The 288,358-nt window shown below is 44.3% G+C and overlaps 1 protein-coding gene across 1 annotated transcript; it reads left to right on the top strand.

The window, feature by feature from the left end:
• Positions 1-69,705: 69,705 nt before the first annotated feature.
• GRIN2B (glutamate ionotropic receptor NMDA type subunit 2B) lies at positions 69,706-239,845 on the top strand (the record flags this gene model as incomplete). Its single annotated transcript, XM_080625178.1, has 12 exons — positions 69,706-70,116; positions 118,491-119,089; positions 159,620-159,734; positions 208,713-208,921; positions 209,241-209,412; positions 210,156-210,309; positions 211,835-211,960; positions 214,924-215,153; positions 230,153-230,313; positions 232,561-232,748; positions 235,825-236,063; positions 237,935-239,845. 12 exons carry the CDS (start codon positions 69,706-69,708, stop codon positions 239,843-239,845), a joined length of 4,515 nt encoding a protein of 1,504 aa, XP_080481304.1.
• Between the last annotated feature and the right edge of the window lie 48,513 nt (positions 239,846-288,358).

Below are 288,358 nucleotides of genomic sequence, written 5' to 3'. Positions count from 1 at the left end.
TAGGCAGCTTGATCCAGGTTTGGTGGTGGCTCATTTCTTGGTGAAAAGTATAACAACAGCCAAGTGTCTTCTCTTGTATTTTATTATGTTTCTTAATTTCATGGTGTGTTTTCTTTGTTTGTTGTAGTAGCCTGAAGTCATGCATCAAAACTCTTATTGTATTCATGAAAACATACCAAAGGCGAGCTTCACTGGCTAATTAAATCTTCTGTGTTGCACACTGGCATGACAAATATAGATTTAAAATAAACATAATTTGCTATTATAGAGCTGCTCCTATTCTGTTTACCTGATGTTATCAGAAGGGTCTGGTCCAGGAGGCAGGATGTGCTGAATGCAATGCAGGAGGTTGAAGGAGCAAAAATCTGGGGCAGCTGGGTACAAAAATAAAGGGGTCTTTGCACACAGACGAATTCCTGTATGATTGCAGAAAAAAGAGAAAGGTTACAAAGCAAATACTTCCATCAGAAAGATCAGAAGCTGCATGTCTTCTGTTCTCTTTAGGAGTCATTCAGAGCTGCAGCTTTTGGCTGCAGAAAGCAAATGAGAGTTGGGATGAGAAGAACTGAACCCTACAGCAACAGCTTGTGGTGAAGGGGAACAGAGAGCTGTCGAGCACACTGAACATCAACAACAGATGGGGTTTTTTGCAAAACATGGTACCACAGTAAGACTGGGAAGGAAAAATGATGGCTTTCCATCTCAGCCTCAGAACATTCAGGAGGAATAGATGTGTTCTTGATTGAACTGAAAGGTAGGGATTGGTTCATGTCTCCTTCCTCTTTTCCCTCCTTCCTAAAGAAATCTTACCATTTTTTCTCTACTTCCTCCAGGACCTTCATCTGTGCAGAAAATCCTATTTCCAGCCTCCAGGCAACTGAGAGTTTTGCAGCCTCCAGCCCCTAACTCTACTCACTACTGCCAGTTTAGCTGATCTGATTTTGATGCCCTTTTCCTCAAGTCTACAAGCTGATGTCCGCAAACTCCTGTCTAGAAGCGTTGGTGAAGAATGTATGCTGGTAGATGGGGTATTCTGGGTTATCGGAAGAGAATTGACTGGGGAAAAATTGGCCAAGTTGCATTACTTGCAGGAATCAGGGCTGAGATGGCTTTGCCACCCAGCTGCTAGAAACAGAACTTGTGTTTTTCCATTGACTGAGCCTAAATGCTGCTGGAAAACTCCCTAAAAAAAAAAAAAAAAGAATATATTTACATATAAAATTATAATGTTCTTATTAATATTGCCCTTTTCACCAATAATATTTAGGTTACATTGAATTTGTTTTCATGGTATCTCTGTTTTTAACATAGAATTAGTTTTTGCACTGGTTACAGTTCACTGTTGAAACAGCTAATGGGGAAGGCAATGAGAGAAGTGATGGTAACTTGAGGTTTGGTAAATCAGCCACTCTCCATACTGGGGCTAAGGAACCTCAGATTCATTTAGCTATTTTCTCCATTAAGATGAACCTAATAAAGCTAATAATTTTGTTTTCATTAGGATTAGGCGCCAATAAGGAAAAGGGAAGGTTTTATGCCTTTCTCATAAGTGCTGAAGAGCCACAGAACTGGCTCAGGCATAAAACTTCTCTGGAAGAGAATGGATAAGGATGTTTCCGTGCTAGCCATGTATTCAGGAGGACAGTGTGGCATCATATTACATCTGTTTTGTGTTCTAAGATTTCTTTACAACCTTAGAGTAGAATGTTATTCCCTGAAGAATGTAGTCCTACTGTTTAAGAAATGCTTTGGTATAAAATGTATTCCGTAGGAAATTCCGTTGCTGTGGAAAATGTGGGGCTTTGCCAGAAACCCTCCTATGAGGACAGAAACAGATTCCCAGACAAATGGATGGACTCCATGATATTAGATGCTTGGGGAATGGGTTCAACTCTATTGCCCTTTTTGGTGAGATTGCAGCTGACAGTTCAGGCAGGAGGATATGTGCAGTGAGTAACGTGAAGTGGGATAATGCATGCAGAACACTGTGTGCTGGAAGACTTACATACGGCTCTTGCTCAAAATAGTGTCTTCAGACATAGACTGTGGAGTATGTGCATAATGGCTCTTTGCTGAAGTTTCTGTAATGTATAATCTTTGATGGGAAGTAGAGGCTTTGCTTCTGCACAAAACTGCATCTGCCATTGCAGGCTGCTGGGCATGTTCTGTGATAATGTTGGTGTTATTGCACATGTAACTAGACATACTCCTGAAATGATGAAGATTTTTCCTTCGTTATGATCTGGTGTAACGACAATTCCTCACCCAAGTGTCAATCTCAACTACTTGCACTTCAATGGAAAAAATCTGATTATTTGTTTAAAGGCAGCAAATATACTTTCTTCCTCTCTTCCCCACTTGTTCTCAGATAATTCAGGCATAACATCTTTGCAATTTTTTTCCTGAGACTTGCTGGAATACTTTATCACTAGGACAAGGCACAGGTATCTGCAGTTGTGCTTCAGAACCAAAGGAACTGTTTGAGACTTTGTTCACTTTGCAAACAAAACAAAGCCTGTCTGCTTTCTGTTGTTCTCTTTTCTACGCTGTTAACTCTGGGTATTGTTCATTGTCAGTGCTAACAGAAAATAAATTTAAAATACGGCTCCTTTGAGCAACTGATCAGAGAAGTTTAAAATGAGAACCCTTTCTCAAATTTACTTACTGCAAACCATTCAGAGCTTGCTAGACCACGCTCTGTTCTTTACGGTTCTTTGGATCATGACAGAAAGACACTGTAAACCTAAAATATTATTCTTAGCTCCGTCCTGTGTTCAAGCTGGTTGATAACAGCAACTGTCCTTTCCTTTCATTGATGTACTTGTGAGATACATCAATCAGGGCTGTGTCAGCTGCACAAGAGGGGGAGGGTGTTTATTTTTACTGTCAATTGTGTTTGCTAATGAGAGAGGAGTCCATTACTAGAGAGGGAGCCCATGTGAGTTAGTGACTGAGTCAATTCTTTAGCAAGCACTGGCTACAGTGCCAAGTATTGCTTGGGAGAACTGAAAATCCTAATTCCTCCATCCCCAGTTCCCCTCTGTGTAGCCTTTCACAGTCACTCCCGATATTAACGGGAGATCACAGCTGCTGGGAAACTGGAAGATACGATTTTACAAATGGATGTTGTCTGATGTCAATGTTTCCTCCTCTCCTCCCCGAGCATCTGACATTTCTCAACCAAACGGACAGATGATAGAGAAAAACTGGGATTATTTCTTTATGTTCATAATAATAATGACTTATTTTCAAAGAGCTTCTGCTCAGTAAGGAGGGGGGGATAGAATAGTGTTTATCCAGCTTGCATTTCCCATCTCATCTGTCAGTTCCACCCCACAGCATCCTCCTTTTTCCACTTGATCGCCTCCTCTTTCTTCTTCTTTTTTACCACTTCTGATCCCCTGCACATCATGTTGCTTTGGTGATGGACCCCTCACCTGAGATCAGACATGGTCTTAGTCTGTTTTGGCTTTACAAACCACCCCTTCCTGCTTTCTAGTCTCTTTTCCTGAACTGCATGTTTTCCTGACCCAGCCTGTTCTCCACAGGGCAAATTTCTTACTACCTGGCAATACATGCTTCATCCCCATTAGAAACAACAGTGTGTGGTAGCTGCCTTTGGTGTGAGCAGTGTATTGGTACCTGCAAATGCTGGAGAGAAACGGAGTCCCCCATGCCGAGAGCTCTCCAAGCTTTCTGCCTCACTACTACTTAAAGCAGATGAAGCCTCATTTTACATGAGGCAGGACATCATAGCCCTAAAAAAGGAGGAAATCACGACAAACTCCAAAGCTCTGGGAAGAATTTGGGGCCATCTGGCAGACAGCATCTTCAGCTACAGTCTTTCAGGGAGGTGCTCATTCAGAACTGTCTCTGGTGGCAGAGCGCTATCTGCAGAGCCACCAACACAGCTCCTGCTTTGTCTTCTTGTGCTGCTCATCGCACTGCTGGCCAAGTCTAGGCTGGGCTGTTTCTGTGGGGATGAATCCTGAGGTGGTGTCATTGCATGTAGGTAATGTGTGGGACCTGCATATACCAATTGTCTCAATTCTACCTCTAGAAAAGCGCTGATTTTTACTTCAGATCCTTTTTGTCTGTTGCTACACCTTTCTTTATGTTTGATCTTCCCTTCTTTCCAATGGGGCAATTTCCAAGTGATTCAAAAGCTGATTTTTGCATTGTTTCCCTATTTCACACCCTTTCCTGGCCTTGCCTAGCCTTTTCACATGGATGGTCTGTTTGGAAAAGGTCCCCTCATCACCTTGTGCTATTTTTCTGTGGTCTGGGCCTGTGCTGCCTTACATCTCTGGCCAGGTCGTGTCTTTCAGCCATGACCCCTGTTTCACTTAACAAGTGGCTACTGTTTTTTTGTAGATTCTGAAAAAGACTGGAAAAGTTTTTTTTAACCTTGGAGAATGGACAGTGAACCTCATGTCAGTGGACAGTGGAGGAAGGAGATGTTCTGTGCAGTGGTCCTCCCTTGTCACCTTTGGGGAAAATGGGTTAACTTTGTTTTGCCCACTCACTTTTAGCATTGTAGTACCAGGCTTGGAAAACACAAAAAGTGAGATTAAAACCTCTTTTTTTCCCGGGGCAAGAAAGAAGCAGAAAAATTTGAAGGCAGCTGTGGTTGTGTTGTTTTACCCCATCCTATTCCACCTTGTTCCACCACAACCCATGCAATAGGTTTTGGTAGGGGTAGGAAAGCAAAGAAGAATCTTGGCAGCGGTGTGACAAGAACTAAGGGGGAGAAGTGGGAAGTAACTCCTATGAGCCGAGTTAATGGCAGGAAAGTTGGGGCTGAGAAGTGAATAATTCATTGTTGGTCTTGCAGATGAGGAAGTCTGTGGGGTGTGGGGAATCACCAATGCTTGTGGGGAGGAGCTGGATTTTCTCCATCACTGAGTGGCCAGAGTCACTGCAGATGTCATCCAAAATCACCATCTGATTTTGGGAATGCTGGTGACTTTGTGAATGTTACATGCTGGGGAGATGGGAATAGGGTTCTCCAAAGGCAATTCAAATGCAGTGGCATTTCCAGAGGGAAAAAGTATGGAAACCTTGTAATGACTTTCTGGAGTCCAGGTCCTGGTTTTTTTTTTTTTCACTCGAGGCTAGCTGTACTGGACTTACATTCTTAAACCTCTTTGCACTATGAATCCTCAGAATAGCCCATTTGTAAGTTCCACTTCCCCACTACAAATGGAAAAACTGCTCAACACAGGAGATCAAGGGACTTGCCTCTAGACCCAGGATGAGGCAACTTTCTGATTCAGGTTCCTTTCTCTTATCTGTTGTATCTCCTAGGTCATAACCGGCTTCTTACACATTCTTTCATGTGTATCATCCTGGTTTCTTCTACTTACCTACCACAGTTACTGTGAAACCCTCCTCTAGTGTTGATTTAGCCATGTAGGAACAGTTTTCCTGCTTTTCTGCCTCAACTAATCGCTTTTTAAAACATTCAGCTGAAAGTGCATCTTCATAGCCTACGCTCTTGAATTTTTCTCTTCCTCTGCAATTATTTACCCCTCAAAAGTGGTTTTATTTAGCTACAGTATGTATGTTAAATATGAAAATGTGGTTGACTTTTTTTGGAATAGTTATTATTGGATAATTTCAGATTGCATGATGAACATGAAGTAAATAAGTCTTGCTAAGTAGGTAGGCAATGGAAGAGTCAAAGGTCACTTCAATGTCTCTAACAAGCATTTGGCTGTAGGTGCCACAACCTTTGAGGGTATAGGCTGCAGAATAAATTTGAGTTGTAATTTGCTGGTGGACATTTTCAGGTCTTTCTCTTTCTTTTGTAGTTTTTTTAGCTCCTGTATGTCATACACTTTGCTCCCAGCAAAATTTATGGCACAGCACACAAGGTAGGTTGAGGCAGTAAGAAGACTTGTGTTCTGCAGAGGGGATTAAAAAGCAGTAATTTGTACCTATCTGTGTGCATGAGTACAGAAACAAACCAAACTCCAGACTTAGAGCATATGCCTCCTAAATTCAAGATAGTTTAAAAACATGCTCAGTTAAGCTTGATCTAAAATTTGGCAGAGCTGTAGTTTAGTTCAGATTTCAGATAGTCAGAGCCACTTTTGCTGCATGGATTTCAGCCTCACTTGGAACAGGCTTTGCAATGGGCTTGATTGAAATACACAACAGACATCTGATCTCTGCGGCAGCACAGCTGATTCTGGGACCAGTTTAGCTGAGCTGAAACTAGTTAGAATTATGAACAAATGTTTGCTTTTACTGCTCTGATATAACAACATTCTTCAATAGTGGGCTGGCATGGTTTGTCTTAAGCATACTGTTCTCCACAAGGCTGGTTGGTTGTTGTCCTGTCCAGTTTTCATCAAGAGCCGATAATGAATTGCATATGCTATTCTCATTAATATGTTTGTATAATGTATATCTACTTCATACTACATCTACGTAGTTTTCTACATTTCTGTGCACTTTTCAAAGCTTCAGTTGGCTTGAATCAGAAGGCTTGAATCTTGCTAGATTCAAGCACTTCCTTTTATTTGGTAGGGTGTTAAGACTTCTCAGCTTGGAAAAGAGATGACAGAGGTCTAGGAGGATCACAGAGATGGGTAGGATATGGCTGGTTTTTTTTAATATCAAAAGTAGGAATTCCTAGTGTATCTATCAGTCAAAAGCAAAAAGAGACACTTTTTCTCATCTGGTGCATGCTTAAACTGTGGAGTTCACTAGATGGTGTGGAGGGCAAAATTATAAATAGTTCTAAAAGCATCTTCACACATTTATGGTGGGAAAAAAAAAAAAGCCATTAAGATCTACCAAACAGATTGACGCAGATGTGGTCTTTGGCTCAGGAAACTCTCAGCTGCAGGTATCTGGCTGCTGGGAGAATACAGTAGGAGAAGGATCACTGTATATTTGCACTGTCTTTGCCTAAGCCTTTGCTATTTCCTGTTGCAGTCAGAGAGCTGAGCTGGATGGTCCTTTGGGTCCAGTACCAGGCATATACTTTGAGAGTCTTAGCAGTATTTCTTTAAGAGCATGCAAACAGCTTGTTTGGTATCAAGTTAAACACTGGTGTTCAACTTCACCAGCAGAGGATGAACTCTTGTCAGGAGTTGTTCCTAGATATCAAGGGACAGCAGCAGCATCACTGAAGCTAAGACAGTCAATAATCATTTGGAAGAAATGTTAACAAACCTTGATTAAATATTAATGTTATGAGTCATAGGGAGTTCTTGGGGATTGGGGAGAATGGGAAGAAGGCTTAACTATTGGTGGAACCCTGTGAGGGAACTATGTGTTTAACATATCCAGTATGTGTCTGAGTAATACCCATGACAAGGGTCTTAGCTGAAATTTGGATCCCTGATATAAGGACTGTGTTCTAGCATCTTTTTAGCTGGATGAAGCAGAGAGTGAACTTCTGGTAACTTAACTATAGCAAAAGTCTGTTTTTTTTTAATTGATGTACGCTTGTCTCTAAGCTTAGAAATTCTATTTTCAATATAGGAAATGTAGCAAATACCCTGTATCTTTAATTTTATCTTAACGTCCTTGATTGCTGTTTAAAGTGCCTTAGGGAAGATTGAAGTCCAGAAGCTCTGTTCCCAAGGGAATGTTGAACCATAAACCACTCTCACAGTGTCTTGGGACAAATTCAAGCTCCCTCATTAATTTTTCTGGGCTTGTGTGAGACCTGGCAACACAAGATGTCAACCTGGGAAAGCTGTTTTCCATCAACAAAATACCCAGTGTACCTTTAGCATGAAGTGAAATGATGAGGTGAGTTCCTGAACCTTAAGGCTTCTCCGTGAGTTTATAAAATCAGGCCAAGCAAATTTTGAAATAGTTGGGAGCTGCAGTGGAGGCAAGTCTTGGAAAAATAAATGCAGTAGGAAGGGCATAATGTGCTACTTTGTTGCTTTTGATTACTGGAGTGGTTTTTGCTTTGACCAGCAAAACTTCCTTCCTCACAGTTAGCAAAGGCATTTGTTTTGAAGCAGGGGTGCCAGTGTTGGTGTGTATGGGGACCAGGAGAGTAGAAGCCCAATATAAAAGGAGGCAGATTTTGAATCTGCTTGTGATATTCCTAATGTCTGTTTAACTTGAGAGCTGGAGTATGTCACAAAAGTGATGAACACTTCACGACTTCTGACAACCTGAGCTTTGATTCATGCTCACGGAGGTGCCGTGGAAATACCAAGACCTACACATACCACACACCACAGCTCATTGCCTTCCAGTCTGAATTCCTTTCAGCTTTGATCTCTTTTGCAGTTCTTCATGTTTCCCACTAAAAGGGCTAATCTACCCGACAAGTGGCTATGTCTGACATGCTACCCAGCTGCCCTCTCCCTTCCCTTCCCTTCTTTATGCAATATATACTAAACAGATTCTCATTATTGTTCTCTGGTAACTAGGCAACCACGAAATGTCAGCTTGGCCTAAATAAATAAAAAAGGCATACATATCTTCATGATATATTTATATCTACATACGTGTAGTTATCGATATATGTGGTCATCTGAGCATATCTATATGTGTGTGAAATCCAACTAAATGTGACAATACTTTGTGCTTCCATCTGTGATCTTGAAGGTTTTTGTTTAAGCATACCCATGCTCTCCTAATGGAAATATTATCACTGCCTCCAAGTGACAGGTAAGTAAGCTATGGTATAAAGGAAAAAAGTGACATTTCAAGGTCACAGAAATACCCAGCTGAAAATGCAGGAACAGCTTCTTGAAAACTGTGTGCACGAATATTCTGTACCAAATCCAAATCATTCACTCCATCACTATTTCCAGTATTGCAAATAACAAACTGGCATCTCCCTGTCTTTTCTCCATGCATCTGCTCCTCTTTTCCTCTCTCATTTTGCTCACTCAGTGCATATCTGCAGTTGTTCCCCAGTTTTTTCCTATTTTTCTCCCATGACTGTTCCCCTTCATCAGATGCCCTTTTACTTCATATAGACACACTTTCCTTAGACTCTCTCTGGTTTATTCTCCCTTCACTGCCACATCTCTTTTCTTCTCTCCAGTTCTACTTCAGTCCACTCTTTTTCCACCCTTCACCCACATATACAGAACTTGGCAAGACGCAAAACTTGGCCATTCTAAGAGAAACTAGTGGCGTATCCTTGGAGCTGGGAGTGGCTATAGACCACACAGAAAAGCACTTCCCAATTTGGAGGTGCAGAATTCCTTTCAATAAGAGGCACAAGGATTACCTGGTGAGGAGGAAAGTATAACCACCAAATTTTGTTGCTGTCTGTAGCTCCTTTCCTTTCCAGACAAGGAGGATTTCAGGAAGTTTCTCTCACATGAAATGCATCTATGCAAATACTTACTATGAGCCAGACATGAGTCTTTGCTCTGGCAATGCAGGACTAGTACTTTGGAACTTCAGTCCCCACTCAGGAATTTCATGGTGTAAAAAAACCCTTTGGAGAGTTGTGGACTGTTCTCGGCACCCTGCTTACTTGATGAGTCCAAAGCATCTTTGTGTGTTGAGAATCCCTTGTCACCAACCAGGACATTTCGCATTATCAGGTCCAAAATAAAGCTTGCCTCCCCTGTGAGTGCCTGGGAATTCCCCAGGATCTGTCTGTGTCCTTCTAGTGTGTGTTTCTTAGAGGCTTAACCAAAATATTATTTGGATGCTGTTTAAGACCTGGGGCAAAAACTGCGTCAGGCAAACATCAGGTCTCAGTGGATGTCTTGAGTTCTTCCTTGGTTTCCTAGAGAAGAATTCAGGTTTCTCAGGCTAAGGATCACTGCACTGAGTTGTTCAGCACTGAAAGAAGCCGGATCCCTGGTCAAAACTAGGGATCAAGGGCTGGGGAGTTCCATTTTTTTTTGTCAATGTAATGTGCACCTGACAAAAATAGCAAGGGCCTGTACAGAAAACTGTATGCTTGGGGTCCATTTTAGTTAGGGATGCGTTTATACAGTCAAGAGGTTTGCTCTAACATAAGCACGACAGCTTATCCTGTGTAAGTTGAGTGGGCTTAAAAGAGGAGTGGGAGGAAAAGAACTACAGCAGAGCTGGAGGCAAAAAGGGCAGGAGCAGCTACCTTAGAGCATAACTATTTCAAATTTCCTGACCCATGTGGGCACCATTCCCCTCCCTTAGCTGAAAACACACATTCAAGGCTGTGCAACTGAACAGATCTTCCATCACCCACATTCAGCCATGACAATCTTTGCAGGTCCATTGCGAGCCAGGACAGAAACCAGGGCAGATTTTCAGCTAGCTGCAGAAACCAAAGCTGCCATCCTTTCAGGGATGCAGTCAAAGCCCATTGCTGATGACATGCCAGCAGCAGGCTGACAGGACTTAGTGGTTGAACCTATAAGAGATGCAGTCTTTCCAGTGAGGCAGAACGTCACTGCCTTCAACTCCCTGCTTCCCTCACAGTGTTGTGGTTTCTTATTCATCCACAGTGGGTGATGAGAGAGCAGCCTGCCCTCCCACCTCCCCTGGAGTAGGAGAACAATAGCAAATGCTGATCATGAGAGTCTCTGTGAATAGACTGGGCAGGGCTGGGCACTCTCTGTCCCATGATCATCATGAACATCATACGGTAGAGCAACCCCCTGCACAGATTTAGCCTGTGCCAACTCACAGACAAAGCCTGGCTCCAGCTCAGGGATGGCTCTGTCCAGCGACTGATCCCAGGAGGTGTGAAGGGGCAAAAGAGAACCCTGAGCCCCACTGTGCCACTTGCCTTGTGAGTGAGCCCTGGACCATTTTAGCTCCTAGGATTGACTAAGCCAGCTGATTGCTAGTGGCAGAAGGCCAGGATAGGTGTAGAAATATTTTCTTTCTAGATTGCAAGGGGAGCAGATGAGCCTCATCCCTGACTCGGCCAGACAGGCTAGGTCACCCAATGATGCTAAATTGCTTAAAAAAGAGAATTAATGGCTTTTAAGTGATGTTTCGTACAGTAATTCCTCTTTTGCCTTCTACAAGGAGAGATTTGGGGCAGCTGGTGTTGTAGCTCCATCTACCAGGAAGCAACAAGTCAGGCTGCACTGTCAGTCACAGATGGTGTAATTAATTCTTCTAGGTAGTGTAATTAGTCCGTCCTATCAGCTACATATTTTCTCAGTCAAAATTATGCTAAAGCTAATAATACATAAAACACAGAAAACAAAAAAGAAACCCAAAAAAGGGGAAGAAATAATGGGAGGAGAAGGGATTAGAACAAAATTTACCAGTGTATAATTTTTTCTTGTTGTACATTTCCTCTTCCCTTCAGCTTCAAACACAATTCAGAACAACTGGTGAATGTAGCAAGCAGAATGAATACAAATTGGCTTACTTTAAATAGCAGCATGTAGGACTTAGCCAAAGTCTGCTTTCAGATGCTGAGGCGAGATAAGGCATGGATCCTGCAACGAACTCTGTGCGGGCATTGTGTCAGGGCTGATGCTTCAGCGCTGTGCCCAGAAGTGTGGGATGCAGGAATGCAGCGTGTCCACTGCTGATGTGTGCTTTTCTTTGACTGAAGCCCCAGCAGGGCAGAGCTGCTGGCAGGACTGCATGGAAATCTGCATATAAGTCTCCTGCAACACATTGTGGGGTGCGTTGGATGTCTCTGCCTCCAAGCAAAGAAGAGGTACCCGGAGGCGGTCATCACAGATTTGGGAATTGGTTCCTAAAGCAGGGAAGGGCTGGGTTACCTGGAATGGCACCCATAAAAAAGGTCTTGTAGCCATCCATAGACGGGGGACTGTAGCCCAGAAGACCCTTGAGGGCTTTTTTCTTTTCCAACTCAGGTGCTAATGCAGAGCAGCTCTTTTAAATGGAGTTTGGCTGTGGGAATAAAGAACCACCCCAAAATGTAGCTGCTGTGGGAATTTCCTTGGGGCTCAAGTTTGAAGGTTGAACCTCAAGATAGGAAACCCAGAAACTGCTGGGTGAAACCTTCCTCCACCATGACATGAATCGCTTCCCCAGAGGTTGGGCAGGTGGGGAGGGAAGGTGGTAACTGGCCTGAGCAAGCTGGAAGAGGGGCCTGTGGGGTCCTGAAATGAGTTCAGTGTGTCGTCATGTCACCTCCTCTCTCCCTGAGCTGTTTTGGCCCCCCAGCTTACCCAAAGCATCCCATGGACTGGCAGTGCTCAGCTTGGGAGAGGATGGAGGGGGGTTTTGTGGGAGGACGGGAATGCTGCAGCGCAGCTGGGGGGGACTTCTCTGAGCAGGACATGTCTGGCTTTCTGCGGTGGGAGGGAGGGCAGTGAGTGATTTTGCAGAGAAAACTGGTGTTGAGAACATGAAGCTATTTTGGGCATAAAAGAAGAAGTTTCAAAGCAGACTGCACGAGTCAGTCTCAGTAATGAGATACTTCTGAGCACAGTCGATCTCCGTAATCACTCCTCTGTGAGCTCTCCAGGGCTGGGCAGGCTCACAAAGGTCCTGTGGTGGCCCTGGCTCCAGCATGGAGACCAGCACATGTTCCCTCAGTGCTCCTGGCCTGTGGTGGCCTCACCAGCCAGACGCCCCACAGCACCTGTGTGTCTCAGACTCACTGCTGAGTGACCCTATGGCAAAAGGAGGGGGAGAGATGGCTGAGTCCCTGTGAGCACAGAGAGCCTGTTTCCCTGGAGATAGAGTTATCTCTTTCTAAGAGTGGATTTAGCCCAGATGGGGAAAAAGAAAAAAATAAAAAATGCTGAGCAGGAACAAAGTCCTTTTTTTAGAGCTTGAGGAGGCACAGCCTTCCCTAGTGCTGACCCCCGAGTCTCTAAGAGCATCCTGTCCTCTGGGAAGAGGCGGTGGGGCAGCCTGGCCATTCCCACTGATGCTAATACTGATACTGGTTTCCTGCTGATACTAGCGATGGCTGCAGTGTGGTATGTACTGGGAGAAGGCACAGGGCTCTGACCACTGGTGGGGTTATCCACTGCGCAGCATTTGATGTCACCGGTCCTCCCTGTGGCTTCAGGTTCAGGAAAACCAGCTATGGCGGTGCTCACTTGCTGCACCTCAGTGGGCATGGCAAGGGCTGCCTCGTGACTGCCTTTTGACAGGGCACTTTTTGCCACCTGGTGAGAGGCAGGTTTGAGGTAAGTTCATGCACTGCGAATGGCAAAGACTTTTGGTTACAGCCGAGCTGGTTGCAGAGCTTGTGATACGCAGGTCAAAGCACAGGAGCCCACTGACCTGGAGCATGGCTCAAGAGAGAGCTGGATGTGTCCTTCACCTCATGACAGGTGGTCATGGTTTCTCAGGAAGGCCAGAGTGCAGAAGGGACTCTGCTACCGTCAAACTTTTTCATATGGAAACTCAAGCTTCAGGCACTGCACCCACCCCTTAGTCTCCGTGGCAATTTAGTTTCTGTCTTTCTCATCTCATTTTGCTTCAGCATCTCTCCTAACACCCCCCCATCCATCCGTCTGTCTTGTTGCTAGGTGAAAAACTCAGAGCAGCAGCCATTGAAGCTGACTCATGGCCCATATGTGGGAAACAGAGACACCAAGTATTGCCTAATGCCCGGAGTGAGTTGCTTTCCAGACCTGACTGCCCTGATGGGTTGTAATTGACCTGAGCAGCCTCATCTGGGACTCTCACCCACACACACTCTGCTCTTTAGCCTGGGAGTGCTACATAGCTTTAGCCTTGATCTCTGCCTGAGCTATGTAGTGAGCAGGTTTGCTCTTATCTTTCATGAATTTGCTTGGGCTTTCCAGACTGATTGTGGACTTCATTTGTGGTTGCTGGATGATTGCTGTACTGGCCCTGCTCAGGTGTTGTGGGGCTGGGCCTGTGTAAGTGACAGTATGGTCCTGGAGTCCCTATTTTCTCTTGCCTTTTCCATGTGGAGCAGCCTGCCCTTTCTGATCCCTGAGAACCTGATGGCAAATAGAGATCCTGGGAGGTGCTTGGGTCTCGTCTTGTCTCAGGAACCTCTCCAAAATGCTGCACTTTGTTTTTCTTCATCACAGGTACTTCTCAAGGCATTATTGGAAGTAGTGTTGGTACTTCTTTGGCTTTCATTAATCCAGTGCAAAAATGTTCATGTAACAAAATGCGGCTATAAGGAAATGGCTGTTTAGCTACTTTCTGGAGACAAAAACTTCATTATAGCTATAAGACTCCTGCTGGTAATCCTGATGTTTTTGTTAATTTTGGATTGCTGTCCTTTTATGCTAGTGACCTGAAAACTTTCTGTAGCAACATGGTTGATGCGCCACCTTGAACCATGTTTCTCTCACAACAGGGTGGTGTGAGGTGTCTCACTTACTCTGTGACAGTGAGTACCAGGCAGTATGAAGAGATGGGACTTGGGATGCTGTGATACTAAGTATTTCTGGAAGAAATATGTAAGGCAGAGTGTGGGGAACTTAGCCAGATTTTTTTCAGATTTTTCTTGATTTACTGTAGAGTTGAAAGTATGCAGTGACTTGTAGTATCCATGGTGATCTTCATTCACATTGTTAAGTAAGACCTGATCACCAATTAGGCTAGCATGGCAATTTTTCTCTTTGGTACATAATGGTAGGCATTTAGGGTGCTGCATCTGTCCAGGTTTTACATATCTCTAGAAGGCTGACGTAACAACTAACTACCAGCTCTGAAGCTGTCAGCCTGGCTTAGAGAGGTATTGGAGAAAATGCAGGAGCATATAGCTCTCCATTATATCTTTCCACTTCTGCTTTTGATCTCATCCAAGTACTAAGGGTACTTCAAATTCGTACTCTTAAATCTTCCTAGAGTGCAGAACCAAAGGCTTGATTTGGAGGCAGGTTAATCTGGCAGAATAATTGCTCTTCTCAGGATGATGAGAGGAGAAACCAATTTATATATGTAATTTTGGGGCTTTGTCATGACTACTCACTGCACAGGACAGGAGCTCATTACATGCAGTTGAAGCAGCCTGGGCAGAACTTGGATTTGAACCAGGATCAAACAATAGACTGTTTTAGGGACTTGTCGCACTCTGGGAAGAGCATTGCTAAAGTGGCTAGAGTATATTGGCTCATATTGCATAGTGGCTGGGATGGAGTGCTTTGAGATAAAAAGCAGATTAATTGAAGGAATGAAAGACAGTTCACTATCAGCATAGCATAGAGATCTTTGCTTAGGTGTATTGTACTGTATGCTTTCTTCTTTACCATGTGTACTTCTCCTATTTGGGTCCATGGGGGAGTCCCATACATTGGTCCATTTTAGAAGCTGTATTCAGACCTTGAGTGTTGGTCAGCTATGTAGGTGAAGACAGGCTCTGTTCCTTGCAATGAAAAGGGACTTTAATTTGGCTCTTTCATGAGGTCCAGTATTTGTAATGTATTCACATTTTGCATCAATAAAATGCAGTCTTAGTTCCTTCTTTTACTTATGTGTAGTGTGCTGTTAGAAATAGTACATATTTTTAATGTTTTGATAGCTTTTTATTAAAATAAAATGGAAATGGAAACCACATTCCTTAAATGAATTTTATCTCTGTGGCAGTTCCAGCAATACAGATCTGTGTCAGTGCCAGTTTATTGCAGTCTATTTTCTCCTCAGTGAGCATCTGCTTAACAGTTCAGTGCAGATACAGACAGATAGGAACATTCTAGCATGCACCTAACTCCACCCTGGGGCATGGCGGAAGTTACTTAGGATACTAATTCATCTCTGTTAAAGCAAGAAGATTTTGGTCAAACAAGATGTTTTGTCCACTGAACAGGTTAAAATGATCTTGGAATAACAAAAATGAAGATTATACTCTCCCTGTTATTTCCCTTAACATGTTTTTTCCTAGCAGCAATATGTTAAACAATTGTTGCATAAATTGTATATTAACCTTTGTATGCTTTACCCTGGTCTACTATCTTAGGTCTTGTGTTGTAATGTAACATAATGGCTATGACCTATTATAACAAGTTGCAGAGCAATAGACCATGAAGCTCCACAAACTCATGCTTTTTCCCTTCCTCTTTCTGCCCATTGATTATAGGATTAATTTATTTTTTTAAGGTTTGTTCACTCTCAAATCAAGAAATAGATCTTAGTATCATGTGGAAAATAAGTACAACATTGAAATCAAAGTGCTCTTGTCTATGTTTATGGAATTGTTTAAGATATACCACTTTGGTTAAGCTGAGCATGGAAACAGATATAATTATCCAATTAATGGAAAGAGTACTGTGAAGGAGGAGGAGGATGACTCTCTGCTCCAGTAAAGGTAGGGTACTTTCCTGCAGTGGAACTGCTGTCCTTGTCACTGAGCAGTGTCCAGTCAGCCATAGATTTGCGGTGCAAAATGAGGCCAAGGTTCTTTAAACAACAAAGAACTACCTACTATTTTGAACAAAATAACACTCCTGTGTTCATACCTTTATGCTCCTTAAAGAAGCTGCTTTTTGAAATGTTCCTCTGTCAAGAAGCTTTGTCTAAGCAGTGCTCCTGGAAGGAAAGGATCTGGTTGTAAGGGTCTTGCTGCAGGGTTGGGACCCCACTGAAGAGACCTCCTAGGTCAGTGAGCTTAGTCCTCAACTCTGACAAGCCCTAACTTAGATAAGCACACAGGTAGGTACTTGCTGATGGCCATGCTGTCTCTGGCATGCATATGCATAACCATACTTCCTTATAGGGTTGCTTGCAGAGCTGGAGCTTGGATACTTGGTGGGGAAACAGGCATATGTCCAGAGCAAATGGACCCATTTGCTGTCAAACAAGCAAGAATTGTTTTGCCAAATAAGGTGCTCAGACTTCCAACTGGAAAAACATGTGAGTTATACTCTATCTATCTCCAACATGCACTTCATATAGAAGATTTCAAAGTGATTTTCAGGATTTCTACTGCTGTGTCATGATCTCGGCAAAATGGAGGGACCTGGCTGCTCTCTCCCATGAGAGACCATTGCAGGGACACAGCGTTGTATTTCCCAGAAGAAGGTCTGGCAAGTGTGATGAGGCAAGGAAATATCACCCAGGTGACTTTTGGTCTATTCTTTTTTTGACTTTTTTGGTCTATTCTTGGCAAAACTAAGGGCAGCCAGGCCAAGGTTTTCTGCTGTACCTTGTTTTCTGTCCCACCTCCCCCTTGCCCCAGGCCTTATCTTACTTCACAGTTTCTGCTCCTGATCCCTGTCACAGCAGTGGGAAGCAGAAAGGAATTCATTCAGTTTTCAGAATTCCCCATCCTTCCCCCTTAGTCAGCTATGTCTCTTCCTGTCAGACAAGTGAGATACCTGTGGCAACACCCTGGTGCTGGTGCATTCCCAACCTTGAGGGGTCCTTTGAGGTCGCCCTCCTCTGGCTTGTGGTGGAGCATTGCCTGAGCATTGCCCACACTGCTGGCTGCTGTTTTAGGCACACAAGAGTCTTGGAAAGGATGCCACCTGCTTCTTTGCCAAAGGTGTGGTAAAATTGTCTGCAAGAGTGATGAGTCTAGAAATGCCCCTGGAGGGGGGAAGCTGTGATGGTGAGAATGGAGTACGGTCCCCACAGCAGAGAAGTCCTCCAAGCATGTGTTTTGAGTACAGGGATCCCTTTGGCAGTAAATGTCTGGTTCTCATAAGTTTGCTACATGAAACTTTGAGAAGAGAAAGTAATTTCACCTGCAAAGCCATTAGATAGCACTCACCCCACACAGACTTGAAGTGGCAGACTGGTATAGTGAGAAGCTCCTACAGGAAGTGTGTGGAAACCCAGCCTCTGGTCATCTCTGGCTGAGATTCCTACTCCTTTAGAGCAAGAAAAGTCTTTTAGCTTCTCATGTACCTGTGACCTTGGTTTGGCACGAAGAGAATACAAAGCAAGGAGCAGCTTAGTGCTCAGAAGTGTAGCTAGCTAACTACAGCTGTCTTAGGTCACCCTTCTGCAAGATCTACAGATTGCAAGGCAGAAATGGGGGTGGGGGGAGAGGATTTAGTCAGCTGATGAGCCTGACTTCTCTGTCTCTTTCAAGAAAGCGGATTTATTGGTATTAAACATGTCTCTCTTAATTTGGGTGATTTAAAATGGAAATTGACTTTGAAAGGGGATTTCCTATTAACTAGCTGGGAAAGAAAAATAGGATAATACCATCATCCCTATACAGGACCTATAGATGAGATGCTGGAATGGAATGATCTGGTTAACTGCTGCTGCTTCAGAAATTATAGCTTCTCTGTAAGAGTAAGCCGTGCTCAACTTCCTCTGTGAGGAATGGTTGTATGGATGCTTCCATGAAGTTATTTTTATGGAAAAAAGAGCATTCTTACTGGGTCCTTTGGGGTTCAAGTAAGAACCTACTAAATATGAATTCTGAGGGCAGGATCAGGAGCGTGCGCAGATCTTCTATGCGTTATGTTTGAGGCCAGATGGAGACACAGACATTAGAAGACTGGACTGAAGATTCACATTTGTTACCATGCAATTAATGCCAATCAAAACTTGGATTAGTTAATGATTTTAATAAGAAAAATAAAGCCTTGTCTATACCCAAATTTGCACTAGTTTAATCCAGGTTGGCCCAGTTATCAATTTAATTAAGTCTATGCAGCCCCTTTATGTGGAAGAATTGATTTATTTAATCTGCACCCTTTTAGTCTGCTTCAGTTAAAATGAATCTGTACAAAGGGATGTCTGTACAGCTAATGGAAGTAGATGTATGTAAGTTATGTATGGATAAACCAAATCCAGAGTTCGTAGCAACAGGCTACTGCACCTGGGCTGATTAATGGCAGGGGAATGCCACATTAGCATCATTATATGTCACAAGTAGGGTTTTTTAATGTCAGTGTACTGTATCATGGAGCATTGTAGATGTGCCCTGTCAAGCCTAGCACTCAGTCTGGGGACCAAGGCCTTTTCCCAGGTCTGTCAGTTAAGACACAAGGCAACACGTATTGGAAAGAAACAACCCCTTGATTGGGTTGAAACACCTTTGCTTTCATTGCTCGTGTCTGGGTAAAGAATATGTCCTTTTGCAACATAATTTCCTCATTGCACACTCCCCAGTTGTGCAGATGCTGCTCAATGCTTGTGGTAGGGAAATCTTTTTTTTCCTAATGTGGCCTGGGACTTGGGCTATGGGTGATGTGATATGAAGTAAAACACAAATAACTTCAAGAGAAGACAGTTCTGCCATGCCTCTCCTGAAAAGCTCGTTCTAAAACTATGCCTGGTGCTGAGAGTTTGGCCTTGAACAAGACATTCCTCTTAAGCCTTCTGTCCTTAGACAACTTTGAGCAAATCACGGGTGTGATCCCAGACCCTAATGGTGATAAGTAAAAACAGTGTGTCTCAAGAGTTATCTGGACTGCACTTGTATGCCACCCATACCAGACAGATGGTGCCAGCATGTGAGCCTCTGAGCTCAGTCATCTTCTGGGGTGGTTTCTGAGGTTGCCCAAGGCAGCCTAGGGAATCTCTTCCTCAGGCTGTCATGGTTTAAGCCTGAGTACAGATAGCAGCTGACTCACCCCAAAATCTCCACCTCCTCTGAATTCAGCTGGCTGCAGGCAGTGGGGCCAAACCTTCAATTTCCCGAGTGTCATGAATGCCTTACACGAGTTTGCTGCCTCCTACTTGCTCATGGTATTTGCCTAAAAACTCCAGGACAGTGAAGCACAGATAGGACCTTCTGTATCCAGCTCTCTTCTATAAGAAGCTAAGCGATGGTGAGACAAGGGATTTGGTGTTTTGGAGTCACTAGTACTGGTCCCAGGATGTGCTGACTACCTTCTTAAGAAAAGCAGAAAAACAGATAAAAGAAAGAGCAGGGAAGGGCTGCAGCAAACAGTCACTTTTGGATCTTGCTGCTGTTTGTTTACCGCCTGCCATTGCGGTTTACATTCCCTTGGGAGCTTGTTCCAAAAGCGCCCAAGAGAAATTGGGGTCTGCCTACCCTGTGGCTGTGGTGTCTGGTTGAACCACTGCCCTCTACAGGATGGGCATGCCATTGCATCTGCTGAGGGTCTGCAAGGACCAGGTGTGTTTCCAGAGGCACATAAAAGCATTTTGCTTCTTTCTGACAGATTTGGGTGAAGCTGCAGGAAACGGTCAGTGCATTGCAACAGCCCTGTTGAGCCAAAGGAAAACGTGAGGCAGGTGGTGGGTGCTTGGATCATTTGTGTTGGTCTGATGTAGGGGAGCTGACACTTGGTATGCTGGAAGTTTTGAGACAAACACAAAAAGGATCTCCTAACCAGCTCAAAAGATAAAAGGAACTGACAGCTTGTAATCGCTTGGGCAAACTGCATGAAGGCAGAGCAGGGATCGTGCTGCAGGAAGGTGGGGGATGCTTTCCTGTGTTGTTTGCCCTGAGGCCGTGAAGATCAACTGCCCGGGCAACAAACTGCCCAGGGAGAGCGGCTGCGGCACCCCTCAGGGCACAACGTGAACTGGGGCTGGGGATCACCAGGTCGCCTGCAGTGAGACCCCACCTGTGGGAAGGGTCCAAGAGAACCTGACCCTGTAAAAAGGCAGCCGTCCTGCAGCCGTGTGGTGCTTCCCTCCACCCTGGATTCCAGCAAGCTTACTGATCACAAGGACTTCAAGGACTGTAACTGAAAGGACTACAACTGAAAGAATTTCCATTTGCTGACCAAGAAGGTATTGCTGGATCCATGGGGTGGTGATCCTATTTTCTGTTTTCTTTCTGTCTTCCTTTCTTTTTTCCTTTTCTTCTAGTGTTTTTCGTGAGAATATGACTTTTGTGTCTTCTGACACAGTTTAGGGAAGTTTGCAATAAAATTAATTGTTTCAGTTTTTAATCTCTGGAAAGCCTGTGGTTTGTCCTGTGAAGTGTGCAGGGTACTGTAAAAGACCACCTTCCCCACGCATGCCAAGCAGAATAGGACAGTATGTAGGATGATTATGGGAAGAACAGAGAGATGGGGAGAGACTTTAAAGCAGTGCTAAGCCTTTTCTTCGGGTCTCAGCTCTGTCTTTGGAGACACAAGAGGACAGCCTGTTGCAGCTGTCAGGATGTAGAGAGGCCAGGGAGTGAATGGGGGACAGGTTGGAGGTGTGGAGGGGTATGGAAATGTAAGGCCTATGTTGAAGATACGACTGCTGTCCCAAGTTGCCCTCGTTGGTATGTGCAGACCAGACTGGTCAGCATGCCACCTGGAGATGGTACAGTTCTGTGTGGATGATGTGGAGCAGTGTCCTGACCACCTTCAGTGTGTGACCACCAAGGTTAGGGGGAAGAGACAAGGAATAAGACAGAAGACTGGTGATCCGTGCAAGACAGGGAAGTGTTTGGTGTATGAGGGCCATTCCTGGTTGGACTTCCTTGGCCTCTGTGCTTGTGTGTGTTATATGTATTGATTAACTGTGGGCGTATTGGCTGCTTGGCAATGGCATGAGCGCCTTGGCAAGTGCTCTTGAGTGATAAGGGAAGAGAAGAGGATGAGTGAGGATGAGTAGGAGTAGATCCTAGCTATGGCTGGGTGGAAGAGCTGCTGAGACACAAAATGGTGGAGGCCCACTGTCTTTTGAATTGATTTGCGATAGGTTGCTGTGATCTGCTGTGGTTGGTTGCTTGGAGGATTCGTGTTGCTTGGCAACCCTGTTGTCAGGTTTATCTGGCATTACTGGAGGAGGGGGCACTTTGGAGGACACTGCTACTGGGAGGGGAAGGGGGAGCTAAGGGAGGAGGGTAAGTATGATAACTACAGTGGTACACACTGGTTGTGCTTTTCTCAGGGCTGTATGGTGGAGCAAGAACTGGGTCTGGTTATGCCTCTATGTGTCGCTCATGGGTTTGGTGGAGATAGGGAACTGGTGAGTATCTTGATGCTGCAAAGGAATGTGGTCAGCACAGTTGACAAGGGAGCTGGGCACCCTGTATTGATACCTGTATTCAAACCTGGGGTTTTGAAGAGGCATATGGGGTGTGAGGGTGTGGAGACCCTGCAGCATGCCTCCCCATAACCTTGTGAAGGCAGGCTGGTAAACATGGAGGCTGTAGTCTGCCCGTCCAACATGGTCTTTCTCAGAAGTCTGGGTTCACAGGCCCTGCAGAGTGTACTTCTGTACTTTTGCATAAATTGACTGAGGACAGGAAAGCAATGGGACAGGTTGCCCATAGAAGCTGTGCAGTCTCCATCCTTGGGTATGTTCGAGGCCCAACTGGTTAAAGTCCTGAGCAACCTGATCTGATCTCACAGCTGATCCTGTTTTGAGCAGGATGTTGGACTAAAGCCTCTTGAGGTCCCTCCCAAACTGAATTATCCTATGATCCCATGACTCCCTGATGGTGAGCAGTGGCTGCTGTTCCTTTGTCAACTGTGCTGTAAGAGTCAAGCACTTCAGGTCAGTACATCACCTTTGAAGTTTTCAACTCTTGCAGCCACCAAGAGAAGTTTGAAAACAAAAATATCACAAATACAATGACAGCCAGATATGCAGTTGATAGTGAAGCCAGTTGTTCCTATTGACCACCTTAAGGAGATTACACTTCTTTCGTTGCAGCACACTGAGACATCAAGCAGTTCTGACCTCTGTCAGACTTCAAAAGAAACAACAGATTTTAAAGGAGCCAGTCCTTTCTGATGAAAACTCTGAAACTGGTCTTGAGCTGTAACTCCAGAGGACATTTATCATCTGTACATATGCTAGATGCTTGCAATCATAGAGCTTGAGGTCGTCCATTATTACCCGAGATTGTGTCATCAGTTATTTAAATTCTATTCAGCTGAGCTATAGCTGCTGTTAGTTGCACAGAAGAGTAACTGTTGACAGTGTGTGGGGGATGCGATTGTCTCTAGTCTGGTATTGCTGATCTGTGACCCAGGAAGTTAGCCAGTATCAGTGGTCTTGCCATGCTGTTTCCATGAAGCGAAGGAACTATATACAACTCAGTGTATCTTTTGTGTGAGCCTATTTGGTTACAGCTGGCATACCTAAGGACTTGTTTCCTGGACTACTGTAGAAGCAGATGATAATAGCCAGTTTCCTTGCTCACAATTTCCATGGCTGCCTTACCAGTCAGCCCTCAAGGCAGGAGATAATCTAACACTGCTCCATGTTCGTGTTGTGTTCAAGTGCATCAGTGCCTCTCAGAAAAGCTGTCCTTTCAGAGCACTGGGTTGCAAAGTGGTGCTAGCATGTGCAGCAGAGACCTATTCAATACCAGCTCTTGGTGACCAGAATGGTCCACTTGCGAACTTTTGTAGCACACTACCACCAACCTGTATTCCAAATTATGCAGCTTATCTTGCTTCTTACATGTCTTTCCAAAAGTATGTGGCCATTACGGGCATTGCACTAGGCCTTCAGGTCCTGCTAAATTGTCATAATATGCATGTTCAGTCATTTACCTGTAACAGCATCCTAAGGTTTGCTGACATTTCTGTAGCCTGTTCTGGGTAACACAAGACAGCAAGGTCAACAAGGAGCCATCCCATCAACACTGGATTTTCTGGAGTCAAATCCGCTGTTGCTTAGCCCAAGAGAGCCACCAGCATTGGGTTGACTCCTGATAGGTAAAGGCCCCTCTTGATGATTTATATATGTATGGGAGAAAGGAATGTAATAACATAATTCAGAGTTAGAATTGCCATTTAATGGGTTTGTTAAATACTGTACCTTTCCAACATTCTCATTATTCTCTTCCAGCATCTCTCTTCCTCCTTATGCATCTGCTGAGATGCCACAAAGAACAATATAACAGAGACCCAGACCTCCTCTGATGGTTCTGAAGTCAAAAATATGTGGGAAAAGTGGCATTAGTGATACCTATTTTTCTTGCATTAGGTAATGGACTGTCCCTTGTGCCATGTGTGCCACTGAGACAGTGTCCTCTGCAGAGGCTGTTCTACAGCAACCATGGTCTTGGCTGGCAAAGGCAAGAATATGGGGGTCTATGGAAGTTGTTATGTGAGAGATGCAGATCAGTTATTGAAAAAAAAAGAAGTACAATTCCTTCAGGTAGCATGAGAAGACATGGCCGTCCTTGACCTGGAATAAGGACATGACCAGCAAGGACAAAACAGCCTGCAGGCTTACTCTTTGTCAGCATGAGAAAGCCTGGTAGCATGGCAAGCTCAAAGTACCAACTTCTGAATGACACAGGGGCTGGAGCAGAGATGCCCAGCTGCTCTTTTGCCACGGGAACAAGCTACAGCTCCCCAGGACCATTATGTACTTGCATCTAAAGGGCGTAGCAAAGGACAAATGGCCCTATAAAACCAAACAGAGCATAAATACAGGGGATTGCTATGAAAAGAGCACAGAATATAGTCACAGATTTCCCCCTTCTCAGATAAACCTGTGTCCTGTGTTCAGCAGTTATTTTTCTCCTTCTTAGTAGCTGGTGCAGTGCTGTGGTTTTGAGTTTTGGCCTGGGAGCAGGGCTGATAACACTGATGTTTTTAGTTACTGCTGAGTAATGTTTAGTCTGACCAAGGACTTTGTGAGTCTCATGCTCTGCCAGGGAGGAGGGGAAGCCAGGAGGAAGCAGAGACAGGACACCTGACCCAAACTAGCCAAAGAGGTATTCCATACCACAGCATGTCATGCCCAGTATATGAACTGGGGGCAGTTACCTGGAAGGGCTAGATCATTGCTCAGGTTGGGCTGAGTGTCGGTCAGCGGGTGGTGAGTGGTTGTGTTCTCTTCCCTTGTTATTTCTCTTATCATTATTATTATTGGTGGCAGCAGTAGTGGTTTGTGTTATACTTTAGTTACTGGACTGTTCTTATCTCAACCCGTGGGAGTTACATTCTTTTGATTCTCCTCCCCATTCCTCCAGGAGCAGAGGGGAGGAAGGGGGGGAGTGAGAGAGAGACTGCGTGGCTAGTTTGAACCACGACAACCTGTTTATGAGGGCAAGAGGAAGCCAAGGCTTTCACTGTGAGATGCTTTGAGCTGTCCTTCCAAATAAATGTTGCCTTGCTCTAATGCCCAGCCTCTGTCCTTGGACTGGGAAAGTTGCCAGAATGTGGCCAAAGCCCTAGGTGGGCATTTTCTAAAGATGATGACGGGAGAGGGACAGAACAGTGTGTGCTTTTCTGAACTCAGTGATTGGTAAGGGTTGAGGAAAAGGCAAGAGAGTTCCTTCCCATTCCTGGGAAAGGTTCCTACTTTCCATTTTCCCACTGCCAGGCCATAGAAACACAGTCACCACTTCGGTCCTAGTAGTAACATGTTGGGGAGAGGGCAAACTTACAGGTTTACTGGAGGAGCTCAGCTGAAGCTAGACCTCACTCTGTTCAGTTCATAATCACTGTGGAAGTGAAAGAGAGCTCATGTTTGAGTAAGACCTGGTCTTGGGATCAGGTTTACAGCTGATGTGTGTTAAGAGTAGCCAGGGCATGAGACAGTCTGTGGGCTGCACATACAATCAAGATGCTGAGGCTTGAGTTTGGGTTAGGCCTAAAATGAAAGGGAAAATGCACTGCTGGGCTTCAGTTGAGGTAAATGTCCTCCATTTCACTTTAATGGTAGATTAAAAGAGGCGGCTGAAGTGTACCGGGGTATTTTGCTTATTGCCACTTCCTAGATGTCTAAGCAAGGGGATGTCTAAGTAAAGGAGAGAAGGTGGCAGTTTTCTTTAGAATATAGAGCAATCTGACAGAAATCTTAATGCTGCTTCTAGCCAGAGGGCTGAACTATTGAGTCAGCTGGCTCACCTGGTAACAGCTCAGGCAAAGGAAATCTGTCTCCATCTGCATAAAGTAGGTAGGGATCCTTTTTTTTTCAGGAAGGGGTGGTGGTGATGGGGCAGCAGGATAACTGCAGTTGTTGGGGGTAGATACTCTCTTCTGGCTCTGTGAATTCAGATTTAGCACACCCTTTTTCACCTTTTAATTTAATGAGACTACTAAATAAACAGGCACAGGAGCAGGTGACCCTGATCCTGCTGGCTTTCAGCTGACCATGGACACAGTGGTTTTCAGAGCTACTTGTAAGTTCATTAACATCTCTGTTCTGTTTGCCCCTGGGCAAGGAGTTATCTCAGGGACCACAGCTGCATGTTAACTGAGAAAATTTTTCACTTTTAAATGACCCTGCAGAAAACATTTGTCTTAAATTAGGTGGCCAATACAAATGTGCAATAAATATTGCTGTGAGCACCTAAACCAAACCCTGTGGGAACATTACCAACTCACAGGCTCTTGATTCACTGATGAAATTATTGTTACTTCTGTTTTGAAGAATGCTTTCAGACCCACATCTCTGTGTTAGGAAAGTGTTCCGCTTTCCTAATGCTCCTTCTTCAGAATCCTTGTCAGTACAAATAATATTTTCTTTCTCTATCATTTTTCCCTCTGCTTGGCAAGTTATTTGCAATACCATCTGATTCACCTGAAGGAGAAATGAGAGGAACAGAGAGAGCCTCAGTGCTGTTATCGGCCCCAAACTTGTCTGGAAAAAGCTGTGTCTGTTAGGAGGTCCTGAGCGATGGGGATTTTCAGAACAGTTGTACTGGCAGGAAGCTCAGCTGGTGACACCAACCAGTGCCTCTGCTTTGCCACATTGCTATTAAAGTGAATCCACTCACTGGATATGTCTCATTCAATTTGTACGTGTGTATTAAATGGTATCAAAAGTTTTGACAGACCTTGCCAGTGAAGGAGGGTATGACAGGTGGGTGGGATTTAATCTTTGCTTTGTGTACATCATTTCACTGTGTTAAGGACTGAAAGGAATCCATGAAGAAAAAGATTTGAACCGTGTGTTTGGGAAGAAAAAAGTAGTGATGCTTTGGTGACAGTATTTTTAGGTCATAAGGTGCTTAAAAAACCCCCACATTCTTTAGGAGGAAACCAAATATTTGTGCATACTGCTGCTGCCGGCTTTTGCCTCAGTGATGACATGTATATTTTTAAGAGCGATTTATTTTTTACGTGCAGTAACTTAATGTTCTGAGTGAGTTTATAATAGCATTGGTTAGCTGGTAGCATTTAGTTTAAGTGAAATACCAGCCCTGATGTCTGTATTCCACTTTTATCAGTCTCAGAGCTATTTAACTTTACTTATTCCTTTCACGGGAGGTGGTTCATGTTGTAGCAATGTCCCATTGAACAAGCATTAAGGATTTGAGGCTGTGTAAGTGAAGGTGAAGTATTCTGTGTAGCCTGAAGAAATCAGTGGGATAGCAAGTGAAAAGCTGTGTATGTCCCACTACTGTGTCTAGGCACCATTTGAATGGAGTAGGACTTCTGTGTAAGAAAAATAAATGTGCTTATTTATGGTGGCACTGATACTATAGCGCTTTGACCCAGCTATAACATACAGAGCAAAGAAACGTTATGTTATTAACTATGCTATTATCTACAACAAAGAAAAAAAAAAAGAAGTGGAAAGTAGGGAGTTTAAGTGACCGAATCTTACTGCCCTGTGTTGATGTAGCAGACGGTTTCCCTGGTAATACTGAGAGCTGGGAAGCTAAATTTCTTGGAATGCGGCTAGCTGAGTTTTTGCCTTTATGTGGATATTGTGTTAAAGACAAGACTGGCTAGGTAGAGCCATGGTATCCGATCCCTGAGGGTGTGTGCAGCAGCTCTCAGTAGCATGAGCAGTAAACGAGATAATTGGTGTGTTGGTTCTCATCCAATAATAATTTATTTCCTGGGAGCAACTTCAAAGCTTAATCCTAGAATTAAATCCCCTATTCCTCCTTGGGATTTTAATTTAGTTTTGAATGCTCTGATGGATCCTCTACTAGAACATTGAAGACAGCTTTCAGATATAAGGGCGATTTTCCTGGCTGCTGTATGTCCTGTATGGCGAATAGGTGACTGCAGACACTTTCTTGAAAACACTCTTTTTAGCTTTTCATCACAATAAGCTGGCAAAAGCTCCATCTTACCTCTTACTGAAAGTGGTTTTCCAGTTTCCTTTAAACCAGGAAGGCAATCTGCCTAATCCATTTTGCAGCTCTCCAGTAAGGAGAAGAGTGTCATTACTTGAATCTGGAGAGAACCAATAAAGTTTTTATCAAGCAGAAAGTTGATTTTAGAAGAAAACCCAGATAATCTGTTTGTCTTGTTAGGGTTGGAACAGGATGGAGGTGACTCCTGGAGGGCTGTGGTTTCCCATTCATTCAAGTGTGTCAGGAAATCATGCCTGATGATGAGCAAGGTGGGACAAAATCTGCAGCTACTGGAATTATCTTTGCACCCCAGAGGCTGAGGAGAAAGGCTTCTTTCTCAGTGCAAAGTGGTGTAAGGCAGTGCTTCAACCTTTTCTTCTTGTTTCTGAGTGGCATGTGAAAAGGGATGGCATGTATGGCTAATGTTTGTTCCATGCTTTGATGATACACCATACAGCATCTGATTATAATTACTATTTATTATTAGATCTGGAGGCTTTCGACGGATAGGTTCTTCAGTCTGGGTGAGCTGTAGATAGAGGAGCTATGTATGTATCATCTTAAAAAAGTGACCGTGTTAGTTTGAAATCTAGTCTGTGCTTTTGCACTTTAAAAATAACACATTTCCATTTGAAAGGAAGAACTCCACAGTTTCTTAGTCTAATGTGTATGTATTTCATATATAAATGACCATCCAGGAAAACCAATTTCAGTGAGCCTGACGTTCCGTACTCAAAAGAATAAACCAAGTCTATAAAGACACAGAGAAAGCTATTTCTCCTTTAATCTACTTCACACTTCTTTTGATTCTGCATGACAAAAAACCAGTCTGTTAGTTGTTTAGGATTTCTGGGGACAGACTGACCATGGCAGAGACAGTAGGGGATGCTGCAATTATTGTGATGTAAAATGACGAGAGCTCAGCCAAGTGTCCTGGTATGACAGCTGAGAGAACATACATGGTTTCAAAGCAAATGCAACAGTGCTTACAGTTCTCTTCTGCAGGGCTGCTGGCAGGATGAGTGTCCTCTGAGACAGCAAACAAAGCAAGTGTTCTCTTTCTGCCCAGGTGTCTTTACAAAAGACTGACTAGAAGCACCCCCACCCCTCCGAGTGGCTTCTGGCACATTCCTGCACTCGCATCTCTTGCTCCTGAGCCATGTGCAAAAGAAAGGATAAAAGATTTCATGCCAAAATTTAGCCCAGTCCTTCAGCTGGGTTGTGACACTGTCAGGTTTGTGTGCTTGTTTCTCTGTTTGCTTTCCTTTTAACTATCTGATAAAATTTCTTCCTGCTGCTCTTTATGCAGCATAACATGGCATCCTTGCTTATGGACCTGTGTGGTCAACATTATGGTGGTGTTCTAAAAACATCATAGGCTTAGTACCTCACCACCAGAACTTCCCACAGTATCTCAGGCAGTGGGAAGATCCGGGATGTGAGCATAGAGTTTTTTGTCCACTTTATAGTCAGATTGGCAGAATGTACTGGGGTACAGAGCACTGTATAAAACAGCTGGAGACTTGGTTACCATGCTCTGCAGCCCATTGCAAACACCCAAAGGAATTATGAAAAATCTTTTTAAGGTGTGAATTGTCCAGAGCAATCGATTCATTTCATTAATTATAAGAAATAGCTCCTCATAGACATGGCTTTTCTTACACTTGATGCAACTGCATCTGTGTTTGTGCAGATGACCTATAAATTGCCAGTCTTTTCCCTTAGCTGCAGACCCCATTTATCTAGGGACATAATGCACTGGAAGTGGACTCTGATTTTATGAAGTTAGTGGGGCATTTACTAAGAGTTAAAGATAGTGTAGGGCCTTTGGTGTCTGTCAGCGCTGACAGATGCTGTTCTGTGGTGGCAGAATAGCTTTGCTGCTCAGCATCCTCCCCAACACTGTGTCTGCCATATCCAGCCCTGGTTGCTTTTAATATAAGAACTTTCATCCACATTCTTTTATCTTAGGCAGGACAAGAATAATATGGCCCTAAATTTATAGTAAGCATGGACACATCTAAAATAAATCCCTCAATTTGTCTTACAAATAACATTTAAGTGTTTTTGAATTGAAGAGATGTTTGAAAAACCACTTCCCGTCAGAGATGCTATTTGTTTCATTTTATGCAGTTCATTCATCTTAGTTGATTAGAGAAAAAATAAAGCCAACCCCAGCTAGTGAGAGTAAACCTTGTCATAATACTATGCTGCTGGAGATTTTGTAACAATTTTTATTTAGAGCCTAATTCCACAACCATTATTTACAATAAAGATTACATCTTAATCTAAAAGTAATTTGGGGGTTGGATGCTGTACAGAATCTCAAGAAGATAATTCTGAAGCAACCAGCATTTTTGCGTGCCCGATTTCAAACTTGTAATTGAGCCCAATTTCTTTGGTCAGGGGGAATGGACCACCTTTCTCTGAAAAAGATATCGTATCAGACACTTGGGCCCCTTATCACTGTAGGGAACTTGGCCCTTGTGATTTGAGAGAATGATAAATATACATAGATATAACATTTATATAAGATGTACATATACATCTATTAAGTAGAAAGGCAACTAGCCTTGTCCCTAAAATTGAGCAATAACACAGGCTGCCACATACCATGTAACTGTGGACTTTTGTAGTTTTAGATGGAAAACTTGTGGTGGATTAATTCCTTCTAAGGTCACAGAGAATGATAATCTTAAATATTGCTGACTTGCTTAAAATAATTGCAGCTGTTCTCTTCTGATTGATAGGCCTCTTTTCAGAATGGTTCCTAAGATACTTCTTAACCCTCCATTTTGTGTTTCTAAGTAATATGCTGGATGACAACCATTCCATCTCTTTTTTGTAAATCTCCTTCTCTACTTGTTTCATCCGTAAAAGTGCAGGAGGACCTGCGCAGTCCTAGTTTATCCCTTCTTGCCATATAGAAAGGAGAAACATCCCTCGGCCAAATCCTGTCTGCTATTCTTGTATCACTATCATCAGCGAAAGGAATGAGAAAGTCAAATGACTAATCTCTTCAGCTATTAGCAACTTCTGTATGTAAGTATCACTCTACATTCCTTTCCTCCAACTGTTCTGAGATAATTTCAGATTACTTCAGGCTTTGGCTAATATGTCTTCCATTTTTACTGAAATTAGAATGGAAAAGATCAGAGTCACTTTTTTTAAGCATGTCTAAAAATGTTAGGAAAATCTTTCCAACAGAACAGACCTTACTAGCACCCTCAAGAAGATCCTGGCTGTCAAAATTAAACTCTTGGTGTCTGCTTTTGGCAAGGAGCTCAAGCACAGATTGGTATTGCTTGTGGTCACTGCAGCTATGAAAAATACCATTGCACACTCACTGTACGTGGACACAGAAATCCATTCAAGCTCCAGGTGGCATATTGATACATGCACAGGATGCTACAGCCACACTGTCATCCATAGCCTTCCTGACAGACCAGCAAAACCCTCCTTGAACCATGTGGATGAATTCTGAGGTATCAGCTGTCAGGAGCTGAGGGTTGAGAGAGAGTCCGGAGCTGCTGTGGTGTTTCTAGGAGGTTTCCTCCCTCAAGAACCTCGGCCGTATCCATTGCCCTGCAGGTACATACTTGCAGCAAAGGGCCAGCACTGAGTTCTTGGCTGCTCACTGGAACACAGCTCTTCAGAATGTGGGATCCAGCCCTCCTTATCTGTCTTTTAAGGAGTACCTTCTTCACCACTCCTGGAAACAGAGCATGCCTAAGTAGGTACAGGCTACTGTGTTTTTCTTGGAGGATGCTTTTAGTGACAGGGATGCAAAAGCTGGACAGTGCAGCCCACATCAGAACCGAAGCAGAGACGTGGTGTTGAGCGTGGGGTCTAATTTCCTGCAGGGTAAGTGCAACTAGCAGGGCAGCAGGGGGAAGGCTTTTCTCATTGCTCTTGTCTCCAGGGGTCCCTAAAGGCCTGGCTGAGCCCTTCCAAAGTTCCTACCAAGACCCAGCCAGTGGCAGGGTGGGAATTTGTGACTCTAGCGTGATTACATATCCTGAAAGATGCATTTGGCATGCCCCTTGGAGGGGCTCTTGTTATCCTCTCCATCTTGCCCTGTTTTAGGGTAGACTTTGCAGTGCTGTGAAGGGCAGATGGGAACGCTCTGCTCAGGCCACCCAGAGCTAAAACCAGGCATGGGAGGGAGAGGATTGGATTCCTGACCACAGAGGGGATCACACCATAGGGGTGAAGCTGAGAGTGTCCCAGGTAGCAAGGGCACCGACACCCGTGGGCAGGGCAGCACGGGGTGTGCAAATGCATATTGCTTTCTTTTCAGACTGATTTTGTGTTGCTTGGCTTCCAGGGAGCTCTGAGAATAGCAATTAAAGTGCCAGGTTTAATTGTGGAGTATCCAATTTGGATATTAGCATTATCTCCACTCTCACTCTTTTATTTCAGATCGAATTCTGCTGGCTGAGGGCCTGTTCCTTTCTTCTTATTACTACCATTTTATGGTTATTGTTAATATATATATATATATATATATTTAATCATTCCTTATCTCAGTCGCTTCATTCCACGTGGGTCACAGTCCCAGGGGGCCGCACCCACGGCTGGGTCTGGGTTTCGGCCCCGGCCTGGCTGCAGGCACCAGTGCCGCTGGGGGCCGGGTCCCCGGCTGCCTCTTCGCCCCTGCCGGGCATCGGGGCTGGACCTGCCCCCTCCGGCAGCGGGTAGAGGTGGATCTCCTGTTCCCTGCACGGTCTCTCCTCCTCCCCCCCAGTTCTAACCACGGCTCACTCGCACAGGCTCCCGTCCTGCCCCCCTTCCCCGAGCCTCGATTTTTTTTTCCCCCTCCCCACCATTTTCCGCGTGTATATTTTCTTATTACTAATCATTAAGCTGCTTTATTAGCTCCCCTTCCCGTGCTTTCTCTAGCTCCGGGAAGCATTCTTGGAGCTTTTCTATTGCAGAGGATATTTTTTTTTTTTTGCTTAAATGTATTTTTAGGGTGATGCTCTGAACACTTCCCCCTCCCCGCCCCATATCTCCTACCCGGGCAGTGTCATAGAAGCGACTGAAGTTGAGCATGTCTGAGGCGGATCAGCCTTGCAGGGAGAGAGGAGGGCAGTAGCTGCTCAGAGCAGCCCCGAGTTCTTGGAGCAGGATTTGCTGGTATGTATGTGGGTCTGTGTTTTATGACAGCTCTAAGTGTGAATTGTTTTCCGTGAGAGATGGGAGGGGAGAAGGAAATAAATAAAATAATACCTGCGACTTCATTAAATAAATGCCTGCAGAGCTATAATCCCTGTCCGCGTGGGCTGGAGGAGCTGGGTGGGGGGGATAGAGGGACGAACCCCAGCCATCAACCCACCCCTAGGAAAAAAGCATCTAAGAGCTCAATCCAAGCCCCAGAGAGCTAAGGGCTATTTTCCGGAGGGGGGGGGAAGCGTAGTGCAAAGCGGCCACACCGCAGTTGACCCCCCCCAACCCCACCCGTGGCAGTGCGTGTGTGTGTGTGCTCCCCGCGCAGCCCATTGAGCAGAGAGGAGCGGTGCGGGCAGCACTGCAGAGGGTGGGCACGGCCCTCGCCAGCCCGCCGGGGGCTGGGCCCGGGTGGGCGCGATGCTGTGCGTGCGTGGGGAGGGGGGGGCCTCGCCTTCTCGCCGCGATTCACATCGCGCCCGCTTCTTCCCTATCTCGTATGCATGCCTATCCCGGGAATGGTGTAGTCAGCCCGTATCTGAATTATTTATACATCCGTGCCAGCTGTTTTTTTTTTTTTTTTTTTTTTGGTTTTTTTTTTTTTTTTTTAATATATTTTTTGTAATTCCGCTTGTGTGCACTGTTGGGAAATGCGTTTTGCCTCCCTTTCTTCTCAATATATTAATGTCTTTGTTGGGGAATGGTTTTTATCCTCTTCAGACCCCTCTAAAACAAAATTGATGCTTATTTTTCCCTTCAGGAAGGGGACGCTTTGAGGATAATCATGCTTCACAGAAGAACGGCACCGACCTCCAGTTGCTTTAAACACAACCTCCTCCACTAGGGCTCCAGGAAAAAAAAACAAAACAGAAAAATAATAAGAATAATCATAAAAAAGGCTAAAGGAATGCTTACTCTGGAACCTGCATTTGACGATCCTCACCACCTGTGCTGAATATCTGCTGAAGTGATTCTCTCCAGCTTTTGAATTTGCACCGCCTCACGACGCAAGATTGCCACAAAGAATCCTCCGGTTTTTTTTACAGCCAAATAGGATTTTCTTTTTAACTCATTCCCCAACATTTGCCCCCCCGACCCTTATTCTTCTTATGTGGATATGCAAGCAAGAAGAGACTGGACATTCCCAACATGCTCTCTCCCTTGATCTGTCCGTCTAGAGGTTCTGCTTCTACAAACCAAGGTAGGGAAATTCCTCTTTCTCTGTTTTACTGGCAGCTCATTCTGGTACATGGGTTTGCCCAGGGAAGACCACTCACGGTAGAACAAAAGGTTTAGTGATGCTGCTCTTAGAAGCAGATACAGGGGGAAAAAAAAAGGAAGAAATATTCACCAGACATGTTGATTCCCTCTTGGCTCATCAAATAGGACATGAAGGGAAGGCAAAAGGGATGCTTTGAGTTATGAACCGCATTGTGAATCGGGGGAAAGTCCCTTGAGATTTTATTTTGAGGTTGGGCAGGTGGGATCAGGGAGAGAGACGGAAGGAGGAACATGGCTTTAGGAAAGGGTGAAAACGAAGATAATTCCTATCCATCCATCTATCCATCCATTCTTCCATCCATCCATCTATCCATCCATCCATCCATCCATCCATCCGCAAACTGCCTCTTTCTTTTCACTGGTCCAGCGGCTCCTTGCCATGCTTTGATGTGAAAATAGAGCTCATTAGGAATAACAGTACGTTGAAAGCTGCTTGTTGCCGAGGAGAGTGGTGCATTGCTTAAAACCCACGCTGGCCTCTCGATCGTGAGCGGCCTAACACGGGGGCCGGGGACCGGGGACCCGGGGGGCTGGGGCCGCCCCTGGCTCCGCGGTAGGAGCCCGCCCAGCGCCGGGGCGAGTGCGCCTGCTTGCGTGGAGGTGAACGGCTATTTTAAGTCCAAGCACGTCAAGAGACTTAACCTGAACCTACGAGGTGCTGTATTCAGGCAACTCCACGGGTTTTAATTTATCTCTGTCCGTCCCGCCCTCTCCCCCCCCACCAGTGCTGTCAGCGGGCATCGTGGTCTCTCTCTGACGCCCTCCCGCGCCTCATACCCCGCGTCCCCAGAGCAGGCAGCCCCTTCCCCAGCCCACTCGGGAGGGATGCAAAATGGCTATTGTGCCGCTCGGCTCAAGATACGTGAGAGATACCGGTGCATCCCGACCGTAATCGTGACATGTGAGTCTTTCCGTAAGATGGTGGCAAGACAAAGGGAGCGGAGTGCCGCGGGATGTGGGAGCTCCAGGCACAAGGTGTTGAGCGTCTCGGGGTTATTTTAAGCCTAAACCCGTGCCCGCCGCGCAGCTTTGCCCGGCATGCGTGGGGCTGCTCAGCTCCACGCCGGGAGAGGGGCAGGGGAGCTGGGTGAACTGCTGCACCCCCACCCCGGGGCGGACCCCCACCACCCTTACCCTCACTGTCAGCCCCTCACCCGCGCTCCCCTCGACCCGCCTCCCACTTCCTCTCTTCCCTACAGCAGACCGGAGGCCTGATAGGGAGCGCGGGGAGGTAATACAGGGCGCGGGGCTCATCCCACAGCCCCACAGGAGAAGGATGATGGAGGGAGGCTGTCCCCCCAGCAGTGTCGCAGGAAGAGCAGGGGCGGTGGCGGGTCCCCGGCCCTTGAGGCACCCGGAGCATCCTGTGGCGGGGCGCCTCTTCCACCCCTCCCTCCCTTGCCTTGATCCTTCCAGTGGCTCTTTCCCACGTTTCCCAGGGAATTTTGTCATGCTATTGTTAAAAACCGGGAACAGTTCCCTGTCGAAGGGTTGAGAACCACCTTTTCTGCCATATTCTGGCTGTGCTTCTATAAATATCTAAGGCTTCCCAGGGTTTATCTGCGCCTGGATCCTCCCTGGCAGAGCGCTCCCTCCCTCCTTCCCGCTGCCTCCGCAAGTGGGAGTAGAAAGTTTACCTGTGCGGGAAGGAGGGTGTGTGGGAGCCTTTCTCCTGTTTCTGGGAGGAATTTCTCAGGCCCCGGATCCACCTTCGACCCCAGTAGCGACCGGGTTGGGAGATTGTTGCCCCCTCCATCAGGTCTCATTTAGCCGTGAGAGTCCCTAAAAGCCCCATCCCCAAGGGGATTCCAGCAGGGTCTGGGTTGGATGCCTGGCAAGGGAAGATGCTGGGTGGGCCTGGCTCAGCCCTTTCCCCTTTGCCCCCCTCCCGGGGCAGATTGGATGCGGAGGGGAAGTTGCTTTGTGTTCCTGGCAAGGGTAGCAGCCCCAGGCAGCCAGGCTGGGCTGTGTGCTCCCCCAGGGCAGCCCGGTGCCTGCCACAGCCTCCAGCCCTGCCTGCAGGCACTGGGTCCAGGCAGTGCTGAATCCCTGCCACGGTCCTTCCCAGCTGTAACCTGGGAAAGGGTTGGGCGGAGGGTAAAGCAGGGCGGATGGGAACTGGAGAGGGGTCTTGCAGCTCTAATGCTCAGCCATGGTGGCAGGAAGCATGGGCCCACATCCTCATCCTGCCTTTACCTCCCTGTCTCTCTTGCTGCTACCTTTACCTGAGACTTTTCCTCACCTTCCCTGCCAGCTCCAGAAGAGGTAAAAGGAGATGTCTTCTAATATTGCCCCCTAACCATCAAGCACAGTTACCTCAGGCCTTATAAGCAGTGTAGGGGTGCAGCTGGTTCCCCCCTAAGCTGCTCCTTGTGCAGGGAGGGAGGGCTGGATATGCAATGCCTCAGTGCTGCCCCACTGCCCAAGGCCTTGGGGGGCAGAGAAGTGGCATGGCACCCTGGCGTGTGGGGTGACCTGGTGTGCCCCAGCTGCAGCTCTGAAGAGAGACAGTGTGTGTGTGTGGGTGCAGGGTGCTCTGTCAGAGGAGAGGTGTGGGTATGGGAGATTTTGAAGCGCTCACCCACGCAGTCCCAAAGCAGCAGCTCTTGTCGCCTCCGCCTATCCTGGTTTTCTGTGGTCCTCACCACAGCAGCTTATCTCCCAGTCCTGGGTGGGGTTCTCAGAGGGTTGGGACAGGTTGGAGCACGTCAAGGGTGGAGTGGGGAAAGAGCCTGGGGGTGGTGAGACCCGCTTTACCTTTCTCTTGGCTCTGCCTTTGGTACGCAGGCGCAGATCTGAGCAGGGAAAAGGGAAGAAGCGTGGTCAAAGCCACTACTCCCCTTTCCTGGGGACCCTGGGCTCTGATCCAGTGACACACACCTGCTGCACCAACTCAGCACAGCCTGCACAAGTCCTGTGCCTCTAGTGATCCCTTTGACAGTGAGACAAAGCTGGGAAAAGAAAGGGGGCAAAGGAGCAGCCCCCAGCCATCCTGGTCTTGGCAGGATATCTATGTTGATGGCCGAGTTTTATGTTGTACGTGTGAACACAAAAGCACATAGAGACTGTGGAGAGATGGAAAATATAGTTCATGGGTAAAATTTCCAACCATCCATCCTCATCTAATGATTTGGGATTTGACTTGTTTTATCCTCATTCTGGATTATCGTCTATGCCTGTATAAACCCCTATCAACCTATGAACCAGCACCCCATCCCCAAGTGCATGGCTACAGGGGGGAGAGGTGGCAGCATTAATTCCTGTGTTTCATTTGCTGTTGGAGCTCAGCTGGGGCCGTTTCTTGTACTTGATTCTGAAAAAGGGCAGGTGGGCCTCGTCTCCTGTGCCAGAGCCATTCTGCGCTAGCGCACGGAGCTGCGCTTGGATTCCCACGCTGGACTCATGTTGCCTGGGCTGGCACTGGGAATCAGTTTCTCTGCAGTACCATGTGGGAGGTCTGGATTTGATTCCCAGTGCTGTTTTCTCATTCCCCCAAGCTGGCAGAGGATGGGAGTGCCATACAGACAGCGCTGCTTGTCTGCAATGGACTCCATTCCCTGCTCCTGCCTTTTGCTTCTTAGGATGCGCAAAAGCTGCCTGTGAGATAGTCCAGGGTGAGGGATGGTCTCTAGAGATTTAATCTTCCCAGCCTTCAGGGAGCCCACAGCTGTACTCTGCCTGTACCCTACTTACCAGCATGGCTTGGTGGGCAGTGAGGAAAGAGTTATCTTGCAGCTGAAGAATACATAGAGGGTTTTTAAAACATCTTTTTGCTTTGTGTAAGCTGCAATTTATCACAAAGAAGTGGATTAGTTAATCGGAGAGATGGACTAGATGATCTTTTAAAGAGAGATGACTCTGTGTATTGTGATTACCTAATCTACAGTGGAATACTGGTAGTATCCACTCTGCCTGACATCGGGGCTCTAGAACTGCCTGACTTTTGGGATTCTGTGATTAGCCTTCTTCAAGATATATGTATACCTAACAGAAAAGCAGGGAGTGGCTGGGAGAAGCATGGCTGGTTAAGTCACCTGCTATTACCTGATCTGTCCTCTACCACCCGTCCACAAGAATTCTTTAAAGCACAGTGAATCAACTAACTCATTTCGTTGCTTCACCGCAGTCAGATGGACTAGCTACTGCCCTGGGTGCCTCCCTGCATAAGATGAAATGGCTGTTTGAAGACTGCAGCACTTACATATGTGGAAGGGTAACCAGAGGAAAATAAGATACTTAAAGCAAGCATGGCCCTCCTGCTACCACTGCCTTGTCCTTTCTTCTGAGCCTTGTGTTTCTGCTTCAGCCAAGTGCGCTGTAATGGAAACTAAAAAGACTATTTCTCCAGCCACAAAAGGGGCTCCACCATCCCTCTGACTTATCCATCTTGCTTGCCTGTTCATCTGAAGACAGGGAAGGAGGCAGGCATGGACTGACGCTTGCCTTGGCAAAATCAGTGCCATGGTCCTAACCACCTGGGAACCAGGAGGCTGACCCAGATGGATTAAATGTCAAAGCTACTTTTCATGTTGGGGGAAAAAAAAAATCATCCAAACAACCCCACCCTTTGTAGTTCAAGAGCTCTTGGCTTCCTTAAGCTGCAAACCACCAACTCCCAGATACAATTTTGCATCAGTATGGAACTGGTGTGTGTAGAAGTCGACCAAGTGCATGGTGATCTGTGCAGCCCAGGCAGCATACCTCCATGCGCCTGATGTCAGCTGCACAGAGAAAAGCCTCTCTACGTGCTCAGAAACAAATGCACTATGCCTAAGTAGTGTGCAACCTGTGCTGTGATCAAGCCAACTCAAACCATGGCTAACTTGTACCTCTTGAGGAAAGGCTGCTTTTTATTTAGTGTTTTCTTAGAAGCGGGAGAGAACGCTGGCTGTGGGCAGGAGGAGGGACTGGCTTCTCTTTCTTCAATTTTTACACATATACTGAATATGCTTAATGTAAGTGGAATAAAGATACTGCTTTTTCTGTACTCAGGACCACTAAAGGGGGAGAGGGAAAGGTTATGTGTTCTGAGACTCACTGTCAGCTGATACTTCCTAATACAGAGGCTATTTGCAGACTGTGAAGTATGCTGGGTGGCTCCCTTTCCTTTCTAACGCAAGCAATCAAAGATCATGTTTCAGAGCCTTCAATATAGATGGATTGATTAAGCATCTGGGGAAAAAAGAGAAATTATGAATGAGAGTGTGGTTACTGGCTCAAAGCAAAAGGGATACTAAGCTGAGCCCTTTGCAACATTCACTCCCTATGCCTCTAAACCGCACCCACACGGAAGGTTCAAAACTGAAAAGAATCATTGGAAGTGGCTCAGGTAAGATGTTAGGTTGCCAGCTCTGAGTACCAAAGATGTTTTTGTACATATAGCATCATTGATACTGGTGTGTGTATGTGGCTGTGGTGAAACACTCATAGGGAAGAAACACTTCCCTATGGGGAAAAATGGGAATTTAGTCTTCATAATCTGTTTGGTTTCTTGTCTCCGCTGATTGCTATCCAGCAAAGCAGGTGAGGGGCCATCAGTTTATCTGACCTGGATAATCCATGGGACATTATTCTGTCGCTTCCTCCCACACCTGGCATGTGAAGGGACTAAAAGCTCACCACCAGTTAACTCTCCATGTGACAAACTTCTAAGTTATTTCTCCAGGCAGCAGTCAGCCTACACTACTTTGTGTGTAGCTATATAGCTGTGAAATGGAAACAGTTCTTGCTTATTACACTCCACTCCTAGTCTGGATTTGAACCACTGATCAAGAAACGAGTCATTCTACCTATCAGCATCCTCTACTGGACCTGCTGTCCAGCCCATGGATGAGCTCTGTATGCAAACCTTGCTTGTTCAAAATAGTGAAATGGTATGTCTAGCACTTATTTACAGATGTGGTTAAGCTTAGATAACTGCATTCTGTTTGGGGACTGCACTTCTTAGAGAGGGAAGGAGCAGGGAGAGTGTGGGGGAGTGAACAAAGACAATGATCACAGATGAGAGAAAACAAGACCTGTGAAGAAAGGTTGGGAGAGCCAGGCAAGTTCAGTCTAGCGAAAAGACAACTGTGGGTGGATACCTGACTGTCTGCAAATACATTAAAGATTGTTACAGAAAGAGGACAGGGGCCAATTATTCTCATTAGTCACTGAGGACAAATCAGGAAATAAACGAGTTTAGGATGAAGCAGAAAGAATGCAGATTAAACATAAAATTAAATGTTTACTGCAATAATGGCTTAGTGACAGAAGATGCTGATAAACTTGGCAGAATGGTTGTGACTGAAGATATTTAAAGCTAGATGTAGGTGCTGAACTATCAGGATTTTGTATCTAATAAAGTCTGTCTCTGGTGAACTATAGATCATGATAGTTGCATGCCTAACTGAACAACTTTGGAAGAAAGATAATGAGGTTGATCTGTTCTCTGTACAGGAGGGAGAGACTGACTGTCCCATTGGAGGAAACCGTCTCCACCTGAGCGAGTTTGGCCTGTGCTCCAAATCTCTCATGGTAGCTGTAGGAGTCAACATGATGGTGTTGACTGGTGGCACAGCTTGAGCATATTTGGAACTCTCCAAAGATGTCTGTTTTCTGAAACCTCTGGTGTGTTGTGATGGTGTGTCCTGTCCTGGGGCAATGGCTACAGCTTCAGTATAGAAATATGTGCAGAAAAGACATAAACCTTTCCCATATGAACAATACTTTAGTGTTTGCAGGCACAGTTCTTGAATTCTGGGATAATTTGGGCTGTTTCAGATTGCAACCATGTCCCTTTCATTAAGAAGCTTCATTGGTCTGTTGCCATCGCTTTCAAGGTTTTACACTATCACAGCACCTGAATACCTAGTGTTCCAAAACCTGATACTGCAAGGGGAGGTGATGTATATCATCACATACTAAACAATGTGAAAATACACACCTTGCTATTTCATGATGTCATTCTTTTTTCTTGCAAGATGAGTTACAGTTTAAAGGTGCTTTCTGTTTACTTACCTTTGCTGCTTCTTGAAGATAAAATGGGATCTGGGGAGCCATGAGCATTGAGGTTTCTGAGAATCATTGCTTTGCTAGCCAGCCTTCACAGTCTCACACCTCAGTGCTCTGAGTTGGAGAAGCTTCCTATGTATGGTTGGGGTTTGGATGTGTGGCTCTTTTAATGGGTTGGAGGAGTGGTCTCCCTAACTTGAGTCAGTAGAGATTCCCCTGCCTTTAGGTGAGAGGGCTCAAAGTGCCATTTTGAGACTGCAAGTTTGGCCAGCTTTGGGAATGCGCTGTGCCAGTTTATATCCCCCTGTGCAGCAGCGAAAGCAGGGACTGTAGTGCAACCTTGCTAGTGGATTACAGTTATTTTTTAGCAGCGCAACAAGCAAGTAATCCTGACCTCTGGTGCTTTCTGTAAAAATCAGGAGTTCTCCATACAGGTGTCCAGGACAAACACAAATGCAAATGGAGGAAATGACATGATAAGCTCTCCTTTTTATTATACTTGTATTTAACATTTTTATGTCACCTCTTCTTGTAATCTCTTAGTTAGGTTGTGGTGCACTGTTGAAGAGCTAATATGCACAATTCTTTCACATGGATGTAGTTTCTTATTTGTACGACCTCTGAAGAATTTGGAGGATTTTGCAAAAGGAAACAAATGTGAAATTTATAAAGTTCACTATTTCAAAACAGACTAGAAGGTGAGATGGTTACTAAGAACCCACTGAGACAGATAAGGTTTGGTGTCATGAACTGCTGATAATTTACTAACACAAATGCCATGTCCTACATCACAGCTGATTGCCTAATGAACAGAAAATTGTTTTCAAGTGATAGGTGTAATAGCCTAATGATAGCTGAAGACAGCAATGACCCTGCATTGCCTCTGGCTGTGGGACACAGGTGGATATTGGGTAGGTGAAAGGTAGTCTGCCATAACAAGGAATTGTGGTTTTTCTTTGCACATGGGACTTCTGCTACTCCAGCATCCCCAGCTGGAAATATGGCCCTGGAGAGACCCAGTGGATGTTTGGAACGTGAAAGGTGAAGTCCCTAAAGGAATGCCACCTGCAAGTGATTTGCAGAAGATCTGCTAGGAGCTTAAAGCTGGCTCTGATTCCAAGGGTAATCCTAAATCTTCACATCACCGGGGGGCAGGTGGTTTTGAAACCTGTACAGTGAGAAGAATGGCTGTACCACTCTATAGAAAAGTGTTGGGATGCTGCCAGCCACCCCAGGAGGAGGATGAAGAAAAGGTTGCTGCTGTGAATCTCTTTGTGCAGGTAAAGCGGAATGTTAATGAATTGCACACAACTGGATTTCTGTGGAATTTCTGTCACAGGACTCTGCTGAGAAATATGTTTGAAGTGCATTGTGGAAGAGGAAATGCACAAAAATGCACGAGCTTGCGGCTACTCGCACGTAGGCACATGCTTGCGTGGAAAGCACGTGGGAGAGATCTACATAGCCCTGCAACCCTTTCTCTCCTCCTCTATAATTCTCTGTTATTGCTGGCTGCTGTAGTTAGTGGCCTAAGCATCTCAGGGGAGATTCCCTCGTGTTAGATGTGTTTCAGCAGAGGCAAGCTGAAACATCAGAGGCTGACAATGCCCAAGAGAGAGTCTAATGAAAGTGACAGAATGACATAATCTGTTCTCACAGTCTCTCCTCTTCAGCTCTCCATGTTTCTGGTGCAACTTAAAATTACCCTTTAATTTATTACTGATAAGGTGAATATTATATATAATTAAAATTGCAAATATAGTGTCCTGAAACACGGAAAGTCAAAAGATAAACGCAGCTTGGATATGTTCTGAGGTACCGTGTATTTGAGTATTCTGGGAGGAAGGTTCCAACATTCCATCTGGAGGTAGCAAAGTGTTAAATGTCACAAAAGCATAAACGGAATCTCAGAAAAAACATTGGAATCATTTTATTAACATGATGGGGAGCCTGTATTCTAAACAGAAGGGGATAAAAACTAAGTAGCTTAGAAGAATAGGGTAGCTGTGAGATGGCTGCCTTGAAAGATACAGCAACTCTTACAGAAAGCTTTCTTTGAATTCCTGGTTTGAAAGTTTGCAAACTTTCAGACCAAGAATTCAGAAACAGCTATGAGGATCATGCTTTATCCACTTTTAATTTGTACAATTTCAGTAGGGAGTGAAGGGGCTAAAAGGCTCTTTGAACTGCAGGCAGGGTTCAGAGAACTTTGCAGGAGCTGAGCACCTGTGCTGTGGTGCTCTCTGAAGCCCACAGTGGGCATCTTACGTGACTGACCCTTTTCTGCGCAAGGTTTTGTGGTTTTTTTTGTTGTTGGTTTTTTTTTTTTTTTTTCCTTTATATATATATATATATATATTTTTTTTTTTTTTACTGGAGTGAATAATACCTTTCAGAAACCAGGAGATGCAAGATAGAAGATGAGTGTTGGTTAATGACATACCTCACCTTAATACTCTTATACTTTTTCTCATTAAGACTTTGAGGTGAAATCACATTCCTTATTCACAGCTTGTCTGTGAGATCCCTGACTTATGATGTTAGAGATGGTGATAAAGTTTTTTGACAGAAGAGGTTTGTTATGGAGTGAATGTGGCAAGAATTGGGTTTACTGCATCTCACAAAAAAGGAAAAAAAAAATTAATTTCATAGATTTTGCTAGTTCTGCACTCAAATTAGAGCATTTGATGTGTTTTCATGAAAAAGAGAAAAGCCCAGAATAGCTAGCATCCTGGTGAGCAGAAAAGTAACCGTGTTTTGACATATTCCTATTCTGCATACTTTGAAGTGGGGGCTTGTCCCCGAGGCTGTCCTAGCCAGCATGAGAGCCCAGATTACCAGGTCCTCTGCAGTAATGCTTTTTCGGTTGGAGCTTTTCCAGTTGGAGCTGTTCTACTTTATATAAATGCCTATTCATCGTGCTGGAGAGTGAGTGCTCTAACAACTGGGCTGTGGAGGTAGTTTGTTTCTTTAGCCCAATATAAAGTAATTACTTATATAAAGGGAAATGTCTTCAGCATAAAAGAAACAGAGAAGCAGGCTCTACAGCCCAGAGGCTGTAGACTCCTCCGAGGTACGTGAGACATGGGAGCTAATTCTACCTCCCAATCAGGCAGTGCAGGTTTGATCTTGTTCTGCTTTAGATGCATTTGTATTTCTAGTGACAACAAAATGTTTCAATTAGCATCCAGATCCAGTGCTGACTCCAGGTGGGAGAAAAAGTGACAGGAGGAGGTGAACTCCCAGGGAACAAAGACCCGTTCCTCAAGCAAATGCTCTTTTAGAAAGAATGAAGGATGAGAACTATGGAGGCACTGTGACAGGAAACCAGAGTTATTGCTTCAATTAAAATTTTTATAATTTCTCTAATGTGCAGGTAGTGTAAAGTTGTCTCAAGATCTTTAAAATCACTGGGGTTTTTCATTCCTGCAGATTGTATCCCTTGGTATATCTCCTCTTGTTCATTACATGTTTGCATTAATAAGCTTGGTGAGATGTTTGACTTCTATATGGAAAGGGAAGTTTTTCCAGAAGCTAGCACTAGCTTTGGGAGACTTGTTTCCAGAGGATCTCTGAGGAGTCAGTGGAGAAAGGGAGGGTCCTTCGAAGGGCAGTGTACAGCTGAAGTCCAATGGATGTACTCCTGGAGCTCTCTGGAGAAGCAAATCCCGATTGAGTACAAAGGCAGCCTATATATGTGAGCTTCCTAAAGGTTTCTATGTCTCTCTTTTCTGTGTGTATGCATGTTAATGATACACAGGGCTTGGGGCTGGAAGATAGGAAGCTGTATTAAATTATTCTGCTTTTACCACCCAGTTTGGAAAACGGTCACAATCCAGGAGGAATCCAAAATCTCCTAATCCCTAGTCCTCTGTTTTGTATTTTTCCACTGTAACAAAACTGGCTGCCAGATAGTCACATCTTTTTGAATGTGAAGGCCTGGAGACCCTTCAGTCTGATATAAATGGTTCCCAAATGTGATTTGAATTTTCAAGAAATGGCATTGTCCATATAGCTCAGCCCAGCTATGATCTCTGGACTTCTCAGACCTCAATTTCAAGCCAGAGAGTGCCAAGTTGGCACATGAGGTCCTTTGACATGACCAGGTATCATAGGGCTGGTCCTTGCTGCCCCACAGAGAACTCTCAGGATGCTGCAAGAAGACTAAGCAGAGATGGCTGGGGCTTGCTTCTTCTATAACCACTATGTCCCAGGAGGGAGCTGGTGTAAGAATGACATTTAATTATACATCTTCACACATTTTTGCCTGCATGCATTTAGAAGCATTGCCCATCTCCACCAGGGCAGATCTTTCACAAGAAAATACTGCTTGCATGATGAAGCATAAAAATCAAATAAAACAGAAAATTAGAGAGAAGGTTTGCCCTGGCAGTCTGTGTCCTTTTACAGGCTAATACAGAAATCCGTGTACCTTCTCTGATGCGACATCTTCTGTGATACTGCGGTTCGTCAGCTGTGGCTGGACTAATTGCCATGTGTAGCTACGCAAGGGTTCAGGTGCAGCCCAGAGGCTGGATCTGCTCTCCCTTTGAAGTTGGTCAGAATCTTGGCATTTGTGTGGTGAGGCTTGGAATTTGGGTGGCTGCTCTGTGGTTCAAGGCACAAGGGCTTGCAATATTTTTTTTTTTTAATCAGTTTCATTTTGAAATATTGCTGTTTGTAAACTTGTTCACTTTTGTCATCTGAGGAACATCTTAAAGAGCTATTGAGGCACTATCTAGGTTGCTATTTTAATGCCTGCGATGAATGCTGCATAAATCTGTGCTGCATACAATGGATGGGTTTGTGGTTTTTTTTCTTCATATTTGGTCATTTCCTTGTTTTTCAGACATTAAATGATGTGATTTTAAGGATGCCAACACATTCATCAGCATTTGCTATGTATAAGTTTTCAGGTGTTTTCTTGATCACATAATGTATTGCTTTTCCTGCAGTATAAAACAGCAATAAGTATAGAATCTGACATTCAGTTTCGGGATCAGATTAAGTTGTGCCGAGTTTCCTCCCCCAGATCCTCGTGGACTGTGCCTGGAGGAGAAAAATCAATGACTCTCTGTTAAAAATTGCTTAAAATGACTGTATTTGGCATAGCTGAAATTTCCATTTGAACAGAATTTGAAACTTTTAAAGCAACTTAATGGTGTTTTCTCATAATCTGAATGTCTGAATGACTTTGAAAGAGTAATATAAAATGATGATTTAAAAGTTGCAGGGCAAAACTTCACGGAAAATCCTGGAACCTGATTTTAACTTCAGAGATTTAGAGGGAGAGAAAAAAGAAAGAGTTAAAGACCTAAATTCCTTTTCAACCACCTAATTGCTTTTATTATAGGATGTCTAAATATTTAGTGAACTTAAAGGAGATGGCAGTGTGTGGTCCAATGCTTCTGGATATGAATGAATCTACATGCTCTTTAGGTGCAGCCTGGAGGTTTAGACAAGTTTGTATGCAAAAGACTCAACTTGAACCTTGACTTTACTGAAATGCCACGTTTATTACACCAGCTAAAAAAATACAGAACTTAGATAAATGCATCTGGAGACAGTCTGTTCAATGAAAGATCAGCATAGCAATGTACAGAGAAGGCGAATTTCACTTGAAAGCAGCAGGTTAAGCTGTACCTCTTAATACAACTGGAAGTGAAATATTATACATTCATACTGCTAAACAGAAGAACATACTGGGGAACAGCTGGACAACCTTGAGCAGCACTTGCAGTTCAACGAATGGACAGAGTTCTCTGGTGCAAAACTGTAGGGTTTGGAGAAGATGTAATTGAGAATTGTCTCATTGTTTGCTAAAGCAAGATTGTAAGAGCCCCACTAAGGTTTTTCTTGGCCGTAGTCAGGTCCCAGTTGGCTGAAGTGAAGCTGACCTTCTCCATCCCAGCTGAGCTGGTCTAGTATATGCTGATCAGCATTTGGCAGAAAGTGGCCATCCTTGGTCTGTGCCAGGAGATATAGTCAGGTGGTTTGGCTGGAGCTCCTCTCCTCTAGATGTATGCATAGGTCTGGTCTTTCTTTCAGGCTAAAAGCATCCCAAGATCTTGTAGACTAGTCTGCAAGGAGGACTTACGGACTTCAAGTAAATCCGGAGTATAGAGGTGGAAGTGTACGCATGCATCTATCCCATCTCACATTTCCTGAACACCCAAAAGATACATACTCTGCAGATTTGTACTTATATTCAGTTCACTTTGTTTTCTGTCTGCTCAAACTGATCCTGTTGCTTGTAGTGAGGAACTTAGTGGTGGCAGTAACAACTGTTATAATTCAGCCAATTCACACACATTGTGGCTCTACAAGTGACTTGAGTTGTGCTAAGATTCTTTCCTCACTTCTTTCTGTTGGTACACACACTGTAAAGTTAAGCAGGAGACCTCTTGCTGCTGGTAAAAAGTGGGCTGACTCTGGTCATGAGAAAAGGTGCTGGCCTGAGGGCAGATTTATGTACCTCATTGGACTTGCAGTGGCAGTAAATTGCATTCAGTCCTGGGAAAGCCTGGACCATGAGAGACTGAGAGAGCTGACTCATAAATTTATCTGCAGTAGCAGTACATATGCATGGGAGAGGGTGGGAAGGAATAGCTAGTGCTTTATTTTCTACTGTTTTCTAGGGAGAGGCAAACTGATGCTCCATCCTGCTCGGTGCAGGTAGATGTGTTCCGTTTCATCTGGGGCCCAGAGCAGAGGGGGAGCAGGCACAACCAGAGGCAAAGTGGCAAGGACCCCTTACCCACTTCATTTAGACGCTGCTGAGCCACAGCTGCTTTGTGGCTACTGGGAGCAGGCCTGGGCTGGACAGTATCTAACCCCCTCCCTCAGCTGAACAACCATGGAGGTGATGCGTCAGTGCTGCCCAGGGCTAGCTCTCCATCCACCCTTCATTCTGAGGCACCTCACCTTCCCCTTGCTCCTCCGTTCTCTTTCTCCTTCCTCCAGGCTGGACAAGCCTGACTGGATTTCATGCTGTTACCCCCAGCTTGCAGCTAGGGCAGCCCTGCAGGTGATAGATGGGGCTGGGGGAGCAAAGCCATGCTGCCTCAGAGCCTTTGAACTAGTCTGGGAGCTGTTGGAGGCTCTGGTGTCTGGGGAATGGTGGTGGTGAGTCAGAAGAAGAGTTCTGGAGGAGACTTCAGAGGGGCAAGATTTGGAGGAGGCAGAAAGGATTTTCCTTCTGCCTCCCAAAAAAATCTTTGCTCCAAGATCCTTCTTCTGTGACTGCCCAGTGCTTGGGCAGTGTTTGGGGTGCTTTGCACCAATGTGATGTCTCTCAAAAAGGCTTTGAAGAAATCTTCTGCCCCCTGTGCCCTGCTTTGTGATGAAGGAGGAGGGAAGCCTTTGACAACACAGTTCAGAGTGAGCTGATGTTCAGGCTATTAGGAAGATGCTTATGTCCACTATGAGGGTGCATATGGAGAAAGCCAGTGTACAGAAATGTACCTCAGCAGTGGTACCTTTGAATAATGCTTAATTGGCACCTGGCCGCTGCTCCCAGTTATTCTTGCAGGGCCTTGCACAGGTCTCCAGGGACCACTGTTTTTTGTGCGAGCATCAGGGATTGATGCAGCAGCACGGCATTGATACGCCAACAAAGCTGAACTGCAGTGTTTGAAAAACCCTTTGGCAGTTTTCAGTGAGGGACTGATGATTGGAACAGGTGTGTGAAAAATCCATATTGTCTTGTGATGCGCCTTGACTTTACTCTGATGACAAACCCCTGTGCCTTTTGCTTTGTGAGAGTATTTCCATTGAAAATCAAAGAGATTTGAGATATATAGCTGGCTAAGCAGTCATACCTCAGAATAGGATTTGGGGATTAGCAGAGGGGATAGTAAATTGAATAGCAGGAGTTAAAATCAGACTACACTTGGAAAGAAAGCAGAAATGAGAGGTGCACCCCTAGAAAGCAGTAATGCTAGAAATGACACTGGGGTTGCACCAGTTAGCAAATGAGATCTGGGCTCACAATGCAGTGCGGCAGCTAAGAGGCTGATGTGATTTCTGGATTGCATAAGCAGAACTATTGCATCTTGGAGCAAGGAAATGTTTTCTATGTGTTTTTAGTTATGTTTTCTTCATGTGCCTTGTCTGAGTGTACCTGGGCTATTGAGTTCTTTTCTGAAGAACTCGGTGCCCCAAAGATGGCAGCAAATTAGAACAAATTCAGTGGAGCAACAAAAAAGATTAAGATGCTGGAGGGATTGATCTAAGAGGGAAGATTAAAGTAACTAATTACATTTAGCTTGGCCAAATGACAATTAAATGAGAGATGTGATGACTGCCTTAAAATGTGTGCTTAAGAATGTAAACACTGAGGAGAGAGAAAGAGAACAAGTAACTGTTTAGTGCTGTTGGAATGGCTGTTGGTTAGATGCCTAGTCGGCACTGCTAGGGGAGTTGTGTAGGAGCCTAACCAGAACTGAAGGAAAAGTAGCTGTAACCAAACAATAGTAGCAAACAGAACAAAAGGAAATGCTGAATAGACAGCACAATTGCCACAGAAATGTGGCAGAGGCTGAAGTACCATTCCCAGAGAAGTGATGGTATTCTCTGAATGAGAGTAGCCCTGGGAGCTTTGCTACAAGGTGTGTCCAAAATCCTTCAGAGAGGATGGAGAGGATGCAGTGTTCCCACAGGAGACTTACCCCTCTAATTTGCAGGACATGTATATAATTTCCTCCCATCCTTTTGGTTGTGATTGTGTAGCATTGCATCCATGTCAGGGTGTAGTGTTTTTAAAACATAGTTCGCAGGCTAGAGGGAGAGCAAGCAAGAGGCTAGGGATAAATGACAGTAGACAATAAGTCCTGTAAGAATTGCTAAGAGAACCAGGCATGATCAGTCTAGCGGAAAGATAACTAAGGGGAGATCTGGAAGGAACTGGACCCTTAGCTGAAGCTGAGAAAGGCAGAATCCGTATGAAGGAGAAGTCTAAGTCAGGTGACAGGGAGGCTAGGAGGGGCTGGGGAAATTGCCAAGAGTATGGATACCCAGGGATGACATTAGACAATCACTTACAAGAGTGGAACACAGGCATCAGGAAACCAACCTTGTTTCAGTGAGATTTCATATGATTTCATAGTCTTTAAAAGGCCGCTGAGCTTCTACACAAGCAAGTGCTGTGATGATTTTTCTTTGCAGGTTATTTGTTCAGGACATGTTTGTTAATGTTTCTGTTTAATTATATTTTCTTCTTTGATTATGGATCTATCTGAATGCTGCCTTATGCAATAGAAGGACTACAGATGAAATGCACTCTTACAAAAAATGCAGTGAGGAACTAATTTCAAGAGAGTGTGGATTAGATGGGGTGGTTTTTTGCCCCTTTGGTGTGAATCTTTTTTAAGGTATGGAATAGCTTAATTGGCTTTAAAAGAAGAGTCTCAATGCAGTACTGTATCTCCTCATTTTGACAGGCACAGGAAAATATCATGAAGAAAGAGCTCTTATCACAGTATTTCTCATCCAGTTGTTTCTTAAGTTGTACTTAAGAAATTCTTTTTCATATAAGTCCATTTTCAATGTGAGGAGGATATTCCATACCTGGAAATATTAATTTCCCGATCTGCTTTTAAGACTGAGTGTATTTCCAAGTGAAATGAAGAGGTGAGGATAAGAAACGAAGCCATGAGCTGGTGCAGTATCTCAGCTGGTGGCTTCAGTCTCTCTGGTGAACATTCACACTGATGTGAACAGCACCCTAAATTTATTATTTTGTAATACCTTTTTGGATGGCCATTTGTAAAATAAATGTTTTAGTTTAGTTACTTGTATGACAGTGACTGTGTTTCAGTGACACAGCTATTTCCTGGGCAATTTTAAAAGGGAGTTCAGAGTGACAGAAGCCGTGGATCAAAGAAATGGATTCTTGCTTGTAAACTTGGATGAGCACCTTTTAAGCAAAACGCTGAAGCGCTGCATGCAAGTGGAGCTGTGCTGACCTGGGCTGCAGGGAAGACATCTGTGGTAGAGCTAGGAGCTTGGTCAGCAGGGTCCCTTATCTAACTTTTCCATGCATTGACTCTTCCTCAGTTAACCAACAGTTGTGGTCATTAAAGTAATTTCCCTTCCCTGCCCCAGCAGTGCCCTGCAGGATTCCAGCAGCCTCCACTGTTGGTTGAGGATAGCATGTCAGGCTTTCGACTGCAGTGGGTGAAATGCAGGCACGTGTCTCCTTGCCAGCTATAGGCAGTACCTTCTCACAACCATGGCAAGCTGGGGTTGGACAAGTCTTAAACAGAAGCAGGGTTTGTCAGAGCCCAGGAGCAAGTCACTCAGTGTACCTGTTTGTCTGTGAGCTGGGATGACAGGACATGCACACCATACAGCTGTATTCAAAAGTCACGCTTTCTTTTGTGTTTGTGAAGAGCCCTGAGTCTTTTTAGCTGATGATGCCACAGAAGAATACTCTTTACTTGGTCTTGACTTTCAGAGTTCTACCCTTGGCATTCTTCAGTGGTTTGGCACTTACTGAAAGAAATAAAGCAAAAGCATTGTACAGAGCACTTCACAAGGCGTATTCTGATGAAGTCAGCTCCTTGAACAGCTGCGACAGGGAGGCAGCCAGAAATATAAAAACGGGAAGGAATATGATGGGAGATTTATGCTGGTGAATAAGAGTCTGTGATAAGTCCTGCAAGTTCTATGCCTAGAGAAGATCTCAGTTCTGTGTTAGCTCCTCATCCCAGAATTCCAAGGCTCTGTAAGCAGTGTTAGATTTGCAGGTGTCCTGCATGATACAGGGTTTTAGATATAGTAAAATACCATGTCCTTTCTGAAACCAGTATGGGGCATGTTGCTTTTCCCTACGTTTCTGTCAAGACTTTCCACTTAGATATCTGTCTGTCTGTCTATCTATCTATTTATTTTTAGAAGGCAGCTACTGGGCTCATGCACTTTATGACTTGTCATGGCCAGTGCAGTGAACCAACTGCATGTCCTGGACCCATACAGTCCTTAGAAAGAGCTGTACTCCTGTTGCTGGTGCACTGGATGATGGTGAGGAACTTTGTTTGGAGCTCTCTGCAGCACAGCAGAATATTTCTACCTTTAAGTTAGCTTTGGAAAGTTTAAGATGTTACATTTTGTTACATTCTATGATTATACATAAATATATAAATAACCCCCCCAACAACCTTCATTCTAGGAATTACTTGGTTTAGACAATACAAAATGATTAAGAAGAAAGTCTCTCTCTCTGGAGACTTTCAAAACCTGCCTGGTCTATTCCTGTGTATCCTGCCCTAGGTGGCCCTGTCTCGGAGTTGGAGTTGGACTGGATGATTTCCAGAGGTCCTTTCCAACCCTAATGATTGTCATTCTTCACAAAGGTCCAGGAAGCGTCTGTTCGGGAGCATAGACTCAGGTCAGATGCCTCTGCTAAGGAACACCAGAGCTGACATGGACAGCAACTGCTCTGAAAGTTGTGTAGGTAGAGTCAGTAAAGTGAGAGCCTGTGCTGGATGTGCAAACGTATGTGTGTGTATGCCTCTGTTAGCAGCTAGCTGGCTGATCTTCCCCCTCGCTACACTGCAGTACTGGCTAATGAGGTTGCCTACCCCAAAGATATACCTGCATGCATACCTGCATGCATCCCGCTAGTCCTGCCATGCTCTCATGTGCTGGCATTAGGGGACACATATATAGGATGTTCTGACTTGCTTCATGCTTGACAGACGGTAGAAGCTGATTGCTGGCGGCAGCCTTTGGTCTGCTCACAGATTGGCTTCAGGGATTATGAGCAGGGAAGTGTGGGGCCGTTAGAACTGCAGCCTCGGTGTACCACAGTTCTGGGTGCTTGAGAGGCATGAACCTCGTGTGAGATCTTTGCAGCAGTGTGCTGTGATTTTTGAAGGAGACACGCAGCATATCCACCTTCTCCTTGACTCTAGTTTGCAGTGGAAGCCAAGATACATAAGCTGTGTCTTTCCTGTTCCCTGTTTCCACTGTTTTTAATGTTCATTGATAACTCTTTTCCTGAACAACGCTACAGGTTGGAAATGCTGGTGACACCCAAGGTGAATCACTACATGTTGATGTATTTACTTTATCTGTTGCTCTGTAGAAGCCTGAGACCCAGACACTGAGGTTTTAATGGCTCCCTGCCAATCAGATTAAATATTTAGCAGCAAAAGGTTTTGGGCATCACATTCCTGACAGTGTATTTCATGCATCATTTGCTGTAAACGTTGGGAGATTTTTAGCTTGCAAAGTAACTCCCTCTCCACTCTCTCTCCCATTATTATCTCCTCTTTTCACTGCCCTGCTCACTTTTCATTTTCATTCTCATCCTCTTTTCCTCTGCCCTGCTGCTTCCTTCCCCCTAGCTTTTCCCGTTTTTCTCTGATTGTTGTTCACGTGTGTGTAGTTGTGTATGTTGCACCTGGAATGGATGTCAGCCTTACACATGACAGGAGGAGGGTGCAGGCTGGTGATCTTCTTGGGGAGTGGGTACCCCTTGACTCAGGGAAGCACCCTGAGGACAAGGAAAACAAAAGCATCTCTGTAATCCCTCTGTGCATGATGCAGCTCATCTATCTGTAAGCACTATCTGCTTTGGTCTTGGCACATGTGCTGGCAGCCTCTCTTTTCAGTCCCTTTCTGGCTGAAACTTCTGTAGGAAAAGGGTGCATGGTCCCATCCATCCCCATGGGATTTTCTTGTCTCACTAATTGTAGGTTTGCAGCAGACTTCTGTGTCAGCTGTGCCTACACAACTGGCTGACACCCTCAGTGCTGGGATTGGACCCCTCAAAACCAATAATCCAATGAAGGCTTGAAAGAAGAAGAAGGAAAAGAAGGGTGTCTCTGTGTGAGGTTTCAGTATGGGATGGTGTTTTCTATATTGGCAGAGGATTGTATCTTGGGACACAGCACGCAGTGCAGAAGGAGCAACAACCTTCCTCCGGTTCCTTCAGTGTGTTGGTTTCACTTTTACAGTTGTCTGGTGGTCATCTGAGTTTTCAGCCATGATGTCTAAGGAGGTGGCCTTCAGAGGGTCTGTATGAGACAAGGATGAGCACTGGCAGTAGTGGTGGGTCTGGGCTGATACTGGGTTGGGGAAGGTGAAGTCTCCTGGGCCAGTGAGCTCCATAGGCAGGCTGGTGCACTGCATGTTTTAAGCTGCAGAGCCTTCTCTAGAACTTGCTCTTCTTTCACCCATTGCTTGCAGTGTTTTGATGCTGTTCATTATAAGCTGTGGTCAGATGTTTTAGCTCTTCATTACCTTATTCCTTTGACTGTCTGGTATGTGGATTTTTTTCCTCTGCTTTTGCTCCAAACATGCTGTTTGTCTGAACATGTCATTGCAGCCTCAGAGGAAGCCTGTGGTTCTCACTGCCTCTGTGTTTGCCCTGTGTGATTGCTGCTCCACATCCCTGCCATCTTACGTCTGGTACTCAGCCCCAACTCCATTGGTCCTGTGCTACCAGTCCAGGAGATGACGATAATTAGTGCCAGGGCCAGGTTTTTCAAGCAGTTACTCTCCCTACTGTGACAAGTCTGAAGCCATCTGGTGAAACATCAACCTCTTCATTTCACATTGCTGTTGGCATGGACATATCCTCTATTCATGCTGCTGGAGCTGTGGCACCAATGTCAACTTGAGATTGTGAGAGAGATGGGACTGTTTCCTCATGGCCACTGCCAAAGTGATGGTTGGGAAGGTGCATTGTTTTGAAAGCTGGGATGTGAATGCTTGTGTAGGTGATTATTTTTGCTCATGAGAATATTGGGGTGTGTTTAAAGGAAAGAGGAGAGTGGGCCCATCAGGTCACAGTGGATAGAGAAGATAGCTCTTTTTCAGTGCCTACTGCAGCAGAGCAAGAAGTCTTTTTGGCTGTGAGTCTGCTGGGTTGGGGTTTGGTGGGCCAGACGGTTTGAAGCAGGTACTAGGATATTTGGGAAGATGCTTCAGAGGTAAGGAGTGAAAGACAAATGTAAATTCTGTAAAGCGTAATAACATATGTATCATAACATATATATCATGAAGCATAATGGCTTTGCCCATAATAGTGCTGGGCAAACCAGCCTTCTTAATTTCTTATTTCTCTCTCTCCACCCAGCTCCATGGCTCTGGGCCCCTCCAGTCCATTCCCCTGCATTTGGTGGCTTATTTCCCTACAGGTGTCATCTTGGCAGTAACTCAAGCCTAAGCACTTCTGGGGAATTTGTGCACTGCCTGAGTGCTTTTTCTTTCTCTAATACGTCAGGACACCTGATTTTTTTTTTTTTTTTAAATGTGTACTTTTCGGCAATTGCTTTCTATAAATAAATAAAAATTCTAGCAGTGGCAGAAGCTGTAAAGCAAATGGATCTGGAGAGGACAGTCTCTTAGCTGCATGCCAGGCCAGCATGCGTAAATGAATCAGCTGGAGGGGCTGCACTACTTGCCCACTGATTCACCTCAGCTGCAGGGCCAGAAGCTCAGCTGTGGTCTGATATGTCCTCCGACATCTTTAATTAGGAAAGAGTGATAAATGGGTATTGCTTTTAGTCTTGCTGAAGTATCCCTGGCCTCTGGATGGGGTGGTGACAGGGCTGTGCTAGGAATATGGTCAGGGAGGTGGTTTAGGGTCCCTGAAGCTTTGCAGGCTCAGAAGATAAAGTACAAACAAGAGGAGGGGGATCCCAGAGCAGGCAATGTAGTCAGGTGATCACGCATACATGGTTTTGTTCTAGCTTTTCCCTCTCTCCTGAGATATGTGTCAGGGAGCAGGGCAAGAGGCCAGTCGCTGGATGTGTGCTCTGTTAATAGACCATGAGCCCTCTCCCGTGGCATCCCATGCCTCACAAAGGTGCTAACACCTGTGCAAAATGAGTTTAAAACTCTGCCACATCAGATCAGATGGGCTTTACATGCCTCTGGCAAAGAGGTAGTGAAAACACATAGTGCAAAGGCCTCCGGGAATTTTACTATACTTGAGCATCTTCATTTTTGCTGCATGCAAAAATGCCTCCTGGCTTGGAAATTAGGTCCTGCCACAGTGTCATCTTTACAGGACACCAGAGCAAGGGGCAATGTCAGAGAGGCTTCGCAGGAAGCCAGAATAACATTGGAGGGCTGATTTTTTTTCTTTAACTGTAAACAGGGACCAGTGGGCTGTAGTTCAACCCTGTGGACTAGACCTGGCCTGGAGAAGTGTGAAAGCTGCTATGAGAAGGAGGAAACCTAAAAGTGAGCATAGTCCCAGGAGGTTCCAGGGATGGGAGTATTGTGCTTGAGGTGAAATTTGGAGGGGCAGTTCATAGAGGCAACCAGATTTACTTTCTTTACTTCATTTTAGGGGTCAGGAGATACTAGCGGTGTGTAATCTTTGGCTGTTCAGGATGTGAATATTGGTTCTGTTATATACAAGCAAGGGAGATACCTAGCTAAAGACTTCAGCCTGTTGCTCACTGAATGCTTTAATGTGATGGTTATCTGGTGCTATAACCTCAGGATTGTGCAAAAGCCCCTCACAAGGCAGGACTGGTGGCTCAGATGCTACTTTAGCATTTCAAGATGGCCAGTGTGAAAACAGCCCCTATTCTATATCCACCAACCCTCCACCTCCTGGCTGAGTGATGCCTCTGCTCCCTCCATAAGCACCTCGTGGGAGAGAGAGCAGCTGCTCTGTGCCGAGGGCTGACCCATGGCATGGCAACAAGGTTTGGGTTTCTATCTTAGAAACTGATTTAATACAAAGGCCCGTCTAGGTGTAAAAGAGTTGCAACTTGAATATTGTCTCCACTTCCTGTTTTCAGGAATACAGGGATTTAGTGCATTTAGGAACTGGTGCTATTTCATGTCTGGCAGGAAAGAGGTAACTGGTCATCCTGCAAAGAGTTGCTTCTCCCACCTGCTTTCCTCCTTCAAAGAAATGCAGCCTCATCTGCTGGCCCAAGATGAGATGAAGTGCACAGATACTAATTTTTATATATACACACACATACACTAATATTTTATATATATAATAACAAATGTTTATGTATAAATATAGTGTGTGCATATATTAAAAAAACCCCACATACACACCCTCATTTTACCTTATACATAATTCTGCAGAAAGAGCACTCTATAGTCTTCCAACATTTGCTCTGTGGCAGCATAACCCAGAAAATGATGGAAACTGGAGGAAGAATTTGAGTTGGGGTGGACTGCAACACCTTTTCTCTTGTCTCCAAGACTACTCCAGTTTTTATTGACTGTCTCTGGTCTACGAAAAACTCCCCCAGAGCAGACCAGTTGCTCTCCGTACAATGACAACAGATACCCTCTGGCTGCCAGCACTCCTCAAAAACTGTTGTGTTTCTCCACAGGTCTCCCTCAGGTGTTCAGCAGGTACAGCAGAGCGTAGTTTGTGACAACCACAGGCCAGCAGGCTGCATACAACTTGCCAGGCAGGGGCTCAGTCAGAGGTAGAAACTTACTTTTAGTCTGAACTTAATGGCAAAATTCCCTCCTTCTCCCTGCAAATATTGGGAAACTACAAGTTCAGAGGAACCAGTAAAAGAGACTGATGACTGCAGAGAAGCTGTCAAAGCTGTTAAGCCTCTTCCCCTGGGTCCCAGGGCTTGTAGGGTTTGTAGCTGTAGGGCACTTTTACTCATGGCCTGGCCTGAGGGCATGGGCCCTCTGAATTATATCTGAAAACTTATTCTCTATGAATCCCAGGTTTTTGGCACCTCAGGCACTTTAGCCCTAGCCAGGACTTGGGGTCTCTGAGCTCTGTGGTGTAAGACCAGGACTTTTGTTTAGGAGGGAACCAGAGCTCCCAGGACTTCCAGGTCATGCTACAAAAGCCTGGTGAACTCTCTGGCCACCCTCCCCAGATCTGTTTAAAGCCAGGGTCTGAGGGTCTCCACTTCTGAGACTCACATTAGGAGATACTGTATTTTGAATTCTGCAAGTGAATTGAGATGGAGCTGGGCTTTACATTCCACTGTTAAAGAGCTGCTGGAACCAGACTCCCTGGATCTGTGGCAGACCCCAGGGCAGATCTCTTGATGAAACAGGAGATTTCTAGGTCTGGATTGAAATTTCTGGATGGATGGGTGCTGGTGTTTGGAAAAACTGCCCCTGCAGCCCAGACCCTGGAGGCTGGCTGCCCACTGCAGCTCTGCCTTGCTCTCCAAAGCTCTGCATTGCTCTTGCTTTTCCTTGCCAGCAAGGAAACTGCTCTGGAGTAAGTGAAAATTTGTCATTATGAGTTGAGATATTTTCATGAGAATAGGCTTAACAAACCAACATTTGCTGACAACATGTTGTTTCATCAGAAACTACTGATCAGCAGTATGTTGCAATTTGAGTCAATGTGGCAAATTCGATATTGAGTATCAGGGATTTTGCTTGGAAACCAGCAACTATTTATGGTATTACAGCAATTCCTTTCTCTCTGCTCCTAGCTAAACTAGGATTTATTGTCCTGAAGATCTTGGACATACAGGTTTTAATACACTCTGCTGGGATCCTGTGAGTAATGTTGGGTATGATCTCACAAGAAGACATTGCTGCCTTCAGGGAAATGTAATAGAAGGCAATAATAATAATCTCAGCTCCTGTGAGCTTATTATCCTGTGAGATTATTATCTCAGCTCCTGTGGCTTCCATCGCTTGAGAGCCAAAAGTACTTTAAATACCATAAATAATTAAACATTATAACCCTATGTAGCAGAGAAGATGCATTTCTATCTCTCTGATGAGGAGAATAAGGCAAAGGGTGAAGAAGAAAACAATGGTGTTTACACTTTCAAAAAATGCTTATTGGTTTTAGATACTGGTATGAAGGATTAGAACAGGACTTCACTTGCTGTGGTTCATCCTCTACATGCTTTCAAGATTTAAAACCAGATATCTAACAGTGTGAATACAAGTGAGCTAAGAGGTACCAAGGATGGACCAAAAATATGACAGTGACAATCAGAATGACTGTGGGAGCCATGAATGACAAAAAATAGTTTAGAGGTAAGTGATGGATAGAGACATCTGAGAAGTGTGGTAGTTCATGGCATATATTGTACCTTGAAGGAAGTTCATGTGAAATATTGTAATTCTGGATTTTCTTTTATACTAAAACTCTTACACTGTTTTGAAAGTGTAAACTGACATGAAAGCATAAGTAACTTACTGCTGCACTTTGCCCATATTATTGATTTTTATTTACTGGTAGGATATTCTTTATTCTGACAATTGTCTGGGCTTGGTGTTTTTTCTCTCTTACTCTTACTACTGATGCTTTTTTCCCCTGATGCAAATGTAGGCTATAGTGACTTCTTTTGTGTAAATGAGATGTGCTCCAAGGGAGCTGAGGGAGCCAGTGGTGGAGATGGGCTAGGAGGAGGCATGGGCTGGTACCTCCACACATCCATTGGCTGGCACATGGAAGAATGAACAGCTAGGTGAGCTACTGAAAAGGTAGCTGAAGCAGCCAGCATGGAAGGATTCAGGAGGTTAGAGAAAACAGTAAAACAGAGGATAAAATGCATGGAAATGGCATTCAGCTGAACCAGATGCAATCTGTGCTTGCACTGGACTGGGACTTCCCATCCCTGTCCCTGAAGCATCAACTGCAAGTGACTAGCTGTGGTCCAGATGTGGCTTTGCCTGTGTATGTTTCTGTCATTGCAACTCCATAAATATGATCGAGTGCTGAGCAGAGGGCGAGGTCAGTGGCTGCTGGGCTGGGTCCCTCCAGCTGGGAAAGGTTTCTGGACACTATTGATTGAAGGTCTTGGTGAGACGAATTGGCCCTGACCTGTCATACAATTGAAGGCACAGCATGGTCTGATGCACAGCACTAATGTACTGTGAAAGCATATTGTATCCAGAGGCTTCATGGCTGGTGCCTTACTGGTCATTGAACTCAGGGAGAGAAAGATAGGGAAGGGGGAGAATGATGGGTGGGGAGAGAAAAGAGAGAAAAGAGAAGAAAAATGAGACCACAAAAAGATTTCCTGATTTGCAGTTGTCAGTTCTCACTTCATTTTGGCTTTAGAATTTATTGTAAGGACCAAGACTTTCTAAATGGATGAATCCTTTTTTGGATGCTTCTGGGTTGGAAGTGTACAACTCCAAACATGTTGAATGGCACTATCTTTGATGACACGCACTGGGTTTCCCTTGTTACTTCTAGGCAGATTTTGTTATGTTTTTCTATAAGTGGTGATAACAGGAGCATAGAACTCCTTTACCAAGAACTGAAGTGAGGAAAATGAAAGGGACAAGGGACGGGCAATTACAAGGTAGGAGACTCACAACAATGTTTTCTGGGTACTCGGCCATCTTTTCTAGTGGCCTGACCAGAGCTATATTTTGACCCTCTTGGCTCTGGCATGCCTTTTTGCCCATGCTAAACACATGTCTCATGACCTCTCACTTGACCTCTCACATGACCCTCTCACTTCCAGGTTAATTACCTGTCTCGTTTCATGAGCAATGCTGGCATTTTCATGATGACCCTTGGTCACTAAACCTCATTTTCCAAAATGCTGCATCCTAGTGGAAATCAGAGGTCACAAGGCTCCTGAGAGGTGCTGGCAGTTTGTAAAATATGACCCATCAGTGTCCATAGCACTGCTGCTTTTTCCTGAACCAGCTCAAAGGATGTGTCTCTTTCTGCCTCCTGCTGCCTTCACTTATTGGCTCCTTTACCCCCCTCACATCTTGGTGTTTTGGGCATCAAGCCACCTTCTCTGCCATTTCTGCTGTCTGTAACACCTTTATGAGAGCCTGATCAGGTCTGGTGAGCTCTGGTACTCTGCTTTAGGGCTGTTTAAGATTTGCTGAAACAGTGTCACAGTGAGCAGAGGCTGTGAGAATAGTTCTTCTAGCTTGCCCTTCCTGCATAGGCTGCAAGACTGAAACGTGCACTCATGGAGATCTTTCCTAAGGGCCAGGCAGGTTTAAGTTTTAAAGCTTATCCCACGTCATACGTGATATCTGAGGAGATTGGCAGCAAACTGGATTATGGTATCCAAAGTGCAGGTGTAGTTTGAGGCTGTTTCTTTGTGGTTCAGATGTCCTTTTTGGGATTTTCAGCATTGTAGGAGAAACTATCACTCAATTTCTGCCTAAAAAAAAAAAAGAAAAAACCCCCATATTTTCTTTACCACTTGTGGTATGTTTTAAGAAACCTTTGCGATTTGGCTTTTATAGTATTTACATCTGGCATCCAAGGAACTTAAGACTCTCTTGATGTGAGACTTTGAGTAACCCATGGGATTCCAGCAGTGGCGTAGTGTTTGGCAGCTGCCTTCAGGAGACAGTGCAGTCTCTGCCTCTCTGCTCTCTGTTCTTCCTTTAACAAAATGATGCAGGGAACAAACAGGTACTGAGTGAGGTGCAATAGAGAGTTTTAGGAATGGAAAAGTCCTTCCAGCCTTGGAAGCAAAAATTCTCTTTTTTAAATTTTGAATTTCAATATAATAATCTGCCAATACACTAAATGCAGAATTGATTAAGATGGAATAGAAAACCTCAGATTAATACAGCAAATAATGAGAAATGAGGAGGATGTGTTCTCCAAACCATCCAAGTGAAGTTGAATGTGCATTTCTCATGGATGTTAATGGATTGGAGGTATTTAAATCCTGAGCTTTTGGAAAATGCTTGTTCTCATGTTGTTACTGTGCTATTGATTCCTGCTTGGAAATGAAAACTGGAAGTGGAGAATTAAGAAAGGAAGGAAGGGATTGACATATGGATTACTGAATTGTTCCAGTTTGATTTTAATTGGCAAAACCAGTGTTGTTTCAGTGCAGTGTTCTGCTGCCTGTTTATACCCAGTCTTGCACTTCAGGAAGCAAAGCTGCTTTCAACCATACTGAAATCCCTTTGGAGGGGCCCTATGCAAGCAGCAGTGCACCCTTTGTTTTGTATGATCTTGCTGTGAGCCTGATCCAGTTCTGAGATGAGACAGATGACAGTCGGAAGTGGGAAATGGTGCATGTCTCGTAAACTTTGAAACTCTTGTTTTAAATGGAGCATGCATAGAGTGACAGCTGTGGCAACTGAACCCTCCAGGTGGTGAAGATATTTCAGTCTCTGGCAGGGAGGGCCTGTCTCATCCCCCTAAACTTGTCCAAGCAGGATTCTGATGGGGGGGGTTGAGATCCTGGCAGGGGAATAGTGTCTCCAGTCCGGCTCTGCAAGCCAGGCTCGCAGAGAATGGTGACTGTGCCAAGCCTCTATGCTCTGGCATTTAGAAGTTGGCACTGAACAATGCCAGACTGACCTGCTGTCTTGCTTAATGGCTTTTGTGTGTGTGACACTGAGTCCTGCAGCTCTGCATGTGTGTACCAGCCTGGGTAAGCAGGTCAGACTTGCTCCTGCTCTTCGTTGCCCAGCCATTACCTTCATCCTCCCTTGCTCATCCTGATGAGGACCTGAGGGGACTCAGCTTACAAGGAGGGGTGAACATAGCTGAACTTCTATTCCAGCAGAGGAAAATCCCAAGGGGTGATCAGACAACCATCTACAGGCATTTTCACGGTGGAAGCAGTGAGTTGAGAGGGAGAAATTGTTTAGTCTGGGTGAAGGAGATATTATTAAAGTAATACGGTAGCTGAGCAAAGGGAAAATTTGGGTTGAGTTTAGGGAAACGTTTCTAAACCTGAGCCTTGGAGCCATCTCCTAGCAATGTTGAAATCTTATTAAGTCATTTCAGAGCAGGTAGTGTGCTAAAGCAGATGCCATAGACAGCAATCCTGAAGCGACTGGGGGAAGGGCAAGACTATTAAACAGAGTATTTTAATTTGTAATTTCTATGAATCACTTGGTATTGGTCTCAACAGAAGCTCTCAGGCTGTGGCTGTATCAGCTATCACCCGTGATATGCAAAATATGTGGGTGGGAAGGACACTGGGAACTTTCCCTTGGGCAAGCTTACAATAAGAAGACATAGTTCTTCATCTGTTAGAAATGATATGGGTCTAATTGATGATCAAAGTGTTCTATGTACCGCCTAAGTGTAGGGAGAGAATTGCTCTTCTCTTTTGCATGGGGCAGAAAAGAGAAGCACTTTTTTACCATATCCTTCTATACACCTATTGGATAGACAGAGCAAGCTAGCCATTGAAGATGGGGAGGAATAAATATATCACATATTCATTAGGATGAATCTAACACTGCCCAAGTCACGGAGGAGTTGTTACCTGGTTTAATTAAAAAAAAAAACAACACCAAAACAATAAAAAAAAAAATCAGCTTGAAAGAAAATAAATAAAGAATAGAAGTTAAACGTATGTGCTACTTTCTACCCCGCATCCATGGAAGGAAAGCTAACAGTGAGGTATTGCGAGAGAGCTCCAAGTGCTTTGAAAGTTTTGTTTGGGGGTGTGTGATGCATTCCCCCAATTAAAAAGACTGACTTCAGAGAAATAAGGGAAAAGAAGAAGCATTTTGCAAGTAAGTTAGATAGAAATTAATCTGTGGGACATTACAGGCATAGATAAAGGTACATGTTGGAGAGGGAGTGGTTGTGAAGAGTAGAAAGAAGACCTGCCCAAAAGTCCTTGGAGAAATGTTTCTACTACTGTCATAGGAATGTTCATATATCAGAATGAGAATATAAAGTGATGTTCAAAGCTAGTTAAAATGAACTCAGCTGCACAAGATGTCATCTAAAACTACTGAAATGCCCTTGGTGGAGTGTTTACTCAGAGTCACCATAGTGAACCATTTTGGTCTAGGTGCTGGATTGTTCTTGCGTTCGTCACTGTGCGTGACACTTTCCATTGTCTCCAGTCTTTGCCATCTTCCTACTGTGAATGTCATGCAGCATCATTCATTTTGTTTATCAGCACCTGAAGTGCGCAGGCACTTCTAAGACATATCCATCGTGCCCCAGATCTATCCCCCTCTTCTTCATCTTTGTTTACAAAATTCCTGGAACAACAGGGCTGTGAGCCAGAAGAAGATTTATGGGCACTTATGTCACCTACCTGGTAAGCAGTAATAGGGGGAACAGCAGTGCAAGAGTTGTCAGCGTACAAATAGCCTGAGCTGAAGGTGCAGTAGGACAGTGATTGAAGCAGTGTTAGAACATGAAAAATGCTTCGTCAGAGGTATACAATAAGCAGTGCGTTTGGACGGGGGATGGCACAAACCAGGAGAATGGGAGGCTGTCCTAAGCTGGAATCAGGTTGCCAAAAATCAGGCAGTTGGAGAAACTTGGGTGTAAATTATAGCATGATATATAGCTTTAAGCCCCAGCTTTTAGGAGTAACAATTTGAGGCTGCAGTCAGTCCTGGTCCTTTCTTTGCATGGATGGTCATAGCTCCTGAAGTTTGCCTGTAAGGCAGGTAGTAGACAGAAAGATTAAATACATAGTAATTTTTTGCAGTAGGTAAACACAGAAATAATGTTCTACTTTGGCCTGAGCATACAGTTATTTCCTTGCCAGACATCCCAGTAGAATGCCTAGTGCAGTGTTAATTTCCCTACAGCTTCTTCTGGTGTACTTGCTATGCCCTGGTGCAGTGTTGGATATCAGGCACAAAGCATCTTCCAGCTTTGTAAAGTATCTCACAGGTGAGATGGATTTCTTCCTACCTCCAACTAGGGCCTCAAACACAAGGACTGCTTTTTGATTCATTGTCTGTTGCTGCTCAAACTGTTGGAGAAATGAGGCCAGTGTGAGTTATGATGCTGCCAAAAATTATAAAATACTGAAGGGTATGGTAACACTGATGGCTAACACTGGGGCTGGCAGGACATCTCTCTCTAGGTAGTAGTGGGATTGAGGGTGGTGGTGAGTCCTGGAACTGGGCTATGGTCAGGGATGAGTGTAGGACTGGGAGTTAGCATTGTAGTTGATGCAGATGCAAAATTAGCTGTTCAATTTGAATTCTGTGGCTTGAAGTCCTTTAACCAGTACTGGGACCTCACTGGGGGCTCCCAGTGAGCAGAGCCCAGAAAGCACTGGCATATGAACTTTCCCATGGCCCTCCAGGGAAGTACAGAATAGGGAGGCTGGAGCTAAGGTGATGCTGCTGTTCTTCCAATATGGAGCCAAAGTACCTGTGAAGTTCTCTTTGCTGCTGGCTAGCGCACACTGTTCAGCCCCCTGTCCCAAGCATCGTCGTCTTCCTAATTAGGAAAACTGCTTTCAAGACAGATTTTTGTCGAGGACTGCACTATCACAGGACTTCCTTTCCTCCTGCTGTCTTGAGCTTGGAGATCAAGTTTTGGGGACCCTGCAAATACCCTCCCTAGGGGCTATTGTGCAAGGCTGCCTAGCTGGCACGAATGCAGAAAAAGGAGGTATCAGCATAGCACATGACAAAACTGCCCCCAAACTCTTGGGACCAGCCCATGTTCTGCCTCAGTTTCTTTACCTGACCTGAAGATTGCCTAGCGTTGTTGTAGACTGCCTGAATAGTACTCTGTTTACAGTTAGCCTGGTTGAGTGCACAGTGACCTATTTGTGTACTTTCTGTATTTTGAAATATTGTCCAGAAATATCTCTAAATGCTGAGCTGTATTTTGCCTGTGCAGCCTAATAATTTTCTATTAATACCTATCTTAGGTCTGATCCACATAAAAATGCAGTGTCAAATAGTGTTCTCGTGATATTTTTAAGCAATGTAACCTTTGGTCCTGGCCAAATTCCAATCTGAATAATTACTGTCTGACTACCTACATTCCTCTTGTATTTTCAATTGGAGAAGTTAGCTTTCCCTTCCTGTTTTAACGGTGATTGTGTAACATTGCTCTGCAGCAGTAAGTGGATGCTGCATTCCTCTACAATGGTGGATGTGTTTTATTGGTAAGTAAAATGAGATTATAGAGGTATAATGGTTTTACAGGTATGTTTATACCTAAATATAGATATGTCCCCGAAACCACTTTGTCTAATGGCCCTGTCACATATTATTTTCCAGGGAGTAAGAGACAATACAATAGTGTGGAGTAATGTGTAAAGGATTTTATTTACCAGACTGGAGTTTGGGATTTGCTGCATTCTTTTGGAGTGGCAAAATCACAGAAAAGACTCCAACCACAGTGTTGCCCCACACCACCACTAAGGGAAAAACCTGCTCATGTAAAATACTTTGTAATAAAATATACTGGCATGTTTTTAAAATTATTTTTGATTGGTGAAATTAGACTCTAGCAATATTAAAGTTACTTGAAACAACTAAAGGCAAATACCCTGTTTTACAACTGCAACCTTGTAAGGTGCTTTTGAAATTCTTCGTGTGTGAACTTCTCCTTTTCTTTTCCTTGTTGGAAACAAGAACGCTGCTCAGGAGGAGGTTTGCATGCTGCCTCCGGTGCTCCCTTGACTGTGTGCCTCAAACTTTTGCACTTGAACAGTGTAGAAATTAATGGATAAAACTCACTGTTGTGTGTGCATAAACCCATTTACACAATTGTTCTGCGGTCACCTTACTCTGATAATAAATCTGTGCTGGCTCACCCGCACCTCTCCTCTACTAGTGCACATTCAAAAGGGGCTTGTAGTGAGCCAGACCAGAAGAAGAAAGGGAGATGGGGTTGGTGCTGGCATGTTCGTCGCTTTCCTCAACACCTGGCATGTGCCATGTGAGCAGAAGTGGCCCCAAGGAGTGTAGGGAAGGGATTGCAACACTGTGAGCACCCCTGTTGTAGTCTTGGAGCAGCTCAACTCTGTGAACCTCTTGCTGCCTTATGGGAGCTGAATAGTGGAGGCCACCACTCAGCCTTGGCTTGATTTATTTCTGTTCCGCAGCCTTATCGCATCCCTGGGTCCCATCCTATGAGGGAGCCCTGCCTGGACCTGGTACCTGCTATTCCCTCAGAAGGATACTGGTCTCTGACTTGCAGATTGCTGGACCACCTGAAACACATCATGGTCATGACAGAAGTGTTATGTGTGAGTGAGAGAAAAAGAGAGAGCTGCCTTGGGTGGTACAACACAGGCTACCTACATATTTCTCTGCCTGATCCAGAGAGAGCTTATAGCTGAGGATCCAAAACGGAGATGCTAGGTTGGCTGTGGAGGCACTGATGACCTCCTCTTTGCATTAGCTTCTTCCTACCCCTTGCTGCTCCCTGCATATCTGGCCAACTCCTGAGGATCTGGCACTGTATAGGAATTCCATTTTCCATTCATCTTGTATTGAATGGAAAAGTCTGCCTGGGGGGCACATCTCATGAGCTAGACACCCGACAGATTGGCATGTGTGCTCTTCAGGACGTGGGCACTTTGCTGCTGCTTGGAGGTAGAGATGCGAGAGATTTCTTGGCTTTGATGCAGGTGAAGAGAATGGAACAGGGTTCTTGGATGGTATTTTTCCCCGTGGGAGAATTCTGTATTTGGGCACGAAGGCAGACAGCTGCCATGATTGCCTGCATATCTCCTGCATTACTGCTATATGAGCCCTGGGTTGGAAGGCCCTGTAAAGTATTCCTGGTGGGGGGGCGCTGGGAAAAAACTACACTTTGGTCCCTGGGCATCACAACTAGCCATTGCCTAACCAAGTGTAATATACTGTGTAAGTCTATGCAGAGGGATCACAGGAAACATATTTTAAAGAGAACAAATATAGCATTAAAGTCAGTGAGCAAGAGTGAGAGACAGAGAGCGTGTAGCATGCATTAAAGTTAATAAAGCATTGCAGGAGTGAGGACTGCATTTCACTGTGAAGGAATCTAATTTAGTGACTCGTAATTGGAGGATAACAGTCCTGCTGGAATGAAGTTAGCTCTTCATTTTGCCAAACTCTCGAAGTCTCTTGGTTCCCCTTGTGAGCATCGCTTGGAAAGTGGATCCGTCAGAGAGTTTAGAATCGATTGGTGCTTCACATCCGTGGTCTCTTTCAGCCTCTTAAGTGGATTTGGTGCCTCTGGTGCATATTTATTATCTATTTTATTATCTGCTTATTTTTCCGGTACTATCAAAGCAGGATGCATACTCTCTGCTTAGCATGACAATGAGGGAGCAGGTGCTGAACCTGTGTGTTCTCCTGGGAGGACAAGATGAGGCCCCTTGTGCCCTTTCTCTTTCTATGGGTGATGTCAGCTACAGCTGTTTTGTGGACAACTAGCCTCGCCAGAGAATTGCCATCCTTCTCCATGCTGCTGTTGCTTTCTGTTCATGTGATAGAGGCATGTATAGCAGCAAACAGTATGGAAGGGTCCAGTTCCTGGACCAGAAGTGTAGTGCAAAGAAGCACAGGGCTGGTGTATTTATTCCAAGTGAGCCTGGCTGCTGAAGAACAGTCATGGGTGTGAATAGCTGACCAGGACATTTTATGTTGGGGGAAAGTGTTCTTCAGTTTGAAATGCCTGAAATCTCCTTGTGACAGCAGCATGGCCCTGGATGGGCACACCGAGCAGGGCTGACTCCCACAGGGTTGGTGGGCAAATGGGGGAACATTGCTCAGCTTTTGCTCCCAGACCAGGGGGCTCTGATATTTACACTGCATAGATCCTGCAAGGATTAATTCATTGGTGTTTGTGAAGTGCCTTGAGGATGAAAAATGCTGTGAAAATGTGAACTATTATTAAAACAAGACTGAATAAAGAATAGCTAGGAACAATCCCGCAGGGAACAGTCCTGCTCAGGCAGGGGCTGGAGGGATGACCTCATCGGGTTTTTCCATTTCTACTGTTATGATTACAAAATAAAGTGGACATGCTCAGGGAGAAGATCTGTGTAACATCCCTGGCTGTAGTAGCTGAAGGTGAACCCTTGTAAGCTCTGTGGGTCTTTCTGCTTCTGGGCAAAAATAGCTGTCACAGGGGCTTGGAGGGAATATCTTCCCCACACTGTGTTGATCCACTTTTGGATGCAACTGTTAGGGATTTTTGGGTTCCTGGGTTTTTGTGTTCCTGGATTTTTAAAAAGAAATGAACCTTGTATGGGTGAAAGGCATATGGCTAACTGTACTATAGACTGGAGCTGTGTGTGTCTTGGTGGCAAGAAGGTTGTGTGTAATGGATACACCATACACACAGATTCAATGGTCTTGCTAATTTGTCCTCACTTTATTCTGGTGAGGCTGTGTTAAGAAAGTAAAAGGAAGTCCTTATCTGCCTGGTCCCTTTAGCCTTTCTGCTTACACCTCCAGCAGAAGGCCAAACTGATCACAAGCACTGATAATTCCTTTGTGTTGAGGGTAAGCACTTAGACATGGGCTTGACATAAGCAATTAATTTCACCAAGACAGCTGATCAGCCATCAAAGGACAATTCTCTATGAGTTTTGACTTGGGTCTTAGAGTGATGTGGGATCTGAGAGCTGACATGATCCCATCTTCTGCTGACAGCTGTTCTTTGAAGTGACTCTAAACTCTGAACTAGAGGTTGGACTGGTCTGACTCCTCCAAGTTCAACAGAGTACTGAATGCAGCCAAAGGGCTGGGTGTCAGGCAAGAAGGATGGGTGGGAGGAGGGCTAGTGGCTGAGGAAGATCAATGGATCAGCCTTGAAGGCTGAATGCATGATCGACTTGTCAATTAATCGGTTTCCCTTTCTCTTACTTTCCCCCTTTCCTGTTTTTTTGTTCCTCACTCAGGGAGTGTAAGAGCCGAAGATGAGGCCCAGGGTGGAGTGCTACTCTCCAGGGTTTTGGCTGGTGCTGGCAGTCCTCGCAACAACAGGGAGCGGGGCCCGTGCACAGAAAAGCCACCCAAGCATTGGCATTGCGGTCATCCTGGTGGGGACCTCAGACGAAGTGGCCATCAAAGATGCCCACGAGAAAGATGACTTCCACCACCTCTCAGTGGTGCCTCGGGTGGAACTGGTGGCCATGAATGAGACAGATCCCAAGAGCATCATAACTCGCATCTGTGACCTCATGTCAGACCGGAAGATTCAAGGGGTGGTATTCGCTGATGATACAGACCAGGAAGCCATTGCCCAGATCCTGGACTTCATCTCTGCCCAGACCCTCACTCCCATCCTGGGCATCCATGGAGGTTCCTCTATGATCATGGCAGATAAGGTAAATTTGAGCTTTCTTCTTTTGCACACCTGCAGATCGAAACTTAAAATAGAAAGAAATAGCTTATTCTGTGATCCTAAGGTATAGTCTCATGGGGCCAAAGGGTTGCGGGACTAGAGATTCTCAGATTCAAAGGGAGATTAACAGAGCTAACTGTGTGTAGCACTGCTGAGAAGAGCCTATTAATCATGTGGAATTATCTGCAACAGAGAAAAACCGAGGAGGGAGAAGAGCAGGTAGAAGAGAGCTACAGAAGAATCAGCCCTTATTTTCCTTCCGTAGAAAGATAAAGAGCCCCTGACAATTGTGATTTTTTTTTTTTTTTTAAGGTTTTATTTTTCCCTGTATTTTACCTTGGAAGGGCCAGAGATGCTGGCTTGGATTTTTCCTGCATGCATATGGAGGACATTGTGGTATTTTCAGGGACATTTAATACAGCTCTTACATCTTAATTGGAAAATAATTGAATCTTTAATAAAGCCATCCTCTCTCAGAAGTGTTCATTAGCTCCTGAAGTTAAATAGGTGTTAGCTAGAGTGACTAACCAGTCTGAACCAGTCAGGCTAAGTCTTTCTTTTTTCCACTGCTCTACTTTATTCCTTCATATCTCTGACATTTCACTGTTTTCCCAGGCCTCAGCCAGTCTTCTGGGGAATTACTTCACAAACAAGCCTTCCTGCTACTGGTTTTGAACAGGGCAAGATGCAGAAGGAGCTGCATCTTTGGCCAGCTGATAACTCTTAGTTTAGGGGAGCCTCCATGGGATGCAGCTGGACCTGATACAAGTCTTCCCCGGGAGGAGCAGGGAACCCAGCAATTCATACTTGAGTATGCATTTGACCAGATGTTGTGGCTAAGAGTGTCCTTTGGGATGCTGTGGGCCAGTGGGACTACCTGAGGGAAGTGTGCTGTCCCTTTCCCTGCAGGCTCAGTGCTTGACTGAGTGAGGGCCAAGCCCTTTATTGGGAAGACACTTTTGACCACACTTTGTGCATGGCAAAAAAGTAAACAGGGACACAAGCGAACATCCTTTTTCTTTTACAGGTCACTTTTAAGCAAATTTGAGACATTTAACTAGGCAGAATCAAATCTAATTGAATGAAGGAGGAGAATTAAACTGGCCACTGTGGCAGCTTTTCCTCAGAAAGACATCTCACTAGATGGCTGAGAAATACAGGCACTTTCTGCTTTATTTACCTTGCAAATAAATAATACAGTGAAGGTTATTGTAGGTGAGTAAATGAGAATAAATTAATCACTAATTATTTTCTCGCTCTTTGACCAACTGTTCAGTTGTCAAATAACATACAGTTAAAATGCAGTGTTATTTTCTCGTCAGCCTTTGCACTAAAGTAGTCACTGAATAAAATAGTCACAGGTCTTTTTTTTCTCTCTCTCTCCTGGAGTAGTTGTACATGTGATAAACTCATTCTGCCCCATTCCACCCACATGTTCTGGAGGACAGTCAGGCAACAATGCAGCTTCTCCATGCTCTCCTGCCTGCTGCATTGCATGGTTATTGATGTCTGTGCAAAAGGGGTCTGAAGCATTACTTGAGTGCTGCACTTCACACTTGTGGTGATATTTTATATCCTCTTTGAACAAGTGTAAGAGTTACTGATGCCAGACCTCCTAAGCACTGGGGAAAGGTGCTTGTGACTTTGAACGTGGCAGGCCAAATTCTGATTCAGATTCCTGCAGTGTAAATCCAGCATAGTCCCATTGCCTTTGGCAGGATTAGAACAGATTTACGCTGCTGTAATTCAAAGAGAAATTTGGCCTATTGCACTTTGCAAAGATCTTTCTTTCTACCCATCTCTAGTCTCTCCTTGGGAAGGCAGGATCTCCCACGTCTGCCCTGTGTACCCCACTGGTTCACTTCTAAAGAGCATTCAGGCTGCCCACAAGGAGCACAAAGGTGGAAGCCTTATGAATGGAGACCTCTGTTTTATCCAACTCCCTCTTTTTGTAGTTTTGCAGAGAGGAGAAGCAGGTTACATGCAAAGATCTGCAGTTTTAGGAAAGGCCAAAATGTATTTATTTATTTATTTTTAATATAAATTGAAAAGGCTGACCTTTACAGCTTCTGAGTCACAGGTGTGTAATCTTTAATGGATAGTATTTATTTGATGAATTGAATTAAAATATGGTAAAGAGTAAATATGTTGATATTCTACTAAAAATACTGAAGTCAGCCTGGTAAATCCTTAAGAAAAAAATAATCTATTTTCCACAGAGGGCCTTGACAGAGGCTTTGCTTTTAGTGACTCTTAGTCATATTCTTTGCAGATGAGTTATGTGACTGGGGTTTGATCCTGCAAGCATGGATTGCTTCTTCCAGCGTCCCTTCAACACCCACAGCAGTCAGCTGTGTTTGAACTTGCTCAGCATTTCACAGGTTCATCCCTGCACTTATAGCTTTGTTATGCTCCCTGTGCGTTTGTGATCAGTAGTGCCAATGCAAACCTAAAGAACACTACATGCCACTAACGCCTTAGTGTGACAAATAAGCCCCTCTCCTCTGGAGGTTAATGCAGAAAAGCTCCTCAGTCAAACCGGTTTTCTTGGAGTAGCATGTGAAATTCTTTCACTTTCAATGAGAGTTTTGTAAGTGTTTCTGGGAGGAAATTTGAGTCCACGTGTAAAAAAGGCTTTGTAATATACTGTGAAGCTGGTAAATTAAGACACGAAAGGGTAGGAAAAAAAAAAAGAAAAAGAAAAAAAGAGACCATTTCAAGCTTGAATTTTCTTTTCTCCTGTATATGTAGACAGAAATATTGTATAATGTGCACCATAGGCTGGCTTCCTCTCAGTTAATGTCATCCAGCAGTTTGCTATCTGCCAGCTGGAGATCTGGGCATTGTTACAACCAGTGGGGAGTGGGGAACCACCTGAGGACAGTTTACCCCACCGACCTCAGGGTGCCCTGAAATGCTCATAGGACAGTCCTGTCTCCCTCTGCCAAGTGCTGAAGAAGGCTGTATCCTGACTTGCTCGTGATGCCTCAAGTTAAATGCTATGAATCCTACTGCAGGTGTAACATAGCAGGTGGAGGTATGTTGCCAGAAGTGTAACATCTGGATTTCCTGATGGTTTTGTTCAAACTCATGCTCTTTAGTATATTGCATTTGATTAGATTTTATGGATAATGTTTATATCTTCCCTTTTCCCTGTGTTCTGCCTTTTCCCTCTGAAAAATAAGTACACAGGAATTTGCATGTGTCTTTGCTGTTTCTCTCCTCTGTGCTGGTGTCCCTAATCCCACCTGTTTAGCTGTTACAAAGTGTTATGTTTAATCTGTGCCTAATTTGGCATCAGAAGAAAATGACCAGATCTGTGTGCACACTGTGATCTGGGTTTAGTTCCAGGAAAATGGTGAAGCGCAGACACACGATGTGCCTCACTTGAGCTCTGGAGAGACCACTTGGCTGAGGGAGAGTCTTGACATCACTGGTTCAGTCCCTTTAGTCTCTGAATGTGCCAGCAGTGACACAAAACAGCATGAACTGCAGTCATTCTGTCCGGGCTGGGTGGCCTGGGAGTGATGGCTGAGGGAGTCCAATAGCCACTGTGATAGCTACTCTCAGAGGAACAAGGTCTGCAGCTGTGGGGCAGGGTAGAAATGTGATCACACTTTTTCAACACTGCAAGGAAGCCCCTGCCCTTTTTTGGTAGTAATATCTTGAAAATGGTCTAGGATGATGGTATTATGTCACCTGGACCTTTGATGAGAAAGGGATCACTGACGATTTGTGTTTAATCTGGAATAGATGAGATGGAAAGAAATGTGCACCACGACCAATGCTAGGTTCTTGTGATCCAAGAGCTTTGCTAGTGGAAGCTTCCTAGTCTCTTCAGTTTACCTGAAGTTGCCATAACGACCCTTCTTTTTACAGCTTTGTGATGCCTGATCTTAGGCATTAGTTTGCATTGTCCAGAGGACTGCAATGCACTTGTGACTGGTGAGCATATCTGCTCCCATTCTAGTATTTAAAATAAGTTCTCCTTTCTCAGTTGTTTTTTTGAATGCAGAAATTCAGTACGATCACAGTAGGGAAACAGAAGATGGATAAGAATGCTGTGTGTTAAGAGACTGATGGTGAAAGGAAATCTTCAAGGCTGCAAACCAAGCTTCAGTTCAGATAAGCAGACAAACCAATACCTTGTGTTTGCAGACCTGACGCTGGAAATATGGGCTAGGCTTTTCTTCATTATATTTTCAGTATTAGTTAAAATGACTTCTTCCTAGAACTTGAAGTAGAGAAGCAGTTACAGAAAAGGAAATAGCAATAACAATATACCTTCATAGGTATCTTAAGAGTGAATTGTTCAGATTTTAGTGAATTGTGTTGGAAAAGATTTAGCTTTTTGCCTAAAAACCGACCACACCATTTGGCTGGTTGATCTGTTTTGTTATGAGAGACTATTTGTTTTAAAAAAATAACAGGAAATCTCAACTTGGTGATAATGAAAGCAGAAAAGGCAAGGGCAGAAAATGCCTTGGGTTCTCTTTATAGCACAGCTGGTGATCATAGTTTTTGGTGGAACTGTCCCTCACTATTTCTCCACAGTCATGTTATCTTGCCAAAGCTTCTTGTCCTGTGCAGCTTTACAATAACACAGTGGTGCCCAGGCAGCACCTAGGAAAAATATTGGAAGAAGAGGATGATTATGTTTACCCAGCTGAAAATAATTCTTCTCTATCTTTGCATCCCTTGCTATTTTTTCCAGGGCTTTCCCACACAGGTTAGCCATACTGATGGAAATAGAATGTTAGGAAAGAATAATCTGTTAAATTCGGTTGTGTCCATCATAAAATCTGTATGAAAGCTGCATGAAACTGACCTGAAATCTAAAATCCCTGGTCCTTTCTAGGCCAGATTTTCCTTCCTTTTTTCACACAGCACAGAGGTGACTTTTCTGCTACTCCCTCCACTACCTTGCTTTTTCTTCCCCATTCACACCAAAGCTGCACCTCCACCTTTACATCCCCACTTCATAAATCTCTGTCCCCTTTCTTTTGGTTTTCTGTCAAGGTTTCCAAGACATATTGTGTCTCTCTCAATGCTGAATGTAGCTGTGATCTCCATGATGCTGCAGCAATGGTATTCTTTGTATTTTGATAGGGAGGAAGTCCAAACTTGGACAATAGGTGGAAAACACCAGGAAAGAAAATTAACTGCTGGTCAGAGTGCAGCAAAGTGATGCTGCAGGTACAGGGAAGTTAAAAAGAGTTGGATAAGCTGAGCACCTAGATTCACACTGAAACCAGGACAAAGTCAAAGACACTGGGACAGTGCTGCTAAAAGCAGAAGATCTGTAATTAAAAGGAAAGCACTTTCACTCTCGGGTTTCCAGAGGTTAAATAATAGAGATGCATGGGGAATGCAAACCTCATTTTTTGGATGTAAATTTGTTTCATTTCCATTAGGGATGACATCTGAAATTTTTGGAGTCCTTGTGTGAAGGAAAAAAGCAAAAGAAAATGTTCTGTTTGACTGGATTATATGAACTGAAGTGAAATAAATTCCAAACAAAATGCTGCTTAGAAGCAGGAAGGGGAAAAGGCACATTTTGATCTACAGATGTTGAAAGAGTATGTTTCAATGTTGTCAGAAGATTTCTATCCTTTTTTTCCCTCCAAAGCAAAACTATATGCAATTCACGTAATTTCACAAAGCATTTTCATTCCTCTGAAACAACATTTGATGATAGTAGTAGTTTAAATGTTTTTAGACTAATCTAGTGGTTAACAAAGGTGAATTTGATTTGAAAAAAATAAAAAAAAATCAGCAGTTTCCCTTCAAGCTTTTAATAATTTTATTGAGGACATGATTAATACACTTCTGCTTTTTGTACTCAATTTCCTCTTGCTGCCAAATGGAAGCGCTGTGTTGCCTACCAATAATGTGTTCTGAAACTACAAGTCTGCTGCAAAAGTTGGGGAGGGAGAAGAAAGGTGGGTCACAGAGATACTGGCTTTCATTGTTTATATTGTATGTCAATGTTGTTTTTTCCCCATGAGTATAACAACAGGCCAGGTGGATCTGTAATTTAGGTTTACGTTTCTATCTAATCCACCCAAACAAAATGACATTTTTTCATATAATGAAAAGGAATATAGGTAGCGTTTTTGTGTGGATTTTAATTATCATCTGAGAATTTCCCTAGAACAATTTTTATTACTTTACAAATGAATTACAGCACTTAAAATCCCTCTGATATTAGGAAACCTTGAAATGAACTTCTAAGAGCTTTAACCTCTCCCCAGGGCCATTAAATCCATCAATGTTAGCTCTCATTTTCTAAACAAGAGCTCAGGTGCTTTCTTCAATATTATTTCAATTAAAAAAAAAAAGACTTCAAAGAAATATTTTATTTCTTTTATTAAATATCCTATCAAAATTGTCTGTCTTTAAACCTGTGAAGTTTTCCTCTACTTTATCTCCCATTTTTTTTTGGAGGAAATCCATTTCAAAGCCTTAACTTTTTTGGGGGTATTGCTTTCAAGAGTCACCAGAGAAAATATGGAGTTTGATTTCCCCCCCACACACACTCCACTTAAAAAAAAAAGAAAAGAAAATCTAATAACTTTCCCTGAAATATCCCCATCCAGTAGTTTCTGCTTGATGCACTTTATATCTGCCCTGAGCCTTGGAAATAAAAAGCCTTGGAAACCTGAAGCCTGAAGGCACCCTCTGAGCTTGAGTGTCTCAGGGTTGGGGAAGAGAGAACCTGGAGGGACCCTGGTAAGGCTCACACCCTGCCAATGTATCCTGGGTGCTTTTGGGCAGCAGCAGTGCTGGGGCAAGAATTAGATGCTGAAGGAGAAGATGACTGCACAGAGGCATGGTTGTCTTCCCTTGATAAAGTTTTCCCAGACCCAACACCAAGCAAAACTGAAGCCTGATTCCTTTACATCAGCCTTCTGTAGCTATTTATAAGCTACTTTATTTTGGGCTATAGAATTCTTTTTCCAGAAGTACTGAGCGTTAGTTTTCTTCTCTTGTTATAGTGATGTTTTCTTTCGAGTGACAGAAGACCTTTCCTTGCCTAGCTCTGAATGTAACTGCTACAACATACCTGAGGGAAAGAGAAGCTGAATTAACTTCTTTCCAACTAATATTTAAATGTGGTGTTGCCATTGTCTGCCTGGGAATAGAAGTATTGCAATATCTGTGAGGAAAAGACTGATTTCCACCCAGCTTGGATCTGGCAAGTAATGAGGCTGTTGTGAAGTTCTTTCTTGCTAGATTTCTAACTTTGATATTCACACTAATGATGTGTGGTTAGGTCTCCAAATCTGTGAGCACTTATCTAAATAAAACCTGGGAGCTTGATGAGATCTGACCCATAGTTATTTATAATCATCATTATAACCCTTTTCTTCAAAACAAACAAAAAAACCAACACAAAAGTATTAAATCAATTTGTGCCATCCCCAGCCGGACAAGGAGATTAGTTTCTTCATTCTAGAGCAGGCAGTCCTTTATTACAACCCCAAGCGGTTACTTGTCTCACAAAATCTAAATTAATTACACTCAAATTTGTCCCTACCCTAAACTGGCCTCAAAATGAAATTGAAAACACGGGGTGTGAAATTGCCCAATGCTGCTGCTTTAGATCCGCATGTCATTCCCCAGTAACCTCAGGACAGTGAGAAACAATTCTTTCCAGGGAATCTCTTATTCTCCTTGCCTTTTATTTGCCTCATTAACCAAGTTTGGAGGGGATGGATTATGAAGGAAGTTAAGGGAATTACATATACACAAGCTGGAAAAAAGCAGGGTATAGATAAAGATATAATTGTAGTCTGTGACTGTTAAGGGTCTGGAGGAACTGATATATGAAGACAGAGTGAAACAGCTGTATATGTGTATTGTAGATTGGCTGAACAATGAGTCAGGGTGTGATTTATACACACAGTGAATAGAAGTAGACTGAGATTAGAGAAAATAATGCTTGGCATAGCTGCCAGAAGTCGAAGTAGGAGAGACAGGATAAAGTTGAGAAAATATATTAAACGATATGTTGTGATATGTTAAATGACAATATTAAATGATACTTTGGTGTATCAAGAAAAAATTCAGGCACTGACTTTTATTAGGATGTGCTCTAGTCTCCTTAGGGAAGAGCATGGAAACCGTGTTGCTGTTTTCAAGCAGGACTGAATCAAGTGCTGGAGAATGTTATGTTGCTAGAGCGGAGGAGAAAAAGAATGAACAAGATGAGACAGAGGAAAGAGAACAGAATCTAGGATAGTGGGAGGGTAAACAATAGAGTAAGTTCTGAGGGTGACTGAAAAAACCCCCAAGCAAAACCTATAGGCTCTGTTGAGGCATTTTCTCTCTGTGCTTTGGCAACAGCTTCTAGCTGTGCATCTGTGAGGCTCCTGAAAATAATAATACATGTATGTTTCAGACAAAGAGGGGAAGAAGGAATGATGTGGAGAGTCTAAAGGCAGGCAGGAAAAAGGCAAGAAAGGCAAGCATACATAGTGAGGAGGACTGATCTACAGGGTGTCTGCAGAGTCAAGCAGGTCTAGTAGAACAGAGTCCACACTGCAGCTCAGCTATAAAACATGACTTTAAGACAGTTGCTCAACTTCTGTCTACAGCAATTTGACCTTTGCAAGAAGACGATAACAATGTTTTTATAAAGTGCTTTGTGCTCTGCAAAAGGCAAAGGCTACCTAATTGCTAGGGAGCAATTAACAGATTTTTCTAGCTGAAGCAAATACAATGCTTGATATGAAAATGTGGACTCTAGAAGGATAAGCTGTAACCTCTATTAGAGGTGGTTGAATAGCTGCAGCATACAGCAGAACTACGTGTATTCAGAGCTGATAGTACCATCTATTGTAAGCTTGCCCAGCATTTCCCATTATAAGATCCTTTTGGGGGTTTCCTGTAACTTTGCCAGCCCATGACTATTTGTGCAAAGTTTCCTATGCCAGGTGTATGCCTCAAGCTGATGGATTTGTTTCACTATTTATTTGGAAAATAAAACAGCTCTCTCTGAAAATATGGCACAGGAAGATATGCGATTTACCTGTGTAAATGTGCTGGCACATTTTCCTCCAAAGGTTCTGCCTGACCACCACAGGTCCTCAGAGCAAAGGCACAGGTTTGGTGCAGGTGTCTTACAGGGGAGGACTTTTAACCAAAATGTGCTGGTTGCCCCAAGTTTGGCCTTGTTATAAGCATGATAAACTGTGTATGTGCACCAGTCTTCTTAGATGTCTGTCACATATCTTTAAAAGATCATGTCCTTGCAAACTGTGCTTCAAAACTGCACCTGGACCTTGGGGGCTGCACAGATCATGCTGGGGCTGGAGCTCTCCTGTGGGGTTCTGGTGGGATCGAAACAGGAGAAATGTGCAGCAGGGAATCTGGACTGGGATAGGGTGAGGTTGGGGGGCTCGCAGGGTGTCATGAGAGCCAGTGCAGAGCAGGAGCATCTGAAAGAGATCCTGATACAAAGAGATGGGCAGGCAGGTTGAAAAAGGTGGAAAACGGGATGGGGAATAGGAAAAGGCAGAGAAGAAAGAGGAGACGTGCTTGCCCAGGTGATGCTACCCTAGTTGCCATTGAAGCGCAAAACTTGTCGGGTGAAAACTGGTTGAGGAGAGCAGGTCTTGACTGAGGCAGGGCACAGGGCAATGGCATCCATCAGCAGCCATGCTTTCCCTGTGAGTGCTGCCTGACTCTTCAGTTAGACAGGAATGTTCCCTCCTTGCTCTGCACTGAGCCACAAAGGGAATCTGAAATGGCTTCTTGAGGGGAGCAGGGACACTGTCATCAGTGCTTCCCTTGAGGGAAGGCCACCAGATCTCCCAAAGTGTGCATGGGGCTGACTTGGCTGCGCCCCTCCTCAGCCAATACAACCTGTGCTAGGGCCCCAGGCCTGGTGGGGAGAGGGAAAAGCTCCTGAAAGGGAGGGGGCAAGACCCCACAGCCTCCACCCCACAGCATGGCTTGGGGCCAGTGTGGTCACTGCTGAGGCTCTGTACTGGAGGGCACATATGGGAGCTGTTGGGAGGATGCCCTGTGATAGAGCTGCTGACTCCTCAAGGTGTGCGCTCGCGCAGTGCAGTGCTTTGTCCTGGCTCTTGCTCCAGAGCTTGCTTTGCTGCTCCCTTTCTACAGAGGCAGAGCTGTGTCCTTACCCTCCCTCCCCAGCTTGCTGGAGCAGTATGGAAGTGTGGGACGAAAGGCCACGTGGCGTGGCTCTGCCATGGGGCTGGGCAGCGTGTTCACTGGGCTACCAGCCTTGTTGGATCTCAAATACTGCTCCGTGCCTGCTCCCCTTCCCCTCCTCTCGCTTCTCGCAGTTCCCTTCCTCTCACCCTCTCCCGTCTGTCACTCTTTCCATTTCTTAATTATTGTTTGCACTGTGTTTTGAAAACGTGGTGTGCTGTATAAATGCTAAGTGTTTTTATTATTATTATTATTATTATTTCTGCTTTTTCATTTGCATCCCTCACCCTGTCTTCTCTCTCTATTGTGGCTTCCAGAGAGAACGTGTGGGCTTACATTATTTATAGCTGTGTGAGAGTAATTACAGAAGTGATTTAATTACTCAGTTAATACCGTTCGCCACATCACCAGCTTGTCAAGCCGGTGATCCTCTCACCACAGCTAAACATGAAGTTTAGTGTTGTCTATTCCACATCATGGTTGAGCAGCTATAGGAGGTGAAGCTTGAGAGAAAGGTTTGTAACAGACTTGTAAGTTGCTTGTTACTCCCCCTGGGCTAAGGGACGAGCCTGAGGGGACCTGGCCGGGGGTAAAATGGTGTCACCTCAGCTGGGGCAGAGCTGCCTGTGAGGATGTTGTGTTGTGAGGGTTCATAGCTCCTGGCTGATGGGGACTTCCTCCAACAGAAACCTACTTGAGCTGAAGTTTAATATTTAGTGTGCTGCATTAACCAGCTCTTCACGTTTATCAAAGGTCAGAGATCTGGGAGGATTTTATTGTCTTAACTTCTATTTAAGCCTAACAAATCATAGGGTTCACACACCTGCATGGCCTGAGTGCGAAGTAATACTACTATCTCCAGAAATGTTTGTCCTTGCAAGTGGCTGCATGTAGCTCTCACCCTCTTGAAATAAATGAGTTTTCCTTCTGAAGTGAATGTCCTCCTCTTGCTGAGACTCCCCTCATTGGAAATACAGTGTTTCCATCACATTCAGTTCATGAAGACTTTTGGGGAGCAGGAAATCTCCCGTTGCTGGTGCAGTATGTAAGATGGTTAAGAGAGGAAAGGACTTTCCTTGAGACGACACTTTGAGCTGATAGTTACCAATACCGTTTAGTTATCTACTAGAGACAGTTAAAAACAAACCTCAAACCACCTAGTGATCTCAGGAGAAATGTAAGGGAGACAACGCTCTTCTGAAGGTACTATAAATAAAAAGGAGGGGTCAATGGATCCTTAATAAAGGAAACAGTCGTTTGGGAAGTGGAGAGGCTCTTGTTGGATAGTGGTGCATGTTAGATAATGGTGTATGGAGACAGCATCTCTCAGAAAGTGCCTGCCTTCTGTGTCTCCAAGTTGTGGCTCCATTTGGGCCCCTCCAGGGCCCCGGCTGTGGGCCAGGCTCAGCCTGTTCCTCTGTGCAGGTGGCAGGAGGGTTGGGAGCAGGTGGCATCAATGCTGGTAGAGTGGAGTGGCTTTTCCATGCAGCACTGCATGCCAAGCTGCCAGGCGCAGGACACCTGGTAGCTGAATGTGCTCTGCCCACCTCCCAGAGAGTGGTGGCAATTGAAGAAGCAAGCTTAAGTGTTTTGGAGTATGAACAATGATTATAGTTGCCATTTTTTTCCCCTGACATCCAGCACGAGGCAGGCTCAGGCAGCCCAAAATTGGAAAAAGGCTGGGTATCTCCACATTCTGAAAGTTGGGCCTTTCATGTTGTATCTCTGAATGGACACCCAGAGTCTTCTACCACTTTTGCAAATCTACACCAGAGGCTTTTCTGCCCCCAGTCTGGCACTGAAAGTGAATTTTATGACCTGACATTGGAACAGCTTGTTGAGAAGACAGAGCGAGTGGAAGGGTGATGGAACAAGTAGTTTTGTCAGCTCCCAAATGAATGAATCCTGTTTTCATCAGATTCACATCTCATGGTTAATTGACTCTTTAACTGAATTATATACTAAGACTGTAATGTGAGCTCAAATTAGTAGACACCAGAGAGTCCACGGAGGAGAGAACCTGAGCTGGGTGAAGAGATTACAGAAGAGCTGAACTCATCCTTCCCCCAGTGGTGAGGACCAGGGGCACTAAAAGGATCTAATTTCTCCACCCACTGCATTGCTTCAACTAGGAGATGCCCAGTCCAAATAAGTGGGTGTGCAGCTTCAAGTTTTCAGGAGCTGACTACACCACCCCCTACAACAATCTCATTCCTCCCCAGGTCTCCTATTGCTTTTCTTCCAGTTTCCATTGTGTTTTTTTATACCCACTGGCTGGGCAAAAGAGAGATGTATGGTTATGCCCCGGGGGTTCATAGGGTTTATAGGGGCTGCCCACTATAGGCATGTTGCCAAGGCAGGATGAAGTTTATTTGATTGCCTAGTGAGGCTTTAACTGTGAATGAGTGAGTCATATGCACTGCTGTGGGGCCAGAGAAAGGACTGCATGCAGTTGTAGGCTGTATTTTATACAGCACTGTAAAAATCTAGTTCTCCTCGAGTCCTCTGCCCCTTTATCAAATCAGGTGGAAATTGGCCAGCGGGTTCAAGAGTTACTGGGAAGCCTGACTCACGTACGCACGAACACACATGGATCAGGTTTGCAAGAGCTTGTTTCCCAAAGAAAATGAGCTAAAATTGCATACAGAAGGTGGGCAAAGCCTCTGGAACGTCTTGGGAGCTGTGATTTCTGCACAAGTGACCCATGCACAGTGTGTCCCAAACACGCTTGCAGCATGCTCTCCCTCCCTGCCACATGCTCCCATGGTGACTCACTCTGATTCACCCCAGTGCCGTCCTGCTTTGTGATTCGCATACAGGCATCTAATGTGAGCGAGTGGCACTGTCTGTCAGAGTTGGATGCTTGGTTCACGCTTGTGCTTGGTGCACATGTGCGCACTCTGTGACTCATGTTACCGCACCGCGATGGCTTGGATTGCAGCAGCGAATGAGACATAGTCAGGAACAGGAGTTTTCTCAGTGTCGCATGCTCATGTTGGTTAGCTTTTGAAGCAGAACATGGTGCAAGGCTTGGAGATTTTAATATTTCTATCCAAAACCAGACCTCTTGAGAAAAGAAACTGGCCTGATGACAGCAACAGAAATTGGATTATTCCACTGGATTATTTCATTGGTATCTTTTGTGCGTTTTACTATATTTTCAATGCAGAGACTTAAAAATTGCACTTAAAATGTGAATTGTACCTTGGTTTTCTTCATAACTGACAAGCAGACATCTGTTTTCTGCCTCAATTTTTTTCTGCTTTTGGGCTGGCTGAGCTTTCTGTCTAGTCTTATTCTTAGCCTTGTGGCAAGTCTGCAGCAAACTGTAGTGATTTGAGTTCCTCAGGTGGCACTGAAGGAGATCAGGGCATACTCTAACCAGTGGCTACCTTCAGTTGGGCAGAGGATGAACCAGGCAGCCTTCTCTCTCTGCTTGTTTTGGTCATCTGACAGACTCCCTAAACTTATGGTACCTCCCTCTCTTTTGTTTTAAGTCTCTGATTATCTTTGGTAAGCTTTTGCATATTTGGAATCTGTCAGGTGAGTTTTGCGGCACTTTGGGCACATCAAAATGTTTGCTACAGCCATTAACTGGCCAGAGAAGTAATTTTTTTTTTTTTGCTAGTTATTTAGCTCCTTAATTTAGATTTAATAAGTCACTTTGTGCTCCATTAATTAGGCCTTCATGCAAAATGTTTAATGCCAAAGTGTGCTTGCCTGCAGATGGTGGAACAGCTTCATTTAGAGAATGGTTAGAGACCTCACTCGGCTGCGCTGTTCCTCATGCCCATGATCTGTTCTCCCACAATGAGCCATGCTGCCGTTAACCTTCACTATCTCTATGTCCTGGTGTGAGGCCATGGGGCTCATATTCACCAAGGCTTTTCCCAGCTGTTCTTTCTGTCTGTTCCCTCTGCCCTTGTCTGAGCTCCCTTAGAAAATCTAATGCATACGTGTGGATTTTAAGTTTCATCTGTTCAGTCGTTATAAACTGAAGTTGTGGATGGCAGATTTCTCACCAGAGGCAAAACAGGCTGACAAAAACATGCTGTGATACTGACCACTGGGAGGAGAAATGGAGGTTGTGAGTGGTATTTGTCTCCTGCTGCGCTTCGGTCACATTTCTGTTGACAGTGTCGCTCACTGGTCACTGTACTGATCCAGCAGTGTTACTCTATATAGAGACATGCTTATAATAATACTCAGTAATATACAGTACAAGCTGTGAGGAAGCATTTTGTGCTTCCAGAATGCCAGTAGACAGCCAGCAGCTCCTGCCGTGCTGCTGCTATAAAATAAACAAATTTCTCAAATCAAACATCAATGGCTTTTTTGTTTGGTAGTAGGAGAGTGAGTTTAGTTTTTCTGTTTCCTCCGGTCCTGGTTTAGTCTAGATTGCAAGGATTTTATTGCTTGGTATATTTGGGTTTCTGTAGCCAGGGAGAAGTGGTTTTGTGTGGGAATCGATAACATGGAAGAGGTGTGGCATATCTCTGTGTAACCATGCTCATGCAGAAGTATGTCCTGTCGCTCTCCACACTGCATGCATCCCAGCTATCAAGGAATCCTTTTGGCTGGCATTTTGCTGTCATTTGATGAATAAATTGGATAAGAAAATGAGGTAACATGAAAAGATTAGACTGAAGTTGACACGGATCTTGTTGTGACAATTTTTCTCTTTGCACTTAGGAGTCTGTAGGGGATGGTCCTCTGGGAACTCATCTCCTGGGATTTGTTCCTTCAGTTACGAGGAGGGAACCTCTAGAGGATAAAATCATATTCTGATATTCCTTCCTTGCTGCTCATCTGGCCTTGTTATTCTTTGCACTGGTAGACCTCCATGTGCTAAGAACACTTTGGGGGTAGCCCCTGCAGATGGGTGGGACTTCTTGTGGAGGCTGAGAAAAGGTGGTAGAATTGTGCTGGGGTAAGAAAAGAATGAGGAGACCTGCTGAATGGAGGTGTTCAACAAGACACAGCAGTGTGGAGGAGGGGCTTAGGGTACCCCAAGAGTGAGGGTGGAAGGAGGTGGGGGTGTGGAAAGAGGAGGTTTGAGAAGATGTTCAGAGTAATTCATAGACTAAAGTGGCAGAAAGGTCTCGGGGTGAGATCAGATAATTAATGACTGCAGGGATGCATCTTCCTCTCTTAGCCAGCAATACGTGCATTGTGTGACTTCTAGTTAGTATACCTCTCCCACCACTTCTTTTGCTTACCCCATGGCCACATGTGCTCAGCAGCCCTCAGCTTTCCTGAAAAGATCCTTTATGTGCCTGTTAAACACCACAGACCATATGCTGGGATGGCTGGTGGCTACTGTCACCCTGTATTGTGTTGTCACCTCCTTGGTGACATGTGCTGCCACATTGCACTGTCGCCATGTCATTTGCCATGCATTCCCAATTTCTGCCTTGTCCTGGGAGGTCTTTGTAGAGGGCTTTGAAGAAAGGAACGAGGGCTCTAGTTGCCTTTAGTTCCCATGTTGCATGGGAGGCAGGATCTGGCCCCGCTGCTGGTGAGCACTAGGCTGGGGAGGGAAGGCAGTGCAGTGAGGAGTGACTCATTCTCCAGAAACGAAGCAAATGCACAAAAATGTGTCTGCACCTAAAGATGGGGGGGGGAAAAATGCAACTTAAGACTCAAAGGATTCATTTTAGTTGCCCAAGTCCCCCCAGAGGAAAACTCTTTGCTGCCAGATACTTTCCCTTACAGCCCCATAATTTTTTTTCTCCTTAGTATTTTCTCTTAATGGTTGAACCATTTAACACCACATACAAAGTCAGATCTGGCCGCTCTGGGGCGATTCTGGGTTGCCATGGCAATGAAACCTGTCTTTCCAAATTAGGACATTTTTCCTGCTGCCTTTTTTATGCGAGGCGTTCTCTCATCTCTTCTTCTCTTACTCTCCCTTGATGTCTGAAGTGAGGAGTGCTGCCTCCTCTCTCGAACGGTCTCTGAAAAGGATCAGACTCTGCACATCTGAATTAATTCCTCTGAAGCCAGTGCCAGGTTGTCATGTGCCGGCTCAGCGAGGACCAACTTTGTGCTCCTCAATGAACCCGCCACAGGATCAGGGCGAAGAGGGGTAGGAGAGGTGTAAAGGTGATGAGGTTAGTGAGGATGGTAGTGTGGGATCGTGGCATGTTTATTCCCTGCTTGGGGAATTGCCTCATCTTTGCCTGTGTGCCGTCTGGAGGTGGGTGTTGGGGCGAGAGCTGCTTAGCTTGAAATATTTCGTAGGACTAGAAAAGCTAGTCAAAGAAACGTGAACATGAATGTGTTGGCATGCAGAAATCTGTCAGACAGTTCTGGCTCCCCAAGGTCCAGTCGTCTCTGGGGCAGGCACCTGCAGTGAGACCATAGGAGTCTCTTTGGGGTGTTGTACTGCTAGGCCTTGTCCCCTGGGTATGCTGAGATGTGCCTGGTATGTGTCAGTATGCTCAAGCAGACAAGTGTCTTTATACCACTTCCGCACCAGTATATTCCCCTTGTTGGCTTGGGATTTGGTGTAAGTCAGACTCACCTCAGTTTTATTCTGGCTGCTGGCAGACTCCATGGCCCCAGTGACAGCTGGGATTAGTCTGACACAGAGATGCCGCTGACCAAACTGTCTTCTCTGCGTTATGCCTCTGACCCAGGGGTGTAGGAAAAGAAAGGAGCTGGCACAGGCAGCACTAGAAACTTGCAGACATGGAGGCATGCCTGTTGTGGGCAGGTCCGGGTGGCTGAGTGATGCCAGGGGCTAGGAGCAGATCTGCAATCCCAGAGGAGCTTCATCATGCCTGTGTGAGGTGATGAGTGGCAAAGCAGCATGGTCCAGCATTTTTTACCTATTAGGGCAGAAATGAAATGGTGATGTGGTGAGGTTTCCTTGCTCATTCTTCCCCTGGCCAAATGGGCTACTACCCCAAGACCAGTTTTTAACCCTGTGATATATTCTGGGACTTTCATGTATAGCAGAGGGCAGAAAATCAGGGGAGAGTAAAAGTTGTGGATTGTAAATGTTTGGAGTGGAGATGAAGGTGTAAATTTTGGTTGAGAAGATGATTTGCCTCGAAGCCTGTTCTATTCTGGCCATGGTATGGCGTTGCTGTTTTTCATAAAAGATGCTTTGGAGCTGGAGGCAATGGGCTGTGAAGAGTGTAGCAGAGTGATGTGCCATCACTGAAGTCGTTGGGCTCAATCCCAGGTGCTCTGCACCTTTGACTGCTGTGTGATGGCAGTAATGCCCTGCTGGGCTGATGGGGTGGTCAGGCACACTCCCCTTTTCTCCAGAAAGCCAAGAGTCTTGATTCTGTTGAATGATACAGCATTTAAATAAAAACAGGTTGTGGACTTGTAAATTGGTTTGACTTTGCTATACTGTGCCAGTAGACCTGAAGTTGTCCAGTAAATGTTAATTTAGAAAGATTTTTGTAATGTTGTGTGAACTAGTTTAGATCAAAAGCTGATTTAGCCCAGTATTCTGCAGCCAACAGGAACTGATAGAGGATCAATTAGTGATACTTCCTCAGAATATTTTCCAAGCATTCTGTGAATTATGGCTCAGGACTTCCTAACCTAGTCAGCGTATCTTTGTATTTAGTAATGCTGGATGTTTTTTTATCTTCCATATACTTACCCACATGCAAATTTTGGCATTTGTGAACCCATGAATGTTTTTAGCATCCAAGAGACAAGGAGTTTCACCACATAACTGCTCATTGGGTGAAGAAGTTCTCCTTTGTTGGAAACTTACCACTTGGCATTCTCTTTTGATAATCTGTCATTCTTTTACTGGAAAAAAAGTAGGTAACAGTTATTCCATCTTCAACATCTATATCTGGCCCCAAATCTTAGAGGTCCTTACCATATTCCCACCAGCTGTCAATTTTCTGCAGGAGACTTGTAATTTATTTAGTTGATTCTCAGGAAGACCTTTCCACTTGTGTAATCCATCCTCCTACCCTTTTTTGCCTGTTCTACATACCTCTGGGGGAGGAATACAACAGAGATTCTCCAGTGGAAACAGGAAAGATCTGAAGTCAGTGGGTATTACTTGCAGTGTCTAACTGAACTGGCCATGACACAGATATAGCGTGCCTTGCGGTGTCCTGAGGAAGTGCTTTTGGGTCTGCCCTCTGAGATGTGGGTAAGAGGTGTAGGTGTCCATCATCTTTTGAATGGCAGTTAGAAAGATGATGGAACCAAAATGTAGTGCCAGACAGAGTAATGAGAGGCCGTGGTATCGCCTTGGGCATCAGGAAGAATTTTTCCAGTAAGATGGTAGTGCAGTGCTGAAACAAGGGCCCTGAGGTAAGCCACAGTTGATTGAGTCCAGTGTTGGCAATGGTGTTGTTGCAAGGGGATCTTTCAAAGCCCTGTCCTGCCAGTGTTTTTGTGATGTCATGAAGTGTCATTAAGGTCCCTCAGAAATGGTATGTGAGCCTGAGGTACAGAAACTTTGTAGAATTGTCCATATTGTACAAAACCTCTTTGTGACTCTTTTTTCTCTTACAATTTCAGTCTATACTGACATTGATCTATTTTCTTTTTTTTCCTTTGCTGTGTCCCTCTAGCAAGCACACTGCAAGCTTTTGGGCTGTGATGCTGAGCAGGAGGGTGTTTAGCACTTTGTGGTCCAGGAGCGGATCCTGTATGCCTGGAAATCTGCACTGTGCGGAATAGCTGCTGTCTGTAGCATGTGAGCACTGCCTGCCCAGCTTCATGGGGATGCTTGAGCAGGCTCCCGCTAGCAGACAGCAAGGTGTGGGGCATGTCTTGTAGAAACAACTGATGCCTGAATCATTGCATACCTGGGAGAGGGGAAAGCAAGTTGAAACAACAACTAGAAAGAACAGAGCAAAACTCCTAAGACTTCCTGCAATTGCAGCAGATGTCTCTGAAACTTCCCCAGGTGATGAGCAGGTTTTGGTGGTGCAAACTTAAAAGATGACTGAAAACTTAGATGTTCTGGGATGTGGAGGTGCAGTGCTTCCCAAACACCCATCTGCCTCCTAAACTTTCAGTAATTTCTCCTGATAGTTACTCCTGAAATACTCTGAAGCTTGTCTTTCTTATAATGCTATTTCTGGTGCTTATCCTGTCTGGAATGCAGAGATAGCTTCAGCAGTTGGAATGTGCAGGACTTGAAGGCTGAATTTCTAGTCACCTTATTTTGTGTCTGCGCTGACCCTAACTGTTTCTGGCCTCAGCATCTTCATTGTTGTGCTGCTCTTGTATCTTCATGACTTAGAGAATATAAAGACTGAAAATGAATGGGGAACAGGAAAAACGTATCTGGACTCAACAAAATAGTGGTGGTGTGTGTATGTGTCTGGGAGAGGTTACTGTGAAAGTAATTTGTCCAGAAATTATATGAGGCTTGCAGAATGAATAGGATTTCAAAGGCTTTGCTTAACATTAATAATGCTACATTATACATGTAAATGCCATTATTAAAGGCTTCTGGGTATTTCAGGAATATAATTAGAAGGAAAACTTTGGGGCAACTAGTGTAAATCAAACTAGGAGAATGAGCTGATGGCAAGAATGAATAATTATTCCCTTGCCTCCTACTGCATTTCTGCCTTAATTTCTGCTGCATCCTTTTCCCTCGTCTAGAACAAATAGCCCCAGAACAAAACAAGAACAAAACAAGAGCACTCTGTGCTCTGAGCATCATCTGCAAAGAGGGAACTTAAGTTCTCTTTCAGTGGCTGGGAGAATTGAGGGAGCAGTAAGACAGAAGCAACATGAAGAAACTCTTAGGCCTCCCTAGAAGTACACAGAATTTAAATCAGTGCTTGTAAAATGCAATGACGAATAAGACAGGTAGGTAAAATTCTTGTATGTAATACCCAAGTACTTGAAATTTTCGCCAGAAGGGAACATTTTCACCCCCTTGCTTTCCTTGAGAAACAACTCCCTTTAAATTGGCTTGAAAAATGCAAGATGACTCTTTATGTGCAGATTACTGCTACAGGATAACTGCCAAAACAGTCAACTACAGTGAACAAAATAGGAAATATAATTATTGCTGCAATTTCAGATCACAGAGAAAGAATTGTAGCCGCCTCTAGGAAAAACAGAGACATAACATTTGAAGGAGACAAAATTTTAATTTTCCCAGCCATGGAGTCCCATGGGAGAGAGCTCCTGGGGATGAGGAGAGCTTTCTAAAAAAGACGAAGTTGAGACTGCAGTCCATTATGCGTATGTAATACCCACACGCTTACGTGCGACAGAAAACTGACAGGGACAGCACACTTGGATTCTGCGTGCTGATATAATGCTTGTGTCTCCAGCTCCTCAGCAGATCTTTATGGACTCCATTGGGTCTCTTCACAGGCATGGCAGAAACCGCTATGCAGTCAGCAGTGGAATCAAAGCCCAAAGCAGCTAAATGCTGCTAACAAAAAGTGAGGAGGGAACCAGAACCTTTGGATAGAGATGAAGGGAAAGAATGAAAATTAGGGTCCACTTATGAGTTCCTCTTGCAAAACCTCATGCTGATCATTTGTCATTTTAACTGTGATTGGCATTTTAAGGGGCATATTCTACTTCTTTCTTTGGAGACAGGCACTTAAAATATCTGGAGATTATAAAATGTGAATAACGTATGAATATGAGCTCAGCGTACTGGTGTATACGAAACATTTCTAAATGTATTGTAGAGCTGCCTGAAAGGTTTTCCAGTGGAATAATTTTCTGCTGGAAAATGTTGATTCTACAGTAGTGAAAAGTCCCCATGGAACATGTCAGGCCTGTCACAACTGTGGATGGAAGTGAGCAGGTTTGTTGGTCTGCAGAGAGGCCATGCAGCTTTTCCAGATCCCTCGTCTGCCATCTGAGTAGATGACAGGCTAAAAAAACCCCAAAAAGTCTTTTTTGTGATATCCTGAAATGAGTTTTTCAAGTATTTCTCTTTTGTAGATCGTGTCTAATATTTGACTTTTCATACATGATAATGGGAGAACTTTTCGCCCTCAACTATGAACAAAACAGCAATTCTGTTTTCTTGCCAGCTCAATATGCAGTGTGATTACCTGCATATGCCCCTTCAGACAAAATCCACTGCTGGAGTGCTCTCCAAGCTGCTCTGGTGCCTTTCTCATCAGCAAAAGCCCCAAACATGCAGGGCCCATTGCTATCAAAACTCTCTCTTCCTCCTGGTAGTCTGCACCCTCACCCTCCCATCATCACCCACTGCACAGGTGCTTCCCCATCGTGCACCATCACATATTTAGGTGCAGGTTACAGGGTGGGGTGGGGCAAAGGAAAAGAACTGGCTACTACAGAAATCATAGAGCGTAGAGGAGAGTGGGAGAAAATTAGTATGTATGATTTCCCTGGTTCTTCTTTCTTTGCTAGGATTCCCCCTTAATTTGTGGCTCATCCGAACTATCACACCCTCCATTGCACCCCCTTGCTGAGGACCCATATCCCTTTTTCTAAGCGGCAGTGGTGGCCTGTAGGGCTTGTAGCAGGAGAGAAAGGAGGAGATGTGGCACTGGGGATTCATAGTACAGGATGATATCGTCATCATTTATTGGGGAGACAGAAGCTGTGTTTGCTAGAAGCAGTGAAGGGACATCAAGATGAAGCTGTCAGAGATCTGGGGAAGGCAGATGGCATGAGGGGGCATGATGGGTTGAGAATTAAGAGAGTTCCATTCTGAGGACACATGCATGGTATGTTGGAGGGGAGTTGCACTCCGCACTCAGTGGTGACGTCTTGCATAACATCTTACTCTGCTGTGTTCAGTGGGAATCTGTGTGGGTCCAAGATACCTTGCTAATATATCTTTTGGAGAGTCTAGATAAACAAGGGATGCTTTTTGACTTTGCTGTGGCATGCTGCTCTATGGGCCTAGTATATCAAACCCACCTATTAAAGAGTTATATCCATTTCCCCTATAGGTCTGTGTTCTTCTGTCCAAGTCCTGATGAGCAGCACAGTAGAAGTGCTTTGCTTGGACTCTCTACAGTGATTGTCCATGATGCTTATAATTTTACGTTCTGCAATTGGACTTACCTGCAATTTGATGCGTTTTGTGACTGTGAGCAGAGTGATCTTTGCAGGTCTTCTTGGTCATCCTAGAAAGCAATGTCAGTCCAAACTACATCATTACGGATGCAGTCTGGGGATTATGGGCATGCAGAAATGAAAGATCTGTGAGATGCATGGCTGATAAAATAACTGAGCCAGACATGCCTGTTAAAGAGAGTTTATTCTGCAGCTGTGCATGGGTGACTAAATCTGCTTCCAAAGTTTGCAATGAGGATGGCCCATCACTGCCATTAGCATCTGCTTGTGTTTCTGCATGACCAGAAGCCCTTGGAAAATGGAGCGATCACCAGGCCTTTTCAAGAAAGGCTTGGCCATCACCAGAAATATGTTCCAAAACAGTCCATGCATGGGCAAATCCTGCACATAAGGGTAATGTTGATTTGTAATATGTGCTTCATTTTGAGCAGCTTCTGACTAGTCCTTTCTGAGGTGCCTGAGCAAGCCCATGCACAGAGGACATGTTCTCCAGCACTTGTGGGAACATGCAACTTTAAGATGCTTTGACAGGAGTGAGCTCTAGCCAGCTGTTTGTGTTACAGGGATGCTCCCCTTACTCCTGTGGAGCAACCTGTGAATGGATGCTGAATGAAGCTGGCTCTTTGGCTCTGAGTGGCTGCTGGAGTGGCACCCGGAGTAAAATGAGCTAAGAAAACATGCTGAGTAGAGCACAGCAGACAAAAGCCTTGCCAGAGCTGAGTCTCACTGAAAATGCAGGTGATGCAAGGGAACACTTACATGGAACCAACCCTAAGCTTGCAAGCAAAATGAAAATTGTGGGTCGCTGGGAGCATGGGCTCTCAGGGGATTTCAGCCATATGAGGTTTCATTTGGAACGGGACTATACAACTGGAGCAATCCTGTGGTCAGTGCGAATTCAACCTGTGTTTTTGAACCAGAATATTAATAAGAAGACAAAAAAATCAAGAGGGCTTGTAAAAATAGAAAGGATGAAGACCACATCTCACAGTCCTGGGAGGTTAAACCAGTCCCTAATAAAAGACTGGATGGTGGCAAGATGGGACAAAACTCAGTGAGGGTGACCAGAGAGAGAGCAAACACAAGACTTTTTATGGTAAACCTCAGAAGAATACTCTGAATTTCCCAAGGGGAGGAATCACTGAGTCAAGAGAGAGCCTGGGTTTGGTGGGGAATTTTGTATGTTGCAAAAGGAGAAATCTACAAAAAGCACTCTGGCCACCTTCCAGCTTCAAAGTCAGCGGCCACCAAAAACGGCACAGGGGACTACTGATGTTGCAGCAGACAGCAATACCCAACACAGTGCCGATATTTGAGAAAACGGTATAAGAGCTGCAGTGCTGTGCTTTACTTTGCAAATGCATTCCCAATATAGTTAAGGAAGATGCCAACATCAGCATTAAAACTGGACAGCTCTTTGCAACAGTTTTGCAATAGCAGATGATTTTGTTGTCAGTATCAAGGCAAGTGGAATACTTCTTGAAGTGAAGTTGCATAGGAGTATGTTAGCCTGATGCTAGAAAAAAAATAAGGAAACCTAATGAAAGGAATGATAAAGCAGGGAAATTCAGAAATTAGTCTTTCAGAGGGAAGTGTCTGAATTAAAAGTATGGCTAAAAGCCTAATAAACTTGAGAAGGAATGATCCGTAATCCTATCACTGTAAGATTGAAAGTCAGCTAAGTCAAGGTCTTCTCAAGATACCATTTGAGGATATTTTCCTGGGGTGAGAGAAGCTGCCTGACGGTAGGGTAGAGTGGAAAGAGCCAAGTCAGCCCATGATTCATGACCCTAGAAAATTTCCTTTTGATTGGAAATGGAGATTAGAGTAAATCAAAGATTTTATTCTTCTGGAAATAATCAGGTGATGAAGTGTGTAAAGCTGGACACAGAGGATCTAAAAGAGTAACTAAATGTTTAAAAATAGATCCGTTCCTGCTACTGTGAGGGGAGGAATTCTGATATTGAGGGTGTGAATGTTTAGATAGTGGAGATTTTGAGTTGCATTCAAACACCATAAAACTATTGTCAGATGATCTGAGAAGTTTTATGAGGAACCAGTACTGATGTAGTGTAAATGACATACTTTGAAGATTTGTTAATGCAGGTAGATCACAGTATGGCCAATACTGCCTCACAGACAAGGAAGAAGTACCACAATCTTTGTAGGAAACATCAGCACCTCATTTGGTTTCAGCAGTCCTGATCTTGACAGCATTTCTGTGCAAGGTGTCCAGTGAATACCAGATGAGAAACTGAAGATTATACAAAGGTAATTTAGGGATTTAAAAGGAACTTGAGAGGGGCCAAAGAGGTTTTACCCTGAGCTCAGAAGAGCAGTGATGTTGAAGAGGCTGTCAAAGCTTTACACACATCAATAAATAAATAAATAAAGCAATTCAGTATGTACTTGTCCTAAACTATTATTCCATCTTCCTTGAGTTAACCTTATTAGAAGACACAGCAGCTAAGTAGGTGATCATGCATACCAGATTTGTTTTTCCAGACACAGTACACCTGACAGTAACATATAATTATAGGCCAGTTTAGTAGGCATAATTTTTAATAGTTTTCATGGATTTTGCCATGTAGCTGCTAGTTTTCTTCATCCACGATTTAACAGATGGGTTGAAAACCTCATCAAAATAATAAAGAACAGAGTGAAAAGGATGGGGGTTATAGTTTGGTCTGTATTAAGCTCTTTTAAATCACAGCATGGCATTAGTGGAGTGAGAGTTGCCTCCTTCAGGTTTTTGTTCAACAGAAAAAAACTGGAGTCCAGGACTCGAATTGAAATGACTTGGGATTTGTAGTCAGGTATATGCAGGAACAAGTAAGGCAAATCAAGAAGCTTGAAGTATTTGGGTTTCAAGAAGCTTCTTTTCTTCATGAAGTGATATGCTTGCACATGCTGGAGAATAAAAGCTAGAGGTGGGCCTGGCAACACAGGAAAATTCTTGTCACTGTAGGAGACTGTCGGGTCAGGTGGATGCATATGATGGAAGACAGGTGATCTCCTTCACACTCCACAAGGGAATACAATGAATCAGTCATTTTGCTCAGCAAGGTTTCAGATGAGTTACAGCCACAGTAGGTAAGAGAGATGTGGCCCAGGTCATGATGTGACTGATAGACTCAACACTGCTCCAATATGGAAATGAGCTGGTTCACACGACAGCACAGGTTGACTCAGAGAGTAATGCAATGTGCTTGTTTGAGTAGGCAGTGGACAGGTTATGAATATGGAAAATTTGGTGTTATGTTGATATTTGTTAATTGCTGTTATTCTGACATTTGGTTGGGAAAGGAAGATGTCAGGGGCTGTGCCCTTGATGGGGTCTGACCTAACCCAGTTGGAACTGGTCCCTCTTTCATCAAGGGGCTCACTTTGCTCCATGCATGTCAGACGAGAGCTGCCATTTTTGACAGCATATAAAGTAGCTCTGTGTCATTGGCTGTGGGTATTTTCCAAACCACTTGGAACAAATTTTTCTGGCCTATTCTGGTAACACAATATCCTTTTCTATAATCATTCCAGATTTGAGGGTGCCGGTAAAGCAGAGAGATCAGATTTCTTTCTCACTCTGCGTATGGTTCTTCCCTCAAGAACCATGGTGGAGGATCATAAGATGAATCTTTTACTTTTTGCTCCCTGCCAATTACGTCTTGACTCTTACTTGCTTTTCTGGTGCTGTTCCTCTAAAATCTAGACCTTCCTTTGCTTGTCCCATTCCTAGGGTAGTGTCTAAGCACTACAACTCAAACTTCTCATGATGACCAAGGCTGGTAGGGACTGACCTGTCAAGGTGCTGGGCAGACTTGTGGTCTCCCAGCCAGTGGAGATGGCTTGCTAATGCTCATAGGCTGTATCTCTTTGAGATGCTATATGTCAGCTCCACGTGTTCTGCAAGCACTCAGTGGATGCAGAGGGGAAATAACATGTATCTTGCATATACCAATTGTCTGTTTCTCCCTCCATTTTATGGAGCCCTTGCCATGAGTTTTTTTAGTGTGAGCTATGGGTTGGGAAGCAAAAAGGAAAAAACAAAACCAGAGGAGAAGATTAAGGGGACCCTATCCAACATTCCAACAGTTAATTCGATCCTTCACTTTTAGAAGCTGGTGTCCAGGCAGACAAAAGAAGTGAGAAGAACCCATTGCATGAGAATTTTGGGTTTGTACTTTAATATATCACCAGGTGAAATTTTACTTGTGCAATTTCAAGTTGAGGAATTTTAACTGTCGTTTTTTCTGCTTTTATGTGTGGAAGGGGGAGAAAGAAGTATGCTGTTAGTATTTTTCTTCAAAGGACACTTTTACATATTATGATCCAGGGAGGAGCCAAACAGGATCCTGCTTTTCCTATGTACTGCACCCTTTAATCTTCTGAGACATACAAGGAGGTGTAGAGGCTTGTAGTGTGGAGGTGGGTGCTGGGGAGGAGCAGAGATGTTCAGCTGCAGAGGGGCCCGAAGGCAAAAATTTGCAAGGCACTGTTTCCATGGCAGTGCTATGGAAACCAGGTTATGCTGCTCACTGCTGCTAAGGGTGGAATTTCAATGCTTCATGCAGCTCTGGTACCCAAGAAACAGCAAACCCACAAACAAAACCACACCAGACCTGTAGATGCCTCATCAGAGCACTGTTTCTCATTCAGGCTGTATGCCTTGCTTGCCACTGTGGGGGAGCAAAGGATGAGCAAACCCAAATCATCTAAAATTAGAGCTTGTTACACACCTGTGTCCCAGCTTCCATCTGGGTCCCTCAGAATAGTTTTGGAGATTCAAATATGTTTGATTAGCTTTAGGATCTTTGATCTGCTGTTATATGTGGGTTGCTGCATGTGGTCTGGAAGCTGAGTGGTTGCATTGCATAGGGCAGAGTTGGAATGCAGAGGGCTAAGGAAGACCCAAAGCAAAAAAAGCTCTCTTCTGCTTTTGGTTCATCTCCATGACCTTATCTGAATTACTTGGGTTTCCCATGCCTCAATTTCTCCATCTGTAGAACAAAGATGATAATGATACCTCCCCATAGGCTGGGCAAGTTTGTTGACCTCACCAGTCAGTACAAGGAAGCACTCAGAGGATTGGAGCTACTATGAAATGTATTTAGTTAATGTTTGGAAAGTAGTTTGAGTCTCTGATGAAAGTGGTTAAAAACCTGCCATTTTTTGCCAGATTCCAGATTAACAGCCTGTAAAAAAGTTGTACTTAAAGCTTATAGAGGCCTCACCCTGATGTTCCCTCTGAGCTGTGTTTCTCCTGCAGGATGGAGCTCTGGCACTGTGATGCAGTAGCACAGAGACTGGAATACATTCATTTATTAGCAATACTGGGAGCATTAGACTGGCAGTACCAAAATCATCCCTTGCATGGGAAGGAAAAGGTAAATAGTGTAAAGGTTGGTCTTCCATTTTACAACCTTTCAGTGCTGGTGGATTTTGACCAGTATAGCTTGAAACTCAGCAATCAGTTTAGCCGACCTAAACTTTTAACAGTGATTTGCCTGTGATACTGGTGAATATTTCTCTATGCCAGTAACCACGTCTAAATACCCTTTGGCTGGGGGAACAAGAGTCAGAAAAAACCATAAGAGACAACCTTCTACAGTATCTTATCCCTCCTCTCTACCACCAGTCCTAGTTCTGGGCTTTGGAGCCCCAGGATGGCACCTCCTAGGGGAAGCAGGCTCTGAAATTCCTTGGGTGCTGCAAGAGCATCCCTGGGGCATTCCACCACCATCTCTGAGCTGTCCCTTCAGCCATCCCAGCAAGTATGGCACACCACATTAGGTCGATGAGAGCAGTCCACAAGTAAAGTGAGGCACCTGTTTCCGAGTGTGTGCCCTATGGAGTGGAAAAGCACATACCTTGTGACAGCATGAATGTGCAAAGTCACAGCAGTGCAGTTTGTGATGGAGTGCAGAGCTGGAGAGGAAGCAGAGAGGGAAGTATGGGTGCCAAAGGTCTTACGCACAGGTCCAGTGCTCCTCCAGTCACCTTGGGGATTGCTCCCCATCAGGCTGTGTTTCTTTAGTGCTCGGAGAGAGCCAAGCAGGGGGGACATAGCAGCTCGCAACCTTTGAGGGCTCTCGGGATGATGGTGATAATAAGTGATAACTTGCTGTAAGTGCTGACAGCCTTATAAATACCAAGCCTATGGCAGTAACAAGAGGATGGTCCTTAGTCATGTATAGGGGGTAGGATTTTTGAGAATACTTTGGGGGCCCTGGCTGTGTTGTCAGAGCAGCATCCCCTCGCTTGCCAGGGATGCGGGCAAAGCTGGGGCCATCTCTTATCCTTACAGCAACATTCTCTTTGGAATCAGCTGCCCCTCTCCCCCTGCGGAGGAATTGCCTTCTGCTTAATAAATGTCTGCTTGTAATATTCTGAAACAAGGAGGCTAATCAAAGGCCCCGTTCTGTGGAACAGGGATGCTAAATGACAAGATTAATTTCAGTAATCAAGCAGCTTAATTTGGACATTTTTCCCCTCTTCTCTGTTGCTGATGGAAATTGAGGCAAATCTTTTTTTGGAGAGACACTCCTTCCCTGCCTGGTAGCACCACTTTCCAGTACTGAAAATGGTTGTGTAGAGATGGGAGGAAGGTTGTGTAGGGATGATGAAGAAAGAAGAGTAGGAAAGGGTCACAAAGGACAGTATCAGAGAAGGTGTGTCGATTGCTATGACTGATGTCTCTCGTGCATCTTTCCTCTGGAAATCCCCCAAAGTGTTTTATAGACTGCATTGCAAAGGCTCCAGTCAGCACTGAAGTGCAGTCATCTTGGCTGGATTGCAGCAAGTCTTTGAAGGACATGGAAATTTGACTGGTAAGGAGAGGGCAGGCAGGTGGAAGACTATGATACCACAGTATCATTAAATGAGAGCCTGTGCACTGGGTGAGACTTATCTGAAAAACACCAGTGAGGCTGAAAGGGCTCACTCCTGCAGTTAAGAATGAATTAGGCTTCATCTTTCAGTGATTTGGAGCACTGAGGACCCCTTTCCTCAGCTCAGAGCAGGGCTGGTACCACCAGCACAGCTTCATGCACACTGGGACCTCACTCTCATCCATCTGCCCACTCGTCGCTGCTGTCACCTCACCTGCCCCAGATCCACCTATGGAACCTCGCCAGGCGTGATGTCACTGAGCTCTGGTGTCATGGTGACCTGAGGGTATTTTTCAGTGACCATCTAGGGGTCCTCAACCCACCTTGTCCATGCCCTGGAGTCAGAAGATGGTGGAGACAGCTGGTGAGAGGGCTGGGAAAATACCCAGAAAATGTGATTTATGGGGAGGTTGGAGGAGCTAGGTCCCTGCTCTGGTCTTTTTAGTAGCAATTTGGAGAGGGGAATAGACTCTCAAGAGATATAGTGAAGCTGAGGACTGGGTAAAGCCCTGGAGGGTTTTTTTGGAGTAGTTTTGTGCTGGCTTGAGGGTGAGGTGTGTGTGTGGGCAGGCTGGAGAGGACAGTCTAATAATAGCTATTTACTCATTCAATTGCCTGTGATCTGAAGAAGCCTGGACAGGCACACAGTGGCGTGTGACAGAGCCCTCCAGAGTGAGCGGAGGGGGTTTAAGGGAATGACGTCCTTGCCTGAGGCAGTAAGGTTTCAGGTCTGGCAGCTTTCCGTGCCGGCCTCTCCAATCCCCCCACTGCCTGTCAGTGCACTCCACCGGTGCCGGCACCTCTCTTGCACGTCTCCCCTCTCCCTTTCGCACCTTGTGTGCGGCATCTTTAACTTGACTGCACCCCCTGCCATCTTCTGGCAATCAATTTTTCGGAGACAATCTGTGACGTTCCTGACCCCTCTCCTTTCCCTCTCCTCCTTCCCCTCTCTCTCCCTCCCGCTGACTTGTTATTATGTACTGCAGCTGCCCGGAGGATTTTAAATAGACCCATAATCGCACAGCAGCTCCTCTTGGAAGTTTAAATATAACCTCCTTGCTAATCTCATGTGTGGCAGCAGCACAGCACCTAGGGAAGGGAGGAATGGACAAACACTAACCCACAGCTTTGCATCAGGGCCGGGAGGGCCCAGGATTTTCTTTTTAGTGAAATGATCAGGAAATTGTCTTGTTTCATTTAACCAGAATAGCTCTGAGGCTGGTGCAAGGTGCCAAACTGATGAGTTGTGCAGCACAAAATGATTTTCTTGGTTGCTATTCCAGACATAGCACGACGGAAGGCTGCCCTGCAGCTATGCTGCCATTTCCCCTGGGTTGGGCCAGTCTCTTACCCTTGCCCCAGGAAAACCTTCCTGGGAGGCAGTGGGCAGCTCAGACCTCCTCCTCCCTTTGCCTTCCTTCAAGAAGGTAGCAGTTGTGAATGTCGTGCTGAAGGAGGTGTTTTGGAGAGATCGATAGGGACCTGGACAGAGATCCTGCAGATCACAAATTGTTTAATGATAACAGGCTGATTTCAATCTCATTTCTAGCTCTCCAAATAACTAATTCACCTCTCAGACAGGAGTATGGTTTGGTGAACATCATAGTTCAGTGACACCACAGAAAAGATCACAATTGGTAATGAATTTTCCCAAACAACCTGTTCTAAAAGGGCAAATCTAGCACACATGAACCCATTAAATCTGGAGAGACACTTTCAAACAGTAACTGTTGCCTGTTGCTTTAGGCTAATAGGATCCCTACTCTTCCTGCATCCCGAATGCAGCCATTTCCTCATACAGAGAGATGAGGGATGTCCATGAGGATCATAACTAGTTCTTGCACTGTTGTTGGAGGGAGGATCTAGCTGGCTCTTCAGGGATATGGGTTGTATTTCCTCCAGTCTGCTAAGCTGGTTCATACTGAGAAGTTTGGTACACACAGACACCAGGAAGGTTGATTCTCTGCTTTATTTATTTCCACTGTATAAAAAAAAAAAAAAAAAAAAAAAAAAAAAGAAAAAAAGGGACACTGTCATTTAATTTGTTTTGAGCAGTGCTATAGAAGACCTAAGTAGTATTATCTGAGTACCCAGAACAAAAAATAGTACTATTGATGCTAAATTAGCCATCCATTTTAATAATCCAGCCATAGTAATTGCTAGAGCTGGGGGACTAATTCACAACACATAACTTATTCAGTGAATTTAGCTTCTTTTTCTGCTTATGGAATACCAATTGTGTGGATCATAATTTCCTCAAATTTATTTGAATTTATTCAGTGAACTTCTTGGAAAATATTTACTCTATGGATTGATACAGGCTGCATTACTTAATTATGGTTGGTCAGAGGTATCTATTTGGTATTGTTTCTGTTCCCTTGTTGAATGAGCGCACAAGCACTTCTGGCTTGAATACTTGCATCTGAACAGGGAAGATGTACACTTCTGCAAGTTTTTTCACATTTCCATACATGAATATGCAGATGAAACTCCTGTACAGGAACATTGACAGCAAACAAACACAGACAAGCCAGGTCTAAGTAATTTTGCATAAAAAATGTGAATAAATATTTTTAAAAGGCCTAAATTACCAGGATAAAAGTCTAATTTTACAGCAAAGTAAGCTGGTCCTCAGTAAATGGCATCTTGAATAGCAATAACGGCATGTTGAATCAGAATCTAATAATTTACCTTTTTGCTTCTTTCTGCTGCTCTGTACAATGATTTCCTGTAGTAATATAGTCCCTAGCTTGGATATATTGTATGAAAACTGTTTTCCTTTTTTTTTTAACTGACTGTATTCATGTGACACTCTGTAAACGTGCTTGTGTCCTGTGATAGGTAGTGCTTCTCTGAATGGGAAACCTGGCTGTCTCTCTTCCATCAGTTACCCATCTCTAACCTCCCTCCCTTGCTCCCTTCCTCCACATCAGATATGAGATGAAGTGTAGTGTGGCTAATCTGAAACTTTCTAAACCACAGAGTTGTAAATGTTTCTCATGTCTGGTTCTGATTTATGATGTAGGAATGTGAGGGATCATGTTCATGAGGACACTTGTGCACACTTGGGAGTAGTGTAATCAGTGGAGTAGAATAGGGAACAAACAGGAAGAAATGGACAGTTTTGAGGACTACAATATAGAAAGAAGGTGAAATGCACTTATGTGAAGTTCAGAGGCATGCAGATAGACACATCTACAGTGCCTGGTATGGAGCCACATGCTGGAACCCACACTAGATCTGAAGGACTTGAGCAGCAGAAATTGTTTGGGCTTCTATTGTTTCTTACTTCTATTTCTTCTAGCTGGTCTGAGTGCCTTTGCACAGTCTGCTGGCCTGTATGAGAAGATTCTTTTTTACTTCTACTAATTAATCTTAAAAACAATGGGATTATCAGTTAGAAGCAAATGAAAATGAGGAAAAGTGGGAGTATTATTTACTGATGTGATGACTGAGCCTTCAATATGAGACATCAGCATAAAAGACAATTATGTTCCTAGGTGCCAGGCAGGGTATTCCCTGCCAAGGCAGAGAAGTATCAGTATCATTGTAACAGGCTCTAGTGTAATTTCCTATGTGTACAATTCTGTGTATAATTCCAGTTATCCCAATTAAAGCAAAATGGAGTCAGAAAAGTATCTGGTTGGTAATGAGAAGGAAAAACACATTTTACAAGAGGAAACTAAGATAGTGTAGCTTACTTAACCTGGCAAAATGCAGGTTGAGAGAATATAAAAGGCTGCCCTCCATTAAAAAAGAGTAAGAGGAAAATACTGTGACAGTAGGAGAGCTCTTCAAGGTAAAGAGGAACTAGTCATTAACTGGCCAGGAATGGGCTTCAGTAGAAAGTCATCAGTACAGCAAAGTTCTGCACCAGCTTCCAGACTGCACAGGGAAAGCAAGAAACCTAATCCCTTTCCAGTGAAAGCATGAAAGGTTCTTGAAAAGACTAATATGGAGAGACTGTCTGGGATACTGAGGCTGGGACATCCCTTCCAGACTGCTGTTCCTTAATTACAACAAACCCCATGTAGGCACTTCGTTCTTCAGGATTAAAAGGACCTTAATTCAGTTTATTTCAATTTTCTTCTAAGGATTGCTTTAATTTGGAAGAAATGTGTCCATTCAAGGCTAATGTGATTTAATGAATTCATGCTAAACTCACAACTTTAGTTAATTTGGATTAATTTTCCCAATCTTCTGTCAGCAGACAACCCTTAAGACATGTAGTAGAAATGGCTAAGAAATCATGAGCACTTCAGTCCTGCTTGTGGTTCAGTTGTAAGATGACAGGTAGATTTTCTGAGTGCAGAAGGCCTGAAGAAATACTTAACCGTGTCCTACATGCCTTTCCCTGTGGAGCTGCTAAGAAGGGTGCACGCTGTCAAGACCCAGGGTCTCAGCTGTCCTCTTGTGTTTCACCACCCTACCACAGGGACCAAGGTATTAGTACTGTCTCATGGGAAGGTGGGCTCCATGGAACAACCTGTCCTGAAAGGTGGAGCTGGCTTTGGTTGCAAGTGGCATTTGGTAGCAGATTCAGGAGAGTGCTGGCTGCTTGGCTGTGTACTAAGGAGCTACCTGCACATAGGAAAAGATATCTTCTTTTAATTCTGTGAGCTGCACTCCATTGATTATCATTGTCAGCTTCCAGGAGAGAAAAGGCATTTCTTTGTAATGCTGTTCTAAGGAGTTTACAGCTTGACTGTGACAGGTAGTGTTATTTCTGTTACCGCTATTAGTGTGCATCCTTATTTTCCTGTTTTCTGGACGTCGCATCATGAGTGGGAAATCTGCGAGTCTTAATCTGCCAGGCTTTGGAAGGTGTGTAAAAGGGTCACTGCAAGCCCTGGCAGTGGCTGGGAGCAGCGGGAGGATTTAGGGGTGCAGGGCATGGCTGCCATTGCTGCGCAGAAAGGGACCGTTCTGCTGCGGCTCTGCACGTTGCCATGGAAACAAAGCTGGATCCTTAATCGGGATGTGCGTGTATGTGGACATGAACCCACCGTCTGCTGTCCTTTTGGCCTCACCTCCTTCTGCTCCAGTCCCAGGATGGTCACAGCTGCCCTGCACTCGGTGGGTGGGAGGGAAGCTTATGCATAGGGACCGTGTGGGGCTGTAGGAGTGTCCAAGGTGGGGTTGAGAGAAAAGATTTTAGATTTTAGGATTCTATGTTCCCTGGTCCCTGGGGAAGAGAGAACAACCTCTGCTGAGGCAGTGGGGGCAAAGGGAGCCATAGGAGCAGGCAGCAATTGTAAATGTCCCGTGGCAGCTATGGTGGTAAGCACTCCAAGATATTGGGGTGCCTAGGCACTGCAGGGAATGAGTGAGACTGAGGAGGTCATAGCTGCATGGCATGTTGTGCAGACCCTCAGGTAGCACCCAACAGGCTAGCTCTAAGAGTGGTACAATTGTGTCATCACAAATTTATCTCAGGGACTGTACTGAAATCATTCTTCAGCTTCAGGGTTCTGAGCTAGTACTTCTGCAAGGTATTGCTGTGCCTTGTGGACTTACTAGGGAGTCCAGGTTAACTCTGGCATCTCTGATATGGGGCTGTGGCATTACACAATCTGGGCATGGTTTTGAGCGGCCTGGAGATGTGAGGAGGCTGTTGGTGGGAAGTTGATGTAATCAGACAATGTACTTAAAACAAGCTTATGCAGATATGGATGAGCAAAGCAATCTCATCTATTGTACTTCATCTGCATTGAGTAAATCAACTGAGAAAAAAAAAAGTTGCTAAATGAAATTCTTTCAATCTTTCAGTTGTAATACCTCGCTCATTCAATACCTGGAGGGGAGCACTTTAGGGAAAATCCAGCAATTGTAGCAAAAGCTCTTGGCACTTTGAGAGGCAGTAATCCCCCCTTCTGAGCCCATAAAGACTGCAGGATACTATTAAAATCTGAGGATGTGGTTTGGTGGAAGCTGTAGGATGAAAGGTGTTGCCTGTTTACAGTCCTGAAAGATCCCCTCCGAGGACTCAACAGGAATGGGACCAGTTTGTCTACTGTCCACATCCCAGCAGGAGGGATTATGACTACCCTGCTGGAAGTCCTCCTGCCACTTCCATTTGAAATACTGTTCATCTTAATTTAGACTACAAACTGTTGAGCAGTACCTGTTGAGTTAAAATGTTGCAGGGGACTGGGGGCTTCCTTTGTTTAAGTCCAAGATGCACAATTGATCTTGTGTAAGGAAGTAAACTGCCCTGTTTAGAGGAGCCCTGAGAACGGCTGAGTCCAAGGCCAGGAGGGCCTGTATGATTAATCTCTGCTGAAACAGACATGCTGATGCTTATGGAGCGAAGTGAAATTCTTCTGGGGACCCAGCAATTTTCTTGTTGCATAGCAATGAAATACAGAAATTATGAATGGGTTGCACAAAGTCCCCCACAGCAGATACCTGAAGGGCCCTCAGAAAGCTCCCTGTAAAAAAGGAAATTTATGATCCTCAGCCCTTTATATGTGGAGGGAATATGTACATTTTTAAATGCATAATTTTCCTTTCTTGGGTATCCTAGAGCTACATAATAGAGAGATTCTGTGGGACGAAAGGCCAGTGAGGGATAGCTGTAAAGGCTGTGTTTTCCTACTGATGAATAGAGAGGTTGTATCCATAGCCTACTGCTGAATGCACAAGGAGCCTGACCACATCCTCACTTCCACCTAGAGAGTATGGTGTGACTTTGAAGTTAGTGGGATTAGTGTGATGAGTGAAAGGAGAAGATCTACTACCAGCTCTTAAAAATTACTAGGTAATGTAGCAAGAGCAGCTGGATATCAGATGAGCTGTAGGGCACTAGCTTGATGACTTCCATGCAGTGTGCTTCATTCAGCAAGCATGCCCACTCTGCAAGGCTGCATGCCTTGAAGAGCACCGATGCCAAGACTATGATCTGCTCCTACGCAGTGCAGATGGATGCGTAGTGTGGGAATGTACACATCCTGCATCCATTGAGATAATTAAAAGGTTGAGCTTCTTGCACTAGCCACCAGACTTGAAGGAAAGGTTTTTCAGCTCAGTACTTCTCAGAAGGCAGATATTCAGAGATTTTGCATGAAAAGGAGAAAAAGCAATTCTTCCTGGAAAAAAAAAAAAAAAGGATCTTGAAGCTAGATGACCAGAGCAATGACTTTGTCTCAGCTTCCAGAATTGCTTAGCTGCACCCTGAAATAAACCTTTCTGTGGCTATTCCCTTCCCACAAGTATTCCTTCTGATCTGCTGAAAGGAAAGACAGAGTTGTGGGGGTTTTGGGGTTTGTTTTGGTTTTTTTTTTTTAATAATCCAAATCCTCTTGGTGTATATTAATAGATGACTGCTTGCCTCCATGAAAGATGAGTCCTGAAGGACTGTATTTGTCAGGAAGAACAAAGTCTGTTAAAACTATGTTTTCAATGCTTTCACACACAATTTGAAGGCATGCAAACTCTCTTCCTCTGGGCTGTGGCCAGGGCTTTGTAATGAAGCAGTCTGTGTAATGCTTGGCTTCTTTCTGAGAGCACTAACCAGAAGTTTAGTTAGCACTGAATGCATGTGTGGTGATGTAGACATTTATTGTCAGTAAGGCTGGACTGCACCATCACCTCATTTCATAGAGATCATTGTTGGATGCTAATCCAATTCAGGTGCTGCCAGTCTGAGTTGGTATACTGGAGATGAGGCAATTTGCCTATCTTGAGCCATCCTGCATGTAGAATTGCCTATGTGCACTTGCCCTGTGTATGTGTAGATATGTATGTATAGGTGTATATACACACACACATATCCAACTGCATGCACCTGAAGCACCTGAAGGCAACTGTATGCAGGAAGACAGAAAATAACGAGACAGAGTGATACAAAGTGGAAGGAAAAGGCAAAACATCACAGCCAATGCCTCTTCCCTTGCAGGAGGTGCAGTGCTAGACATGGCTTTTTCTTTCCCCTCTTTTATAGTTATTTGTTCCATCTTTTGTCATGGGCCCTGACCAGCCAATGTTCAGATTGAATAGCTCGTTTCTACCCAGCTTGCCAGAGCTCCTGCTGATGCTTCCATCTACTTCCCACTCCCCCACTGTGCTGGACTGTGTGGTTAATAAAGAGGACAGACAATGGGAGATGCGGGAAAACAAGATGCATTGGCTTTGCCTTTGAGTCAGTTGAAGAGCTATTTCTAAACCTTACATGCCTCACCCTGGCTTTTATTCTCTTAGATGTTTTTGTTACTCTTATTATTAATGGCCAGCAGAAGCAAATACTTTTGTTGCTCTATCAATCCCTTTCTCTGCTGTGCTGATCCTCAACAGAAATCTCACTGCCTCATGTCTGTGTGTGATCTTGAAAAAGAGATGTCAGTTCAGTCCCAGACTCAGGTTTTGGTTAAAAAAGTACAAAGCCTAATATAGATAAAAAATATGTTTTCAAGTACAAAAAGAGCATCTTATTTGTGATGTTGCTGCTTTAAAGTTATGTCAAGGGCATATTGAATATATAGATGGCACTTTTTATTGATGTGCAGGTAACTATAGAAAAAAAGTTAATTTAATTATGTGTGCTCCAGCACAGAGTTAAGATGACTAGAAATGGACTTGCTGATTTTCATTGCCCAAGCAAAAAGAAGTTCAGAACTGAAACTCATAGCACCCTTATTGCAAGCTCAGAGGGACTGATTTCCTCTTTCAAACTCTCTTCACCAAACCCTGAGAAGTGTAAACGTTCATGTTCTTAGATCATGGAGGTGGATATAATGGTGCTTACAGCACCAATCTCTGTAGCAACCATGAATGTGAAGTGCTTCAGGAGCTGTGGGGAAGATTGCAAGCTCCATCTTGGTATGTCTCCTGTAGTCCAGGCTTTTACCAAGAACAATTTCCAATTCATTGGAGCTCAGAAATGGCTTTTTCTTGAATAGGAAGTTTGCCACGATTTGTGCCTCAGTCTCGTAGCAGTTAAGGGGCATGGCAAATGGCTGTTAATCATCAGGGCAAAGAAAAGGAACTGAAGAGTTATGATCCCAATAGAAAATAAAAGAAAGCAATAATTCAGCTGGTGTGGTTTTGGCAGAACATCCTGCAAATGTTTGGATGGGCTTGTGTGTGTGTAGGGAACTTAACGTATTTATGAGTGCTTTTGTCTGTAAAGCTGTAGGAAACTTCCTATTTTCTGAGACTTAATAGATGAGAACTCAAAAAGAACATCTGAGGACTGAGCTTCTTTCCTTTCTAATATCTGTGTAAATAACTCCATGGTCTCAATGTCTCCACAGTGGAGAAGAGGAGAATCAATAATTGTTTAAAACTTTGTGAATCAATTACATGAGCAAGACAGGCATGACAGCAGCTTCCCGATAGGAGCACTGCTCACTGGTTGATTAGGAAGGAGAGCTGTGTAGAGAGAAAGTAGGTGCTGCTATGCTTTCATCCATCCTGGATGGTAACTTGCTGTGGCCGAAGGCATCTCTGATGGGGATCAGGTCTTCAAGCATGACAAATCAGGCTGCATACTGAAATCCATACTGCTTGTTCCAGCCAAGGACTCTTGTAAAACACTTCAGTGATACAGTAGCTTTCTAAAGCAGGGGCTGAATCCATAGTCCAGGTCCAGTGGTTCAGGAATCCACCTCTGTTTCTTCTCCTCAGGCTTAGCAAATTCCCAACTAGATCTGAAATCAGGAGTGTCATCAGGGTGGTGCAGGCTGGGGTCTGAACTAGTTAGCTCTCCTGACAGGGCATCTCTACTGGACATGAGCTGGAGTTTCCACCCAGTGCTGATGCACAGATGCCTTAGGGCCAGATGCCTCCTATTGTCTGGTGCAGACATACATGTTATGTGCTAATGAGGCAGCTGCTTGCCAGCAGGATGTCCAAACAAAAATGGAAAACCTGCAACAGGGTACTGTTTCTTCATTTTATGCCAGTGCTATTTTATACTATCTTGGCAATGTAAGGAAAGTAGTAAAATCCCTCTTAAAATGCACCACACAGAGCTGCCTTCTCACCTGGTGCACAGAAAGGCTTCAACATTGCTGCTATTCCAGTCCATGCTGTAAAACACAGGTTGGAGTGAGCTGGGGTGAGTCAGGTTTGGGAGAGGTCAGGGCAGGGAGGCGGTATACTCTGAGCAAGCAGCACCTCATTTCCAATGTGATAGAATCTGATTTGGAGGGTGCAGTGAAGGGTAGTGTAGAACCTCACGGTCCCCTAAAGCTGTGAGTATGAAATGTCTGAATGTACTTCCAGGCTGAGAAGGACAAAAGGTGGGCTCCCTTCTTTCTGAGTTTTGGGGCAGCCTCACGGCAGAAAGCCAGTGACCTGGGCTAACTGAATAAACCTGGCTGTGTTTGTGGGACTGAACCTTCAAGTTAAGAGCAGTGTATAAACACAGGGGAACAAAGCACATACATACTCCACACCTTCCTCTCACACCACGGAGGAAAACAGCTCCAAGGACCATGAAGGCAGTCAGGAACCAGCCCCAAAGAAGGAGGCCAAATCTTGACTTGCCTCCTGCTTGCCCCTAGTTACATGGCACAAGAAGTCCAGTGGGCCATTAGCCACCCTCCTCTTCCTGAGCATCTTTGCAGGTCCAGCAGGCTGCCAGGCAATGAGTTTCTCTCTGGGGTGTGGGTAGTGATGTGCAGCCCCAGTCTTTTCAGCCCCAGCACTGGTGGGCTGTGCTCTACCTTGTGTAGCACTGCAGGGAGCAATGGTGGCCCTTCCTGCCAGCTGTGGTGGGGAGCGTATGGACATGGCTGCATTACGTGTGCGTGGTTGCCAGGGAAACTCCACTGCTTAAGTGGGACCAAAGTGGTGGGAGCTGAACCTTTTTTTATCTATTTTTTTTTCCTTTCTTTTTTTGTACTCAGAGCATAATTATGACCCCTTAGAAAAGAAGCAGCCAGATATGGGGCAGCGTGAAATCTGGAGTATGTGAGCTGAGCTTCTTCCCTTTGCTGGAGAGCTCTCCACTTTAAAGAGTTTGGGATTGCTTATTTTTGGTGATTTTTTTGGTTTGGGTTTCTTTTTTTTTATTTTGGTTTCTTTTTTGGGTTTTTGTGGTGTTTTGTTGTTGGTTTTTTTTTTTTGAGTAAGAGAATTACCGTTTACTGCTGGGCAGAGTGGATGAGGCTGAAGCCTTACGGAAAGTGAAAGGCACATCTACACAGGCTTTTCTTCAGCTGCTTACTCACTTGCACTCTGAGGCAAGCCAGATGCCATATCAAAGAGTATGTAAGCTATTATCAATGCTTTGAAAATTACCTAAATTGGTTAATAAGACCAGCCTCAAAGAAAAGATTAAGTCTTGGCACAGTATTATCTTAAGTTGACTACTTTGCTTCAGCTGTGATCTGGCCAGCCCAGAGTGCAGGTGCAGCTAACTTCGCTCTGTTCATAAAGGCTGAGTAGACATTGGAATCATCAGGACTGTGGGTGCCATGTGTTAGGACATAGAGCAACTAACAGTTTTGCCTGCAGAAGGTAATTACTTAAATAAGCAATGCAGAATTTTGAGAGAAAAGGGATATCACTACTTCATGAGACAGAAGGGGAATGGAGGCCCTCACGGACACACTCTGACCTGTCTGCAGCTGGGCCATAGTATGAGGAGACCACCAGCTCCTAAGAGACTCCGGGGGTATTGGATGCAGTGCTGGGCTTCCAGGGCTTATTTAAATAGATTCTGTGAAATTTTGGAGGTTCAGTTCATAATAAGATTTGCTCACAATAAGAGACCAAAGGCATACTTGATGAAATGAAAGAGCAGTTAATTTAAAAATTATTAAAAGAAATAGTATTTCACCCTGGATACCTGATTGGAGAATCAATTATCAAAATATTCAATGACATCTTGCCAAATACTATGACTGGACTTTTTAAGAGTGTTGGATAGTTTTATGGCTACTATTGATTAATATGGCTATACCAAAGACATCTCATTCAGCTTACAGTCAAAATTCAGTCCTAAGTCTGGAGGGTAAGACAGCCAGAAAAGAAGTCCCAGGCAAACACCATGATGTAATTGAGTAATGATGTAAATGAGTAATGAGACGGTCTAAATTTCCTCTAACTGTTCTGGGCTGGCAATGTCAAGATATTAACCCAACCTAGGGAACTTGTTGGAGCTGGGACAGGGAAGCTGGGGTTGTCCAGATTGCCATCATGGTATAACATGGCACCTGGTGGGCAGCATCTACCCAGAGTGACCAATGGTTTAATCCATCCATGTAAGCTCATCAAACAAGGAACCGCACATATACAGAGGTGAAAATGGAAATGCAACAAGCCTGGTGTGAAAACTGTTTATCCTGGCAGCTTTCTAACTGCCATTTCCCCTCTGTGGAAAAGTGCTGGCATCCATATATGATGCTCTGGAAAACTAGTATAGCATACCAGCATATACTAGCCTGCTTTGACCAGTGACTGTGTATAAAAGTCACAAATTGTGCATTCCCTCCTTAGCCAAAAGACTTCTGAGGTTTTTCTCTGAATTGTATGTCAGTCAATGGCCCTGGGTATGTTCGGCTTTTTCATCTTTTTTTGTTAACTACATGTGGTATGGAGGGAAACAATCCTAAGATCAAGATGACAGAATCCAGGGTATCTTGAGTTTTCTCTGTTGCAAAATGTTTCGAATGAATGATTTCTGTAGACCCTTAAGTGGAAAGTGGAAATCACTTAGCTGTTTTCAGCCCTTGAGTCATCTTTAATCAGAGACATTTTTATTGCAGCTCTCAGGAACTCCTTGGTGCTGGAGCACTTACACAGTTGCCCCTGGGCTAAGGCTCTGCAGCAGATCTGTTTCCACTGCTACGGAGAGATTAATGTCCAAGCCATGACTGGGATCTGTGTATATGATGATACGTATGTCTATAGTTAATGTCATTACACATGTGAATCTTACTACATTTGTTACCGTTTACCCTGGTGACAAAATTGAGCTATACTAGCAACTCTAGATTTGTTATTGCAATTATTCTTTGTAGCCACCAGGGATCGTGGCTTCCAGAGAAGACTTAGAGAATCAACCATTTTCCTAATTGCTGCAGACCTCCTTTATGGCCACTTGTATGGCCTGCCTAGCAGGGACCAGGAGAGCAACATGCTATCCTGGAAGAGAGGGCTTTTACAGACCTTCACTAATTTATCAGTATATCCTGCCTGCCATTCCACCAGTGGGGACAGTGAACTGGGTCTCTCCCTTTCACTCATCCACCAATTTCTGTAATCACTTCTCTCTAACCACCATCTATGAGCTATGTATCCTTCTGTCAAACAAGGCCAGTGTGTTCAGTAGTTATTATGAGAACAAGGGAGGAAATTGACAAATGATAGGGTTATGTAAACCACATTTCTGCAACTAACAAATTTGAACTTCCCACTGAGGGCACATTTCCAGGGTAGCTTGGAGGATTTTCACCAACAACAATCCACTCATCAGTGAATCAGAGCACTGGGAAAGGATTGCAGGAGGTCACTGCTCCATCTGTTGTGCAAGCCAAAATCAGTAATAACTCAGGAAACCTAATAAGACAGGAAAGTTTCGAAATCCTACTAAATAGTATCAATTAGGCAGAGTCATTCAGAAATTACACAGTCCAGTGTGCTCCAACCTTACTTTGAGTAGGTTTTGCTGTCAATATGCGTACTTGTGGAAATCTGAGCATGTATGTGTGTGAGAGATACAGAAAAGTGTTGTTCTAGATGCCAATCCCACCACAAGAACATCGTGCTAGGGCTGTAGTGTTACTGTGTTCTCATAGTCCCTACTGCAAGCACTCAGGGAAAGGACTCACACAGGATGATACAGCATGTAATATTAAAAACAGAGTTTTATTGTATTGATTTGTTGAAAGCTAAATAAATTAAGTGTGGGGAGAAAAAAAACAAACAGGCAGAAGATCCTGACTTCAGGCTAGCCTGAGGCAGTGATGCATTTGTGGTAAGAATAAACAGGAGTAAATGAACACTTAAGCAACAAAGATCCTGATTTCCTGTCAGATCTGTTATAACAAATGGGACTCAGAAATATAGAAAATTTAATTACAAGACTTTGAACTCTTGCAGCATTTTCCATCATGGACAATAAAATTCCCAGTGAATCAGGTATCCCACCAGCACTGTAACAAATAAGCGCACATGGTGTCTCAATTTTGAAGAAAAGAAATACATAGGTGAGGAAATTAAAATCTGTGTTTTCCCAGAAGTTATTTGGTGCTTTCTCACTCCTTTTTGCCCTCACAAAATGTGTGGTAAGCAGGACTGAAGTTTAAACAAGAGACATCCCTACGTATTTTGTTTGTAGGTCACAGAGGAATTTTGCAAATCAAGACCCTATTAAAGACTAACACTAAACACTAACAGCTTTTCTTCTGAATCAGGAAAATTAGAAGAGGACTTTGGGAAACGATAGTGGCTTAAGTTGTTAGGATCTTATAGGATTCCCTTTACAAACTGGAAACGGAAGGAAGGCCAGATACCAGTTGTCAAATTATGGCTGCACAGGAAGCTTAATGAAACAGCAAATGGGGTTAGATATACTGATGTTCCCAAAAGCCTAATAAAAAGGGGTTACTTCCAGGGCAGCACATATTGTATTTTTGCTGCATTTGTGAAGATATAGCAGCTTAGGCCATTTTGCAAAAACATGGTTTATTTCTCCAGATGCAGGAAGCAGACATATGCTCTTGACTTGCTCCTCACTAAGATTCCTTGTGCACAGCTTGACACACCTGGCCCCTGCAGGGTCTGGCACTTGGATTGGAGCTAAAGGGACTTGCCACCAGTAGCAAAGAACTGTTCATGGCTCAGCCACCAGAACATGGCACACCAAAGCTGAATACATTCAGATAGGCTGCACAGAGGAAATGTAACATGCTGATCTCCTCAGTTCCCAAGTGAGCAGTTAACACTGTGCCTCAGTAGAAGTCTTTCTAGTTCCTCAAGATGGCTGGACCGCTGCAACTTCTTTTTGGAGATCTTGCATTCCTCTGCTTTAGGAATGCTCACTAGACTGCCCAGTGCAAAACAGTTTAGCTCTGGATTAAGATGTTGTTTGTAAAGCAGTAATTGCTTTTGCTTGCCTGGGGAATCCAGAGAGGCTGTTAGAAAGGAACTTGTGAGAACAGCACCCCAGGGATCTCTCCTACCACATCTGAGGTAATCTAATGGTTCATTAAATGGCAGTGATTGGTTTCAAATGGTGCAGCTGTAGGAGGGCTCCTCAGAGAGTCACCTGCAGCCTTGCCAAGGGTCTGCATCTTGGGTGGGGTGTTTGCCAGACCTGGGCTTTATGCAGTATCTGCATGGGCCTGTCTGTCCTTGAGGGGTGGAAGGCACCGGACAGCTTAGAAGTGGTGGCAATAATACTTGCTTGGTCTCTAAACTTTGTGCCACCTCTGCAAATCCTCTTCCATCCACCAAGGAATTCACCAGCTACCAGTTTCCAAGAAGAGGCTTCACAGTGAGTGCTTTTGCACCTTCCCCGTGTGCAATCTAGCCTCCTTATCGGAGGGGTTAAACGTGCAGGAGGAAGAGGCAATACTTGTCCCAGCAGCAGTAAACTCGAAGCAGATTTTCTGTGGGAAGCCATCTGTCAGTTTGGGAGTGGTGCTGTGTCAATTGATCAACTCCACCTCCAGCTCAGCTCTGCAAACTACAGATCCCTGACCTTGCAGGGTGACTGTGGGGGAGTACTAGGATCTCTGGAGGCATTGAGATCCTGTAATGGACCCTCTACTCTTTCAAACTGGGTGGGGGATGCCCAGCAGCATCTTGCTGTCTCTTGCAGCAGTTAGCTGTGGAAAGCCTGAGCTTGCAGGTGAAAGAACTGTAGGAGAAAGACAAGCTTTTTGCTATAGCTGGGGGATTGTGTTACACCTGGATGATGTGCAGTGTAAGGGGCTTCTGCTTTGAACCCAACCTATCCCAAACTCAAGTCTGTCTCCCAGTGGCAATGTTGAACCGTGTTTTGGCTGTTCCAAGGTGAAAAGAGGAGGTGGAGAGCATGAAATTTCTGCAGGAGAAAAATAGAAGCCTGTAAGATTCTGTAAAAACCCTTAATATCTGGGGGTTGGGGGGCTAAAATATTCCTTTTTTTGTTTTAGGCTCTAATAAAGCTATAATGATTCTATGGGGTATATGTAAAACATCTTTAGATCTATCTCCTAATTTAAAAGCTTTCACTGTAACACCACACTGAAGTCAAATTCCTGCTCTGTCTGGTAGCCCTGTGGTTCTCTAAGTTCAACTCCTTCTCTTTTCTCCTGACTTCCCACCAGGTGTGGTCAAAAATAAGGAAATTGTGGCTCTCATGCATTTTTATTAGTTGCTTTTTGTCCCCCAAAAGGCACTTACTGAGATTTCTATTCAGCTCGATCAGCAGTTTTCCTGATATATTATGAGGGACACTTCTAAATGTTGTCATTTCTTCTTCCCTTGCCCTCCCTTTTCTGAGTGCTGGATTGGTTAAGGAATGAAGAACATTTGGCTACACCCAAGTATTGGGGTGATCAAGTGCCAAGAGACATATTGGCAAGCCAAAAGCTGGACTGGCTTGCACCTCCTTACTGCTCTCATTTTAAATAGAAGTTGTCTCTTCTTGCTCCTTCTTTAATAAAAATGCAAGTGGTTGCTCAAGAGCAATTATTATATGCACAGCCAAGTGGTCTGTGCTCTTTGATTTAGGGAGGCATGCTTACATTTCTCAGTGGAGAGGAATTGTTTATCTGGATTGTGATAAAGCTATCTATTTGGTGTATTGATTTTTGATGTTCTGATACACTCTGGTTAGTGAGGAGCTCCAAATTTTCTCCCCAAGTCTTGGAGCTTATTTCAACAGTTGGGCTGTGCACTTGTGTGGAATGAGCTGTCAGTGGACACTTTTGACTGGAGTATTTGACCCTGTTTAAAATCACACGAAGGGCAATACCTCCTGCACCTTGCACCTCCCTCACACCTGCCTACTAACTCCTCTGTGTGTGTGTTTATATGCAGCCTTGAAACACAAGTGGATTTATCATCTTCCATCCCTTATTTGTCACAGAGAAAAGGACCCAGAATTTTTTCAGACAAGACTTCAAGGTGCTCTGTGTCAAATATTCCTGTAATTCAATAGCCAGGTCCTTCAACTTTTAGACTTTCTGATAGAAACTGGAAATTTACAGGCAATTCAGAGGTTCTTATGCATGAGTATAGAAAAGCTTTTGTGGAAATTAATATAAAAATAAATACTAGTCATCAGTGTAGCTGTCTTGCCTTTTCATGTTACATTAAGGCTGAGTCTTCACACTCTAGCATTCAGTTTTCTACAAGTGGCTTTCAAAGGCCCAGTGAAGGGTATTGAAGATGCTTGTTCAGGCTTTCTTCAAATTCTGGTGCATGCCATGAGAATAGTTTAATATTTCCTCTGCCTTTCCTGATTTTCTACATAAGCTTCAAAGATAAAAAGGTTGTTTTTTTTTATTGGAAGAGTAAGTTCTATTCCTGAGCAGTTCTGGGAGAACAGGCTGAATTCCAGTCATAGAAAATACGAGCTTTTTTTCCACAGGTTGAGGGGCTCTGTTGCTGCTCCTGTTTTTTTAACATCTCTAATTGATCTTGATTAATAAATCTTCTTTTTCTTTGTGTATACTTTTTTCTTTTTGCAGTGAGCAAAGAACAGCCCTAAGAGTACTTTCACAAGTAGGTGGTGAGCTGTGTGGAACTGGGCAGAGTTTAATCACCAAACCTTATAGGAGAGGCATGGGGATATAGGAGCAAGGACTCTTTCATATAGGACGTGACTCTTAGGGAGTTCAGGAAAGAGCAACAAAAAGCTTAGGGCTGCATGCAGGATCCAAGCTTTCTTTTCTTTTTTTTCCTGGAGTTCCTGATCTATGGCTTATTTTGCCAATAGAGAAAATGGCTATAGGTAATCAAAACCATGGCTAAAGAAGGGATGGATGGAGGGAGGGATGGATTGATGGATAATTAACTGGCATCCTTGCTGAAAAACAGGTTTACTTGCCAGGCTGTAGGAGAATGAATTTGATAGAGAACTGTTCTAAATGCAGGTATCTTGAGGTAATATCTTGAGGCATTTACACAATGAGTTTCCCTAGGTCTGAAACTCCTGACTGCCTCCTTTTGAATCTCTGGTTCAGCTTTTCTGGCTTACTGAAAAGAAGGTGGGACTGCTATTTCATTCCTAAAAGTAGTGATTGGATTTGGAAAACTTTCTTATTATAATGGGAATCTCTGCAGAGAGGCAGATTTCATTCTGTCTTTTTTGTTTGTTTATGATCTAATCCTACTCTACAGAAGTCAGTGGAAGACAGCATATTGGCAAATGCTTTTTCCATTCTTTTCCATCATGAATTGGGCAAAAGGAAGTATTTGGATTTTACTGGATCTGTCACAAATTGAAAGCCTGATATCTTGTGAAATTCCAGGATAAAAAGTCTTACAGTATACCATTGGAGAGCTGAGACCTGTACAAAACTTCCTTGGAGTCTTGGAGGTTATAAAATGGTACAAGTTCTGGTTCTGGCGAAGATGAGCTTGGTACGGTAGAAGGGTATGAAAGCAATACCAAGAGGAAATATTGAGCTGACATTTCTCTAAAACATGGTATAAACAAAGCCCATAATAGTTTAGAATTTTATTTTTTCCATTTTAGTAATGTTTTATGTTGTTCTGAGATGGAACCTTCACAGCTGCAGCACTCTGTGCTACTGCTTGCTTTGCAAGGAGCTTGCAGTGGAGATTCTCAGAGCTATTTGTGTCTCATGGTTTTGTCTACTCTACTACTTCAATCTGGATACTCAAACTGGAATGACCATCCCAAACTGAACCAGTATCAAAGCTGCTGTGTTCCCTGTTTATACTACATATAAGGGTATGATAATCTGGGGATTAAAACTCTAAATTTTTGCAGCCGTGGAATATTTTGTACATATTCTCTTTTTCTCTGCTGACTTGTGTACCACTTGTTCCCTGTCTGTTAGAATCATGCCTAACATTTGAAATCTTTAAGTAATTTCGGCAACCTGCCTTTAAAAATAAAGTAAGGACAGCTGGTCATAAAAAGGCTTTTACTTCCTTCCCACTTGCTTCACTTAAATTTTAAAATTTTAAAAGAAGAATCTGTAAGCTCTGGCCAAGACATGAAGTGTAAGATTTTGATTGCATGCCTCCCCCTCCACACTCAATGGGTTGACTAGGAATGCTGTTTATTTCCTTTGACCTATTCTTGTTTTCTTTCTCTCTCTCTTCCTCTCTTTGACTTCCTATCTAGGATGAGTCATCCATGTTCTTCCAGTTTGGTCCATCAATAGAACAGCAAGCCTCTGTCATGCTCAACATCATGGAAGAATATGACTGGTACATCTTCTCCATTGTCACTACTTATTTCCCTGGTTATCAGGACTTCGTGAACAAGATCCGCAGTACCATTGAGCACAGCTTTGTGGGTTGGGAATTGGAGGAAGTCCTCCTGTTGGACATGTCTCTGGATGATGGGGACTCAAAGATCCAGAACCAGCTCAAGAAGCTCCAAAGCCCTGTTATCCTCCTCTACTGCACAAAGGAAGAGGCCACCTACATTTTTGAGGTGGCCAACTCTGTGGGTCTGACAGGCTATGGTTACACGTGGATAGTGCCCAGCCTGGTGGCAGGGGATACAGACACAGTGCCATCTGAGTTCCCCACTGGGCTCATCTCTGTCTCATATGATGAATGGGACTATGGTCTTCCTGCCAGAGTGAGGGATGGAATAGCCATAATCACCACGGCTGCTTCTGATATGCTGTCTGAACACAGCTTCATCCCTGAGCCCAAGAGCAGCTGTTACAACACCCAGGAGAAAAGGATTTACCAGTCCAACATGCTCAACAGGTAAGGGAAAGGACTGGGCCAGCCTTACAAAAGAGAAGTCAGAAGGGACCTTTGAGACCAGAATAATTCTGCTAGGCCATGTGATGCTTCAAGGCAGTGGGCAAGGTTGGCCAGAACCTGGGCAAGGGGAGGCATGTTGATGGGGGAACTTGAGCTGCTATGTGTCATGAGTACCAGTATGTTACCCCCTTAGAAAGCCTCTATAGAACACAGGGGGCAAGCCAGCATGAGGAAAACGAACAATGAAGGCATAGTGCAAAGACTGAGTGTGCCCCTTGAGGCACCAAATTTTGCATTTATAACAGTGGTGAATTTCTTGGAGTGTCTTTGCATAAATGGGTCTGGTAACTCTCAGGTGGGTTCTGCTTCAAGCACTGAGGATGTTTGTATGGAAATCTAGTAGGCACCAGGTTCTGCTTCAGGCACCACGCCTATGTAAACAGGTGTGTGACACACCTGGAACAGTTTTATAGCACCTGCTGTCTGAGGACCAAGTGTCCTTGTGCTGTCCATTAGCTCTGAATTACAGGAGAGGGTGAAGTACAGAGAGGTATGGAGAGCTAAAGCTGCAAAAAGAGTAAGAGTCAATAACTCTGCCTTGCTCCTGCTTTATACTGGAAGCCTTTAAGACCCTTGGTTGTCTTAAGAATCCAGTTTACCTCAAACAGGAGTACTTGTGCTATCACCCTGTTCATTAGTACCTTGTTGGCCATTGTCTGCTGGGTGTTTTGAGTCCCATTCCCTCTCGTGAACGTTATACATAGAGGTTAGGCACCTGCATCAGAATGGCAAGTTTTTCTAGATGGAAAAGGGCATTTAAAAATAGGGAAAACCTATTTAAATAACAATCTTCTTTTAATCCAGATTCAGGTTTTCTGAAGAAACAATGCTAAGATACCTATGTAAGGTCATAGAGGAGGCCTGTGGTGGAACAATCTCTAGAACAGCACTCTGATTACTAGATCTTCCTTTTTCTCTCAGTTGGAGTTTTAGTGTGTCACTAAGCAACCCAGATAATTAGACATGGGATCTGCAATTAGCCAGATGCCCCCTGACCTGCTCAGCTGTTATTCTCCAATGTTTTACATATAAAATCCTTGGGTAGGTTGGTCCCTTTGTGGTAGGACAAGGTCAATCCAAGCAGTAGCCATCAGGAGAGGTGGCCACACAGAGCTCAGCATCTTTGTTCATTTGTCATGATGAATCATGGAACAGTGAAAATGTGATTGATTCGTTTGCGTGCTGAGGCCCCTCACTGTCAGCTGTACTAGGCAGATAGAGGGAATGGTGAACAAGAAAGCGGATGTTGCTTTGCCTGGAAGTTGAAGACTGAAAGAAAAGTCTATTCTTTGAGCCATTTTATTATCCATAATGTTATCTGCTGTCTCTATGATCCATTTGGCATATACCACATCTTACTGCCTTTACTTCCATATCCTCATATTACCTTTTTGCTGTCTGCGAGCCTTGGAACTGCTGAAGGACTAAAGGTTCCCAAAGCTTTATCGGTTTCCTTCCCAGCTATGCTTAGGGGTGAGGGTTGTATTCTGCTTCTCTTTTGACTCATCCCTGGAATGATTAAGCAGAGAAAATATACTTAATAGATACAAAGTTATCAGATATCAAAGGTATACAACAGCATTAAGGTAGGCTGTTGTTCTACCTTTTCAAATGAATAAGGTGTGTTTTTTTTTTTCCGGAAAGCTGTACTGTGTCTTCTCAGCAGTTATGTAGAAAACAAAATGTTGTCCCCTGCTATGTGATGCAGTGTTCTGCAGAGACCTTTTGCTAATTAGTTCTGTTGACACTGTATTAGCCTGTGCACATCATACCCACACTGCTTCAAGGACCCAGCATAACCTCTCTGCGTAGCACTTCTTTGTGTTGTATAAAAGTTGCCAGCTCAGAGACTCTTGAGTATCTAGATATGACAGTACTGTTGTGCAGTGTACATATGCCCTGAAGCCTGGGCACCCCACATGAAAGCAGTTCTTGTCACTTTTGAAGATATTAGCTTTCTTCTCACCTTCATGGCCCAAATCATGCTGTTCCTTCTCCCTTGTCTGCTTTGGGTACAGCTTTCACAGGAATGACTGCAGATACATGTAGATAAACCCAGCTTAGTTTGGGTAACTGACATCAGTCTTTCTGAGAAACAGAGTGAATTAGTCCATGCCAAACTCTGTTCTGCCACTGCCTACATTGCTGCAGGCACCTGGGCCAGCTCAGAAATAATTACACTGTGTTGCAGTTGCTTCTTTGACCACAGTGCAAATACCCACTTTGCCTTGCATGGCACTGACTTGTGCTCTGTTCCCTCTGCCCCAGCAGATGTTTCCACCCTCTCTGCTTCTGAGTGAGATGGTTAAGAAGTTTGACTTCAGTGAGTTGGGTGCTTAGTTTTCTGTTTAAGTGAAATTACTTTCAGGCACCTTTTGACGTATAAAACTAATGGCGTCCAAAATAAACCATTGCTTTTGCAAATCTAAAGGTTCAGTAGAAATATGACAGCTTCATGCTCAGCTTCACAGCCTGGAGTCTGTGTAGGAGGAAAGGTAGAGGTGAGAGAGGGACAAGATGTGGAAAGGAGCAGCCATGAAGATAGGAGTTCACTTCACTGAACCAAAACCCACAGAGATAAATGGCTGTAATCTGTGTTCATACCTTCAAGTCCCGTTGCACTCGCTGGAATTTACGATGTGCTAAACTTTAAACCCTTCCTGATATACTCCGTCTATCTGAGGTCTTTAAATCTCTCCTGAAATGCTTTGTCTATCTGGAGTATTACAGATTCTGCAGACCTGGATGCTTCATGCCTTCTCTAACCCCTTCCACCTACTAAGATCCCACAGCACTTGCGCAGTGTGAGCACCAGGGAGCAGCAATACCTGCATGTCTGGAACATTGTCTTGCTCACTTTGGACTGGGCTGAAGGTTCTAGAAAAGTAATTTTAGTCTTGCCCTGAACCCGGCAATACTATATTCAGCCATCTGTAACTTACAGTTCCCCCTCCGCATGCCTACACAGAATAGAGAAATGCATGTATGTGGGCTTGATGTCTGGGGAGGCAGCAAAGTGTATGTGACCTAAGATAATACATCACCATGTAGCTGGTGCTTCAGAAACTCTTGAAGCTAATCTAAAGTGGTCCAATTTGCTTCAAATCCATAGCTGGGAGGCAGTGTGATAAGGGAATTTTCCCATTCTTCCAAGAGTGACACATCCAACTGAAAAAATGTGTAATTTAGTTCAGCTGGGGCACATTATACATTAAGACTGTGAATTAGTCATTTCCCAAGATCTGCCTTTGAACTTTGACCATTTCTTCCTTTTTTTTTTTTTCCTCCTTTTTTTTTTTTTTTTTTTTTTTTCCCCCCCTTTCTCTTGCTGAAAGTGCAGCAGTTCTGAATGCAGCCTAAACTGAAGGGTCTTGTTCAATGTGGTCTCAGTTGATGGTTGATCTGGGTGTGTAACGGAGGAACTGAACTGAAAGCTGCTCATGTTTAGAAAGAAAGCTCAGTTTCTCTCTCTTTCCCCCTTCTTACACTGACACTTGTTCGCTTTTGGAAGAGCTGTGCAAACAAAGTTTTGTTTGAAGTAGGGTTGCAAGCACAAAAAGAAACTAGACAGACTGTTATCTAAATGCCATTTCTTGCCAATGTAGGTGTTTGGTCTGAACCTTCTTGTATTAATAATGGTCTCATAGCAACTGTTTCTTGTCTGTCTTGAAACTTGTTCTCTTTTGTGTTAGACTGGAATTGCAGAAGTATGATCACGACCATTGAACATTGCAAATTTTGTCCTGGAAATGAGCCCACTGGTGAGATAACTCCACTAACTAATAGGAAAGTAATACCTTAAAGAAGGTTTTTTCTACAAGAATTATTGGTTTTCTTTTTGAATGAAGTTTTCCTTGAGTGAGAGATTTATCTCAGTTTATGCTGATAATAGGCTTAGGTGATCATTTGGAGTCTGTATATGCAAATGCTGTTTTCCAGTTCAATTACACTCTTTAGTTATTTGTATTGTTTGTAATAATTACCTGTTCATTTATTTCTTCATTGCCTCAGAAGAAACGGGGTTTGAATATTCCAGTCTACCAAGTTTACAGTTATCTCAATGGCCAATCTTCTCCTGGGTACCCAGGAAACCACTGCGCTCTCTGCTCTCTTCTAATGGATGACATTCCAAAGGCTGGGAAGGAGTTTCTAACACAGTTTTTCTCTGGAGAAATGCTCAAATGTGGATTTCTTCCTTCTTGGCCCTTCAAAGGAGAGTTGCTAACATAGGCATTCTGCAGAGCTCATCTATTCTTGATTCACCATGGCTTCTGAGGAGTGAGTGGGCAGAGGTGGATGTGTTTATAGGCAGCCTTCTGCTTATTTCATTATTTTAATTGATGGGACAGATTTCCTTGAGCTCGGGATTGGTGCTTCTCATTACATTTTAGAAATGAGAAGAAATAACTAAATGACAGGAGCATTCTTGGGAGTGGAATTCAGGGATGAGTCATGAGAAAAGAACATGATTTCTGGCACATATTTGAGGAATAGAAGCTCACCGTTTTGTATGGATAGTCACAGTCATGGGGCTACATAAGCTGTGTTTTTATTATAGCCTTCAGTGAGACCTGGGTTCTTCCTACTGGTTGTCATGGCTGCTTGTGAATGCTGGGCCATAACTACTAGTTTGTTGTTGTAGGGTTACTAATGAGTTCTCCACTGATTGGCTTTAATAGTCTCTCATTTAACACCAGGCTGCACACACCAGATTTCATTTTAATAAAAAGTGCAGTGAAGCATTTGCTTTGGAATGAAAATACAAATATGGAATTATACTGCCTTTGCAAAGAAATACTTTAAGAGGGGAACAAAGATAGATTCAATTCTGCACCTCAGATTCCTCAAATATGAAAACAGCTGGAAAGCTAGCTTGGTGCATTGTGTGAACATGATACTTCCACTTTAGGGGAAATACTAACTTTCATCTGGAGCTTTCCATACCAGCCAGTTAAGAAATGCAAAAGAGCCCTTAATGAATGGTTGGAAACTATTTTCCCTTGAACACCGAGGGCAAGCTCTGTGCTCATGTAGCCACATTGCCCTAGTGGAAACTAGGAACTGCTGGGGCTTACACAGCTGAACAGTGAGTCAGTGAGCAGAGAAAGTACTTGCAATAGGACTGTACAAATATATTACTTCCCTGGAGACTCAAGACCATAGGGGCTATATGTATTCCTGGAAAGGTGCAGTGCCCCTTCAGGTTATTGTGTCACCCTGATAGCTGGAAACAGCACTGTGACCATATGATCCTAGACCTGCTTTCCCCAGGTCAGTGTGAAGGACAGCACCCAGGCAGCACCTTTCCTTGTTTCCCAGGCTTCTCCCAACCCTCTTTCCTGCACTCTTCTCTGCTGTCACAGCAGCTATTGCCTGCCATATCAGACATGGGGATCATCATATGTCATTTTCAGGAGCTGCCATGGAGCCACTCTGTTGTCTCCTACCCAAGTGAGCCACACACATTCCCACAGTGCAGCAAGGGAGTTGAGAGCAGAAATGAAGAAAGGACTGTTTGCGTCACCCTTTCTCCATAGGACTGTGGAGTTAACTCCGTGCTAAGAGACAGGAGCACTGGCTGGCACGGAAGTCTTACTGGCTTCACGTCTACCTGCTTGGCAGCTGACTGGGAAGCCCTGCTCCAGCAGTGGGAGGCACGGTGCTGGGACTTGTTTCTTGACTGTGGAGGAGAGAAGGTATAAATGACATGTTCCCACAGATGCAAAAATTGCCCTTTTCAGAAACTTGGAGGGTGAGGGAGCATATGTAACTTTTGACCTTTTGGAGCCTTTAAGCTGGTGTCTTGTTAGCAGCTCGTTATGTTTCCACTGGTTGGTGAGTCCGGCTGCTGTCAGGCTGGTGCTAGCTGGCAGCATGCGGCGAGTGCTGCTGACAGATTAGAGATCCCTGCTGCTGAAATCTGCTTGTTCCTGTCACTGCTCCAGCAGCAGCTGGAGGCCGGCGCTGGCCCATGCTTTCTGCCTCCATTGGGGTCTCTCTGTCTCCCCTCATCCTTTGTAGATTACTCTGCTCACTGCTGCCTGCATGCTGCCATCACTTTCTTTTCTTTCCCCTTTCCGCTTTCCATCTCCTGTTGCATTTCATTTGCCCTGCATGCGTTACTCCCTGCCATGGTGGTTCCGTGCTGGTGAAAGGTGCTGGGTTCACTACCCTGAGGCTACCAGTTGTTCACACTGTCTGCCAAGGAGGTGGGCAGTGGGTGGGAGCAGCAGCATCTTGGGGGCAGTGTGGGTTTCTCTCACTTCATTTTTCTGTCTCCTGAAGGGTGATACTGAGGGCAGCTTTATAACATGCTCTCAACCCAAATCTCCCCCTTATGGGTGGGCTGTCAAGGATGCCTGATGCAGAAGGGCACAGTCTGTACCTGGCTGTCCTTGCTTTGCCCAGCCCTTATGCACTTAAGCAGCGATGCTTTGGCAGTGGAAGGCACCAGTGACAGGTAGAGGAAAGTCTAACATCAACCTCACTCAGTGTTCTTGTACAATACTGCAGACCCCCTGCTTCTCAGAGGGAGTATATGATGGGGGAAGAGCAAAAAATGTTTGTGCCTCAGCAGGCACCACAGGGTGCCTTGGTCCTGCAGAGCAGGGCTTTGTCAGAAGTGGAGAGGAGGCACTTGCTCTGTGTGGGCAGCTGTATTTTTTATCATTTCTGCAATTAAAATAGGATGGGAGGGTTCAAGTGAAGTGCTGGGTTTTTGGCAAGGGTTATCTTGATTAGAGGACAGACCCTTTCATAATGGCCTCCAAAATCCACCAGCTGGGAATGAATTTTGGTATGCACCATCAGTTTCCAGATGGGAAAATGTCCATGTTCTGCTTCCAGCCCTCTGAGACATCTTCTGCTCTGCAGCCAAGTCCAATTAGTGCTAATACCGTGGCAATTTTGCTTGCTGGTGACAATATGCTTTAACTTGGGCATTCAGGCTCTCTCTGCTCTTCACGAAATGAGAATCAAAATCCTTCCTCTGTAGTGAAGCTGAAGGAAGCAGTGTGAAACTGCAAACCCAGCTCTGGCTGCAGTTCAGCATTTTTGCTACAGTGGCATCTTCCCCAGTCACAAAATGTTGTTGGGGTCCTGTGGGTTTTAAAGTGCCCAAGGGAATTTGAAAACCTGCTTTAGCAGATCAGTGGAGGGAAGGTGAGAAATAGCCTCCTTCCTTCAGGAAATGGCTTGATGGGTCTGTGGTTATTTTCTGACTTGCACACCTGCAAATCCATGGTTAGCCATATGTGGTTTCATCACTAGAGCCTGAAGGAGCATGGGCATTTTTTTCCTTCTGATAGAAATGTGAGTTTTTTAGTTTTTTCCCCTCAGACTTAATGTTCTTACTATCTTTCAAGTTTTTAAAAATAGGAACTGCCGTGTTGCTATGGCTCCCTGTGCAACTCTGGAGCAGCTTCTGCTTCTCTTCACTTTGATGCAATTCGGGTTCACGGTGCAGTTTAACAAAACACCAGGACAGCTTGCCGCCTAGCGGCTCCCTTCCAGAGGGCCAAGGGGGCCACAACAGCGTCCACCGTTGACAGTAATTCATGAATAAAAGGGGGAAAAAAAAATCAGATGTCCTTTCCTGGCATACAGTCAAGGCATTAACCCTGGTGCATCAGGCCGAGTCATTTTTTGTTACGTTCTGCAGTGTTAACACCATTCCTGTGGTTTAAATTTTGATGGGATATTCTTTTTCCCTTTCTGTCCTACATCGTTGTGCGCTGGAGCTAAGTGCTATCAAACAGCTGGTATGTTCCCCTTGAGAGGCACCTGCTCTTCAGTGGTCTTTGCCGTGTATGCTTTGTCTAAGAGGTCGTTGTGCACGTTTCAAGCTAAGCTGGCAATTAAGTGCTTTGCTGAATTGAGGCTTAGGCCACTCCTGACTAGATGCTGCTGATGATATTCCTCTCAAAATCATTGCTTTAAGGGGGTACTCGAGTCTTGCATCCAAATTTTGCGAAAATGTGGATCTGCATATCTGTGGGGCAGCTGAGTACTTATGTCAAAGGGACCAAACGGAACTGTGGTTTTGAACATCTGTTGCCTGTGCAGGATCCAGACCTCCCTCTGCAGCTCACAGACCTCTCCACTGGCCTATTTTCAAGTAGCTGTTATTTTTAAAGTACGTTTTGTTTCATGTTGCAAATTTTATTTTATTCTTAGTCCAAAGGTGAGCATTTTGGAAAAATCTGAGCAAAAAAACCTGTTCATCCAATTTTGAGTTATGACAGTGTGAAATGAATAAATTTGTTCTGCTTTTGAATAATTATCCAGCGGTGGGTTTTCTATTGGTGTGGACAAATAACTCAAAGCTAGCTTCACTTCAAACTTCAAAAATAGGTTTGCAGCAGTAGACAAGGGATTCCTGCTTTGTTAAGGTTAGAAAATTTGATTTTGTATTGAATATGAACATTTGAAGGTGGCCGATGTTAACATAGTGTAATTTTTTTTCTTACTGTACGTTCACTGTGCACTATATTTCTTGAAGTACTCGAATGAAAGATAATCCAGAAATGTGGCATTTAAAATGCTTCAGTGTGAGTGAAATAGTAACAAATAAAACAGAAATGGCAGAGACATGTCAGCTTGTCCAGTCCACTACCTGCTTTATCATTCCCACAGCCTATTCTCTCCTGATTTAAGCAGTAAAAACATCCCTACTCAAACACCTTTATATAAAATTAATATTAAAATCTAACCATAGTGCCCTTGTAAGGATCAATCAGACTGAATGCTGCCAGCCATCTTCCTACAAAGAACGCTCTCTTCCACCCCTGTGGAGAGATTTCTGAGATTGCTATACCACACTGAACAGGTCACCATATCTGTCTTGATTGAGTAAAGAGTAAGGTGATTAGAGGTCCCCTCTTCAGTAACATGTCGTGAGAAATGCTTGAGAAACAGATTTTGCGAACCTAGAGCTGGTCTTTGCCAAGGACCTAGCAACATGTCAGGTAATCAGATGGAGGACTCACCCACTGATGGTGTGGTGTGGTCAGAGTGGAAAAGAGCCTGAAAACCTGTGAATTTCTGAGGCCAGACAGTGGTTAAAAATGCACAAATGCTGACTCGACATTGACTTTCTTCCTGGTTTTGAAGCTGTATTAAAACGAGATGGAAATAAGTTTTCAGTGTCTTGCCCGGCATTCTTCCCTGTATTATTAGTGTCACACATGAAATAATTTTTCAGCACGATGGCTACCTCCAGTAGCAGTGTCAGCATCTTACATTTATTTATGGCAGGCCATAGGATCTTTTATCTGCAATTCCAAAGCACTTTACAGAGTAGAAAGGGACGGCTTAATTCATCGCTAAAATTCAGCCATCTCTGGGGTGAAATAGAGCAACTGTTTAACAGCACACAGTATGAAGCAGAGATTAATACTGCACCTCACTGGAGCTGCACGAGGAATTTCACCCAGCAGAATGAAATTGCTAGAGGTGGATTTTCGCCAAGACATTGGGGCTGTTTAATAAGCACAAGAGATTAGCAGCAGTGCCACACATGCCTCTTCTGTGCCTGTGTGAAGCAGGCAGCCAGCAGTTCCAGAAGTGGTTTCAGGAAGGAGGTTGGCAGCTTTTCCAACACGCAGACTTCACCAGCAGATAATATCTGCTTTCAGAGACCTCCTTCATCACAAGATCATGACATGTTTTGGGCATATGTACCTAGATTCTACACTGATTATCTGCTTATTTCCCCTGGAAACTCAGCCCTGGACAGAGGGAGACATCCAACAAGGCTGCTGTGTACCTGCCGCTGAGAAAAAGCAGATGATAACCAGAACTGTATGAGAAGCAAAAAGGTCAACTACAGTGAAGTTCTGGGAGGATGTAGCTACATAGGTAATAGATGCCGTAAATAAAAGATGGTCCCCCCACAAAGGGCATTTTTCATGGCTTTCTTCCCCTTTAAAATAACCTGTCACTGGCAGATGAAGCTCCATGAGTGACATGAGGTACATGAAACAGATTGCTGCAAGAAATGCTTTTCATCCTCTTCTCAAAGATGCTGACGCTGCTCTTCTGCATCTGAGTGGTGACGCATAGCATGCATGCATCACTCAGATGCCATTCTGCATCTGAGTGGTGAGAGCTTAGAAGAGCTGGTACTTAAGCCATGTTGAAATGCTCTCCAGCATCACCAAGGGACTGTGAAGACTTCGAGGTGCAAAGTACAGATGCTTACAGCCTCCAAATAAATCTGAACATCTAGCAACTGCTCTTCAGTATGCGTAGCATGTATTAATATTAAATAGCTGTTTGGGGAGGAGAGTGTGGGATACTGGGCTTTCCAGCAATTGACTTGCCCAAATCCAGGAGGTGCAGGACTAATCTTTCAGGGTTCTTCTGCGTGTTCTGCTGCCCTCTTCTCAGTTTCCTTTTCCTTCTCTTTCCTTGCAGGCATGTAATTGAGATATTGGGAGAGCTCTACTTGCAGATCTATTTTTGTTTTAACGTTGCTGTGAGGAGGAGAATGTCTTTGTTTTTACCAATGTGGGACTACTGGTCAGATGAAACAAGTGTTTTGGAGATTTGGTACAAAGCCACGGTTTCTTGGGTGGCTGTGGAAAGATGCTAGTTCTGAAAAGGCCTCAGAGTGAGTTTACTGATTTTTGTTTTTTTTCTCCAAGCAATTTTTCATGGAAAGCTCAAGTTCGAATTGATGATGCACAAGCTTAGCAATGCTGTGAAATTGATTTGGGATAGTTTATTATAGTTCCATGAAATTGCTTAAGTAGAAAGTTTGACAGAGCGAGGAAGCCAAACGAGAAGAACATGGCACTGCCAAAAGTGAGTGTCACTGGAAGTATCGAGTAAGCTGGTACATTGGGTTATGTAGTCATTCAGATGTAGGATTAGCCACAGGGGAGTGAAGATGCTCAGGAGAGAGGCATCCACCGCCTTCCACTGGGGATCAGGCTGGTTTGCACTACTGCTGGTTGCCTTCCTATTTGCCACCCACTTCTGGATCCTCACAAAGCCTGGAGAAGGGATCCTGTCACTTGATGATCAGATGTGGCAGCTGTGAAACTTCATCGCAGCCACCAATTGGCATTATGGAAACAGGTCCCTGGAGAAGGGCACTGATAGAAAGGCAGCGAAGGAGACTTGGGATGTGGTGGGAAGGAGGAGCCCTTGGAGAAATAAAAAGCATCACTGGGCTTGGTTTTACAGCACTTGCTGTGAAGGGCATGCAGGCTACTGCCAAACTTGGAATACAGCCAGTTCCCCAAAAGGGAGGACTGTGGGTGTCACTGACCTTTATTCCTCCATGCAGTTACTACCTTACCTTTTCAGTTGCCTTTGGTCATAGCAGCAGTGCCAAAAGCCTGGACAGCTGCATGGATGTTGCAACCTTGGCTGTGGCCATTCTGCTGAAGCCAGGCAGCAGGGACTTCTATGCCAGCACATTTGCCTTGGTCCACCCTCCTCACCATTATAGAAGAAAAGAGATGTGGGGCTGATCAAGGAGACAAACACGGTTGTGCATGTGACTATTTACATAATTCTTACATACCCAGGAAGGTGCTGCAGAAGACCATGAGCTCTCAGCACTTATTATAGCAGTGCTCTGGTGAGGTGCCAAGCAGCTGGTTTGGTACCACTAGGAAGCCGTGGAATAAGTTCTTCTGTGGTGGCACATGTGGGTGGGAATGTGAAAGATGGTGATAAAGAGCAGGGGGTCTGTTTTGCAGAAATGGCCCTCTGGAAACAGCTCACACTTTTGCTGATGTAGACCTATGCCAAAAAGCTTGATTTCCTAGTTAAGTCCTTATGTCTCTTGGTTTTGCAATGTCTGCTGTGTTTTTCAGCACTAAAGATGCTGTTTCTTTATGTTTCTTTTACAAGCCTGGAATCCTTTTTTTGCCCTTTTGTCATGTTCTGCAGGCATGAGAGTGGTGGGCTTGTTCTGGCTAGTGGGTGCAGAATAAATTTAGAATATATTCTTCTGCAGTGCATTTAACCAAGGATGTAAATCATGGGTAGTCACGTAGAGGAACAATGATTGAGCAAGTACTTAGATGTTTGAACTAACAATTTTTTTACTTCCTCCTCAACCTGCTGAACCTAGTGGGTTTCCAACCGTCTGCCTGATCACGCTGAGAGGGGTTGGGAGTAGGAATCTTGTGAGCTTGCCAGATCAACACTAGTCTTTGCTAATTGACATTTTCTCCGTTTTCAACATAATTTTGGGGCAGGCTTGCAGGAGTACATTGTGGAAGGGGAGAATAAGAGGGTTGTAGGGGAGGCAGTAACCTGTAGGCAAAGCCCTAAGACTTCAATGGCATATCCATGTCTCCATGCTCCTTGTGATTTGCAAAAAGCCGGGGATGAACCCACTGTTTTTGTTAGCAGTCATGTCCCCTTTGTGTGTCTCTGTGTCCTTCCCTTACTCCCATCCTCCATCTTTCTCATCCTTCTCTCAATAAGTGATTCTTTTCTATAGAAATACTAAATCTTGGTTTAAAACAGAAGAACCACCCCATTTCCCCCACCCCCTTTCTTTTCTCTCTTTCATCTTTTCTTCACATGGAATTGTTTGAAGCAGCACAAGTTCCTGAGAAAGGCGTGTTGGGTTTTTTTTTTTTCCTTCCTTTGTGCTTTGGCTCTGTGTCCCTTCTTCATTATATCTTCCCTTTGTTATTTTGTTCTGCCTGCCTCATTTCTCTGTTTTCTCCCTATCTCTCAGCCCTTCTTCAAGGCTCTTTCTTCATTAATATGTTAATTTCTAGCCCAGGAATGCTTCTCGAGGCTCACTGTTCACCAGGGAGAGCCAGAGGAGAGAGCCAGGAGAGAGGGAGGAAGGGAGAGAAGGAATAAGAAAAAGGGAGGGGGGAACAATAACTTAGGACAGGATAAAGGATGTTATCAAAGGAGGAATCTTGCACTGACTGGTGTCATGATGCCAGGGAGAAGAGGATTATCCATGTTTTGAACTGGGTTGGTATTTTTCTATTTTTTTTTGATATTTTAGAAAAAAGAAAAAGTTCAAAAATAAAAAAAGCCCTATATATATTTTTTTATTTATTTATTTTTTTTACGTAGCTCCTTTTTGGCAATTTCCAAATTATTTTTCCCTCTGAATAGATTTTTTTTTTTTTTTAAAACACCAGGCCCTACTCCCACCTTAATATGGTGCCTTTGTTTCATTCAGTGCAAACATGTTGCCTGCACGTTCTTTACATCAGGCTCCGGCCACGTTTTGCAGGATGAACAGAACTGCACCAGAAGTTCTCTGAAGTGGTTTTACCCCCAACAGAGGTTTCCAGAATTTTTGTTTTCTTCAGATGAGAAGCAGGGGATGGCTCAGCTTCAGGTAAAGGGGTATGGATGAAGACTATTAAGACCATAGAAGCTATATAGCAGTAAAAATGTTGGGGAATCTGGGTCTAAGAGAAGGCTGAGAACTGCAAATAGAGACAGATGTGGTTAGTCAAGGGTTTTCTTTCTGCCTCTCACCAGTACAGTTACTGGGTGGAAGGCTGCAAAGGAGCAAGTGTTGGAAGGAGGCACCTCTGCAGTACAGACCACATCCGGGAAGGATGCAAAAAGCCAACGCTATTGCACTGAAAATAGGAAATATCTCTTGTATTTGCTGCTTTATATCTGATGTAGCGAGACCTCTGTGCTCGGAGTCCTATGGTTATTATTTCCCAAGCAAATGATTATCATTGCAGTGATGAAAGTCAGAGCAGGGGAGCTTGCTGGTGGGTGGCTGGAGGTGAGAAAGAAGGTCTGAGGAAGGGCATGTGGTAACGGAGGGAGACAGGCTCTAATACAGTGCTGCAAAACCGGTATGAGCTGGAAGCAAAATAGCTGGGGAGGAAATCTCAGGGGCACTTCTGCAACGTTCTGTGAAGTCCAAGGCCCCCGAGCCAAGATCCTTTCATATATTACACACAACTATGTCAGACGAATATTATTTAGGTTGCAAAGGCAAGCACTTCAAAAGGAAGAAAATGCCAGAATTAAGGATGCAATGTTAATTTGGCACTCTTAAGTCTCCGCATTACAGAGCAGCAGTTTCAAGACTGCACACTATTTTACAAGATAGGACCCCTGCCTGCTTCTGTACACAGGATGGGTGACATTTCCTGACTGAGCAGTGATTCAGTGTTTTGTTTTCTTTGCCTTGTTTAATGTGCAGCCTTAAGCTTTGTATTGTGCCTGCATTCACAGGCTGCTGAGAAAAGTGTTTGTCTCAAGGTGTTATCTGTGGCACACGTGAAGGCAGTAACTCAGTGCATCATGAAGTTTATGGATTCTCACCCTACTCCTGTGAGATGAGAGACACAAGCAGCTTTATGTAAATCCATTGTATAGGTGGAGAACTGAGGTACAGCAAGATTAAGGTAAAAAATGTCTATTAATTTTTTATGCCTCATCTGAGACACCTCGAACTTGTTATCAAAGTACTGATCATTACTGAAAGATTTCTGTGTTCAAAGCAAATTCCTCTTTGACTTCAACTCAGCGATTCCTCGAATTGCTGCTTTTCAAGTCTTAACTATGACTGAGCACCATTTTTCATTGATTTTTTTTATTAATGTAGGAATGGAGATTTGGTGGCACGCAAGCTGTATGGGCTGTTTGTTTGTATCCTGTATAACTGTTTGTTTTGCAGAAATCATCTTGAACCCAAAAGAAAAAAACTCCAGTTTTCAAATTGTTTTCTTTTTTAAATTTTAATTTTAATTTTAATAATTTCTTTCAGTATATTTTAGATGAAACATTTTAGTTCTTATTCAGATTAGTGTATAGTTTTAAAATGTATCTTTTATTTAAAAAAAGATGTTTGAAAATGTTCAGATTCAAAAGAGGGGCACTAAACTTTTGTTTCAACAAAGTCAAAATTTTATACTTACTGATTTGCCAAAACTGGGCTCTCAGTACGGTATTTATTTTGTTTGGAATTGCCACCAAACCAAAAAAGGGCCAGAGGGTTTGTTCAGCTTCTGTCAAGCATCCAGAAAATGAGGCACACAGATTTAGTGACTGCTTGCAAAGAATCTGATTTAAGAGATTTACTGATCTCTTCTCCCTGGTATCCAGCAATAGGATGCATGGGAATGGTTCAAAGGTGTACTAGGAAAGTTTTAGACTGGACATTAGGAAGCATTTCTCTGTTGAGAGGGTGGCCAGACACTGGAACAGGCCTCCTAGAGAGGTGTTTAGTGTCCTAAGCCTGTTAATGAAGAGGCATTTGGAAAATGCTCTAAATAACATGGTTTAGCATTTGGTCAGCCCTGAAGTGGTCAGATAATTGGACTAGATCGTTATTGTAGGTCCCTTCCAACAGAAGTATTCTGCTCCATCTGCTGTGTTCCATTCTGTCCTGTCCTATCCTGTCCTATTCTGTACTACTTGCGTCACCATGACCCTTCTGCAGAGGTAGGGATGAATCCAGCCTTGCAGTACAGCTGAAAGCTAGCTTAGCTATATGATTGTCCTGTTTATACCAGCTAGTCTCTACCTCTTCCTTGATTACTGCCCGCTTTCCAAACAGCTAAGTTTGATTCTCAGTTCAATCCATCTGGTGCATTGAATGAGACAAGGGTGCTGTAAGAAAAATTTTGTTGATTGTGTCTTTCAGGACTGATTCATAGTGGTTATGCAAAATGGGCTACATTCAGGTTCCTTGAGCAACTGTACTTCTGACCTTTCCCCATTTTGATGTGCTTGCCTTTGTGTGATGAATGAGCCCAGACTTTGCCAAAGTGCGTTGTTCAGTAGTTGTGAACTTTTCAGCTTTTATCTCCCACCTCTTTTTTCTTGTATCCTCCACCTTGCCTTGTTTCTTCTGTCCTTCTGGCTCTTTGTCCCAGTCTGGTTCTTACCTACAAAGCTACGATCTGCCCCACAGATGTCTCATTTAAGCTTTGGATCTGGATCTAGAAAAATCCAGCTTCCACTTCTGGACTCTGTGCCACTCGTTTTCATCCATTTCCACTTATCTCACATTCTGGCTCCTTGTCCCATCTGTCTTCCCCTCCTCTCAGCCCCAACAAGTGCCAGTCTCTTTGCCTAAATGGTCCAGGTGTCACACCTTCCAGTTTTCTTCTCCCATGTAACATTTCAGCCCCTATTTCTCCTAGTCTCCCAAGTCAATATATTCTGATCACCTTCCAGGCCCTTTCCTACTGCTTTAGAATTAGCCACCCTCTTTTTCCAATGATCACTGTGTGCAGGGAGTGGGCAGGATCAAGGGAGATGCAAATCTAAGAGGTGCAGTCCTCCTCTTGCTTCCCCAGTCCAGATGTAGACCTTCTTTGAGCTTATATGAAGAGGAGGTCACTTAGACTGCAGAAGGCCCAGTAAGGAGAGGATTTTAGATATCTTTTTTTTTTTTTCAAATTTAAAAAATCTCTATTAAGTGTCTGTTGAACAAGTGTAAATTGCAGTTATTCCAAAGGCTTATGACCTGCCTAGGTTTTCACAATATGGCAAAAAGCAGCATGTGACATGAAAGGAACCTTTTTCTCCTGTCTTCAAAATTCAAGTCCCTTGAAAGCAGAGAACTTGCTGGAGCTTTTTAAAAAGGTCACTTTTTTTTCCCCTTAACGTTGGTAAAATAGCTTCTTTCCTCTAGACTGTTTTTGGAAATAACAGAGCACTTTTGCTTCCATTTTTTTCAAATATCAAACCTGGCATGAGCATCTGATATGGAAAATGTCAAACTGAAAGATAAAATCTGTTGTAGCTAGAGAAATCTTAGTAGGAATCAGAGGGCAGCCTGAAGAGACAGTGGTACCAGTCCTAGCAGTACAGATCTAAACTCTCTGAATGGGCTTCCTGGAGCATTTTTATGAGGTTGAGAAAAGTCTACTCACTGGCTGAATACGGCCTTGTAGGGGCTTAAACCTGGGGCTCTGTCAACAAGCAAAGGAATTATTTGTTTTATTTCGGTTTGAATTAAACCCAAGTTTACTTAAAAAAACTCTCCAACAGCCTACCCCAGGCTTTCAGCACCTTTAATACTCATTTAAAAATGCATGTCACACAATGAAAGAAAATCAGTGCCAGTACCCTGCGTGGAACTAAAACCAACCAGCCAAGCATTTGGAACAAACAAGCAAAAGAGTGGAAAAAGTCTTCCACAGGCTGATTTTCTCTTTCTCCTTCTTCCCTTCTTTCCTCCTTGCTTCACCCATGGGTGCTCAGCTATGGGACTGTATTTTGCAGTCTTCCTTTTACCAAAGCATGTTAGGCCATGCAGCTCTTGAATCATCCCCAAACATGGGAAGCCTCAAAGAGAAGAAAAGAATTCAAGAGTTACTGGTTTTCCTCACTTTTTTGCGAAGTTTCTAGGAGCTCAGTGATGTGGTGAGGTTGCAGCCTCCAACTGAGTGCTCTGGCTGTGTGCCACAAATTGTGACAGACTAGAAGAGGGGACAAGTTTGGGATCAGGATGCTGAAAGAGATTTGGCAATTTGTTTCAATAGACAAGCATTTTCTGAGACTTGAGGCATCCTCCCCTGGCCTCTCCTTGGAGAAAGCCCAGTGAAAAGAGTCACTTTGGTAGACTCCACAACAGCATTCTCTGCTCTGGAAGGGAATTTCAGAATGGGTGGCACAGCCTTGAACCTTGTCACTAGCATTGACTAAATATTAATGTCCACTAATGGCAATGTGATGGGACTTGTGAGATGAACAAAGTATCTCAGTCCAGTTAGGAGCTGGTATTCTCTCTCTCCTGAGCCAGTTGCCTTCTTGGAACTTCTCAGATAGTTCTTTTATGTCATCTGCAGCAGAAAGGGCAGGGGCTTGAGTGGGGCTGAATTATGAACTGCCTTTTCCTGGCAGCTAATTGACACTTTCTGCCTGGCATTCAGCAGACAGCAGAGGAAACTTCTCTGGCTGCTGCCCACTTTATACTTTCTCAGGGATAAATAAAAATCTCCAGGGCTATTATGATGTCTCCTCACATGAGCCTGAAATGTGCTGAGTATAGATTGAAGAAAAAGAGGAAACAGGAAAAAACATCAGCATCTCAAATGATGTGTAAGAGGGCTGGTGCCTGTGGCACTACATGTATTCATTTTCAGTGTGCTGTATTTACTTCTGTTTCCCCTCTCTGAAAAAGCAACCTTCAGGCACTTCACTAAATGGATTGAAAGGTTTGTCTGGTTTTAATGATGCTTCTGAGAAAGCCTGTGTGTTATTCCTCCACTCAAATACTTCTGAGAGATTTTGCAATGCCTCTTGGTAAATCAGAACATTATGAATGCCTTGGCATTTAGTGGGCAGGCAATGTTCTGTTCTGGGACTACTTTAGAAGGAGTGACTGGGGTTAATAAATTAATGTTTTCTAAGAGAGGGTATCTTAATCTGGGAGAGTATGGGAACAATCAGCTGATTAATTAAGATACGTGTAATGGAGTGGTATGAACATTTAACTATAGCAATCAGATGAATTGGAAGCACAGTTTCTGTCTCAGGTGGGATCCTTTAGGGACATAATCTATTTGCCCCTTGAAGTACAATTCCCTGTGCACTTTTACAGCAAACCTGTCTTACTGGAGACAGACTCAGGCTCTACCCTTAATTATCATGGTATAAATCTGTAATACCAGAGTGTCCAAAATGAGGAAGACTGAGTGCTGCAGAAGTACTGGGCAGCAGAGGAAAACTAAGTGGAGTCACGGTGGTTCACCTGCATAGCTGAGATAACTTTCAGCTCTGCAGCTTTAGCAATGGAGAAGGAAACTTAGTGGGCTGGCATAAAGGAGGGGATGTAGTTGTGGTTCCTCAGCATGACAGTCACAAACCAGCATCCAGGAAAAAAAAAGTAGCTTGGGCTACATACCAATGGAGGAACATGGAAGAGCTTGGGCTAGAAAAGATTGATTTGATCCCACTGACTGGTATTATTTATAGACACAAAATGCTTGTATTAGGGAAGAAATCCTACTTGGTACTTCTGTGACCTCAAGGCACAACTGATGTAGGGGCGGCACATGTATTTATCAGTACAGTTGCATCTATCCTTAGCCAGGCTGGGACTGGCTCTGTGCCCCATTGTGAAGGTAGTCTGCTTGGATACCACAGTCTCAGGCTTCAGAGAAGATCTAAATATTTTTTTTGTTATATAAAATTACTTCAGAAGAATGAATTTAGAGATATTTTCAGTACATATGACAACTTCAAATTTAGGGGCCTTCCCAGGGAGACTTTGCTTGACATCCTTTTTTTGAACAGTCAGACATTTAGGACTTGAGGTCCCTGTGCTTTAACTACTGGGTTTAACTAGTGGGTTTTTTGGAGGGAAAGGAAAGATCTTCGTGACTGACTTGAGGAAGAGAGCAGAGTACATGTGCATCTGAAGGCCTGTGAAGAACAGATATGTATTATAAAAGGTTCTATCTCCACAAGAGCATCACCTTTTGAGCTCTGAAGAGTGTGTGAAGCCATCTTCCATCTCACCCCTTTAAAAAATTGAGCCTAGTGCGTAACCATTAGCTTTTAGAAATGATGGGCCAGCAGCTGAGCTCAAATTCCTGGTCTGCCATACAGCACCATGTGAGCATAGAAAAATAGCGAAGACTGGAGTCCTGAGTGGGTCCATTGCCTGATTTTCACATAGCAGCAGCTATTCTATTTCTAAGAGGTATCATATTAAAAAGCTTAATAATACCTCCTGTCTCCTTCCCATCCTTAGGCAACCAGCATGGGCAGCAAGTGTAAATAAGCAAGGGTATGCAAAAGGTGAAATTTCATCCCATCTCAGGGCATGTTCTGTGATGCAATAAATGAGCAGTTAGAGGCAAGATCGGAATCTGCAGTGCTCCTTCCCAGAGCTGGAGATAATTGTTAAAGGCAGACAAAGTCAGGGTGTGGATGGAGCTGAGTGGGACTGTGTGAGTGGGAGAAGAAACATGCCTGACTGACTCTGGCAATGGAGGGGGGTGCCTATTCTGGCAGCAGGTGGGTGAGCATGTGGGCTGCAGTGAGAGTGTGGTGCACATGCATGACTTGAGTTATTCGTTCATTATGCACATGGCTGAGTCAGGTGGGGGGAGGAATGTGGTCAGTGGAGCAGATCTGTTCTGTCCTTCTGGTCATGGTGTGAAGAAAATACTGAGACCAGTACTTCCATTAGGCTGTGAATCTTGAAGGACTCCCAGTGAGCAGTAGCTCGGCATTGAGTCCTTTCAGCTCCCTGGGACACTACAACATCCTAATTCCCACTGGGGCTTTGTGGACCAGTTTCCAAATACTGTAAATTACTGCAAGGCAACTAAACCGTTTACACGTGGGCAATAGAAAATACAAATTTTGCACCATCTTCCTTGTCTGTCCATCTGTCTTTCTTTGCCACCCTTGTTGCTTTGTCTCCATTAGCTCTCGCTTGCTGTCGCTTGAAGTTAAAATGGACTTTCTTGCTTCCCCCATTGATTCTCACTTTCAAATGTAGTTAGCAATGATCATGGATTCTGGCCCATGTAGCACCGTGCAAAGAGGCTCCACTGTGCCTTGGGGAGAAGAGAAGGCAGAGCAGAAAAGCTTCTGGAAACCAGTATATAAACCAGGCAGAAAACCTGATAAATCTGAGCATGTGTGCTGGAGCCAAAAGACTGGTGGTGACCAAATCCAGATCTACATAGGATGGAAACTGGGGATTAGAATCTGTCCTGACCTCTAGAGGGCTTTCCTTTTGGCTTTCGCCATGGGTAATGTTGCTGTGCTGGACCATGAGAGCTAGAGGCTGTGACACCCTCAGTCTCTTGCATCATCGAGGTTGCTGTAGTGGGAGAGCCTCTAGCATCGAGAGAGAGTGGGAAAGCTGGAAGGTTAGAGGGGGAGTAATGATGAGAGATAGATATGGGAAAGATGGGAGTGTTCCCACTCTGCATGTACTTCCCATGGGGTCTGTGACAGTGAGTGGCTGCATGCTTGCTTGGGATTGGAGACGGCTGGCATACAGAAAGCTGCCTCCAAGCCCAGGAGCTGGAGGGGGTGATGATTTCTGGGCTAGGACAAGTCCTGCTTCAAGTTAAGCACTCCTCCCTTCAGAGCTCTTTTCTTTAGTCTTTAGTTTGGATATCTGCTCTTTCCAACTGTGGGAGGCTGACACTGGTGAGGTGTGTGGTATGTGTTTCTCATGTGTGTGTGAGGAAAACACTCCAACTGGGCTTCTGAGCACTAAGAGGTTCTAGAGCTGATATTAACCTTGTGCATTCTTTAGCTGTTAGTTTTCTTTTACTGAATGAATATCACATGTGCTCCCTTTGCACATCATCCCCCTCTCCCCCCTCCTCTGGGCTTTACATCAGCCTCCTGAATAAGAAGCTCTGTTTTTAGTCCCAAGTGAGTGCCGAGCCCTTCGCTGCAGGTCCTACTGTTGCCTGAAGCTGTCATCTGAAATAGCAAGCTGGCTCTTCAGGCTTGCTGTATGTGCCTGAAGAGCCAGTCGGAGCTGGGGTACCCTGCGCTGTGCAGGAGGCTCACAGCCCTCTCCCTCTCTAGCCCAAGGACTGACACGGGGGCAGTGGAAAGTTATCCACCTGTCAAGTGGCACTGATCAGAGCATGCATCAAGAGGTGCATCCTTTATTTCACCTATTTCCCCCTTCCTGTCCCCCATGATGATGACTTTTGCACGGTGCTCTCAGGCATTTCTTTCACATGTATTTCCCAGTCCTTCAGCTGCTTCTTACCTTTATCTTTTAGAGTTTGCTTATAATCCTTCCATATCAGTACTGATTTCTTGAGACTTCCTTGCTTGACCCTCCCGTACCTTCTTCAATATTCCAAGAACAAATAGTAATTCCTGGAGTTAAAATACAGCAAAGGTAGAAATAAGTGAGGGGTAGAAGGCTAAAAGAGAAGACTTGAAAATACAGTGCGTAATTAAAGTATGAAAATAGCTGCTTTAAAAGAATATTATGGCAAATAGCTTAAAAAGATACCAGAGTAGATTAGCCAGCTTTCTGAGCAGGACTAGCCCCAGCTATTACACAGGACTTGGTAGGAGCAATAAAGGCTCGTGCATCAACTATGCAGAGGCAGGAAGAAGTTCATTTGGGCAGTGATGAGAGGGAGTTGCAGATGCTCTCAAAGCTCTGTTCCAGGGTGGGAATCCTCTGTCCCAATTGTCATGGATAATGATGAAACTGATGCACAGGGCAGGGCTGTGAGGTGGAGAACAGACGCAGCTTTATGTGACTCAGCCTAGCCATATGTTTACTGCTCACTCTAGGACTTTCATCTCTCTTTGTTTTCAACTGTGTGCAGTAGAAAATGTGTGCTTATTGTCCTGGTGCAAGGAAGGGAACTGCAGCTCCCCCTCCAGTGTCACCACAGCTTTCTTTCACTTCTATGTGGCTGTGCATCTGGGCCATTTCTGCCATGGGTCGCTCTACTTACACCTAGGATAGATCCTGACTGAAGTGGTAGGACACTGTGGTCAGGGATCCCAGTGGGCAGCTGGCACCCACTGGGGCTCTGTGGGAAGGAGACTCTGAAAGCAAGGAGGCTCCCTTCAGTATCTAAATCATGGCTATTTATCTCAACTGTCCATAAACAGAGTTGAGGCTCTTAAGTGCTGGGCTAAGAAGCTCAGAAAAAGATGAAACCTTTTTTTGTGAGATTTTGAATGGTTCTCACTACTGCTAAAACAGATCAAGAGGTTCCCCTTGCCACAATATTCTTGTGTTTCCATCCCTCTCTTTCTACAGTCATGTTTTTTAACCTTTGCTCTTTCCTTTCTTGGTCCAGCCTCCTTCCTACTTTTTACCCATCATACCTGACTGCAGGGTGATTTAATGTTTTTATTTGTTTAGTTGTTTTTATTATGGTATTTGCTAGAGTAACTGGAAAGACCTATTGCTTCTGTTCACACTTGTTTGGAAGTGGGGCTACAAAGCTCCGTGTGTGTATGTTATGCAGGTGTGTAAGAATGGGTGACTGTGACATTAAACAATAGGCGACAAGGAAGTTAGTGATCGTGGTTTGATGTTTGGTTATTTCATTGGAAAATGGATGTGAAAAAGAGGACCTAAGGTGGCCCTCTTTTGAGTGAAGGGCTGTACCAGGTCACCTCCAGAGGTCCGTTCTAACCTGAATTTCTCTGTAACTTTAAAAATCTTGTTTGCTGTAGTGGTATTTGCATCCTGAGGTGTGCTTTTATTTGCTTGTTTCACGGTGCATGGCATGGTCGGACTGGACAGTATCTGGCATCTTGTTGTCTATGCACAGAAATCCGATCAAGTGTTTCTCCTTTGATGGCCTAAACAAATCTTACTTTGCAGGAGAGCACAAAATTACCATTTGAAGAGCTCATCTGTAGAAGTGTTTTGCCAATCAAGGGCTGCAATGCCAAATGGGGTCAAAGTCTTTACATTTTCTGAGTGTTTGCTAAATGAGGGCTTGCAGCTGGAAATGGAACTGCAAGGCTGAAACTAGACCCATATGTGAATTTTTCAGAATAGTTCCTTATTTTCCTGTCAAAATAGTTCCCTTTGAGAATCTCTGCTGACTGCATACAGGCTTCTCAGTCTGCCCATCATAGCACCTTATCTCCTTCTAGAAACCCAGCTATTCTCACATGTTTTTTTCCATGTCAGAATAAAATGAATTTGATGGGTTCCTGATGGCAACTTCAATGTTCTTAATAATTTAGTATTTTCCTTCCAAGACACTGTGATAGCCACAATAGCCTTGATTCTGGCTTTCTATAAAGACTGAGAAGGATTTCCAGTGCTATTAGTGTGATTTTTTTTAGACATTAAGAAGGCACGGTGAAGAAACCATATTTTGAATGACTGTCTACTTGATGTACCATGGCAATTGGCCCTCTGGAGGCACTGCAGGCGTAGCTAGCCTCTTATGTCCCTTCTCAGCTACCCCTGTCAGAACTGCTGCGGAAGGACTGAGCCTGGGATTGACAGATGACATTTACAACTGGAGAGGCCAGGGATGCTCAGGACATTATTCCAGGGCCCACTCCACCAAACTGCATCCCTGCACAACCTCCACCATGCAGACTTCCTCTCCTTCAGTCACTGGCTAATGGTCTTGGTGGCCATGTCTGTGTGTGAGATCCAGGAGCCATGATGTTCCCAACCCAGCTCCCAGCCTTCCCCCTGCCCTGCCCAACAGACCTTAAAGAAACCGGTAGTGTTGCCACCTGGCTCAAGCTGTTTTCTAACACCACTATTATATGTGGCCGTTTTGTAGCTAGCTGAGGCAGAATGTTTTGGAGTGGGTCAGCCACCCCTCTTCCACAGGAGCTATTGGTAGAGCTGACTGCAAACAGATTTTCACTGCTTCGATGTGGACTGATGTCAAACAGTGCCCAATGAGAGCTGACAAGCTGACAGACCCGATCTGTCAGTGGAGGATGAGGAGGGGGGGAAGAGAACGTCTCTTACGCATGCATTCAAGGGACAGCAAGCGGTTTCACAGATGGGCCAGCAATGCTCTTGTAAGTGATACAAGTCCATATTTAATAGCCTATCCATTTCTGTGAAGGCAGACACAGATGAAGGGGATAAGGGGATAAAATAAGTGCCAGGCACAAAGTAGCCCGCAGGAGTCCAGCTTCCAGGGACAGGCTTCCGTTTGGGACTGTCTCTGATCAATAAGTAACTGGGGGTGGGCTGGCTGGGAGTCCCCACTTTGCTCAGAATTTGGTCTCTGAAACTAGCCTATGGGCCACAAGAATTCATTCTTTCCCCTTTTGGCTTGTACATCGTGTGTTGTGGAGTACTGCTGAAGAGTAATTGCGGTGGTGAGGTCAGGAAGAAAATATTTGTGATTGGCTCCTTTTATTGGTGCATGGTTAGTTGTTGTATGCACAGTGAAGGGCTCTGGGCTGAGAACTGTCCTCTCAGGAGAGTAGTGTTCTTTGGGTACTGCCCTTACCTGTGATGATGTCAAAGATGCGGCTTTGCTGGAGAAAGGAACTTGTGTCCTTTGAGTAGGGATCAGTGTTGTCTCAACTACTGGGTCAGATTTAAGATAGAGAGGGAGTCCTCACAGTTTTCTCCTGCCCATGGGGCATGGTACATTGTCCAGGCTCTGAATCAGAACACATCTCACAGCTAGCTGCAACCCAAATTTCAGCTCAGCTGGGCCTATTACCTTACCCCAATATCATTCTTCATGTTGGCCTACAGAACAACACTCATCACCTTACTTCAAGATTTTGAAGAGGCAAAGCCTGCATAGAAATATCCTTTGTGAGTTCACCTGTTTGGAGCTGGTCCAAGTGAATAGGCTTATCAGGATCTTCTCAATATAGGTCATTGAATCATAGAATGGTTTGATTGAAAGGGACCTTAAAGATGATGTAGTTCCCAATCCCTTGCCATGGCCAGGGACACTTTCCACTAGACCAGGTTGCTCCAAGGCCCATACAACCTGGCCTTGAACACTTCCAGGGGTGAGGCAGCCACAGCTTCTCTGGACAACCTGTGCCAGGGCCTCACCACCCTCACAGTAAAGATTTTCTTCCTCATATCTAATCTACATCTCCCATCTTTCAGTTTGAAGGCATTCTCCCTTGCCCTATCACTGCATGCCCATGCAAAAAATCCCTCTCCAGATTTCTTGTAGGCCGTTTATAGGTACTGGAAGGTTGCTATAAGGTGTCCCCAGAGCCTTCTCTAGGCTGAACAAGCCCAACTCTCTCAGCCTGTATTCACAGCAGAGGTGCTCCAGCCCTATGGATATATTCGTGCCCTCCTCTGGACCCACTCCAGCACATCCATGTCCCTCTTGTGCTGGGGGCCCTGGAGCTGAATGCAGCACTCCAGGTGGGGTCTCACAAGAGTGGACTAGAGGGGCAGAATCCCATCCCTTGACCTGCTGGCCATGCTTCTTTTGATGCAGCCCAGAATATGGTTCGCTTTTTTGACTGCAAGTGCATACTGCTGGGTCATGTTGAGCTTCTTGTCAGCTCTGGAAATCAGCAGTAGTTGGCCTTGATTTATTGGTTGCTGCCCAAGCAAAGTTCATGTGAAAAAACCAACCCCATGCTGACTCTTTTCCACATTGACCAATTTACTGCTTAAGTCAGTTATAGATCATTATTATAGTTTCCTTTCTCTTCCTGCAAAATGCAGACCGATTTCAGGTCCCACCAACAGTCCAGGTAGGAGCCTGAGCCAACATTGACAATTTTCACACTTGTGCTGAGCTCATGAAAGCATCATTGTGGTAGCTTTGTGTCAGACACCTTGGAAGTTATGGAGCTCAGTTAGCTGCTCTCCCCTCATCACGAAAGTTGGGGAAAATTCTGCCCAGTGGTGACAATATCTTAGAAGTGGTCTGGTGGGCTGGGATTGGGCTGCAATCTTCGTACTAAGCAGAGCAGTGCAGATGGTGGTCGAGCAGAGCAATGCAGATGGTGGTTGAGCAGAGTTGTGGTTGGGCTCTGTGCATGGAGCACAGGGATAAGGATTTTGCTTCTGCTGTAGCACTGTCAGTAAAGGCTGGCTACTTTATTTCATCAATGCAGAGGATTTAGAGAGATGAATGGTCAGTGTGCAGAGCACTTTGGGATCCCCTGCTCTGAAAGATCTGTGGGAAAACCAGGCTACTGTTGCATTGAAAGTTAAGCTCCTTATTTGATGCTATAGTATCAGCAATAATCCAAACATATAGCTTAAAAGTATAAAACCCAGACCCTTTCTGTTTGGTTCATGTCCTTTCCTGTGAAAAAGCAGAAACTGGCATCTCCTTGCTTTATAACTGTCTGATATGCAATCTTTCTCTCCCTCTTCCCCCACCTTCACAGCAGCCTGTCCTCATACTACTGATTCATTGTGCAATCAGATGGGTGATAACAGATGCTTCAGGAGATGGGAATCTTCCTCCACAATTTGCTTAGCCAGTTGTGTGGTTGGAGTAGGAGTCAATTCCTTCCTGCCGTCTGCAGCCGTCTGCAGCCTGAAACGACTCATCCATCCCTTACCATCCTAGGGGTACAACTATAAATACTAGCAAGGGCTCACAGAAGTTGCCAGCCCTTTATTAAGTTCTTTCTCCGAAATCTGTCTTTGACCGCTTCCTATGGCAGCAAAAGGCTTCTGATGAAATACAGTGTGCAAAGGGGTGCAAATGGCTAATCATTCATTTCACTAGAGCTGCCTGCCCTTCTAGTGGTGCAGAAAAGGGTTAGAAGACAGTATTGACTCATTTTCACAATGTGCTTCATTTCCATTAGCAGAATCTCCTCTAATATTTCACTTGGCCACAACATGATGGCATCTGTCATAGAGATGGGTTGGGACACTTGCTGTACTGAGTGGGATAGACACAGTTGAAAGGGATGTGGCCCTGCGCAAACATGGACACGTCAACTTCTAGTCAGACACAGCCCTTCTTCTTGTCTTAGTAGTTAAGTTTGCAGGGAAGTAACATTTCTATCATGATTTCAGTGATTAGGAGTGGCATCCTTTCTCTACAGCCATCTGGGGTGTGAAAACAAATATATCTATGTGGTCCAAATCGATCCAGAAAGGTGGAAAGCAAACCAAAGGCTATCAGGAAAATTATCCGTCTGCCTCGCTCCTTCCTGCCAACCCCAGTTGTTTCGTTTGCTGATACGTATTTCTTCTCACTCTTCAGCTCGGCCAAATTTGGCTCTGTCTGGTGGAGGCAAGGACACCCGGGGTGCCATGGCTGGCAGGGAAGTGTGAGAGGAGTGGGACTGGGGTTCTCAGGGGTAGGGTACTCTTGGGGCTGGCCAGGTGATGGCTCCCTCTTCCCCCAGCTCCTCCCGGGCCTCCCTCCAAGCAGGTTTCTGAGATCCTGACTGACTTTGGCAGTTGACTGCCAATGCAAGATGGTTTCTATGGCAATGTACCACTTCTGCTGGCTCCCTCCTCAAGCTCTGCCTTCCTTTCCCTTCTTCTGCTCACCCACCTCACCAGCCCTCCTGTTTCTCAAGCCTGTTGCCATGGAAAAGTCATAATCCACAAAGAATTTAAGACACCTCCCTCCTTTTTTTTTTTTTTCCTTCTTTTTTTTTTGGCTTCTTTTTGAGTGTTGAAAGTTTGCTTTTCAGTTTAATGTGTGGGTAGAGGAGGTTTCACCTGCCTCTTTGAAACCTTGTCCCTGGGCAGTCTCTCTCGTGGACTCAGATGTCCTCCTGGAAGGAGGGTAGAGGGAAGATGCAGGGGAGCTGCAGCTGATGGGCACCCAGTAGGGGTTATGACTTTGAGAAGTGCTTACATGATGCTGGAGGTTACGATAGATGTTTGGAAGGGACCATGTAGTTAGGTGTCTGGAGTCTGAATCAGTGGTGTTTAAGCACCCAAGACATGTTGAAGAAAAAAGAGTGAGAGATTTCTGAAAGGTGCCTCCTCTGGAGACTGCTTTTTCGGAAGTGATCACAGTGACTGTTGCCAGCAGAAAAGGGTGCAGACAACTCATACGCTGCCACAATATGTGCTCAGCAAGAGCTGTGAGGGAATGATGCAGCCAAATGTACTGAATAAAACCAGAACTAGAGCCCACATTATCCCACCTGGTGCTCATGTTAATTCCTAAGCTTTCACGTTATGTCCACACTCTATCTGTACTTGTGTGTGAGGTTTGTGGGTTACATTTTTAGTCTGTTAGCTTAAGCACCAATGAAAGGTGAAATCAGTTACGTTTCTGCTCAAATTAAGTAAATTTCCCTAGATATCTCCGCAAAGTGCTGGGTTACTCTGGTAAATTTTCTGGATAGCAGAACTGGCTGAACTGGCGGGAGCTGTGGTATGGCAGTAGAAGTGGGAATTGACCCTCAGCTGCACTGTCCATGGAAATGTGCTGGTCTCACACCCAGCATGCTTGTTGTTTCCACCTGTGCTGTGTTCAGGCTTCTTGCAGTGGACACTGTGGCCTGGGATCCTCAAATGCACATTGAAAAACCTTATTCACAGTATTTTTAGGTTCAAGAAGTCCTGTAAATCTCCTGAGCAAAGAAATATTCTTGGGAGATTTCCCACTCCACCTTCAGGAGGGAGAAAGGGAAGGATTCAGATAGCATATCCCAAATTTGGACCTTATACTTATTTCAGACTTCTTGAGAGTCCTTTATTGGACGTGATGTTAACATCACGCTCGAGGCTTCTTTAAACTGACCTTTTCTTGGAGAAGCAGCAGAAAAGATCAAATGCAGCTCCAGAGTAAAATGGCATATTTACTTCACTGGAGATGCAGCAACATGGGCTGAAGTTGACTGTTTCTCTCTCTCACTGTTTAGGAAACATTGAGGATGCAAGGTTTGTTTCTTTTTTATATAGTAACTACATTCAGGCAGCCTGCTGCAGGCATCTAACCTGTGCATAGTAGTTACAATGCTCTCCTGTGTGTACCAGGCATCTGAGTCACTTGCTGCTCACCTGGCCTCAGATGTCATAATAGTCACAGCATCCAAATTGGGCATGTGGAGAGGGTGATAGATTATAACCTGGAGTCTTTTCAGGCTGTTGGAAAAATTATTGATTTACAAAACCATAAAGTCACAGTGTTGGGTCATTGTAGCTCTTCGTCTTTTGCATCAGTTCCTGGAAGGTGATGGATTTTCAACTGCCACAGTCTGTGGTCTGTCCTGCATAAAGCAAAAAGCCTGATCTGTCAGCAATGCTCTACCTCTTTCCTTGTTGATATTCCTTTACTCTGTTCTAGACAAATGTAATTTCTTCAGTTCCATGCCCTGGGTTGTTTGTCTCCTCCTGTCTTCAACCTCTTCTCTGACACTGTTAAGGAAGAAGCATGAGTAGTTGCAATGCCATGTTGGGCACCTGGTAGGTTGACCCCATCTGTATGTTTCAAAGAGGTTCCTGAACATGTAGCAGCAGAGAAAATATCTTCAGTCATTACCAATCTGGTCTAAGGGTTGAACCAGTGATGAGAAGGGAAATATTTCCTTTCTTTTTGTACATTTCAAGCCCCAGGGATGGATCCCAAAATGTTTTCCAGAGCACTGCACAGAGAATGTGGGAGTGTACTGACCATAACAGCAGACAGAGTCGCCCTCCTTGTGCTTAGCAAGACCTTGTGTAGCCCCAAACATTACTCCCTTGCACCAAAAGGAAGAGAAAGAGGGCGTGTAACTTTATTTAACAGAGCCTGGACTACAGACTACATCACAAAACACTCTACAAAGTTAATAATACAAGGCACAAGTCGGATGTGATATAAATGATGTAAATGTGTGAACTCTGAGTAGGACTTTGGCAGTGTTCCCAGCCGTGTTCAAAATGTACCCATGATATTTCTATCTCCCATATTGGGAACTCACTAGAGACAGGCAGAAAAGACTTAGGTTGAGTTTATTATCCATATTTATCATTCATTTCAGAATAGCATCTTCCTCCCACACTGATCCATCCTTACAGCACTACATATACACCCAGCTCAAAGCAGGAGGTTTCACATTGACTTTTGGGGCAAAAGCTGAGGATGGTGAGGTAGACTTGAAGCATTCAGTGTGTGTTGGGAAACCAAAAATAGATGGTGCAAAGGAATGTGGACCCTGTAGCTATGAAGGTAGAGGTGATAAAAGGGGTTTGGAAGCTGCCAAGTCTTGAAACTTTGGGACAGAGAGGATGTATGCCTGAGTGCAGGAACCCAGTCAAAAGCCTAGAAGGAGATTCCTGGTATTTATCTTACTTTCGTATTTCCCCAGTATTTGAAAAAAGGATAACGTCTGTAGAAGAAGAGCACAGAGATGTTACGGCTGTGACAGGGGTGGGAATAAGAAAAAGCTGGGGGCTGAGGATTTGCAGAGTAATTTTGGGGTTGGGACCTGGAGTCCTGAGAGCAGCTGGATTGGGACATCTTGGGTTTCACAGCCTTGTTGGCCCACAGTTGGAACACAGAAAATGCCAGTGATTGTGTGGTTGAGCTGGCAGCAGTGAAGGCAGCAGAGACCCAGCAATGGCTGTATTGGAAGCACTGATGAAAGTGATGGCTGGCTCTATTAGAGAGCTGATGGGAAGGGCGGCAGAGATGGCAGTTTGGGTGGAGAAGCAGTGGTACAGGGAAGGGTGCTGGTGGTGAGGAGGATACTGATTGCAGCATGTGTTACAGTAGCGTTTGGAGTGCTAACTGCAAGTGAAGACAAGGGTGGCTAATTACAGACGTGATTGTGAAGAGGAAGAGAAGGAAGGCTTGAGGAGGAGTGGCGAGGTCTGCAATTTTGGCACTTTGCAATGAAGAAGCTGCAATGAAGAAGTGCGGGGCCACAAGGGGTTCAGCTCTGCTGTTAACTGAAGCTGTGTTCTCCACATGTGCTAGCTCATGGCTTGCTTCTTCTCCTATCTTGCTCTTCACTCTCTTTGCAACTGCAGCATTTTCACTGCTTGCATGTCGTGTGGAGAGAAATGCATTAATCATTTCATGTAGGGAAAAAAAAAAAGAAAAAAGAAATCTTAAATTAAACACTACCACTGCTGATGCATCCTCTACCCGTTGTCACACACTAGCTGGGAGGTCTTCTTGGTAAGAAGAGGTTTTCTTAATGCAGCAAGGACAAAAATCACAAGGAAGTTTAAAGGGGAAGGGAAACAAACAAATGAAAAAGAACCTTAATTGTTCTGAGACCTTCCTCAGCCTAAGGAAGGGTTAATGCGTTAAATTCAATGTAATTTCAGCAGCACTAAAGAATACGTTTCCATGGAAACATCAACCCACGGAGGGAGAGAAAGAGGGAGAAGGCAGAGGGAGCAGCAGCAGAGAGAGCGGCTCCTCTGACAAAGGAGGAGCAGCCTCCAGACCCACACACACCCCCCCCCCCCCAGCTGCTGACAGGAGTGATTATTTGTTTGTTTTAATCGATTCCCCCTTGGAGATGTGTTAGGGAAGAGAGTGATACGATGCCATCTTGGCTGAACCACTACAGACCCAGGAAAATCCAGTCACACTTTTTGGACTGAGTCTCCTTGTGGGCAATGACTCTGCTCCTGCAAGCACCGTGAATTCACTGCCTTTACAAATGCAGGAGTGCTTTCAAAACTTGATAAACATTGAATAACCCCCAAATCACTTGTGGTTTCTTGCTGGGTCAAAAAAGTTAAGTTAGTTTGCTGTTTCAGAGAATGTAATAAAGGGATTTATTTCAATCTCTCCAACTAGTTTAGCCTTGCCTGGCTTCTGGCAGTAGTGAGAGGGACCTTTCTGGCAGATTTGAGTGGTTTGCCGCAAGCAAGAAAGTCCTGAAAGCTCTAGAGGAAAATTGATGTGCTCACCTGTTTGCTGGTCTTGACTCTCTGGACAGAAACTGGAGTAAGTTCTGGTAAATACCGAGTTGCCCTGGTGGTTGACTGTCAGCACCAGTCACCTTTAGAAGATCAAAGGGGCTATTGACATGCACATCTACTTGGCCAGTTGTTTTAAGCTGTGACACAGCCATGTGGGTCCATAGGAGACTTCGAAGGGACCTTTAAAAATTATTAAGAAAAGTAAGGCCATTGTCAGTGAGATTAAATTCATTGTATGGGGACAGTAGTTCAACTGGAATATTTTTTATGGCTCTGCAAATTGACAGAGCTTGAAAAACATAATCCTGTGTAAAAAACCACTATGAAGAGCCTCATTTGACTTCTGTTCTGTGACTGCTTCTCCTACCAATGTTTGTATGACTGTGCCCTAAGACAGATAACCAGATCCGAAGGGCACTGTTTAACCTTTCAGTATTTGCCTGTTCCTGGTGGTATGGCTTCCATCAGTGACCTGTTAGGTGGATGCCAAGATATAATTATGACCCATCGTCAGCTCTTCTGACAAATGTAATTTTCTGTGCTTTTACTACCCCATGTAAGCAGATTTTTAGTTCTTTCAAACGGGAAAAATACCTTGAAGACTAGTTTTGCTTTGGAGAAAAGTGGTATGTAATCTGTTCCTAATGAATAAGGAAGGATGGAAAGACGTAGCAATAAAAAAGAATACTTTAAAAACGTAATTGGCAGGAATTTATTAAGTTAGTAAAGCTTTGCAGCTTGATCTAGTTTTGGACTGAACATTTAGTTTTTATTTTATCCAGTCACTGTAACAATTTTGACCTTAAAACTATTTTTCTATTAGCTATTTTCTATTGCTTAAAGGTTTGGTGAGTCAATTCAGAAGTATATTTGTTTTTATCAAAGCTTTTTAGATAAAAAAGGCTTTCTGAGAATAGACTTCTTTTTTATGAGATTTATAGATATTTCCAGCTTTAACCAGAATATGCTCTTAAAACACTTCTCCTTGTTTCTGTTTTATTTCCAGTGATGCCAGAAGGTGTAGAGGTATATTCTCAAGTTACTTATGACTGTGTCATTTTCCCAGGAAAAAAAAAAAAAAATAATTTTTTTTTGAAGAAAAGTTGTAAATTTTGGATTTAAAACGGAATATTTTGACATGGAAATCCTATTTGCTGTTCCTAGTGATTAGGAGCATGGGAATTTTGTATTCCTGTTTCTCCTTCATGAAACTTAGACTAGATCTACAGTGATATACCTTCCCCTGTTTAGGTGGTGGTGTTGCTTGTGGGACTGTTTCAGGGTGGCAACAGACCAGACTCTGTGGAAGCATGACCATGCCAGAAGCTTCATCTTCTGTCCAATGTCATTACAGTTTTCAGAACTTACAGTTCTTTTTCTTTTGGACAAAATGTTGATCTCCTCATGAGAAAATGTTGTTGCCAAGTTCTTATCCCACTTTCTCATTTAAAAAGTGGCTTTGATAGGTATTTTTTCCTGGTTCTGGCGTTTGTGAAAATAGGCCAGTCGCAGTATATGTGAGAGAAATTTGGCTTTGGTTGGGTTTTCCAGATATTGCTGTGACCAAAATAGCAGGTGGGGCAAAATGAAGATTTATCTTGGCTTTTTATTTATAAACAGATTACCTCATTCTAATGTATACCTGTGTTATCTACAAGTGACCTAGCTCTCACACTCTGGCCTTGGGATTCTCAGCAGCACCTTGGCAAAAGGAGTGTAAAATGCCACTATGCCTGGATGGCAGCACCTCTTTCCCCCTTTCTATCAAAGGCAATGACTGCATAGGACAAAAAGCAAATGGGAGATCACATCTTAGATGGTATTAGCTACACAGAATAAAAAGTTATTGCGGAAATTCTGAAGCTCACTGAAGCAGTCGGGCGAGCAGCCTTTCACCCAGGTCTCATTACTATAATTTCTGTCCCAGGTTGCAGCTGACCCCATGTTCCTCACTGCGAGGTAATTCGGTGACCCTGTGCAATGAGTCCCCCCTCTGTCCACTTTGTGATGGACATATGTTTGTACTATATTATCTGCCCCAGATTGCAGCTGATCCCATGTTCCTCATTGAGAGGTAGTTTGGTGACCCTGTACAATGAGTCCCCCGTTTGTCCACTTCCTGATGGACATCTGTCTGTGCTGTAAAACCCTGTGCTGCAGTGCTTCAGTTTCCTTTTACATTTTCAGGAGAGAGGCTAGGGACTGCACAGACTGTGGAAAGTGAGCTTCACTTATCGTTCTCAGGAATGGTCCTGTCTCATTAAGATCAAGCAGCGTGTGTAGGAAAGCAGCTCTGGCTCCCTACATACTCTAAGGATGGATATATCCTCAGTCTCCAGGAACTGTCAGATCAGAGTCTCTCTGAAATGACAAATTCATGGTAGATAAATAGAAGAAATAGGAAATAAAGTGAAAGTACCATTTTTTTTATTATTATTATTAGGAGAGGGAGTGATGGAAAAGATTCATCCTTTCACTGTATATGGGAGCTGTCACTTGGAAGTCTCAGGACACATGTATATTGTTTTGAAAACAACCTTTCCGAATATGATAGAGAAACAGCAAGGACAGATCAGTAGAAATTTGTCTTCCACCAGAAATAGTTATTTCAGAGGTCAGGATCAAACACCAAGAAAATTCATCTTGAAGGACCAGAATCTCAGCAGACCAAACAGTATCACTACTTGGAAGTCAGCTGAGTATCACTGATTTATTCCAGCCCAGTATGTGCTGCCTTATCTTTTAAAAAGGTGTGGACAGCAGGGATAAACCAAATTAATCTCTTATATCTCTGTTATCTTATAGCCTGAAGGATATTTCCTAACCTAGATGCTCTCCAAACCTCTTTGGTTAATGAAAACAGTCTTGAGATCTGAACATTTCTCTAAGCCTGCTGGTCAGGTTGGTTCCCAGTAGCACAAAATAGCTGTAGCCTGGACAGATTTTCTGATGAAGGATGCCTGCACAATCTGGAATTTGGCTGCTCTCTTTTCTTTATTTGCTTTCTTTTTTGCTCTGCATCTCCCGAAATTCGTCAGTAATACTGATAGTGAGAGAGAAAAGAGCAAATGAAGAAGAATGAGATACTGTTCCTCTAAGATTTAGTTTTCCTTGTCGATGTTCAATGTTTGATTCTGTTTTTTCCTATCTCGTTTTGGTTTTGTTCTTCATAATAGCAGAAAGAAGTGAGTCCATGCCACTTGTTATGTAAAATCAGTTGCACTGGTGTCCTTTGTGTGGAATCCTTCCTCTGTAAATTGTACCTGACACTAGACAGATGTTACACAGACACAGCCAGATGTGCCCGCCTTTCACTTCTTCTCAAGCCACCAGCACCACAGCAGTGTGAGACAGTGCAGGAGACTGGGGCAGCACAATGGTTGTGAGCAAAGTCTCAGCCAGGGTCAGTACTATCCATAGGGAAAGTTGTTCAAAGGCCCAGGTGGAGCCCATTCTCACCTTTCTGAGGGTGAGCAATTGCGTTTGATATCCCCAGGAGACTGCATTATCTCAAGAGACCTCATGCACTCACAGCTGGGTATGGATGGCTGTTGTGCATGTGTTGGCTATCTCTCACACAGACATGTCTCATGTCTTTCACATGTCAAGCAATGGTATGGAGAGAAAATATCTGTATTATTTTAAGTTTTCCATGGGTTTGGAGAATGGAGGTTTAAATCACAAGCTGAAGGGATCAGTTGCAGTTTTCTCAAAAAAACCCTCACCAAAATCTACAATATTTCAGTCTCTCAGACTGGGGCAGAAGCTGTTAACAGCGTAGTTAGTGCTAGTTAAATCTTCATTTTTCAATCGTTTGCCACTTGATGGTCAGAATTACCATTTGTAGGTAAATACACTGGGCCTAAACTCCCTTTTCCCTGCCTTTTGAGTCCACCAACCTTTCTGTCTGTCCATCCTTGTCCAGGAGTAGGCATGAGGGGCACAGGACCTGCTGCAGAGCAGGACTGTTGCACTCTGCCAAGGCTGTTTGCATCTACCCAGCCTGGGTAGATCTTGCTGACGCTCAGCAAAGGAACATGGTTTGGAGCTGTGGGCAGTGGTGCTGAAAAGCAGTAATGTGCTTGTCTTTGCTCTTTCCTGGGCACCAAGTGGGTCCGGGCAGGCAGCTATGCCTGTCTCTCATACCTCTGGCTGGTGGGCTTTTAATGCTGTCTCCAGGGGAAAGAAAAAGGCTATTTCACCATGCAGATCCTATGTGGTAAAGGCCTTTTGCTGCCTTCAATTCACTGCCCTTATGTTTGGCTTCAGTGTTTTGTGCTATAGTGAGTTTCCAAAAAAGCTGATGACAGTCTGCATCGCAATCTCCTTATCCTGCATTGCCCTCCACCTGCCTTTTACCCTGCAAAACCTCCCTGGCAGAGGTATCCCATAGCATTTCTTTCCCCTCCATCCACCTACACCATGTTTTTCCCTCATGTATTGGAGTGCTGAGATGACTCCCCGGGGCTGACAGTGGAGAGGCTGTTTTATTTATATTGCTTGCCTTATTCAAGGAAGTGGTCGATGTTAGGATAATCATGCCATTTCAGGCAGACTGCTTGTCTCATTGGCATGTAACAAGCACTGACAGGTTACAGGAGAGTGTGTGTGTGTGCACGCACGCTCATGTATGAGGCAGGAATTGTGATGGCACTGTCCAAATTTGCCCACCCAGTCAGGAGGAGGCATTTCCAGCAAGGCAGAAGTAGAAGTGATTAGTGCTGATTTCAAATGCATCTCCTTCAGAGATGGCTGGGGCAGAGAAAAATTTGGTTAACACTCTCCCTGTCTTCCCCTAAGCCCTGTCTGCCTGGCATATTTGCCTGTCCAGGCTTTCTCCATCACTAGATGAAACCATTTAAAAGGTCATCATCTCTCTGCTCATCCTAAATTGGCCATCTGATGTGGCTTTAATGCCCTATTTCCTATGCCAACCAGCCTTTGAAACACTCTCCATTAGAATTCAGGGCTGACAGCCTCACATTTAGGGCAGGTGATGTTGCCTAATGGTCAGAGCACAGGATGGGGAGTTGGGTCCCCCAGAGTCTGATTTGCTTTGTGCCCAAGGGCAAATCTCTTCCTTCTTTGCTCCTGCCTGCTAGTCCACACCAAGGGGCTCACAATGTCAGCCTGTTTCCGCAGTGTCATGTGTGGTTTGCTCCCACCCAGCTGAGTTTGGGCACTGTGGCCACTGCATCTCACCCCTTCCGTGCTTGCATTGAGCAGCTACAGAAATGCTCACATAAGAAAAATTTTTTGCTGAAAGGTGTTTCTAGCAAATTAAATTGCGTGTGTCTGCCTCACCATGTCCCCTTTCTCTTTCTCTTTCCGTCTTGGAGCCTGAAAAATCCAGGAAATCATGGAATAAGCCCTTTGCAGGCACAGTTTGATGTTGAGTTACCTCACCTGCATGCACAGCTTACTGCCCTCTCATTGTGCCCCTGTTGCAGCTAGTGGCTCAGTTCAGACACACCAGGGAGTCTCCCAGCCACCTGGTTGGGAACTGAGGTGTGTGTGTGGTCTGTAGGGAGGAAACACGTCCCCCTGGCCAGTGCAAGCAGCAGTAGTACTGCTGAAGCAGGGCAGCGCTGCTGCCGAAGGGAACGACTCTCCCTGCGGTAGTGACGGAGGGCAGAGCCACTCGAGCGTGGCTGCCTTGCAGCACACTGCTGACTTGGCCTGCCAGGGAGTCCTTCAAGCCCTGATGCTTTCTCATGCAGGTGTCCCAAGCATGAGCATACACAAGCAAGCTCTGCAGCTCCCTGTGTGCTGCTGTCACCCTGCATCTCTGTGTAAGTGACTGGATCCAGCAAGCAGGAGTGCAGGGAAAGCTGAGGGGGAGCTGCTGCTTCTGCACTCCTCCTGCAAACTTTTGTAAGCGTGTTGCTAATGGGTTTGAGAGAAAACCCTCTGAAGAGTTATTGTGCCAAATTTGGAGACTCATTTCAGTCATTAAGGTGCAAAGTGAGGGATTTTAGTGCTGCTTTAAGTGTAAATCTCAGTGCAGCTCCAAGAATCAGAGGTGCTGATGATCCCTTCTGGATTATTATTAGTGGTTCTAATCTTTCCGGTGGAAAATGAACAGAAATGACACCCTCTTGTGTCATATCTGTTGCTGATTTCTGTGAACTCTTCCTGTCAGGCTGTGCAAGGGAGATTCCCATAGTGGCATCATTCTCGAGTGGTAGAGGAAAGAGGGCTGAGAACTCTTTAATATTGCTTTTTGCTTAATTAGATATTGGCACTGCTTTCTAACTAGTGACATATAAAACTGCAACTCCCATCAGGCTAATGGCATCCTCATCTTCTTGGAGCCTTACTTTTTCTTTACTCTGTTGGCCAGTGCAGAGAAGCCATAAAGTGGGTGTAGTTGTAATCTTGGTCCACTAGAAGGTCTTTTCCATCACTAGGGCCTTACCTAAGTCTGGTAGGCTGCACATGCCTGATGATTGTCTGTGCCTGGCATTGCTCGATAGCAGGATGACCAGGAAAGAAATGCCAGAAAAAGAGCATGTGTGGCCTTGACATGGAATGAGGTTCTCTTGGTGTTTGGGTGCTGAATGGGTCTGGCTTTTGGAAAATAACCAATAGTCTGGCTTTGAAAATGGTCCTGTTGCAAATGTTTCATGCTGGGCTCCCTTATGGCTGTGCTTCTTAAGCTGTGCACGTTCCTTGGAGGTTACATGGACCAAGTACGGAATTTCCTTTAGAAATAAACATAATTGATGATTACACTGGGTAATGAGGAATTAGTAGATGAGTTTGATTGATTAATTGAGTCAGGATAAAAATGTTTGGGAAAAGGAGGAAGCTAAAATCATGACCTGCTTTTTTATCTGTTTGAAGAAGCTTCCCTGCTACCAAAGCTTTCTTTAGATTAGCTGGGTGTTTTCTGTGTGCAGATAGTGGGAAAGTGTGAACTGACCAAAAGAACAGATTTTTTTTTTCTTTTTCCTTGAAATTGGTTCAAATTGAATTCAGAAGGGACAAACTGAAGCTGAATATCATGAAATGTTTCCTGGTTTCATGGTGTAATAGAGCAAAAGAACCTCTCATGTCTGTAACAGAAATGTTGATTGTGTAATTTATAGGAGAACTGGGCAAAGCCGGGGAAGGCAGAGTCCTGGGTCTAGCCCTGCAGGCAGCTTGATAATCTCTGCTTCTCACCATGATTTGATGCTACCAGTGCCAGAGAAGGTGTATAAAGGTAAAATCTACTTCATGCAATGGGATTGTGAATTGAAGTAAAATATATTAACAGGGGGAGCTGTCAGAGTGCCACGGAGATGTCACCATTGAACTGTGAAATGTGTATTTGCCTCCCCCTTTTCCCCACAGTGTCATTCTGGATGGTCTGACAGTTAAGAAAACAATAGACCTGATTCTCATTTACAGCAACTCCACTTTAACATGCTCTCACGATGCAGCAAGGCTTTGAAATGAGTGTAGCTGTAGTATCTACCCACTTAAAGGTCTTCCATGTTGCCAGAGCTGAGTGAAGAGGCCTTAGGACAAATAAGACTGAAGCCCAGGCTGTTTAATAGTCCATTTGTACAGCTGACATGAGATACCCCAAAGGGGAGTGCCTGGCACGGAAGTGACTTTCCAGACAAAGAGAATCATTAATGTTGGCTGCAGGAATTTGCAGGGCTGATCACCCTTTAGTTTGATCTTGCTGGATGTAAGGCATGGCTCTGTCCCTAGGGAAAAGTCTTTCACTGGGCTATCTCAACATCCTACTCCTAAGCTGCTCCAGAGGTTCTGATAGGGATAGAATGTGCTGCTCCTTCTTTTGCTCTCCACAGCTTTTCTTACCATTGCCTTGATATTTGGGCTGAGGTAGGCTGTCTCCACTGCTTCACCTGTAGGCCATCGCTGTCAGCTGACACGTGAAATCCCCATTGGAGAGTAAGCAAAGAATAGGCTGTGGAGTGTGTTTACATGGCCAATTTCTATGGATCCATCTGCCCTCATGTGTGTGTGTGACTCTTAGTTGTGCTTTCAGGAATTCATTGGCAGCCAGTGTAGGACATGGCTTCCCTATCCCAGTCACAGAACTGGGGCAATTGCCTTGTCTGATTGTCCCAGTTCCTGAAGTAATTGTCTTGTTTCTCCCACTCCTTCCTCTTAGATTTTCCATTTTTTGTACTGTGCGCCTACATTCCCGGTGTAAAATGCAGGGGGGAGGCAGACTCTCATTTTGGGTTCAGTTTCCAAGCATTAATGTTCTTCTCGCTCTTTTCTTTCTCCTACAGGTACCTGATCAATGTCACCTTTGAAGGCAGGAATTTGTCATTCAGTGAGGACGGATACCAGATGCATCCCAAGCTGGTGATCATCCTTCTGACCAAGGAGAGGAAGTGGGAGAGGGTAGGACATGTTTAGTAATTCTCAAACTGTGTCGGGGGGGAGGATGGAGGAAGGCTGAAGGCAAATAATGCCCCCACCTTTCTGTACCTCTTATCAAGGGCTGGCAATCTCCTTGCATCCTGGACCACTGGTATCTCCAATACCCAGGCTGGATGCCATTACATTCTTCCATTAGCATGCATAAAAAATTCATCAGCTTCCTTTCTGTAACCTCTGAACGTAAGTTTTCCTGCCTTTCAGAGAAGAGACCTCCTCTCTGCCATGGGTTTCAATGGCAGAGACGGACAATATTTCTCTGTGTGTCTTGGAGGCAGTGAAGTTCTGTGTGCTAAACGACTGTAGTTGAGCTACAGCTACACTTAGTAATATATGCCAGTGTTAACTTCATTGCTTGATATATCTGGCCAGTGTCATTTGCAATAGGATGGTGCATTAAGTAGGATGTGTATGTGAGATCATATCGAGTTGTTCAAATATGCAGATCTGCATATTTTTGAATAATTTGCATGTAACCCAAAGCACCATTTTAGAAATGGTGTGGATTTTTGTGTTAATGTAATGCTTTGGTTCGTTTCACTTCCCACATAAATGTCAGTGGTCCGGGCTCAGAACAAGCACTCCCAAAGTGTTTGAATTGGAGTAGTGGGGGTAGTTTGAGGGCTAAGAAAATAAGATACAAAAAAAGTGATTGAGGTGAGAAGTCAGAGTGAAAACAAGGAGAATTCAGCAGAATTCTCAATTCTCTCAATACCTATGAAGAACTTGGTCTGAATGTGATCATGTGTACGGCTTAGAAAAATGACTCTTTGCCCCATCAGCCACAGCAAACCTCTCCTTGGCTGCTTGTTCTATGCAAGGACTTGCAAGTGGCCTGCATGGCAAAAGCCAAGAAGAAATTAGTGGGGAAGTGAGAATGAAATAAAGAGTTTTCAGGAGAAGTGCATTCAGAAAAGGTCTGGAACAACTTTTGAAGGAGGCAGAAAAGCAATCGGTTTAGTGCCTGGCGTGCACTAAGGTCTCCCAGTAGTTGCAGGAGTGGGGAGAGGGTGAAAGGTCCCATCTTCTTGGTTTCCAAGAAGAACTGTCTACCTCATGGTCTTGCTGCTGTGCAGACCAGATGAGAACGTATGGTCTAGAAGAGTCAGCAGATGTCTCAGTGGGACAGGAGCGTGAAGAAACATATGGTCTGGCATCAGCACATGTGGACAACTCTTGGACGTTTTTGGAGGCTGGTGGGATATTGCAGAGAGGGTGGGCAGGCAAAGCTCATGCTGCAGAGACCTCATGTTAGGCTCCGTCCGACATGCAACTTCACTGAAGCTCACCAGGCAAAGTCCAGGAGGATTTGTTCCTAGCTGTCACTAAATTTGTTCTCACAGAGGAAAATTCCATTATCCGAGCAGGAAAATGAGGCAGTAGCAGCATAAATCCTGCTAGGGATTATTAGCAGGGATGGTTATGGGGAATTTGTTGCTGGAATGTTTTGCAGGCTCTGGGGAGGCAAAGATAAATTCAGTCCTGTTTTTACCCTGCTTGTCACATACATTGCGTTGTCACAGGCTCATTGAGGGCTCAGGAGTTTCCATGAGTGGTAAAAGCAGTTGTTCAATCTCTGATAGTGTATCTGTGGTCTCTCAGATGAACCAGACAATTAGCAGAAAGGATGCTGGTGAGCTGGAATGATGGGGCTAGACCTGGAACCTCCCTCAGCCTTGCTGTCTGTGGGGACTACTTGGCATCCATTAGACCAGAACAGCTCTTCATTTCATAGGAGCTGGATTGAAATGAGACTATGGTGAACAACAGTATTAGTGGTATGAAAATCCCATAGTGCTTCCTGAACAGAAATGTTTTACCTTGAGTCAGAAGATCAGATTATTATAATCGAACTCTGAGCTGTTTGAATTTTACACTGGCAAGTTGTGGAAAACACAGAAATCATCTCCAACATGCTCTAATCACAGCCAAATACCTCTCAAAGTCGGCACCTCATACTTTTTTTTTTTTTTTTTTGTTTTTCTCCATTCAGCAAAAATGCAAATATTGAAATATAAGGGTGAAACAGAGCTCTGTGGCAAAGATCATAATTTTGTTCTGTGTTTGCAGAGAGTCAGGCCCTTAGTCTGAAGTGACGTTAAGGGCCAATGTCCTGGCCCTTAACAGCTGTTCCCAGGCACTGCCACAGTACAAGCTAGAAATTATTCATACAGTATTAGCACACATTCCCAATACCTTTGTAAGTGCATTGCTTTGCAGTGTAAAATCATCCAAACTCCCACTAATTTTTGCTGAATTAGCAAGGTGCTTTGTCCCGGCAACTTCTAGTCAATATACAGAAGAAACTGTGCAAAGCACAGGAGATTCGTAAGTCAAACAGACAGTAGGAGATGGTAGGTGAAAGGCTGCACAGGAAACACCAATTCAGTCCACCTGTGTGCATTCACTATAGCTCAGTCTTTAACTACATCACTGCACACTTTTATCCATAATCAGATGCCGTGCCAGGAAGGAACATCAAGAGGTCATTCAGTCCCTTCCTGTGCCCAAAGGAGGGATCAATTAGACTGAAATTATTCCCGACAGATGTTTGTCTCACCTGTTCTGAGAGCCCTTCGATGCTAAGAACTCCGTCAAATCCTGAGGCAATCTCTTCCATGGCTTCTTTCTCCTGCAGAGTTTTTCTACTGTCTATCTTAGATTTCCCTGATTGCAGTTTAAGCCCATTACTACTTGGCATCTCTCTAGTGGATATAGAGAATTGTTGATTCTCTTCCTCTTTTTATCTTCCCTATGTATGTTTGAAGGCTTCTGTCATGTTGTCTCCCAGTCATTTCTGCTGTAGATGAAACAAGAACTTGTTCAGTCTCTCCTGGTAGGTCATGTTTTCTAGTCTTCTGATCATTTTTATTACTCTTCTCTGGATTTCATAACACAATTTGCTGCTCTGTACAGCTTAGAGCAGTTGATTCTTGAAAGATAGCAAAATACATTGTGCGAAGTATGTCTCATGGTGGATACACATATAAAGAAATGCTTTAAAACAGGTATGATGCCTTCCATTTTCTGAGCAGCAAAGATGCAGTGACTGAACTGTTTCAGGATTTCAATCTGTGAATTTTTTTTAGATTTCGATTTTTTTGTCCCAGTTTGGGCATAAATATCTTCAAAACCTCACAAGTTATTTCATAACAGGAATTCATTTTCCAGAAGAGCTACAGCTGTCCCCAGACTGATGATCATAAATCTCCTCCTGCATCCTTCAGACAGACTGAAGCCTTGCCGGGCTAACAATCATGAAAGAACATGTAGAGCAACCACTTTCTGCAACAGGGCAGTAACCTGAGCTCTTCTGCTCTTGTAGCCATGAGTAATGATTCCTCTTGTGATAAGCAATTGTTCTGTATCTCATTCACTTTTCTGTTCTCTGCTCCTTAGGGGCAAAAGGCTGCACGCCTTCCCTCACTACCTTTTAATCAGCTACTTAGCAGAGCTCTTTGCTTCACTGGCTGCATAGCCTAGGTGTATTTAGAGTGCTTAGGTGCCCCCATTGTATTTATCAAAGAGAGGCAGATATGCAGATGGAGGTGGTAAATGAAGTCCTCCCTTATGTTCCATGAAGGGCCCTGCCTCAATAGAGTGATGAGCTGAGGCCAGAGATCTTGCAAGGTGAGCCAGAGGCTCAGTACTACACTAGGGTTTGTGTCTGGGGGGTGTGATGTTTTGTATGGGAAGAGTTTTTACCCAGGCTTATTCTTTACTAGCTGCCTTACTCCTCTGCTCTCCTATAATCCAACATGTGAGGAAGACTTATTTATGTCTTTATGATCCCTTTGTGAGAGATGGCAAATGCTGCTGTTCAGTTCTTGTTCACATCCATCTTCTCTACTGAGGCAAGCACAGTGGACCTGTCCTATTAGCTCCCAGATTTTCCTATTTGCTGCCTCACTTTCCCCCAGCAAATGTGGGGATGACTCAAATGTTGCTACGTCTGAGGCCCTCTTTGGAATTCTTTCTCTAATTTCTAGTGAATATTGCATCACTTCTATCACTAGGTTGCTCTCAGCCTTTCAGTTTTACTGATGTTTCTCTGCCTCTTCCCTTAGGTATGTCACTGGGGATTCAGAGCACCTTTACATGTGGCTTATGACAGGAACTTCTTGTGCCACCCCACAGAGCCTTTGATTTGCAGTCTCCCTGGGGCATCTTTTACCATGCAAGCTCCAGTAACCCCTGCTCCTGGCTGGACAAGCAAAGCCCCACATGATGGGTTTGGTCAGGGTGTCACTACAAGCCATCTTAGAGGAGGACAGATGGGAAACTTCTGCTGAAAGATTCATTCTTCCCTGCTGCATGTGCTAATCCTCTGCCCCTATCAACTCTCACCCCCACCAGCAGATGAAATGTCTGCCTGCTGCTGCTCCTATAATTATGAGCGTTTGACTTTTGAACTCTTGAAAATCAATTAGCAGCATCTGTTCTGCTTCCTTTAGCTGTCGGTGTGGCCATGATTACAAATTCACCAACAGGCTGCTCTTAGTCTGGTCCCCTACACCATTGCCCATGTTAGTGTTCCCTGAGAATGGGGCCATTTGCTGTGACATGCTGTTAGCTGCCTTGGTGACTGTACACTTCCAGTACTTCCTAACACTGCAACAGGGTGAAAAGTGGTCCCACTGCTCTCTTTCACATGGCACTTCAAGTGATATGTTCAGCCTCAATGAAAAGTCCATGAAGGTCCATGAAAGGTGTGTTTGCAACTTGTGTGACTCCATCCCCTGCTTGGGACAGAACTGCGTTATGCCCATCCACTCTTCGGAAGTGTTCCCTCAGGATGTGGGAGGGAGCTAGAGAAAGGAAAGAAGAGTTTAGAAAATAAAAATGGAAAAAAAAGGTTTGTTTAGCAAAAAAAAAAAAAAAAAAAAAAAAGAGAGGAAGGGGAACAAGGTAAATCCTTGGACACCTAAATCATTGATGGAAAAAGGACATTATGGTCAGTTGCTTTTCATGTCCACAGTAAGCAGAAAGAAGACATCTTGCTAAATTTTCAAGCAGAAAGATTTCGGTTAGATATGTAGGGAGATGTCTAACCATTAGCATGGTGAGACATGGTGAGGGTCATTTGCTGGTGAGGCTCATTAGCTGCAGGATACATAGAAAAATATCCAACAGCACGGGGTCTGAATCTATCTTGTCCTGCCTCAGAGCTGGTAGATGCAGTAAGTGATCTCTCGTGGTTTTCTGCCAGCCTACATTTCTGTGATTAGATGAACAAGTTGAACCTGAAGTGTTTCACAAGAGACCACTTACTTGATAGAAAACAAAAACTGGGTTATGGACAAGCTGATCAGCAAAAACTTCAAGCCTGGCCCAGTGAGGACATAATTTCTGCAGGCTTCTACCATGTACCTTTTGTATGAGCAGGCCGCTGGCGCATGAAGGCTATTGTGGATGGCTGCAAACAAAAGTCCTTATGAAGGGACTTGTCACCCCCTGCAGTCTGCAGCTTTGGAAGGCTGATGAATGCCACAGAGACACTGAAGAGGCTGTAGCTTCTGATGATAACACAGCTTTCGATCCTGGTCTCAAGTCTTTCTATGCATTAAAAGAAGTATTCACTGTCCTTTCTTTGTGTACTTCAATGTCCCAGTGGCAGAAATAAAAGGAAAGGAAGGAAAAAACCCTGAAAATCTAATCACACTCTGTGTGGCAGTGGCCACTCCATGAAGAACCAATATGAATCATGTACCTGTTATACTGGCTAGCATGTGGAAGGTTTTAATTTTTTTTAATTTCATTTTCTGAGGGAGGCTTTTTGAAAATAAGAGAATAAGAATGTAGGGTATTGAGGTAAAATCTACAGCTGTACAAATCCAAGCACCTTTTTTGAAGGCCTTCCCCTGCCTTTGGAAAGTTGACTAGATTGTTTGAGCCATTTTCCTTCTTGTGTTGTCTGGTGCCCACCTGAGCAAGCCTTTCTGACACATGCATGCACAGGTATGCTTGCCCTTCTGTGGCAGAAGTTACTGCCTTTGGTCAGGTTCTGTTCTCCGTGTGGAGTTCTGGTATCTTGCCAGCATGTTCAGGGACTTCAGAGAAGAAATGTTTTTTTATCCCACCGACTCCTTTTACAGTGAGACAAGATTGGATTGTTTTTGCCAATCAGTCTTGTTTTGCTAATTTCCCTGTGTACATGGGGATTTATGACTCATTGTCCCTGAGGAGAAATGGCATAGGAGTTTGTTTAAACCTACTCAGAGTTAGTGACTGATTCTGTTCCCATAGAACCAGTTTTTAGAAGGATATAGCTTCACTTAGGGCAGGCAGATGGACTGTTCTGGATTTAAGCACATATGGCTGAAATTAGAATGGGAGTCTGTACGTGCATTTCCCCCCTTGTTTGTAAAGTGTTCTTTCTGGACACTTCTCTAAGAGACTAATTTGCTGAATCTCTTGTTTCTCATTAGACAGCAGTCATGCATCAAAGAATACATATTTTATGGATACCCCACTCACAAGTGAGTGTCCCTTAGATACCTGATCTAGGTCACATCTGATGGGTCTCTTGATGACCCTGATTCAATCAGACAACCAGATGGCTTTATTGTGCACCTATGCTGCACTGACTGCCAGGATTTGGCCTGGCTTCTCACATTTGTCCAACACGTAACTGTATGTATTTGTGGCTAATTCTGGCTGTGTTAGTCTTACACTGACTCCTAAGGAGAAGGACAGATGCAAGTGCCACACAAAGCTTTCCTTATCAGGCGATAAATGGAACAATTGTTGTGAAAAAGCCTCCCAGGTAAATCTTGGGGACATGCTGATCAAACAGTATCTTTGCAGACAGATAGTATCAGACCACCAGATTAGGTTACTGCATCCTGCAGTAATGAGGTAGTCCATCTCTTTGGCTAATGAGGGCACTAGTTGGGTGTCTCCTCCTAACCACTGTATATTATGTCAGTATAAGCTGTTTGATTTCTTTGCATTTTGCTGAAGTGATTCCTGACTTTCTTTGATTGAGTTTTGGAGTGTATTTGCATGATTCATGAGCCTGCAGAAAAATATTCTGGCTCTTCTCCACCAGGCCCTACTCCTTGGCTACCAGAGGGAATTCTTACGTTGAAACAATAACAGCTTCTTGGAGAGACCTTGTCCTCTAATGCAAATCACGTACTGGAAAATCTAGAGATCTTTATTAAGTTCAGACTGCAGTTAGAATGCCTCCTACCTTTTTCGTGCTGGTGTAGCTGATGACAGTGATAGCAGCCATCTGACCATTAATGGGGTTGCCAACCTGACTCATTGGATAGGGCAACCCTAAGGACTGTACCCACTGTACTGTGATAACACCTTTCAGCCATGGGAGAAGACTGCTCTTGCCTTGGTTGAGTTCTAGATGAGGGTTGTAGTCTGGGTCTTTCTTCCATTTGACTTGCCCATGCCACACAGCGAGGGGTGTCACTGTTCCTTCTTGCAGCAGTCACCTCTTGTGCATCACCATTGCTGTTCCCAGTACCCACTTATGGACTTGAGACTCTGGTCTGAAGGGACCCGTGTGAATGCTAACCAGAAAGGTGGCTTCTACCCCAAAGTGGTTACACTTTAATTAGAAGACAAAAGGCAGCAGATGGGTACAGATGGACCAACGGGGGAGTACAAGAGAACAATCAGACAACATTAGTCAGCATGGTAGGCAGCAGGCTTTACACACCAACTGCCTAACTCTTGTGAAGGCTTTGATAGGCAGCAGAGGATTATAGCTGGCTTTGTGCATGCTTATGGGGGCCTCATTTGGGAGTGTGAAGGGCAGATGGGGAAAAAGCAATAAAGGTGCTTTTGTGTGCTTGGAGAGCTGTTGCCTGAGAAGGTGAAACAACTTACAGCGCCGCTGTAAAATTTTCAGTCTTCTTAATATCCAAGGGGATAATCCTAACTTTACAGAGAACCCAAAAATCCTGTGGTAAGGCTATGTCTAGCGATGCAGCAACAGCTCTCAGTGCAGGGTTAGTGTGCTAGTGCCAGAGTCATATCTTTTCTGGTCGAAAGCCCTCCTTCTCATCAGTTTCAAGGTTTGTGTTGCATGTCAGATCTGCTGTGTCTGTGGTCCTTCCATTTCATTTGGATGCCAGAGAGGGACACTTCGTCAGGGACTGTAGTGATAGGACAAGGGGTGATGGGTTCAAACTTCAATGGGAAGTTCAGGTTAGATATAAGGAAGAAGTTCTTTACTGTGAGGGTGGTGAGGTGCTGGAACAGGTTGCCCAAGGAAGTGGTAAATACTTCATCCCTGGCAGTGTTCAAGGCTAGGTTGGACAGAACCTTGGGTGACGTGGTCTAGTGTGAGGTGTCCCTGTCCATGGCAGGGGGTGGGAACTAGATGACCTTAAGGTCCTTTCCAACACTACTTATTCTATGATTCTATGATTCTATAACTGTGAACATTTCATTGATTGTGGTAATGTGTTATCCCAGCATGTTGATGATAAACATCCATATCTTAATTCAGGTGACAGTTGAGCTGCTATGGGAAGATGATCTTTAAATCATGGGTACAGTAATTAAATATTCCTATCATAACACAGTACCAAGGATCCACCCTATCATGCCTGATCAGTCCACAACATCCCCAATGTCCTGAAAAAACAGGAAGGAGGGTTTGATTTGGTTAGAGGTGTAAGAAAGAAACATAGCTGTTTAGTGTGGGGTTTTTGTTTACTTTGGTGAATGAACAAATTTATATTTCTTTTTGAGTCCATACAAAATGTTTTTCTGATCTGAGAAAAAAAAAAAAAGGAAAAAAATCAGGTCATTTAAATATACTAACATAGCCCAGTTTTGATAGGAAAATGTCACGTGCAAATGAAAATATTCTAAAGTTTTCATTTTGTGCATTGCAATTTTTAAGCAAAACATGTCATTGTGAGAAGTCTAAGTGATCTATGCTTCAAAGAAGCCCCTCTCTTGCCCTCTATTCAAGCCACAATTCTTCTCTTATTTTAACCTGAGCATGAGAATGACTTTTTCCTCAAACTCCATTTAGGAGTGAACTGACTTTTTATCTGCCCAACAGTAATTGCTCCAACTGTACTTCACTCAGGAGTGACAGTGGGGAGGTCGTGTGTCCTACAATACCAGATGGATACACAGCACAGCAAACTTTGCTTTCCCCTGCTTTGTCCCTAGCCACATACTGGAAATCACTTCAGGGAATCTGTAGCAGTGAGAAATTGCACAAGTTCCCCAGTGCCATTGGAAGAGGCAGTTCCATTGCTTTTCCCATTTCCCATTGCTTTTGTGGCCAGACAGTGCAATGAAAAGACAGATAGGAAAGTATGGGAATTTTGGCAACTTTAAGATTTGAAATTGGTGAACAGATTGAGACAGAGAGGAAGCAGGCAACCAAACTGAGTCTGGAGAAAATGCTAGCATAACTTCTCCTGAAGGAGGCTCACAGCGAGTGAGTGTGCCCCTGGTGCCTGAGTTTTCATCTATTCGGTTGCATTCGCTTGAGACTCAGCTTCATGTCAGTGATGTTTTCACTTGGCCTGTGAATCCTCTGCTTTTTCTAGTTTTATGTTTTCTGAATGTTATTAACTGGAGCCAGAGCTTCTGTTTCCCTTCCATGGGGCTTAAGAGAAGGGAGGTGCTGCTGTGCCCTCAACTGCATATTCACAGGACCCTAAGGTTTTCTTTCTTTTGCCTTTTTTTTTTTTTTTTTTGTTGGTTTTTTTTCTCTTTCTCTGCCTCTTCCTCCCTTTTTTTTGCTAGGATTTTGGCAGTTTGCTTTCCTGAAGTAGAAGTCTGGTCATATTTACTTCTGAATGAATTTGAAATAAATTTTACTTAATATGAAATTGCTCAGGTTTTTTTTTTTTTGCCCCAGTAAGGAATAGCTTGTTTGTGTGTTTATTGTGTCCTTGCCTTGGTTTCTCTCCTCTGGTGTTGGTCTGGTCAGCGTTTTTGTGCTGGGCTCTCACATTCTCCTTGCTTTGGGTTTGAATTCTGAAGTGCGTGGTTGACTTGGCTTGATGCTGACCTGCATCTTGGCAGTATTTTTTACGAGACTAGGACAGTCTTTTCCCCTGTGGCTTTCTCTGCACTGTTACGTGTTAACTTCTCTGTTGCTTTTCAAAGGTATCTCAGTGTTTAAATTGTGGTTATTGCTGAAGCTACTGTGTGCTTGAGTTACTCTCACCGCTCATGAACTCTGGCATGCGTTTAGTGTCATTGATTAGAGCATACAATATGTTCAGCATCGTTTGTTTTCCCTCTGCCTGAACTGTGTTTTCCCCGAGTCTGTAATTTTTTCAGACTGCCTTTGGTAATGTTAGATCCCAGCACTCACTCTTTCGTTGCTTCATAGTGGTATCTGAGTTTCTGTCACTATTCTTTGGCCTTTCTTCCTTGTGAAAGGTTCTGGCATTTTCTGACCTGGGTTTGTTTCTAAAATGTGCTGGGGGTTGTGTTGTCTTCTGCTGATTCAGCAGTTTGCCAGGCTTATTTAATTTCCTTCTTCCAGGCTAGCTGCATTCTGCAGCGTCTTTCACTATGCCAAGCCTGGAAGATTGTTTGACAGCCTTTTTCTTGTTCCTGTTTAAGCTTTTGACTTGGTCTGCATTTTGTGTGACAGTTTCTGGTGCTTGTTTCCCTTAGGTTTATTTCCTCGGTTCCTGTACATGATAATGACTTACATTTCTATTGTTCCTTTCTTTGAGAAGGATCCTAAGTGCTTTGCAGAATTAACATACAGGCAACATTTCACTGTAAGTGATGTTCAGCCGCTTGTGTGGTGGAATGGGGTTAGGCTGCTTAAACAGGGCTGCACAGCCATGTAGGGTAAGAAAGAGAAGTCTCAAATGGAAGGAAGAGAGGAATTTTTAATTGGACTCTGGGCAGTTTTGTCCCCAAAGCCTGTTTTGGGGGAAAATTACAAAGATCATTAAATGCCAGGAGTGATAAGGCCTGTGCCCTTCCCTTTCCAGATGATAATGCCTGAGCCTCAGAAATATGGTGGGAGGAACAAACGAGTCTGTGACAAAACATAGTTCAGGATCAATGAAAATATCCATTAATTTTGGTTAGATAAGGATAATTTATTTTGGAAGTTTTATTGCTGTAAATAAAAACTGGCATTTTGGTGTTTTCATGTAGACTCACAAAAGTCTTTAGATACTGTTCACAGAGGCGAAGTGGGGGAGGAAATGGCAGCATCTTCCCCCAGATCCCAGAGCCTTGCTAGCCAGACGGTGAAGACAGACTCCTAGGCAATGGGAAAATTGCATTCAAATCCCTTCTGCCTGACTCAGAATGGAGGTTTAAACTGCAGTCTCAGTTACATCTCAGGAGAGAGTAGGTCTAGCCCTTGGGACTGGGATATTTATTTATTTAATCATTGAAACTCCTATGCCAGTGAGTACTCAAAGTGTCTTTGCAGATGTTTGTTTGGATTCAAATTTCCATCACTTTTATTAATCATGTCTGATAAAGAACATGATTTTTGGGTGTGTGTTGAATTGAAGAGTTTGATTCGTGGAAAATTCAGAAAAGCAAACAAACCTGCGTTTAGATTGAAGCAATACCTTTAATTATTTCATTTTTCCACCTTATTGTTCAGGCCTTGCTTTGAAAAATTGATTTTGTGCATGGTAACTGGAACACCATTTTGGTCAGTGTTGGAGCATGCATGGCTGCCCCTTCCGAGACTGAGAGAACTGTGCAGCAGGACAGCTTGCCACCCACCACGCAACACGGGGTGCACACTGCAATGTTAATGTTAATAGATGATGGAGATCCTTTTGTTCTAGTAGATCCACCCTGGTATTGTGTAATCCTGTGGGTTTTGAGAAGAAATAGTGTTTGCTGGTAAATAAACCAATATATACTGGGTGCAGCACTGGACAGCAGAGGTGTGCTGCAAGTTTTGCAATCTAAGCAGTGTCATACAACAGTCTCACCTCCCAAGCTGGTAGATCTGTGAGTAACAGAAAGAGTCCGTTGTGCAGTCTGCTGCCTCAGATCACCTCCTGCATGCTGAGTTTAACTGTTTGCTCCAAGCATCGTCTGGGTGTTTAAAGAATTCAGGATTGTTCAGGTCATTTATTTCAGGCCAGTGTTTTACTTTTGTTCTTTTTTAGAAGTGGGAGCTATTTGCTTTCCTTCTTAGATGTGTGCTCATTTTCGCCAACGCCAGAGCTCTTTGTATCACAGCATTTAATTATGTTTGCTCTGTAAAGACTGCTGGGATTATGGCAGCATCTCGTTTCTGTAGCTTTTCTGCCTCTAACTGGGGATACCTGTGGACAGCTGCTTTCCCTGAGCTTCTCCTGTGTATAGATCAGCCTACATCTGTAGTTTCCAACAGCTTCATGCCTTGTCCCTTTTCTTTTAAAGAGGGCTGCTATTTGAGGTCTCGGATTTTGGGATGGCTGAGGAACAGACCCGTAGAGAGATGTGCGTGTCTCTATTTGAACAGTCCTGTGTGTGCATACATTTTCCTGCTCATTGCCCAGACACCTTGCTCCAGCCTGGGACTAATGGAGACACTGTATTACAAATAAAGATTAAAAGACTACAGTCTTGTGAAATCTACAGTAAGAACTTTCTCCATTAAGAAATCCCCTGTCTCAAATAAACACTGAAGTATTGCCAGGGTTTACTGTGCAATGTTGCTTGAACTTTAGTTAAAACCTGGTTTCTGGTAGTAGTGAGTGTCTTACTGGACATTTGCCTGGTTGCTGAGGATAGATTTTTTCCCAAACATATATTTTTGCCAGATAGGGAGTATGATAATTTTCTGTGTTTGAAGGGAATAATCAATAAGGAAAGAAAGGACTTTTTTATGATAGTCCAACTGAGGGTAGTTAAATAGTAATGGGGAGGCAGGAGGTAGTGCAAAAGTGCAGTGGAGATCACTGGGTTCTTACAGAAGATAAAAAACAGTTGTGTGACGAACATGCTGAGGGCCTGGTTGCTGTGACTATGGGACAGGCCAGGCCAAATGGGAGGGAAGTGGAAAGGAACTGACTGGAAAGACATCCACTGAATTATTTGTTCTAGTTGTTCCATGTCTGTCCTTGTGTTGCTCTGGAGGGCAAGCAGCACAGCACCCCTGAGGGAAATCCTCTGTCTCTCAGATACGCTCTCCTCTGAGCCACCCTGCCTGTCCTCCTATGAGCAGAAGAGTGGTAGAGATTTCCCTTGCCTTCTGCTTGAGGGGAGGGCATCTAGTTGTGCTGTGACAAAAGGACTGAGAATCCCCTGTGCCCCGAGGAGCCCAGCGGGTCTCTGCACTGCCCACCCTGTGCCTGCATGGGTGGAATTTTCCAGGAGCATCCCCCTCTGCCACCACCATCGCTTTGCAAACACCAAGAAACGCAACTCATGAAAATGCATTCTTAGCACACAGCTGACATGGTCAACATCTGGTTTCCAAAGAGAGTGCTGTGAGAGACTGGAAATTGCTACACTGTGGAAAAAATGACTTGAGGTAATTATAGATACCTAACAATACTATTTAATTTCTTCTGCTGTGTCTTTCCTACACTGTATCTGGTAAAGCTTCAGAGAGCTGAATAATTCTGACAGAGGGCAGTGAGAGGTGTGGATAAGGGAGAAAAAAAGTTCCTCCTGATTTCAGTTAGGATCTGAAATGAAGGAAATGTGAGTGAAGGATCAGATGTTTTCACGTTCTGCTCCAGAAAGGGGGAGCATTTGCCTTTTTTGTGCATTGGCTATGGGAGGAGGAACAGGATGTACAGGATGAGGGAAGCTAAAGAAGACAGGATCTCTGAGCACAAACTCACACAACAGGGGGAGCTTAGCACGAAGCCTCACTGGCAGCAGGGATGCTGCTTGGCCTTTGTCCTGCTGAGTAGGCTCAGAGCTTGGGACCACAGAGGAAAAAGGGAGGTAAATTTTATGAGGTTGAACCTGTGCCCAGTGGCATGACTGACTGCTCCAGGAAGCAATTCAGAGGGCTTAAATGTCATACCCCTGCTCAAAACTACCTTTGCTGTCTCTGAAAAAGAGGGAGCCTGCAAAGACCAACCTCAACAGGCTCAAGTGAGGACAAGTCTGGATTCCAGCAAGGTCTCTCTGCTTCAGAAGTGCTGTCGCTGTGTTGACACTGCAGTCCAGAGGTCCTGTGTAGGCTGCTCTTCCAGGTAGCACGTGGCCAGCTGAAGTGATGACCTTCACCCCAAGAAGTGAGCAAATTCTCTTGGGTCTGCTGCTGCAGAGAGGGCACTACATGGGTGCCTTAAGAAGAGGCTCAAGGGCCAAGAGGACCTATCTGGAGATCAGAAGATTGTTTAGGAAAAGCCCTCAGGGCCTAAGTAGCACATGTGAAGGTGCACAGTGATAACCACTGGGGGCAGAACTGAGGAGCAATGAGCAAAAGTAGAACTTGTGAATGTTAGATGTCAGTTCTAGCATCAGGGTGAAGGCACCCAGGAGAAGGATCCGTGGGGACTATTGAAGCTTTCTGTAGAGGCCAACACCAGAGAAAGATGTTATGGAGGAGAGATTGCGGTTCTATTTGGCTTGCCATGCGGCCAGGGTTGGTGCAGGTAGATGAGGATGCAAGGTGAAGATGAAGCCCATGTCTCAAGCCCCCTTGCAGGTTGTGTGCTACCTTTCTGCCCTTGTGCTGAGTGCTGTGTTCCACCCCAGTTGCCATCTTCAAGATAATTACAGCTGTGCAGAGCTGAAGTGAAAAGCAGTGGAGGTTCTCTAAAGGGATGATGGAAGGTCAGCAGGAGACTTCAAGCTGAGGACCTGTCAATTGGTCTGGCTTCTATAGGTAAATTGTGCCCTGAAGGGAAGATCTTAGTACTATTTCATTTACAGAAACGCACAAAAAGGGATATAATAAAGATATTTGTATTATGAAAGTGTGACTGTTATCCTGGAAGAAACACTGGTTAAGACTCATCTGTATATAGAATCATAGAATAGTTAGGGTTGGAAAGGACCTTAAGATCATCTAATTCCAAGCCCCCTGCCATGGGCAGGGACACCTCACACTAAACCATGTCACCCAAGGCTCTGTACAACCTGGCCTTGAACACTGCCAGGGATGGAGCATTCACAACTTCCCTGGGCAACCCATTCCAGTGCCTAACCACCCTTAGAGTAAAGAACTTCTTCCTTATAGCCAATCTAAATGTGGGTGACGCATAGAAATAGTTAATGAAATGGATCCAGGCGTTATTGCCTTGGTCTGGCTTAAGCCTTGGGAATGGTAAACAAAATACCAGGTGCTGTTGCCCTGATCAGGCTTAAGCCTTGAGAACTGTGAAGAAAACACCAGGTGTCAATGCCCTGGTCAGGCTTAAGCCTTGGGAACTGTAAATAGAACAATGAAGGGTAAAGATGGGTTAGCAAAATAAAGAAACAAAGCAGGTGGTTTGCAAGATAAAGCAGATGTATATCTCAAAGACAGACCAAACAGTGTGAATATTTGTAACCCTTAGTAGTTTTGCTAAATCGGGATGATAAGGGAGTAAAAGAGTGGAAAGTTACTGCTTAGCACTTAGTAGACTATAAAAGGGATGTGAGACGTGAAATAAAGGTCTTCAGATTTCACCAGAGCTGTAATCCATCTTTGACACGCCACATCTAAACTCCCCCTGTTTAAGTTTTAACCCGTTACCCCTTGTCCTGTCACTACCGTCCCTAATGAAGAGTCCCTCCCCAGCATCCCTATAGCCCCCCTTCAGATACTGGAAGGCTGCTATGAGGTCTCCACACAGCTTTCTCTTCTCCAGGCTGAACAGCCCCAACTTTGTCATCTTGTCTTCATACAGGAAGTGCTCCAGTCCGCTGATCGTCCTCGTGGCCCTCCTCTAGACTTGTTCCAGCAGTTCTATGTCCTTTTTATGTTGAGGACACCATATCATGCTCACTGGGGCTTGTCTCAGTGATACGTAATCTGAAGATACTTAGGGAAATACCTTGGGAAAGAGGCCTACATATACAGACGTATCTGAGTGACTCTGCCCAAAACCAGCTCATATTGAGTTAAATTGCAGAAAATCCTGTGAAAAGTTTTTTTGATGAAAAATCAGTGTTTCAGTTAAAATACATTTTTTTGTATGAGGTGCTTGTTTTCTTTGAGATACTCCGATTTTTTGTGTGAAGGCTGCGAAGTTTGAGAAGAGACAATTTAAAGTCTTTTATTGCTACAAATATGTACAAATTCATTTTAGGTTTTTTTGTTCTCAAACAAACTTTGATCTCTGAGGAAACAGCTAGTTATGGATACGAGTTCAAGGTCAAGCTTCTGAACAAATATGAAGCTGCACTGTCTTTCCTTATTGAGGGTTTATGGTGAGCATGGTGAGTTGCGGTGAGTATGGTGAGCCTGGCCATAGCTTTGTGGCAGGAAAACCATAAAAATTAATGAGGTGTAAGAGTGATAAATATTTAGACAGCATCACAACTTTGCAACGTGGTTTCTTAAAATTAAGGCAAAAACGAGGTGTTCTGTTCTTGAAAGGCCTCTCTCACAGGCCACCCAGACACCATCCTCTGTAGTGTCAAGAAAAGCTTGTGTCTTTTCCTTGTTGCCTTGTGCCCTCTTGCACTTCCTTACTCCAGAAGCTGCAGCCGCACATGTGACTATTCTGAGTTATACTGATGCTGTAAAATTGGTACTGTAGTTCCTGATGCAGACCCTCTTTCTGGGGCCCAAGCACCATCTTTGTTCTCTGGTGGACTGGAACAGCAGTCCTTGCCTGGTTCTTCATGTGAGGTGCGCATGCCCGACATTGTCCTCCAGACAGTGCTGGGCAGGATAGTGGTGCAAAGCTCAGCAAAGCCAGAACATGAGGATAGCCAAGAAAAGGGAGAAGGGACTGGGAGGAGGGGAAGGTTTAAAATAAATAGCTCTCATGAGATCTATGTTGAAAGCAGATTGACTGCATCCTTGATCACAAATTTGTATTTTGGGGAAGAGACTAAGCCAAGATTATTTCTGCTTAGAATTTTGTTTTTACTGGTCATCCATTTCTGCAGCACTTTGCAGAATAAGTGAACCAAATACTGCAACGTGGCAAGTCAACTATCTACCTGCAGCATAAGACTGACAGCACTGGAAACTGAAACTGGCTTCAAGGGTTTTCTGGCATCACCCTGACCTCTATAGAAAGAGGAGGACACAAGAGGTTGCCAACCTTCTGTGAGCAACTCTTAGAGGTACTGCAAACAGCTGTCTTTCAAAGTAGATGACAGGAGCAGCCTCATGCTTGCAGGCCCTTGTCCCCATGGGGGACTTCAACCTCCCTGATATCTGTGGGAGAGTTGGTATGGCCCTGCACGAGCAATCAGGAGGTTCCTTAATTGTGTGGAAGATGACTTCCTCTTGCAGGTAATAGAGGAGCCAACAAGGAGATGTGTCATGCTTGACCTCGTGCTCTCCACCAGGGAGAGGCTGGTTGGAAATGTGATTCTCCAAGGCAGCCTTGGCTGTAGCGATCACGAGATGGTGGAGTTCGAGATCCTCAGGACAGTGAGACAGGCATGCAGCAAGGTCACTGCCCTGGACTTCAAGAGAGCAGACTTGGCCTCTTCAGAAACGTGCTTAGTAAGGTTCTATGGGATAAAGCCCTAAAGGGCAGGAGGGCCCAAGACTGCTGGTTGATATACAAGGATTACCTGCTCCAAGCTCAGGAGTGTTGTGTCCCAACTAGAAGGAAGTGCAGCAGGAGGGCCAGGAGGCTTCCATGGATGGACAAGGAGCTGCTGAGCAAACTCAGAAGAAAAAAAGAAGCTTATAGAAGGTGGAAGCTAGGACAGGCAGCCTGGGAAGAGTACAGGGACATTGTCCAGGAAGCTTGGGACCAGGTCAGGAAGGCTAAGGCTCAGTTAGAATTGAGTCTGGCCAGGCATGTCAAAGGTAACAGGAAGGGCTTCTATAAGTATGTTTCTAACAAAAGACAGATTAGGGATAGATGATCTTAAGATCCTTTCCAACCCTAACTATTCTACAACTCTATGAGCTTTCCTTTTATGTCTGCCTGCCAGAAGGCTTCCTTGCAGGGGAAGGTGGTTGCTAAGTTGCCTGTGCAGAAGCAGATCTGAAGACCTCTAATTTTCTTCATCTGTTTCAGCCCAGGTTTGGGAACACGGAAGCTATGACAGTTGTAATAAGTAAGATTCAGTTGCTGACTCAGACACCTATTAACACCTCCATTCTACTCCCTTCAGCTACAAGGTAGGTTGAGGTAATTGCTTACCTAGACAAGGGCTGTTGGTCTGGAGGATAAGACGTCCATGTGAGTGTGAGTGGATTCTTTTCAGTAGATTTGGATGCTGAGACTTAGCTGGAGGAAGACAGAAAGGCTCAGAAAAACACTAGACCATGTTCCGATTTGCCTTCGAAAGGAGCCTGGATGGCTGAACTCCAGGTACCAGGGTATAGTATCTATTTTGTGTTGGACATGCGAACAAGAAATGGCACCCTTGTGCCAGATGTTTGTAAAATAGCTGTTTACAAACATCTTTGTTTTGATTTTACTGGCTGTGTTTTGTGCCCTTGCTGCAGTCATTATCTCTCTTACTACTTATTGATGCCACAGAGCACTGTGCAGGAGCCTGAGCTGAAGTCATAATGAGGTTAAGCCATTTAATGGCATAATGCTTATGCAGTGACCAGAAGTGCATCGCTTTTTCAGTTGTGGGCCTAACTTCTTATGTGTTTCTGGTGCATCTGAAGGGTACTGAATTTGTTCTCCATAGACCTCTGTAGCTTTGCATCCTGAGCATTTTGTAGCTTTATGCTTCAGCCTGGATTGAAATTATCTAGGCTGAGCTAAAAATCTGTAGATTTGTACATGTAGCTTTACCATTGGTGTGATCTTGGCAATGGGTACTAAATAGTGATACTTTATTCCATGCCCTTGGGAAAATACAAACAAAGTTTCTGACCTTTATGACAAATTGCACTGTCTGCTTGTTTGCTGAGGCTGATTTTGAGGAGAATGGTAGCATAGGGAAGTGTTGGGTGTATTTCTTCTTTATGGGCTGTGGAGGTCTCTAATGTCATTTTCTGACCTTGTGTTAATTGGAAGTGTTTCCATGGATGTTTTTCAATTTTATTACTATTGCACTTGGAGAGATTGAAATAATGCACAATACAGAATGGGAAATAAATAGAACCAGTGATCCCTGCACATGGCAGGGGGGTTGGAACTAAATGATCTTAAGGTCCTTTCCAACCCTAACTATGCTATGATTCTATGATCTTATGAGGTTTGGCAGATCTTACATCTATGGTGTCTGGAACCTCCTTATTGGCTAGTAAACTATTTGTCCTTCCTTCTCTGGCTTCTCTTCTGAAGAAAGCGTTCTCACACAGTCTCTCTCTTACACACAGAGAACGCCAAAAAGTAACGCCAAAGGTAAAGTGAGAGGCAGAGCAGTGAACAGGGGAGGCACACTTCAACTGGAGGGGATGCAGGGAAGTAGGGAACAGTGAAATGTGGAATATAAGAAGTGATAGATCAAAGCTGAGGTATTTATTAACTCCTTAGTTAATCAAGTAGTCAAAAGAGCAGGGATCAATCAGAAAAAGTGGTCTTCATCTTGGTTAGGACAATGCCTCTGATTTCCTTAAGCAAGATGACTGGTGAGCTGTGGACAGCTCATTCTAGGAGAATCCCAGGAAATGGGACTTGGTTGAAAGGGAGGAGCAGCACAGCAGCCTGAGGAGCTTCTCAAGCCCTTGCGCTGCAGCAGCAGTACATGAGGTCAAGTTTCCTCTTTCTGCTAGTGCACCTGCACTTCTGCAGTTCTGACTTGTGGATGGATTCATTTACACAGACCACTTTTATCAGCACTTATTGTTGAAAGGGGTGCTTTGTGTTATGGAGACAACGCTTTCCTTCTCATTTATATCATGGTTATCTGGAGATACCTGCAGTTGTGTAGCCATTGCTATGGAAGAAGATTTTGGACCAAAGCTCCCAATGATAACCCTTACCTCTTCCAGTTTGCCACATCCATAGGAAATGCCTAAACTCTTTCGGTGCAGTTCACTAAAACTTTCTTTACGGATCCATTTTCTAAATCCATCTGAAGGAGACAAAGATTTGTTTACTTTGATTTCCATCCTGTCTTGTGACAATATAATTTACAAAGGGACATATTTCTGGGATAAATCAGTTGAGGATTATGGTTAAAGAAGGAAAATTTCCTCCATACCCCCATTCCTATCAAATTTATTTACTTGAGAAAAGGGAAGTCTTGACATTTTGTAATTCTCTGTCCTGAAGCAATGCTAAGTATCAATGATCTTCTGACCCGTGGCCTCGGACAAGTGTTCTTTACTTATTACATGTTTTGCAGCAGCAGTTTTCAATGAAACATTTTAAAGTGCAGCTGCCTTTGCAAAGGCAATGCTTGATTGCTCTAGGTCCTTCTGGTAGTAGCCCTGCCGTCTGTGATGGCATGTGGTATAGACCAATTGACTCCTCCTTCATCTTTAATACGTCTACAAACTCCCCATGAGAAGCTGAGAAAGGAGAGGTGAAGCTGTCCTTGTGACAGTTTCCATCCCCTCCCTTTCACATGTGGCCCAGAAGCCAGCTTTCCTAGCTGAGAAAGAGGTGCTTGGAGAAATGGCAGATGAAGTTAAACTGTGGCCAGAGAAAGTGGCGATGAAGAGAAGTACTTTTTTGAAAGAACATGTTAAATCCCAAAGATCTCCTTCAGTCCAACATTTCTGCCACTTAACTTCGTGGTGAACACAGGTCAGGGGGCTTTCACTGGTGATCAGAAACTGTTTTTGATCTGCAGCTGCTAAGAAACATCTGCTCTATGCTATGGGCTTTTCTGACCATGGCCAGGAGTGTAGCATCCCCTCAGCAGGTTATGAGTTCACTGTAGTCTAATACTGGGGGAGACTTCAGAGTGGTGGAAGACATAATGTCCCATTTTCTCAGTAACAAGGTAGGACTGCTTTTGCTTATGCTTTCTGGAGAGCAAAGTGGATTTGATCTCCAGGTTGTCAATCCAGGCTCCACCACAGATACTGAAAATAGTTAAAAATTCTGGTGGATTTATTTAGGTGCCCAGTGATTTGGACTCAGAAGACAAGGCCTTATCCCTTGGTCCCCTAGGGCAAGGGAAAATAAAGAAAACTCTGTGCTAGAGACAGACACTTTTCTGGCAGAATTCTATGTTGAAAGCTTTGTTCTTTCAGAGTTTCCCCTTAGGCCAGGACAGTCAGCAGAGGCAGACTTACTTGCGGAATGGCTTAAACATAATTATAGGGGCTAGCCTCCCCACTGGTATTATGTCTTTAGGAAAAATAGCCGAAGTTTTTAGTTCTGGAGTGATATTTTTTTTCCATCTCGTTTGACTGCTACCTGTTCAATAGTCAAAGGTCTTGGGCAATGAAAATGCTAGGTTGGCATCAGGTTGGAAAGTCTAATGCAGCAGTCTTGTGTCTTACTTGACATTTCTAACCATCCAGGCAAGCCTCTGGCTTTTGCCTGCTGCTGCACCCAATACAACAAATGTAAGCCCAGAAACAAACATCAACACGGTTGTGAACAGGCAGTGGTTGGTACTGGGTGGGAATCCAGACCTGTTTCCCCAGTGTTTCCAGGAGATGCACATTTCAGTGAGGTAACTGCAGAGAAGACAAAACTTTGCACATGCTATTCTGTGTGAGGGACAGGTGAGTTGTGTTTGGTGTCTGCAGAAAGTTGTAGATGAGCATACAGGAAATTATGCTCAACAGGGTGCATGAGGAAGTGCAGGTATTTCTATGCGCGAGTTAGAGGTACTGGTCCTGGCAGTGTGTGGAGCACTGCCTCTTTCTCTATGCGTGTGAACTGCCTAATGCCACCTTCACTTCTTTCAGTCTTGATTTATAACCTGTATCACAAGAGCTTTTACCACTCTTGTAACTCTGAGTCTCTTTGCTTCTTTCTAATCATTGCCATCACAATTTTAGGGATGGATCCTGATCCTGGGAATGCTCAGTCATTTCCTCATTAGCTAGCATCAAGCCATGTCCCCCACTGGTGTGCCATGACAGCAAGTTACATAACCTGATGCTCCAGTGTGTGGAAAAGTATATCCTAGGTCCCAAAAGTGTGTGCATATGATCCTAAACGGAAAAAAAAAAAAAAAGAAAAAAAGAAAAAAAGAAACTTGCAGCTACTTTTTAAAGGCTCTGGATTAAAAAAAAAAAAAAAAAAAGACTTCCTTTCTTCCCTGGATTGTAAACAATTTGAGTCTCCAGCCATCTCATATTGTCTGCTGCATTTGTGTATAGTCCTCCACAAGCTTTTAGTTTAGAAAGCTCTGCCTTTTGGAGATCATGATGATCTAAAACGCTTTTATTTTGGTATGTACTGGGCAGAAGATTTCTTTAACAGCTCAAAATTACAACAAAAATCTCAAACAAAAAAAGCTGTTAGAAATTGATCTTACTGAGCATTTTTCAAGTTATATTGTTATGAAGTAAAAACCCTACTTTTTTAATAAAAATGCACACTTTTTAGTGCTAGGATAATTCTGTGGTTGGTCACGTTTAATCTTCATGCTTGTTCAATGGCATAAGTGACTTTTTACACCTGAGAAAATCTAGTTCACAAATCGAAAAGTTCTCAGTGATTGTGAATGGATGTTCCTTGAGATTGCAGCTGTTCCTTGAGATTTCTTCTCATTTCCTCATTTTGAATGCACATCAGCTGTGGTTCTCCTGAGAGAGCTGTACCTAGATATCTGGTTTTGTGGAGAGTTGTGCTTCATCTCGAAAGCAATAATGGAGATTAAATGCTGGCTATGGCCAATATGCATAGTGAATTGTAGCAAATGTATGGGCTTGTTCTTATCAGGACACAGTCTTCTGTTGCAGATCCATGTGAAGATGCGTGTTGATAGTGTGTGTGTTTGGGTGTTGGCTGATGATCTGGAGTAACAGTTGTCTTTTTCCCTAAATGTGATTTGACACAGAAGAACTTAGGATGGTGCATAGTCCATTGAACTGGGTAAACATGGCAGCTCTCAATAAAGCTGTGAAGTCCATTGAGGTCTAGGGCAGTAGAGTGGTCAGGATGTGGTGACTGCTGGGGCAATAGTATGTTCTTGCCTTGACCTAACACCAATCCAAGGTCTTCTCTGCAGTACAGGAGCTGGCCTCAGTGTGGGCTGTACCATGAGTAAAAAGGAATTTTCGGTTTTCATCCCAGAAAGTAGGAAGGGAGAGGGTTATACTACAGGAATGATACTACAAAGCAATAAAGAGGCATTTCCTGTACTATGCATGATTTCCTTTGGCAATGGGAAGGTTCTACTAGATTCTTCCCTTTCTTTTCTCTCTACTTACTTCCTGCTCTCTTTTTTTTCCTCCTTCTTTTCCCTTTTCACTGGCTGGGTTTCTGAGAGCAGTCCAGCTGGGACTGAGGTAGAGCTGCAGACTGGCCTCTTGTGCACTCTCCTAAATGCCTTTTCAAGCAAGCTCAATAATTGATGAACACCTGGGTCCTCGTCTGCACCGAAGAGTGCACATGGTATTTAGTACATGCAAAAGCTATTTTGCCCATCAGAGCTCATCCCTGGAACTGCACCGTTTCCCCAGGAAACCAGCTAATTGTTGCCAGTAGCTGTAGAGGAACCTTCTTTCTCTGATGATCTCAGCTGCTTGACTTCTTCCAGCCTAGAGCTTCTGCCTGCTCCTAGCACACTGCTCTTGACTTCCACTTGGCACACCAAAGCACAGTTCAGACTTCCTTCTTCAGTGGGTTTCTTCTTGACCACTGCTGTCCACCCTGTCCTTTGCTACAAGTGAAGCAAATGCAACAGGTCTCAAGTGATCTCCTGAGTTTCTGTGGCCTGGATTGTCATCCTGAAACATTGCACAAGGGGATTAACTGCTCTTATCAAGGTGGAAAATGCATTGACACACCTATGGGTGCAGGAGGGAGTGAGAAGTCAGGGTTGAAATGTCTCTGAGAAGCTGGAGGAGGAAGAGGAGATGGTGTGGTTTAACCCCTGCCAGCAACTAAGTACCATGCAGCCCAGTTGCTCACTCTCTCCCTCTTTCCCCCCTCCAGCGGGATAAGGAAGATAATCGGAAAAAGATAAACCTGTGGGTTGAGATAAAAACAGTTTAATATTTGAAATAAAATAAATAATAATGATGAAAAGGGAGATAACAAAAAGAGAGAGAGAAATAAAACTCAAGAAAAGGAAGACGCACACAATGCAACTGCTCACCACATGCTGACCAATGCCCAGCTAGCAGCGATCAGTCCTTCGTGCTAATTCCCCCCAGTTTCTCTACTGAGCATGACATTCTCTGGTATGGAATACTCCTTTGGCTAGTTTGCATCAGCTGTCCTGGCTCTCCTCCCTCCTGGCTTCTTGTGGCCCTCTTCACTGGCAGGGCAAGGGAAAGGGAAGAGTCCTTGTCTTAGGATAAGCACTACTTAGCAACAACTAAAATCTCAATGTTATCAACATTATTCTCATGCTAAATCCAAACCACAGCATTGTACCAGCTACTAGGAAGAAAAATAACTCTATCCCAGCAGAAAACAAGACACTGGGTGAGAATTTTCGTGCCAGGGAAGGTGCAAGCTATCAGCTTATCAGTCCCTGCTGAGCACATGGGTGAGATAGGGGAAGCAGGACTTAGTAGCTGCGGATGCTGCTGAGCAGGACAGAAGCATATGGACAAAACTAAGTGTGGAATGGAAGAAAGGGCTAAAATAGTTAAAGTGCTACAGATGGGGTCTAAGGTGCACTGGCTGAACTGCTTACTGCTGTCAAGGGCTGTAATGGCAAGATGTGTCACAGGCCAGGACTGTAGGACAGGAGATCTGGTTCATGTTAATGCCAGTCTATATTCTGCTGTCCGTGTGACAAGTGAGACTTGCATAAGAACAGGGGTGCTTGTTTCCCAAGACAAGGTAACAACCTCCTTTCTCCTGTTGCAGCAACACATTACATATCCAACCTTCCACTTTTTCCAAAAGGAATTTATGGAAAGGGTGTTCTGTGAATGCACTGCATTGAATTTGCACCTGTAAAGTTGACCCATGTAGTATCTGCCAGATACTGGAGAAACATGAATACCTGTTTTTAAAAAAGACAAGATCGGGGCAGAGGGGAAAGGAGCTTGGGAACTGTACATTTATGGAATCACTGTTGCTTAAAAAATATTAAATGATTCTCAGAAAAAAATATTAAATGAATTATCAACCAATCTCTTTGTCAGCACCTGAGCAAGAACAAGGAGACATGTGAAAGTCTGCAAAGATCTGTTGGGATCAAGATATGTCAGACCAATGTAATACCTTTGTGTGAGAGGGCAACAGGCAATTGTGGACAGAAGTGAAACTGAAGGTGTTACCTGCTTTGACTCCAGGAAGGTTTTTACCATCTCTCTCATCATGCTTTGTTAGCAATCTAGAGGAACCAGGTCTCAAGGAAAGCTTACAACAAATGCATACAAAATGAGTAAGAATGTCAAAATGGAAGGGAGTGCGGCCTAGGGTTCTGTGAGGGTCTGTCCTGCGCTCACTTCAGTTCAGTGTTTTCTTTAACAGCTTTGGTGATTTATGGAGAATTTGCATATCAAATTTAAAGATGACATCAAGCTGGGGGGCGACAACTGTGAATTTGTTGGAGAACAAGGTTAGAATTCATAATGATCTTGGCAAATTGGAGATACACTCTGAAAAAGTGGAATGTAATTCAGTAGGGACAAGAGCAAACTATCGTACCTTGGCAGGAATAATGGACTACAGAAATACAGTGCAGAGAAAGATCAACTAGATCACAGTTCTGTAGAAGAGGATTGAGAGGAGGATAAAAGAGGATCACAAGCTGAACATGATTGTGTGTTGTTGAGAAAGAGGCAAATGCTGTACTTCGATGTATAAATAGGAGTTTAGCCTGCAAGGCGCATGATGTAATCTTTGTGCTCTGCTGAGCGATGGCAAGACAGAAAAACTGCAGTTCTGTGGATAGCTCTTCAAGGGGTATCTGGGCAAACTGTAACGACCCCAGGGGAAGAAGTGAAAATAACCAGGGGTGTAGAAAATAAGACATACAAGGAGTGATATAATGAATTGGGATTGTTTTGTTGTAAATTGAGAGGACTGGGGAGAAAAAGGGAGAGACTGGACAACAAGCAATGAACTCTTAATCTCAGAGCTTCCCCATTTTCATGAATTCCTTTGACAGCACCAAGTGACAGCAGCAGTGGCTGTGTCAGTGCTCTTCCCTGGTCCCTGATGGATGAAGCATTTCTATGAAGGGATTTGCGTGGCTGGAAGTTCAGGTGGTTCCTGTTTGTTTGAACAGTTCCTTTGTACTATGGTCAACACAGTGGCAGCAGAGGCTGTCAAAGGAAAGAAGGGGGAAGGGGGCAATTGAGCAGGGCTCACGAGGAATCTCTCCCACTTGAAACAAGTGTGTGCATCTAGGCCAAGAGGACACTTGGGCCCAAGAGTTATTAGAACCACTCACTATGTGTGCTGTGTGCCAGCTGAGGTCTTCAAGGTGAGGTTCAAAGGTTGGCAGATCATCTTCTGCATACCATCTGTAACCCTGCGAGAGGGATAAAGGCTTTGTGTTAATTTTCTATTTATTTCTTTAAGTCAGACTTTCCCCTTTATTGACTCACTTGCCCTTATCATTGACCTTCCCTTTTTCTTTCATCTGCATCTTCTGGATGTATGTATGTGTGTGTGTGTGTGTCTATCTATCTATCTATCTATCTACCACCAGTTTGCATCCATAGTGATTTAGCTTGTCTGGCTGTGATACTTCCAGTCTCTTGGACTTGTTGTACGTGTCTTCTATGCTCTTTGATCCTGGCTACTGTAATTCCCTTGCACTTCCAGGTTTCAACTGTCATCTTTCATGTTAGTCATGTGTTAGGCACTACAAAAATACTTTCCAAGAGCTCAGTTTCTCATAGTATTTAAAGGAGATGTTGCACACTACACGAAGATAAACTAAACATGCATATGGAGAGAATAGGAGATCTTAGGGGCAATAAGGAAGTGAAATACCTGTATTATAGCATAATGAATGATGCTTGTAACTTGCTGTCTGACTAGCTTGTTGTAAGCTGGGCTGGTAATTCTTGCAGACATTATGGCTAAAGAGAGTTTGAAGGCTGAATCTCATGGTGTTCAAAATGATGTCTAGATTTCACTGGATGCCAGAGTGCCAGATTCTGGCAAAGGAACTGGGAAACAAATTTATCCTTCCATACTTAAAACTGTATCCCATTCATTCCTAATTTTCAAATTCCAAATGCATTTAGCGCATGCTGTCTTGACTTTTTTTTTTTTTGTTTGTTTGTTTGGTTGGTTTTGGTTTTGCTTTTTTTTTTTTTTTGTTGTGTGTATTCATATGCTGTTGTCACATGCAGTACTTTAAAAAATATACTATGGGTCTGAGGCCCTGTGAAGTCTTTTACTAGCCCTGTCTGGTAATACTTAGGAGCTACATAAAACAGCCTTGAAATGTGGAGGCAATATTTAGGCATCGAAGGACAGGGGTTTGTTCATACTCTTTTGAGAAGATCTGAAGTCTGTAGTTGGTGATAAAGCGGGCAGGCAAGAAAGCTCCTAGGAAGGCAGAAAACAGAAACACAGCATTTTTATGGATGAATGAGCTTTTATGCAGTTGCTTTTAAAAGGCAAAATTATATGGCCATTTGCACTGCCTCTTGATTGCTTGGTGCACCAGCTATTCTTTATGCTGCATGCCATTTGCTGTCTTGTATTTAACTTTGCAAAATATTCTGGGACGCAGTTTGCATGAAGGCGCCTGTTATTAACACATCTGTATGGTTTCGCACTTTTAGAAGGGGACCTCATTAACTTCCAGTGTTTTTTGCCCTTATTTCATGCCATCCTGGATTAGCTGAGCTCTAGACATGAGTAGGAGAGATGACAACTCTGTTGCAGCCTTTTTTGGTCCTTTTTCTCACTCTCTCATGCTATGGCAACAACGTAAGCTTTGAAGGGTCATTATCTAAGTCATTGCATAGAAAAGTCTTTTGGGAGCCAAATTCACCTCTGGCATAAGTGGCTGCAATTCCATTGACTTCAGGGTAGGATCACTGCTTGACGTAAGGGGTAAATTTTTGCAATGTAGATATGAAAATGAACATTACTAAGGCATAATGAATTGGTTATTGTCCCAAAAATAGCCCATTCTTTGGCTTGGTTTGGCTTGTTGACAGTGCTGTGCTCCATCCTTGCATGTTAAGAGCCCTCTTTTCTGTTTGCTTCTGTCCTGGGACCTCTTTTCTTCTCCCTGTTGTCTTCCTTCCACATCCCTTCAGATCTGCTTGTCTGCAATGGCACACTCCCATAAACTGCGTGTTCCCCACCCTCTGCTCCCACTTTGCAGCCAGTTGTGCAGAGTCCTTGAAGCTGGCATTGTTGAGACAAATCTAAAACAGCTATCCCAGGCTAATCATTGCCACTAGGTCTTAGGTAGCTGTGGAAGACATAGACTAAAGTCCACAAATCCTGTCTCACAGCTATTGCAGTCCAGGACTCCTATATCTCCCTTATACAAGGGAGTAGAGACAGGAATGACTCATGGATGCCTGGTTTACATTAATATTACAAACCTGAGATATTTTAATCAACTAATACACAACTCCTGTCTGTATTTAGAGACTCACAACCCTTCTGTAGGGGACAGTTGTGTCAGCAGCACTTGGGATGGTGGGGGACAGTAGAAATGCATGTTGGCAAAGCGTGAACTGATGGACTCTTATTGGCAAGGAACTGTTTTTGGGAGCCAATAATGAGAACACCCTGTACTGCTGCAAGTTTGGCTATGCCTTGCAAGGTTATTATCTGGGAGTTTAATCTGTCAAGTGAGCAGCTAGAGTCTAAAAGGGTGGTTTTTGTGCTGGGACAGGGGGAAGAAGTGATGGGGAAAGATGCTTTTGAGGTACAAATGGAAGAAAATAGAAATCCATTTCTTGACTTTCTGCCATTTTTTCATTTGTGATTAAATATATATAAATTACTTCCATAAATTCAAGACAGATTTCCGACACCCCTATGATCTTGTGGTGGTAAGGCAGAGGCAAAACTGTGACACTGAAGACCTATTTTCCCTTAGCCTAAGGGGTCCCTGAGCTCTCTGTGAATGAGCTGTGTTCAGAGAGATCTCTTTGCCTTCTGTAGAGATGCAGCCGAAGCTCCTTGGGTTGAGATGTGGCAGCTGTTCCTCAGTGCAAAGCCATTCTAACTGGCAGTTTAGGGAATAGGTGAAAATGCAGGAGTAATTAGAGAGACAAAGACTGTAATGAATAGCACTCCGGTTGCAATACAGCTATCATTCTCTGTCTTGCAAAAAAAAACCCAGTCCTGGTTAGTTTGATTCATGAACTGTGCAGAACAAGCTTATGGTGATTTGATTGTTTGTATTACTGTAGTCTCTGAAAAGGCCTGTCATTAACCATTGCCTGTCTTGCTGGGAGCTGCACAGAAAGACCAAGATGATAGCCATAGCCACTAAACACTTACTGTGTAAGTATCAGCTGAGAAAACATGGTCAGATAGTTAGATGAGAGAGTCAATGCATGGGGAATGAAGGCAAGTTAAGAACAGTAGTTAATATCCAGGATTTTCTTACTGTGCATACTTTAGGGAAAGTCTGTAAAGAGGTGGCATATTTTACCCACTGATTGCAGTGAACATTTTTGCATTGATCTGCTAGAGAAATACAAGAGGAAAATGGGTGAACATTTGTGAGTTTTGTGGACTATAAGCATGACAGCAGCCTAATTGTTGCAAATTATCTTCAGCTATCTGGGTAAAAGAAAGACTTAGGGTAAGGTATGGAGAAAAGCAATGACATAACTTCACTGGTATTCATTGCACCTCCCTCAAGAAGGCAGCCAAAATTGAAGCAAGCTATGTGGGTCTTGGGAAAACTGCTGAAGAAAGTGGAGCAGGTCACCACGATTCATATCTTGCTACTGACTGAGGGATAAAGGCATCAAGTGGCTTGGAAAAGAGGCACTTGATGCAGCTGAAAAGGGAGGCAAAGGAAGACTGAAAATAAAGGGGAGAAAATCATATCAGGCAAATGTTCTCTGAAACAGCCTTATGAATGGATCTGCAGAGTGTGGGGGACTGAGAGGCATTTGTAACAGCCAAAATGAGATGTTAGAGTAAGGGAGAGAGCAATACCATGATAGTCTGTGAAGGTCAACAGTCCTAACCCCATACCTCAGATCTTGCTGCGTTGCCCTTATAAAAAGTCAATCTGTCCAGCAGCAGGGTTTGCTTTCCTACACCCAGCAATTGGAGCACAGAGCTCTCCTTCACTCAGTCTTGCTGCACTGCTTGCTGTATGTCATCGGACTTCTGGTTTTTGGAGATATTTTGTGCAGCTCTCATATGAGACCTGACTTTTTCTTAACCTGTAAGATCATGGGCACCTATGACAACAGCTTTACAATATCACAGTTACAGAAGTGCAATAACCTTCTGCAGTAAGCAGAAAAATTGTTCTTAGATTCAGGTATTTTTTGTGCATAGTGGAGCACGGGAGCCTGTCAAAAAATTCCTGTTTGTTCTCTATGTTAGTGTCTGCTCTGATTGGAAAGTCTGCATTTTTTAGGAGAGAGAGTTCTGTAAAGTGAGAGCCCCGGAAACATACACATATTTACCGCAGTGCCAACAGGCAGTGGTAATCACAGACAGGGAGAAGGTGATGGGTGGAAAGGGCTTGGTGCCACAGAGAAAGCAAACTGCAAGAAGCCTGACAATGCAGCAGGCATTTTGGGGAATCATCAGCTGTGACTGCTGTGTGGGGTGAAAAATCCCAAGGGATCCCAACTGCGCAAATGCTGTTATGCTTTGACATCTGGATGACTATTTGTGGAGGTGTTTTCATTTTCCACTCTGCTTAGAAAGAAGCGAGAATGGATGGATGGATGGAATGGGCTGGTCTCTCGTGTTCAGTGGTACACACCATGTTGACAGGGCACCTCCATCTATTTCTCTACTGGATACTGCTGGCTCTTCTCCCTCTTCACATTTCTGAGAGACAGGGTGCTTCTCCCTGTAATGCAAGAAGGCTGCCTAGGGAGGAAATACATTTCTTTATGCTTATTGCACAGGGTTCAGGTAAGAAAGCATCCCCTCTCTCATTCCTGTTCAGCACACTTGTTTGCATATATGCAAAGGCTGTTTTTTTTTGATGTCTGTATGTAGATGTTATTTTCTCACTATCAGTAAGGAGCATTTTCCTCAAAGTTTCTCTCTTCCCCAAAGGACACTGATGTAGAGCAGGTTAAAATGGTGATAAAAACACTCTGCAGAGGCATAAAAAAAGCTGTAGCAATTGCTGAAATGGAAGGAAGAAGGGGCCTTGGCTGGTTTCATTCACTTTGAACCCAAAATTCTCATTGATGGCTTGCTTCCTACCACAACTCAAATAGCAGCCAGCATCTTTGTACATAGAGGAGAAAATAAAACTAGTGAAAATGAAAGGGGGGACTTCTTTGACCTTTTAGCTTTCTGAGGAAGTGAATAATCTAGGACATACTTCTGTAATAAAGATCTCCAAATCTCTGTGAAGCGTCATTGCATGCCAGTGCACAAAAAATGTCCTACTCTGAACATACAAGTGGTTCTTCAAATCTGCCGATGCCTGCCGTGGGCTCTGTATGTATGGCAGAGTGCGCTTCCACAGCTCTGCAAGAAACTGACTCTTGACTGGATATTCTGAGGGCTGTTTAGCTTTTCTGGATATGTTGGAAGACAAACATATAGCGTGTGGTTTTCCTGGGGCATGACATATCTTATATGGCTATTACCCCTCAAACTACCATCTTACATGGGTGACATAAGTGGCCGATTTTATACCCTATTCTCTATAATACCCACGTTCAAATCAGTGTTTCTCAAGTAGTCTAGAAAAGATCCAAAGTTTATTCTTTGATATCTCATACAGACTTGAGAAATCCGTAGTTCTGTGGGTGTAGACACAGAACTGTCAGTATGGCAACAGCCTCTTCCAAGGACGTAGCAGGGATGAGGGTAGAGGAGTGGCTGCAGAGTTTTGGAGGGTGATCAGCTGACCCTCCTGCTACCCGGCTTGGGGGGGCAAAGGAGCAACCAAGTCCGAAGCTGAGGCTTGGCCTGTCTGCAACAGATCCAAGCAGTCCCCAGAAAGGAGACTCCAACCTGCACCTAAGTGTTCTAGGCCTCTTTCAGGAGTGTGACACCAAACTGGGAGAACAATGGAGCAGCTAAAATGGAAAAGACTCAGCATTAGAAGTATATTTGTTTAGCTCTGTCTTTGGTGTGTCTCTTTTAAAGGCTGGTTACCTCCTCTAGCCTCCCAGCAAGGCACATTCTTGGCTTTGGGGTTTGTGCAGCTGTACTAACACAGATCTGTATTATATCAGCTCTGGTCTCAGGGTGAAAACCAACCTACTGTACTGCCTGGGTCAGGGAAGAGAAGGGGATGGTTGTGTTTCCAGTTCAAACTCTGGTCATTTGTCTTCTTCCAACCCTCCAAGCCATGCCTCTGTTCTTTCCCCTCTGTGCCCTGAGTACTGCAGCCAAGTCCCTCGTGTGCTTTTCTGCATCTCTGTGCTTTAGTGGCTTTAAATATTATTTTATGTAGAACTTACCCCTTGGGGAATATCTAATGAATGCAAAGGAGGGATACTGTGAGAGAAGGATTACCAAGCAGCCCCTAGAGGGCTCGGTATTGTCTATTGCTGAGAGGCAGAAACTGCAGAAAAAGCCTTGTCCTGGAACAAGATGAATGTATAAAAGAACACATGCACACATGTGCACACAAACACACACACATATAAACACAAACAAAAAATTGGCAACTGAACACAAAGAGAAAGAATGCATTTGCACCAGCCAGATGATTGTAGAGCAAGCTCTACTCAGTCAACGAATTTGCTTTCTTTTGACCGATAAGACACCAGCATTTTTACAGACCTGCCATCCAGAAAATGCTGCAGAAAGATGTAAGAATGCTGGAGTGGTCTGAGATGCTGCATGTAAGAACAGGCTACCATGAGTTGAAGGACAGGTTGTGTGTCATTGGGAAGATGAGTTTCCTGAGGTTTACAAACACACTTGAATTTGCCCACTGATTTAAGTGTTAAGAATCTGCTTGTAGATAGAATGTAGGAAAATCTGGAACCTTTTTGCTGTTATGATTGATATTGCTTGAACTTTAATCATATGCAAGAGGCAGCTCAGCTTGTTGAATTCATTAATTGCTAAGGCGTAACATATTCACTTAATTGGATTCTCTGCTAGATAGAGACATATTTATATGTATTTGTATATGTGCTTAGTGTATATATTTAGCTCCACAAAGACTGATATTAATGGAACGTTAAGGGTCCCTGGTGAAATAATCAGTAGACTGGAAGGGCTAAATGTTCAGTCATAAGCATGATTGTTTCTGTCACAAGAAGGATAAGGTCTGGCTTACTGGATATTCTTGGCACAGCAGAAGGGCAGGCAGGGCTAAAGTTGGCACTGAGGTAAACTTGCACTTGTTCGTGCCTTGGGCTGCTTCTGGGGCTGCTTTACACATGGCAGGCCACCTCCCCACAGTGCCTGTTTGTCCTTATGGACTGTATGTCCTTAATGGACTCCTGATCAGCCAGTCCTTCTCCAAGACTGTTTCTTCTGCCCAGGTCTCAGAGGTTGTCTCCATTTCTTTGTGCAAGACAGCACTGCGTTGGTGAGTCACAGCTCTCTGTGGCAACTGCGTAGCATCTTTGGAGGCATCCTACCTTCTGAGGCTGCAGACTCCCTCCCACCCATATGTGACCTGTGAGTGTGGAGACTTACTGCATGGGGTCCTGAGGTGGCAGAAAGGCTGATTCAGAGCCAAGAGGAGGAGCTAAGGCCTGGAGCCTCATCTGACTGAGTTTTATGTTAACCATGGGAAGTGAGATGGGACTGCTTCCTGGAGGCTGGAAGGGGCAGGGCTGAGTGCCACTGTGCCCAGCTCAAGCATCGCTTTGCTCCCTCTTCCAGAGAAACTATCTTCAGAGAGCCAGGAAAAGCAGCTGCCTGGTCACTTGTGCCGCTTCAGCTTCCAGAGCAGCTGGAGAGGACTCAAAAATGTGCTCTCAAGCTTTAGTTAGTCTCCTGATCACAAACTACTCCTTAGCGAGTACCATATAAAATCCCGCTGTTCCTTTCACAGCTGTCGATCTACATTCTTGACCTGCTGTACCGCTTCTTTGTCATTAATCAGCATGATTTCCATTGCTGACTGCCGGCACGCATGGCTGCTCTGCAGGAACCATTACCCTTCTACATCAAAGGTCCTTCCTCTGATATGAGGCATGAGGTGTAACCCTTGTAGGTGCAGCCCTGCACAATTTCTTCTGGGATGGGTGATCTCAGGCATCTCCTTAATATACTTTTGTCATTGTTCCCTGCTGTTAGGTCCCTGTTCATCCCTCTCGCAACATGGGATATATTATTAAGAGCCTTTTATAGAAGGAAAATTGAGCTTCGGAAAGCTTCAGTGGCTTGCTTGAGGTCACAGAGTAAGCACAGGACAAATTTACAGCCAGCACTTGTGTCTCTTCACTCCTGGTCATTTGGGGAGACAGCATCTGTGCTCTGCACAGCTGCTGCAGCTGCTTAGGGCAAGCGTGCTCTGTGAAACCCAGCTACACATTGCCTGTACTGGCTTAGGCTTGCAATGGTAAATCCACACCACGCAGAGCAGCACCACAGGGATGCAGCAGCACGGTGTGGTGCAAAGCCTGGCAAGCTGCCTTGGCTCTCAGCCCTGCTGGGCTAACACAGCTAGATGACATCTGGACTGCAACTGGCTTGGTGTCTCCATGCCACCTACCCCCACCCTCATGCTTCTACTCTAAGGTTACACAGACTAGACAGGCATGGTCTTGTCCATACCTAGCCCTCTCTCTTAGCCTCTTATAAGCATATTGCTGCAATGTGAGAAATCTGCCTGCAGCATAATCTGCCTGATTAGTGCCTTCCTTTCCTCTCCCCTTCTGGGCACCATGACCATGAGGCACCTGCCAGCTTCACCCTCTTCCACCTCTCTCCAATGCTCACTTCCAATTTGGCTTCTGCTTTCTTTGCCTTGTTCAACCCCTTGGCAAGGTCAGTGCTGCCTCTTTCATCATAAAATAGGATTGCATAATCTCTGTGTTGGTTGATTGGTTTGCTGTCCATTGCCCTTTTCTTATTCCTCTGTCCTCTGCCAGTGCATGGTGATTTATGGATAGCTCTTTCTCCGTCATCACTGATACTTTCTTGGCCCATTTATTAGTTTTGTAATAACTCGTGCACAATTGTATAAGCAATTACAAACAGAAAAAAAAGAACAGTGATTTCATTTTTAGCTTCTGAAGTCAAGCTAGGAAATGGCAGTCTTGTTTCCCAGGGCACCTTAATACTGTTCCTTCAAGTTTCTTTACAGTACTGGATTGAGGCAGGGACCCTGTGGAGAGAATTGTATGTACTCATTAATTAAAACTTGAATCAGAATGTCCACACATAAGTGGGATGGAATAAAAGCTGAAAAGGAAACAGTAAACCTGCCATTTCCTAATATTTCAACCTAAATAAAGTTCCTTTTGTGTAGTTTGGTTTATGGGCTTTTTCGTGTCTGTGTGTGTTTCATTTTACTTTTAAGGTGAAAATGCAAGATCTTTTCTGCAGAAATATACTGTTCATTCTCATGCATGCTGAACCTTCAGCGCTGAGTCTGACTGTTCAACCCAGTGACTAACCTGTACTTGTCCCACAGGCAGTAATGACAGATCAGACTGGTTTACCTTTCTTCTGCATCCCACATAGTGGACTGCAAGTGACCTTTTTACAGTGGGGTGTGTTTGAAAGATAGAGAAGAACTTGGGCAGGTTGTCCACTTTTGTGGGCAGCCTGATCAGGCTTTTGGCTTTCCTTTGCTCTGCCAAAGCTGAGGTGTTCCTTGTACTGAGTGTGGGGATGTCCCCACTGATTTACTGGGTTGATGGGCTTAGCTCTTGAAACATTTATGATCAGATGCTGTTTGGGCTCTCTGCCATGATTTCTGCAAGAAAGTGATAGAAAAGAAATTACGATTATTTAACAGGTTATAATGCAGTTAAAAATGAATGAAATTTGATGGGCCAAAGTAAAAATCATGTCCTTAGCCTCAGGGTTTTTACCCTGCTGACTTTTAAATGTCTGTTGCAAGACCTGGAGATGTTGGCTTTTCGCAAGGAACCAGCTTGAAGACTGCTGGAATGGAAAATGTCAGAGAACTAAATTAGTCTTACTACTTACTCCCCTTATAATAGAGGTAACTACACAGTACGCACATATTTAAATACTGTGTATGAAGTCATCCAGCTAATTCCAGACTTCAAGAAGTCATTCCACATGTGGACTTACATGTGTCACGAAAGAGCTTTTGCAACCTGCTCAGCCTTTGCTTCATCTTATGTCTCCAAGACTGCCTCTGTCATGCCTATTCTTCTACTTTCAGGTTGCAGAGAGAGAGTGGCACAAGATCTGCTTTGTGTTGACATGATTAGGAACAAAATAACAGACAAACCTCTTCATCAGGGACTGTAGTGGTAGCACAAGGGGTAATGGGTTCAAACTTAAACAGGGAAAGTTTAGATTGGATATAAAGAACAAGTTCTTTACTGTGAGGGTGGTGAGGCACTGGAACAGGTTGCCCAAGGAAGTTGTGAACGCTCCATCTCTGGCATGTTCAAGGCCAGGCTGAACGGAGCCTTGGGTGACATGGTTTAGTGCAAGGTGTCCCTGCCCATGGCAAGGGGGTTGAAACTTGATGATCTTAAGGTCCTTTCCAACCCTAACCATTCTATAATTCTATGATTCTATTGAAAATAGGTGTACCTGAGGTCCCTTGAGCTGAGAGGAGAGGATTTTATATACTTAAGGCCATGCTCCCTAGAAAGCAGTGCTTGGCTTAACCCTTCTTTGCCAGCTGGGGCTGGCAAATAAATAGCTTCCTTTCTCCTTCCCAAATTGTTGATTTCAAGGTTACCCCTCTCTCTGTCCAGATTCAGGTCTGATTATACTCCTTTTGCATAGAGATGACTTGCAGCCCAGATGGCCTCAGCTGGGCCCTTGGCAGTTCTACCTGGACTATAAGCCCAATCATCTTAGGATAACTGCTGCTGGGGGTACCTCTGAGTGTGTGTCTACACCTGTGTATGGGATGGGAAAGGAGCAAAATCTTTGGCAGAACCATTCCCTGCTGCTCACCGAGTGCTCGCTGGCTCCAGCCAGCATGGCACATGTGCAGTTAACCAGCTGTCCTGCCAGTGGGCTCCATCCAAGGGTCAGATCTTCTCTGTAGGTTATGAGTAGGGCTGGAGAGTCCTGTCCAATGCTCTGCCCAAACACAGCAGAGTGCCATGACTCTCAAGCAAAACCCAGCACTCAGCTGTAGCAGTGGGTCAGGTGGGGGTCCTGCAGCTTGTGGGCTCTCACTCTGGAGCCCTCATCCACCAGAGAGGCTGATGCATGAGCTCTTAAGGCAGAAGTCTCCAGTGGGGGAGTACAGCCCACACCAGCTGGGACTCCCGGGCCAGCCTGGCAGCCTCTCCCATAGGAGGGGTTGGTCTGCAGCAGCACAGACAGAAGTATCCTGGCAATGCTCGCTGACACCACTGTGGTTTGGACCAGCACTTCATTTCAGAACAGAGGTGAGGTTATCATCTGGGCACTGCTGGGATGAGGACAAAGCACCCAGCCCAGCTCTAAGTCAGTGGGAGCTGAGATGGGGTGGAAATCAAACCATGAATTACTCCCCCATCGCTATAGGTTTCTCCACGGCTTGAGCCAGTCTCATTCCTGCAGCTGGTCCTGACATGTGGCAGCAGAGCAACAAATTGAAGATATGATGGACGCAGTGGTGAGGAGACAGGTCTGTGCAGTGGGGGCCATGTCAATGGTTGCATACCAGTGATGGGGGGTGAGGACCATAGGTGGGCAGGAGTTGGGGTACTGATGAGCTGGGGCATGAGGGACCATCGTCCCTTTCTGCTCACACAGGGGAGGCGGGAGCTGCCTCTGCTTCACCTCCATCTCTTGTCCTCTCTGTTTAGTTGGGAACATCTGAATGAATGAAAGAAAGAAGGAAGGAGGGAGAAACTGAGTCAGGGTATGAATTTATCTCCATGCCTTCTCCATAGAGACAGGCAAAGAAGACTTTGGATCTGAAAAGGTGCAAAGATGCTAGAAAGCAGCCCCCTTAACAACACATGGGGTAGAGGGAAAACAGCAAGGGTGTCCTCGGTTGCCTCTATCCCACAGCTTTGCTTCCCATCTGGCCCCTTTGCAAAGCTAGAGAAGAGATCTGGCAGAGAACCAGGGTGCAGAGCAGAGCTGGGGATTCTGCTAGTTTGGAAATTCAGTGACAGCTCAGAGCAGTGGCTCAGTTGTCTGCTCCTTGGGACAGCTTCTGTGCAGTGTATGTGGCCCCCCAACATATGCGATGTTGAGGGGGCATGCAGACATACACTCTGAAGGTGTAGAGGTAGTGAGGCTGGCTGTGGCTATGCCAATGTGGAAACAGGGCTAGGATCCAGACGAAGGGTGTGTGGCTGGTGGGGACAGCATTTGCAATTGCCTGCCCAGAGCTCTTAGTGGGGGGAGAGAAGGGAAACAGGGACATGCAGCTCTGTAACTGCCTTCCATGAAATATTGCTCCCTACATGTGCAGTAATTCCTCCTCCAGAGGCACGTTCCTCCCCTTTTCACCAGCAAGAGAAGAACGGAGCACCCTGTGTCTCTCTGAGTAGGAGCGTGCATGGGGCCTTGCCTCTCTCGGCAGGTGTGCATCTCTGCATGGGGGCAATGTGGGGCTGCTGTGCAGAGGGCAGCAGCTTTGGCTAGTGTATTGAGGATGGGGAGGCGTTTCACCCACTGCGACACCCCCCGGTGAAAGTTAAAGGATCTCTCTGGTATTCTCAGAGATGCTTTTCAATGCGGCACCTTCGGTCTTGCTTGCACAGCTCAGAAATCAGTAAGGTTTAGGCAGGCCACCCCCTCTCTCTTCATGTCGCCTCCTCTCCTAACCCTGCTGGGACCTGCTTCAACGTTTGGTTTTTCTCAGCACAAGGAAACATTTTTGGCCTTCCTCTGGCTGTGCATTTTTAAACATTCCTTCAGCTTCAGGTCCCAAGAGGTGCTGGGAAAGGTATTTGCTCTGTGTAAAGAGCAGGTGTCAGTGCACAGGGGAACACACATAGAGGTTTTGTACACTGTTGCACAGGACTCACTTATCAGGTAAAGATCTAAACCGTCTCCCAAGCTGCGGTGTGACTTGTCAAAGTGCATCTCTCCCTCTGTGTATCATGTTTTAAGGGGAAAAAAAGTCTGAGTGAAAGAAATGAAAGCTCAGCAAAATGCAAACCCAAGCCCAGCACTCAACAGAGAAAGCCAAAGGGAAAAATCATTAGATAGGGCATTACATGCATGGACACGTACTAGATGCAGATACACACCTGCACAATGCGGATGCACTCCTAAAGACTGCAAAATGCTTTCATGAAGCGTTTAGATACCTATTATGCACATAAAAATAAGTTTTTCTTTAAACCTTTGTGACTCCCAAACCCCTATGACAGAAGACATGCAATCTTGCAATCTTACCAGTATCCTTGCCCCATTTTCCTCTGCTCCACGATTCTGCAGAGGACAGCAGTAAAGATGATCAGTGAGCAAAGATGAGCAATGATGGGGCAGTATAAGCTTCCTAGCTTGAGGTTTTATTTCCCAGACCAGAATCAGACTAGACCAATGTTGCTAGAGTTTGGGACATTGTATTAAGCTCCCCTCTCTTCACATAGAGTCATTTCAGAAGGGCATAATGGCTCTAAGGATGTAAAACTATTGAAGTAAGAGCCTGAGTCAGGTGCTGTCACTGCCTGTTAGCTGGAGGTGGCTTGTGTTGGATGGTACAGTCAGGCTGCAGTGTTTGTTAAGATACAGATTTTTTTCTTATTCTTCCAAAATCCTAACACCTGATTTGCATCCCCTCGAAGCTATAGCTTTGCTGAGTTACATCCTCCAGACTACTCAGATCACAGCCCACACTACCATGGAAAGCTTCCTCTAACCTCTCCCCTCATGTCTCCTAATTATGCCTGTGCTGATTGCAGTCTGCACGTGCATAAATCAAGGTTACGTGTACACCAGGTAGCACTGAGGACCTTGGGCAAATATGTCCCCCTGGAAACCATGCTGCTCCTGCATAAGCCAGACTTGCCTGGATGGACCACTACCTGGGTTACCAAGTTACCACTACGACCAAGAACACCATCTGCCAGAGGAAGCTCTCAGGTGATCCTGGCTGGTTTTATGCCTGTAGTGAACTCTTGGTACCTTCTGGTTTGGAGAAATGATTTACCAAGGCAAACACTTTGGCATTCTCACAGCTCTGACCTTTCTGTGACACCAGTGGAGCTCCATAGGCTTTGCAGAAGTCAGAAGCACTCAAAGTATATCTCATTAACCTTCTCAGGCTAATCATGGCAGGGGACAGGACCTCAGCAACTGCAAAAAGCATTTAAATGCACTAGGAAAGAAATGTTTCAGCAAAGCTGGCAAGAGCTGTGTAAATGCCAGACCTCAGTGAGCTGGGGGACTGTGTTTCTGCAAAGAGCTTTTATTCCCAGAATGAGTTGTAAACAAGAGCAAGTTCTTTGCCCTGTCTGTATTCTAAGCCAAGCCTTTCTCTGGCATATGCTAGGTGCTGTATAAATATAGAGGGAAGAAAATTCTACCATCTCCTGCAGCCTACATGTTTAATTGAAAGGCTATTAGAAGCAATTCCTGCTTCTGCAGGTGCAGTGAAGAAAGCAGCCTTCCCCAGGTGGTTATGGAAGGTGAACTTGAGGTTCAGGAAGGAGTGTTGTTTCTCTGTTAATTAATTTTGCATGTGGAGCATTCACGACCATTTCTTGTCTGCTTTGGCTGATGTGGCTAATTAATCACCTCGAGTGTCTGTAAACAGGAGATTTTCGCTCTCTATGGCATCTTTTCTACATCTATTGTAGATCAGCCTATGTGAGGATACAGACCTGTAACATCACAGAAATGATACATTTGGTAATGGCTGTGATGTTAGAACTCTTTAAGTGTGAGAGTCATGACTTAACCAGCTTGGGTGAAGGCTAAGAGGAATGTTCTATTCTCAAGGCACTGGAGAAGGTTTTGCTGCTGAATGAGGGAATTATGAGCCTAGGAGGTGGAGGTATCAATAGCAAGAGTAGTATCTGAAGGGGGCCTACAAGGATGCTGGGGATGGACTATTCATCAGGGACTGTAGTGACAGGACAAGGGGTAACGGGTTAAAACTTAAGCAGAGGAAGTTTAGTTTGGATTTAAGAAGGAAGTTCTTTACTGTAAGGGTGGTGAGGCACTGGAATGGGTTGCCCAAGGAAGTTGTGAATGCTCCATCCTTGGTGGCGGTGTTCAACGCCAGGTTGGATGAGGCCTTGGGTGACATGGTTTAGTGTGGGGTGTTCCTACCCATGGCAGGGGGTTTGGAACTAGATGATTTTAAGGTCCTTTCCAACTCTAACTATTCTATGTTTCTATGATTCTATGTGATCATGAGGGTTAGCTGGGGAACAGAGATATAGTGATATATATGAGTTTTGACATCTGCAGGCTGAAAAGTCAGGGAGGAAAGGTTTTCCACAGAGGAATTCCTCCTCTTGCTTCTGCTTATTTAAGACAGTGGACTGGAAAGGCTCATTTGGTCCCATCCTTACTACTCAAGGAAGCAACATCATATAGCTCTATATGAACCAGTTGTGTTTCTTCTCAACCCCATTTTAGTTGTTTTCACAGCTCCTTTTGGGCTGCTCTTCCAGAACTTCCCTCCTCTGATGCTTAAAATCCACTGTATTTTCAAGGCGAATTTCCTCACAACCTGTTGTTCTTGTACCAACATTGGTCTTATGCTTTAAACCCCCTTTTCTCCCTCTGTTGTGTATCTGTCTCCCCTTTATTTATACAGAGCAGTCATATTCCCTCTTGGCTTTCATTTATCTAGTTTAAACAAGCTGTTTAATCTTCTCCTTTAAAGCAGGCTCTCTGTTCCCCTAATCACTCAACCCAAGGTTATTTCTGATAACTAGCTTTTCTGTAAGATTCCTCGCTGCTTTGCCCAAACCAAGTGTAACATAGCATGACCTGATGCCTGTTGAATAATTTTGGGGTGAAGAAATGTGTCAGCTATCAGATCTAGAAAAAAAGACACGAAGGTGCTGATGTTAATATTTGCATTTGTTCTCCACCTTATCTCTAGAAAACTAAAGTCTCCCATAATTACTTAGTTCCTGATATAATTTCTCTTTAATAACACTAATGACATCTCTATCCAGACTGAAAACCAAGCCTGTGGAGAAACAATAGATCTCTGTGGTTCAGTCCTGGTGAAATATCTTGCACCAGCCTTTCAAAAACTATCTCAGTCCCAAATGATTTCACTTTATTTCTTCACAATCTACTGCAGCATTAAGGTTACAACAGCATCCCCCAGGTTTACCTTTATTTTTATATACCCTGAGCAGTGCATGCTTCCATTGGCAGTGTCCCAGTTATAAATGACTATTTCTACAGTGTTTTTATTATTCCTACAGTAGCTCTTTTCAGGTCCTGCCCAGCTGTTCTGGTTTTCCTATGTCCTCATTCAGGATCTGTATGCGGGATCCTCATTCAGGATCCGTCCTGACGAGACTTATTTCTCCCTGAACTCTCCCTGCTTCCCAGAGGGGTTAGGTATGCTTTTCCATCAGCTGTATTGAAGGCCAGTGGCATCCTGGGGTGTATTAGAAGGGGGGTGGTCAGTAGGTCGAGAGAGGTCCTCCTTCCCCTCTACTCTGCCCTGGTGAGACCGCATCTGGAATATTGTGTCCAGTTCTGGGCCCCTCAGTTCAAGAAGGACAGGGACCTGCTGGAGAGAGTCCAGCGCAGGGCAACTAAGATGATCAAGGGAGTGGAGCATCTCCCTTATGAGGAAAGGCTGAGGGAGCTAGGTCTCTATAGTTTGGAGAAGAGGAGACTGAGGGGTGACCTTATTAGTGTATATAAATATATAAAGGGGGAGTGTCACGAGGATGGAGCCAGGCTCTTCTCAGTGGCAAACAATGATAGGACAAGGGGTAATGGGTACAAACTGGAACACAAGAGGTTCCACTTCAACTTGAGAAGAAACTTCTTCTCAGTGAGGGTGACGGAACATTGGAACAGGCTGCCTAAGGGGGTTGTGGAGTCTCCTTCTCTGGAGACATTCAAAACCCACCTGGACACATTCCTGTGTAACCTCATCTAGGTGTTCCTGCTCTGGCAGGGGGGTTGGACTAGATGATCTTTTGAGGTCCCTTCCAATCTCTAACATACTGTGATACTGTGATACCCATAACACTATTTTCTGCCCACTGCCCAGCATCCTACCTTTACCTTTTCTATATTTGATCTTCCCTTTTTCATGTATTGAAATCAGGTGTAAAAGTTACATAAGCTTTTTCCAGACAACTATCTGACAGCAAAGATAAAAGAGGGGAAATTTTTACATTTACACCATTCACAGATACGTGCTGTGTATGTTCCCTCACCTAGCTCTAGACATACGTGTCTCTTTATTTCCATACTATTTGTGAACCTCAAGCCTTCTCTGTGTTTATCTACCCAGTGCAGCCCAGAGGTGAAAACATGGTGTTATCTCCATTTGCTACAGTGTGGAGTGGATAAGGGTGCAGATTAGACTCCACTGGTCCTTGGAGTAGGAGATTTCTGCTTTCTAATCCATCTCCTGTGTTATTGCCTTAGTGCTTCCCCACTGAAAAGAACAAGCCCCTCAGCTTCTGGGGAAAAAAAACAATGACCAAACACATAATAAGGGAGAAAACATTGACTTTCTGGGGAAATTAAGAAAGCAGAGTGAGTTTGGGATAGTCTTTCTTTTAGTCTGTAAATGAAACCAAATCCTTTTTCTTCCTTTTGTATTTCTTCTATACCAGGAGTGGCAGGAGCTGACAGAAGAGTTTTAATGAAAAGAAAGTGGTACAAGACACAGTGCGAATGGGAGTCTGAATGAAATAAAAACTGTCAGAAGACTTTGCCCAGATGTACTCCTCTTGCAGCCTCTTGAAAAACAAGCATCTGAAGGTTCAGGGTTTCCCATGGACCTTCACCCTAAATATGAATGCAGTGCCTCTGAGCATCTGTCCTGGGTTCAGCAGCAGCAGTCAGTTTTTCTCCTTCTTAGTTGGGGTATGGCTGGCCTCAGATCCTTGCCAAAGAAATGTGTCAGACCATTTTTGGTTTTATCCAGAATTGTGTTCTGTTGCCTACTCCTTGAAAGTCAAATTTCTAGAAGGTGTTGGTTTTCCATCTATTGACATTATTTAGAGGTTTTTCCAGATGCTCTTGTGTTTTGAAGTCCCGCCTTAGCATACTAAGAGAAGTTCAGAGATTGACTTTTGCCAGTCTTTAGCAAGAACAAACAATTTTGGAAGTTCACACAAGTAGCCTGTGCTTGATTGTACTACCCATCTGCGTAAGGATTTTGTAAATGGTGACACTGGTGCTGGATGTTTCTACAAGCAGTTGCTTTTCCCAGTGTAGTGTGCAAGTTATCCACTGAATGAGACTACCAACTCCGCTGTGTTATAAATATCTTGCTGACCTGATAACACTGAAAAGAGCACATGTAGAAGAATAAGGAAATATGCACTCCTGGTATAAATTGCAGCAAGGAGATTTAGGTTATACATCAGGAAAAGAACCACCTTTTTAATGGAAAGGATAGTTAAGTACTGGAATAGACTGCCCACAGAGACTGTGGGCTCTCTGTCAGTGTAAGGACAGGTTAGACAAACATATGCCACAAATGGCTGTTACAAAACTTAGCTTCCCTTGGGAGGAGAAAAAAGCTTCTGTTAAGAGTTAGTTTCGGGGAACTAATGCAATACACCTTTCATTAAAGATGCGCATAACATACTGCAGAACGCTTTTGTTCTGGCTGCATTATACCACGGTTAAGGCAATTTGCCAGGCTGCTGGAAGCCTTTTGGAAGGCTCTTACTTCATTTGTCCTTGCATAGGCAATCTTGCCCTTTGTCTGCATGGGATAGCTTACATACTTAGGTAAACCAAAGGTATATATGATTGACTTTTTGCGCTACAATAGCTCTCACTTTTGTACTTTGCAAATGCATTGGACTTCTGGTTCCAATAGTTTCCTGTCCAAAGTAGGATCTCATATTTAAGGTAAAAGTTGGCTGCTTCTCTCCCTCAACACCTCCAAATTTATCCCCAGATGAAAGTGACTTACCTTTCTTGATAAGATCAGACGTGTTACAGACAGAACAAGGGGAAGTTAAGGTGAAATTCTGGCTCTTAGGAGCCGTGCCCTGACATATAGTAACATTCATATGGATTGGAGAATGATTAGAGAGGAGGTTTTAGAGATCCCTAGTATCCTTACTTCTGCTGATTCTGCAGCCCTTCAAGGCTCCTAGTGGGAGTTTGAATGACTAGACTCTGATCGAAGAAAGCCCAGTGGGTCTTGAAACTGCAGGGTGACCAATATGTAAGATGCCTGGGCTGGTTTATTTTTCCACTTTTTTGCTGAGGCAAGCACTCAGCAAAACCTAAGTAACAGCAGTTCACAAGCTGTTAATACGAAACACCCTGAGACTTCAGAAGTGCCTTGCTCTGATCTGCACAGCTTGGCAGGTTATATTCTTTAAGAGAAGGCATCATTACCTGGACAAGTCTGTGACATTTAACTCTGTTGCAGCTAACCTCTGTCTCCCTAGTGAATTGCTCCTTCCCTCTGATGGAAGATTATCTAGCATATGATGCACATTTGTATATTCTTTCTCTTGCATTGCCTCCATCCTCTGCACAGGCGGTGTTTTTTTACTATCCATACTGTCCTTGCCCACATGTTGTTTAAGCCTGGTCCTCTTACTACATGCATACACATTTGACCCTTGCACTTATGATCATATAAAGAAGTCTGCCCTGTCTTAATTAAGAAAGCTTTTCTGACTTTGCTTATACGTATGTGTATGTGTCTGCAGGTATATGGCATGCCTGAGTGTTAAGGTTAGCAATGAAATGTAATATTTGCATGCATTCTTGAGACACTCCACAGTTAATTTGAAAATTTAGGTCAGAACATTCCCTTACATCTTGTTTCCTTCTCTTTAGACAATTTAGAATGATTTTATTGGGATAATAAGGAAAGGATGTGTACTACTGTATTTGCAGGTTAGATGCTTCAGCATGCTGGAGGCTGTGGCAAGACTGTCACTCTTACCCTAATTTCATAATGTTGTCCGTGTAGTACAACACTGTGAAACGTGCCTGGCACACAGCCTTATGAACTCCCCTTTCTGTCCCAGAGAACTTCTCGGCAATTATGCATTGGGTTTGACTATCTGATCTAATTTATCACTTAGGGGTTTATATCATGCCTGTTACTGTGATATCTAAGTGCTGCTGAGATTCTGCAAGATGTCTCTTTCATCAACCACTTATTTCTATGATAAGTTAATGTTACTTAAGCTGGGCTGTTCCGTGCAGCATTTTAATCACTGGTCCCTACTGAGCCCCGGTCTGTGCAGTTGTTCTACTTGTCTGTTGGTTTCACCAAACTGGTTTTGGGGATTTGAGCTCAGTTACTTGAGGATTAAAGTTGCACTGCAGAAATCTCTGACTCAGATGATGATGGATTGAGCTGCTTGGTCAACAAGTGAGAAGCCTAGGTCTGAGCAGACCCTGAAGGAGCTCTTTATTCCCTCAGAATGTACTCTCCACATCTGGGCTTAGATATTAGTTTGAGTATAAACCATCTGCTGCCCTGGACAACACTACCTGTCGTTCGAGGACACTTTTCAGGGCCACTGGTTTCCAAGTCCACCTTTCACCTGCTGCTCGAAATGTAGTTAAAAATTAAAACAGCCCCTCCCTGCCCACTCAAGTAACAAAACAAAACAGAACAGAAGGAGAGAAATAAAGGAAGAAGAAAACTAGCTGTTCAGCCTGCTTTCTGGTCCAAGAAGCATGACTCTCTAGGTGGAGGGAACATCAGGGGCAAGATCTCCTTGACATGCTTGTCACCTTGGGAAGCTAAGACCAGCTGCCCAGCCACTTCACCCCATTCTTACCAAACCCACTGCCTTGCTACCCCTAAGACCAGCTGCCCAGCCACTTCACCCCGTTCTTACCAAACCCACTGCCTTGCTATCCCTGGGGTGCTGTGTTCACACTGCAGGGATGGATGTGGAGGCTGCTGTCTCTGGGTGATGTTTTCTGCCTTTCTTCTCCCTTCACAAGCCTCCGGAGTGGATTTTTCTTTCATGGCCAGATGAAGCGTTTGTTTGTTTTGAAGGCGACAAGTGTTTTATGTGAAATCTAGCTGCTCTCAAATGCCAAACCCCAGCTGGGCTTTGAGTTTCACAGAATAACTGCTGACACCTAATGAGCCTCTAATAAGTGCTTCCCCCTCCCATCCTGTCACTTAAATAAATAAATGACTGAAATTTGGGGGTGGTGGGAGGAGTGTTAGATTGCAGCGGAATGAAGATTTTCTGTTTACCCACCAAGCAGGTACCCTTCTCAGGGCAGTCGTGCAAGCCTTCCGCACACCCACACTGCCTTTGCCATCAAGTCAACATGTCTCAGCCCTGGCCTAAAGGGCTTTCTTTGAGGATGGAGCAGGAGAATTTCTTCTAAAGACCAGTTAGTTTCTTGCCCTCTCAGCTTCAGCTGCCAGCTATGGTGCTAATTAGTGTCAACTGTGTTGGGGGAATTCAGAACAAAGGCAAGACTTTGATAGTTGAAAGCTTAGTTGATGTTCCAGGGTTCGTCTGGGTTTTTTTTCCTGGAATTTTTGCAAGGAATTGTCTAACATGTGCAGTGAATGTGTTACACGTATTGTCTCTTGAGGGACTGGAGTGGCTTCAAAAAACTTATTTGTGGCAGTAAGTATAAGGCAACGGAGTTCCACTCCCCTTTTCTGACTTCTGAAGGTATGATTTCTGTTTGCTCAAGAAATGGAACATGAAAAGATCTAAAATTGCAATGTATTCTTATAGACAAATAGCAACATTAAAAAAAAATACTATTTGATTTTATTTTTTATGTGTCAGAAACACAGAGCAATTCCTTGTTTCCAGCTTAGGTATGTAACCAAGTCATTGTGAAAGGACAAGAACAGGTATTTCAATAAGGCCTTGGCAGGGAATAGCAAAAACTTCTGTTAGCAAGCACCTCTATGTTTTTCTGTGAAAACACTCCAGCAAATGGAGAACATCTCCTTCTGTTGCCTGTCTCTTGGAAGAGCTCATTCCTGACTAGGAATGGGCAAAATTATTATTTCTGGACAAAATCAAGTTTGACTAAAATGAATCTGTTTAATGAATTTCACTGAAAACAAAGGAAGACAAAATTTTGAAAAAAAAAACAGGTTCCTTTTTGACTATTTGGAGTTAAATATTTTAATTTTTCTGTTTCAACATTATATTTGTTTCAGCTTTTGTATATATTTCTTCTTTTTTTTAGCAGGAAAAGGCCCATTTTTGTTGTGGCTAGTAGGCTGAAGTCATTTCAGGAGTCAACAAGCTCTGTTCCTGTTGTTTGGCTGAGAAAGTTGAGAGACATCATATCTGTTTGACCACTGTGATGGTATCTTCCTGGTCATCCACTCACTATCCCAGAGGGAGACCATCATAGAGATGAGACAACTCAGACATCTTTCCTTTTCTCCACTTCCCCCTGCTTGAACCCACTTACTCAGAGCCTTCTCTCCAGGAATGTCCTTGTCTTACATAAGCCATGGGCTTGGGTACTCCAGAGTGGTCCTTCTGCCCAGGTCTATGGGAGATGCAGAGGGATAGGGCAGCTGAAAGTCTGTCTTCTGTGGTTTGTGTCTCCACAGGTGGGGAAATGGAAGGAAAAAAAGTTGCAGATGAAGTATTACGTGTGGCCCCGCTTTGAGCTGTATCCTGACTCTGAGGAACGTGAGGACGATCACCTGAGTATTGTGACCTTGGAAGAGGCACCGTTTGTCATTGTGGAGAACGTGGACCCCCTAAGTGGCACCTGCATGAGGAACACAGTCCCTTGCCAAAAACGCATAGTGACTGAGTAGGCACCCTTGGATTTTTCTCCTCCTACTGGGCTCTCCCAACTCAGCAGAATGTAGGGAGTCTGTTGGGCCAATACCATCATACTCTGACAATCTTCTTTAGAAAAGTCACCAACATTTGCTCAGCCTGGCCTGTGTCCATTCATGACTGGTCCCTTTGGGCAAAGCATCATAGTGTGTCCCTTTATCCTCCAGCACAGATAGCACACATGAAATTCTACACATTGTACTGTGGGAGGGGGAGTGCATAAAGACAACAGAAGGGAATTAAGGGAATTTTCCCCAGTCCTTTAACCTATTCTTGTTGTGACTGTTCAGGAACAAAACCGATGAGGAGCCAGATTACATGAAGAAATGTTGCAAGGGGTTCTGCATTGACATCCTCAAGAAAATCTCGAAGTCTGTCAAGTTCACCTATGACCTCTACTTGGTGACTAATGGCAAGCATGGGAAAAAGATCAATGGAACATGGAACGGAATGATTGGAGAGGTCAGCAGCAAAGGGAGGGCATGATGGGTTTCATTCCTGGGCTGGGTGACATGGGTCAGGTCTAGCCTCTCATCATTACTGGGTCCCTTTCTGAGTAGGGGCAGAGGTGACTCTATAGAAATGATTGGCCTGGATTCTTTCTGGGCATCGGGTAAATTAATCTGCTCTGACTACCTTTCCTGTTTGATGATTAATTATTATTCTCTATGGTGTCACAAATTTGGCCTTCACAGTCAAAGAAGGAGCTTAATATCCATGCATCAGAGAGGCTGCAGCCTAGATTATGCTTAGATCGTATATAAGGTGCATAAAGAATGAAATAATACTTTGCAGTGTTAGAAGGAGGAGAAAGCAAGGACAGAAAAATGAGATAAGGTGTCTTCTCAGTGGATGATGTGTTTATCCTAAGACCTCTGTGGATTTTTTTTTTTATACACATACCAGCTTTGAGGGGGAAATTGATGTCTATACATTTCATGAAGGAAGAAGGTGTCCTGATAAAAGATAAGAAAGAGATGATAGAAACAATATAGGGAATGGGATCACATGGAGTGTCCTGGGTCCAACTGAAACAGATATTTTCTGCACCAGCTACTAGGAAGTAGAAAAATAACTGTTACAGCTGAACACAGGACAAAGATTAAAGGACTGGATGGAAAGGCAGCAACATGAGTAGGAGCTTGACTGTGGTACTTGCGGGGTGCCTCAGGTCTATGTGTGATTTCTTCCTTTCCTTCCTCTAGGTCGTCACCAAACGGGCCTATATGGCTGTGGGATCCCTCACCATTAATGAGGAGCGTTCAGAAGTGGTGGATTTCTCTGTGCCCTTCATTGAGACGGGAATCAGCGTCATGGTGTCACGTAGCAATGGAACTGTCTCACCTTCTGCCTTCTTAGGTATCATTTTAATCTAAAATTAAAACTTCACCCAGTGTTCATCAAAAATTAGGTGAAGGTTGCTTGTGATTCTTAGCCTGAAAGTTTCTTTTGGGAGTACCTGTGGGACAGGTGTATAAAAATAAACTCTGATGTTTTAGTTCTAAATCCCAAGCAAGCAAAATCCAGGCAAATGCAAACAGGCATTGCCTAGGAGTTCCAAGGCATTTCTCAGCAATTGTATGCCTATTCCCAGCAAACAATGGGCTCACTCAGAGTGGTCACCTACTCTGTAGCATGTGGTTTCCCAGTGACTCAACTAATAGCATGTCCAAGGAGTGTAAGGCAGAAGAAAATTGATTCAAACCTTATAGCTGGTATACCATTGTACTTACTGATAACAATTAGCAATAAATTGTTGCACTTTGAGACACATTATTTGTAAAAATATTTGACTTCCTTGACAGAACAACTTGACTCTCTATTAGAGATCTAATAGAGCTTTTCAAGAACAGTTGAGCTATCAGTTCTGTGCTGACACTCTCTTCCAATAAAGTGGTTTTTAATGTCCTTCAGTGATGGAAGGTGATCAGAGAATGGAGAAACTACACTGCATTTCCCCAGTACAGCAATCTCTTCTTAGTATCTATTATTTGGCTTTATAGAATGCTTTATGATGCAGCAAACAGAAGTGTATGAATTCTATAATGAATTTCTCCTCTCTGCCACCATCCTGAGAACATTGACAAACAGAAACAACTTTATATGGGTAAAGAATTTTTTCCAAACTTCTTTAATAGGAATTTCATGACTACTCACTCTTCAGGAGGTTTTTGCCTTTACACAGGTTCACCAATATTGTTGGGAGATGTAAAAGCAATGGTAAAGTTAACTCCAACATTTTAAGTTGCAAATTTAACTGAGGCTGAAGTATCGGCTATAGTCTGGAACAGAGTTCTATGTTTCTTCGATCTGGTTCAGTCCCATCTTTATGTGTTCAGGCTTGGAGAAGGAGAAAACCTGGCAGAGATCAATGCTAATGTTTCTGGAATAAGCCAGCATTCCCACTGCTAAGGGAATGGAATAGCTGAAAAAAGCTACTATCATTATGGCTGAACTTCAGAAATTTGGAGATGCTCTTTGGCTCAATAACGTCTTGAAAGTTGGATGCTTGTCTGAAACTCTGCCAGTTCTGCTTGATTTTCCCCACTCTCTCCAGATGGTGCTGGAGCACTTCCTGGGAACAATCTTTTATCAATGCATTTTATTTTATCAATTCATGCCACAATGGCTGCATGTAGCTCCAGATGGAGCCATGTGTCACAAATGTAACGGCAAGAAGGAATGCAGTCATTACAGAGACAGAAACTACACTTCTCGCAGTTCAAGTAGTTTTTCAGTATGGAGTTGAATCTTTGTTTTACTTTTATTTTTCCCCTGGCCAGTTTGCCTCACACTCTCACTGAGGTGCTCTGGAGAGTAAAGGATGTGAGGGATGCGTGAGGTAGCGTATCAGGTCTTTCACTATGGTTTTCTTTTCCTGCAGAGCCTTTCAGTGCTGATGTATGGGTGATGATGTTTGTGATGCTGCTTATCATCTCTGCGGTGGCTGTCTTCGTCTTTGAGTACTTCAGCCCTGTGGGCTATAATCGGTGCCTTGCTGATGGCAGAGGTAAGGGGAGTCCTTCCTTGCCATGGTCCTCTCTTGCTTCCAATCCTGGCTCCTTTGTTGGGGTGTTTACTTTGCCTTGAACATGATACAGACCCAGCCCAATCTGAGCTCTATGTTCAAACTATAGAGGGCAGGGATGGAGGTGGAAAAAAGGCTCTGTAGCGAGCAGATGTGTATAATGGATAATTTGCTTGGCTCAGGAGATGGAGCTGTGTCGCTTTTTCTCTCTAAAGCATAACCAGCTCCAGCTTGTTTCTCGCTGAGGGAAAATGGGTCCTGGTAGTCACTGCTGGCAATGGCTATGGTGCTTTGCTTTCTAAGGCAATAAGAAGGCTCAGTGCTGTCAACCCATCCTTCAGTGCTACGTCTTCCCAGAGAGCAAGCTGTTGGCCTCCCAGCATAGTGCTATGTCCTCCAGACTCCACATCTGTGACCTGGGCCTGTCCCTCCCCCACTTCACCCTCTGACTTGCTAAGGCCAACTGAGAAAGTGGGAAACACATTTTCCTGGGAGTAGGTAATGTATTATTTTGCTAAGGGCAGCAGGAAAGATGGAAATGACTGACCCATCTCTGTGGTTCTGGGCTTCAGAAGACAGCCTGATGAGTTAGGGTGGGCAGACAGACTAAGAGACAGCCTTTTTTGCCTTGTTGGCATGAAGACAATTAGAAAGTTGAGCCTTCTGTTATCTCTGTATCTTTACCCCCTGATGAATCAGCCCTTCAAACCTTTCAGGGCTTATTGGTCCATTCAGAAGAGTGGGAGAGAGACTGTTACTGGAAAATGCTCCTGAGTCTAGTGCCTTGAGTGATTTTGTGCCATCATATCAGAGGAGAGTGGGGGAAAAAAAAGTGTTAATGAGAATGCATGCAGAACCACATATATGAGGAAGTGGAAAACTTCTCTCTTAACATGGAGCTGTGGAGGGCCTTTATGGCAACTGATTGTAACCACATGGATCCGTGGACACAAGTAAATGCTGTGTAAACCTGTGAGTCTCTTGGGAAATATTAATACAGATGTGGAACTGGAAGCAGTTCTTAGTACAGGTGTGCAGCTGTGCAGGTATTAAGTTAGCAGAACTGCAGCTGCAATTATCAATATTTCTGAGTAATTATGAACAGTAGTGCATAATCAGGCAGTTATTATCCCTGAGAGGTGTAACACGAAGATGGAGAAACCTGCTGCACACACTGGAATGCTTGTTTGGTAATGAATACTCCAGCTAATGTTACTTGGGCTGCAACTATGTCTATGACAATATACCCCTGCTTTCCATACCTATATTTTCTCTTTACAAACACCAAGATTTTATCTCCAGGGTCAGGTGGGCATACCCTGATCTAGCCGCTAAATGGTGTTGGTTTGTTGTTGGAGCACTCAGTGTTGGAGAGGTCAGAAGGATTCTAGGTCACTGGCTTGGATCGGAGGCTCCCATTGCTGTCTTGGTTTATAGCCAGCAAAGTAACTGTAAAAGCACATAGGGTGATGAGTGGAGAGAGGAAGACTTTAAGAGGGAACTTCTCAAGATTTCCTTATAACTTACAGTTCCCACTAATGATCTGCAGGCCTTGGATCTGTATGTCTTAGGGCACATTAGATAAAGAGGGTTTTAAAGCTACCTGTCCAGCATGTAAAAAACCAAGGATTGCCAGGCTATGTTTCTTATAGCAACTTTGTCTCCCTGGCATTTAGAGGTTCCAGCTTTGCCAGGTGATGATTCTGTTTTGAACTTGGTGTGCAGTTACCAGAGTGAAAAATGAGCACCTTGCACATTGTAGTTGTATTTAGAGTAAAACAGTTAGTGCTTTCAGGTGATTTATGCTATTTGCTGCTCAAGGGTTTGGAGAGGAGTGTCAAAACTTTCTTCCCTTTTGTTCCTCTACTGGAGCCAACCTTAACCACAGCAGTAGCACTAAGCACCAGTCAGCTTACCCAAGAGAGGAGATAAAACATGGGATGCTAACCCAGAAGGTTGCAGAGCCAGGTTGGCATCATTGGAAAAGTGACAGAACTGTGCCAGAGGGCTCTTGTCCTAAGAGGGTCTTCTCAGGGTCTGAAGCAGGAACCTTGGAGGAATTGCATCAGCGGTGTTGCTGACAGATCTTCATGTGCTCAAGTTGAGCAAATTTTGACTTGGGTTCCCACTAATGGAACCAGAATATTGCAAGGATATGAGACTGCTGGGAGACAGGCAGGATTTCACCTGTTTTCAAACCTAGTGCTTCCTGAGCACATGGCTTTTGTGGTATGAATGAGCTTCCATGCTGAAAAATGAATAAGGCAAAACTAGCAGCTTTTAAAACACTGGATCTGCTCCTGGACTGCCTGGGCAGAGCTGCTGGTTTTCCTGATTTAGACCAGAGTTTTGTCACCGTTACATACCTTGGACACACAACCTGTGGAGAGGGAGCTGTGCTTTTTCTCTGGCTTGTGTGTCTTCAACAGACTAGGTAATGAAACCATCTTGCAGGGGTATTTGTAGAGCCCTATTATTTCAGATGGTTCTCTGCCTTGCTCTTGTACAAATACAGTGAAGGTCATGTTTTGCACAGGTGTATGCTGGAAGTTCAAGGACAAAACTGCTGTTGAATAGCTAGAAACAAGGATAAATTTTTTCTGAGAAAACTATTTCTGGTGACAATACTTGAACTGAAATGGAATTTTTGGGCTTTTAGAGACTCCAATTGAGTACAAAAGAAGTCCTTGTATAATTTTTCAGAGGAAATCTTTGGGACAGAAGCAATATGGAAACCTGAGGACATTTTTAAAAATTCATCTTTCATGGTCACACTTTGCTGAGGTATGGTGTCATGAACATAGGGGTATGCAGCCACGGACATTCATCTCACATGTGGGAATAGATACTGCTCTTAACACTGAAGTCATGCGTATGTGAATAGAAATGCAGACCACTTACTTTGAGATGCTCACTGTGGGATTCATGTTTCTCAATCACTCTAGAGCCAGGAGGTCCCTCTTTCACCATTGGCAAAGCTATCTGGCTGCTGTGGGGGCTGGTATTCAACAACTCTGTGCCAGTGCAGAATCCCAAGGGTACCACTAGCAAGATCATGGTGTCAGTGTGGGCCTTCTTCGCTGTCATCTTTCTGGCCAGCTACACTGCCAACCTGGCTGCCTTCATGATCCAAGAGGAATACGTGGACCAGGTGTCTGGCTTGAGCGACAAAAAGGTAATGGATCCACCCAAACCCCCAAAGCAGTTTTTTCCACAGAAGAGGCTCTCTTATACCCTCTCTCCCCTCTCCTCTTTGGTTTTACTGGGAAAGTGTTCAGTTTTTTCAGAGTGACATCATAGCTTTAGTCCCTAGTTTAAATAGCACAGCTGCTCTTTGTTGGTATTCAGTTGCATTTTGTCATGTTTTAAGCACTTCAGGAATGAAATAGAAGCAGAGCTGAACTGTGCTTACCTGCATGATCCCAAACCACACCTTGATCGTCAGCAAGAAATGAATTAATGGAGCTTTGGAGATGATGTGTGTAATGGCAGTAACCCGTTTTTTCTGGATGAAATAATTTGTCTTTGTAGGAACACTGGCCATTAGCCTAGCAAATATGATCTTTTAGTTTATTCTGGGGATGAGTTCTGCCCATGGGGTAAATCAGCATGGCTTTGATGATTTACTATTACGTGCATTTGAAGTTATACTGTCATTTTTTTTGAGGCCTTTTGAAGCTTAGCACAAGAAATTGTTTCCTCTTCAGAGTGTATTTTGCTGCCTTGCTTACATGCATGGCATTTTGTTCTTGCAGAGCATTTGCTTTTGCTGGGCTTTGCACACTGAGGATTTTGAAAAGATTGCTCATGCATGCAACGTAGCCCTGGCTGGTTCACGGGGGTCTGAAGCTTTGCACACTGCTTTTTTTTTGTTATGTAGTGAGGTTACTCACAAGGAATTGAATGTTGTGAGGCTCGATTGCCCATGCTGAATTTGTTACTCAAACACTGGGGCTGCTCAAGGGGTCATGCCATTGTAGGGCAACCAAGCAGCAATAGGTCGCACAGATTCCTGTCAGGGATAGCAGCAAGAGAACTGCAAATGTCAGTTTGCTGCTGCTGGACTGGTTATAGTTACTGTCTCATGTGTCCCCCATAACAGTCTAGAAATAAACTGTGGCCAGGCCCCCTGTGTATACAGTGTCCTGTGCAGCAGGCTGGAAATTCTGTAGTGGACTAATTTTTAAGAGGTTCCCCCCTAACTCCCCTTTTTGTTGTTTTTGCCTGGAATGAAATATGATACAGGAAATAATGCAATCCATGCAATGCAATACAATACATACAATAATACAATCCATGCACAGGTTCTCCTGTTACACGTTTTAATTTCAACCTTGATTTGTTTCATGCTGTCTCCAGATTTGCACTGTGCTGTGTTGAGGAGAAGGTGGAGGGGGAGATGCTTTTTTGCCAGGTAGAGGTTGTTGCTGAGACTCCTTAGAAGCTGTAGACTCCCTCAGGCTGAAAGACACTGTTCAAAACCAGCCAGCCCTATCAGAGTTAACATTAGTTTGTCATCATTAGTTTTTCAACTGTCTGAGCTAAATGGGATAGCTCATACCTGTGATCTATTGTTTCAGGCTGTGCCTAGGCTCATGGAGAGAATCACGCTTTCATTCTCATGTTTTTCAAGATATTCTTCATACCTGCAGAGATATGTGCATGAAATATCAATTGAAAGCGGTAACTCCTGGAGCTTCACAAAGCTTTTGGATACAAGTTTCTGGGTCTATTTTAGTCAGTTTCACTGTAGGACTACCTGTGTGTATTGTATCGAGGTCATTTTCTTCTACTTTTCTTTGCCAAAGTTCCTGTGTTTGCTTTTGGTATCTTAAAGTATATGTGCTTTGTTTCTTGGGGAAGTGAAAGGTCACAGTACATACTCAGATTGTTGCAGTATGCCTCAAACACAGCTGCTAGTGCAAGTACAGCATCTGGGTAAAATTACAATCTACCAGAGTATCTGGAATCAGATGAAAATTGGCTGGTAAAAATGAAGGCCAATTGCTGCCTCTGGAGAATAAAGACAGGTGGGACTAACTTAATCCAAAAGATGTGAGTGAATGAGCTTGATCTACGGGGCTCATGGATTTCTGCTCTCTGAACTTGCGTAGGGCCCTGCAGGATGTATTGCAACACTTCCAGATGCTGTCGTTTAGGAATAATTCACTCTTCTGAATCTCTTCTTTTCCCTCTTCCAAAGCCCGCATAATACTTGCAACTCACTCACCCCCAGGAAGTGCACTGCTTGGCCAGGATGCAGGCACATGCAGGGGAGATGGAGATGTGCTGTGTTCCATCTACCTTTTCCTGCCTGCTTAAATTAGCCAGTCACTGACCAATGCCAGTGGTCAAGAGGAAAGACTATATCTTCCCGTCTTTTTTAACTCCATTGTGTGATCTCTGCAGCAGAAGTGAAGCAGATAAGCCTCCCACCCTGCTACGTCAGCTAGCAAGGGCAATTGTGTCCAGCACAAGGAGTCAGCAGAAGATATAATTCAAGTTGATAGGCAAAGGGGTAGTTATTTTAAGGGATATTGTTCTACTTGCCTAGACCCAGATCTGCTTGCAAATGCCTTTGTAGCATGACAGTACCTGGGGAAGGTGTCCCACTGGCACTGTACAGCAGCCAAAACGCCAGATGCACTCGCAAAATCCATTAGTGTGCCTGGCTGGGGAATGCTTGTCAAGGTCAGGCTGGCTACATCCTGTGACAGCCACCCTGAGGGTCTCCTTAGACCCTCATACTTGGGCCTTGCCTGGAAAGAGCTGTTCTGAGAGATGCCTACTGCTGCCGACCTGCTGCTTTCCCAGAAAAGCAGGTTGAAACACTCCAGCTGTCTAAGGACTTGGATGATGTCTTGGCTGTGCCCCAGCATTTACTTCTTAATGACATGCAAGACAATGACTAACGTCATTTCCCTGCTGTGCTGTGTGGATGCCTGAGCAGGTCTGTTTGAGCTGGGCTAGAGTGGATACCTCTATGTCAGGGTAATAGGCTGGATTGAGGGTGGTTTTGAAACTCCCTGTACAGAGCTTAGTGACCTCTGCCACTCTCTCTCTGGCCCAGGTGATGCTCACTCTGCTGAGTGCTCAGCTGACCCAAAACTGGTGCCAAAGCTGACCCAGAACCCACCTCATGATGGCTTTAATTCCACCATGTTATCCTTTGCAGATGCTAAATCATTAAACTGTGGCTCTTACTGCCAGTGCAGCTGTGGGCAGTTTGAGGAAGGAGAAACCCAGTCCTTCCCAAGAGCAACACTGGCTGAACTGCTCTCCTTCTGCATGGATGCCAAACCTGCACCAGCCACCTTTGCTGGTCAGCCTTGTGCAGTGAAGTGGCTGGATGTGGTCCTGGCAGGGGCAGAGCTGTGCCAGCCAGGTCAGGTCCCTGGCTGGAGCTCTGCCCTTGGCTGCAGCACCAGCAAACCCTGCCAGAGCATCTTTGCATGCGGTCCTGGGCTGTATCCATCTGGGGTCCACACTGGGGGCTGCTATGACCCCAACCCTCTGTGAAAGCCCTGCTGGTAAGGTGGCCTGTCACAGAATACTTCAGTCAGCTTCTGGGTCTGGATTTCATCTGACTGTAATCAGGAGATATAACGCAATTTCCATTAACGGGAGAGCTTCAGACACATTAGAGAAAGAAGCGCCTATGGTATTTCAGTCTAACAAAGGCAATAAATATAGGAAAGATTATATAAAATGAACTAATGTGTGAAATAATATAATAGCTAGATGTAATTTCCATTCATATACAGTAGTAATAGAATAAAAGCAAATATGGACAGCCAGCAAGGCATTTAAATAGTTTAGAATGCAGTAGGTTAATAATAATAAAAAAATAGTATCCATGCCTATAAATTAGTTGGAAATGCCAAAAAAGCAAAATGGTAATTTTGTAATTGACATAAAAAGGAGAGAAATTGATTTCTGCATGCTTGCAAATTAATACAGATTGCTGAAATTTCTCGTGTTTGACTTATTTGGTTTTTAAGATGTTAATGAAATGTTGAGACAAAGGGCCTGTTTCTATGCAACACAGGTTAGCTATTTTTTTTTCAATAAATATGCTTTTATAAAAAAAAAATATCAGTTTTGGAGTTAAAACTGGCCAATATTTTTATTGAAAAATATTCTGGGTTGTCTCTGTTTCAGATAAACCATGACTGGGGATTGAATAAGAAGGTAGTGGGAAATCCTGATATGTGTCAAAGTAGCTCATTTTAGTATACTTTAAACAAAACACTTTGATATTTCTGACATGTATTTTTGACCTGTCATTTTCTGAAGTCGCTACTCATAAAATTGACCTACATTATAAAAAAAAAAAAAGGAAAATAAATATTTTTTTTTCTGTTACAAGGGGAAAGGACAGAAGGAAATAATTAGAAGACAAACCAACATATTATTCTGAGTTGAATGAAGCAAAGTTGATGCAAAGCAAGAGTCACACCAAAAATCCTGCAAAAAAGAATCTTCTATATTTCTGCAGTAATAGAAGCTTGGCTATGAAACTGAAAAATGAATTGTTTCCCACATTGTACTCTGCAGCACATTAGATCCAAATCATCCAAGGATCCCAGATATGCAGGACACTTAAGCATGTGCTTAACTTTGTGCTCATGAGTGGCGACATGAAAGTCAATGGGCTATTATGCACATGCTTTTCTGAGCTTGCAGCTTTTGTACAACAAATACCTGTTCTGGAGAACTCTAGGAAAAACGCAGAAAGGGTACATCTATCAGCTAGACTCTAAGGGGACCAAAAGTGGGGGTTACTCTTGTACCTTGTAAGGTCTGTAAGAGGAAGGCTGTCTAACCAGATGGCTTGAGGGTAGAACTAATCTTTCACAGGATTGTGCATTTGCTATCAACAGACATCTGTGGTACTTTCACACATTTCTGCACAATACAAAGGAAGTTTTATGTGATGGTGTCCAAAAGCAGAAAATAAGAAGTCCTTTCAACAGCAGTGTGACTTTTATTGTGAGGACACCTTTGTAAAGATATGAGTTAGCTGCACAGAAGTAAGAGCATGCCAATTTTAACTCTGTCTTCTAGTGACAGATCAAAACCTTTTTCAAAATGCGTGGATTCCAGTGTACGCTGCTTGACCAAAAACCATCAAAAGTAATTAAGTCTCAAAACCTTATGTCATGGGGTAGAGTTGAATTTCTTTCTTCAGTGCTTCATTGTGAATACATCTTCCTGTAAATAAGTTGAACTGTGTGCAGTCTTTTGCTTAAATATGACCTTTGTATATAACATTAGTGCTTAATACAACAAACATTGGTTCATAGTGAAGTGCAGAAAATTCAAATAGTCTAAGTCTGATATTTTCTGATAGTCTGAAATTTTATGTCTTAAAATCCGATGGTTTCTCTGCACCTGTTTGTAAATCATCAGTTACCATAGCATGAACTATTTACAAATACTATACAGTGCAGAATATGCTTGTGTAATCACATATGCTAAAGTCTTCATATTAATAAATAGCTATTAAAATAGCTGCAGCATCTCATTATGTTAGTAATAGAACTTTCTAACTGGTGACTTACATTTATTGTGTACTTAAATATGATCTTAGATAACTTTTTACAGTTGTAGATGGCTACATTTATTGTAGATTTAGTCATTCAGCAGTCTTCAGATTGGCATGATGTTATGCTTTCTGAGATCCTTGGAACAAATCACTGTGCCTGTGGGCTAAAGAGTAATTCTGTAATTTTAAGGCTATAAATGTTTAAAGTCAGTGTTTTTTCAAGCATGCTTTTTCTCCTCTGCCCCACTTCAGTACTACTTTCTTTGTCATTTTCCCTCTTTTTTTAAGCTCAGGGCTGCGTAGTGCAGAGCGGTGAGGAGGCTACAATATGCTTTAGCCTTGACTCGATGTCTCAGGATTCTCTTCCATTGATCAGGAGGCATTTAATGGCAGTAAAAACTTGTAATGGGACACTTCAGGATTAGTGTCAGTTAAAATGCAGTTTAGTTGAGAACGTAAGCAGGTAAGATGCAAGGGAAGAGGATACTCAAAGTCAGACTGTAGGCTTAATTCATCCTTTTGGAAAAGGAGAGATGCAACCCTTTGGGCTTTGCGGGTGGCACAGATGGGAGTCACTGGATGAGGGATGCTGGCAAAGGGGCCACGGCACTGTCCTTAGCTTGCAGCTTTTGCATTCTCCCCACCACATGGTCCTGGCCTTTCCCAGACCTTGGCCACCACTGACTCTTCCTTTTCATCTTTCTTTTAACTAGCTCTTGGAGCTAACCCATTGGAGGCTTTGGACAAATTTGGTTGCTTCTGTGCTAATTGTTTGGCAGTCTGGAAAAAGCCATCTTTGGAGAGTTGCATAAGGGGGAAGGAAGTCAGGGAGAGCAAAGGATTGTCCTGCTTCTCTTGTCGGTATAAATAAGCAGAGAGGGAAGCAATGAGTATTTTTATTTATTATTCATATGGTGCCATAAATGTACTTTGCACTCTGCAGTCAAATAAAAGACAATGGCCCTGCCACCAGGATTTGGCAGCCTGAAATGAGCTGGCCTCCTTCATCTGAATGATCAGGACTGAATTGCTGGGGGGGGAGGAGATGGGCAGATGAGATCTTCAGGATTAAAAGAAAGTACAGTAGCCCTCCTCCCCCTTTCATTGCTTATGCTTAGCGACCGTGACATTTGAAGTTATATGTACATATGTATACTTGATAAATATTTGGCTAGTTGTATCTGCCCAGGCATTTTTACTTCAGGAGCCCTGTTTCTCCCAGGCCTTTGGCTCTTCAAGGTAAAACTTCCCCTGGGTCCTGGTAGCCCAGCAGGCTTGCTTGCTTCAGGTGTACCTACTCTAGTGCCCTGGGACTCACAAGGGGTTGCTACAGCTTTCATTCCTCTGCTGTATTCCATTTGCAGCTGAGAGGCAGCTTTCTGCAGAAGGCTAAAGGAAGGTGTCATCTCCCACCTCTGGGATGGTGCTGAGATGCCCCACATACTGTCTTGAGTTCCCATCTTTTTGCTTTGCCTCCATGCCTACAGAAGTGCTTAAGAAATTGCTCTGATACGATGACTAGGTTTTTCTAATTACTTGGATGAAAATGTGGCCCCTGAAGTCTTCAGGAGGTTTGCTGGACCTGTGCAGGGTTTTACTCTACTACCCCATGGTTGGTACCTGCATACAAGGTGCTGAAGCAGGTTGGCTACTATTAGTGCTCGGAACATAGAAGGCTCTGACCTGCCTTTCTTAGTGAAAATGAATGAAAAATGGAATTGCTCCCCCATCAAACTACATCCTCTGAATTTCTCAGTGTGTTCCATAATTTGTTAACCAGCTGTCTTATGTGCAAACAAAACAGATTTCAAACTCCTCTGTACTTAGCTGCCACCTCTCCTCTCAAGGTCTTTTTCATCAGTTAATTTTCTCCCTCTGAATGAACATCTATACTTCTAATGATATAAACATAAATGTACTAAGTGGCATCTTTCTGCCTCACTAATTTCTGTTCTGTGCTTGCCTGGAATTATTCAGTAGGTGCCTTTTGCCCCATTGTGTTTAGCTTCCAAGGAAGCTGTCTTCCAAGGGTGGGATACATAGCATGATTTTATACTGGGATAAAGAGATTATCTCCATTCTTTACATGCAGGCAAGCAAAAGTTAAGTGTACTGTAGGTAAGATCCATAGGGCAACAGATAGGACTCTGCTCATCTACTATCACAGCTACTAATACTAGGGCTGTGCAAGAAGTTTTTGTCCCCAACTAGTGAAGCTCAGTGTTCCCACTACAAATGATGTTCTCTGGTCAAGCTTGAGGAACTCCTAACCCTGTGACTGACTTGAAGCCTATAGCCTGCCAAATGTGTCCTGAGCAAATTTTAAAGCCTTAGTGTTACCTTCTGGATGGAGAAGCTGCACATAGGCTGCATAATGCTCACACACTTGGAAAACCCAGAAGACACCTGGTTTGGTGGTGGTGAGTGGACTCTGTCCACATGTGATGGTCTCAGCCCTGAGGGGCTCCAAAGGCTTGGTGTTTCCATAATTGCCAGAATCAGCAGAAAGGCAATGTGGTCCCAGCATGTGCATGTAGCTCTGGCTGTGGAAGACACGGGACCCCTGAAATGCCATCTGTTTGGGATGATGCTGTGCTGCCAAGGTTTTCAATCTTCGGCTCTCTGCAGAAGCCGCACAGAGCAAGCCTGCACATAGCAATCCACCCTTGTGAAGAGGCTGCACAGTCCCACTGTGTGCATTGCTCTGGCAATAACTGCATGTGATGGCAGCTTCTTCCACCAATTGGATCTCTGCTTTTACCTCAGTTATTTTGCAAGGGCAACTATTTTTGAAGTTGCTATATTTGAACTCCTTTCTTTTGCTTTCACCTCCCCCCCCCTCCACCTTTGCATTGTCACTAGGTTGCTGTGTTCCCTTCCCTGACCCACACGTGTCCCTATTTCACCACCAGACATTCATAGATATTTTATTTCTTGTTCGTGGGTCTGACCCACTCTACATTTTCCTTTTAAAATTACTTCAATCTAATTCTTTGCCAACTTTGCTGCAGTCATCTGCACTAACGATAACTCCTTTCTCAGACTTATCTAAAGGACTTCACGGGTGAAAGCACTATGCAAAGCGAGACCAGAGAATTTGAAACATCACTGAGTACTGAATAATAAGATAAACCACAAATTCAAAGTCTGAGGGAGCACAAGGTATTTTTATGCCCTCCCAAAACTGACTTATATTGGATTTGATGCTGTTCATTTGCCTTTTTATTTTTTCCTCTTTTTTGTGTTTATAAATTGAGTCATGTATTTTTTGACTGGTGAAGACAAGAAACTGGAGTTTTGCCACTGCAGTCTTAGGGCTGATTTCTTCCACTGATCCCAACAATCAGGAAGAGTTGATATGGTGACTGGATTCTGAGCTGAGAAGAGTCCCAGCTGCTGTTGAGGAGGTAGAGGGTGATACTGTGAGGGAATGCAGAATAAAGGAAGTTGGAGCTCGGGTAATAAGTGGATTTGAAAACTTGTAGTTACTTAGAAATTGCTGTGATTTCCACCTTGAGAATAAAAAACTGTTTGCAATATCAAAACTAGGTGACTGCAGAGGGGAGAGGGATGCTTTAGGAATGAAGCTTGAGAAGCATCTGTACAAGAAATTAGTGAGTAACAGGAGAATGAGCAGCACGTTCTCTTTAGCCTGCTCTCTTTACATATTATTGTACCAGTGCTATAACTTTCTACCTATGCTGTTGGGCTGGCACACTTCTAGCTGGGATGCTACTGTTGCAATGTGAAAGTGCCTTGCAGTAACACACCAGTAGAGCAGGTTCCACGCTGGGAATCTGTAGAGCACTTCCTCTACCAGGATAAGTGATGGGCCACAGTTGTGTGGAAGTTGATATAAGAGAGTCACTGAGGAGAGTAATAATGATCATTGACTCTCACTAGTAATACTTTTATTATCTTGCTGTGAGCCTTTTCAGTGTGATGGTCTCTCAGTATCTTGGGGTCCCAATCAGAATGTTCTTAGTACAGTAGACAGCATGTCCAACCAAAGGCAAGTCAAGGCAAAACCTACTGGATACAGCCAAAGGACAGCAGCAAGAATGGTTGCAGGTCTAGATAATGCAGCTAATAAGACTGAGGAAATTGGGTCACTTTGGCTCCAATGCAAGAACATGGAGAAGAAGCAGCTCAATGGTCTTCAGAAGCACTAAATGTTTCTGAAGAAGAAAAAGACACCTTCACCTTTAGAGAAGAAGACACTTTTAATTTCCTTATCCATGGCAAAGATAATGGAAAATATTGTAGTTGGATTGCAGCAGGAAGATTTTAGTTCGGACACTTGGAAGAAATTTCCAATAGTAAAAGCCTGGTGTAGGTCATACAGGGAATAGGTAGGGAGTTTCCAGGACCAGCCATCTTCCCCCCACAGGTTGAATGAAGAGCTGTCAGGAACAATGATGTCTAGGAGAGACCAGCCAGAGCAGGCACCTCAGAGCCAAATCCAGGTTTGTGGTTCTGTGGCACTGTTCATAGTGCAGCTTGGGAACAAAAATGACATATTTTGCAGATATGAAAAGGACAAGTCTCCTGTCTTTGAGATTGATGCATTAGCTGTGAAGAAGTTAATTTCCTGGCTGAAACAGAGGATACAGAAACAAGATGGCTTGGGCAAGGAATGTGGACATGCATAGTTTATCAAGACCAAAGTGTAAGCATAGAGCTACCTCAGACCTGAAAACCGCTGGCCTACTCTTGAATTTTTAACAAGTTCTGGGTGAAGCTCCTGTGCAAACAGCCTGACTGGATTCTCAGGCAGCAAAGAAAGGTCCTAAGTGACATGTAGTGACATGCAGCTGAACCAGAGCAAGAGGAACCAACCAAGGATGATTGGGCAATGCAGAGACGTTGCGCTAAAATTACGCGCTAAAGCATGGACTTTGCTTTTCTAGCCTGATACCACTAAATCTTATGTTGCAGCTCACTAATAAATGCCATCTTTTTTAGAGATATTTGGCTTGTGCCACAACAGATATCTAATGGTTGCACAGCTGCCAAAAAAGCAAGCAGAGTGCTGCTTATAAGTGTTTGCTGGAAAGGTTGTGACTGATGCCCTGACGGGCAAGTTCAAGAGAGTGGTAGGCACTTTGGGCTCTCTGCTGCCCACAGCAACTGTCTCCCTGTACTTGCGGTGGGAGAAGTCCTGAGGGCCAAATGGTCCAGTAGCAGGATTCATCTGTGCAAATGTAGGTGTCTAGAGGCAATTCGGGTGCACCAGAGTATTCAAAATACCCTCCAGTGGCAGGAAAATCTGATGCAGGGGCTGTGAAAGACCTGCTCCCAGGATGAAATTCCCTTGGCATCTCAGCTTGGCATTTAACACTTGGGCAAATGAGCTGAACCCTGAGTATCTAGCATGGGCTCAAGCTCTTTTGTACTTGCAGGTAACAGAGGAGCTGAACTTGTGGGCTGTATTTTGGTGGGTCAGAGCTGTGGAGCTTCCTGTGGTAGAAAATTAAAACTGGAGGTCTGGGCCTTATAAAGTGAAAGGAGCCATTCCAGAGAAGCTATGTAAGAGTAAGGCACAGGACACGTAGACACACACTAAGTTTTGCCAGCTCATTATGTTATCCAGCAGGGGATTATTCTTTTTTCTTTTTTTTGAGCAATGTAAAAGTAGATCAGCTGATTAAAAAGAGCCTTTTTGTTGTGAAAGCTTGCTGAGTTTGGGAAACTGCTTTCAATGCTACTGGCAAATACTCTACAGTGTAAACAGGGCCTACATGAGGCAGATAAATAAGTGCAGATGTGCTTTTCTGTAGGAACCATTTGGTGATAGACAATATATTGAAAAAAATTCTCATCAAATTAATTGTGGCCAATTAGACATAACCCCTTCCCCTCATTCCTGAATCCCCTCCAATCACGGCTGCCTAAATGGGAAGCGCTCCTATCACCTGTTTCATTATGCAGATTGATATTTGAACATCTGAGAACAATGCTGCTTTCTGCTCGGCATGGCTCCAAATTGCTAATGAAACAGCTCTGCCAGACAAGTCACTTAAACTCGCTCTCACTGCTGCTGTCGACAGCTCTCATGGCGAGTTGCAGGGGGAGCAGGAAAGGGGCTCTCCACTCTGAATGTGCTAATAGCCCCCAGCCTGTGTGTTTATCACTCTTCAGAGCAGGAGGATTTCTGCTCTCTGACTCTGCTTCTTGATTTCAATTTGTTAAGTAAGGGGTTGAAGAGGTGGACAGCTGCTGAACACAGGCCTCTTATCCCAGAGCTATCCTAGCCCTTCAGGCACATTTAGTGTCTGCTTCCCACCCTGATTTCTAGCACCAACTTCTGTCCCACATTTGATGTGAAGTCAGCTATCAAAGGGATTTCTTTCATGGGCAAGAGCGTGTCACATTACCTTGGCTAAAAGGGGAGCATCTCATGACCAATGCCCCGTGGTGAGCAAGTTGCAGGCTGCAGGTGGGGTACACCCACATCCAGGGGTCTTTGGCTGCAGGGCTGCAGCTGAGCCCTGCAGATTCCCTCTCAGGAATTCACCCCTAGAGGCAGGTAGAGCTGGGCAGTAGGACCAGGCTCCTGCTGGAGGGAAGTGTGATGGGCGGCTTCTGCAAGTGTGGTCCCTGTACAGCATTGTTTGCTGCTCCCTGCGACTCTCTGCAGCTGGTTTTGCTCAGCAACTAGTACAGTTGCTTATCTTCCCCTCCCCTGTTATCTCAAAGTTTTTTCCCCAGAGCTTCACAGGTCTTCTCTTTGCAAATGCCTGAGGTAGAACAGTTGTGACTTAGGGCTCTTGCAGGGGAAACATTTGTATGAAATGATGGGACAGTTCTCTCATTAATCTAAATTCTGACCCTTTCTGTCAATGTCTATGGTTAATTCCTTCGTCAATATTTACTAAAGCATCGAGATTACCTCTGCACAGGCCACCCCCATGTAATGACCCCTGCACTGTGCTGCAGCTCCTGTCTCATGTCTCACAGATTCCTTCTAGACCAGCCGGCCAAAGTGCCCTGCTTCCCTGGGACTGACACTTCTGATCCAGGCCCACTCTTCCAGCCCCAGGGAGAAGCCAAACAAGTGATTTTCCTTACTGAACTTTTTGACAACAGGGTCAATTAACTTTCTTCCTCATGGATCTTCTCGTTCCTCCACACATGTTCCTTCACCATGCTGCCAGAAGAGGACACACTCCTCCCCATATATTTTCTGGGAAGGCTTGTGTCTTCTTCCTCCTTCAGTATAAGTTGTGTGGGGCAGAAGTGAGCTCAGAAAGATGCAGCAGTTCTTGGCTCTGGCGAGCTCTTAGGAGATACCTTCATCCCTGGACTGGGCTGTGCCCACCTACTTCCAAGCAACAGATGTAGGGATTTTTCATCTGCTATCTCCTGCCAGAAAGCTTCATGCATGAACCACTGTTACTCCTCAGATGTTCAAAAGCCGCCAGCCTGGCTTCCCTCTCTAGAAACATGCTTTTCTAGTTGCTGAAAACAGTCATCTCATTCAAGAAAACTGTTTTAATTTATTTATTGATTTCCCGGGAAGTTAAATATTAAATACGGAGCTTTTCATCTCTGGCCACTGAGATGGGCCCTTGAACACAGGGAGGACAAAGGATAGTTCAAAGGTGGGATCATTTCCCTCATCACAGCCCTGCCTGACTCTATAATCCTTACTCCAGTTCTTAAACATAGTCATGGAAGCAGGCAAAACTAGAGATCCTGTCACTGGGAATGGAGCCTGGAGGTATAGAATGGACATCGGATAGGGTCTCTTTGTTCTCTTAACACTGTTTGGGCCCAGAGCTGCTGCCACTCCAAAGGGCATGCTGAAGCTGAGATCACACCAGTGTTGGTTGGGCTTGTCTGCTGCTTGCCCTGCTGACTTCACTTTGTTGGAGGGCTTTGTGGGGATGGGGGTTTCAGGCCCTGGGAAAGCAAGTTGCCCACTTTACAAACTCCTGTTGTAGCATGCTGCAGTGATTTTTCTCCCATCAGAGTTTGCTTTCTTTACAGATTTTAATAGCTATGGGTTTGTCTTCATCACTAGCAGGTGTGACAAGGTTCTAAAAGCCACCTTACTGCCTGTTTTGTGCTATGTGAAACCTTTTTTTTTTTTCCTAGTGAGGTGCCAACCTGTGTTTCAAAAACCTCCCTGATATTTAATTTTGGCTTAAAGCAGTAGGACATGTCTTCTCTCTCACACACTTCTGTGTGCACGTACAAGCCAGCTCATCTCACCATCCGAACTGGAGAGTGATCCCTTGCACAGCCAGATGAGTTGACTGGTACACAGAAAGTGATGTGAATGATGTGTTCACCTACCACCTCTGCATCACTGATACAGCTCGTGTTTGACGTTATTGTTGAGATGCTATGAATGAGCTTTAGCAGCTTTGGCCTCCTCAGCTGTGTCGACCAGGTTCACAATTGTCTTTGAGCAGAACTCAAGAATAAGGCTCATCTGCACGTGGTTTTTTTTAAGCTGTAGCTGTAGACAGCAGCCACATTTCCACTATCGAAGGTAGCAGTTCGTGACTGCATATATTCATGTACCAGGTGAACTGTTGCTGTTAAATGGTCTGATCTTCAGTACGTTCTTAGCATTCTTCTCGAGATCATCCAAATATGCAGTCACAGTTGAGAGTCAAGAATTAGCACCAGGCAAGCTATTGCTTGATATATCAGGGGTGCTGATGGAGGGCTTCCCTCCATTTAACCTACTTTTGCAACTTTATCTGTACTGCTTATTCAGTTCCTAGCTTACAATTCTGTGCTTCTTCCCGTCTGCTGGTTCTAGGAGTTTTAAGCAGTCTTGATAATTGACAGTCTAAATTTTACTGCTCATAAAATCCCAGAGAGCATTGATTATGACTTGAGTTAAGCAAGTGGCATATAAAACCTCACAGCCTTGCAGATGTAAGGGAATGTTATGATGGATGTATTTCTTGGGAGCAGCAAAAGGTTTGGAGTATTCTGCCAGCCAGTTCTGAGCATTGAATGTTAACTAGTGACTTGCAGCCACTAAAAGCATTTCATTTGGGACATTTGCTCAAAAGTCTGAAAGCTGATCATTCATTTGGTGAAGTGGGTGTGAGGTGTTCTGAGAGGCATTTCTCCTCATTAATTGCTTTTCCACTTCAGTTTTGAATGCTCCGTCCCTGGCGGTGTTCAAGGCCAGGTTGGATGAAGCCTTGGGTGGCATGCTTTAGTGTGAGGTGTCCCTGCCCATGGCAGGGGGGTTGGAACTAGATGATCTTAAGGTCCTTTCCAACCCTAACTATTCTATGATTCTAAGAAGTGCAAAGGCATCCACAGAGCTGAAAAATATACTTTTTAGAAACTAAATGACACTGTGGATAAAATACACACGGATTTTTTCTGAAATCTTTCCTTGATTGCGTTCCAAAGCCACTGTTACTTTTTCACTTTCCTTTTTCCTTTTATCTAACCTTTTAATCTTTGATTACTGGCTATTTTATGCACTTACTCCAGAGTGGACAAAGATACCGGATTGCTCAGATTCACTTCTTGGTTCTTAGGCACTAACAGGAGATGTCTGTGTTTGAAAACAGTAAAATATAGAGGAGATTCAGATGATTGCTTTTTGCTGACAGATTGTGAGAAATGTTCTTTTTCTCTCTCTCCAGTTCCAGAAACCCAATGACTTCTCACCCCCTTTCCGCTTCGGGACAGTTCCCAATGGCAGCACAGAAAGGAACATTCGCAACAACTACCCTGAAATGCACAGCTACATGGTGAAGTTCAATCAGAGGGGGGTGGACGATGCACTGTTCTCGCTGAAGACTGGGTGAGGGTTCCTTCTTCCATGCTTAATCACCAAAGAAATCTGAGTTCTTTGCATGCTTGTCTGGAATTATTTTTTTGTGGGATTTGGAAAATGAGCATCCATTGTCATTCCATTGCAATACTCAAGGCCAGGTTGGACAAAGTCTTGAGCGACATGGTCTAGTGTGAGGCATCCATGCCCATGGCAGGGGGGTTGGAACTAGATGATCTTAAGGTCCTTTCCAACCCTAACTATTCTATGATTTTATGGTTAAAAGTATAGCAAGACTAAACACAGCACAGGAGAATAATTCCGTGGTTCTTTTACTCAGGTTTTTCTACTGAGATCTGTAGAAGAGTTTCTGGCTCTAATGTGTTTATAAGACTGTTAAAAAAAAACCCAACAAAACAAAACAAACCAAACAAAAAAAAAAGTCTTCTGTATCCTTGTGCATTTTAGTCTTGTGTATATTAGTCCCAAAGACTTTGCTTCATCAAGATGTTTCATGTTGATGTGTCCTTCTGTGTACCCAGGAAAAGCTCACAGACCTCTGTGGACAAAGTTATTTTCAGTGCATCTATATTGTCATCTGGAAATTCTTTTGTTTTCCCTCCTTCTGTGTATAAAAGATGATGTTAATCAGGAACTTGAAACAATCCTTGTCAGACTAATCCCACCCCAGTGTATCACTAGCTAATACAGTATAATAGAAGGTGTACTTGAAAGCAAATAGTTTGGAAGTAGCCTTTCTCACTGGAATATTTTAGCATCAAGGGCTGAACAGAGTGTTGTTTGAATAACAAGGAAGTATATAAAATGAGAGCATTTCCTTGGGTAATTTGGGAAACGTGGGAAAAATCATTGCAAACAGTATGTTTGAGCAGCTCATCCTATTTTAATAACAGTGAATGTGTGAGGGAGCTAACTTAAATGCCATTTTGCAAGCCTTTGTCATTTATAATCAAGACCTCCTCCCAAAGCTGACAATTTTGGTTGTCAGAGCCCAGCCCCAGTGAAAAAAAGAACCCCAATGTTTATGCTTACACTTGTGTTGCACTCTTATGAGAAAGTTCATTCCAAAGCACGAATGAAGATGTTCAGCCAATTTAATTACTAGATTGAATGACTATTCCTAAACCTGTTTGCCAGGTTCAGAGGCTCAAAGCCCATTATAAATGATTGTACCATTGTTGGATGTCATCCTGGGAAGGTACACTTGCCAGGAAAGTCATCATCCAGGAAATAAATATGCTCTGTCCTGCAAATATATGGATGAAATAGAGCTTATCTCTTGCAGTAGATGGCATCCTGGCTTCATATCCACACTTGGACAGACTTCCCCAGAGATATACACAGAGATAATCACCATACTGGAAATATATGTACAGGAGTTGGATTGAAAAGATAGCATGGGTGTGAGAATGTGCAAGGTGGAAGATCTTTGGTCTGTTATTGAAAACTGCTTCATTTCAAATCTAGTGGGAGGATTTACTCATCTCCTGTCTTCAGTTATGTGGAAGATGCAGCCCCCCTGAGACCGCTTCCCACACCCTAATCAATTTATTGCAATGAGAGGAAGGCTCTCATCAGTCTGTTGTGCTGTCTACCCAGCCCAGCCCATAATGGGGATTTCTCTGTCTTCAAACTGAGTTTTTCTTCAGGTTTTCAGCTAAGCACTCTTTGCCAAAGAGTTACTTAGCCTGGTAAATCATAAAGCTGCTATGGTGGCCCCTTGACATAGGTAAAGATTCATTAGTGCTTTTCACAGTAACCAAGGAGTGATGTCATGACTATATTTGATTTGAAAAAAATATGTTTTGCTCAGCTAAGTCATGCCAGCAGTCTGAATCTGAGATAATATTTTCCTTACTCCACCCCTTACTTCGCTTTTCTGAAACGTTTGAGGTTCCTTTAAGATGAAAGACAGCACAGAAATATAAGCTATTCTTAGGACTATAGATATCCTTGACTTCCTCTTCATTCATCTTCATCATGCAGTATGTTTGTATTCCACATTTTCTTTCCAATCAAAAATGGTGATTATCAATGAGTCAGAAAGAAATAGACAGTCCTCATTTATAATCTAGCTTCATCTGTAAACAAGTTCTAGGCTCAGATTTTAGTTAACTGATGAAGGTGAAGACGCAAGTTATTGTAGTCTATTTGAAAGAAGTTAATTTCTGCCTTAGTTACCTGAGAACACCTTTGAACTCAGACAGATTCTATCATTTTTGTACCACACCTCTCTTGTTTCTTACACATGTGCAGGAAGTTGGATGCTTTCATTTATGATGCAGCAGTGCTAAACTACATGGCTGGCAGAGATGAAGGCTGCAAGCTGGTGACGATTGGGAGTGGGAAAGTGTTTGCCTCCACTGGCTATGGCATTGCCATCCAAAAGGACTCAGGCTGGAAGCGCCAGGTTGATCTTGCCATTTTACAGCTTTTTGGAGATGGTAAGTGACAAGAAAAACAGGAGTTTGAGTTTTCCTAAGAAATACCAAGTTTTGTATGTAAGAAATAGATGTTCCTAGCTCTGTTGCTTCAGATTCGAGTTGAGAACAGGAAATTACTAACAAGGGTTTGTTAAGAGGCATTGCACCAAAATGTGAGATGTCACTTGTTTTATGTTGTTGATGCAGGATGGCAGTATCATCAAAAGCAATGTCAAAAGCAGTAAAGGTTTCATAGAACCAGCTCAGATGTGTGTTTGAAAAATATCTTGTGTGGAGAATATCTTGCAAAAACAAGATTCCTCTTGTGAACTTTTCACTAGCTTTGAGGTTTTGCCATGACTAAATCCACTAATTATACTGGACTTTCTGTGGTTATCCCACGCTTTATAGTTCTAGACAAGATCAAGACATATATTTACAAAATTTTAAAGAATGTTTCTGGATGGGAGAGTTAACTCAGATCTTCTCTGGCATTCTCTATGCCTGGCAAAATCTTGGAGCAGATTCTTCTGGAAGGCATGCTAAGGCACATGAAAAACAACAAGGTGCTTGGTGACAGCCAGCATGGCTTCATTAAGGGGAAATCCTGCCTGACCAATTTGGTAGCCTTCTACGATGGGGCTACAGAACCGATGGACAGGGGTAGAGCAGATGACGTCATCTACCTGGACTTGTGCAAAGCATTCAACACCGTCCCACACGACATCCTTGTCTCTAAATAGGAGAGACATCAATTTGATAGATGGACCACTCAGTAGATAAAGAACTGGCTGGCTGGCCTCATGCAAAGAGTTGTGGTCAATGACTCAATGTCCAGCTGGAGACCAGTAACGAGTGGTGTCCCTCACGCTTCAGTCTTGGGACCGGTCTTATTCAACATCTTTGTCGGTGACATGGACAGTGGGATTCAATGCACCCTCAGCAAGTTTGCTGATGACACCAGGCTGTGTGGTTTGGTTGATACGCTGGAGGGAAGGAATGCCATCCAGAGGGACCTTGGTACGCTTGTGCAGTGGGCTGATGCCAACCTTATGAAGTTTAACCATGCCAAGTGCAAGGTCCTACACCTGGGTCGGAGCAATCCCAGGCACAGCTACAGGTTGGGCAGAGAAGAAATTCAGAGCAGCCCTGCAGAGAAGGACTTGGGGGTGTACGTCTATGAGAAACTTAAGATGAGCCAGCAGTGTGCGCTCGCAGCCCAGAAAGCCAACCGTATCCTGGGCTGCATCAAAAGGAGCATGACCAGCAGGCTGAAGGAGGTGATCCTGCCCCTCTACTGTGCTCTTGTGAGACCTCACTTGGAGTATTGTGTACAGTTCTGGTTTCCTCAGCATAAGAAGGACATGGAACTGTCGGAAGAAGTCCAGAGGAGGGCCACGAGGATTATCACAGGGCTGGAGCACCTCCCATATAAAGACAGGCTGAGAAAGTTGGGGCTGTTCAGCCTGGAGAAGAGAAGCTGTGTGGAGACAGCATAGCAGCCTTCCAGTATCTGAAGGGGGCCTATAAGGATGCTGGGGATGGACTATTCATCAGGGACTGTAGTGACAGGACAAGGGGTAACGGGTTAAAACTTAAGCAGAGGAAGTTTAGTTTGGATTTAAGAAGGAAGTTCTTTACTGTAAGGGTGGTGAGGCACTGGAATGGGTTGCCCAAGGAAGTTGTGAATGCTCCATCCTTGGCAGTGTTCAAGGCCAGGCTGAACGGAGCCTTGGGTGACATGGTTTAGTGTGAGGTGTCCCTGCCCATGGCAGGGGGTTTGGAACTAGATGATCTTAAGGTCCTTTCCAACTCTGACTATTCTATGATTCTATGTTTTTCCAATACCTAAAAAACTAAGGGAGGAGTTGAGACTCAGAAGCATATTTTGGAGTGAATTTTTACTCAGAACATCATAGTTTTGAGGGATAAGGATTTCCTTCTTAGAAAATATTTTCCTGGCTTTTTCTTTCCATTCCATATTAAGTCTTGTTGTGTCCCCTTTTAAACAAATAAATTTCACAGGTTATTTTATTTATAAGTTGTTTTTCTGGTCTTTGTTTTTTCTTCCTGAAATCTCAAAATAACATATGGTATAATAAATATGAAAATAACATAGCTCTGAAAATTTGCCACCTAACAGATAGGGTGTTCTGTCTCTTAAACAGCCTAATATGTATTATTTCAGAAAAAGACGTAAGTTCTCCTTAAAGCTTTAAAGCCTGTGCTATGGCAGCACACAAATATACATATTTTTTCCCTCTGTCACTGGTCTAGAGGTTGAAAATGTGAAAAACTAACTTTCCTAACAGCATGAAAGGAATTGCCAACCTGCAAAATTAGTTTGTTTCTGAATGTCTCAATATGTGTGTAGTGAGAGTTTCTCTCTCTTTCTCTCCACTCATGAAAATACCATAATAGCAGTAAGTGGGGTATGAAATTAGACTACAGAACATTTGTTCCTAGCTGATACAAATTGGTAATATTTTTGATTGGTCAAAGAGTTTGAAATTGTTGGATTTCAACAAAATTGAAGGGAAGAAAAACAGGTAAAAATGCACAAATATTTTGGGAACATTGCACCTAGTTTGAATGAGCTACAGATACGATGGAAACATTCAAAATCAGACATTCTGATTAAAAAAAAGAACATATTCAATTTTGAGCTGAAAACGTACATGATTTCCTGTAGAAGTGACTTGGTTGTGTTTACCTGTGTCAGTCACTGATTTTTTCTCTCATTGACCTAACATGAAAGTGGAAGTTTGTGAGGCCATGTCTTCAGTCATCTGGTGGACAACTTTTTCAGGATCTTACTGTAGACATTTGACAAGTGTGATATTTGTGTCCTGTGGTACAGCTTTTTGTGGTTAATATCTGACTGTGGAAAAATGCTGTTGCCTTCCCTGTGTCAAATTGCACCTACCTGTAACAAAAGGGCAGTCACATTTTCATGGATGTAATACGTGTGGCAAAAGAACATGACCACTGGAAATTACCTTATATCAGCTTCTTGCTTTCAGTCTTCTCCAGCTTGAGGTCTTTAACCATCGCAGGGCTATCTAACCTGTTTCTTTCCTTCTCTTTGTCTTTCTAGGGGAGATGGAGGAGCTGGAAGCGCTGTGGCTCACTGGCATTTGTCACAACGAGAAGAACGAGGTTATGAGCAGCCAGCTGGATATAGATAACATGGCAGGTGTCTTCTACATGCTGGGAGCAGCCATGGCTCTCAGTCTCATCACCTTCATCTGTGAACATCTCTTCTACTGGCAATTCCGTCACTGCTTCATGGGTGTCTGCTCTGGCAAGCCCGGTGTGGTCTTCTCCATCAGCAGGGTGAGTGTCATTAGCTAGCAGGGAGGAACAGAGGCTTTATTCAGACAGTTCTTGGTACTGGAGATGGGGAAATCCACAACTGTCTAAAACACAGGTGGCATGGAGTGGTGGTCTGCAGGATAAAGACCACCCTTAGCTAAAGTTAAGGTATTTTTTCACCTTTAATGTTGCAAAAGCATCTAATGTTTTTCTGTGACAACTCTGGTCTCTGATGGATTATGGTCATGGAAATGGAAATTTCACATGGAAATGAAAATGCAGTATAAGGAGAAGTTAACTGTAACTGTCTGATCCTCCAATGTGAGTTGTGAGAGGACAAATTTGGACAGTAAGTAGGTAATGGTGGATAATATGGTTAGAAATTCAGGAGTTTTTCGTTGTCCTCTATATTACAGCTTTTCAGCTGACCTTATGGTAACTAGAAGTGTGCTGCCTTTGACAGTCAGAAGTCCCTAACCAAAAGCCATGCCCTAAACCATGTGGAGAGGATGACCACATAAACTTAGCAATCGCTTTATACAAATCAGCCTTAGGGTGTAATATTTGCATTTAAAGCAGATTCTAGTAATTTCTGAGTCATCTTTCTGCTATCAGTGTAGCTAGCAGTGTGTAATTTGGAGCTTTTTTTTTTCTTCTTTCAAGCCACTGGTCCCTTCTCCTGATCCTTTCTGAAGTGAGGTCAAATCTCAGCATTTTTGACCTCAGTGACCGGTGTAACACAATTAACTTTGATTGTGCAAGGAGTATATAATTGCTACATAACATATTGTTGAAGAGAAATGGCAAAGCTTTCAAATGCAGAAGCTTTCAAATGCAGGGTGCACAGCATCCTTCCTGTAGTGTTAGTTTCTAGCCTGGTTTAGTCTAAAGATAAGATGGGGATTGTGTTTGGTGACCCTTAGCTAACTACAGATTCTTTCATTCTGGGGTCATCAGTTAGACCCAGACGAGGCTGGTGAAAAGTCTTGAAAAGTGTTAATCATCTGCTGGCTGCTCAGAAACCATGGTAACATGATGTGATGGTGTCCATTTCACAACTGACTTTAATCAGAAGGCACCATTTGGCAGACCAGGGAATAAATGAGCCCCTTTCCTTCTGCTCCTAGGGATAGCCCTTGTAAACCATCTGTGTCATGGATGAAATGAGGTAGTGGTGAATGCGGAGGAATCAGGCATTTCTGCTGACTGATTTGAAGTTGAATAGAGTACTTTTGCTTTCAGCGATGTCAATTTGGAGCCAGTTATCAGTGTTAAATTTAACAGAATGCAATTAAAAATTCTATCGTACCTCACTCATCCAGATGCAAAAGACCTAAATACCTATTTGACAGAACTGCTCTTTCTCTGTTTCCTTTGCTCATCTGTACTGGTGATTAATGTAGCTAAGTTTATGACAAATGAAGCTGTTCCCTTTTAAAGATAGCTTCTGTCTCATTGATTCACTGATGTCCAGATGAATTTCAAGGGCCAAACTAGACTCTTTCTCTCATTCACACAGAATAATTTGTCTTGATGTCTGTGTTCCTAAGGTATTATTGACCCCATTTGCAATTCCGTGTTACATCTGCTGGATTTGAGTAACTCTTACAGATGCAAGCAGGTATTCCTGCGTCCTACAGATGTGACATGAGGCAAAGCAAAGAAAGAGGAATGGAGGGGAAGGAAAAATGTGAGGGGCAAGAAAGACGGGCAGAACAGAAAAGTTAGTAGAGCAGATCTGATTTGATTGGATTGTGCTTCAAGATAGAAGGCTAACAGGCTTTGCTGTATTACAGGAGTAAGCTGTTGCTGCGCAGGGTGCTTCCCAGTCCAAGTTCCCTTTTGTGTAGTCTTTGCAGGACCACTCATCTTTCTGCTTTCTCACATTTCAGGGTATTTACAGCTGCATCCATGGTGTGGCCATTGAGGAACGCCAGTCAGCAATGAACTCCCCCACAGCGACTATGAACAACACCCATTCCAACATCCTCCGCCTGCTTCGGACAGCCAAGAATATGGCCAACCTGTCAGGGGTCAATGGCTCACCGCAGAGTGCCCTGGACTTTATCCGCCGTGAGTCGTCGGTCTATGATATCTCTGAGCACCGCCGCAGCTTCACGCATTCGGACTGTAAGTCCTACAACAACCCCCCCTGTGAGGAGAACCTCTTTAGTGACTATATTAGTGAGGTGGAAAGGACCTTTGGGAACCTCCAGCTGAAGGACAGCAATGTGTATCAGGACCACTACCACCATCACCACCGCCCCCACAGCATTGGCAGCACCAGCTCCATCGATGGGCTTTATGACTGTGACAACCCACCCTTCAATGCCCAGTCACGGTCCATTGGGAAGAAGCCCTTGGACCTGGGGTTACCCCCTGCCAAGCACAGCCAGCTGGGTGACCTTTACGGCAAGTTCTCCTTCAAGAGCGACCGCTACGGGGGCAGCGGGGCCCATGACGACTTGATCCGCTCAGATGTCTCTGACATTTCCACTCACACGGTCACCTATGGCAACATCGAGGGCAACGCAGCCAAGCGGCGGAAGCAGCAGTACAAGGACAGCCTGAAGAAGCGCCCAGCCTCTGCCAAGTCCCGTCGGGAGTTTGATGAGATAGAGCTGGCCTACCGCCGGCGCCCACCCCGCTCTCCCGACCACAAGCGCTACTTCAGGGACAAGGAAGGGCTACGAGACTTCTACCTGGACCAGTTTCGAGCCAAAGAGAACTCGCCACACTGGGAACACGTGGACCTAACGGATATCTACAAAGAGCGGGGAGATGAGTTTAAGCGTGACACAGGAGGAGGAGGGGGTGGGTCTTGCACCAACAGGGCCCACCACAAGCATGGCTCAGGCGAGTTTGGAGGAAGCAACGAGCACAAACATGGAGGAGTTGTGAGTGGGGTCCCAGCACCATGGGAGAAGAATCTGACCAACCTAGAGTGGGAGGATCGGTCTGGGGCTAATTTCTGCCGCAGTTGCCCTTCTAAGGTGCACAACTACACTCCATCGGTGGTGGGGCAGAACTCCACCCGCCAGGCTTGCATCCGCTGCGAGGCCTGCAAGAAAGCAGGCAACCTATATGACATCAGTGAGGACAACTCGCTGCAAGAGCTGGACCAGCCACCTGCCCCTGTGCCCGTGGCCACCAGTGCCACCTCCTCCTCCAAATATCCTCAGAGCCCTTCCAATTCTGCCTCCAAGGTGCAGAAGAAGAACCGCAACAAGCTCCGTCGGCAGCACTCCTATGACACCTTTGTGGACCTGCAGAAGGATGACTCAGCCCTGGCCCCCCGCAGCGTCAGCCTCAAGGACAAGGGCCGCTTTTTGGAGGGGAGCCCGTACGCCCACATGTTTGAGATGCCAGCCAGTGAGACCACCTTTGCCAACAACAAGTCCTCAGTGCCCGCCACCAGCTACCACCACCACAACAACCCCGGCAGCAGTGGGGGCTACATGCTCAGCAAGTCGCTCTACCCCGACCGGGTCACTCAAAACCCTTTCATCCCCACTTTTGGGGATGACCAATGCTTGCTCCACGGCAGCAAATCTTATTTCTTCAGGCAGCCTGTGGTGGCAGGAGGGCCCAAAGCCAGGCCAGACTTCCGAGCCATTGTCACCACCAACAAGCCGGTGGTCTCAGCCCTTCATGGGGCTGTGCCAGCCCGTTTCCAGAAGGACATCTGTATAGGGAACCAGTCCAACCCCTGTGTGCCTAACAACAAAAACCCCAGGGCTTTCAATGGCTCCAGCAACGGGCATGTTTATGAGAAACTCTCCAGTATTGAGTCTGACGTTTGAGTGAGGGGAAGAGCACGGGGAGGGACTGGGGGTGTATGTGGAGCATGGGAGGGTGGGGTGGGATCAATCCCATCAGCTACTCTTCTAGGTCATTCGTAGTTTGTGGGATACTGGAGTTCTGAGTAGTGCAGCACTGGTGACAAGTGCCACCTCTTTGGTTTCCCCACTTCCTCCTCCTACTTCCCACCCCTTCCCTTTTATCTCTTTTTCCATGTTCTCACTCCTTCCATTCTCCTCCATTCCTGGCCATTGCACTTTACAGTGATGTTGGAGTTGGATATCCTTGCTCATGATTTCAGGAAGTGGAGAAAAAGGCAGGGAAGGGGTGGGCTGAAGGGGAGCAGCAGTGACTCTAGTGTATCAGTTTTGCTGGCTCCCGGCAGAGAAAGGCACGTACATACACGCCTGTGTGTGTGGCAGGAGGAGACAGCAGAAACAGTGTAAAGGACATGCAGGAAAATATGCTTGCTCAGGCAACTCTTCCTTAGACTGCTTAGAAGAGAGTAGTGTTTGAAGACATGAAGAAAGTGAAGGGGGAATAACATGACTAACTTGATGATGCACTTATATGTTAGCTATACTGAGGTTCTCATTACATTATTTTGTGAAGACTATGGGGGTTTAGGGCTGAAATATATATATATTTGCGTATATGCTGAGAAATTTTACGGTAAAAATTTGAATTGTCTGCTGGGGGGTGTGGGGGAGGGAGAGAAGGTTTGTCTGCAGGTCTGGCTAGTGGTTCCATTATGGCAATTAGAGCCATTGAATCTCTGGCAGAGCAGTGGGGGAGATGGAAAGGAAGTGGGGTCTGAGTTTGGGAAAGTAACCCTGGAGTCAGGAAGGCTGCTGGGATCTCTGACAGAGGATGCTGGTTTGCACTGAAATGAGAGGAGGTTGAGGGAAGGGACACAGGGTTGGTTCATTAGCTGTGAGTTGCTCACTAGTTGTGACGTACTTCAAGTGTGGGAGCAGTGTATAGTGTGGGTTAGCCTATACGTGAGTATATACGATAACTTTATACTTGAAATGTCTGTGGAGAAAGCAAAATAAATTCACAATGCTATAAGGTGTCTGGATAACAAACACAGTGGAACAGAGTGTAAGAGTAGGGAAAGGTGGGGAGTTTTGTCACTGTCACTTCAGGGGACACCAAGCTTGTTTTGGCATGTCCTTTCAGCAAGGAGGGCAGGGAAAAAGGGTTTTCATTCTTCTGCCCTCCCTACCCTTGGCCAGCAGGTCTGAACAAAAAGACTAGGGTGACCTCTGCCAATGCTCACATGGTGCTGGAGAGGAAGAAAAATGCCATGAAACAGTGTGTGTGATGGTGGTGGTGCTGGTGGACTGTTTCAATGCCTCCTTGCACATGTGGAAATGGGAGGAGGGTGTGTGCACCCGTGGGAAATACATATGTATATTTACTACTGAATGTACAGGGGAAGTATACGGCTTGTCTTCCTGTGAAGGGGTGTGCTTGAATAAATGCCAGAGAGCACAGAAACTTGTGCTGAGGGATGAAGACAAGATGTGTAAGGCTGAGATGCGTGTGTACGTACGTGTGCGTGTGCCTCTGTGTGTGCGAGAGAGATACTAGCACAGGTGCAAAGCTGGAATAGCCTAGGGTTTCCCATCCCTGCAGTTGTAGTGACAGCTTTCCTGGTGCACCTAGTATCAATAAGAGGGTTTTTTTCTTTCCATTGTATCATTTTAGATGCAAGTTAAACTAAAGGAAAGGGAGCAATGGTAGGAGTGAGAAAGTGAACTCCCCTTTCATCTGTCTTCTTTCTCCTGAGATGGGGGTATGGACCGACCTCTCCTGTCCTGAGAGATATTGGTTAACTCTCTCCTGCTTATCCTGGATCTGTCCCAGTGTTTTGATGACCGTGGCTTGCCAGGTGAAGGGTTGAGAGAGCCCTGTGCTGAGGGCATGGGGACACTGCTGTGACTGACTCTGAAAGGAGATGGTAGCCCTGTCCTTATGAGCCACATTTCTTGGAGCTGAAAGCCACCTCTCTCACTTTCCTCACTGCACCCTTGTTGATTTTATCTTATCTTTCTCTTTTTAAGCCAACAAAAGGCCTTTTATTTCTTTACCTATTTATTTTATTTATTTTTTAGAGCTGGGGTGGGGGGAGGGTGGGACTTGCCTGTAAAGTCAAAGAGTGTGAGGAGAGGGTGGGTAGGGTTGGTGCGGGGAATATTTTCTTATATTTCACTGAGGAAATTAAGAAGGGAAGAGGGGGAGAGTCTTTGTAATGCCACCCCTTAGTCTTCAGGGTAAGGGAACTTCTTACTCTTTCCCTCTTCTCTCATTACAAGGACAAAAAGGAAAAGAAAAATAAAAAAAAAAAAAAAAAGAAACAAACAAACAGAAAAAAAAGAAACCAAACAAATTAACAGAGCGATCTGCAATCCAGAACACATGGCAGCTTGTCAGAGCCCTCTGACAGCGGCCACTAAGAAGGCGTTCCTTTCATTTGTAAATATTTCTTTTTTATTGCGTTTTTGTATAAATTGGTGTTTCTCTTCTCGTGAATATTCAGGTCGTGGGGTGGGAGGGAGGGAAAGTTTGTTTCCGTTCTGTTTGTTTTCTACGACTTTTCAGGCTGCGTTTTTGGAAGCGGTTTACGCGGGTCGAGGCCGTATGAATGAGGAAAAAGAGAGAGAGAGAGAGAGAGAAACCCATGTGTGTTGTGTTCCCCCTGAGGCCCCCTGTATTGCTCTGTCATCCTTATCTTCATGAATGGAAGACGCCGGAACGTCACTTCAAGCCTTGCCAGCAGGGTTTCATGTTTTGATGGGAACACCCCCAATTCCTTTTTGCATATAAACTCTCTGTACCAGCATCTCTCTGTGGAGTTTGGGCCTCAAGACACTACGCTGTCTTGATAGTGGTGGGGTGAACCATCAAGCTGGCCGCTCAGGTTGGACCATCACTTTGACATTAAGAGACTTCTCCGATGCTACTTCGGTTTAGAAATCTTGGACCTGGGAAAGCTTGTGATAATTTCTGGTATTTCCTAAGGGCTTGGGGGGGAGCTTGACAGCTGGCAAGGGCAGCTAATCTCTTTGGCGGTTATCTCGGTACTTTTCCGTCCCTCCCCACCTGGAACGAGGAAACCTGGAGGGTGGCTCTGCAGGGAAATTAAGCCGAAAACAAACCAAAAAGAAGTTAATGGAACTTTTTTCAAATCTCTTCTTAAAGGTTCTGATTTTTGTGTTCCGGGGTGAAAGTTGGTTCGTATTTTCTCCGAACTGGTCTGTCCCTTGTTCCACTGATTGGCAAATGATAGTTTGCCAAAATCATTATCTAGTGTTGATACTGTTGTAGCACTGTTAACACTCCGAGTGCTCTGCAAATATTAACTGTGCCACAAACCACTCGAATGCTCTAGGGCAACCAGAAAAGAAGAACTGGAAATTCTGGACTGAACCACTGGTCTAACAACAGGAGCCTGGTATTTTGCCTTCTCCCATAATAGATTAGGCCACGTGTCCATCAGGTTAATCCTTTCTCCTATAAGCGATCTTTTCTGGTTGCTTTGTTTATTTTAGTTCTGACAGGTCAACAAGTTTTGGGGCAGAGATGAAGGGAAAGGGGTGGGAGGGGGGAGGTGTAATTCATAATCCAGAAAATAAATGGATGATGTTATTAAACTCTGATTATATATTTAGAATTTTAGATTTGGTGTATTTTCATTCTAAGTATTCAAGTGAATCAATCAGGTAATATTAGCAGCAGGTGTTGTCCATACTAGAAAACCACCCATGTGCTGATTATTACCTGTCTAGAATTACCTGGGATTTCATACCAGAGCCTGACAAAACTCCACATCCCCTACCTTGCCATTTCTCTCTCTCTCTCCTGCAGAAACACCTGTATTTTTTGGGGCAGTGGCTAGGAACAATTCCCCTCTCTGAAAGTTTCTGCATGCAAGAATACTGAAAAAAACCCATTGTGTCCTCTACAGTTTGGTGACCTCTACCGTATATTTGCAGCCAGCCTCCTGAGAAAGATTAGGCAACTTTGACAATGTTTCTGACATTTACCTCCTCACTCTAGCCCCAGGCGTGGCTCTCTGAGAGGTATTTTCATGAGCCATGTTCTTCTGAAGTGGTGCTGTAGTGTTCATACTCACCTGAAGGAGGATGTATATGAATGAGACAGAGGAAATATTCAAAAATACCAGAAATGTGCCATGCACAGCGAAAAGCAGCTGACAGGTAGAACTTGCAGTCGTGGATCTCCACATCATAAACCTTCTTGGAGTAGTCACACCAGCTTTTTACAGCAGAGCAACACAACAGAGGCTGGTGTAGTAGTTCTCTGTCTCCCATCACTCTCCCAGTGAGAACAATTTCAGAACTTGCCATGTTATATCATAAGTAGGAATGAAAAGCTGCAGTCAGGACTTGTTGTCAGTTGAGACAATGAAGCACATCGGCCCCAACTCCTCAGCAAAACCCCATTCCATTCTCTCTGAAATCCAGCATGCGTCGTCAGAAATCTCCAGGCAAGAACCCCAATTGGTTCAAAATGCTCAGCAATATGCAAGTTTGAGCTTTTCCCATACTGATATTTCAATTTCCAGTGCATGGGGGGGAGGAAGATTCCTTTGTAAAGTCCTAAAGGATCTGGTGAAGGAGTTAAGAGTTGTCAGGATGGGCCTCTTTGTTTCTGGCTTCTTTAGCAACGCATGCTGACATTGAGCTCTTCACTCCAAGAAGACAGTAGCATCCATCTTGAATAAAGCCCTTTTGTACTTTCAAATCAGGGTTGTTTCTCACAGCAACATTGCCAGCAAAAGAGAGAGAGGGAGACAGAGAATGAATGTGATGGTGGTGACAGGTTAGAGTGATCAGAGGTACCTCAGGGATCTTTATAGGCAAGTCTTTGCTTTAGAGCTTTCTATCAAATGTGGCATATCCTCCCACCTCCATTGCTTATCAACAGATGGAAGCAAGACTGGGAACACAGCCAACGATCAGACTTAGGCCTTTCACACATCCTCCACTTCAGTCAAGCAACCTTTGATGAGCCCTTCCCATGGAGAAGGGTGGGAGGTTGCACTTCCCCACATATTTATGGTTGCCAAAAAGAAAAGAAAAAGGAGAAGGGATAAAAATGAGGTGTGTTGATGAAAGGACTTTGTGCTGACTCTCTGCACCATCGCTTTAAGGAATTGCACTTCACCCTTCTTGTTCAATCCATGCTGGCAAAGAGTAGGGTCAAATTATGCTGCCTCTCCATGGATATGCCTGGCTAACCACAGGAGCCCCTGGGAGCCATGTGCGACAAAGAAACTGGGTTGATGGCAACAAATGGGGACAGACACCAAGCCACGATCCCCATCTGCACCCACTCTTCCCCATAAGTGCTTCCTTGCTGCTGAACACACCTGGTGTGTCCACCTGGAACACACCTACCATGCTGCTGGATGCTGCAGGGCACATTGAGATAGTAACTAGTGGGACCCAATTGTTGTCCCCACAAGGGCTTATTTTCAATTTGCAGCCAAATAGATTTCCAAGCCATAGACCCTCGCTGCATTCACCCACCTACACTTCCCTGTGGTTCCCTTCCTCTTTCCTCCCTCCAAGGCAAACTGGGGCGCTGACTGTCTCACTGATAATATGAGTAATATTGCTTCATCTTCATCACAGGCTCTCTGGACCTCCCTGGGACTGACTGCAGACAGACTTGGGTGTCTGCCATTAGAACGGCAACAATGGCAACAACAAAAACCATTTTGCAATTGGCTTTGAGTTCTTTCTTCATCTCTTGAGCATTCCCAAATTCCTCTCCTAGCCATGTCATTCGAGTGAATTCTGGCACCCTTCTGTCATTGCTGACAACAGAACTGACACAACATGAATCTGCTTGTGTATACAAAAAGGCAGTGAAGCCTCACCACAAAGAACAGCACTCATGTCTGCCGATGCCAAGGGTACAATTCCTTGGGTGCTGAGGTAAAGAAGGATCTCTGTGATGTGTTAGTAGTTACAGATCTCTTAACCTGCTGGCCTTCTGCCACTAAAGGTTCACAGCAAGCACCGGTACGCACTTCAACAGGTCAGAAAAAAATTCCATCTGTGAACAAGGGTTCCTCTGGGCACATGCACACATACATGACATACAGGGGAAGTCAAACATACATGAACAAACTTGGCACAGCAGGAAGCTGTGAGGCTTGCGTGCCTCTATGCGCGCGCACACAGACAGACACACAGAGTACATTGCAGTACGCTTAATGACTCTGTCTCACAACACATTTTTGCCAAGTAGGAACAACGTGACCTTTCCTAATGTTCTGCTGGTAGTTATTTAATTCATGTACTCACTTTGTGACTTTTACATCATCTGCTTTCTTGATTGCAGCATTACTGTGTAAATATGAGTGTATATATGTACAGAAACTAACCCAAGCACTATATTCAGGTGGGGAAAAGGGTGGGTTTTATATCTGTACAGTATTTCCTTATTAAATAATGGCATGGGGGTGGGTTGGGAAAGTTAACTTCTAAATTGTGGTTTCATTGGTCTGTGGTGTTTGAAGTTGTTTCAGTGGTTGCTTTTGCTGGTTCAGAAAGTTTATCTGGATGTTATTTGTGTGTGCCAAGAAAGGGTCCCCAGACAGGGGAGGTTTGGGATTGGTGACGGGTGGTGGGTAGCAGAGGGTGTTAATAATTTCCTGTAATAAAAGCCGTGTTGATTGCTAGGGACTGTTTGTGTGAGGCACAGGGCTGTTTCCTTCTCTGTGTGCTTTGCTCTTTGATTACTTTATCTTTCCTGGTCCCCACTGTCTTCTCCCTGAGACATCAGCAGAGTACATTTGTTACTGTGGATTACAGGGATCTCTCTGTGGGCCTTCATCTTCTGACCAGTTCTTCCATCTCTCCCTTTTTGTGGCCTTCCCACTACCAGTGAGAAGGAAAGCAGTGTGGTCTCAGACCCTCTGTGCCATTCTTGCCCACTTTGCTTCTTCTCCTTTAGACCCTATATGTTCCTCTAATTTGAATGTGATTTGCAGGTGTTCTGATCTCTCCAGCAGTTTACTGCCTCGTCTCCCTGGCCTCTTATCTACTTACTTGCCATCTTACACTGATTCTTCAATTTCATTTCTATGCCTCTTCCCTCAAAACAACTTATGGTGGCTGTTTGCTCACTCTGCTCCTCTTATTACTGTCTTGTTGCTCTGTTGTCTTCGTTAGACTGTGCAATGCTGTGCAGAAGATGAGTGAAGGGCAGGCCTCTCCTTCTCTCCAGGCAAATTCTAGCCCTCACCATATGTTTTAGAAGACATTTGATAACTATTTTTAACTTCTCTGTCACTCTCACTGAGGTGGTATTCTGCTCGTGCCCACTCAAGAAATAAGAATTGATCAGTCTGGTGAATTAGCCAGTGCAAGGAAGCAGCAGGATTGCTTTTTTCTGAGAAAGGCAAGACAAATGACATAATTTCTATCCTTGAGGCCTGACTAGTGAATTTAGAGCAGGGGCAGATACAGTTTTTTATCTGCTTCATGTTGACCTCCATCAGGGTCAGTAACGTTTGTTTGCTTGCTTTTTCTCTATGTGGAAAAAGCAAGACTGCTGGTGAGAAGTATGCTGTCTTTTAGAAGCACAGGGCTATCTTTCCTTATTGCTTAGAGTCGTTGGCTTGTAAACATGTATGGGATGTTCTGCTGTTGCAAACCTGGGAATAGATGTGTTTCTCTCTGACAAATCAGTATAAGCTGGTGCTTGGCACTAACTGCCTAGGGTTTTTGCTCTAGTGTCATGTCAGTAAGGAAGGAGAGTGACAGGGTGTGACATGGTGAATGAGCAGTCAGAGCCACTGTAAAACTGGTAGAGTCTCTAGGCAGATGCCAAGACACCTCTGTCCTTCCCTTTGTGACAGCTTGCATTGTTCCTTAATGAATGTCCATCAACCCACCATAATTCACAGCCCTGGCCCTGGCTGCTCATCCCTGAAGACACCTGAGTCTGCTGGTCACAGTCGGAGAAAAGCCAGTCGGCCTCTCAACGTGTGTGTGTTGCCATGTGCCACAGTCTCTCTCAGGGTTTGAGTGGTACTATACAAAAGTGTATGGGCAGCACAGGGAGCAATGGAAGGGGACAGCATGACCAAAGGTTATCCAGAGCAGCAGTCTTCTCCCAGCTGCAGCTATCTTTTGCTCAACCTGCCGTCGCATCCCTGATTTCTGGGTGGGAGAAACCACTACAGCCACATGGGAATGGAGCTCTGCTAAAATGTGTTGCAAGCAGGTAGACATCCCTTTCATGTACCCTGGCTGTGACCTTGGCATGGCTGTCCCAGCATGGTCCACAGTGGCCTGTGAACTTGTGAATACATGGCTGCAAATACCTGTCAGTCTGGGAGGAAGTATATGTTTGTGCCTTTGAGAGACTCCTGGCAGAATTCTATACATAAGTGAAGTTGGAAAGTGCTGGTCCATTTGGTGCTACTCAAAGGGATATGGGCAGGCATCCCCTTGGGAGTACGTCCCATAGATTAGATTTTGGACAAAATAGCAAGTTACCTTTCTAAGAATCACCAGGCTCCTTGCCGTGTTTCCTTCGATTATTCAACGTGCCATAAGCATGACATTCTAGCAACATTTGCAGGGCATCCAGAGAGAATGTATCTATCACATGAGACTTCTATCTAGGCCTATAGGCATTGGCTGCTAAGTCCCATGTCATCTGGAGAAGGATTACACCTGACCTTGAACAGACAAAAATCAGACAAAGGGATAAGTTTTGCGCTTTCTCCCTCTGCTTTTCTTCCAGGCTTTGGAATCAGATCCATTGACACAGTCACCTAAACTCCTGTGAAATTCAAGGAGATTTTGGAACAGCTACTTAGGGGTTTAGACACCTAGAATGCCTTTTGTGGATTCTCTTGCTTGTGTGGGCCTCTTCCTGCAATGCATTTTTCCAAGGTTCATCTCCCAGGAACTCACCGTGCTTGAACATAGCTTAGAGGGGTTTCCTCTGCTTGGGATCACCATGTGTATGCTGCATGCCTGTTGCTACTTGTCTGTATTTCTTGCACGTGTCTACTTGTGGGGGGCAGGGGTGGGTTCATATTGGTATGTGTATTTATGCAGCCTGCACACATTTGTATGTGTGGTGCCACAGTCTGTATGTGTGCTTAGGTGTTTGTATGCATGTGTTGGAGCTGAGAGAAAAGTCTTTGAATCCGTATGCTGCTAAAGCCAGGTGATGAGTACTCATAGGTACTTTGGCAACCCTCTTGTTGCTCATGTTTACCTGGTTGGCCCTGGCATGACTGCTTTGTTTGGACTCTGGAGGACCAGCTCTGAATCAGTGGCAAGGCTGGGACGCAGTGTCCTCCTGGAGACGGTTTGAATACAGCACCAGAAACCCATTCCATGCATTCATTCACTTCCATGCTGAATCTGCTGTGCCACATTCTCAAACCGTTGTGCCACGCTCATTGCCTATTTCAGCCTTAACTGGTAGGTGGAGCAGGAAGACAATCATGCAATGACTGGTAAGGTCTGTTGAGAAATATCTGGTCAGTCCGTCCTGTGACAGAAACAAGAGGCTCCTTTGCTATGATCTGCTGGGAGGGCCCTACGGTGCCAATCAGCACAGCACTTTAACTGGCCAAACTGCTGAACAAGACATTGATGTTCTCTGTCAGCAGCCAGAAAAGACAATCAGGACCTGATGAAGAGATGCCATGACAAGTCAGCTGAGGAAGGAGCAACACCTGGGGGCTTAGGGCCCTCATTATCTATATTATCTTAAGTCTGCTTAACCAGCCTTTCAGGGCTGGTGTCACTGGACCCCTTTGCTGTTTTCTTTTTATTTATATATATATAAAATGTAACAGAATAATCTGTGGCCTCCAGTGACTCCTTCTATCAGACCACATCCATCCACCTTCTCTGCTTTCTTCCATGTTCAGCTGCTCTTTCCTCTCCATCAAATTATATCCTGTGCTCTGCCAGGCTTGTCTTTTATGGAAAAAAAGACAAATGTGTGTGTGTGTGTACACATATGTGTGTGTATTTTAAGTATTATTACTATTATCGACTTGCTATACACCTAAAAGCTCCTAGCAAGCTGGAGCCTTCAAGAGGTGCTGTAGGAAATGACCTTCCACTAGAAAGTTGTTAGTGTGGAGGTTAGCAGAGAAAGCTGCTAGCTTTTGAGGCCTCTTTGCCTGTCTGGTTGCTTTTCTTATCTTTGGAGCAGGCTCTCTCTCACATGTGGTCAGAAATTCAGCAAACTGCTCTTTTTAGCTTTGCATTTTCAAAATTTCTAACATGGGGGGAAAAAAGTTTGTTGATCAGCTGTTAATTTCTTTTGTATGTTTGTTTGTTTGTTCACATAATCCTTTTAGTGGGAGCAGGGAGGTGTTTTCAGCAATACAACTTTCCGAGACCTCAGTTCTGTGCAGTTACTGTTTGTATGGTTCAGCTGTGTCTGGAGTCTTTCCTTTGTGTATGTTTCTTCTGAATGGCAGGGCTACCTTGAAATGTCTCTTTGCCAATGACCAAAGCACCATCTGTAATTGGCGGTGAGGGCTAGTATATAGAGGAGGCAGCAGCCTTTTGGGAAGTAACTTTTCACTGACTTCCCTTTGGAGTCACAGAAGGCAAACTATTTAACCAGGTGGGTTTTGGGGTTTGTTGGTTCGGTTTTTTTGTTAGTACTCCCTGTCTTTTCCTTCTTTTTTTTTTTTTTTTTTTCTTTTTCTCTTTTTTCCCTTAAAAAAATAATGTTTCTCCAGCAAGCTTTGGCCATTGCCCCAAAGGCTGGTGTGAGGTGTGTAGCAGGCAGGGAGGGTGTCTGACCTCCAGGGCCTGCCTTTTTAAAGCCATGCAGGATTGCCCCTATGAGGAGGGAGAAAAGCCGGTTTTGGCAGTTTCCCAGCCATTCCTGGGATAAGAACCTCATGGCTGCTGAGGGGCTTGACCCAAAGGGAGCAAGCATCCACAGGAGATCATCCTCTGGCTTGTATGGGTAGTGGATCAGGCTGGAAGTTAGGCAGGGGAAGATGGCTCGCTGACCCCTGCACAGCCCTTCTCATGCTGGGGCAGGAGCAGGGTGCATAGGTCTGCAAAAAGGACAAATGAATGACCCTAAACAGGCCAGTAGGTTTCAGCCTTGCCTGTCTTGAGCTATTTTCAAGTGGGTAGGTCCGATCCTTGGCTTGGGAACATCATTCAAGGCTGAGAAGTCTCACAGACCATGAAGTAGTGGGTTAAAGATGGTACGTGGGTATCTGGCCAGCTTTTGATGTCATGACACTTAAAGGAAAGCATAGCACCTTTGGCACCTTCATTCTTTGGCACTTGAAAGTGGCTAAGAGCAGTAGTGGAGGACTGTCATGTCTAATAGGGTTGGGGCAGGTAGTGTTTCTAGAGCTGGCACAGGTCAGCTTCAGCTGTATTTGCTTTCTAACTAATGTACATTTACTGCGGAGAGCACGTTTGATGATCGCAGTCTACCAACCAAAAGAAAACTAAATACTCACCTCTAGTGTAAGTCTTTTACTGCCCAACACTGCTACCTCCTCTTCTCTTGAGCTGTTGGTATCTTATGGTAACCTGGCCACCCAGCAGGCTGTTGCACACAACAGATATATCCGATCCACTTCTGAGACCATCTTTGCCTAAATTTTGCCTCCTCCTCATCCCCTTTATGTATGCACATACATGTGCACACACACACACAGACACACACGTGCCCACCTCCAGCCACTCCACTGGTGAAAATCAGAGCCACAGAGACATGAGGACATGAGTGCCAAATGACTTTTTATTTCTCAAGTAAGTGATAAAAATCTTCTGTTCTTTTTCTTTTTCCTTTTTTTTTTTTTACATATGCAAATGTAAAAAGGGAACCGACAGCGAATTGGTGGTGGCGAGAGGAAATGGGATGTTTTGTAACCCTAGCTGCAGTACAAAAAAAAAAAAAAAAAAAAAAAAGAAATAAAAATACATTAAAAATATTTAAAAAACACAAAAAGAAAAAAAACTTGAACTATTTTGGAAATATTGTGAATAATTTTTTGATATAAAAAATAATTTTTATGTAGCATGAAAACCACCAAAATAAAATGATCAAGAATAAATTTTGTGCAGAGGGTGTTTTTGTTTAGTTTTAGAAGGAAAAGAAGGAAGAGAGAAACAGTGAAGTGTGAGAGAAGGATGCTACTGCCATAGCTTTTACTGTGAGTTATATGATACATGATGGTTTTTCTTCAATTTTGGTAACTGGAGTTTTATGACTATGTAAAAAAAAAACAAACAAACCAACTCATTTTATATGAAAAGATATTTTTATGTCTGATTGCTATGGAGAAAACCTCGAAATTAGGAACTGAATGAATCCAAAAGATTCAAAAACAAACGGCAAATTGGAAATGACCATGAATAGCTTTTGAGTGTTAACAGCGATCATGAATTTTTTCCATTTCATTTATGATTTTGGGGTAGTTGATGTTGAACTTGAGGTACTGGGGAGGCAGGTGTGAAAGAGGTCAAGTATTTCTTAATGTTAGCCCTTTCTTAAGGGCTAACAAAGTTCTGGGCTTTGTTATGTGAGGCACAGGAGTTAAACCACAGGTCTCTTCACATTTCCTCCTGAGTAAGGGAACAAGGTAGTGTCCTTTTACTTGATATATTGGCACTCAATCTTCAATCCTTGAAAAAATCCCAAACCCTTAAAAAATTACAGGTTTCTTAAAGGAAGTTCCAATTCCAGACAAAACAGTGTGTCAACTCAGCACTCCAGTCCCTCTTAGAAATTACATTGGTGATTCTTGTCTCCCCTGAAGGAAGCGGGGTGTCAGTGCTCTTTGTCTCCTTTGGGGACTCTGATGCTAGATGCTGGAGAATTAAATCATCCTTGAGGTGGTGGTTATACCTATCTCATCTTGCTGTGGATCAAGGTGTTTCACCTTTGAATTGTCAGAGGATGGAAGATGCTGGTTTCCGGACTGTCAGCTGGTACGTTGCTCTGTGTGTTCTGTTTTGAAAATACAACCTGTGTCTGAATGAATCAGGCCTCCTGCATACGAATTTCATCTTCCCTTCCTCATGCTCTCGTCTTCCGTGGAATCATTAAAACACTGCCCCATTAACCAGCAGGGAACCTTCTCTGATGCTCCTGTCCTTGCTGTCAAAGTGTCTTCTACATCATAGGCTGAAAGTGGGGAGGCACACCATGTAGCTTAAAATATGGGTTCAGCACTGGCCAAAAAGAAAGGAAATTAGTAAAGACTCAATATCAGCCTCAACTAGTTCTCTGGCAGTGTGCAGAAAAAGAAACCTGAGTCAAAGTCTTGTCTTCTGCTCATGTCAAGACAGACTTGGGTGGAGTGGACAAGGAGAACCTGGAGGCAGCAGTGGTGCAAACTAACTTAACTGGTGGGTTCTTGAATTCTGAACACCAGATACAGGTGTGAAAAAGGATCCATAGGAATATTACCTCTTGGTGGAGGAAAGAGAGGGAGAGTCCTTTTAGCATAAAAGAAACCAAATGCTGAAGTAACTTCTTGGCTTATTTAGGTCTGAGTTAGCCTGTGTCTGCCCATTGCCAATCCCTACTCCATGCAGTATATGGTTTTGCTTTTTGATTCCTACAAAATAAAAAGAAAGAAGAAAGTGACTTTCCTCTGCCTTTTTAAGCATTTGTCATTAGTTATAAGTCTCAGGTTTTCCTCCAGTGTCCGGCTATTTACCCTTTTTCCTACTTGTTCTCTTTGCTAGTCCCATTTTCCCATCGTCAAATCTCACCAGGAAGATTGTTTTACTGCAAGGAACAGTATGTCTCTGTGGGTTCCTGTCCTTGCATGTTAAGAAAAGGAGCCCTTGCTCCCTTAGGGAAAGAAGCCGGCACTGTTCTATGTCCTTCAATGAACCATGAGGGCTGAGAAGTCATTGCTCACACCTTATGGTTATTCCTTACCTTGCTTTTGTCCAGTGACTTGCATATTCCAGTTGCCTTCCTTAGAACATAGTGTGTTGCATCTGTGACCATTGTGGACTAGCTCTGCATTTCAGGGAGCTGGCATTTGATGCCTTGAAGACAAGAAGGAGAATCACAAGGAACCTTTTATCTTTAGCCTGGATAAACACCCTGTGACTGATGCTCTACCAGCAGACTCCTATTTATATGTATCCCTTTAGCAGAGTCAGGGATCAAGGTAGTAGCAACAGGAAAGGGTAGGAAAAGTGGAATCAGGGAGAGGGTGATGTGTGAGTGACCATGTAATGTTGTGCTCTTGTGTGGTGTGTGCTCATCAGCTTGAGAATGTGGCATGCAGTGAGAGCACCACAGTGACTTTATGACTCCAGGTCTTCTTGCTCCCACATCTGAGAGGTGGTCTTTCGTTTTTCTTCCCTGAGCAGCAGGACACCCCATGGAGGACGTGGGGCAGGGGACAGGGCAAGGGTCTGAGCACCTGCAGGTGCAGCGCTAGTGCTCAAAGTGATAAAAGGAGAACTCACAATGAAAACCTCTGCTACAGAGGCTTTGCCTTTCTTCAGGAAATGTCTGAGAGGAATGACTGTAGTGGAGATGAACAGATAACTTAGCCACACAGAGTGTTAGGATGAGTTAAAACATGGACTGGAAATATGGATCTGGGTTGAATTAAATTTTGAAAGCAACTCCCTGGAAGTGGAGGTATACAGCTGAAGCAGAAACTTGGCAAATTCCCTAAAAATTTAGATTTCCAAGTATAACGTCTCACTCGAACTGGGGCTTTGGTCATGTGTTATGCTAGCTGGAAGTTCATTGAGGTGCCATTCTTCTACTCCACGCTTCCCTTCCCTTCCCTGGAGTGAGGCTCTCTTCTCTTAGAGCCAAAGTACTCAATGGTGAAGTAGAACAGCTTGCATTTTTCCCACCTTGTCTCTACACCTCCCTGCTTCGTTCTCAAGTCTTTCAAAGGAGACATTCAACCAGGCCAGAGGGAGGGCAGAAGTTCTTCCAGTACGGGTGTACAGTGAGGGCAGGAGCCTGGAGGTTTTGAGCACACAATCCCTAGACGATCTCCTTGAAAAACCTCTGTGTCTTTGTTAATGTGTGTGCTTCTCATTTTTTTTCCCCTCACAGATGATTTGCATGGTCCATCAGGAAGTCAATACTCTGTCATGAAGAAAAACTTGTCAATGTGGCTTTTCAACATTTGAATAAGAAAGTAGGATTGTAGTTACAGAAAAGGCATCTGCAAAGATGCAAAACTCATAGCTGATGTTCTTCACTTCTTGGAGCAAACAATTTCAAGGCTCCTCTTTGATCTCCTACATGTAGGGACTTTTCCAAGTGATAAATGAAATTCCCCTGGTTCTAGTGACCCTTTTATTCACACAGATTCTCATTTTCCAGCTTTAGGAGCTGAACCTTGTTGTGCTAAGACATAGGTGAAAGCGTCCCATTTGGGGCCAAAGAGAGCTAGTTGTAAAGAAAGCCACTTCTAGCTTTGCATCTTCATATTGCTTATGAGTAACAATTCAGACTTCTACTCAAAGCTCTCTCTGTGCTGCAGTAGCAGCCCAGTTTGCTGTCCCTGCCGACCTTCCCCTTCTCTATATGCAGAGAGTACAGGCTTCATGGCCACTTTCTTATCTGAGGCGTTAGATTAAAATTGGAGAAGCATGACGTTTTGGACCTGTCTCTGTGACTCTCTGATTAGTTATCCTCACTGAGAGGCAAGAGACCGAGGCCTGTCAGCCACAAGGTTAAGCTTTGGGTAAGTGATCGCCCTTCAGCTGCTGGTTGCTGCTGCACTGTTAGCAGGGGGGATGTGCACTGGAATGCTAAGTGACTTAAACCACACACTTGCTGCTCTTTGAGGCCTGGTGTGTGAGTAGACTCACATGTAATCAAAAAAGAAGGGATTGGTTTTCTCTTTGTATATTTTTCCTGCCCCCAAGGGAAAATCTTCTAAAAAAGGGGAAAGCGAAGGTCCTTCCTTTACTTGAAACTCAGACTACTGCCTCTGTGTACAGCATTGTTTTGCAGTGGTAGAATAAGGCAGATCTTTGGCTGGTGCCCAGACAAAGGCACTGGATCTTTTTCTGAGACAGTAGCACAGTTTCCCCTACAAGGGGCAGGGCCACTTTCTCTACCATCTTGGAAGACGGACGTGAGTCCTTGGATGGGACATGAGTCCAGAGTCTCAGGCATTTGATGCTTGCATGGCTCTATTCAAGTCACCCTACTACACCTGGATATCCTGGATAGTGGGGGGTGCCCGGGTGTCAGCAGCACTGATGTTGGGAAGAAATAACTAAATAATGCTCATGTCATATTTGTACCAAGTAGGGAAAGCCTTTTAGAAGAACCTGAGAGATTTATTAAAACAAACTCCATCTCTTTGAAAGCCAATAGAGCTTAGCTGCTCAGGTGCTTTTAGAAATTTCCACTACAAAAGCTAAGAATGTTTATTCTTTTAAAAAATCTCTTTATGAAGGGGCTGGTGTATTTAATAGATGATCTCTCCCAAGCCTAAACTATTGTGATGGCAAACTCAACTAGCAGCTACTCCTGAAGGATGCCTTGGGTTGACCTGAGGTTATGAAGCTACCTTCAGAGGATGCAGGAACTGCCTCCTTTATAGCACCTGCCACAGAGGGGGAAGTAGATAACACACTGGGCAGGATTTTGTCAGAAAGGTATGCTTGGAGATGCACATTGAACGCAAGCAGTTGCTGGTGGCTTCAGGGTTAATTTTGTGTTGATCAAAATGCCTCTATCTCTCCTAACAACACTATTGCGGTGGAGTTGGAAAGTGTCAATATCAGTTATTAATTTGGGAAGCAGTGAGTAAAGTGAAATTCTTTGTGACCAGGATGAAACGCTGACTTAAAATTGATCAAAAACATTCAGGTCCTGCTTTCAAAATAGATTTGTCCATTCAATGCTTCACACTGCTGTAGTTCTTACCTCAGAGAGTTTGCAATTATAATGCTAGACTGAAATATGTTAATATTAGCATTTACATTAACAAGTAAATTGACAGATGCCATAGTTTACGTATATTATGCAAATATCCTGAGGTCTTGCATGCATTTGCATCTACATTTCTTCAGATGAGAGACATACTCTTTATAGGAGAAATAACTGAGTCATCAAGACATACGATAAGCTAGGTGACTTGATGTGGCTTGTGGTATGAACTGTGGCAGAGCCAAAGGGTAAAGGTAAAGGACATCTGGCATTTTCATATGTGAAAATATTGTGTTCATGGTTGCTTTATAGGGAAAGCAGTGCAGAAGTCTAGCTGGGACATGGTCAGAAGTAGCGCAGGAAGCTTGTGTTGGGAGACATGATTTGGCATGTTGCAACCTCAGCCCAAAGACCAGTCATGGTACCAGCCTGTTGGGGGTATTTCTGAGATTTGAGAAAGAAACACTCCCCTCTTTGCAGCACTGTACAAATATCCTGCAGCTGAGCTTCCCCACCCAGTAAGGGATGAGGATTTCCTGTGCAGGCAGGGGAAGAGTGAGGAGGCAAGTCTGTGATCCATATAGGAGCAGTCCACCAGACTCCAGACTTGCTTGTCACCACTTCACTGCCTGACAAGGTGTCTTCTTATTCTTACCCCTCTGGATGAGAGGTATTTTCAAAGCTATGCCCAGAGCAATCAGCTTCTGTTTCAGGTGAGTTTGGTGAGAAGTCTTGCTATTCTGACAATGCTCTGGTTTTCTAGCTTCATTTCAATTATTCCACTGGGCAGAGCCTTGAGGATGCTGTTCATCATCCCAGCCTTGGATAAAGAGAACCTGAACCACAAATTGTGGTAGTTTTTTATGTACATTTTTAATTAGATCTACTTTTACAGGTAACATGAGGAAGTGCATGTATGGGCCTGATCTAGTCAGGTGTTAGTCTGTATAGGCTCTCTCAGAATGCATGCAATTCATGGGGCTCAGCGTCTGCTACCCCTCTGACCTGACTTCTCTGAGGCTCTACTAGCATTCAGAATACAACTCTTTTCTCTTCCTTGGAAACTTGCACATCAAGGTCTTGGTGTACTCCTCACAAGTAGTCTTGAGCATCCCTCTCCTGCTTTTGTCAGACTGCTACAAACTGTCAGCTTTTACAGGAAGGCTGTCAAAACATTATATAGAAAATAATTTCCTTCTTCAGTTCCACTAGTGTGCACTAACACCTCAGGCTGTAATATCGGAGAGGCTTCATCAAGAACGTCTTTGTACCATGCAAAGTGTTCATCCAACTTGGCATCTCTTGATGAAATTCGTCCAAGACATCCCCCTCTATTGGAACAATGACTGAACTTCCTGGCCAGCTTCTTCTAGGGCTTTGCTTCCAAATCTTGCTTTGCAAACAAATGTGCAGCTGGACAGAAGCTAACCTAGCTTCCTTTTGTTTTCAAAAGGCTAGCATGGTAAAACCAGTTTTCCTGGGGTTACAGTTCTGCCTAGTTCAAGTTCCAGCCTCATAATTACTCCAAAATGTTAGGTCTGTCTTGCCAGTACCTCTTTAAATTATGCATAGACTCCTGCTTACAGAGTCACTGCCACTCTTCAAATATTTAATGGTTCCTTACATTTAATTTTGGATGGTTTATTCTCTCCAGGGAGGAGGCAACGTTTTAAAAAGAAATAGCTGATGAAAGAAGTAGAACTTACATGACTTGCAGCAAACAGTAATTTGAGTTCTCAAGAACATGCATGTCTTGGACATACAAGTTTTACTTATTTGCATTTCAAGGGCACATGTGACATGACATAAAACACTGCCTTGTCATCCAGTAACATTATCTAAACTTAATGGTTAATGTCAAGTTTTTATTAACATTTACAAGTGCATTGGGAGATCAATTTGTTTACTTGAGTTATGCAAAACTGATTTAAGATCATGGTTTGCATTTACAGACATTTACATAGTGTTTCCTGATTAATACATTATAATACACACAAATCGTGTAAATTGCAGGCTCACATCTGCAACAGAAACTTCATTTTGTGCAGTGTAATAATTGGCTTGTCTGGCAGAACTTTTACAGAAGGTTGCACTTGAAGTCAGGATATGGCAGGGAGGGAAGGAGGAACAGGGATCAGAGTTTGATTTTCTGTGAAGTTTTTCCTTGTCATGTGTTACTTGCTAATACCCTGCAGTCATGAAACAGAAGAAGAGGATGCCTAGGAGAGCTGGCAACAAGTTTCATGTCATGCTGTGGCCCTAGGGTCAGGCTCCTGTGAACCCCGCAGTTTGGTTGCATGCTCAGTGGCTTTATGCTTGGAGTGCAGTGGGTGAGCAGCAAAAGGAGCCAGTGGGAAGGAAAGGGCCAGCAACCATTGCTGCCAGTCATGGCCTGGTTACCTTCCTCAGGAAGAGGCCCAGCTGGGTGCAGCAGAGACCCTCAAGGCACTCTGCTCTGCTCCTTGTAGTGCCTTTGGCTGGGGATGTTCAGGGCTGGCTGGTTGGCACGGGGAGGGCCAGTGGAGGGTGCAGAAGGGCAGCTATGACCACCGAGTGACTCGCGTGGAGCTGAGACGGAATCCAGAAATGCAGCACCCTTGCACTGAACAAGAAGGCAAGGGGACAATGTGGACACTTCCCCAGTGTAGCATCTTCCTAAGGGAAAGTGTGGTCAAACTCAGGCTTGCCTCATCTCTCTGAGGCCCTAATCCTACTATCTTTCCACCACCAGTCATGACCTCATCCTCCTCTTCCCTACAACCTCCCCCTCCTCCGGTTCTTCTTTCTGTAAATAACTCTTTCTGATTTTGGACAAGCAGGGATGAACAGATTCTGGAGGGGGGCGGTGAAGACACTTGTTTTGTTTAGGTTTTTTCCGTTCTTTCTGGAATTTTGGTGTTTGAACTTGAAAAAATAGTATATATAAATATATAAATATATATATTTAAGCAAATGGATTTCCTGGAGAACTATGAAAGGAGTGGATTTTTTCTCCTTTGATTTCTCTTGTTTCTCATTGGGGTTTGTTTTTTGGGGACAACATTTTTGTGAACTGTTGAGATTTCCAGTTCAGCATTGTTTAAAGGATGTGGAGAAAAACCATTAAAAAAAAAAAAAAAAGAAGAAAAATCACGAAACCATGAAAACCTTTGTGATGTACAAAACCTGTAAATAGTCAAAGATACTTTCTCTTTTCTAACAACAAATTATTTCTGTCACTTTATATTCAAAAATAAAGAAACCACAGAATATCAGGGTTAAAAAAAAAAATCAGAACCCATAGTCAGAACATTTTCTTGGTTGTCTTCATTCATTTTGTTCTTAACTTTGAGAATGCCTGGGAATTCTGCTGCATGTGTAATGTTTTAAAAGCCTGAAATGAGGATGAGATGAAATTAGGAATACAATGTCACTTGAAAGGGGCTCTTGCCCTTGTGCTCACTAGTAGCTGCGGGTTGAGGAAACTGGCTAGAGGCTGCATGCTGAAGGCCACCCTGAAGCTGCTGATAAAACTGCTAAGCTGTGGGGTTTTGGAGCTGTCTTGAACCTCTTCTATCAGACCAGCAAGTGACAAGGCATTGGCACATCATCTTCACAAAACAAAGCCCAGGTTAGGGCTATAGAGGAGAACAGGGTGGCAAACATGACAGGGAAGAGTCCAATGATATCAGTTCATCTTGGCACCAACCATAACTGCCAAGACTATGGGGAAGTTGAGGGAAGAAGCTGATCTTTGCAGAGGTTACCCCTGTCCAATCAACAGAAGAGACCAAAGAGGTTATTTATAAAGAAGGGCTAAGAAGTGACAGGTTTTGGAAACATGGAACAGTGTGTCACCTTTAATGGTGGACAGCTATTTTTAGGGGAGCTAAAAATAATGAAAATGGACTTAGCTGAGCGAGTCAGAGAATGCTAGACTACCTGTGGGGTGCAATGGAACAAAGCAGAAACATTCAGATGCAGCAAGCCAGATTCAGAACAGGAAAAGCAGTGTTCAGCTAAGGAAGCTCATAACAGCTGACAGAAATTAAACATTATTAGTAAGTGCAGATAATTGATAAGGGAAGTGAAATTATGAACCAGGGAAAAGAAAATCATTGACTGGTAGATGCAAAGAGGATTATGTATACAGAAACACATAAATATGTGCTTATTGAGAATCCTAAAAATAGATGTTAAGTGTTAACTGTGAAAGGTAAGTCAATAATAGCACAGGAAAGACTGAAATGTTCAATATTCAGGTTTGATATGAAGCTGGAGAGACAGGGGGTTATGTCAGCATTGCTGGTCATCACTAAAGGAAGTGGGATGTTATCTAAGACCCAACTGAGCACCTTTCAGAGGGGTGCAGCTGCGAGGGGCTCAGCTCCAGCCTCCACTGTCACAGCTCTTCTTCCCTGGCAGTACCTGCCCCATTCTCTTATCAGCTCTAAGCCACTGGGCTTGCTGCAGGGAAATGACTCAGCTGCTCTTATGGATGGTCTTGTGGCAGTGGTTCTCATAAACCTCAAAATCTACTGGTGCAACAGTGGCCTTAGTGATACCAGATGGCAAAAAACTCCCCTAAAGTCAGTATCAGGGTTTTGTTTTACAGTCTCAACCCATGTGCTTTAGTTGGTAAGGCAGAGGTGCTCATCATGTATTTCTGAGTTCAAAATAGCACCATTTTGATTGGGTTTTTTTTGGGTTTTTTTGGCAGTGGGTTGTGTTTTTTTTTGTATGTTTGTTTTTTGGGGTTTTTCTTGTTTTTTGTTTGGCAGTGGCTTAGTGCAAAAATGGAATGTGATTGTTTTGGGCCAATTCTGACAGCACCTGATATTATTAAGAAAACAAAAATCAGTTTTCCAGGTCTGGGAAAGAGTTGCAGTATTTCCCACTCAAATGCAGGACATTGTCATCAAAACTGGCTAACTTCTAACACATAGCTGAAATATTGTATAGGTTATTCAAACTTTAGCTCTTGCTCCAGCTTCATTTGCCAGAGGAAGGGGGGTATTTCACAGGATTTCACTTGCTAGCCCGAACTAAGTCTTGGCTGGAGGTGCAGAGGAAATTGGAAGGATTTGAGCATTTTGAGAATTTTCATGCTTTTATCTTTTCAAAACAGGAAGATTTTCTACATGTTCAATACCATTTGTAGCTATCAGTGAATGAGATAGCAAACAAAAAATCAGGTTCTCTCTCTGAATTACCCAGATACTCAACAACAGCCTGGAAGTTGAAAGAGATTGATTAGTTTTCCTCTACTATATGTTTGAGTTTACGTACATATATATATATATATGTATATACATTTGGTTTTTTTTTTTCTTTCACCTCAGCCAGAATCTGGTGGCCCAGGACTAGCTACAAAAAAAATGTGTAAAAATAGGGGGAGGGAGGGGAGGGAATTATCACAGCATCACTAGCTGTATGACACTCAAGTTTGACAAGTATAGGTTTATCCTGATGTTGTCAGCACTCACTGAACCCTTTGGTTCTTTGAAGAGCCAAGGTTTTAAACACCTTTAAACACCTTAGATAACATCCCACTTCCTTTAGTGATGCACAGCAGTGCTGACATAACCCACTGTCTCTCCAGCTTCATATCAAACCTGAATATTGAACATTTCAGTCTTTCCTGTGCTATTATTGACTTACCTTTCACAGTTAACACTTAACATCTATTTTTAGGACTCTCAATAAGCACATGCTTATGTTTTTCCTTATACATAATCCTCTTTACATCTACCGGTCAATGATTTTCTTTCTCTGGCTCATAATTTCGCTTCCTTTATAAAAAAAAAATTATCTGCATTTACTAATAATGTTTAATTTCTGTCAGCTGTTTAAAACTTTTAAACACAGCATGGGAAGACAATGATAAAAAGAGGTATTCACTGCTCCACCCAGGGTCTTCCATCCTGGCCACGTAGGTGGAGACACATCTCCCTAATATTGGGTGTCTAATAGACAGCATCTCCAAGCCTCTTTCCTTGGTCATGGTACAGTGGGAGGCATTTCTCAAAGATAAGCTATGCTGGCCTAAAGCCAGCATCTGGGACAAAATTGCCCTTCAATGAGCATTTCTATTTATAATTGCTCAGATGATTGCAACTGTGTGTATATACGTGTGTCTATATGCATGTGAGCATGCACACGTGTGTGTGTGTGTAGGGCTTCACCTAAGCTTTAGGGGTTGAAATCTCAGCTATATGCTTAGGTTTTCACTGATATCTAGACTCAGTCTAGTCAATACACTATAGAGAAAGATTTTAATCATTTCCACATAGATACCCCTTTGGGCTCGGACAAATCAAACTCAAACAAATCAAAGGCCTGGGCAGGTCTCTGCTGGGAGTATGGACCCATGAACATCTTCACTGGAAGGCAGCTAAGGGTAGGACAGCCAAAGCCCACTGCTTGTTTTTCAGTTAAGGTGGGGGGGTGAGTCAGCTGCACTGCATGACAGGCCCTGGGGACAGACGTTGAATTTGGATTCCCTTCTGGACAAGTTCTCTGCTGTAGGGTAGCCAAAAATGTCAGGCACAGAGGAGGGGAGGGGTGAGTGATGTAAAATGGGACAGAATGAAGTGTAATTAACTCTATTGTCTGAGACACCTCTTGGCAGCCTGTACTCACTGGCAGATCAATAAGCAGCAAAAGGAGTCAGAAAATAATGTTTGTGCTTAGGGGGAAATATGTAGCTGGAATCAAAGGTAACTTACAAGTGCAGTGGTTGACATTGCCTTCAGTACAGCAAGGAGATCTCCGTACATCTATCCCAATACATGACCACTTTGCCATTCTTCAGGACCTAATTCCTGACACTCCCTGCAGCACTGTCAGTGCAGCTGTAACTTTGCTCCTGTGCCTGTCTTGGGCACCAGCTCTTCTCTGCTGGGTTCATCATGTCTTGGGGGTGTCCCTCAGAAAATGCTGGCAAATGGACTCAACCCACCAGGAGTGATCAGGTTTCCTTCCCTCAGTGCAACTGAGTGCACTGATTTCCATCTCCGTAAGTGCTATCAACTCAGCACTTTTCAACATTAATCCGAAAGTATGTAGAAATGTGGTTGCTCCAGTAAAGGTCCTGTGCCAGATGCTATGTTCTCCTGTGAGGGGTGATGGGAATGAAACCAACCCATCATATGCTGTCAATAATGTTCATAGAGCAAGAGGGCCCTTTTCTATCCCAGAAAGACAAGCAAAAGTTTAGCAAGCAATTAAAACATATTCGTGTTTTCTCCAACCTCCTCTATACTGGGCTGCCCTTTCCTTGACTGGCCTTTGGGATGTGAGCCCTTCAATCTTCATTATTCTCATATTAGGACAGCTTATTAGAGGACTCTGAAGCAAAAGTCATCACTGTGGTGGCTTGCATAAGAAAAAGCCTTAATGAGAGATGGAAACTAGGATTCTTCAGGAAGACCAGTTGGTGTAAGCAGTACACTCTGCTCTGAGCCAGGACTGAAAAAGCTGAATGAAGCATGGCAGACAGCTGCAGTGTTGTGTTTCCCCTTTCTTACCCCATTTTTTGCCACATAAGATGTAAATAAAACACTGTACAAGTGGAGGGCATACAGGTCCCCATGCATTGCTGCCAGAGGTGTTTTCCATATTTAGATCCTGGTGAGCCATCTTCTCAGCTGCTGTAACATCAGCATGAATGTCTGTAAGAGTATGAAGGGCAGTGGCACGTCATGCTTGAATATGGTTCTGTTCAGTCAGAGACTGGATCTTGACTGATATAGGAGTCAGTGGGGCCCTGAAAAAATTGTGTTCAAAAGCATGATGTCCCATGATAATAGGGCCATAGTGACCTGGAGGGGGCTGTGTTGGCTTCCTCCTGATCTCAGAGGAAAGTTATGCTCAGCATTGTGTCCTCTGACTCAATTAGCTACAAGCATGTTCAAACATGATAACATTGTGTGGTATAGAGAGGGAAAGTGTCCCGGCCTGTTTCCAGCTTGTATAATTAATTTCTCCTTATCTAAAACTTCTACCTGTAATTTTGAATGAATATGTCCGGATTTTTTAATCTTTTCCCAGCTATGGCTTCAAACCATCAACTTCTTTATTTTTCTCCTCTGACTTATTTAATATCTTGTGGCTCTTTTATACACATATATGCATGCATATTTATATTCTTCTTTTTATCTTTTGCATTGTTCTAGCAACAAAAGCTTAATTCACTTTGCTTAAATTTTTGTATGATTGTGTGATGCACTCTATAGAGCCATATGCAGTAATATCCAGCTAAGAAAATGTGAAAGAAAGATTGCACAGCCACATATTGAAAACACCCTGAACTATCCAAACCTCCAAAGGTCTGACTGCTTATTACTGCATAGTGTTTCTTGCACCAGCTATCTGAATGCTGCTTTTCATTCTGTAATCAGCCACATACTCAGCACTTCGTACACATTTGGATATGTCTGAGCTTGGGAGATGCAGTCAGCAAAAGATGATTTTGTTAGACAATACCTATTCTTCGTAGATATATTCTCTAATTAACAATGTGGAGGAAAATGTCTGTCCTAAAATTACCAAAAAGTTACTGCACAGTCCTTCATTTCCTGATTGAAGGGCTGCTGTGCAGTTTGCTTACTTTAACCCTGCCCATGGGAACTGTCTGCTCTAGCCGATTCAATAAGCATGGGTGCACTAACAGCCCTGACATGACAAAGTTGCTCTGCTCAGCTCAGCGCTGCATGTGCTGTGTAGTTAATCTAGCCAACACTGAAAGTGTTTACATTAGCATGTTTGCTTTGTGAGAGATAGTGTTAAACATTTTCTAGTTAAAGGAAGCCTTGTTTGACTGCAAGATGACACATGCCCAGAAAGCTGTGTTTGCTTGAGCTGTGAGGCTGCTCTCCCAGTGCAATTAGACATGTCCTTCTATATATTCTTTTCCTGCTGATGTCAGGTTGTGATAACCTGAGTACCTGGGTACCACTGATTGTGGGAAGTTAGTGCATTTTAGTAGTGAGTGAAGTGGTTTCTGCATGTATGTCCTGTCACATAGGATTTGAGTTTGAGCTGGTGGCATTTCTAGCAACCCTTTTGCAAGCACAGTAGGTGCTTAGGCTAGCTGCTCAGCTGACAGAGGGAATTTCCAATGGCACAGCAGCTCCTGCCACCAGGCAGCTGCAGGTGGGAGGTTGTTCAGTGTGGCTGTAGAGTGCAGAAATGCCTCCGTGCCTGGCTTCCTTAGAATGTGGATGGCATTGAGATCACAGCCTCATGGTGATGTCATTGCTAATGCTGGGATCAAATAGCTTTAAGCACTTCTTCCAAGCCCTGTCTCCTCCTCTGTGTGCATCACACTGAGAAGACGGCTGTAGCTTTTCTCTTCACCTCCACAGTGTTTCTGATGCTCTGCTCACACCTACACAGATGGAAGGTAGTGATGCTTGTGGCCAGATGGATGTCCCCGTTCCCTCAGCTCAGTAATATGGCAATCTGAATGGGTGCTGTTGTAGGTGACTGGATGTCTGAGCCAATTCCTCAGTCAGCAGCACCTGTATAACTAACATGGCATTTTGATGGCTTTCCAGCCCTTACTAGCTAAGCTGTTTCAACACCCTGTCGTCATGTGTTGCCAGGTGGTTGTAAAACAAGCAGAGGTGTGCCGGTACAAACAGAAGGATAAACATGAGGAGGGAAAAAAAGAATGGTGTAATTAACAAGGAGTACAGAAATCAGAGGGGTCCCGTGAAGGGCAATTCAAATGATCCAAAACAAGAGGGGTGGGGGAGCTGTCAGGGGGTGAGCAAGGATCTGATGCATGGAAAGACTAGAGATGCTGGAGACCAAAGTGAAGGTAATAAACAGGTACATGATGAAGGATCAAGAGTAGGCCAACAGACACTTCAAGTCATCCTGGTACAAGAGAGGAAGTCTTAAGGACTACATGCTATTGATTTTATAGATTAAAGGCATTTTCATTTCTCACCTTGCAATTGATTAGTCCCTGGGATTTGCTCTTGTTGCATACATCAAATACATATAATGCAACAGATTCTGTGGAAAGTCAGGCAGGTATTTATTCACAACAAGGCTCATGGGCAATGCCCTTAGAGAGACCTACAGATCTTCTCTCCATCACTCCATCTGGCTTTAGTTCTCATTGCCCAAAACACCCCTTAGAGAGGAACAAATTCATCAATTCCCACCTATCCAGGCCAAAACCACTGCTACAGACCAGCACAAGGGCTAGTAATTCTATGTGTCAGACATTTATACAGGACTTCTGTGAACCAACAAAGAGTATGTACTTCGTTGAAATTTACCAAGAGCATGATTAAAAGTATAAATTAATCTCTGGCACAGACACAAAGACATTAGAGGACTATGCAGTTATGGATAGTGTAGGGCTCAGGTAAGGGAAACAAATTATTACATCTCCTGTTGGTGCATCTTGGGCCATGACAAAGGCAAGTTGCAGGAGAAGGAGGGTCTCCGCTCTGAAGGATCACTCGAGTACTTTGAGATGAAGTGGATGAGCCTAAAGAAGCCACCTAAAGAAGGCTGAGTGCTGCTAGGTGCACACAAGAACAACAGCATCTCTGTTACTGTTTTTTTGCCACAGTCACTGAGTGGAGATATGTATCTGCGGTGAGATTTCCCAACTGTCTGCTGACATTATCAAGGGGATGTTGTAGGTACCCCTGCGTGCTGGACCGTCCAGCAAGGACTCTCTGTGGTTATGTCAGCCATGAACAGGGAGGAAAGGTAGCTGGAACAGGGGAATGTGTTAGCTCCTTCTCCCCTCCATCTCACTGTCTCTCTAGGCTCAGACTTCTCTTTACGGTGATGGTTAAGTCCTTGACAGAGGCTAGACAGTGGGTGCATCATGACCACATGTTATCCTGCTGCTGGGAGGTCAGGAAGGTAGAGCAGCTGCCAGGGCATAGATGTAAGGCTTTAGAAGGGGATCTCTAATCTGAGCGCCTAAGTTGGCTCTCCTGCCTCTTCTCCAGCTAGTGGGCTGTGCCTCCTCTGGCACGCTTACTGTGCCACCAGCTTTTCACCATGTCTGCTGTCTGGTATACAGACTTCATAGGGCAGAGACTAGCTCTTATCTGTGTGTGTGCAGGATCTAGCGGATTGAGACTTTGGAGGTTACTTTCCAAGGTGTGCCGTAGTACAAACAGCATGAGCCTTTCCAGAAAACCAATGTCTTTCAGCCACCTACCTCACATTTGTAAATACTTGAATGGTGATTCAGTCCCCAGTGAGGCTTCTATCTTCCAGTAGAAGAAAAGCTGAACTCAAAAGGGTAGGCTAAATGCTTTTAGGAGCAAACAGTCATGCAAACCCACATGGGCACTCTTGAAAATTAATCCCAAATCAAAAGCAAACTCATGGACTGGGTTAGTAACTAGAGGCAGCTCTGCATGGGAATTCCCTGCTTTTGGGAGTAACATGGGATCCATCCTTCTGTCAGGATACAAGTGTGATTACCTGGTGAGTGCCAGAGCTGATTTTCCTCTTTATCTGGACGTAGACATTTTGCTGGGACTCCTGTACTGTTCTTACCCTAGAGTTCATCTGCTTTCTTTATTAAATGCTTGAGATGTCCTGAATGGAAAAATTGGGAGTGAAGAATATTCCACAGGGAACTGCCATCTGGCACTGTGTCCCACAGAACCTCTTTTCTTGTGACAGGCACAGAGGGAACGTGAGCCATTTCCACAGTCCCCCGTGTCCTTGTAGCTGTGACGATGGGGAAGCAGGTCTGAGTGTCTGCTACAGGAGAGCTGCAGTAGGTCCAGTAGAAGCAGGCTCAGCATGATGACGGGTTTTATCTGCCAGGTACATGAGTGATCTAGACGGTAATAAAAGTGAGGGATCTATGGGTGCTCAGGAGGCTAAACTGGTAGCGGGAGAGGTCTTGTCTTTTCTTAATGCTGTAGAAGTGTTGCAGAGACACACAAACCTTCCAACATTGCTGCTTTCAAACACAGAGAAGTACCCGTGTGCCTGAAAAATCTTTCTTCACCAGAGAAGTTGGCACTCTAACGTGGAAGTACAACTGACTCCTCAGTAACACATATTCCAGTTCCTCTTTGTTAATGTGACATTGTGTTAATTTATTAAAAGACTTAAGAGTGGGAGCAGGACCTATTTAGTCTAGAGAAGACTGAGAGGGGATCTCATTAATGTAAATAAGTATCTCAAAGGTGGGTGCCAGGAGGATGGTGCCAGACTCTTTTCAGTGGTGCCCAGTGACAGGACAAGGAGCAATGGCCATAAATTAAAGCACAAGAAGTTTCACCTCAACATGAGAAAGAACTTCTCTGCACTGAGGGTGACAGAACACTGGAACAGGCTGCCCAGGGGGATTGTGGAGTCTCCCTCTCTGAAGACATTCCAAACTCGCCTGGATGCGTTCCTGTGTAACCTGCTCTGGGTGTCCCTGTCTTGACAGGGGGTTGGACTGGATGATCTCCAGAGGTCCCTTCCAAATCTGACGATTCTGTGATTCTGTGATATTGAGCCTGTAAACAAAAAAAACCTACTGAAGTCAGACCAGCAAACAAACATCAAGACAGTGAGAACAGAGCGTTATTCTAATCACCAAACTATTCCTGGTTCACCAAATTTGTCCTTTACAGCCACTGTGGACACTGGGCCGTTTCCAGTAGGTGAAGACTCTTGTTTCATGCCATGAGGGACTGAGTTCTGCAGGCACAGAGCAGCGTTAGCAACATTATATATGTCCTGCAAAAGGAGGTGTAATCTTGTGTTTCTCTTAGGTGGGTAACTGGGGGCACTGCAGACATGTCACCAAGATGTGGGTGACATAGGTATTTTACTAATCAGCCTTTCTGGTTTCTTTCCAAATCTATTTGCAGTGCCCTTGGATCCTTGATCACACTGTGATTTCACCACCGGCAGGCTGTGTTTTAAGCCAGGCTCATTCTCAGCCTTCTATTTCAAACTCTGTTGATGTAATTTGTCTTTATACAAACATGTCATGGTCACTTTTTCCACATGGTCTCATTTAGTGGTTATGACACATCTAATTCTTTCTCATTTCTCTAGCAAGTAACAGTTTGACCCTCTTTTTAGAGAGGTCTACTGTGTCTCCTGGCACATATTTTGTAGCAACATCAGTATCAATTAACCTTGGATCCAGAAACTTTTCAGATGATCATAGAGTTCCTGTTAAAGAATCTCTGAAATGGTGAATCTCATAAAATGCTGCCAGATACTTCGTTCTGTGCTAAGACAGAACACTTGAACGAGGTAGGGCTTCATCTATCTCCAGTAGTATGTCATTTGTATGGATTTCTCATTTACCCTATTTGACTCTGCATTGATGAGAATGCTTGAGATTAGACATCAAAGAGAAATACACAGAGGAATCACTTACTAGAAATGCACCTAAAACTTCTTGGTACAAAACCCATGCAATTCTTATGTTTCATTACCAGCACTCTTTGCTGTGCAACAGCTCAGTTTGTAGAAATTAAAGTAATTTTTTTCTTATTTCATTCAGTCTGAACAGCATCTGTACCATGGATAACCAGGAATCTCTAGGAACTCCATGGATCTTTTGTCAATTTTTCTTTAGCTTTCTAGTCAATGCCACAGTCTGATAGCCTTTCCAACAATTCCTTCTCTGGGATCTCACACTAGCTAACACCTTGGATTGTTCATATTGAAAAAGTGGTCTTTGGCAACCTATTTTACTTCTCCAAGGCTTTTCCTCTTGCCAGTTAAGTTCACAGAATCACAAGATGGCTGAGGTAGGAAGGGACCCCTGGAGGTCATTTTGAACAACCTCACTTCTCAAGCAATTCCGTCTAAAGCTGGTTGCCCAGAACCGTACCCAGTTGTTTTTTGAGTATCTCCGAAGATGGATACTCTGCAACCTCTATGGGCAACATGTGCCAGTGCTCAGTCACCCTCACAGTAAAGAACTGTCTCCTGGTGTTAGAGGGAAACTCCCATGTTTCAGTTTGTGCCCATGGCCTCTGGTCCTGTCTTTGGGCACCACTAAGAAGACCCTGGCTCCATCTCTCCATCTTCTTTGCACCCTTCCTTGAGGCATTTGTACACATTGATAAGATCCCCCTGAGCAGCTCCAGGATCCTCAGCCTTTCTTCTGAGGAACTCAGTTGCAGCAACTCATCTGCAGCAAAGCAGAAAGACCTTGCGTATTACTGTAACCATTATTTTAAGTCAAGTCCTGCATTTTTAGCAGATTTTTTTTCCCATTAGTAAAAACTTTCCTGGATTTTTGTCAACTGCCTTTTTCACAGAGGTTTTATTCAACCAATCTCATTCTGTTGTTTATGCTCTATTAAATAGTCTTTTCTTGGCATGAAGCAGATTAAAATGCATAAAGTTCTGCTGGTTGGGAAAAAAAAGGAAAAATGAAGTTTTGAGAAAACAAAGCAGTAATCCCTTCGATATGTGCCAATGAGAGCTCTGTTTCTTTATATAACATCTGAGGTGAAGCAGCAATGTCTTCATTGGCATGTCATTCTACAAACTACACCCAGGTGAGGTTTCCTACTACAGACTCTACTTCTGTAACTGGTCTTGGTCATGTAAAGATGTTGGGCTTAGTTTTGCCACATAGACACCCATGGAGGCTATTTCAGAAAATTATTTTTATCAAAAGAGGTGCTTGTGATATAGCTGTGCTTGGCTCCATCTCTGTCCTGGTCCTTTGCCTTTTTGTTCATTTCTTTCTGTCAATCATGAACAAGTTTGTGGTAAAGGCTGGTTTCAGAACAGTTATTTAAATTGTCAGCAGGGCTCTGCCCTTGGAGACATTTCCTTAATTCATTTTACATTTATTTCTGCTGAGAATAACATTTCTCTCCAATAGTTTTCTAGCATGCACGGTGCAGAGTCATTGTTCCTGGATGCTGTTTTACTGTGCTGAGATTGCTTCTGCTTTAGTGCACGTCAGGCTAGTCACTGCTAGTTCCCTGCCCTATACACCACAGCTTTTTTTAATTAGATGTGTATTTGTTCCTGCAGCATTAGCTTGTGCTTCAGCCTGGGCAGTAAGCAACTGCAAGCAGTTGTCAACTAGAAACATTTATTTCTCACAAGTGCTGTTGTGGCCACTGCTACAAAAGCATCTCAGCTGAAAGAGATTAAAAAACAAGCCACCCAGGCCTGGCAATCATCTGATCTTGCCTATCAAATGCACAGCTCTTGCTGCCATTACAAGTACTAATGGTCATTCCAAGGTCAGGTGGTCAAGTCCCCTTCTTGAAATAACTGTTATTTTTGAGAATTAGCTATATCACAAATAGTCCACTTTTCAAAATCCTTCCTATTTGTATAAGGTTGGTTTACCTCCTTACTACGCTCTTTAACAGGATGGTCAACGTTGTAGCCTGCCAGCTATTTTCTGTTAGAAACAGGGCATCTTGCCCAAATGGCATCCTCATCTGGACTAGAAAATTCTCGAATAACTTTTGCCTTTCTTTTTGCAGCTGTTGGTGAATAGCAATCCTGCTGACATGCTTATGCTTGCATTGATGTCTAGCTTACAGTGTTTTGCAGTGCCTGAACATTTTTAGGCATGATTTCTATTGCAGGTCTCTGCTACCACTCAGACTGCCAGATCTCACCTCTGTCCATGTAGTTACACATCAGCTGCATGATGCAAAGAGAAACTGGAAATGGGGCAACTTTGCTGTCATGACCAACAGTGAGAGGATCAAATATGAGCCCTCCAGAACTGCTTTTGTGAGCTGAAATGTTCAGTAGGCTGTAATATATGGTATCTGCACAGCAGCAGAAACTGGTGATCCCTAACTTGCCAGCAGTTTACACCATCTCCCCATCTGTTATCTCTTCCAGGAAGAGAGATTCAGGTTACCTGTCTCTCATGTGGGGTTGCAATGAGAGCTTCTCTGTGTCACTGTCAGCACATTTTGAAATGGCCCCCCTCATGTCATGTGAATTGGGAATACAAATGCATAAACCCTATTTGCAAAACCAAGGATCCGTTTCCTCTCCTGTCAGCCTTACACATCCCGTGATAAACATCGATTTCTTCTTATCGTGTGTTACTCACAGCCCAGGGTCTCATGTCACTGACATGCCTGCTGAGTACCTCAAGCACGCTCCAGTTGCCAGAAATAGAACTGCAAATTTTGAAAGCACAGGAACATTGCAAGTTTCTGTGTCCAACATCCCTCAAGGAAATGAGTATCTGTGACAGAAGCAGAAGGTAGTGACCTGACTTCTCCCACTCCCAGATGCTGCGTGGACATGGGGAATCACTCACCACTCTCTTCCTAGATCTGATCTGATCTTTCTTCCTAGAAAGCTCTGATGTGTGACTTTTGGAGCACAGTGACAATGGCTGGCTGTATTGAGAACTGGACCTGTTCCTGCACACACAGTCTCTACAACTTTTTTCTTCTCTCCCCGTATCTCACAAGCATCTTACATTCTCCAGGTGCAGGCAGAGATTAATTCTCCTTTTGTTTCACTGCTGCATGCCTCTATAACCCCACAGGCTCTGACCTGCCTCTGCACTCAGCTGATGCACAGTTATCTCTGCTGCAAAATCATCACCCACACAGTGTTTGAACCATCTAAAAGCCCATTTCCTAGCCTCACCGATTATGTGACCTTCCCAGGTTCTGAGCCCTGCAGCATCCATGTGGACCTACATCCCCCTTATACCGAGTGCCTCTCCCCTTTCTGAGGCTCCTCAGGGCAGTTTGTGGGCTGTAGCCTCTGTGGCTGCAGGACTCAAAGATGCAGAAGGCAAGCTTTAATTATCTGCTTGCACAAAAAGCTGCTATAGCTGTGACGTGACACAGATCTCCTCTGCTGGTAGATTTCAAAGCCGCAAGGCATCAAGTAAGGGCAATTCTGCTGTCTGCACGCTCAGCCCTTTGTACACTGCAGTGGTGTGGACATGGCTGCTGTGTTATGTTACGGCACTCAGTGTTATCAGGAGCAGTGTGAACAGTGACAGAGGCTCAGAGCACCAGGGCAGGTGATCCCTAAGCAAGGTGAAGGGTGTGAAAGTAAATGCAGCCTCTGAAGGACCAAGTGTCTGCATGAGCTGCCTCTTCGTATCTCGGTGCGCCCTGTCAGTGGGAGCACTGGTTCGGTGTTTCAGAAGTGGTGTGAAGCTGCAGAGGCTCCTATTCAGTCTGGACTGATTGCAAAAACATAAAGCCTGCTAGGTTATCCTCATGCTTGACCCGTCGCTGCACAGACCCCTGTTCCTGCTGAACAGGTCAGGGCTGCTTGCAGGGAGGAGCTCCTGTTGTGGCAAAGACAGAAAAAAGAGAGACAGAACCCTCTATCCCCAACCCAACAACAACAAAAAAAAAGGACATAAAGGGTTAAAAAGGAGAAGAAATTTATGGTCTCTTGGAAGGAAGGGGATTGCTGACAGGATGAGCCGTGAAAATTCCAGGCAGGATAAGCCATCTGTGGAGGGGCAGAGCAGCAAAGTGGGTGCTGTAGACAGGTAGGTAGGCTTCTGGAGCCCTTGCCTGGACACCACAATGCTGGGGCTTCCCTAAGCATACTGCTGTGGTGCCATCAGCCCTCTGCTGCGGGAGCACGTGTGCTGTCTCCATTGACAGCATGCTCTGAATGAAAGGCTTTTGAGGATGGCCATCCTTTTGACCTCTGACAGCCATGCTTTTACAGGACAAGACCCAGTGGCTTTTGCAGCCCTCTCTCATCCACACATCTGGAGAGCTGGCCTTTACTTCATACTGTTACACTCGCTCTGTAGTGCTGCTATAGACTGACCCCACAGCAGTAGGTATGGGGCAAATCCTTCCAGGGCTAAGCTGCGGAGGAGCTATGTAAGGCAGGCTTATATCTCAAGTCCTAGCCTCCAGCTTTCTGTGGCACCTAAGATTTTCTGTACTCCCTGAGCTTCAAACCAATGTTTCCTGCTTTTTCTGGAGGTTGGGTAAGATGATACCCCAAGGGCAAAGAGTTGCTGCACGCAGTGTTCTGGCACAACCTCATCAAAGCATACTGAAAGTCTTATAAAAACTAAATATTTGTTCCAAAAGTGTTCTGTGTTTTGGGTTGGTTTTAATTTTTCATTCTTCAACACTGCTTAGCTGCAAAGGCTGAATCCTGGTTAGAAAGAGGCAGGTGTGGAGAAGCCCAATTTGAGGAGCACAGTGGTGGAGGAAATAGAACCTCTCTTGACAGGAGGGATGTACCACTGTGTTCTCCAGCCCAGTATTCCCATGGCCCACAAACGTGAGGGGAACTGGGACAGCACATCGCAGCAGGAACCAAGAGGTAAACCTCAGTAGCTGGAGTGTGTGTAGATTTCATTTAGCATGTTCTTCTGTTGTGTCAGTAAGAGCATTTTGTGGCGTATGCTTGCGTATGGGAAACAACAGGAAGGCCCTGGCATGAACATGTGTAAAGCCTTTTTGCAATCTGTTCTGAATACTGTTAGAGATTGATTAAGTCTGTTGAAGCCACTAAAACCAACCCTGCCCACGGCAGAATAAGTCTCACAGAAAGGAAAGCTTGACAGGGACGATGGTGCAAGTCTAGGGACTGCAGGAGAGAGAAAGGCTTTGCTGAAGAGTTATGAACAGAGGTTGGAGGAGGTAAACCAGTTGTAGCTGTGGAGAAAAGGTCTGAAACTAGCAGGGAAAGGGTAACTGACCCTAGCTCACATGTGTGCTCGTATGCCATTTGAACATGTCTCAGAGGTGAGCTCATCTCTTCTGCTCTGAGGAGCAGGAACAGAGGTGACGAACAGCATTTAGGATCCCTCTGCACTCTGCGCATACAGCAGCTGTGACCTGCAGATTTCAGCCCTCCCTATGCAGGGGCTTACATGATGCCTTCTGCCAGTATGCCTTTACCTTCAGCGTGTTACCAGTTGGATCGGGCAGGCAGCTTATATAGGTAGAGATGGCTTTGGAAGAGGGATTTTGGCTCCCACCCAGAATGGCTTACTTTTAAGTCTAAAGATGCATAACTAAGTGTGCATAAACAGCATTCCCTTCTCCACTCTGCTTAGGTGCCTTCAGGAGCAGCCAGTTAAAGTCCTTGCAACACACTGGCAATACAACAAACAGGATGGCTGTAAAAAGGCAGCCCAGACCCTGTCGTACCACCTCAGATCTCCTTCTTCCCTCTACTCCCTCATTTATCTTCATGAGTTACAGCTGAGAACTCTGAAAATGTAAGCACACAGTTGTACCAGAATACAGGAAACTTAATTCAAGACAAGGTCCAAGGGTCCAAGTCAAGGATTTAAAACCACGAGGTGATTTCCACTTCTGAGGCTTGCTTTGTGTTGTAGGGTGTCCCAGGGAGTACAGGGCATTTGGGCTTGATGAAGAGCTTTTTTGACCCTGTGTTTCTGTTAGAAAACATTGATTCATGAGGCTTTTGTTGTTTGGCAGAAGTGTACCCAACTAGATAAATCCATGGATGGGACTCGGGCATGTTAAATATTTGTTTGGTGGCACAGGAAAACAGTTAGCAGCTGCTGCATTGCCCCTCACCTTGGCTCCCAGCCTCCTGCCTTGGAGCTCAAGAGCTGCAGACAGGTCAGGAAACTTCTTTCTTTGGTATTCAAAGGGTAACATTTTGAATGTTTCATTTGGTGGAGCCAGAAGGGCTACAAATATTAGAATCAGAGGGTTTTCAGAGCTTTCAGGGGATGTTGGTGCCTCTTAGATGAATTCCTGTAACTAGCTGTGTGCTGGCTCCTCATCAGATGTGATGATGGAGGGTAGGAAGGGTTCACTCACACCTCTGCCAGTGGTCCCTGTCTGCATACTTTTTATTTATGGTTATACAAGGAAAGGTAGTTAACAGTGATGGTATCTTGCAGGGGGGAGAAAGACCAAGAGGTGAAAGATTCCTTAGCCTGACTGAAGGCATGGAAATGGCAATAATTTGGGAATAAGACAGTACCTGGGCTATGATTGTGCTAAACTGGCTCTGCTAGGGTGTGAAAACAAAACACCTTTGGGCTTGTCCAGCAATCCACACATGAGAGAGGACCTATGAAGTCATGGAAGATGTAGGAAACATGCAAAAGGGCTGTCTCTGGAAACACTTGATGGTTGTTTGGCTACAAAACCGCATTAGAGCCAGTGAGCTGATGGGTAAGACATGGGGAGGAAGCCAGCAGTGGACAGGATGTAGAATAGGTGCAAACAGCTGTACTGAAAGCCCTTCTCCTTCAGAGTCCAGAGCCTCTGGCTGGCTATAAGTGACTCTGCCTTTGGGTGGTATATAAAGAAAGGTACACATCACGACAGCTCTGACATGCCAGAGCAGTGTCAGAGCTGTGTGTAGTGATGGGCAGGAGCAGCTCTGCGGCAACTCAAGAAACAGCTCAGCCATTCCCAGCAGTTCTGGGGCAGTATCTATAATTGAAGAGCTCTGGGAGCTTTGCAAGCTTGTGATTCTCCACCAATTAGGGCTAGAAGGCTCCGTTTATTAACAACTGGCTTGTTTAAATAACAGCTCCCATCAAGTGCACTTGTCTGACCATTGGGAACCTTGAGTGCTGTCTGGGATGTTTTTTGGTGCCTTGTGGGTGTCTCGTGGGTGCCTCTCTCTGCAGCCCTTGTGCCAAGTCCACTGCTCCCTGCTCCCCTCCAGTGCCCTGCTGGGGGGCATTAATCCCTGCCTGCTGCCTGATGTCTCCTGCCTCGTTTCCTGAAGGACTGCCTTCTTGCCTGTACACACACACAGACCCACAGTAGTTCCCCTCCTGGTAATGTGCTCACACTTCTATGCATCAATTAAGCTGCTTTTTGGAGGAAAAGTGGATTTTGCATTCAATGCCAGCACTGGAGAATGGTGCATTGGATCTTGATGGAACAGATGATGTGTCAGGTTTTGCTTGATTCTCCCCTAGTGCTTCTGGGACACATTCATATAGTGCTTGTACTGTTCCTGCTGTACATGTTTTCCCACTCTTGGACTTCACAGAAACTTTGCAATTTTATTTTTTTCCCCTGCATTTTGCAGCCTCCCTCTCCTCCCAAAAAAATAATTAAAAAAAAAAGAAATCAAAAAGGAAAATGAAGTCATAACATTTAGAGTAAAACTTTTACCAGGATACATTGTGATCTGACCAGGATCCATAGAGATGGAGTTCTTGCCATATGTTTCTCAGGCTAGACCAATACTATGTCACAACTGAGCAGTGTCTGCAGCTAGTGAAGACTTTGCCTCCATCTTCTCCAGACTGGGCTTTGTTGCTGGCTCATTGCTGAGGCTTTTGTACAGCTGGTACTTCACTATGCAGCTGAGAAATGGCTTCTTCTCTAGCACCCAGAATCACCAGCACATCCTGGACTTGTGAAGGCAATGGGTTGAACTTGAAGAAAGAGGGACACATGGCAGACAGAGATAGAGACGCTGAGCCCAGGCAGGGATTACTTTGCCACAGCACAGCTTTGGAGCCTTGCTCCTGTTCTGTGGGCCCCCATGATAGGTCGCAGATGGTGCGATCAATCAGCCGTGTCAGGTACAGGAGATCCCAGGGTGGGGGGACATGTGAGGGGACAGAAGCTGGGACAGAAGGAAGAATCTGTCTGTCAGGTTTGCTGCAAGAGGGGGAAGAGGTGGGAGATTCTGGTTGCTGGACTCTTGTGGTACTTTGCAAGGTGCAATGTAGTCTATACCTGGCAATCACCACAGTCCTTGGGTCCCCTTGCTCTTCATTCCTACAACAGGCTCCTCATTTCATTGTGTGCACCCCCTTTTCTTGTGTTTCATAGTGTGTCTGGACCTACTAGGGATGGATGTGGGAACCTTTCCAGACAGATCTCCCAGTGCTCAGGAAATAGCCGATGGTGCTCTAGTTTTCCTGCTCTTCTGGGTGGATGCAGTCCTCAGTGTTGTGCTTTCTGCAGGATGTTGCTGGTATGTCTCCAGTGCTGGAAGACTTTTAGCATGAGAGAAGATGCTTGATTATGAGGACTCCTGACTCCCAGGCCCTTTGTACAGCCCTGTGTCCAACCTTTCCATGCACAAGCTCTTCAGAGAGCACAGCAGTCCCATTGCTTTATCCTGGGTATCCCACAACCTTTTTCCAGCAAAATCCCTTTTTTCTTGCAAGTTCCAGTAGACTCAAGCCATCTGCCAGCTGTGCTCCTCCACCTCTCTCTCTGCTGCATCCTGAGCCTCTCCTGTACGCAAGGGGCATTTTGGTATGTCCTATGCTCTCAGGCTCTGGGTAACAAAAAGGGAACTGAAGTATTGATAGGACCAGTGAAGGATTTCTTTTTATCTCTTTGAGCTGCAAGGAGGCAGAGAGAAAGAAACAGACAGACAAAAAGGTCAATTTATCCTCTCTGGATCTACTGATAACACTTCAGTCATCTGTGGACAGTTGAATATACTTAACATCCTTCAGCCTGTCTGGTGCTAAGTTTTCTGCCTCTTACTTCCAAACTAAACTCCCTAATTCCTCTGCTCTAAATACCAGTCTCTGGAGCTTTGATCAGTGATGCACCTGGGGTTTAACATCAGCCATGATTTATCTCTTTGCTGCCATCTTCTCCTGTCACTTTTGGGGATGGAGCAGGTGTGTGGGGCTTGTTTGCTTGTGTTGTGTTTGTGCTCTTAATCCAAGCCCTATAGGTGAGGTGCTTTCAAAGACAGTTTGTGCTTACAGAAGCTGACAGCTGAAAGATGATAGGACAGAGAAACTGGGGGAAGAGGGGGTCGCATTGTGCGTCAGGGTGTGCATCAACTGTCTTGAACTCAGTGTTGTGAGTGAGAAGGCTGAATGTCTGTGTGTGATCAGGGGGAAGACCAACAGATCAGATACCCTGGTAGGAGTCTGTTACAGACCACCCAGCCAGGATGAAGCTACAGATGAAGTGTTCTTCAAACAACTGGAAGAAATTTCAAGACCTCTTGCCCTTGTTCTCGTGGGGAACTTCAACCTACGAGATGTCTGCTGGAAGTACAACACAGCAGAGAAGAAATAACCAGGAAGGTTCTTGGAGGGTGTGGAAGGTAACTTCCTAAGCTGGTGAGTGAGCCAAACAGGGAGATCTAGCTTGTACCTGTGGGGTGCGGGTTGGTCTTTTCTCCCAAGTAAGTGATAGGACAAAAGGAAAAGGCCCCAGGCTTCACCGGGGGAGGTTCAGACTGGATATTAGGAACAATTTCTTCACAGAGAGGGTGGTCAGGCATTGGAACAGGCTGCCCAGGGCAGTGGTGTAGTCACTGTTCCTGGAAGTGTTCACAAACTATGAGGATGAGCCCTTCAGTGAGATGGTTCGGTGGTGGTCTTGGAAGTCCTGGGTAATGGTTGGACTTGATGATCTTAAAGGTCTTTCCCAACTGAGCCAATTCTATTTATTTGGGGTAGAAGCTAGAGCCTGCAGCTAGGACCTTACAGCTAGCAGTAACACCAGAGACCAATGAAAGTTGTTGAATTATGTTTCCTAACTTTGCATAGGATTTTATGTAAAAGCCAGGCTTGGACTCTGCCAATTTCATGAAATCTCGGGGGGCTTTTAGAAAGTAAGCATCTAGATCTGGTGGCTGCAAAACCAGAAGGAAAGCTTCTCAAACACATCCTGAATGAAGAGCCTCAACCTGATCTGGTTCAGTGTTGTGTTTACACAACTGTTGTGATTACAGTACAAACAAGATGAGACTGTGGCTTTTTTCTGAATGCTCTAGGGGCAGAAACAGAGCATCTACAATCTACCCCTCTGACATGTATGTCCCTGAACAAGTGAGAATATGTGAGCTGGAAGGGGAGCTGAGTTGCGGTAAATCAGGCTGGCATGTGGCCAGAGCTTGGCCAGTGTGTGTCATTTGTGGAGAATCCCCATTGATGCCTTTATGGAAAGAAACCTGGCTGATATCTCTCCTCCTGAAAAGTAATATCTCCCCCACATGTGCCTAGCAGTAAAAAAATCTCTTCAACCCCATCGGACCTCCATGAAGCTCTCCAAGTTATGACCAGATTTTCTTACTTGCTTGTGATCACTGCCCAGGCTACTGTATCTGCACAGAAGATTGAGAAGAAACGTACACAAGAGGGAAATTATTGTTTTCCAGCTCTGTAAGCCCATTTTTGTGTGGTCAGCACACGTGCTTGTGCACATACAAAAGTAACAGCCTTCTGCAGCTGGAACTAATTACATTCTTCTTGGTGATCTCTGCGGAGATGCCAGAGATGGAGCAGGCCGGTTGCTTCCCTCAGACAGCAGTGCTGCAGAACCAGGCTGAGGAAGCCACTCTGTATCTCTCCACAAAACACGATGTCGTTCTCCATCAAGACACAAATACTTCCTGCTGGAAACCAGCAGGAATTACTCATATATAGAGGAAGGAGGGGGCTCCTGAGTTGTTGCTGCTCATTTATGTGCGGTGCCTGATAAACAGAGACCTCTCTTTGGGACCCTAAGAATAGGAGAGTTTTTTTTAAAGCATCTTCTCAGTTTCTCTGTGATATCCTTCTTGGGCACCATTTGTGGCACAGCTCTCCCTCCCTGCACTTAGCTGCCAATCAAACAGAGAAAAGGCAAATTATCACTTTAACTGCCCTTTCTTCAGGATGCGCTATTGGGACATATTCCCCAGCAATAAACTCTGCTGTGGACTTCCTGAACCAAGGCTAGTAGACCTAGAGCAACAGAGAAACGTGAAAATGGGGCTGGGCAGAGAGGAGCAGTAGCTCTGGCTTGGCACTCAGACTGCCTTAAGTGGTAGGGTAGATGAGCTCATTTGTTTGGTGATGGAAATGAGAAGGACTTGTTTTTTCTCTCTTTCACTGAAGGTTGTGATGGTCCTGAGTTTCCAGGGCTCTGTCTGCAGGGAGTGGGGGTGGGGTGGTTTGAGCTTCTGCTTTTCACAGCTGCCCATTCACTGGGGCCATGCTGGACCCTGGGAGGAGAGCACTTGGATTCTTAAGCAAAGTCCAAGGCAGCCCCATGGGCTCCCCACTGGGGTGTGAGTGGTCCTGCAGCAAGCATAGTATGCAGACCTACCACAGCATCTTCACACATTGATTGGTTTTAGCACAGGGCCCAACAGGGCCCATGCCACTGATGTCCTCTGTAGAGGAAGCCGTTTATTATCACCAGGTTAGTTGTACCTTGGCCTGGGTAGCTGGAGCCTTTCAAAGCTCTCTGGGTGCTGGTGGTGGGTTTCCCTTTCTAAGGATAGATACTTACCACAGGTTCTCCATGAGACAGGAAAATCATGATCTATCTAGTCCTTAAGTACCTGTTTCAAAGATAATGAAGAATCACAGTGTAAAAGTCTCTCTCTCCTTTGACTGCAAGCAGATCTAGCTTCATTTCTTATGCTATGTTTTTATCTGTGCTTAGGTGTCAAAAATTACAGGGCATTAGTTACATCTGGGTATCTAGCTCCTTCCTCACATCGGAAGTGCATCTCCTGCCACCTCTATTGCTGTCATCTCCAAATGAGAGTATGATCTTTGCCTTCTAAGAAAAGCTTTGTGAGCAAAATATCCCAGGCCAAGCTCTTCCTATATGTACTGTGAATGACTGGCTGGCTGATGCAAGTGGCGCAGAGCATGGAGCTGCTGACAACAAAGGGACATCTGGTGGGAAAAAAATCACCCTTGTCCCGGTTGGGAGCTTTTTCTGAAGACTGGGCTAGCCTGGAGTTTGTGGATTGTACGGGTTTTTTGCCTGTCTCTGCTGGAACATCCTGGCAATCCAAGTTGTGATTACCTTTAGGGTTTCATCATTGCACCTGAAATCCTGCGTCTTAAGATCTCTGAGGTGTGAAAGGTTACTCTGCTTCTGCACACCTCAGTGTCCTTTTGTGTCAAATGCAGCTTATCTTCACAGTATCACAGTATCACAGTATGCTAGAGATTGGAAGGGACCTCAAAAGATCATCCAGTCCAATCCCCCTGCCGGAGCAGGAACACCTAGATGAGGTTACGCAGGAATGTGTCCAGGCGGGTTTTGAATGTCTCCAGAGAAGGAGACTCCACAACCTCCCTGGGCAGCCTGTTCCAGTGTTCCGTCACCCTCACTGAGAAGAAGTTTCTTCTCAAGTTTAAGTGGAACCTCTTGTGTTCCAGTTTGTACCCATTACCCCTTGTCCTATCATAGGTTGTCTTTGTTTGTTGGACAGACCTCTCTTGAGCTCCCTCTTTTTTTTGGCCTCCGGCAACTTTGTTTCAGGTATGAAAATATAGGGCCTGAATTCATAGGCCTATTCAGAATGTTTTCAGTTTTTCCTTTGTCCCTGGAGGAATTTTTTTGGTGTGTCTAATCCCTTTTACCTACCTGGGAGCTACCATGGCCAGGTTGGCGTAATTGCTTCTTCCTTTTCTGCATGCCCCCAAAGTCTTCCTGTTTCTTTTCTACTCTTGTCATTTGTTTGTCAGTGTGGGTTGGAAGGGCTGGAAAGAGTAGCCCAATACTCCCTATCTCATAGCCTGCAGTGATGTTGCCTATTATAACTTGTCTTGAAGTGTCCTGAACAGCCCTGTGCTACTCTTCTGAAGGACTTGGCAGACTCCTCCAGTTTTTGATAATGCTGGATAATCTCTCATATATCACATTATGCCTCCCAATAAATTGAGCATCAAAGGCTTTCTTCACTTTCTTGTAATACCTTCTTTTCTTCCTTCCTTCCTGGGAATGTCAACAGTGTTTCAGTCACTACTTTGGGCCAAAAGCTTATTTGAAGCCATATGCCTCCCAGATGAAACCTATTGTTCCCTGAAGTACTACCCATGCTTTTCCAGACAGCTAACCCATTTTTCTGGGACTCTGACATTAAATGACCCGAGAGCTGAACAAGAGTGCAGGTATTGTTACTATTATTAAAAGAATAAGCTCTTATGCATAAGCAGGAGCTTTTCTAAGATAGTATCTAGAGTTGTGTGCTGCTGTTATTGGCTGCCTGTGGGCAGGGCTGGATGATCAGAGGTGGCCACTCTGACTAGCTCTTCCCATCTCAGGTTAAAATCTGCTCCTGATAGCCAAAAAGCCCATACTACCTACCAGAAGGTTGTGATGGGAAAGGGACCACTAACAAACACGCACATCATCTCACTCTGGTCTTTGCCAATGCTACTGGTTGGGTTGGTACGTGAAACTTAGTCACAGAGGAATGGCTTATATGGCTGTGCAAGGTGGAGGCAGAGAAGCCTCCTTATATGGAGTAATACACACCTGTCCTTTAACAGGAGTGATGCAAGTAAGTCTCCTGGTGAAAGGATGAGCACTCTCTCCCATACCAATTTCTCTCACTCTCTACCAAAATCTGATACTGTCTACCCAATCTTCTCTTAATTTTTTTGTGTCTTTGGTTACAATTAAATCATTCTAGTGGTGGCTGCTTGGTACATCTTTCCACAGCCCTTTCCTCCTCGCTGCTTTAACACAGTTTCTAAGCTGAGTTCTGCATCATCTCTTCATCCATTCCTTTGTTTTGTGTGCTGTGGCCTTTGTGAGTTTTTTGTCCTCGTGTGGGATATTTTCTTTTTCCACTCAACATGTAAAGTAAAGTTGTGCTTTCTCTTTATCCCTGCATGTTTCCTGCTCCCTTCACTGACTCAAGCCTTTGCAGTCAGGTTGCTGCTGCCTGGTGGGCACTGAAGAGCACAGACTCCTAAGGCAAAACATCTGTTGCCAGGATGATCTGCCAGGAAGAGGCATAGCTACGTCCTACTGCCTCTCTTGGACCTGCCTTCCCACCAAGCACCAGATTCATTGCAAACATAAGTTCCTGTTCGCATCCCCTCTGGGAAGCAGATGCACATGAGGCAAATAAATGTGGCTCTTTCTGATCAAGAACGAGTGTATTTTCTCTGGCCTTGTTCCCTGCTGCTGCATAAGTGAGTCTTAGCTCCTCCTAAACAAAAAGCCTGAAAATAAAGAAACTGTCTGTATCCTCCAAAGAGCCTCCCCATGCGATGCCTTTTGGGTGGATGGTGCTGGATGCGCAGTGGAGGAAGTGTTGGCACTTCTCTCCCATGTTCAAATGCTCTTCTCCGAACTGCCAGACAGACTGGGACACGAACTCTACCTAATTAATCTTCATTGAAATATTTCTGTCTCCAGATACCATGTTCTGTATTTACCCAATGACAAAGTCCTCTGTACAGGTTTTTAAGTACAGGCCTGTTCCAAGAGAATTAATCTGTTGGGAACTGGAAAGGGGTAAAAGAAATTCTTGAAGAGCAGGGGTAAATTTAGGCCAAATCTTTTCATACTGGGGGAATTAGGGTTAGTGCAGATCTGGAAAACTAGGCAGTGTGCTTCTGCTTGCTTCTTCAGGAGACTCTGGAGAAAACCAAGACTTGAGATTAGTGACTTCATCTGCATCTCCTCCCAAAGACCTCAACACCACATCTGCAAACACCCTGGCCTTTTTCCCGCCCAGAGAAGAGTATGCTCCCCTTCTTTCCAGGTGAGGCAGGGAGTCATCAAGTGTGCTGTTTGCCTGTGCTGCTCATGGACTCACCCTGAGGCAGTGAAGTGGACAAAGAGTAAGGCAAGATGGGGACCATGCTATGCTGATGGCTGCCCCAGCAGCCTCTGCATCTGTGGAACCAGCCTGCTGGAGCTGTCCTCTGAAATGATGGGAGAGGCTTAGCAGAGACTGAAGACCCGACTGAAGACCCTGAGTGCTTCACATCCATGATAGTGCTCCATCTCTGACCTTGAGCCAACAGGCTCCACAGAGGTTAAAGCTCACTCTGTACTCCTACTACGCTCTGAAGAGAGCAGATCAATCATGTGTGTCCATCTCTTCTTCTCAATTTGTCCTGTCTGATGGATTTATCCTTTAGAGAATCCCAGCTTTCCTGATGCACTTTGAAATTCTCATCAAGTTTCAGAGAGGCTTTATTGAGAATTTGTGCTATCTTCAAATATACTCTTCATTTGCTCTTAAATTTTCAGCTTCTTAATGCAGTGTGTGTGGGGGAAAACTCCTCTCTCTCTTTTCTACCTTACCACTTTACCGGCCAAAGAGAGGCAGGACAAGAGTCAGTTATTTTCTTTACCTGATCTATTCTTTTCTTCCTTCTTGTCTTATGATGAATTTAAACAACCAGCACATGGAGAGAAATCAACACCAACTTGGTCGAGCCAAGGGAAAGCTGCTGTGGGTGCACTTAACTGTGCTGTTAGCTGTGTCCCAGGGACTTCAAGAATGTTGTAGAGTGCTGCCACTGCGTCAGCCTCTGCAGCTCTGCCGTCTGTGCAGGGCATGGTTCAGAGGCAAAGCAAGGAGACAGGCTGCTTGAGGTAATCCCTGGATACCGCAGTAAAAGGGAGTGGGATATGGGGATGCCTGTTTTTCCTTGCAGTCCAGAGTGACTCATGTTGACTCTGATGCTGGATCAATGGATGGAGGCTCTGTGCTCTAAGTTGCCTCCCCTTCACCACATCCATTCCTGCTTTGCTGTTCCAGGAATCCTGCTGCTGATCAGGCAAAGAGTAACTTTGGTCCCAGTAGGTGGCTTTGCAACGGCTTACTTCATTTCCAAGGGCCTTGTGTTGCTTATAACAGAAGGATATTTTTCACACACAGTTCTTCAAACAGTGCTGGGTCTGGCAGCCAGTTGAAGCAGCTCAGGTGAAGAAGGAAAGAAAGTGCAGAGAGGGATGGTACTCCAGCACTATCTAATTACTCATGTTGGAATTAGATGGGAAAGCCAGATTAGATGCTCCATGTGATGCTCACTTGGTGCCCTTCGGATTATAAAGGGCTCTTCTTCTCTCAGTCATGAAAAAAACCCTTAGAAACTCCATGGGGTAGTGTGTTTACTGTCTGCACAGGATGAGGAGCTCCCTCCCTCCTTCCTTGAGTCACCACAACACCCTCCTTCCTCCCCGGGGCGGACTCGCCACCGCTCACTGACCACCCCTGCTGCTGCTGTGAGATCTGACAAGAGCAGAGTCCAGGGCTTTTGTCTACAGACAATAATTCTTACTTTTATGGAAATTCTTCTGCTTCTCCCCTGACAATGGCCTTCAGATCCCTGCTTAGTAACAGAGGAGTTTTTCCTCCTTCTCTAGAGCCCTCACAACAACAGCCTCACCCACATAGAAACCATCTTGCCTTCTGCAAAGAGCCATGACTCTCAGGTGTCTCACTCCAAGGATGTTCCAGCTATCGGAGGTGGAAACGGCGTGCATGAAGGAAATATCCTTCCAGTCTGCTTTACCCATGGCCATTATGGTCACTGGTGTAAGGACAGTGGTATGAATCTGGGATCTGATCTGGGATCAGATCTGGGATCTGAGTGGAACGAGGAGAGGACTTCCCAAGCCCTCAGATCACTCAGGTACAATATTTTGCTGCTGCTTATAAAGCAGGGCAGAATTTAGTGGTAGCTAAAGCTATGATTAAGGTTTGTTTCCAGAATGTGCTAGCGGTATGTACACCACTAAGATATCTATGCTCATTGAGCCAGGGAGGATTCAGTTTTTTATCTAGCAGCATCTTCACCCTATTTGTTCTTTCATATTATGGTGATGCTCTCCATCCATCTGCTAGCTTCTCCCTTTAGGCTGAGTGGAGATTTTATGCTGCAGATTCAGACTTTTGCATTTAAGCACAATTTCCTCTACCTCCACCCCAAAATAATACTCATGGAAAAAAAAACCCAACACCCTAACTGTGAAAGGATCTGCCCTGCCTACGTAGGACTGGAAAAGCTGTCATAATTTCAGTTGAATGAACTCATAGATGAGCTGGGGGAAACCAGGACAAAGAAGCAGATGTGATCCTGCAGAAATTAAGCCCTGCTGGGTATCTCTGGCAGGCATCTGCCTTTGGAGCAGCACCTACAGCCTGGCTGTACAGCACAAAGACACGAGACATTTCTGGCATCAGAAGGGCATGAGAGTGGAGGCTACAGGCATAAGCTCAGATCAGGAGACTGCTCAGTTCTGATTTGCTGCACCAGTGAAAATACAGGTTGGCTGCAAGACCCTGCCAAGAGTGCAGGATGCCACTTTGCTTGCTGGGAGCACTGGTCCAGGAACCAGTTCTGAGCTTCAGGGTATAGGAATGAGGTGGGATTGTAGGTGTCAGGGTCTGAGAAGGGAATATAGCTCTCTAATCTGATGCAGACAGATTTAGCTTTAGCACCAACTCAGAGAGAAGGCAGCATGTACTAATTCATCAGCAACTGTGGGATATTCTTTCATGTTGCTTCTATTTGAGCTCTGACAGGATCAGAGCTTGAGGGGGAAGGGTGCACTGTGCTTAGGTAGAGCTGTTCCCTGGGGCTCAGATGAGGAGTAGCTATGCTGATTTATTCTACAGGTTGACTTGTTCTCCAGGCCAAATTGAGAATTCTGGAGATCTGAGTTTCTGGTTATTTGGCAGCAGCGTTTGCTTTCCAAGTTCCCTGCCCACACATCACTGCCAGAATGAATGTCCTTTCTTAGCTGTAGAAAGACCCACTGATAAGGTCTTTCTACATGCAAACCACTGCAAAGGCAGTTTGGTGACATGGTATCTCTGCCGAAGGCTCTGTATCAAATGCTACCTCTAGGGCAGAAGTCAGTACCTCTGAACACACTTCTGGGATTCTGTATGATGTGAAATTTTGCTGAACGTCTGCACAGGTATCTCTGTACAGCATGAGA

Source organism: Psittacula echo (genome assembly GCF_963264785.1).
Source record: "Psittacula echo genome assembly, chromosome: 1".
Lineage (NCBI taxonomy): Eukaryota > Metazoa > Chordata > Aves > Psittaciformes > Psittacidae > Psittacula > Psittacula echo.
Note: the sequence above shows the minus strand (reverse complement) of the source record. Positions and strands in the feature narration are given on the sequence as shown.